This window comes from Callithrix jacchus, chromosome 10 (assembly GCF_049354715.1).
Source record: "Callithrix jacchus isolate 240 chromosome 10, calJac240_pri, whole genome shotgun sequence".
NCBI lineage: Eukaryota > Metazoa > Chordata > Mammalia > Primates > Cebidae > Callithrix > Callithrix jacchus.
In genome coordinates, this window is record NC_133511.1 from 7,062,948 (window position 1) to 7,313,407 (window position 250,460).

The window sequence follows — 250,460 nt, forward strand, 5'->3', positions numbered from 1 at the left end:
GTTCTTCTTTGAGGCATAGACTGAGTTTTTTAGAGTGAGAATGTTTTGAAAATCATTCCAACAATATAATCCTTAAGATCCTGAAATCACCGGCTATAAAATGTTATATTCATACAGCCCCAAGGATACTGGCTGTAAGAGGAGTTAACCTAGAAAGTAACACGAAGAAACAAGCTTGCATTTTCCTACCAGGGGAAGGTGAGAAAGGAAAGCGATGAAGCCGAGCCTAAGACTTGTCCCAGATCAATCACTTGCTCAACTTTCTTGCCCACAGAATCCCCTGAGATTGCAGGAGAGGCTATGAAGAGCCCTTAGAATCAGGAAGTTGATCAAAAGCCAAACAGAAAGATCTGTAAGTATGAAGAAATAGGACAAATGTTATTTCATTTTTACTCCCTTCTAGAATGAGTGACCCAATCTGGGAGACGTGATTTTTCTTATCTGAAATTATCCAATATTCCATTATCAGATTTATCTTCCTCAAGAAAAATTCTGATCATGTCACATAACCAAGGAGGCATCTACTAGATTCCAGGCTATACAACTCATGTCCTTCTAATTACATTTGGAAAAATCCATCTTTCCCCAATTCTATCACATTTCATATTTGCTTGGGAATGACATGAGAGAAAACCAGCACAATTAAGGAAATGCAGATTATATTTGTGAGACTAAGTATCCCAGGCACTAATTCAAGAATTCCTATTGGCTATTTACCAAGTCTTTCACCCTACTAAGTGTTACCCGGAATTCTTTCTCAGAAAGATGGAGTCCTTTTATCCTCCAGAAAAGTCTAATTCCTGATATCTGGCCTGATTCAGGGGCTCTCAATCTCTTGAAACTCAGTGCTCCCCTTATAAAGGGAATACTCTCTAGGGCTCCCTTAACTGTCCAGACAGAAAATTCAAAGATAATCTTGCTACACACATAATTCAAAGGTAGATTTAAAAAGAAGTAATATGGCTGGGCCTGGTGGCTCATGCCTGTAATCCCAGCACTTTGGGAGGCTGAGGTGAGCGGACCATGAGGTCAGGAGAAGCAGGACGTGGTGGGGCATGCCTGTAATTCCAGCTACTCAGGAAGCTGAGGAAAGAGAATTGCTTGAACCCGGGAGATGGAGGTTGCAATGAGCCCAGATCATGCCACTGTACTCCAGCCTGGTCAACAGAGCAAGATTCCATCTCAAAAAAAAAAAAGTAATATATAACAAAATAATACACTTTTAATATTTAAAAGCCGCTTGAGACATGATACAAATCCTTGCAGTGCAAACTCTTCCACACAGTAGAGACTATCTAATGTCCCTGGCTGAGATCCCTACAATGCCAATGACACTCCACCTCTATCATTGTGACAAACAATTCCTCCTCAACGAATTTCCGAAAAGCCCCTACCGGCCCCATGGAGAACTACTTAGCCAGCGGAGTTGCACACAACCATTAGTAACAACAGCTGGTTATCCTAGTTGACCTCAGAGGTCAGCTCTTTCATTGTTGGACAGAAACTCATTCTTCAAGGAAAGGCTCTCAACATCATCCAACAGCTAGATCTTTTTCTCTGTCTTTTAAACTTGTGCGCCCCTTAGTTATCTCTGAATAAAAGTTTTAAAAGTAGTGTCAATGATCAATGAAAATTTCAGGATGAAAAGTATAACTTCAGCCAGTAAAAACTGTTGAATTGATATGACACCAAACATCTGAATATTTTCAAATACAGGCCTTTCATCATATACCTAGATAACAGACAGACACATAACATGCAGATGACAGAATTATTTGTCATCTAGAATTTTGTCATGTTTACTCGAGTAGATCGGAAGTATATGTCTGATGCTGGTCAGTATACAGCTGATCCTGGAATAGAGAGCCTTCCTACCAATGGAAAAGGCTTTGTTTTCATAGCATCAGTTTTGAATTTTCATAACATTTTCTGAACACCTATTCCCCACACAATCTTACCTTCTTTTGAGATATGTTACATTTCCAAATGGCATTTATTCATGCATTCTTTTATTTGCTCTTCAAAACTTTACAGGATACCCCTTATAACTCATTGGCTATTTGAGTCACATAAAAATTAATAAAAGGGCCTCTGCCCTCAGGAAGCTTATACTCTTAGAGGTCAGATGTGAAAAACAATTACATCTCATACAATTCTTCAATAATACACCTATCTGCTAAGTTGAGTATTAACAAGAGGTAGCCTAGGATACAGGTGTTGGAATTAGGCTGCCAGGTTCAAATCCCAGTCTTTCTATTTATTTTCTTTGTGACCTTAGGCAAGTTACTTAACCTTTCTGTACCTCATTTTCCTTGGCTATAAAATGGGTATAATAGTACTGCCAATAATTGTATCTACTTCATATGGAAATTTTGAGAATTAAAAGATCCAATATGTGAAATTTATTTAGACTGCCCTCATTAAGGGCCTACTGTTGTTTTTGTTGATATAACAGATGCAGAAAGAAAGGATTTTATTTGAACACACTAAGTAGCAAAGGGTCTTCTGGAGGTTTTGCTCCAGTTTTCCAAAATAATGTTATCCTCTCCTCAACTCCTTTGCCAGTTACCAAGTGTTCTGGAAAAGACCAAAAGTCCATTTAAAGATGGGGACCGATATTAGCCTCTAACAAAAGAGTAGTTAAATAAGTGAAGAGACTTTTTTTTTTTTTTTTTTTGAGACTTAGTTTAGCTCTCGTTACCCAGACTGGAGTGCAATGGCGCGATCTCGGCTCACCGCAACCTCCGCCTCCTGGGTTCAGGCAATTCTCCTGCCTCAGCCTCCCGAGTAGCTGGGATTACAGGCACGCGCCACCATGCCCAGCTAATTTTTTGCATTTTTAGTAGAGACGGGGTTTCACCATGTTGACCAGGATGGTCTCGATCTCTTGACCTCGTGATCCACCTGCCTCGGCCTCCCAAAGTGCTGGGATTACAGGCGTGAGCCACCGTGCCCGGCCGAAGAGATTTTTTATTTGTGTTCACCACTGTGCTTTAGGACTCGCAGAAGAGCTGATACATAATAAGAACTAATGATTACTTAATGAATGACAAGATCAATGGAATGTTATTTAGCCATTAAAAATAAATACCCTTATATATTGATGTGAAAAACCCAGTAAGTATTAAGTGAAAATAGTCACAAATGGAAGAATATGTAAAATCTCTTTTCTGTCTTTACAGTTTACCTATTTATGTCAATGTATATCCACGAATTCCGAGAAACAGCAGACCAAGATGGTAACAATGTTTGTTTCTTAGTAATAAGATTATGGTTGAGTTTTGCTTTACTCTTTGTAAATTACTGAATTTTACTATATCTTTTTGCAATATGTATGTGCCACTTTCATAAACAGAAAAATGAGAATAATCACACTTAATGGGACACTAATGAGTAGCTAAATGGTCAAAGGCAAAGAGAAGAAATAATAATAAAGGGTACAAATTATTCATTTAAAAAGGTCATTGACCAAGTCCAGAATTGGCTATTATACAAACAGGCTTTGGAAAATTATACTGAAATGATACATGGTTCACGATTTTGCTTTGTCAGTAGCTAATTTTCACTCTGCCTTCCTTGTGTACCCACTTCAGTCACCGTCAGAGCTGGTCTTACTGCTGTCATCTCACTATCCAAAATTTATTATTTCTGGTCCATAATAATGGACCATTTCCAACTGATTATCCATTCTATCTTGGTTTAAAAACAGAATCTTAAAGTCTGAATTTTTGTATACCTTGTAATTACTTATCTGTGTATTTTGGAGCTTCCCTGTAACACGAGTCAACTGATATCTTTATTCTTATTTACAATGAAAGAAGCATGAATTAATAAGTTCAAGGACTTTGTGGCAGTGCAGTGGTTAAAATTCCTTAGGGTTTACTGCCGCTTCCTAGCAAATGAAAATAACTTCATGACTTAGTTAGTAGGCTTGGAGTAAAGCATAATTACTATGAAATGACAAGTCAACTATGAAGAAACTGGAGCAGGTGAATCTGCATTTGAACAACTCTTCTATTCGAAGTTGCAGACACAATATATAAAAGCAGCCTGGATTTAACTCTTTGGGTTACTGGCCTCTCGAAAACTGCAATAAAAAGGTGAACTAGAACATTCAAGGAAGATGCATTTTCTCTGTAAAAATTAGCATCTTAACTAAAATTTTCAGTGCACCGTGCCACACGAGGACAGCTTGATGGACATACTAATGCTGCTCTCCATATGTCAGCAGAAGCAGTGTTTTGACAGCTCATGGCATATTTTGCAGGTCTACTGAGACCTCCAGGATTGTACTAAAGGAAGGATTTAGTCTTGTTTCTATGGAAACCATAACTACTCCGTATGCCTGTTAAACAAAACAGTTTGCAATATGGTATCTTATTCAAGACGAATAGTCTTTGTAATATATCATTGATAAATTTTGCTATTTAGATTTCAACATCTGCCTGAGAAAATTCTAAATCTGTGATGACTCCACACAAAAAGGATCAGCCAGCCACAGTGCAAACAGCCTTTATTGCGGTCTGGTTCATGTGCTGGGAAATAAAAATGGTTTCTACCTTAAAGAAACAAAATAAAGGAATTCTGCCCAGAACACAAGGATACAGGGATGACATTTTCACTTTGAACAACTGACAATAAGCTAGCATTACCTTAACTAGGTTCTATTCGCATTTCTTTTAATTTCTTACTTTTTTTCTTGCAAAGAGATTGGTGAAATTAAAAATAAAATGGTTTAAGGCTTAAGAAACAGAAAATGTGTGTTGCCTCTTCTGTCTACTAGCTGTGAATATTTATGCCCAGGCACTAGACTGTAACGTTTACTATTGTACATCAGCACTTATCACAACCCCCAGAAGATAAAAAGCAGTAATAATGTTATTATTACAATATCAACCACCATTTGTAGCAACAGCTATGCTACAGATATTGTGGTTAGTGCTTTACATAAATTATCTTATTTAATTCTAACTACAGCCCTATGGGTAGATCCTTTGATTAGCACCAATGCACAGATAAGAAATTTAAGATTAGTGAGCCTAGGAAATCTGGACATTTTCACACAGGTAGTAAAACAGCAGAAATGAAATGAAAGGTTGATCTGATTCCAAATTCTGTCATCCTGACACTCACCAATTCCGCATATGTGTTAAGTGAGTTAATAATTAACAACTTCTCTGAGCCTTCTCTCAAACAAATGGGCATGGACCTTACCTCACAGGAGGCTTGTATTGATTCTGTGGTTTACTTTACACGCAATAAAGAACCATACAAACTTTAACAGTGATAATTGATGTCAGTGTTATTATCGGCTCTGCTTTTCGGGCTAGACATCATCTGCGGACAACAAAAGAATCGCGGGTGCGCCTCCTGTTTTTTGCATGTGGGTAAGTTTATTTTTATACTGATGTTTCAGAGCATCACGCAGACAGGGAATTGCGAAGAAACAGGCATGTGAGTAAGTCGGACATTAGCCCCAATGGCAAAGTAGTTGCTGTATATATTATTTTGTCTTATCTCTGTACCAACTGCCTGCAGATCTGAAGACTGGAAAGTCTTCATAAAACCGTAGAGCATCTTTTCATCAGAGCTGGTTATCACATCAAAACAAAGCGGGACCAAACTGCCGCTGCGTTTATGTGGAAGAACTGGGTTTCTGCTGATTGCAGAAGCTTAGGACAGAGCTATAAAAACAGTGAGGTAGCCACAAGTATTTATGCAACACTGGTTCATTAGTTGATGACACGGCTGATGACGAGACATAGCCTTGCACACGCAGGTGTTTGAGTGCCACAGTCTGCCCTTTATTTCTAGTAACAGTTGGTTCTTGTAAGACCTGTCATTACTGGCAGATTGTCATGCTGTGAGGGTCAACATATAGCTCCTAGGGTGGAACCAGAGGACCGAAGACCCCAACAGCTCCACCTCACTCTTGCTGAGCTGCATGGAGCTGTGAGCAGCAGAAACATGGGGACAGGTGGTGCAGCAGACAGTCAACTACATCCAGCTTCAAGCTCCACCATAAACTTATTGTATAGTCTTTGACAACTAACCACTGTACATTTTGATATCTTTTGTAAAATAGAAGTTAATAATAACGGTATGGGAAGGAAGGAAGGAAGAAAAGGAAGGAAGGAAGGGAGGCAGGGAGGGAGGGAGGGAGGAAGGAAGGAAGGAAGGAAGGAAGGAAGGAAGGAAGGAAGGAAGGAAGGAAGGAAGGAAGGAAAAGGAAGGGAAGGAAGGAAAGGAAGGAAGGGAGAAAGAGAGAGAAATGAAAGAAAGGAAAGAAAGAAAAAGAGAGAGAGGGAGAGAGGGAGGGAGGGAATAGAAAATAAAAGGAGGAGGAGGAAGAGCAGCAGCAAGATAGATAGATAGATAGATAGATAGATAGATAGATAGATAGATAGATAGATAGATGAGAGCGAGCCAGCCAGGAGTGGTATGGAGAAAGAGTTCACTGAATGCTGGCTGCTACTATTTTAAAACCTCAAATTAATATCTTTATTTGTTTAATTGAGTCTCTACCTTTGCAAATCAGACAGCTTCTGGGTTGGGAGGACTAGCATGGACATGAGTAAATGAAATATTCTGAAATGGTTTTTAAATGCTGTTTGATATCTTTTCACCTTTTCCCTATCCTACATCCTCTATGTATTAGTCTGTTCTTGCACTGCTCTAAAGAAATACCTGAAACTGAGTACTTTACAAAGAAAAGAGGTTTAATTGGCTCAGGTTTTGCAGGCTGTACAGAAAGAGGGCCGGGGAGGGCTCAGGAAATTTACAATCATGGAAGAAGGTGAAGGGGAAACAGGCACATCTTCATGTGGCCACAGCAGGAGGAAGAGAAAGGAGGGGGAAGTGCTACACACTTTAAACCACCAAATATCCTGAGAATTCACTCGCTATCACCAGAACAGCTAGAAGAAAGTCTGTCCCCATGGTTCAATCACCTCCAACCAGGGCCCACCTCCAACACTGGGGATTACAATTTGGCATGATATTTGTGCAGGGACACAGACCCAAACATACTATTCTCCCTCTGGCCACTCCCAAATCTCACCTTCTCTTTACATTTCAAAGCCAATCATGCCTTTCCAAGAGTCCCCTAAAGTCTTAACTCCTTCCAGCATTACCCCAAAAGTCCAAGTCCAAAGTCTCATCTGAGACAAGGTAAGTCCCACCTGTGAGCCTGTAAAATCAAAATAAACTTAGTTACTTCTGAGACATGATGGGGGTACAGATATTGAGTAAATACTCCCTTTCCAAAAGGGAGAAATTAGCCAAAAGAAAGGAGCTATAGGCCTGATGCAAATCCAACATGCAGCAGATCAGCCTTTAAATCTTAAAGCTGTACAGTAATTTCCTTTGACTCCACGTCTCACATCCAGGTGACACTGATGCAAGGGGTGGGCTCTTTAGGTCTTGGGCAGCTCTGCCCCATGACTTTTCAGGGATCAGCCCCAACAGCTGCTCTCGAGGACTGGCATTGAGAGCTTGCAACTTTTCCTGGCACACAGTGCAAGCTGTTAGTGGGTCTGTAATCCTGGGGTCTGAAAGACAGTGGCTCTCTTCTCACAGCTCCACTAGGCAGTGCCCCAGTAGGAACTCTGCATGGGGACTCCAAACCCACATTTTCCCTTCACACTGCACTAGCTGAAGTTCTCTATGAGGGCCCCACTTCTGCAACAGACTTCTTCCTGGATACGCAGGCTGTTCCATACATCTTCTGAAATCTAGGTGAAGGCTCCAGGCTTCATCTCTTACACTCTGCAAACCCGCAGGCTTAACACCACATGGTAGCCACCAAGGCTTACAGCTTTCACCCTCGGAAGCAGCAGCCCAAGTACCTGGGTCCCTTTGAACATTGGCTGGAGCAGCCAAGATGCAGGGAGCAGTGTCCTGACGTTGAGCAGGGCAATAAGCGCTAGGCCTAACCTACAAACTCATTCGTCCCTCCTAGGCCTCAGTGCCTATGATGAGAAAGGCTGCTACAAAGGTCTCTAAAATGCCTTTAAGGCCTTTTTTCTCATTGTATTGGCTATTAGGACTTCCCTTCCTTTTAGTTACATAAATTTCTGCAGTCCCCTTTAATTCCCCCCATGAAAATGGGTTTTTCTTTTCTACCATATGGCCAAGCTGCAAATTTTCCAAGCTTTTCGGCTCTACTGTCCTTTGAAATATATGTTTCAGTTTCAGGTCATTTCTTTACTCACATATGTGAGCGTAGGCTTTTACAAGCAGCCAGGTCAAATCTTGAAGGCTTTGTTGCTTAGAAATTTCTTCTGCCAGATACACTAAATCATCTCTCTCAAGTTCAAACTTCCACAAATCACTAGAGCAAGGGCACAGTGCTGCCAGTTTCCTTGCTAATGCATAACAAAAGTAACATTTGTTCTAGGTTCCAAGAAGTGTCTCATTTACATCTGAGCCCTCATCAGCCTGGCCAACTCCATCCATATCACTATCACCATTTTGGGCAAAACCATTCAGTGAGTCTCTAGAAATTCCAAATTTTCCCTCATCTTGCTGTCTTCTTCTGAGCCTTCCACACTCTTCCAGCCTCTGCTGGTTTCCAGTTCCAAAGTCACTTCCACATTTTGGGTATCTTTATAGCATGTCCCACTGCTAGGTATCAGTTCTCTGTGTTAGTACATTCTAAACACTGCTATAAAGAAATACCCGAAGCTGAGTAATTTAAAAAGAAAAAAGGGTCTAATTGGCTCATGGTTTCACAGGCTGTACTGGAAGTATGGCCTGAGGAAGTCTGAGGAAACTTACAATCATGGCAGAAGGTGAAGGGAAATAGGCACATCTTCACATGGCCTAAGCAAGAGGAAGAGAGAAGGGGAGGCGCTACACAGTTTTCAACAACCAGATCTCATGAGAACTCACTATCATGAGAGCAGCAAAAGGAAAATTCATTCTATGATGCAATCACCTCCTACCAGGCCTCACCTCCAACTCTAAGGATTACAATTTGACGTGAGATTTAGGTAGGGACACACACCCAAACCATATCACTTTATATTTCTAGGTACTGTGAAAATAATGATGAATGAGTCAGTCTTTTCAGAAAATTTAGAGCAATACACAGCACATAGCAGATGTTTAATAAATATTCATTAAATTAATCAAATTAATAAATGAGTGGCACTAAAACTTGGTTTCTTGGGACTGGGCACTATGGCTCATGCTTATAATCCCAGCACTTTGGGAGGCTGAAGCAGGCAGATCACCTGAGGTCAGGAGTTCAAGACCAGCCTGGCCAACATGGTAAAACCTCATCTCTACGAAAAACATAAAAGTTAGCTGAGCTTGGTGACAGGCACCTATAATCCCAGCTACGTGGGAGGATGAGACAGGAGAATCGCTTAAACCCAGGAGGCAGAGGTTGCAGTGAGCTGAGATTGCACCACTGCAATGCAGCCTGGTTGATGAGCGAAACTTCATCACACACATGCACACACACACACACACACACACACAAAGACACACAAACACCTTGGTTTTTGGGGTTCATTGAAATAAATTTATACCTTGACACCTAAACACAATATTTTAATTTTAAAAAATCTTATCATTTGCTAGTCTTAAAATAAACTACTCTTTACAAGAGGAGGCTCTAAGGCCTATTTACTCCAATTTATCTCTCACTCTGTTTTTCTGCTTACAGATGATGAAAAAGCATTACACAGTTCTTCAGGGCTGAACAACAGGGATCCATCCTGAGAAATATATGATGGTGATTTCGTTATTATATGAATATGATACAGTGTATTTACACAAACCTATATGGTACAGCGTACTACACAACTAGGCTATATAATACAGCTTACTGTTCCTAGGCTACAAACCAATACGGCATGTAACTATACTGAATACTATAGGCAATTTCAGCACAAGTAAGAATTTATGTATCTAAACATAGAAATAATGTAGTCAAAATATGGCATCATAATTTTCTCGGACCACTATTGTGTATGCAGCCCACCAAGGACAAAATGTCACTATGCAAGGCAGGACTGTATTATATTCACCGCATCAAGCAAAGTTAACACCATGAGGACATAATTCTTGAAAAACTGATGCTTCAGAGATCATAGTCCCAGATTTTAACTTTATCAAATCATAATATTTTAGAATTGAAGGAATCTTAAAGACAAATTTGTATCTAACATCCTAATTTATAGACAAGCAGTCTGATGTCTGAAATGCTTGAGTCTTTCTGGGATCACTCAAATAGTGCAGTGATATAGACAGGGCTAGACTAACACAACAGTAATATTAAAACAATCACGTGTTCAGTGTTTACTACATGCCAGGCATTACTACCTGGAACAACTCTTTCTGCCATGAGATTCTTTAAAGAAAAAGAAGCAGAGATTTGAGGAAAGATTTTTGCCTACATGTTTGAAGAAAAAAATATAATTTTGATATTGCAAGAAAATATCATGGGCTTCCCTTACTGAGTTTTTTCCAAGTTTTAGTGAGATATAATTGACAAAAAGTACATATATTCATAGTGTATAAAATGTGATGATTTAATATATCTCTACAATGTGAAATAATTACTACAATCAAATTAACATGTCTGTACCCACACATAGCTACCATTGTGTGTGTGTGTGTGTGTGTGTGTGTGTTGACAACACTTAGGATCTGTTCTCTCAGCAAATTTCGGGTAAACGATACAGTAATGCTGGTGATAATCACCATGTTGTGCATTAGGCTATTACTGGCTCTTTGTTCATTAGTCACAGATTCAAAATCCTGACATATTGGAAACTGCTTTCCTTTTAAATATTTACCTGTCCCTTAGCAAAGAAGATAATCCAAACAATTCTTATATAGCACATGCTCATTAAAAGGGGGTATAGTTTTAAAGAGATAATTCTATTGTTTTTAAAGTGAGCAAAAACAATACGGGATGTGAGTGTAGGACCAAGTGAGACATGCTCAATGAGAACAGTCTGGGAAATAAAAACCCGCTTGTTTCCTATCCCTACTTCTGTCCACTCTCCTAAGTCTTCTAAACACGTAAAAGGTGAGTGTGCCTGGGAAACTAGGGCTTCACAAACTTTTAAAAAACGGGGCAAGTAGGGTTTATTCTAAAACACATCTCAGCTGCCCTGCCTAGGTTGAGATGCTTTGCAGGGTGCTAAACCAGCTCCAATTGGGTCGAAGCTTCACTGCAGTAACCATCTGACGAGGCTGTTTCATTGTGATGCTGCTGGCACTTTGATGAACTAATCCCCTAAAAAGCGGTATAGAGTTTAAAGCAGAAGATGCAGTAGCAGATACCTTGAACTGCCGCTGTGTCAAATCAATTTTCCTATAGCATCACTATTTTACAACCGTGAGAGATAATGGAATTAGAGATGCATTACATTTGAGAAGAATTTCTATTGGTTCAAATATGTTTTATCATCTAATCCATCTTCAAAAGCCCCAGTCCGAGGGTTACTTTTGTCTTCACCCCCTCAGCTACCTGATCTTCCTGCCTGCTCTTTCCTGCCCCTTCCCGATGTCCCGCTCGCTCTTTTGAGGTTGGTTTCTCTACATTTTCCGGATGAGCAGGGATCACTCTCCTCTCCATGCCGATGCTAGCAGTTTCCCCCTCCTGAACGCATCTGCGTTTTTATTCTGTTATAAGAATGCATGTAAAGTCATACAGTCTCAAAGGCCACCACAGAGAAGAGCAGTAGCACCACTCTGCATTCTACCCCACCTCACTCCTTAAGCGCATTTTAACTCTAAGCTGTTTAAATACTATGATTGCCTCCACATTTCCAAATAATACGTGCCTACTGTTAGCTCTCGAATTTTAAAATCTACTGACTTGCTCTTATAATAAAAGACTACTTTAATTCTCTTATTATAGCCTCAATATTTTCTAATCACAATTTTTAGTCATAATTTGATTGTGTTAAAATTGTTTACGCTGAGCCAAGAAGCAAACTATGATTACGGTCTCTTTCTTGTACAACTTTTTTTTTCCTCTAGAGTTAATAACTTCCCCATTTTGTTCTTAATTTGCCTTCTCAATGTCTCGATTTTCTTTCTGCAGCCTCTGAAAGCTCTCTAAAATGCTGCTCAGGACCATGTTCCTCTTGGTCAAATCTGTCAGAGTCTACTACCTCCATTCCTCGCCTTTTCCTAATCGAGTCCGGACTGGTTGGCACCTAGCCCCGGTGTCCAGCTGTGCACTTGGGTGTCCCCTTGCCACTCTTCTTGGACTCTCTTTCCACAGTGCCCTGTCTTCCTCTCTCGTGTCTTAGCCTTCAATTTAGCAGAGCCCTTCTTCCAGGACCTCCTTTAAGTAGGGCGCTTGCCAGATAATATGTTTGAACTCTTACATGCCTGACGTATTTTTATTCTACCTTATACTGGATGGATTTTGCTTGATAAAAAATTTGATGCTGAAATCATTTCCCTCAGAATGCTGGAAACCGTCTCCAGTTTCTTCCAGCTCCCAGCATAGACACCGAGCAAAGCCATTCTGATTCCCAGACCTTTGCGAGTGATCTTTTCTCTCTTTCTCTGAACATTTTTGGAATCTCCTTTGACCTTTGTGTTATGAAGTTTTATGATGATATGCCTTGCTGTGGGGGAAATAAATGTTTTCATTCACTTTGCTGGGCGCTCAGCAGCCATTTTCAATCAACGAATTCGTGTCTTTGAGTTACAGAGAAATTTACTCTATTATTATGCTGATTCCTCTCTTTTCCTTCTGTTTATCTTCTGGAATCTTTCATTTTCATGCTAGAGCTCCTGGACTGATCTTTCAACTTTAACACCACTTCTCTCACTGTCCGTTTCTTTTCTTCTACTTTTTGGGAAATTCCTCCTGTTTAGCAGCCTCGTCACTATTCCTCTACTGCCTTTGCACAACGTCTGTTAGTCCAATATTGAATTAATCCTCTCATTTTCTAAACTCTTCCTTATTGTTTATTTTAAAATCTAATTCCTTGGAAATGTGTTCAAGTTTTACATATTTTGTTATTAGTTTTCTTAATTTCTAAGAATTCTTTACTAATCATCAAACATTTAAGATCGTTTTCCGATCAATCATCTTACAGAATCCTACATCTTGATTATGAACGCAAAAAAAAAGTTTCATCTCTCAAGCTGCCTTATAGCCTCTCTATTCTCTGCCTTGACTTATTTTCTGCCTGGATCTTTTTTACTGTTTATTATTTTGGACTTGATCCTTCGCTTTCCGGAGCTGTCAGGATAAAGGGACTGGAGCCTCACCTTTTAGTTTTCCTGCTTTTATGAAATCCTCAAGTTTAGGTCTGACACCACCTCCCTGTTCCCCTCTACTTCTGGTGTCCCATTAGCTCTTCCAAGTTGGCAGTGAAAAAAAAATGGAGAAAACAGTCACTATGCAAAGTGACAATGGTCACTATTTATATAAACTTTCTGATAAACCTACCTATTCAGCCTTCTATTTCATTCTGCTATGTCTGTCCTCACACTTTCTTGGCACCTGCTGCAGCCAATTACCATGGCTTTCTGGGGATTGGCTGAATACCTTGGCTTGTTCCTTGTCAGTGTCCCCTCTATGTACACCTGGGCTTTCCTCTGCTGCCAGGTTAGCAACTATTCCTTCATCTGCCTTTCATCCTCATGTGCAGGTTGGGAGTGACAGATGCCCCTAGTTCTTATTCTCTTTGGTTTCTCTTGTTTTTATTGCATTTTAGGTTTTGGGGAACATGTGCAGAACATGCAAGATAGAAACCACATGATTATCTCAATTGATGCAGAGAAGGCATTTGACAAAATTCAACAGCCTTTATGCTAAAAACCCTCAATAAACTCGGTATTGATGGAACATATCTCAAAGTAATAAAAGCTCTTTGGTTTCTCTTAAATTTTTTATTTATTTTTAATTTTTCTAAGAGAAAAGGCAGAATTATCTTTTTCCACTTTAAAACCATTATTATTCTCCATAAACATTTACATGATAGTCTGACTCATTTTTTCCCTTCTCCTAAATCCTAAAATTAGAGCACTGTGTTGTCCCCAGGTGTGGCAGACCCTACCTGTGCCATTTCCCTGTGCTTTGGCCAACTTATCAACGCTTTCATATACTTCTTTCTGTTTGGGGGACTTTGTAGGACTGCAGAAGCTGCTCTACCCGTGTAGACATGGTAGTCCCAACAGAAGAGGAAATGTTCAACCCCAAGAAGCATAGCATCCCCTCACGGATAACTCTGACATATTAATATCCCAGCTCCCTCCCAGCTTAGGTGAGATAATACTGAGGTTTGTGTTTCACACCTTTGCACAAAGTTTTTCCATGACATTAAGTTTCAGTTGCTCACAAGGGTGGGTGTCTTAAGGCCCCCTTGTGAGGGAATAAAATCTAAAACAAATCAGTAGCATAAGTGCTCTTAAGAAAAAAGATCTTTAAGAACTGAATAACTCAAGAGCAGATGGCAACCAGAACTCTGTTTCTGTTGACAAGTAGGGGTTTGGCAATGCCTCACACGTCAAAGCCTCACATGACTAAGATTGTCACCTGTGGTGAACGGAGATGGAATAACGGTGGAAGGAAATACACTAGCCTGTGTAGTCCCTCCAGTGTAACAGATATATGGCAATTTTAAGTACTTTGGGGCTGGAGTTGGTAGTTGCTCTTAAGTGCCACTGGGATGACTGAGGAAAATAAAATGCCAAACTCAAGTCACCAGCTAATGTCACAGAAAGCCAACAATTCCCTCGACCAGTAATAAGAGAGACATTCAACTCCTTTCCAGATTCTCAGCCTCTTGTTCCCAAGCCAACAATCAGTAAATGCTCTGAGGATGGACGTGGCATGCAGAACGTCAGCTTGATCTCTGGGCTTAGAACCCTTCAAGTTCAGAGCACGTCAGAAACGCTCCAATGCCTTCAAATTAGTTTCTTTAGTTTAGCAGACATTTTTGGTTGTTCTCAGTAAAATACTTGTCTGCCATGAGCTACGCCATCATAACTGCTTTTCTGCTTTATTTTTCTCTCTCTGGACAAAGGAATTATTTTACATTTCAAGGAATTTTACCAAAAATTTTTCATCATATTTACTATAAATTCTACCAGTAGTTATATTTGGAGTGGACTTAGTGTTGCAGGTCATTTGAAGTTGTGTGAGATATTGAAACCACTTTTACTATAAGAACTTGTCCCAGACTTACAGAATATCTTGTTTTGCCTACTAAATGCCTATGTGTTCCCAACCATTATGGCAATTTCTCTCCAAATTTCCAAATTCTCTTACAGTGAGCAGTATCATTGCCATGAGAACCAGGGGTCTATGACAACCACGAGAGCTCCTTGTCAGCCTTTCCTACAGGAAGCTAGACAGAAGCCATAAGCTCATGCATTTCTCTAGCATAGGTTAACGGTCCAGAGGTAGGTTCATGATACGAACTGACCAAATCAGATTTAAGAATGACTCTTGAGCTGGGCGCAACGGCTCATGCCTGTAATCCCAGCACTACTGGAGGCCGATGCCAGTGGATCACTCTGCGCCAGGAGTTCAAGACCAGACTGGCCAACGTGGCAAAACGCTGTCTGTACTACAAATACTAAAATTAGCCAGGCATTTTGGTACATGCCTATAATCCAAGCTACTCAGGAGGCTGAGTCAGGAGAATCACTTGAACCCACGAGGAGGAAGTTGCAGTGAGCCAAGATCACACCACTGCTACGCTCCAGCTTGGGTGACAGAGTGAGACTCTCTGAAAAAAGGAAAGAAAAGAAGACTCTTATTCCATCCTGGTAGCATTCTCTCTCTCTCCCAACAATGAAACATGCAGCCTTATTGCACTATTAATAATGGTGACATCCGATTACCACAATGAAATTATGCTTATGTTGGCACTGACTCTATGGGTGGTAGACTAAAGGAGCAAAAAACCTGGGGTTTTGATGCCATCTCTGTGCTGCTGAATCAACTAGCTTTAAAGCTCACCTTACTTCTGAACTTCTAGCTATGTAAGATAGTTGCGTGATTGCTTAAGACAGCTTGGGAAAACATTCTCTAACTTAGGTTTGAAAGCATCCAAACGAATACAAGTAGGGAAAGCAGCTCTGCCTTCTAAAGATCTAGGTGTGGCTCTAACTTACACAGTTTCCTCAGAAAAAGTCCCTGCCTTCCATCTTTAGAAGGCAGTTTAGCAATTACCTGTGGGGCTAACTGAAAACGCATTATTAGAAGTCTTCTTCCACCTCACCTACGTCACATAACACATAATTACTGCCAACCACACACCACATGCTTCTGAGTTCTGAATATGAATTTATGATGTATCCCATCTCCTTGCACTTGTAGTGAGATTTTATATCCCTATGATTTAGTTAGAATTAAGTTCTGCTGCAAGTGACAATGACTTCAATAATATACCTTATTACTTGTTTCTAAGACGGCTGTGGAAATTCCACTGCAAAGCGTCGGAGCTGAGCTCTATCTAATTTCTTGTTCTTCTATGTATCCTCTATGCCTAAATTTACTCTAAGGTCTAATATTGCTGCTCCAGCTTCAGCCATCACAACTTGAGAAGGAAAGAATGAGGATGAGAAGTGCATGTTCCTTTCCTTCGAGACTATATTCTATGGACAGGTCAAAAGATCTAACATGAGGACTACAGTTGATAGTGTATTATATTCAGAATTTTTGCTAAATGAATAGATTTTAGCTGTTCTTGTCACAGGAGAGGAGAGGTGGATGAGGGGGGTGAGTAATGATGTAAGACAATGAGTACATCAATTTATTTCACTATAGTAACTATAGAGAGAGTTTCTATACACACATATCTATATATAAAATAACACTATGTTCTATACCTTAAATATACACAATAGAAGTTATTTTAAAACACTACATCCTAGAAGTCGCGCTTACAATTTGTGTTTATATCTCACTGGCCAGGACACAGCCACATGAAACAACTAACCACAAATGAAACCGAGAAATGCAATTTCCGCTTTGGGTGGCCGTACCCTGCCCAAAATCCTGCAACTCCGTCCTGAAGGAGAAAGAGCAAATGGATATTGAAGGACAACACCCTAAGTCTGACACAGCCCAGAATGACCTCCACTCTCCCTACGACCGCTTAGCCTGGCTAACTCTTACTCATTTTTGGCCTCCGTTTAGCCGTTATCTTGTACAGAAAGCCTTCCTGAATCCTTATCTCAAGTCTGGGTTAGGTGTCCTTCCTTTACACTCCCAGTCTCTGTCCCTCCTTCCCAAACAATCCACTAATCATTCTCTTCATACTCACGCGTGCGCGTGCACACACACACACACACACACACGCGGGCACACACGCACGCGCAGCGATTTGCCTGGGTCATAAAACAGCAGGTGATCTTATCTAGAGTCTAGTCCAGGTGTTGAACCACTTTACTAAGTTGACCGCCTAATATTTCCTCAGTAATCTCCATAAGGGCTGTAACTTGCCAATCTCTGCTCGTTACATAGCTCAAAACCTAGCAGCGACTAATTCCAAAAAAACACTGGTTACAAGGAAAACAGCCAGTGTCCCTCACTACAGTCCGCAGCTGGCCTGTTATCTCCAAAACCCAAGTGAATTCTCCAGAACAAAAAGTGGCTATTCCCTGATTTATAACGCGACCATCTGTTCCAGTCCCTCCTTCTTTACAACAGAAGAAGGTACAGAGGAAGGGAAACCTCACGTATGAAACAGAAGCTTCAACTGTGTTTTGGTAGAACCGGAGGCTAAATCTTCTGGGACCTTGTTTAAAGTCTCACACAGGTTCCTACATGAGAGGGGCAGCTCTGAAATTCTAAGGCGATAAGTCCTAGGGTAAGATGCCTGACTTCAACATTCATAGGAAAACAAGGGGGAGAATCAGACACCAATGAATTCACGTTACAATGTGCCTTTGATTTTTTCATCAATCTGGATTTAGAACTGCTAGTTCCACTACAATATCAAGACATAAAATAGGCCAGCCACAGTGGCTGATGCCTGGAATCCCAGCACTTTGGGAGGCCGAGGCAGGTGGATCACCTGCGGTCAGGAATTCAAGACCAGCCTGGACAACATGGTGAAATACTAAAAATACAAAAAAAAATTAGCCTGGAACAGTGTCAGGCGCCTGTAATCCCAGCTACTTGGGAGGTTGAGGCAGGAGAAACACTTGAACCCGGGAGGCAAAGATTGCAATGAGCTAAGATTGTGCCACTGCACTCCAGTCTAGGCAACAAGAGCGAAACTCAGTCTCAAGAAGAAAAAAAAAGATATACAACATTTCTTATATATAATGCATTTCATATAATGTAGTCATATGTTCAATTCTTCCACTTTCCATATGCCGTACTCACATACTATCCGCTGGAAAACCAGAGTGCTTTTAGATTTGTTGATACTCTACATACTAAGAAACCAGGACTATATCCTGTCCTTGGAGAATGAGCATCAAGGTGCCTCGTTCTCAACCCGGCTAAGATTTTATTGCTTTTGATCAAAGATAACCATGAAAATCACATCATTTAGATGATCATTTTTAAAATCTCAGCACATTGTCCCAGATGTGTAAATCTGAATATATATTTGATGAGCTCCTACATTATTTAAAGCAATGAAGAAAAGCCCAAGCATGATTTAACACTAGCTTCTAAGACATTCTGTCATTACGCTGGAGATCTGACCTCAGGGCTGAGCATGATGGGAATATGGGAGTTTAAATTGGATCAGGGAGAATTCAGACCCGTTGAAAAGCAAACTCTTCTGATTCACCATCACCTCCAAATCTCCCTTCTCTGCCTCGTCCACATCCCCACTTCATAGCCCCACTACACGTCTATGTCAATAGAAGTCCAACACACATCTTGGATTTTCTTTTCCCAAAAGGTACCACATTTCAGTGTTCCACATTCTCATCCAATTGATCAAAATATCAGTATGAAAATGTAAAAGTATAATTTGTATACAAATATAGAGTAAACATTAATGAGAGTACCAAAGAATGACAAAGCTGATTCAAAGAGATTTGAAAAACGAAGATCGTGATTTCCACAGTGATTGCGGGAAGAACTGCTGAGAGAATACCGCCCAGTTAAGCACAAAACGGGCTGAAATCCTTCCGAGCAGTAAGACCAGACTCTTCCGTGTTAAGTTCTCTACAGAAAAGAAAAAAATTCATCTAAAATTATCCTACCTTATCAGGTTAGAGAATTATTTAATCAAGTGTACAGTTTATTCCCCTAAAGAGTTAAAAGATCTTCAAGAAAGCCCATTAGACAATGTTCTTTGCATTACATTAAAACTTCAAATAATCATTTTTGCCTCAATTCTGTTAATCCTCTTTAGCCAAAGTCCAACAGAAACAAACCTATCCTGGAACAAACTGGGTTTATTACTTGTTACAGCAAGGAACGCTCAACATGGGGAATTGCGAACTGCTTCAGTTGGAGAATATGAGGATGCATATATTATAGAATTTGGATTTTGGATTTCATTTGAGTGATTTGGGGTGGGGGTTTTAAGAGACCCCAGGTTTGCCCTAGATCAGGTGCTATTAGAAAAGAAATGCAGGCTGGGTGTGGAGGTTCACACTGTAATCCCAGTGCATTGGGAGGCCAGCGCTGGTGGATCACCTGAGGTCGGGGGTTCCAGACCAGCATAGCCAACATGGTGAAACCCTGTGTGTACTTAAAAAAAAAAAAAAAGTTAGCTGTGTGTGGTGGCAGGTGCCTGTAATCCCAGCTACTCAGGAGGCTGAGGCACGAGAATCACCTGAACCTGGGAGGCAGAGGTTGCAGTGAGCCAAGATCATGCCATTGCACTCCAACCTGGGCAACAAAGTGAGACTCTGTTTAAAAAATAAATACATAATAAAAGAGAGACAATTCTATTACTGGGTAAGTCAGTAAGTCCTACCTGTAGGGAGGGACACTATAAGAAGGATAAACTTGTGGCTGGTAAAGAAGCAGGAGTCACTCACTTTCACTGAAAAAGGAGTATTCAGTATTTTATGAATGACACTATGACCTTGTTTTTGTCTGTGCTTTTAAAAATGTGGTCTTGTTTTATCCCATTTTATCAGAGTAACCTTGATCTCATTTATCTCTGCGTAACCTTGTCTGAGGTTGGTATTCTGTGAGACTGTTTATATCTCATAGGAGAATAATATAGCCTAGCTGGGAATAGCAAGCCAGCTTATCACTATCAGGGGCTGCTTTTTCTCCCTCATTTCTAACTTTCAGATAATTTTCCTTAACAGAATAAATGCATAAATAAATGCAAAACCTGCCAGAATAAATTTGATTTATGAAAATAAAATGGAATGCCTCTCTCTGGAATCAGACAGTTCAAACCTGCTCACAGTTCATCATCATCATCAACATCGTCAAGAATAATTGCCTTCTCAGCCCCGTCACCTCAAGGAAAACCTCCCCTGACGACAGCAAGAACAGCAAGCACGGTGAAGATGAGGCCGTGATCTTACCAAAACATGTTGCCAAAAAACCTTTGCTAAAAGCTTCAATCAACTCATACAGCATTCTCTCATCTTTCAGAAAGGACGTCCCTTTTTAAGCAGGGATACTAATAGCCAGACAACATGGGTCAGGGACCCACTAAGTTTGTTAAAAGGGACATACTCAGTGCCCAGGAAGGTCCTAATCACTGAGTCTTAATGCTCCTCTTGTATTTATCAGCTACGTAGCACCGTGGTGAGAGTGTCCACTATTCAGACCCTTCCCAGAATCCTCCTCACTTCTCCCTCCAGGTGGAGTGCCCCGTACTGCCTGTTGCTCACCCCCGGTTCCAGTTTATTCCACTCATATGTGGCTTTCTCGGGATCATGTCATTAACACCAGGAGGGCAACTGGGAACAGATTATGCACAGTCTAATTTTTGTTATCTTCTTTGAGACGTTCGTGTCATTTGGCTGGCTTCCAACTATGCGCTTGACTTGGAGCAGCAGTCCAATTTTGTTCCTGTTAGTCAACCATGCAAATTCTTCCTTATCCTGCTGAGACTTTTAAGGACTCTATGAGAGTTTTAAGAACCAAGATTGTAAAGATAATACAAAACAATCAGAACTCAAATTCTTCTCCTTCTGACTCACAAACCACATTTTCTCTCCGTTTATAGGAAAATTCACTTGGTTTTTAAAAAAATGAATGTCATTACTTTTCTGTCTTTCAAACAAGACTTTATAGCAAAACTAAAGCAAATGTGTTTATACCTAGTGGTTAGAAAGTGTGTGACACTCTGCAGAAGAGGACGGCTGGTGGAAGATGAAAATGAAGTTAAGTGTAAGGTGTGTAACACATTTGGCTTCCATTACTTCCGTGAGTAATTCTTATCCACTCAGAAATGTAAAATGCAGAGCATCTCGTGAGCTATGATCCAGCTGGACATCTTCTGTGTTCCCTAAGCAGCAGGAGATAAAGCATAAAAGAGAAGTGTCATGAGGGATCTGGGGAAGCATCTTCCACGTGTGCATTGGGATTGAAAATAAATAGCCTTCTTAGCCTCGATGTGCTCTCTCCTCTGCTGAATGTATTTTCCATTGAGCTGCATGCTACCTTTTGCGAAAGGAAAATAAATCTTGGGGCCCCAAATCACTAAGGCAAAGGGAAAAGTCAGGCTGGGAACTGCTTAGGGCAAACCTGCCTCCCACTCTACTTAAAGTCACCTTTCTGCACACTAAGACAAATGCAGATCTGATTGCCTCACGTGGAGAGGTTAACCAGAAACTCAAAAGAATGCAACCACTTGTGTTTTATCTACCTGTGACCCAGAAGCCCCCTCACCCCTTCAAGTCCTCCGGTGAAGGTCTCAGTTGTTCACCTTTCCAGGTGGAACCAATGTTCATCTCACATATACTGATGTCTCATGTCTCCCTAAAATGTATGAAGCTGTGTCCCAGCCACTCTGGCACCTGTCGTCAGGACCTGCTGAGGCTGTGTCACAGGGATGTCCACAACCTTGGCAAAATAAACTTTCTGAATTAACTGAGACCTGTCTCGGACTCTCAGTGTTTACACGTTGATACATTCTTCTTACCGTGAAAGCTCAGAGTTTGAGGGACCCAACACCTGTCATCACTTTAGCTGCTGTACAGCCATCCAGCCCCAGTGTCCGGTGACAGACTCTGGAATTAGATTAGGCATGAGGACGCTTTTGTGGAGACTTAGCAAAACACTTATTTCAAAGTAAGCGTGGGAGGTTATATTTTCCAAAGAAGACAGTATCAACAGGCAGCAGGTAGCAGGAGGTCAAAAAAAAGATGGCCATACGCACAGACACATATGTGTGTGTGTCTGTATTACATATATATTATATATATATATTACATCTGTATTATACACACACACACAAATACACACATGTATATACAAATCCAGCGTCAAATACTCCTCTTACACTGTGACATTGACACTGGAAGGCAGGATCTATGTGTGTTCCCCTCATACCACCTTGAATCTCGGCGGGCTTCTGTGACTGCCTTGAACCACAGAACGTGGCAGAAGTGCTGCTGCATGACTTTTCCGCTAGGTCATCAAAAGCAATATGGCTTCCACCAGGCGCTCTCGCTCTCAGTGCTCATTTTCCCGTGTGATTCAGCCACCATGTTTTAAGGAAAGCCTGGCCACACAGAGTAGCCACACATGGGTGTTAAAGCTGATAGATCCACGAAGGCGCCATCAACTGCCAGACAGGTGAGGGCTTCAGACTGCAGATGATTCTAGCCTCCTATCTTCAAGTACTCCAGTCAATGCCCTATATATTGCAAGCCAGAGGCAAGCCATCTCTATTGTGCCTTATCTGAATTCCTCACCCACAGAAACCAAGAGAGGTGACGAACAACTTTTTTTTTTGAGACAGTCTTGCCCCATCACCCAGCACGGAATACAATGGCACGATCTCAGCTCACTGCAACGTCTGGCTCCCGGGTTCAAATTATTCTTCTCCTTTAGCCTCCCAAGTAGCTGAGATTATGGGCACCTGCTACCATGCACAGCTGATTTTTCTATTTTTTATTAGAGATGGGGTTTCTCCATGTTGGCCAAGCTGAACTCAAACTCCTGACCTTGTGATCTGCCCACCTTGGCCTCCCAAAGTGCTGGGATTACAGGCATGAGACCATGCCTGGCCCACAGCTTATTTTAACTCATCAAGGTATGAGCTGATTCGTCATACAGCAATAGAGAATACGGATGGATTTAGCAATTGAGACATCTGAAAAATAGAGACATGGAAATCTTGAAACGTGACTCTAGATATATATATATACCTCTCCTATCCCCTCTTTCCACTTCAAACATGAGGGGATTTGCAGAGATTCCTATCACATAAGTTTCTTCAGGTTAATTATTAAGCACTAGTATAAAGTGGAAAATCACCATTGCACTTGTCACAACCAGAATCTCAGGAAATACACTCACTCCTACATGCCTAGTATACACATGCTGTCTACTTTATGTGGTTAACATATTATGTTCTTGAATTCATCCACTGTAAGTGGAAAATACTGACAATATAAATATTTCTATCTCTGAAGTACAAATAAAAAGTTTGATTTGAGATTCAGTGAACTAAACTAATCTCCTGGGTCCCTTAAAAATTTATTTTGGTATCACCAATTTATTTTTCTCCCACAGGGAGCTCTGTAAGCAGTGAAGCAGTCAGCCAGAACTTGAGAGTATCCAAGGGGCCCTCTACTCCAAAAGAGGCAAATGTCAGACAGTCTTCATACAAGGTCTCATTCAATACCTGCAGAAACCCTCCAATATGACCACACCAGGCTTGGCTAGAAGTCCAATGCGCTATCCATTGTGCCACAGAGCCAGCGAACCCCTCCAATATGATGAAACCCCATCTCTACTCAAAATACAAAAGTTAGCTGGACGTGGTAGCATGTGCCTATAATCCCAGCTACTAGGGAGGCTGAGGCAGGAGAATCACTTGAACCTGGGAGGTGGAGGTTGCAGTGAGCTGAGATCACACCACTGCGTTCCAGCCTAGGCAACAAAGCAAGGCTGTCTCCAAAAAAAAAAAAAGAAAGAAAGAAAAGAAACATCATTAAGGCTCAAGGTGAAGTGGACGGTGGTGCTAGTTTTCTCTCTGCTAGTCCTGAGAGGTCGCCATTTCTCCTTAACTACTGGCAACACTGCCTCCACACTGAATATGGCTTGCTGTGAGTCTCTCTCTCCTCAGAGTTTCCACAGGACATGGGACTCCAGTCCTCTACTGTTCTCTAATCCCCAAGACTATCAGAGCCTTCTAAGGGTCCCATGTCCATTACTGAGTCTCTGACACCCCTCATCTAGCATTTCTCTCTCCTCCCTTCAGTTGGTCAACTTTTTCTCCCAATTAATCAAGAAGCAAAAAACTAGATTTTACCCCATCGTGCATTCTTTTGAATCTATTGTTTTCTACATAAGCTCTATACTTTATTTCCCTCAAGGTTTTGGCTCTTGATATACAAAGCCAAGTTCTAGGCATTCAAACCCATTTTCTTTCTTCATTTCCTTGCCTTTTAAAGATTTCTTCACTACTAAGAATTTTGGAACATCAATTCAACAGTTCAATTGACTTATTAATGTTGATTACTGTCTTTCCCCTACATCTTAAGAAACAGATATAGAGAACTACTTCTAGTAGCTATGGAAATTAAGAGTGGAAACCTAAGTTTACGTTTGTCATTTGCAAAATCTTTATATTGCAGCTTGTGATTAATTTCATCAACTCAAGTTTTGGGGCATGTACTCTTCCAAGTTTGGGGCATTCCCTGCATTTATAAAGTTTGCTCTCTAGTTGGGAGAGATAGATAATAGACAATTAAAGGAATGAATAAAGATAATTTCTAATTATTGCAAGTGCTACGAAGTAAATGAAAGGGTGATATGATAAAGAATGATTGGAGAAAAAAGAAATATCAAGGGAGTTTCCTCTAAGTAGGTGAAATCGGAGCTGAGACCTTGAGAATAAAAGGAGTCAGACATGTGGGCAGCCAAGAGAGATCTTTCTCGGGAGAGACAGGAGCAAGTGTAAAGGCCCAGTGGCAAGAAAGAGTTCGGTATGTTCAATGAACCGAGAGAAGGCAATGAAAGTAGAACATGAGACACAGAGGAGAAATTAGAAAAAAGACAAAACCAAATTATGTGGCTTTCAGTAGGCCATACTGAACAGCTCAAATGTTCATAAAATAAAATGAAAAGTCACAGGCGAGTCTTGTTAGAGAAATTGCATGTGTTGTATGCTTTTGAAAAGACTGCTCTGTTTGGAGAATGGCCAATTGGGGAAGTAAGGGGGAAATAGGATGGCTTTCACCAAAGTGCATCAAGAAGATTTAAAGAAGTAGATGGGTTCGAGTTCTATTTAAGAAATATCCCCAAGGAGAATTCCCCAGCTCTCTGTGAAGGAGGGTGGAAATGTCAAATTCCCAAACTTACAACTGTTTCTTTATTATCTCATCATCAATCCCAACATCTCAGTGCCAAGAGTGAACTCACAAATGCTTTTAACATCATATTAGGTGGATCATGAAAGGCTCTTGACTAACCGCCTAAAGGAAAAGAAGGATCTCTTGCATGCCAGGGTAAGGCCAGGCATCTCACTGGCAATCCGCTTTCTCTCTAACCTCTTCTGATCTGAAGAATGCATCATAGTTCTCACACCAAACTGTGTAAGAATGCTTATGTACCAGGTATCACCCCAAAACAATTTAATGGTTACTAGTCGTGTTCCACCTTAACCTAACGTTGGCATTGTTGTTGTTGTTGTTGTAAAATCCTCATTCATTTCCCCCCTTTAGCTTTTGTCACCAGATAAATCACCCATGTAGAGTTTCAGACTAATCATTCTGATTATAGCAGGTCATTCTACACCTCAAATAACAGCTACATTGAGAAGAGATAACAACCAAAACTTCTTCGAAGCTCAAAGTAAATAGTGCATGGAGTTGGTGGATTGTATGTTTCTAAAATATGCAAGGGTTAGGGACGTTACTAGAAAAATCAGGGATCTCCTATTGGCCCATGTCCTCCTCAGGGATCATTAGAGAGCACACACAAAACCTGGTACTTAAATGCAATTCAAAGCACTGACCACATTAATTGGCCAGTTAAGTGCTTGAGAACCTCATAGGATAGGATTGTCGTGGCCTGGAAAATACAGCATGCATATGAGAACGAATTCTTCTGTTTTCTAAATTTCTAAATCTGTACCTGGAAGACACTTCAGGAGAGAACTTGTCTCAAATCAGACTCAATCTACTGCCACATCCACCTTCAAAAACTTAGTTATTATCCAAACAAAGAAAAAGGAGGATTGAGAGATGGACTCATACTATGTTTTTCAGTACGTTTTGGGTCCCCTGGAATCAATGTCAGCTCAGAGCCAGTGCCCAGTGGTCCCTGAAATGTCTGATTATTTGCTTTTCCCCAGTGCACAGTTGCCCTGGCAAAAGGCCGGAGTCTTCTTGGGGAAGGATGGGAGAAAGAGTCACTGCATAAATTATCAGTTACGTAGTGGGGGTCCTTCCTCAAGGGGACCCAGCCTCCCCTTCATTCTAGAGGTTCTGGGTCTGTAAACTGGCTTAAGTCTGAAAATTGATTGAAGGGGTGTGATTCTCTGCTTTTATAATTCAAATCAGTGTTTTGTTCTTTTGACTTAGAAGTTTTCCGCTTATATAAATTAAGTCGGAATGCAGTAGGCTTCCCACCAATTTCACTTCTACGATCACCATGATTCATTGGCCAATGCCAGAGCTCTTCACGAGTCAGACTATTCTGATTGACACGTTGCCTCTGCTGTCCGTTATGGAAACTCTGCCCCCCTTGCCTTTGATGGTTCAGTACCAGTGCTTGGCTCCTGCCACCTTGGGATCCCATTATTCCTATTGCATTTAAATTTTATAGTTGAGTGACTGTGGTTCCCACTGTTAGATCTGACATACAGAGAAGAGTAATTACAGGCTCTTCAAAGATGCAGGTGCTGCCCTCACAAATATATTTTGCAAGTCATTGGTCAAGGGTGTATCTTCTGGACCCTCACAGCTGGGACAAGTAGGTCTAAAATGATTAATCCACTGCACCATCCCAATCTCCCTAAGCCTTTGGATTCCTTTCTCTACACTAACCCAAGAGAGATCAGGTATTTCCAGCTCCCTCACAGTTGGTCATCTTTTAATCCATATTTCAGCTAACCAAGCAAATAAACTATTCGAACATTTTTTAACTCCCTGAGCTGCAACACTAAATGCAGAGTCCCTACTTAGTGGGCCCAAATCATAAATTCAGCCTGATCCAACTCTATGTTCCTTCTGCCATTATACCTAGTTTATAGTGACTCTTTTTTATGAGTGAGGATGTTTCTCCCATAGAATCCACCTGCAAGCCTCTTCTAGTATCTTATTGTCCCAAATTGTGTCTAGAATTTGGCTCACTCAAGAGATGGGCTCATATTAAGTTTTTCAGTACATTTTGGGTCATTGGAATCAACATCAGCTCAGAGCCAGTGTCCAGTAGTCCCTGAAATGTCATCATTTGCCTTTCCCTAATGCACAGTTATCCTGGCAAAAGGCCAGAGTCTCTTGGGGGAGGATGGAAAAAAGATTCACTTCCCTCTTTTGAGCCAATCATTGGTGCCTGGACTCAGTTTTCCAAGTAACCTACTTGCAAGTGGGGTGTAGGGGAGTCAACCACGATGAACCGTATATCATACAATAGAATATTTTTGCTGAAATTAAAAGTGATATTCTCTAAGAATATTACTAACAATATAACATTAATTTCTTAAAAATGTGAGATAAAAATAAAACCTTATATGCAGGAGATTTATTTTTAGTGTGTTTTTATGTGTGAGTGTTTACAAGAGCACATAGAGAAGTTACAGAAAGGAATATATGAAAATATTAAACTGTGCTTATTTTTGAAACAAAAGACAAAGGATCAAGAGGATTTTTTTCCCAGCACTTTTGGAGGCTGAGGCAGGGGGACTGGTTGAGGCTAGGAATTTGGGACCAGCCTGGACAACATAGTGAGACCACATCTACAAAAAATTTAAAACTTAGCCAAGTGTAGTGGCTTGTACCTGTAGTCCTGGCTAAGACACTCGAGAGGTGGAAGCCGGAGGATCTCTTTAGCCCAGGAGTTCAAGGCTGCAGTAAGCCATGATCATGCTGCTGTGTTTCAACCCGGGCAATAGAGTAGAATCCTGTCTCTAAAAACCAAATATAAATAATTTTTTTAATTAAAAAGAGGATTAAAAAATACTTTTCTTCATTTTCTTAGTTTTCTACAATGAAAATATATTGCTCTTTGTGCATACACCATTTCTTCTTCCAAGCTTCCAAGAGCCATCCCAGCAGCATAGAGAACTGTCTTTCAATGTGAGGTCATTCATACCGAAAACAGAAGAGTCACTCAGTTCAACAAACTCTGTCTTATCCAGCTTTCTCTCACTCCCCCTCTCAGACATGCTCTTTTGTTTCTGACTGGTATAAATTCCCAGACTCTGCAGCCTCTTCAGTAAGTAATCCCTCTTCAAAACTAGCAGGGTCATCCTTTTCCCAGTCAGCCCTTGTTGAAATGAGTCCCCAGGCTTGATCTACTGGCTAAGATGGGAGTCAGGGGCAGACCCTCAAGAATATGGGTAGTTTCTGGGACAGTATCAGCTTTGGTTGAGACCTGGTACATGGGGAGCAAGGGGAAGATTCCATTCTTCCAGGAAAGGCGGGAAACCCTTCCTATAGGCCCAGAAGATTCAGAGGAATCAGAGTTTCTGGTTCTCAGGTCTATCTGTCCAGAAGACCCCAACCCTAGTCCCAGGATCTGCCTCCTACTACAGCCCTGATTTTGGTGTGGACAATTTTGTGAGGCTACAGATTTCGGCCCTCTATGAAGTTCTGCCAATTTTACAATTTTGTCTTGAGCCTGGTCCTCCACAGTGTGGGAACTGGGCGCAGGAGATGAGGATCTCTAACGCTGTAAGGGGGCCTCCGACTGACATACTCTACCTCAAGTTGGTAATTAGCTGACCTGAGCTTATTGTTTCTCTCTCTCAGCAACAACCAGCCAATTCCACACAGTTCAGAAAACAGAAACAATTATATAAAAATGTATCACATGGAATTTTAAGTAATTGAAATTATTAGAAATTCAAGATGAAATTTCAAATCATTTGGAGAATTCTGAATTAATTAATAATGTTGGATTATCTACAAAGCAAGGCAGTAAGATCCCTACCTCACATTATTCCAAAATAAACTCCAGATGATATTAAATGTAAAACACAAACCCCAAAAAACTTCAACCACATTTTTAAAAAGTGTTAGTGAGTCTTTAAATAACCTAAATTTAAAAGGCTTTCTGAGCATTTCACACACAAAAAAATATTGAAAAGTTTGAAAGTTTTAACTAATATTTAAATATTTTTAAATGGTTTTTTGAAAGCCTCCCATAAATAAAATTATTGCAATATTTGTAAGACATATAACATGCAAGAATGTAATGTATGTGTGTCTCTGTGTGTATATATATATATATAGCTGGCTAATTGTTTTAAAAATAATAATAAAATGAAATGAAATAAATATACTGTTAGAATATAAATCTCTTAGAAATTAATTACAAAAAAATTAACCCATTAATAGAAATGTGACAAGTATGGAAATCACAAAAGGAGTAATTCAAGTGACTAAAAAACTCACAACAATCTATACAGCCTCACTGGTTTCAAATAAGTTGCAATAAAAATATGTTATTTACTTATCAAATTAGAATAAATCTTCTTAATAATTATCTCTATTACTTATAAGGAAATTTAAAACAGCTTGAATGTTTAATCGTTTAAAATTGCCAAGGTACATTGTTGGAGATTCCTAAAAATGGAATATGCTTTCATTCATTAAATTTTTTTAGAGCTCAAAATATTTAATGGTATGGAAATGTATTCATGATATATCATGCAAAGTGATAGGTTTTGAACCTTATGGATAGTATTACTTTGTGGAAATCCCATGTTTATGTGTACATGGAAAAAAGACCTAAAAGATAAGCTGAGAATCATTTGACTTTTTTTCATTTTTGTTTATATTGACTAAATGTCTTACAATGAGCATGTGTTATTTTTGAAATGAGACTTAACGTGACCATTTATTAGCTTTAAAAGGCACAATTTCCCAAACTCTCCTTGTATTTTTTTTTTTTTTACAGAATGAAGAGACAACCTTTTGAATAGGAGAAAATATTTTCAAACTATCCATTTGACAGAGTTCTAATAATCAGAATACACAAGGAACTCAAACAAGTCAGCAGCAGCAGCAGCAACAACAACAATAATCTCATTTAAAAAGTGGGCAAAAGACATGAATAGACCTGTTTCAAAAATATATATATAAATGACTAGCAGGTAAATGAAAAAAATGCTAAACATCACTAATCATCAGAGAAATGCAAATCAAAGCCACAGTGATATATCATTTTACACTAGTCAGAATGGCTATTATTAAAAAGCAAAGCAAAGCAAACCAACAACAACAACAAAAACCCAAAAACCAGATTGGTGAGAATGAGGAGAAAAGGGACCTTTAAATACTGAAGGTGGGAATTAGTACAATAAACCTTAATTGTTCATTGAGGTTCCCCACCCCACCTGTGACGAGGTTTTGGGGAGGAAGGTGAAACTGCAGATTGGCTAGGTGAACTCATAAGAGCTCATCGTGTGTCTGGACGAGGGGCCGTGAAGTCTAGGGGGCCGTGAAGTCTAGGGGGCCGTGAAGTCTAGGGGGCCGTGAAGTCTAGGGGGCCGTGATGTCTAGGGGGCCGTGAAGTCTAGGGGGCCGTGAAGTCTAGGGGGCAGGCCTCAACTTTCTTCTCACAGGCACAGGGCCCCTGCATACCACAGGCCAGGCCCCTCCTGGTTTAGCAGTGGCCCTTGTGCTTGCTGGAGTTGACATTAGCCTGACTCCCACTCACAGCCTCTTCATCAGGATGTCAGCCCCGTATTACAATGTCAGGCAGTAGCCTCAGGTGCAAACTGCTTCACTGGTAGTGACAGATTTATTGCAGTTGAAGGCAAAGGTTCTATAAACTTCAATTACAGCCAGAAAGAATTCTACCAAAAAGCGTTATAATAATTAAGCAAAAATATGAGTCACTTGAACCGAATATTATAGAAGTTTCTCTAGAGATTTCTTTCTTCTCTGAAAGGCAAATACAATAAAGGTCTACAAAATAAATGACAGTCATCTACAAAGCTTTCTTTCTCTCTGACTAACAGAATTGGTCAGATTGCCCCCCATGGGGCTTAAGGTGTATGTGTCATGCACAGTGTCATTCAAGACTGATGGTGCTTTATATTTGTACCTGGTGTGATGGCATGAGCAGAGTCAAGACATTTTCCATCTGGGTGTCACACAGGGTCAGTTCGAGGAGACTGCTTTCTAAAAGGAAAAGAAAGGCTCTTTCTGGGTGCAGTCTTGCCATCCTCAGAGCGCAGAGTTTCATAGAGCAAAGCAGGCCGTAGAGAATACAGCTCACTGTAGCAGACCCCCAAGCCTACGTCCTGAGCATTAGGTCACCAGGAATTCACACAGTGGTCAGGGCATTCCTGATGATATTGATGACGTGGTGTGTGTGTATTGGGCTTTCAGTCAGGAGCCTAGATTGAGAAGTCAAGCCCGATCTAGTCTAGCTTCTTAGTGCCTAGTGATCAAGAGTGATCTAGTGATCTAGTGATCTTAGTGCCTAGTGATCAAGCCCGATCTAGTCTAGCTTCTTAGTGCCTAGTGATCAAGAGTGGAAGAGCTAGATCATGAAAGAGTTTGGTATAAGTTATTATAGCAGTGTTGGAGCAGAGTATGTTTTTCTCAGTTTCTTTCTCGTGTACTTATTTGATAAACCATTAACATGGAACCATTTAAACATGAAGAGCTGGAGCAACAAAAGCAATGTAAAGAAGCCAATCACAGCATGAAGGTGGTTACCGTATTTCATCAGCCAACACCTGCAAGACTCTCACAGGTAACTGTCAGACTTCATAATAGCTTGCATTTACACATTGACATATATAAACTTACATGTATCTATTTATACACGAAAATTAATATGTATGTATATTATCTTACATTTTCCAAGTTCAAAAACAAACAAACAAAAAACAGAATAAATGACTTGCCCAGTCAGCAGCAGAGATACGCCAAGAAACCAAGAGGATTTTTCTGGTCCGCATTCCTGAGTGAGTGAAAGAGGCATCGTCAAACATACCGAATATGGCGTGAGAAACGCATTGTGAGAGACAGCACGACGTTAGGCTTCAGAATCAAAACCTACAGTTTTAATGAGCGCCAACAGTCAGGGTCCACAGTTATAGAACTGCAATCCCAGCTACTTGGGAAGGTGAGGCAGGGTTGCTCAAGCCCAGGAGTTCAAGACCAGCCTAAGCAATATAACAAGAACCCCCATCTCTAAAAGTAAAAACAAAGATCACCAATTATATTCAAGTTCTTGTGCTGAGAGCTTAGGGTTTACAACTACAGTTAGGATACAATCCTGTCTTTCAAGGATGGAATTGACTGGAGGAAGAGATATACATAAATCACTCTAACACAAGACACAGCATGGCATCATAACAAATCTACAGAGTTTAAGAGATATATTTGAAGTGATCTCTGAACAGTAAGATTTTGACAGGGCAGGGCATGGTGGCTCAAGCCTGTAATCCCAGCACTTTGGGAGGCCGAGGCGGGTGGATCACGAGGTCAAGAGATCAAGACCATCCTGGTCAACATGGTGAAACCCCGTCTCTACTAAAAATACAAAAAATTAGCTGGGCATGGTGGCGCGTGCCTGTAATCCCAGCTACTCAGGAGGCTGAGGCAGGAGAATTGCCTGAACCCAGGAGGCGGAGGTTGTGGTGAGCTGAGATCATGCCATTGCATTCCAGCCTGGGTAACAAGAGCGAAACTCTGTCTCAAAAAAAAAAAAAAGATTTGGACAGGTATAGTAAGACAGGGAAAGCTTTCCAAGTGAACAAAAAGAAGGAGCAAAGGGGCAGGGGTGGAAATTTCAAGACATGTTTGGGAGAATGTCCAGTTTAGCTGGAGTTAGAGGTGCTCTTAGCTTCTTGGACCCAAAGCACAAATCTACCAATAACTTCTCTTTAGGAGGCCCCATCGGAAGTAGATACGATCTTGGAATTGCAGGTGAGTTCTGTCCTGGCTGGGTCACCTCCTGGAGGGCAAGCCCTGATGACATTGGTCAGTAACTTCCCCATTCTCACTCTTGGTTTTCTCTTTGGTGTGTGGAAACAATAAATGACCTCATGAGGTGTTAATATTCATTTAGTCAAACCACAAATACATTTTGAGCATCTTCTGTGAGCCAGCACATAAAATCCTCAATGTGTATTTGTGGATTCTTATGGAACTTAGTTCTGTGCATTATACATAATGAAGTAAACAAAACAAGGGATGGTCCTTGCCCTCACAGAGTGCTCAGTCTAGCAGGAAAAACAGGTATTAAATAATAACAGCTATTCATCCTTCATTTTTCAGCAGAGGAAGATCTTTTCTGAACTCTCCTCCCTGCCTCCTCTCCAGTCTAAATTAGGTCACCCCAAGCCGTGCCTTGTCTTCTCTCATAGGTCTCTGTACATTTGCTTCCAGACCCTCATCTCCATAAATTATAAGCTTATTTCCGTGATAGGTGAAAAGCGGGTTAAGAAAGTTCCCAGTAGAGCCTCTTTCAGCAGCATGTCTGATGCCCTCGAGGTGGAAAATAATCGAACCTGTTGAGGAATTTAAAACTCAGTGTAGATGGAGCAGAAGGAGGATGGAGAAGTATTCAAGACCTATCTGGAAAAAGAGGCATGGGCCAGATCATGCAGAATTGCCTGCTCCAAGGTGAAGAACATTTGATTTTATTCTCGTTGCCCTGGGGAGCCATTGCGGTTTGAAGCACGTTACAGTCTGTGATTAATGAAAAGGAAGTGGGTATCGCAGCTTCCTCCTTAGCAGTTGTCTCGTTTCCTCTGAAATGAAGGGGAGACTGGCATGTCCCCATTCTGTTATTGGTTTATGACTCTAGTTGGCACGTGACCCAAATTGGTCAAATCAGAGGGAAGCCCAGAAATTTATTTCAGCAGTTAGGGGAAAGAGAATCGGTGCAACTCCAGGAACTTACAGTTAGAGGAAAGAGAATCAGTGCAACTCCAGGAACTTGCAGTTAGGGAAAAGAGAATCAGTGCAACTCCAGGAACTTGCAGTTAGGGGAAAGAATCAGTGCAACTCCAGGAACTTGCAGTTAGGGGAAAGAATCAGTGCAACTCCAGGAACTTGCAGTTAGGGGAAAGAATCAGTGCAACTCCAGGAACTTGCAGTTAGGGGAAAGAATCAGTGCAACTCCAGGAACTTGCAGTTAGAGGAAAGAGAATCAGTGCAACTCCAGGAACTTGCAGTTAGGGGAAAGAGAATCAGTGCAACTCCAGGAACTTGCAGTTAGGGGAAAGAGAATCAGTGCAACTCCAGGAACTTGCAGTTAGGGGAAAGAGAATCAGTGCAACTCCAGGAACTTGCAGTTAGAGGAAAGAGAATCAGTGCAACTCCAGGAACTTGCAGTTAGAGGAAAGAGAATCAGTGCAACTCCAGGAACTTGCAGTTAGGGGAAAGAATCAGTGCAACTCCAGGAACTTGCAGTTAGGGGAAAGAATCAGTGCAACTCCAGGAACTTGCAGTTAGGGGAAAGAATCAGTGCAACTCCAGGAACTTGCAGTTAGAGGAAAGAGAATCAGTGCAACTCCAGGAACTTGCAGTTAGGGGAAAGAGAATCAGTGCAACTCCAGGAACTTGCAGTTAGGGGAAAGAGAATCAGTGCAACTCCAGGAACTTGCAGTTAGAGGAAAGAGAATCAGTGCAACTCCAGGAACTTGCAGTTAGAGGAAAGAGAATCAGTGCAACTCCAGGAACTTGCAGTTAGAGGAAAGAGAATCAGTGCAACTCCAGGAACTTGCAGTTAGAGGAAAGAGAATCAGTGCAACTCCAGGAACTTGCAGTTAGGGGAAAGAGAATCAGTGCAACTCCAGGAACTTGCAGTTAGGGGAAAGAGAATCAGTGCAACTCCAGGAACTTGCAGTTAGGGGAAAGAGAATCAGTGCAACTCCAGGAACTTGCAGTTAGGGGAAAGAATCAGTGCAACTCCAGGAACTTGCAGTTAGGGGAAAGAGAATCAGTGCAACTCCAGGAACTTGCAGTTAGAGGAAAGAGAATCAGTGCAACTCCAGGAACTTGCAATTAGGGGAAAGAATCAGTGCAACTCCAGGAACTTGCAGTTAGGGGAAAGAGAATCAGTGCAACTCCAGGAACTTGCAGTTAGGGGAAAGAGAATCAGTGCAACTCCAGGAACTTGCAGTTAGGGGAAAGAGAATCAGTGCAACTCCAGGAACTTGCAGTTAGGGGAAAGAATCAGTGCAACTCCAGGAACTTGCAGTTAGGGGAAAGAGAATCAGTGCAACTCCAGGAACTTGCAGTTAGGGGAAAGAGAATCAGTGCAACTCCAGGAACTTGCAGTTAGGGGAAAGAGAATCAGTGCAACTCCAGGAACTTGCAGTTAGGGGAAAGAATCAGTGCAACTCCAGGAACTTGCAGTTAGAGGAAAGAGAATCAGTGCAACTCCAGGAACTTGCAGTTAGAGGAAAGAGAATCAGTGCAACTCCAGGAACTTGCAGTTAGAGGAAAGAGAATCAGTGCAACTCCAGGAACTTGCAGTTAGGGGAAAGAATCAGTGCAACTCCAGGAACTTGCAGTTAGAGGAAAGAGAATCAGTGCAACTCCAGGAACTTGCAGTTAGGGGAAAGAGAATCAGTGCAACTCCAGGAACTTGCAGTTAGGGGAAAGAATCAGTGCAACTCCAGGAACTTGCAGTTAGGGGAAAGAGAATCAGTGCAACTCCAGGAACTTGCAGTTAGGGGAAAGAGAATCAGTGCAACTCCAGGAACTTGCAGTTAGGGGAAAGAGAATCAGTGCAACTCCAGGAACTTGCAGTTAGGGGAAAGAATCAGTGCAACTCCAGGAACTTGCAGTTAGGGGAAAGAGAATCAGTGCAACTCCAGGAACTTGCAGTTAGGGGAAAGAGAATCAGTGCAACTCCAGGAACTTGCAGTTAGGGGAAAGAGAATCAGTGCAACTCCAGGAACTTGCAGTTAGGGGAAAGAATCAGTGCAACTCCAGGAACTTGCAGTTAGAGGAAAGAGAATCAGTGCAACTCCAGGAACTTGCAGTTAGAGGAAAGAGAATCAGTGCAACTCCAGGAACTTGCAGTTAGAGGAAAGAGAATCAGTGCAACTCCAGGAACTTGCAGTTAGGGGAAAGAATCAGTGCAACTCCAGGAACTTGCAGTTAGAGGAAAGAGAATCAGTGCAACTCCAGGAACTTGCAGTTAGGGGAAAGAGAATCAGTGCAACTCCAGGAACTTGCAGTTAGGGGAAAGAATCAGTGCAACTCCAGGAACTTGCAGTTAGAGGAAAGAGAATCAGTGCAACTCCAGGAACTTCCTGGCAGCCACTTTGCCAGCAGAAAGCAAGCCTGCCTGAGGATGAAGGCAACCACGGAGGCCGGCCCAGGTGAGGGACTGGCGGAGAGGTACACTCCCAGAGTGGCAGGCCTGCTGTCACTGGAAACCCCTGAAATCTGCCCCATCTGTGGATTCACTGTGTACTGGAGCCAATAAATTCCACTTGTATTTCAAAATAAACAACAACAAAACATTAGAGCCAAAATGCTGATCTTAAATGCAGAGCTCTTGAACATGAACCCAGGGAAATGGGAATCTAGCCAGGGGACCAAGAAAAGTGACCAGGCCTCAGGAAAAAGAGGTTCTATAGTGGAGCCCCAGGGCCACCTGGAAATGGAAGATAATCTAAAATCAAAGGCCATGTAGGCATCTCTGAGCTTCGTGAATCTTCAAGCTACTGTCCCACCCCTGACATAATTCTCCTTTACATGTTATTCCCACTTCCAATCGGCTTGCTTGGTCCTGTCCCTATACAAATGTTTTCCTATGTAATATATTTTACTAAGTATGAGGAGGCTCATGCATTTGGGAAGGAGAGCTTTATTTCTCATGAAGGGCTGCAGCCTGCGGCATGGCCCTTCTGACCTTGCTACAGACACCTCAGGCCTTGGTAAAATAACCAATGTCTCCAACTGTGTCCCGTTTCAAAAGAAAAGAGATTCTTATAGAACTTATGCAAATAACCATATTGCCGTAAAGTAGGAATACTCATGGAAAGTTTCCAAATTTTAGAGAACTCAGGTAGAGAGAAAGGTAAATTCTGTTGACAAAAGTATATTTTTTACCATTAGAATAGCAGCCTTCTAATCAGGATGTTGTCTGTCCACCTTGAAACTGCCATCCTCAAATCAAGTAGCTCTTTGTCAGTCAGGTGAGAGGCAGTGCAGAATCCAGCCACTCCTTGCACCAGTCCAGAGTCAACTCTAGGCGGGAAAAGGCTCCCTGTTTATGAGTATCTCCTCCTTGCATTCCTCTGGTAGCATGAGAAGTCATTCCAATTCTATTATGGACTTCTGGGCACTGCTATCCCCATTAGGGTGTTTCTCTGACATCAGCCCAGAGAGCATGGGTATTTCAGGTGTCAAGATCATTTTCTATTCTTTATATTGGGGTAGCTTCAGTTAACATCCCATAGCTGGTCAGTAAATGCCCCTCAAGTGGAAATTCTCTAGTCCGAAGTTTCAGCAGTCATTGTTGAGAGGTGCTCACAGCCTTTGTCACAAGCCTCAATAAACGCTCCACAAAGGGCTCTGAATTACAGAACTGGGCCCTTTGCAAAGTTATATGGAGCCCAAGCACTACCGGCACTCCGGCTTCCAGTCTACACTCTGCGGGCTTGGGCAACGGCTCGGGTTCTCATTTAGAAAGTCCAATTAATACTGCTTGACGGGTGGATTTGCATGCCTTATATATTATAGTAGCAGGTAAAAGAAACATTCCCCGAGCCGAATGTAATATTCATTTTCACAAAACATTTATGCAAATAGGAGTCACAACTACTTTACACGAAGCCTATTTAAACATTCCAACTTTGATAATTGTATCAACCTTACATTTTTATGTTCTGGGCTCAGGAGCTACTTTTTTTCCCACCCCGGACCATTTTACTTTCTCTGATGAAAAAAGATTTGGCTTCTCAGCCAAAGGTTCAGGAGCCCTTTTGTCAACCCTCGACATTGCTCCAGGCAATTTTCATGGCGCTCTTTGCCTTCTGACTTTTCTTAAGAAATATCTCCAGCCTGGGGTAAATATGAAAAATTGATTTGGAGCCCTGTAATGTTGGGGGACCAGCAGGGTCTCCCTTTGGTCCACCCAACCTTCCATAGGGTTATGTTAAGATCTTTGTTTTAACCCCATCAGTTTCCATTTTATTTATTTCATCTCTCTCTCTCTTTTTTTTTTGAGACTGAATTTTGCTCTTGTTGCCCAGGCTGGAGTGCAGTGGTACAATCTTGGCTCACTGCAACCTCTGCCTCCCCAGTTCAAGTGATTCTCCTGCCTCAGCCTCTCGAGTAGCTGGAACTACAGGTGCGCCCCACCAAGCCCAGCAATTTTTGTATTTTTTTTTTTTTTTTTAGTAGAGATGGGGTTTCACCATGTTGGCCAGGATGGTCTCAATCTCTTGACTTCATGATCCACCCACATCGGTCTCCCAAAGCGCTGGGATTACAGGCATGCACCACCACACCCAGCCCCCTATTTCATCTCTTAACAACCATCTGAAGGTTTTCACCTGCTGGGATGAGTCCCACGACTTTCCCCTTTCTTTTTTCCTCTTACTTTCACCCCATCAATGTTTTCTGTTTTCATTTTATTTCTTAATTACCCTTTAAAAATTTCCACCTTCTTGAGATGAGTCCTTGGACTCTCCCATTTGCTTTTCCTATTTTCTTGTTAATTAATGTTTTATTAGCATCTGAAACATGAGGGAAAGCTGGAACAGCAGATTCTATAAGGCTCCTTGGACCTAACATCATCATATGGAGGGCCCATGCAGAAGGGCCCCTTACCCACAGCATATGTACCATGACCTGGGTAACTGTCCATAATATCACAAATCCAGCTCCATATGGCTTGCATACAAAGCATATCAGCTGCTTTGTCTGGGAACTGCACCAGGCATTTATAAGGAGTTCTGCAATCCCTTTCTTGGAGAAAACAGATCTTACAGTAGCTTTAATCCAATACCCCAGGCTGGACGTTTCCTCAAGAATAACTTCCTGTGTGTCAGGATCACATATATCCACCTGCGATTGTACAAGAGTGAGCTGTGAGTCCTACATCAACCCACACATGAGCTTCTATTCTGTAGCATTTAAACCCAAAGAGACTGATACTATCCCTAAATTGGTTACTCTTATGATCCATTTTAGTCAAGGTTCCTCAGGAAGCTGATAATACCAAGCTACAAAATGGAGCAATTCCTTCACATTATACCTTCTGATTTTCCCTTCCCCCAACACTGACTATCTTCCAGGGAACCACAAGTCTCAGAGATACTTTGATAATCTTCTTATGCAAATGATCTTTCCATTTGTATGGCACCACCTTGTCTACTCCTTACTGTACGTGTGGCCGACAAAGAAAAGGGAAGATGGGGCCGTCATTTAGAACGTAAGTGGCACAACTGCTGGGATCTGTATCTGCAGCTCGACTTCACAGGCTGCTCTTGGTTAGAAAATGATCTGGGGGCCACTTTTCATTAAAGGGAAAACCTCACTGAGGATTCTAGTATCCTCACTATCTGCCTGAGCAATTCCTTCTTAAGTCCTAAATCACTATGATAAATAACAATAACTAAGGGATTAAATATTTTGCTTTTTCCTTATTAGTTTGCTTTTCCTTATGCACGCAGTGAACCAACTCCCCCAGAGCTGGATCCATCTCTAAATTCCAGTGGTAACTTTTACCTCTAGTGACTGAATGCAGCAAAGCTGCTTCCTACCATAGGTGACCAAGTCGCCACATGGGAATCAAACATTCTTCATTCTCCATCTTTTTATTTTTTCTCTATTTAATTTCACCTGGATCATTTTGTCCTTCATTTTGAAGCAAACTTTAAATAGCCTCTGACCAAACAAAATTACTTTTTCCTTTAGCAAAAATCACATCCACGTGTTTTTCTTATAAACTTCACCAAAAACACATCTTAACTTCTTTATGCACTCTGTATGTAGAATTGTTTCTCTTATTATATCTGGTAGTTTTAATTAAATATGTTAACTACTATTCTAACTCTTCATAGCCCTAGTTTCCAGCGGAAAAAGCCTGGGATTACTTAATTTAACATAACTGTAACCTTTTAAATTACTGAAGAGAATTTTGGCTTTTTGTTTGTGTGTTGTTTGTTTTGAGATAGGTTTCACTCTTGTCACGGAGGCCAGAGTGTAGTGGCATAATCATGGCTCACTGCAGCCTTGACTTTCCCGACTCAGGTGATTGTCCCACCTCAGCCTTCCAAAGCAAGTGCCACAAATCTGGCTAATCTTTGTATTTTTTTTTTTTTTTTTTTTTTTTTTTTTTTTTGAGTTGGAGTCTCGCTCTTGTTACCCAGGCTGGAGTGCAATGGCGCGATCTCGGCTCACCACAACCTCCACCTCCTGGGTTCAGGCAATTCTCCTGCCTCAGCCTCCCGAGTAGCTGGGACTACAGGCACACGCCACCATGCCCAGCTAATTTTTTTGTATTTTTAGTAGAGATAGGGTTTCACTATGTTCTGGACTCAAGCAATCTGCCTGCCTCAACCTCCCAAAGTGCTGGGATTACAGGTGTGAGTGCCTGGCCACGAGGATAATTTTGACTAGTTTTATTTACCGAAGATTACCAAAGTCTTGTGAACTAAAAGGTATTTGACCTAGCTTCTATTTTTGGATGTTCATATCAGAATGAGCCCTTTGTATCAGCTCTTTCATACATTTTGGTATATGAAAGACACAGACAGAGGCAGATCTTAAAGATTTATAAGACTGCGTCTGCTGGTTTTCTAAGTTTCTCCCCCACGTTAGACTATCAGTCCCTTGTTTACCTGTTTCATGCCCTAAACAGTTTTAGCAGCTCTAATTTGCATCTCCAAAGACGTGACTCAGGTGAAACAAGGTAGGAAATGTACATCTCAAAGGCACAGACTTAGATCTGAACAAAGGCAAAGCTTGTTTGTAGCTAACACTACTGCCATCGGCCACCTCTGACACCCCTAACAGCTGTAACTGGCAATCATCGCCCACACCGAGGTCATGTTTTCTGACAGCAGAAAGTAATCTCCGGTATTACCAAAGCCAGACATTAGGTAATGCGATGCAAGAGAGAGCAGAGTCTTAAACCTGGGAGTCATCTGTCTCCTTACAACTCTTGGGGCTCCATAAGAAAAACCAGAGTTTCCTCCCAAGGAGGAGTCAGCATTTTTGGTTTTCCTTAAGGGATCCTAGGCCGTTAGAATTTATTTTAGGTCCCCATGGGGTCACTGAAGGTGGCAAGAGAAACGAGGGACAGAAAAAGAATTCAATCAACTGAGAAGAAAACGTTTTTTTCTAAAGAGGAAGCAAAAAGAGAAAAAGCATAAAGCCTCTTTAGAAAATTATCATTATACCTTGGATATCCAGCTTTTAATAATACCAACTTCTAACCATAGAGCTCTTTAAAAGAAAAAAAAATGTTCTCAAATTTCTTATTACCAGATTTTAGCCGGTACTGCTGGCTGTTGACTTTACCAAAGGTAACCTCCCTAGTGAAATCAATAAGGCTTAACCAAGGTTATGACTCAGACAAGGACACATGGGGCATCTCCAGGGAGGTGTGAGAGCAGTCCCACAAGATTCAGATTCATCTCAAAAAACAGCTCAAGGAAAGGGAATTTTCACTTGCAGCAAAAGGAGTCCAGCCCACACGTCTGCTGGGCCATATTCTCTAGGGTCTCAGCATCACAGCTGACCATCTACCTCATGTCCCCACAGAGGAAAGACAGAAAATCAAAAGCTGCCCATGAAAGGGGAAAGAATCAATACATGGTAAAAATCACACACGTATCAAACCAAAAGGATTCCCTGACGGGAATCAAATGCAGGCCACGCAACGAAAGCACAGGATTTTCACTGTTAGACCACAAGGCAGAGTAGCTTTCCTTGTCATTCATTCAGGACAGCTTAAGTCATCATTTGAGCTTACAAAGGATTTTAACTTTGCTTTAGGTCAGATTTTCCATCTTTAATTTAGTCAAGAGAATTTCTAAGGTTAACCATAACACTATTACATATCCTTAAAAAAAAAAATTGCCTGGGTGCAGTGGCTCACACCTATAATCTCAGCACTTGGAGAGGCCGAGGCAGGCGGATCACGAGGTCAGGAGTTCAAGACCAGCCTGGCCAACATGATGAAACTCTGTCTCTAGTAAAAATACAAAAAATTAGTTGGGCATAGTGGCGGGCACCTGTAGTCCTAGCTACTCAGGAAGCTAAGGCAGGAGCATTGCTGGAGCCTGGAAGTTGGAGGTTGCAGTGCGCCGAGGACGCACCACTGCCCTCCAGCCTGGGTAACAGAGCGAGACTCCATCTCAGAAAAAAAAAATCTCTCCATGGTTTTTAAGCATGTAAACCAATGGGATCTTCTATGGTGGCTGAGAAGAGACTGTCCCTTCAAAACTAAGGCTCCCTATCCCTTAGACCTAAAGTTCTCTATAACTGCACTCACTGTAACTAGGAGTCCCTTTGAGTGCCTGGAGCCTGACAGACCAGCTGAGTGCAGCTGGACTGGGAAGTGCCCCCAAACCTGGGGCTGACAGCGGAGATCTCTTCAAGGGTCCAGAGGGCGGGAACCAAGAAGGCTGCAAAGGCCCCCTCCCAAAACTGCAGTCAACAAAGATGTTCCCTCTGGGGCCTGGGCAGTGGGAAGCGGGACAGAGACTGAGTTGGGACTAGAAAGAAAAAAAGGGAAGGGGTAGAGAGAAATTAAGTCTCCGAAATCTTCAACCTAAAAGCAGGAGATCTCAGATCTGAAACAAATGAGCCAGCTTCCTCCCAGAGCAGTCAGGGAGACAACCTAGCTGCAGATGCAAGTCTGCTGACCTCCAGTCCCGCGGGGGGAAACTGGGCTTCTCCGTGCATCCCACCTTCATGGCCGACCACGCCAACTACAGAATGGCGAGGTAAATTTAGAAAGGAGAGCTTTATTTCTCATAAAGGACTGCAGCCTGCAGTGGAGTCGCTCTGACAGACCAGGAAGCATAGCCTCTGGCCAGAAGCCAGAAACAGACACTTTGAGGGAGGGGCAAAGAGAACAGGAATTTATGCTGAGCAGGGTGATGAACAAGCACACTCTAAAAGCTAAAGGAGCAGTCATAAATATTTACGAAAGGAGAAACCTGCGAGTGCAATTGAGCTTCACACCCCTTCATGGGGTACAATGTACAAATAATGGGGCATCAGCCTGATTCGAGGATGGAGTGTTCAGCCCCCTGACATTAAAAGCAGAGGACACAAACACCTTGACTCCGCATGCTCTGTAGATTGGCCAGAACCACACCAAGGTCAGTGTTCTCTTACCAGGAAGAAATGCTGCTTGGTTGCTTTGTGAAAACTACAACTGGGAGGGGGAGCAGGCAGGCAGTCGATTGATACTAGTGGTGGGGTCTTTAGGAAGGACTGGTTTCTGTTTAGTCCTTAGGGAAGAAAGCCAGTGGCAGTTAGTAAGGGAGGGGGCATAATAGGCATGTCTGGCCCCCCATGTTGTCCTGGCCAAGGACTCAGTTTTCAGAATTACTCTGTGTCCTCCTTGGCCGGGAGACGGTCCATCGGTCGGTTGGGGGCTTGGAATTTAATTTTTATTTCTAACTTGCTTCCAGTGTTGGCTTAATTACTCACAGCCGATCATGACCCTCAGATCCACCTCTTTCTATTACATTACTCATCAGCATCAGACTCCACTACAGACTGCCTTATTATGCCCCCGTTTTCCCATTTGAGTTCCAGAGAATGGGAATGTACCCAATCCAACTCCTTTGAACAAAGCACATCACACTAAACTACTTCAGACTGTGGGTTGACCATCCGCCAGTCAAATGTTAGCAGAGAGGGGAATCTCATGGTTGCCCCGTCAGTTTTTCTGAGAATGCCTAAGGTAGGATAGGCACTTGAGTGACCTATGTATCCACTAGGGCTGATGGGGATCAAAAGGCACACACTCTGGAATCTCAGTCCAAAATGTTGATTGTATTACTATGAGCAAAAGTTATTAATTTTTAAAGGAATAAAATGTTACCTGTGTTTGGTGTCCTTGAAAAGACTTTCTCTGAACCAAGAAATAATCATTCACTTCATTGGGAAACAAAATGAACCATGCAAATGGAAACTGTGAGTTACTCATTTGGAGACTAATTGGGAGAGAAAACAAAGTCTGCCATTGAATGTGCATCTGCCTAAAAGCAGAGTGCCTTTGTTAGAACCGAGTGCGTTTTCTTCTCTTTTCTTTAAAAAAACATTCCTCTCCAGGCTTCTTAAGTAGATGAAATGTAACCATAAATTCAACAGCATTTTCTTTATTGCTCCTAGGGCCCAGTGGAACCAAGTATCTCAGCTTCTTAAAAGAAGATGTCAGAGATCCCTGGGACCGTGCTGCTATTGATGCTTATTTGTGAGTCTGGTGTCTGTGCTGTGTGCTTGTCTCTAGTCTGATTTATTTGAAGATGATCTCCATGCCTTTCAAAGAAGAATGTACTATCATTCAAAGCAGTAGCAGAAACCTTAGCTGCAAGCATGACTTCCCTGCAAACATGATGTCCACCTTCCCGGGTACACCTCTGTCTTTTCACCCCATTCGACTCATCTTTTCCTCAGCAGCTAAGTCAGTTGTCAAGGCTGGACCTATTCATCCGCTGCTATTTCTTCCCTTCCCTTGTTCCCCAATCACTGTCCTAAACAGCAAACTTCAGGGGTAGGAGAGAAGTGGGATGCCTGAGGCTGGGCCCCCTCACAGGCAGACAACCAAAAGAGCAGATCTAGTTCCAGGTGTGGCAAATTCGGATAATTTTATTCGCTCTCCTTAGGATCAGCCACATTCCAAGAACTGATTCCTGCTCCCTAGCATCACGAGGCACCCATGAGAGCCAATGTCATCTGGACAGAAAGCAGCCCTTCATGGTGGCTGAGAGACCCTTGTCCACTGTGCAGGGCACAGCTCCCCGGCTCCACTCCTGTCACCTCACCCCCAGCTGTCAAATTGCCTGAGAAACCGACTTGTCACCAGAAGATTCATGGCAAGCGTGCAATTCAAACAGGAATCTGGGAGATGCTGCTGGTCTTATCCCTCCTCCACGAAGCAGTGCTGCTTTAAACGTGACTAGAAAACTCACATCCTCCAGACACCGTGTCTCTGTGCCTCTGACAGTGACAGATTGGCAATCACAAATTCTTACCAAACGCTTGCTTTTTCAGTGTTCCTTAAAGACACCAAAGACTTCTGTCATGACAACATATCTTTGAGACAGACATGTCACTGCTTCCACAATGGCAGCCTGTCGTTCATTAGCTGCACTCTAAATTGACGCTTTCCTTCCTGGAGGGAGCATCGTGGGTCCCTGGCTGGGAGCTGAGAAGCGCCCTCATCTTACTGGGAACACTCATCCGAACCATCTCCTCCTGAATAGATTTCCACAGAGGAGCAATCTCATTCATTTAGGATGCTACTATTCATTTTAGTTTCAAAATGTGTCATGTCCTTGCTTTGTCCCCCAAATAGTGGGAATGAGCATGGCTCTAAATCTACAAGTGAGTTCAAGTGTCTCAAGTGCACATACTGTGCTGGACACTGGAGGTAGGGGTAGGATGCAAGTATAGCAGATGTAAAGTTTTTCCTCTAATGAATGTATGCTCTGGTTCTTGCCTCTAACCAATGTATGCAAAACATCTCAAAAACAAAATATGCAAATGCTGTATGGCATGGTAAAGGAGTGATCTAGGGGTGGCCTACCCTGAGAGTCCAGGAAAGCCGTCTCGGGGACCTCCCTATAGTGGATTGGACGATGGCCCAAAACAAGACATCTCCATACCAAGCCCCCAGAATCTGTGAATGTGACCTGATTTGAAAAAGGGTTTTGGCAGATGTAATTAAATTCAACAGGATTCTCATGTCACCTATTAGCAGTTGTTTGAGATGAGATCATTCTGGATTACCTAGGTGGGCCCTAAATCCAATGACAGCCATCTTTATAAGAGACAAAAAAAGCAAGAAGAGGAGATGGTGATACGAAGACAGAGATAGAGACTGGAGTCATGCAACCACGGGCCGAGGAACGCGTGGAGCCACCATAAGCTAGAAGAGAAAAAGGAAGATTCTCCCCTGGTAACTCTGGAGGGATTGCAGCCCCGCCAATACCTTGATTCCAGACTTCTGACTGCCCGAACCACGAGGAAATAAGTTTCTGTCATTCCAAGCTAACAATTTTATAGCAATTGTTATGGCAGTCAAGGAAACTAATGCGGTCCATCTGCCTGGGACACTCTATGTTCCCGCAGTCGCTCAGCTTTAATGTAACTTCCTCAGAGAAGCATTTTCTGATGTCCTATCCCCACCCCGCAGCTAAATTATTTAATAGGTCCCTTTATTATACTCTTAGGGCCAGCTCCATGTCCTTTTCCTTCCCAGTACTTAGTGTGAGGTCTACTTACTATTTAAGGTAGAACAATTTATTATTAATTTATGTTTGTTTCTGCCTAAAAATTCCCCATTGAGATTAGACTGAAGACCTAGAGCAAAAAGGAAGCAGCAGCCAGAAGAGGGCTAAGTCTTCAGTGAGCGTCGGGGTGGCCAACACACGCTCCTTTCCTTGCAGCTCCGGGGGAGGCAGGGAAACCTCCGAGGGCACAGCTGGACCACAGGCACCTGTGCTCCATCCTCACAAAGATTCCCAGCCCCAAGTGCAGAGCATCGGCCCGCAAGAGACCTTCTACCACAGTGGTCCATTGGCGTGATCCAGTGTGAACAGGTGGCCATCGCTGGGATGCACTTTCCTAATGTATTTGATGCCACGGACAAAACGTCTGTATCTTTTGGTGAGAGAGAGAGGGAAGCGTGAGGAGAGCAGGCAAAAATTGCTGAGACTGATTTTCAGCATGGGTCAAGATAACAACTCTAATACAAATCTAAGCTGACTTAAATAAACAGTTTTAAATGCTGAGCTTATGAACTAAGATTTATGCCTGCTGCATATTTATTGGTGTGATTATTTGTAATGATGTCTTCCCACTAGGCTGTCAGTTTCTGTGACTGTTTTTCCGACTGCTCTATTCCCAATGCTTGGCACAGATATAATTTTTTTTTGGTAAAGTTTGTGAAGTGAGCAAATAGCTTTCTCACTGGTTGCCTGGCCTGACTGCCGCTTCCAAAATAAATGTCTCACCTGCTACAAATATGACTCTTATTAACTGCCATTATAAAAGCTTCGAATATACCTCTGCTGGGTACCCCCAAAATTTGTTTTAAAAACTCTTAATAGTACTGCACGCACAGCATTAGAAAGGCCGTTATACTCTCACACCCCAGGAAATGTAGCTGCCTTCTGTTCTCGATACCATAGCACAGCGTATTACTGGAAATGCCTCAGACATGTCAACATACTCTTGGGAGCTAAGGCAGGACATAAAAATGTGATTAAATAATAGACTCAGAGTCACCACTGAATACTTGGTGACTCCCAAGACTCAGGGATTCTGTGAAGCTTTCTACCCTTCTCGAGGAAGGAGTCTTACACCATAGCACTCAGACAATATCTCTTCTAATGAAATCTTCACAATCTCCCGTTCTGTTGGCAAGAAGCAACAGCTCCTTGACACATGTGATGGGAAGTTCACCTAAGGAGATCTGAAGGATGTGAGGAATGGGGAGGGATAAGTTATAAGAACCTGTTACCGTGGTCTGACTTTCACACCTAAGGAGGGCAGCTCCTGGAACCGTATAATCCATAGGAACTGCTTCATGAACTTGGACATAAAAAGGGTCACGTGCCTTTTATGTTTCAAGTTACTTATTCAAGCCCCACCTAATTTTTATTTTTTTAAGGCAGAGTCTCACTCTGTTGCCCAGGCTGGAGTGCAGTGGCGCAACCTCAGCTCATTGCAACCTCCGCCTCCTGGGTTGAAGCAATTCTTCTGCCTCAGCCTCCCAAATAGCTGGGATTACAGGCATGTGCCACCATACCAGCTGATCTCTTTTGTGGTTTTAGTAGAGATGGATTTCACCATGTTGGCCAGGCTGGTTTCAAACTCTTGACCTCAAGTGATTCCCCGGCGTTCAGCCTCCCAAAGTGCTGGGATTACAGGCGTGAGCCTAGCCTGCCCCAACGAATTCACAGGAAGTCCAGTCTCTCCCTACCAAGGTTCCTCCCTTCATAAAGTGTTCCAGAACCCAAGGATTTACTCCACTTAAAGCAAGGGTCAAGTCTCTTCCAATACCAGGGACAGAGGAAACTCGAGCTGGGTCAGCTCGCTTGAAGCTGTTGCTTCTTGCCCACTTGCCAATGGAACCAGAGACTGTGAAGATTTCGCTAGTAGAGATATTGTCTGAGTGCTATGGCAATAGACTAATAGGGCTATAGAAATAAGACGCCTTCCTCAGGAAGGGGTAGAGAGCTTCAGGGGATCACTGAGAAGGTGACATGTTTCTCCTGGAGTCTGGACAAAGCAAAGAACCAGGGCCGCTTCAAGCATGGCTGTTACAGAAGGTGGCCGTGCCTCCCGAGATCTAGACCCTCCAGAAGGTAGGCAGATTTAAGACATTTTGGAAATCCCAGCCTATAGGGCCATCAGGAGGACTAGGTGACCCCCTAAAAGGAATCTGTGTGGGATAGACTTCAAAAAGTCAGATCCCCTTCAGAGGGGGATGCGCCCACACCAGGGAACAGTGGGAAGGAGACTCCAGTAATGAGGTTCTCTGACCATCCCACAGAACCGCTTCAGGAGAAAAAAGATTAGCTTTGGGGCATCTGGCACCTCCGGAGACATCAGGTCACAAGTGAGGTTTCTTGTGTGCATTTTATTTGTTTGCTAACTCTGGTAAAGCCCGAGGAGCCTTAGGGAATTGAGCGTGGGGAACGACATGATTAAAGCATCACCCTGATGTTTTTTCCACCACAGCTTTCCCAGCCTGGATGGGATTCGCTTGGGGAAAGGGAGAAACTTTGGATTGGATGACAGACTCAGGTTTATATATGAGACTGGTCCACACTTTTATTACTAGAAAAATGGCAGTATTCACTGGTACCTGAAAGGACTTGATAAACCCATGTGATCTACCCAGGACTCCACGCAGAAGTAGGGAAGAAAAGCGTCAACGGAGCTTGCCTAAGGCAATAGCGTGCAGGGATAAAGCTACTTTCTGCTGCTATCCTTCTCAGTGGAGCTCAAAGAAGAGCCTGACGGTTCCACAGGCTTCTCCCCACAGTGATCCCAGGGTCACACGCTGCGTATCTATGGTGGGATTCACAGCTAACCCTCACAGTCACATCCTGGAGAAAAACCAGGCACTGTAGTGCCAGCCACTGTGTCAGGGCTGCAGCGACCCTACCTGCAGTGCCCACAGCCACTGTCTATCTTACCTCCTCAGGTCTAAGGCATTCTCTTCAGCCAATCAGATTCAGTAAGGCTTCTTACATTCATCTCCTAAGACAAGATGACCAGCTCCCTACAAACACACAGAACTAAGAGAGACTCTCAACGCAGTCTAATTGACGTCATGTTGCAGAACTAAAGTGAGGCTGCCAAGACACTTTTCGGTACAAGACCCGTTGTGAGTGACCTGTGATGTCCACTGTGGACATTTAAAGAATGTCTCTCAACGTGCACCCTGTTTAATTTTTCCCTGGATAGGCCACCTGTTACACTCACAATTCATTTAAGCAGGAGGAAAAAGAGGATTTTAGTTGAGGAATGACAGACTGACCAAATAAGAAGAGATAGCCTTAATAAAGAAAAGAAACGGGATCTGGACAGGCCTGGAGGGGAGACAGAAGAGGAAGAAAAGGGATCAAACCGCTCCTCTTTGTGGGACTCATCCTCCCACTCCAGCTTACACCTGCTTAACTTCAGTTCACATCAGCTCATCATTTCTGGAACCGCTGTTTTTGTCTTGTACTGACGTTGAAGGGAACAGTCTCTACTGTCGCAACCCAGCTTCACTCACGCCTTTGCTGCGCTTAGGGGTCTACACGATTCCTCTGCTCCAGGAACTGCATGAAAACAACAGGGATGTGTAGCTTCATTAGAGCTTTCCAGGGTTCATTAAATAAAAATAACTCTAAATGAAGTTACATTAGAAAGCACTCACATAGAATATCAACTGCTAATGAGCACCTTGTAAAGACTGTCTCCGGAAAAGCAGATCTTGTAACCTATTAGCAATTATTTTTAAAACCAGCTAGGGGAAAAAACTGGTTTTCTCCAAGAATCAGGGTGGCTTCCAAAGGAAGCATATGTCAAATGGTGCAATCAGTGTGTTGAAGAGTTTCAACTGTTGAGATTAAGGGGGAAAAATAAGAAAAAAACATTTTTTCCCTAGTAGCTGCAACCCAATAATACTTTGCCAAACCCATCCTTCCTCTTGCCTAGGTTTCATAACATTTTAGTCACTTTTGTTTTCCAAAAATGTCTTAGTTTAGACATCTCAAAAATGTCTAAGGATCAGTTCTGCTCATTTTTGAAGTTCGGTATCATATGAGTCCAGGCACTTCCCCACTCCATCTCTCTCCAGCCCCAACTCCGGCTCACCTCACAACTGTGGTTCTAGCAGCTTGTGGTGGAGGATGGGACGAGCCTGGCTCTCACATAACCCCTTCTACTCCCAGTCAGGTAGGAAACAAGAAGAGAGAATCAGACATCTCCTTCCCCAACTGAGGGAGGCCTCAGCTCCCTTGTTGGGTGTTCAGGGCCACTTTTTTAGGGCATTTTCTGTGGGATTCCTGTGAGCTGGTGGCCATTCCAACCTGCCCTGCTAATGGGGGACCTGCTCCCAAGCAGCAGTCCCTAGACCCTGGAAGGCATTTTTGAGATGAGACATTTTAGGACCCATCATCCCATGTGGGATTCATCGTCTGCATCTCGAGGTAGAGAAGATATTCTGGTCCTGTCAGTCCCCTCACCCTAGCAATACTTCTGGGTTCTCTTTTTATTCCTGCTGTAGTAGCACGAGCGGATTACAGGCCCGCTATTTAGGCAAGGACTCCACTGGGGTCCAGTCTCTCTTCCAGCCCTCCCTCTCATCTTTACGATGGGTTCTTTCTCCCCAGCCCTTTCTCCTTTCCCTGCAAGAAAGGACAGCACTCCCTATTGTCCTCCACACAGGAAGGTCTTCAGGGGAGAAATTACAGTCTGTCACATGAGCTTCATCTCACTTACCAAAGGCAGCCTCCCCTGTCCTAGATCCATCCTTCTATTAAGTATGAGGAGAGGGAGAAGAGCAAAGGCAAATGGAGGAGCAGAGAGGCGACGTTAGGTCGATTCTCTGAACTAGAATCCTTTCAGTCAGCAATGTGGATAATGGCTGCTGCCGATTTCGGCACTTCTCTGGACTTAGAGTATCAGTGTATGTGGACCTTCTACTCCTAACTTTGAAATCCTGGGACGACAGAAAAATTCTCACATGACATCCCAATACAATAGTTTCCATGGGTTATAAGTAGTTTTCTCAACAATTCCAGAAACACTGCAAATATTAAGAATATTACATTAGAATACTCTTCCTTTTCTTGGCTGAGAAATGTGGTTGTGGAGGAAGAAGTGGTTGGTAAGGTCACAATGTGTAGAAAATAAAACCCAATAAACAAAGGACATATATACATACATGTTCACATACACACATTTGAGTTTGCATGGCAGGTATATCACATACTTGTGTTGGGAACTTTGGGGAATCTCTGGATCCATTTATAAGGATTTACAACTACTTCTGGGTTACAAAAGTTCATGTAATTCAACAGGATTCTCATGGTATATAATATTATTTCCCACAGGAAACCTCACCACTAACTGTATACTCTTATTTTGTATTGATATGATTCTCACCCTCTGTACTTTTTATCATTCTTTTTCTTCTAATTCATTTATTCAACCTTTATCAAGTACCAAAATGTCTCTTGACATTCTAGTCGCCTCCTACACAGCCTGGAGGTGAATGATGGGTACCTTTCCACTATCTTTTTGCAGGCCCTGCGTGGATGAGTCTGGCATCCCTTTTTAGAAAGTGTGGGTACATCGCCTCTATCATCCTTAGCTTTGAGGCTTTAGCTAGAATTTGAAGGAAACAGCATATGTCCCATTTAACAGCCTATCATATTTGGAAAGGAGACTTGCCAGTTCATTCCAAGAGTGAAGAATCATTTTATTTTCTCTTTCATTTGATCTTAGCTACCAGGTGCCCACAAGTCCTTCAGGATTTTCATATAATTTGCCTGAGAGAATTTTCCTTAGAGAATGTGGAAGATAAAGAGGCTAGAAATGAAGGCTCGGTGTTACAGATTCCTATCTTTGCTGTGCGTAACTAACTTGAAATTGTTTACGGGTGCATTATAGAGACCGGGGAAAGAGGTAGACCGATTACTTTTCTCCTTTGATGCTTTTTGCCTAGTTTGAGCCTCCAAAAAATAAATTTGGATAAAGACCAGCACCGGCTATGAAGATGATGTGCATTCGTTTCCTTCCAACTTAAAAATACAGGAAAGTAGGAAATGCAGTGAGCAGGGAACAGCCTCCCTTTATTCCATTGGCGAGCATGTATTAAGCACCCATTTTACGTCAGGTACAGAGCTAAGCTTGTACTCTATTGAGGAAAGGAGGATTCAAATATTGTCTTCAAATGTATTCATTAAAACAGAAATAGTCTTCACTTTTACAGATGGCAAAATTTGCCATTGCTCCAAAGATGTAGCTTTCCTACACTTTCTGGCAATCAGTGGAAATCAGGATTCAAGCCGTGTTGCCCAATAAAATCTCTGAACATATTTGGCCAATTAGTATTCCTCGTCTGGACTTGCAGCTCACGAAGATTCTGAGCACCGCTTTAAGACAGCTGTGAAGCTGGGAAGAACTTTTACCTCCTGGGCACCCAGCCACACTGCCTCCACTCCAATCTGGAACCTTGCTTCCTCAGCCATGTGAACACAAGTTCTCTTGGTTCAGCCAGAGCTGGGATCAGGCCAGGAGGTTGGCTGGTGACACCAAGATGGAAATGGTTTTCACAAAGCTGGGAACTAATGAAGGGCTCCAGCTCAAGAAAATGTCGGTTCACATTAAAAATTCTAAACTCTCCTGAATTCCACTTAGAATTTTTAAATATTAGACTTATTTCCTCCTAATATACAAGGATGCTAGGAAATGATTGGATTACACAGGCTAGGACTGAACTTCAGGATGTAGAATGAAAGAAAAAAATCTTAGGACCACTCAGTTCTTATTTTATAGAAGAATATAATAACTGCATGTAAAATAAACGGTGCTCGAAAATATCTATTTTATTTGCACCTATGCCTCCCGCTGTGATCAGCCGTAACCAGACAGTAAATCTGACTGACAGGCAAAAAATTTAAAATATTGAAGTAAAACGCTCATCTCTCTGTTGTTTTCTCCTAGCCATTTCATATTCAACACAGCTCTTCAGCCACAGACTCCGGAAGTCAGATTTCTCTGATGCTTGTTATTACTGCTTCTTTGAGTGGGAATTAGTTCAACTTAAAAATTGTAGTTATTTTACTAATAAATCTCAAATGGAATGAAATTAATCAGAAATTATTTACTGGGCCTGACAATATGCAAAATAAATAAGTATTAAGTCATAGAATTTGTTAATCTATGGGATCACAATTACTACATGTAAATAAGTGTACATGTGAATTTGATAATGTTTTAATAATATATAATAGCTTATTAATAATTTTAATAAATTACCAAGCAAGTATGACAGGTTCTTACCCTTAAGAATCTTAGCATCTGTTCCAAAAAAATGTCCATTTTTAATTGGCTACTTCTCACAGGACAAGGCTAATTGGTTGCTTGAGAAATAAATATTTGTGTTTATTTACGACAAAAAGTCCATTTGGGAGTCAGGCTAATTCACAAGATATGTGAATGATCTTTAGCTTGATCTTTTCTTTCCCTTTTTTTTTTTTTTTTTGAGACATGGTTTTGCTCTTGTTGCCAAGGCTGGAGTGTAGTGGTGCGATCTCAGCTCACCACAACCTCTGCCTCCCAGGTGCAAGCGATTCTTCTGCCTCAGCCTTTCAAGTTGCTGGGATTACAGGTGCACGCCACCATGCCCAGCTAGGCTGATTTTGTATTTTTAGTAGAGATGGGGTTGGTCATGTTGGCCAGGCTGGTCTCAAGCTCCTGAGCTCAAGTGATCCACCCACCTGGACCTCCCAAAGTGCGGGCATGACAGGCATGAGCCATCGTGCCCAGCCTAGCTTAATCTTTTCTAAGATCAATACCATCTTTCTGGCGAACCTAGTCTCCAAGCATTGCAAAGCACTGCATCTAATTCTAAGATACTATGTCTTTGGTGAAGAAGGCCCTAAGTCCATAGTGTCTGAATTAGGAACAATGCCTAGTTTCCTCACGCCTGGATGTGAGGTTTATCTTTACATGAGAGCAAGGGACGTTTATGTAATCCTCATTAGTGCAGATGGCTGCTCTGACTCCAGCAGCCTGTGCATCCCTGCAAGAACAGTTGCTCTAATCTCTAAAGAAAACACCAAATAAAATGCATTTTTTTTTAAATCAAGGAAATAAGTTTCCGTCAATGCATATTATCCAAGTGACAAAGTATTTCAGACAGACGTAATTGGCCTGTAATAGGGACATACATGGGAATGCAATTTACTTTTTATAATTCTTATTCGGGTCATGAATTGGAATCACAGTGGTAGCCCAAGGCTGTCAGGGATAAAGCAAAGAAGAAAAACAGGACTTGGCTGCTGGACAGATTCACAGCCAGCCAGGAAAACATGCCAAATGAGGCTTCAAATGAAGTTTACCTGTGTGCAGTCCACAAGTTCAGACCAACAGGAAAAACAATCCTTCCCTTTCCCTAGCCCAACTTTACTACTTTACCCATTGGGTGGAATATCCCATAGTCACATGTACGTCTGATTATGATCCTGTACCCTGCACTAAGGGGTAAGTCAATGCAGTGGTCAAGCAGAAGAGAACTGAACTGGGAATCTGAAAGCCACAGACTTGGTTTCTGTTCTGTTACTGACCAACCGTCGGCCTTGGGAAAATTACAAACTCTCAGCACGTGTTTTATCATCTGTGAAGTGAAGATAATACACGACCCGCCTGTCTCATCCAGGCATTATAAACCTCTCTCCTCATAGTCAAGCCTCTAGAAAAACTGGGCAGTCAGTCTTGACTTCTTTACCTTTCATTCACTCCTCAACCCAAAACTGTCCCCCCACTGAAATGCTAAGACCACTGCGGTCAAATCTGACACATTCTTGTTTGGAAAACTCTGCCCCTACTGCGAAAGCTCTCTCTCTCTCTCTCTTTCCCTCCCCCACAAAGAGGCTCCCTTATCTCTCACTTTACATACCGGCCCTAGCCCTCCCTCCGCCCAGCTTCCCGCCCAGCAGTTCAAACTGACCAACAGTTGCCCACCACCTCGGCTTTTGGCTTCCCCACCCCCCCAGCCCTTCAGCCCCCTATAAAACAACCCTGCCCCTCTGAGCGGCGCGGCCATTTTTCCTTTTCGTCCCGGCTGGCCTGCCCGGAGGCTCTTTCCTCTCAATAAAGCCTGAACTTAAGGAATTTCCTCTAGCCTGCGGTCCGGTTTCTTTCCCAATGAGCCCAGTCTTCCCGCAGAGGGTAGGTGGGACAATTCTCCCTTCCAGAATGTTTTCCCTTCTTTCCTGCTTCTTGAAAAGATTATTCATCCATCAAGACTCAGCTCCCATGTGTCCTTTCTTATTAAAAAGCCCCTGACTTTCCTCCTGCTCCCATCTTCCTTAGGTAATTTAATTTCCCTCACAGTAACTTGTGCACACCTTTATTCTAACACGTCACCCCAGATTGCATTTATCTCATTATCTGAACTTTTCTGAGGGTAGGAACCAACTCTTGCCTGTAATCAATATAGCATGAATCACAACAAGGCTTCAGTAATTTCTAGATCTGGCCCTTGCCATTTGCTTCAAATTCTCAAGCATTCACCTAATCTCCCTGCTTTATTCTATTCTCTCCATCCTAGATCCTCATCTCTCTGTCTAGCCTACTTGAACCAATAATCCAACTGGATAATCTGCCCAGGTTTGATGCAGGGTGGCCCAAGGCAGCCAGCTGTGAATCCCCCTATTCAGCTCCATGTACTGAAAAGGGGTAATGTCAGCTGGTCCCAGGTTCCTAGGAGGACAGCACAGATACAGCACCATGAGCACCCATCTGTCAGGTGTGAGAGAGACTGAAGAGAGAGAGCCTGGAAAAACTGGACTCATCATCTCATTTTCTAATGCCAACATTTTAGAAAATAACTATGTATTAAGAGAACAGGTACTCCACTGACAAGCATCATTGCACTGCCAGAAGAATAGGAAACATTTGTTGAACTGAAAAAGCTCTAAGGGAAAAATAACCAGATATGATTTAAGAAAAAAAAATGAGCAAAACTGCTCACATCCTGCATTTCTATTTGGTCTATTGTGATGCAATGGGAGAGACGGGGATATCTGAAGTGGTGTCAAACACTCAGCTATTACTCAGCTTTGCTAGACGGAGCTGAAACGCACATGAAGGCAAGGGTCTAATTAAAATGCCAGACTATTTCTTGTCTATTCTTAGCTTTAAAAGGCAATGAATGCTGTTATGGCATTGTGTAGACTATCTTGTCAAAAGGCCAAAAATTTAGATAGCTAACCAGGAAATGGAATGGCATGAATTGTAAGAACATGCTCGCTGTCTGCCCGCAGTCAGTGTAAAGTCCAGTAGCCTCCGAGCAAACATGCTGAAGCCAGGTGTGTACATTTAAAACGCTTGCATTTTTCGCTGTTAGAAAACAAGCAAACAAACATGGGAGATTCTTTAGACTTTGTCCCTTAACAATAATACAGAATTAAGCACAAATCAGGGTTGTCATGAACTCAAAGGGAATTTATTAAAGGAGCTCATTAGAGTAATTGCATCTAGATTACTGTCCTTCTGGATTACAACTTTGAAGCCTGCTGGAAAATGAATACTTACCAGTGACTTGAGTGATAAGAAAAGAGTGGGTGTGACCATTTTCATTTCCAGATAAGAAGATCCTGAGATAATACAGGTTCCCTCCAGATTCCAAGTTGAAGGCTGTTAACAGGCTTCTGTCCTCTAGAATGAGGAGTTGCGCTCGTTCCTTACAACAGGGCCTCCAACTTCTTTTATGTATAGCACAGAAAGCACATGGTATCTACAGTCACAAAGATCTGAACGTGAATGTTAGCGCTGCATATTACCCACAGGACCATTGTGTCAACTGTGCCACGTGTGGACTCCTCAGCTCCAAAGGGTGCTTTCTCCTGGTCGATGACAGGATTGTGCCCTCTGGAACTGGACCACGTGCTAGCCTTTGTGTGACTTGAGCTGCTTATCCTCAAAGCCTCAACTCTGGGTGTAGAATAGCAGAGCATGCAGACTACTACCTAGTAAGAAGATTGTGAAAACGTTTAGCAAAGTACATGGCACAGGGGAAGTGCTTGCTAAACGTTAACAATGATTACAGCGCCCCATTTTTCTGAAGGGTTGGTCTCAAACCAAGCCTCCTAAACCAAAACAGCATTGCAGCTTTTGTACTTCTGCTGGCCACCATGGCATTTATGTGCCCAGAGTATAGATATTTAAATCTGTCGTGTTGGAATTTTCCTTTGTCATATAATCCTGTTAATAAACTCTGATAGCAATAAGGGCTGGAAACTTATAGGGTTTATTTTCTAGGGTGAGAAATCATCGAAGAGGTGAGAAGAAAAAGAATAAAAGTTAGACTCTCTAGAGATGCAGGATCATCTGATTTTGAAAGGCTGAGATTAGGTTAGTCTTAGTTCATACTTTCACTGGGTGTTCACTTTGGACCATTTCTTCTACATAACGTACGTGATTTCCTGTGTTAGTTTGATGTGGATCTAGAGGAAGCTCATTTAAAACTATAAAGTTGAGACATTGATTGTATTTCCATTTTTGGAAAATAGCCTATCGGTGATTCTAAATTAAGTCTATGTAGCCATCGCCATGTCTTCATGGGATCCAGTTCTGGCATGAGGGACTGGCCAGCCGAGGTCTGAGTTATCTAGATCTGGCTTTGGCTTCCCCTGAGGATTTGCAGAGGTCAAACTGCTTGAAAAACCGGGGATCTGTGGCACTGCAGTAAAACATAATTTCGATTGCCCTATGTCTTAAAGGATTCCTTTAGACCTTCTAGATTTAGTGAAGTCGCATAGCACTACGTGAGTTTAGTTCTGCCGCGGGCATACCCATTCCGCATGACACATCATTTACAACTCAGATTTCCGCACGTCCACCAGGGCATGACTGGTGTTATCCCAGCTGCTATTGGAGTTTCTCTCCTTGCCACTATTATTGTAAAGTCTGGTAATAACGTGCTCTTGACTCTGGTAACAAAGCAATGGTTTTATTCTGAATTTCAGCTGAAAGCTGTGCTTTTGGCCCACAATTTTAGACAAATCCCCCAGGTGCAACCCTACTGAAGCTGTCATCTTTGTAGTTCATTCTCTGCACAGTATCATAAAGCAACGTTCATCAGAATGTTAACTCTGTTTTAAGACTCAGGACGGTCTTAAGGAGTTGCATTTTCTACCTTCATCTTTCAAAGGGTGTAAACAGGTTCTGATGCATCACCCCCGTGAACACACCTTGAATCTCCTCTCCCTCCTATTCAGTTTTCTCCCACACCCTCTAGGGCTTCTTATTCACAAACTCAAACCCCAAAGGGGGAGAAAAGCCCTCAAATCGACCCATTGCATTCTGGGAAATGTTTGACTTTTTCTAGCTCCCTCATTTCTCCCAATCTATAATCTCAGCATCTCAGGCTGCGTCCTTTTCTGTACATCTTCCAATTATATGTCACCAAAACACAGGAACTAGTTTGGCAGTAACATAAGGCAGAGGAAAGTCTGTCAAGCAAGATAATATCTTCTTACGTGGGCTGGGGGAGAGGAAAGGGTCTATTAATACCACACTAATAATCTTATTCCATTATTTGTCTTTTCCCTGGTGAAAGATCAAAAATTTAGCTGATTTATTTCCTCCCCTTTTCCATCCTCCCACTCCAGACTTCACAATTTTTCTTTTAAATATCTCAGATATTAATCTACATTATTTCATTTATTTTCTAGTTAGAGAATATTTAAGTCACAAAAGTTTCAAAGCCAAAGCAGTTACTTAGACATAAGCTTTTAGTGACTTTGTTGCTTAATAATATATATAATTTTTTTGAGACAGAGTCTCGCTCTGACACCCAGGCTGGAGTACAATGGCACGATCTCAGCTCACTGCAACCTCTGCCTCTCGCGCTCAAGCAATTCTTTTGCCTCAGTCTGCTGAGTAGCTGGGATTACAGGTGCACACCACCCTGGCCAGCTAATTTTTGTATTTTTAGCAGAGACGGGGTTTCATCAAGTTGGCCAGGCTGGTCTTGAACTCCTGACCACAGGTGACCACCTGCCTTGGCCTCCCAAAGTGCTGGGATGACAGGCATGAGTCACCGTGCCCTGCCACTTCTTTTCTATTATGTATTTCGTTGCCTATTTTTGGTGCATTTCCTTTTAACTTAAAAAATTAAGGGAGTAATTTTTTCATGAAAGTATATAAGTGAAATAGTTCAAAGCCAGTAAGATGCAAACACACAGAAGTCTCGGTAGTGTGGGAGGTGGTTCTAGAAAACTTGAACTTTCTTGACAAAAAGCACATATATGATTGACACCAACTTGTCCCCCTTATTCCTGCTTTTGATGAAGACCTGATGCCCGGAAAGGCAGAAACCATTTTGTGACCAAGATGGAAGGCTAAAAAAAATAGCAGAGAGACTGGCCTTACCATCGTGCAGTCAGTGACCAACACAGTTGCCTGCGCTGCTTGTTACGTTAGATAATTAAAAACCTTCATTTCACAAGTCACTCTTAGGTAGTCTTCCGCTTGCAGCTGAAAGCATTTCAGCCATTTTAGTGTTTCCCCCTTAAGAAGAGAAAACACAATTCTACCCCTTAGGAAATCTGATACGCTCTTCTCTTCACTTTGAACCACTGGCTGTGGGGATGACTCAGTGCATCAGTGATGGCACAGATTTCACCGAACGTCCCGCAGCAGGGTCCTGCAGGGCTCTGCTCCCACAAAGTCCCACCTTGTTATGTACTAGATACTCATAGTTGACCCTGTCACCTCTATCACTCCAGTTCCTGGGTCCAAGTCTGATACCTATGAAGCCACAGAGGGTGTTTCACCATTGCTACAGTTTGGGGGCATCCATAAGAATACTAGTATCCATTCCAAGGAAATTTCTTCTTATCTCCTAAATCTGCCAGCTCTGAAGGTGTCAGATTGTTCTTCAGAGAAAAGGGAAAGATGACAGCAATAACACTGAGTTACCGAGAACTTACTGTGTTCTAGCTTAAACGGTTTACAGGACACCCCATTCATAGCCCACATCAACCCTATTAAGATATGCTACTTTTATTTTAAAAATAGGTTATGCGACTTGTTCACAATCACAAAGCTGGTCGTAAAATCTAAAACCAAAAATCAAATTTAAATTTGACTCCGCCCCTCTAGGTTCCTCGCACTGCTGCACCGTTACCCAGGAATCTGAGGAAAATGAAATGTTAAGCTGGGAGTTTCCACTTAGGCGCCATCATAAAATAGATACAAATCCAAAGTAAAGTACGGGTTGCATACTTTGAAAGGAAGCTGGATAATTCTAAAGACACATCAAGGACATAAAAGAAGGCAGCAGAAAGTCAGAGAGGATTTGTGAGAATATTTATTTGGAGAAAGCCACTGAGTGTTGTGAGAACCACCCATTCCCCAAAGGGAGAGAAGCAAAAGCTCAACTCTACCTCCTTCTCCTCTGGTCTGCAGAGAACTTTCAGTGGGACCAGCAGGGACCCTCCAGAGTGCCATGAAAACGGCCACAGCACAGTCCACTTTCAATATCTGCTAGACCCAGAGACACTAGTTATCTTAAGACCAATTCAGTGACACTCTCTGACCAATTTTCTGCTTTTCCACTCCAAGTTATAACTCCCTCTGGAGCAGTCAGAAATACGAGTAGCTAATGGAAAGAAGGGGGGAAATGAAGAAAAAGTCAACCACACCCTCTTCCAGAGAGGGTAGGGGACTGCCCACTCCAGGTTCTAACTGAAGAATCCGAAGGGAACCGAAGTATTTACCTTAGAAAGAAGCATTTCCTAATATATTGGACTGAACATTTTATTAATCAATTACTGAATCAGGGCAACTTTGAGTTATCCACTATTAGGTAACAATAATGGTAATCAGAAAAGCTATGAGCTGCCAAGTTTCATCCAGGGCATGGGAAAAGATTTCCTCCATGGTATAATTTTAAGAAACCAACGTAGACAAAAATAAATTGCATTCAGCTGTGTTGTCAACATATCAGTAAACAACATATTGGTGTCTACGTTTCCTTCTGAAACCCTAGGGAAAAAACAGAGTTTTCAGCTCTTACCCAGGATTTCATTCCCCCACAGAATTGAAACAAACTCTATGGGAACCAAGACACCCCGTACCCCCTTCCATAGTTCATCTGTAACTCATTCACCCCCTAATTATCCTTCAGAATATAGCTAAAAACTCAAAACCCTCAGGGCAATTAATGCATACAGACTGATAGTCCATGGGCCTTCTCACCCACTCAGCAAATGCGCATGGTCACGTTGTAATCTCAGTAGTGTCTCAGGGTAATGTCCCTGCTTCACTAGCAGCTAATGCAGTTGTGCACTACAAGGACAGTACCACCCTCTAGGGGAAATTCTGGAAATTTGTGGTGGCATTCTAATAGTGTAGTTGTGCCCGAGACTTAGCCCATTGAATAATAAAATCTTTTGTTCTCTTTTATGTTACAGTGAGGGCATTATATTGACCCTTTGAATTATATCTGTAACTGGGTTATATTTTCAATGGCTTTCATCCAGTGTGAAAATATGACATTTAAAAGTATCTCTTGTCCAGGCACAGTAGCTCATGGCTGTGATTCCAGCACTTTGGGAGGCCCAGGCAGGAGGATTGCCTGAGCTCAAGAGTTCCAGGCCAGTCTCGGCAACACAGTGAGACCCCCATCTTTACAAAAAAAAAAAAAAAAAATAGCTGGGCATGGTGGTGTGCACCTGTATTTCCTGCAACTTGGGAGGCTGAGGTGTGAGGACTGCTTGAGCCCAGGAGATCAAGGCTGCAGTGAGCCATGATCTTGCCATTATACTCCACACTGGATGGCAGAGGGAAACTGTCTCACATATATATTTCCTATTAAAATGAGAATTAAACATGATACAATTAATGACAAAATTCACACTATGTTGTGTACTAAGTTTAATTTTCTCTGGTTCGTAGGTGCAATTTGCAAATTTTTTGTTTTGAAAAATTTTACACATTCTTAAGTGTCGGAAGAATAATATGTTGATCACCTGTTTGCTATTCCCCAGCTTTGCCAGCTTTAGCATTTCACCTCATCTGTTTTATCTTTCAGTATATATACACATCTATACACCTTTTTTTCTCTCATTTGAGAGTTATCTTTGACACTTCATCCCTAAAAGAAAAGAAAAATGTATTCTGACACGCCTACCTAACCACAATGCGATATCACACTTGGGAAATTGAACATTGATTTTTTACACCTAGTATCTAAGATAAAGTCCATGTTCAAATTTTCCCAATTGTTTCAATAATGTATTTTTGTAGCTTTTTTGTTTTCGCTTTCTCATCTAAGAATTAATCCAAAGTCACACATTGAATTGAGTTGTCATATTTTTTTTAAGTTTCCTCTAATCTAATAAGTTCGCCAGCCCTTTGAGTCTTTTTACGTCAATGACATTTTGAAGAGTAAGTGCTACTTGTTTCACAATAAGTCTTACAATTTGGATTGTTTCCAGATGAGTAGATGTCATTTTTTAAAATTCCAGAATATTATATGGGTGATGTTTTAAGCTTCTCATGTATCACATCCAAAGGTAAAAAAGGATATTTTATCCCATTCTGTTGGAAAAGCTAAGTTTGATCATTTTGTTAAGAAAATGCCTATCAGATGTTTCCCTTGACAAGTTACTGGTTTATGTGGAAATACACTGCTTACGCTTTACAAAAACTGTAAATCCTAGTGATACTCTTCTAGAGACGGGAACTAAATTCTCAGCACAAAAAGTGCAGGCAGTCCCACTCTCATCTGCTTTTTACCTGATGTTACAAAAATTTCAAAAGATCAACCCTTAAGATGCTGATCTGGGGGATGGGTGCAGTGGCTCATGCCTGTAATCCCAACACTTTGAGAGGCCCAGACAGGGACACTGCTTGAGCCCAGACGTTTGAGACAGTGTGAGCAACAGAGCAACACCTCATATCTATTAAAAAAATTTGAAATTATTAGCCAGCCATGGCTGGCCTGTGCCTATAGTCCTAGCTACTCAGGAGACTGAGTGGGAGGAATGTATGACTGTTATCAATGATCATAATTTAAAAGGCAGAATCTTGGCTCTAAAAGGGGATATGTGTAAGTAAATACGGTAGATAAAACTCATACATGCACAAATACTTATTCTATGTTTTTCTTTCACTGATTAAATAAACGTGACTGTCTACCACAAATTGCATTCTTTTTTTTTTTTTTTTTTGAGACGGAGTTTCCCTCTTGTTACCCAGGCTGGAGTGCAATGGTGCGATCTCGGCTCACCGCAACCTCCGCCTCCTGGGTTCAGGCAATTCTCCTGCCTCAGCCTCCTGAGTAGCTGGGATTACAGGCACGCGCCACCGTGCCCAGCTAATTTTTTGTATTTTTAGTGGAGACGGGGTTTCACCATGTTGACCAGGATGGTCTCGATCTCCTGACCTCGTGATCCACCCGCCTCGGCCTCCCAAAGTGCTGGGATTACAGGCTTGAGCCACCACGCCCGGCCAAATTGCATTCTTAAATATAGCCATAGTTCATTTTATCTTTGCTCAAATTATTGAAGAATGGTGGCTTGTTTCGTGGTGTTTGTATTTGTGTCTAACGCACGTTTTAACATGAGAGATGCAATACACTGTGTAGCTAGTTTTCTGAAAAAGCCAATCTTTTAGGAATTTTCAGCTCTTCAATAAATTTTCTTTAAATTTCAAAAAAATATATATACACATAGACATGGTTACATTAATGAACATTCATATTTATATTTATAGTATATTCACATTTATATTAATAAATATTCATATTTATTAATATAAACGTGGCTGTATTTTATATTAACAGATGTCTAGCTCCTTTGGGACCCAGGCACATTTTAAGTTCAAGTGCCAGATAAATAAGTAGTGAGGTTTGCTATTCAAATATTGTCTTATTGGGGGCAGGTCTTTGAATTCAAAGAACACCTCATAATATTAAATTGTAGTAATTTAATATTATATATATTAATTGTATATAAACCGCTTGAGAGAAAATCGTCTTCATCTTCTAACAGAATACCACAGGCTGTCACGGGCATTCAAATCCCTTCATCCTGATTTGCCGGTGGCCCATTTGGTTTTCATTTAGAGTGTTTGAGATGAAATTTAGACCATAAAGAGTTTAAAACATTTAGGTCTAAAAACATGAGCAGTTTATTTCCTACTTCAAGAAAATTAAGATCCCTTGAGTATTATGAACACCTTGTATAGTTGTACAGGCATTCTCAAAAATTATGCCAGCTAAGAATTTAATACATTTCAAGGCTGCCTGTTCCACATTCCCTTGAGTTACATTCAAAAGAAAGGCAGATGATTAATTTGTTAAATTCAAGTAAGCAGGAAATTCTATTAGATATTTGAAAAATTGCTTCTCCTTAGTGAAACCCAAAGTGCATATTAAGGAGAATGCATAGACAGAATAGTTCAGACTCAAACCTTGCCCTAAATAAGACTTCATGGCCAGCAAAACTCCACTTACCAACGCAATTTGGAGTTCTACCAAATTATCACTATGTAAAATTGGGTCTGCTATAAAGAAGCCAAATAGGTAACATTTGGAAAGAGAGAACTAATAGTTACAGCCTTGTCTTTCTTGGTCTGTGCACTCGATACACATTATCCAACTGAATTTCAGTAGCTTTCTGAGGGCTTGCTTGCCACACCTCCACTCTCCACTACCATTAAGCTCTCCGCATCTTCAAGCAAAGTCCTGTCTTCTTTGTGTACCATTCCCAGAGCCTCGCACTGTGCCTGCCTCATCGTATGTACACCAGGACATTTAAATAATGTACACAAAGCCAGATAATTATGAATATGTTACTACACCACGCCATACTCAGTGCTCTTTACGTTCTATCATGATGTTTCCAGATAGGACTTCATAGATTAGTGGAAAATTGAAATAAATTGGAGTGGGTTGAGACAATACTTTCATTTGAAAGCCTAAAATACATCCAGCTATATTCAGTGGTCGGTTTGTATTCAGCATTCAGTGGGCAGTCTGGCACTGAGCTGAACTCAGTGATAATAATTACAATGACATAGGATCATTGAGTAAACGATGAACACCACCTTAATATTCGGTACATATTAACATAACTGATAGAAAGGCTGGCATGTCTTACTGTTTATCATTAAAATATGTCCTACTGGAGACTTCCAAATTCAAAGGCAAGATTGATGGAAACATTAGGCAATAAATTCTGTTACTGCATATTTCACAGAGATAAATCCGAGATAATGATTCTGGAGCTGAGAGATACCAATAAATCATGAAAAAAAGTTTCTTTTTACTAGTAGAGATTATGACATTTGAAAGTTACCGCTGAAAGATTCTGGTTTTATCAATTTTTATAAAGATGTTTCGAAGACCAAGAACTTCTGAGAATGTTTAACTCAGGGAAGAGAGCAACATTTTCTGTCCAAAAGCTGACTCTACAGTTTAGTTTAGGTCAATAGTTCATGGATTCTTTCTCAATATTATAAACTGGACCATTTTAATAATACAAAATACAAACGATAAAAGAAAGTAGTGTGAGAGATTTCATTTCATTTCATTTGACTGCTGCCCTTGAAGAAAACCATACGAAGAAGTGTGCTCCAATTTCTTTCTACCTGGACAGAGATGCTGCATTTATTAGAGAAAATGCACAGAGAAGTATCTCAGAGAAAGTGCTGTAACTCTATTTTTTTCTCTTTCTTAGACAGGGTCTCGCTCTGTTGCCCAGGCTGGAGTACCAGGACACAAGCACAGCTCACTGCAGTCTTGACTCCCTGGGCTCAAGTAATCTTCCCACCTCGGCCTCCTCCTGGGTAGGCAGGACTACAGGGAGCATCATCGAGCCCAGGTAATTTTATTTTATTTTTTTCTCACTATGTTACCCAGCCTTCTTTTTAGTACCTTAGTAACATTGTTCCTTCATCTTTTTTTCTTTTTGGGGACAGAATCTCCCTTTGTCACCTGGGCTGGAGTGCAGTGGCCCAATCTTAACTCACTGCAACCTCTGCCTACTGGGTTTAAGCGATTCTTATGCCTCAGCTGCTCCAGTAGCAGAGACTACAGGCTCGTGCCACCACGCCCAGCTAACTTTTTGTATTTTTAGTAGAGACAGGGTTTTGCCATGTTGTCCAGGCTGTTCTCCAACTCCTGAGCTTAGGCAAGGCACCTGCCTCAGCCCCCCAAGTGCTGGGATTACAGGTATGAGCCACCGCGCCCAGCAATTGCTTCTTCGTCTCTACATTGATAATTCTGTGGACTGTTCGATCAAAATTGCAACACTCATTCCAGCCTTTATTTCCTTATAACAATGTGACTACAAGACCTTCCAAATGACCTTCTTGAATTTTACATACTTCCTTCCAGATTAATACCCTAACACACTACTTCAAGTCATCTTTTAAAAAAACTCTGCAGAAATGCTGCAGCAGTAGTAGGAAAAAGCCGTCATTAGTTAGACTTCTGAGACTTTTAAAACTTGGTCCCAAATCTTTCCAGATATTCTTATCTCCCGAGAATCCTCCAAATGACTTCCGTAGATACTTTACCTGCTGGTCCCTCAGCATGCCTTGTGTATAGTCTGCCTTTGCACTTTTGCTCACTGTATTTCACCCATCCAGTACATCACACTCTTGCAATTCTCTGTCTGGTCTAATTCTATTCATTGACTCACTTGAAGTCCCAATTTTCCAAAACTGTCCCAACTCGAACTGCCTCTCCTTCCCCTGAGATCCTTTCGACATGGTATGCAGGTTATTTAGCTGCTTTAAAATTGTAAATAAATATTTTAACACAATTAAGCTTTTTATAGTTTAACTTCCTAAAACTTGAATCTCCTTGAAGATAAAAAGTCCACTGTTCTTCATATTTCTGCTCTTCCTAACACAGTTTGTTGCTGATAATAGGTACTCAGTAAATATTGGCTAAGTTGACTTTATTCTTATTTAATTAATAAACTATGGCAAACAGAAGGAAGCCCGATTGCAAAACCAAACCTTTAACTTGCTTTCTTAGCTCCAGACTTCACAGAAAACCTTTGCATAAATTTGGCGATTATCCTTTTAAATTGAGATGAGAAATCTTTGTGTAAATGTAAGCAATTTCCGGATTCTGAAGTTGTATTATTGTCCCTATGGAACCTAAGACATTTGTGTATTTGTTGGTTGTATGAGTGAAATATCCTTTATGACAGCAAATATATCTTATTTATTATTTCATTCTCCAATGCTTCTTTCCATGTAAGAAACAATAATTTCTGCATGAACGAGTATTCTAATGGCTTGAAGTCAAGCCATTAAAACCAAGACAATACAAAGAATACTACAAAATCAAGGTTTTATAACATTCCAATAAATGTTTCCCTTATGTTTGAAAATGCAGTATTATATTCAGGAGTGCAGAAGTCTTTGCAAACTATTATCTGTATTATATGAGGGTAAAAAAGACAAAAAAAATACAACAAAATTTTAGTTAAATTTTGTTGTTATAGGGAAATGTCCTATAATTGAATGTATATTATATGCAAGGTTTATTTCCTTAATTTAATTTACATAACTGTATAATTACCATGACTATTTTCTAGATAAGAATATCAGGCCCAGAAGAGAAACTTACTGTGGACCACCGAGCTGACTGCCTCAAGTCCATGCTTTCTGACTCCTCAAACACAGATACTCCTTGACGTTCGATGGGGTTACCTCTCAATAACCCCACTGTAATTTTAATATTATCAATCAGTGGAAAATGCACTTAAAACACTGAATCTACCAAACGTCATAGCTTAACCTAGCCTACGTTAAATGTGCTCAGAACACTTACGTTAGCCGATAGTTGGACAAAATCATCCTTTGAGATGGAGTTTCACTCTTGTTGTCTAGGCTGGAGTGAATTGGCACGATCTTAGCTCACTGCAATCTCTGCCTCCTGGGTTCAAGTGATTCTCCTGCCTCAGCCTGCCCAACAGCTGGGATTACAGGCATGTGCCACTACGCCCAGCTAATTTTTGTAGTTTTAGTAGAGATAGGGTTTCACCATGTTGGCCAGGCTGGTCTCGAAATCCTGACTTCAGGTGATCTGCCTGTATCGGACTCCCAGAGTGCTGGGCTTATAGGTATGAGCCACTGCACCCAGCCCACAAAACCTATTTCATAATAAAATGTTAAACATCTCATGTAATTTATTAATGTCCTACTGAATGCAGATGACTCTTACACCGTCGTAAAGTTGAAAAATTATAAGTCAAACCATCATAATTTGGAGAGTCTGTATACTTTTCAGTGTATCTTAGGTGCTTCTGAGTTTGTTTTGTGAAAAATGTGCATTCTTTCTTAGTGATTATTCAATAAAACAAGAGAAGCACTGAATAATTTATAAACTACAGAAAGGTATAATATAATCTATAATTCATCACATATAGATAAGCACTGTTAGTTGTGGTGGCTTCTCTTCTGATCTTTCTGATTATATAAAGAGACCAAAATTAGCAGTATATTGTACTCTGTACATAACTGTATTCTGTATTTTTTCAATTAAAATTTTTTTGATATATTATGTTTGTACATATTTCTGGGGTACTTGTGAAATTCTGTTACATGTATAGAATGTGTGATGATCAAGTCAGGCTATTTTGGGTATCAATCACTGAAGTGTCTGTCACTTTTAGGTGTTGGGTACATTTCAAGTCCTCTATTTTGGCTGTTTTGAAATATGCAATACATTGTTACCTGTAGTCGCCCTACTCTGCTATTGAACATCAGAACTTATTCCTTTATCTCACTATATGTTCATACCCATTAACCAACCTCTCTTCATTCCTCCTCCTACCCAAATATCCTGTCAGTCTCCGATATCTATCATTCCGCTGTCTAGCTCCACGTGATCAACTTTTTAGCTCCCACATAGGAGAATATGCAATATATGTCTTTCTGTGCCTGGCGGATTTCACTTCACATAATGCCCTCCAGTTCCACCCATGTTGCTATAAATGATGTGATTTTATTCTTCACGGTCGAATAGTATTCCGTTGTGTATATATACTACATTTTCTTTATCCCCTCATTCACTGATGGACATTTGGGCTGATTTTGTATCTTGGCTACAGTGAATAGTGAGGTAATAAACATTGACTGCATGTATCCCTTTGATACGCAGTTTATTTTGCTTTGGATAATACCCAGTAGTGGAATTGCTGGATAGATGGTGGTTCTATTTTAAGTGTTTCGAGAAATCTTCATGCTGTTTTCCATAGAGGCTGTACTAATTTACATTCCCACCAACAGTGTATTAGAGTTCTTTGTCCACAATGTGGGGGTGCACCACAACATATTCAAGCTTCTGTACATGCATTTGGGGTTGGGGTTTGGAAAGATACTGGAGCACTGTGTGTTATTTATGCATGAGAATGAAACCCCTTGACCCTGAAAACAGAACAGGGAGTGGAGTGTGTGGTGTGATAAGAAACGCTGAAAACAGCCTCCTGAGAATGCAGTTTGAGTGTGTACAAGGCCACAGGTGCCTCAGCAACCCACCTCAACTGGCCATCTAGAGGGTGTCTGTAGTTAATACAAGCGCTTTCAATAAATACTTGGTGAATGGATGCTAGGGCGGACTCTCTAAGAAGAGCTGCACCCTAGCCCTGCTCAGCTGGAACTGTCTGAGTACTTCATTCTTGGTGTTCACCCCAAGTTATTAGCTCTGCAACTGGCGCCCCTGGTGTGATCACCTTGAACTAACACATCAAGTAGGAGAGCTCATCAATTTTCAGGCAATCCCGGTAAGGGACAGTTCTGACTCCCATCAGGAGGACAGGATGCATGTGTAAAATATCAGGGGCTAGGTTATCACAGGTCAAGAAATGACCAAAGAGCAGAAAGTATTTTTTTTAAACAGCCCAACAGCTACTTAAGGCTATTCAGTGCACTGTAGAGCCTGGAGCTCTGCACAAGCTTGTGCTCTTAACTTGGCAGGAATGCCCTTGGTTTCCTAATCAAGGAACCTTAGATTTAGAGTTATGGGCGCTGGTAGGTCGCTGCCTGAAAAGAGGATATGAGCAAGGTCATTTTATTTTATTTTATTTTTGAGACGGAGTTTCGCTCTTGTTACCCAGGCTGGAGTGCAATGGCGCGATCTCTGCTCACCGCAACCTCTGCCTCCTGGGTTCAGGCAATTCTCCTGCCTCAGCCTCCTGAGTAGCTGGGATTACAGGCACGCGCCACCATGCCCAGCTAATTTTTTGTATTTTTAGTAGAGACGGGGTTTCACCATGTTGACCAGGATGGTCTCGATCTCCTGACCTCGTGATCCACCCGCCTCAGCCTCCCAAAGTGCTGTGATTATAGGTGTGAGCCACCGCGCCCAGCCATTTTATTAACGTTACTAATTTGACCACCTGGGCGCTGGTGCGCTCTGCGTTGTATCCTCTTTATCTGCCAGATCGCGGTGACTCAAACCACCCATCTTCTCCACCTGAAGGGGATTCCGGAGATTTAAAGAAGGAAAAGCGGGAACCAAAACAGGGAGAAACTCCTCTCTCACCCTCATTCCCTTCTATGGGCAGTAACGGAGAGATTTTTTTCTAGTGAGCATAAGAATGAACCAGAGCCCTTTTCTCTCCCTAGAGAAAACCTATTGCCCTCTTTTCCTGCACCCTTAAAGGGACCTGCATCCGTTGGCCCCGTTCAGGCAGCAGAGTCTCCCATCCCCCTCGAGGAGACTGAAGGCTGCCCAAGGGACCGTTCTTGGATAAGACCCCCGGTCAGCTAACATCTATATGATCAGGTGGCCATGTCTCCTTGACAAACTTCCCTGCTGTTGGGGCGCCTCCAGGAGGGAAGCAAAGTGGCTGATTGTGATGTCTTCCTAACATGCAAGTTCTCACTTTCTACTTCCAGCATCGGCCTTTCTGGCCTTGTCATTTTTCTGTTTCCCTGGCATATAAGGGAAAGTCGCATGCTGCCTCCTGGGTTTATCCCAGATAGCTTTGGCTTTCTTGCTGCCCAAGAGGCCTGGGGCAGGAGAGTTGGTAAGATGCTATGGAGTGCCCATTTAGTCACCAACAGTCTACACAAGTTGCCCCTTCCTGGGTTTGCAGTGACAGAGAGGAGGCCAAGAGGCACAGACCGAGTCCCCAGGTGGCTGCAGCAGCTCCAGCTCGGTCCTGAGGATCCTCCTCACCATGATCACGTGCCTTAGTAACTGTGCCCAGAAAGTGGCGTGCTGTTTGCTGTGCTGCTGCTTTGCCTACTTCTCTTCCCTGCCACCCCTCACATGTCCCAGTTGACAAGCAATTCCTTGTCTTCCCTACGGAAAGGGCTAAGAAACAGTCCATGGGCACCCTGGACCCTTTTAGCTGAAGGTGGGCCGAGGAGCGTGGAGCAGCCTGAAGTACAGAGATCTGGGGGAGAAGCCCGCTAATAAGGGGAGCTCTCCCATAGCCATATGTTAAATGCCAACTAAGCCGAGGTGGATGAGCTCTGCCAGCTGCTGTCATCTTCAGAAGACAGATGCAGCAATAAGGAATGTTTGTTTTGCCTTTTTATAAAATGTTTAAAGACACTGTGGCTGGGAAACTTTGAAACAGACCCTGTGCTGCATTTCCTGGTCCTCCTCTGAGCCTCTCTGCTTGGGGGTAGTAAAAATAACAAAAACCACAGTATATTTTCAGTACCTTACCTAAAATGGGTTGGCTCCAAGCCTCAGTGGTCTGGAGGATGAGGGCAGTGGTCTTCTTCCAGCCTGTAACCCTCTTGCCTTCTGCCTCTGCGCCTACACACACACTTTACCACCGGCTCATTCTCTGACCTCTTGCTACCACGTGTAGTCTTCCTTCCTTCCTCTCGGGGTAAGAGCCGCGACAGGTGCAGACTGTTAACAAGAGACGCTACCTAAGGAGTCTGGAGCTGATGGGAAGAAACTGGCCACAGCCCTACTTTCCCGAGCTCACCTCTAAGACATTCCAGCTAAAGGCTAATGCAGGAAAATGGCCAGCACCTAAGGACATTGTCAACTGTTTTTTTCTTTTATTTTTACACACTTAACTCATTGCAGGTTTATTATCCTGGTGACTTGCAGTTACGTTCTAATCAGTTTCTAAGGCCAGAAAATACGGTAGAAGTCACTTACAATATCTATCCCTTCTGTAAAGTTGGCCGAGAGAAAGGAGAATAGGCTCAAAGTCAGGCAAGCAAGTTTTATGGACCTGCAGGCTGCTCCGTAACAGAGGACGCAGTCCCACGCTTACAAAACAAGGGGTTTATGTGGGGTGAGAGGGGCAAAAGGGTAAGGGAGTGTCAGGACTGAGATCATCTATCCACTGACAACAGGCACAGAGATAGTTTGTCAACTTGTAACAGACCTACAATACATCATCCTGTGACTTTTGTGATGGCAGTTTTTTCTTTTTAAAAGAGAAACCAGGATTTTTTACAGATATGTGTCAAACAGGAATTTACAAGTGTGGATAAATTCCACACTTTGTTTTCCCTGTCCTCCCTCGAGCAGCTCGGATGGCTGCAATGAGGCTTTACTTAACTGTGGCACATCTGGCAGCCTCAATGTGGTGCCTAGGTAGGATTCAGGAGTGCAGCTGCGGAACAATCAGAGTGGGGGGAAGGGCTCAGCTTGCACAGAGGGGCTTTTCTGAGGCAGCTTGTCCCTAACACCTTCCGTGCCTTAGTTTAGCAGGTAGGCTTCATCTTGTGCCATTTCTGTATTTTACGTGCTATTTACCTGTCTCATAACCCCTCTAAACATATACAAAAGGTTACACATTTAATAGCTTCTCTTCTCATAAAGGGGCGCCGACATTCTGTGCAATTGTCAAGATGCGAGCTTGCTACGCTTTTCCTGCCTTTAGGCAAGGAACAATTTCATACTCTCTTAGCTTGTGATCTTGATTGGCAAGTAGCAATGGCTGACGTTATTGGTAACATCGCTTCCGTTTACCAGCCTTTAAGCTCCTGAACTTTTTACAAACTGTGCCTGTTAAATTTGCATCTATTGTTGTCTCTGAGCCTTTATTTTATGCCACCACTGTCTTTACAAATGGTTCAGGAAAAATTGAAAAGACAGCTGTAGTGTGGCAAGATGCCATGCCAAATCCAGGAACATTTTAAAACTATGCTCACATTGGCCTTACAAACTGTTTTCTCACCAAGACATAAATATAGTGATTCTGCTTTTGTGGCATATAGTATTGTATTACTCATTTAAATCTTGCACATGTGACGGGCGTTACTAACGAGTCTCTACTAGCTTTGTTTCATGCAGCACAAGAGCTCCTCTGTGCCCATCCTCACCATCTTTATATCACATGTATTTGCTCTCATTCTAGGTTATCTGGTCCCTTATCAGAAGCGAAGGCTCGAGCTGGTGCTTGGCACAACCACGAATGTGGTTTGCAGACTTTCCTGCATTTTGGTGAGCTCAAGCTGATCCTGCTTTTTTTCCTGCCAACGCCCACGGTCTTAAACAACAGTTTCATGTAACACTTGCTCAAGTTCGCATTACTATTAACATTCGTCCTAATTGCCAATGGCATTCTCTCTCTCCTTTTTCCTTAGGGTTTGGTGCTAACCCATGAGGTCTCGTGCCTAATGCTGTCTAGCAAACTAATGTTACTCAGTATCCACCTTTTAAAGGTTTCAAATTTCTCCATGTTACTGTGGACACTTATACAAGCTTAATACATGCTACCTGCCCCTTACCTGAACTGGAGAAAAAACTAAAGACACAGTTGCTCATTTGTTTAAATCTATTATAACTTTAGGCCTCTACAAACTATAAAAACTAATAATGGACCTCACCATCTTAGCGGTCAATTTACATATGCATTGAAACTTTGGCACATACAACACAAAACTGGCATCCCCCATAACTTAACCAGTCAGGCCATTATTGAATAAACTCATCAAACTCTTAAAATATATCTTAATGAACAAAAAAGGGGGAATATGGGCTCTCTCCTGGAGAACAGGACCTGTCATTGGAGAATCGACCAGCAATGATGGTGATGACTCAGAAGGTGCCTGGCATTACCTGAGGACAGCTAAAGAAACTGGCTCAACAAGCAACTCTCCGGCTAGCCGCCGTGGAAGCCCCTGCAACTGCAGAGAACCAGCCTCTTTTGTATCTGGTGATAATTGGGGAAACTTCTGAGAAAGTCAGACAGACAGGGGTGTTAGGGTGGCTGGTAATTCGTGTCCTTTGCTGAGTAGAATCAGCTCAAGAACACGTTTATTCGAGTCATGTTCTGAGTCCCCCTGTTTTTAATGTGATTACACGGTGGCATGCTGACCCCTTTGTCATCTAACGATACTTCCTGGACAGGAGGTCGATGGATGCCCCTGTCTTACCCCTTAGCTGAAAATTTGAGATGTGTTTAACTTAATGACTTCTTGACTTCATTGCCTACTAATCTCCCTCTTAGTTTTTCCACAATAGCGCATGGCAAGTGTGTTACTCTCATTCCTTGGGAGTCTCTTTACTATCAGCCTAAAAAGGATGCTAACCTTGCAAATCTGACCTTTGCTTTTGCTGTTACTGCTAACCTTACTCAGATCTCTAATGAAGCTGCACACGTGCCTGATCTTCCTATGTGCCGTCCAAGTAGGGGCTGGTGATAGAAGTTTGAGGTTGTCCGGTGGTCTCCATTGGACAACCTGTGCCACGCGAAGGACCTCCGTTTGACTACGACACGTTACTCGATTGGGGTCTGCAAATCAGACTATTGGATTTGGGAGTCCCTCCAATAGTTCTGTCACCTGATCAGAGAACGGGCTTTCAGGACCAGTATTACAACTAAAAGGGAAACAAGCTTTAAGCCCTGCTCAGACCCAAGTTTGGAGACCAAGTCTTCCCTTTTTAAACTAGTTCTTTCGCATGGTGAGTACATTCCCAGTGGTGGCAACCACACCCTCTATTTGCAGAATAATGTTCCTGATACAGTCTTGGTTTGTACTACACACCCCTGTGTACTTTTGTTTGGGCAAGGTGCTCCTTACATAGAGCAGAATCAATCCTTTTCTAGTATCAAAGTCTCTTCCGGTAGGTGGTATGCTACATGCTTATCTCGTCAAAATGTTATACAGCTAAATATAACCTATGTCATGATCTTAATACGGTGAGCAGAATTGTGGCTCCCTGCAAATTTAACCTGGAATTGGGAAGGGGATTCCACCTTGCAGTTATTTAGAAAATCACATCTGCAAGGGGCTTATCATTCCATTTGTCTTCTCAAATTTCCACTCTGGAATGTCAATTAAAAAAACAACTTGAAGAATGGTCACAGCAATTACAAACAAGTATCCTTCAGCAATTACAAGAAGGCTTTCGGTGGTTACATTGGAACACTTGGTTATCTGGGTTAAACATATGCATTTAGGTGATGGCCGCTATATTTACTCTTTTTGTATCTGTTTGCTAGGCATCTGCAGATGGCTTTATGCTACCACCTGACACATCTATGACCAGAGAAGAATGATAGAAGCTTACCTTGTATTGAACAAGGGGGAGATGTAAGGGGTACATGGCATTTGAGGCTGGGGTATGGAAAAAGAGGCACTGTGTATGTTAGTTGTGCATGGGAATGAAACGCCTTGACTCTGAAAGCAGGACAGGGAGTGGAGTGTGTGGTGTGATTCGAAATGCTGAAAACAGCTTCCTGAGAATGGAGTTTGAGTGTGTACAAGGTCACAGGTGCCTCAGCAACCCACCTCAAATGGCCATCTAGTGGATGTTTGTACTTAATACAAGCACTGTCAATAAATACTTGGTGGACGGACGCTGGGACGGACTCTCTCAGAAGAGCTACGCCCTAGCCCTGCTCAGCGGGACCTGTCTTGGCATTCACTGCAAGCTATAAGCTCTGCACACAGCCTCGCCAACATTTACTTTTGTCTTTTTAGTGATAGCCATTCTACCTGGGGTAAGATGATCTCATCGTGGTTTCAATTCGCATTTCCCTGATGACTGGTGATGTTGAACACTTCATACAAGTGTTGACCATTTGTATGTCTTCTTCTGAGAAATAATTCACATGAGAAACACTCCTATTTATTTACCAGTTTTCAAAATAATGATTCCATTGTTTAGCGCCCTCCAAAGGTGATGATGAAATTATTGGTGGACATTTGTATACCTGTGTGAACTCATGGATTTAAACATACAGTTACGTGTCACTTAAAATGTTCTAACAAGTCTGTCACTAGACAATTTCATCATGAGAACATCATAGAGTATATTAGGACCAACATAGATGCTATATAGCCTTCTATACATCTAGATTACAGGGTATAGCCTACTGCTCCTCGGCTACAGATCTGGACAGCATGTTACTGTACTGGATATCTTAGGCAATTATAACACAATGGCAAGTATCTGTGTATCTAACATAGGGAAGGTACAGTAAAAATATGATATAAAAGATTAAAAATGGTACTTAAAAATGTACAGAGTACTTACCATGAAAGGAGCTTGCAGGACTAGAAGCTGTTCTGGCTGAGTCAATGGCGAGACAATATAAAGGCCTAGGGCATTACTATACACCATGCAGGTTTCATAAACATTATTCACTTAGGCTGTACTACGTTTATTTAAGAATATTTCTGGCAGGGTATGGTGGCTCACCCCTATAGTCCCGGCTCTTTGGGAGGCTGTGGCGGGTGGATCACGAGGTCAAGAGTTTGAGGTCAGCCTGGTCAACATGGCAAAACCCTGTTTCTAAAAATACAAAATTTCTAATTCCTAAAAATTAGCCAGGCATGTTGGCGCACACCTGTAATCGCAGCTACTGGGGAGGCTGAGGCAGAAGAATCGCTTGAACACAGGAGGTGGAGGTTGCAGTGAGCCGAGATCACACCACTGCACTCCAACCTGGGTGACAGAGCAAGACTCTGTCTCAAAAAAAAAAGAGTTCTTTCTTCGATAATAAATTAACCATAACTGAAACTTTTTTACTTTATAAAACTTTTTATCTTTTTAACTTTTTGACTCTGTTATAGTAACAGCTTAAAATGTAAATGCATTGTACAGCTGTGCAAAAATATTTTCTTACTTTACATCCTCATCGGTTTTTCTATTTTTAATGTTTTCATTTTTATTTTAACTTTTTACACTTGTTTGTCAAAAAACAAAGACAAACACACACTAGCCTCGGCCCACAAAGGATCGGGACCATCAACATCCCTGTATTCTCCTTCCATACCTTGTCTCGCTTGAAAGGCGTGGAGCTGTCGTCTTCTACAACAGCAATGCCTTTTCTAGAATACTTCCTGAAGCACCTGCCTGAGGCTGTTCACAGCTAATTTTTTAATATATAAGTAGAAGGAATATACTCTGAAATAATGAATAAATGTATAATGTAATAAATATGAGGCAATTCAAATTTTCAGCTCCATTGTAATCTTGCGCAGCCACTGTCCAATGTGCAGTGTCGCTGACCAAAGCCGTTATAATTATGCAGTGCATGTGACTATATTTGAAGTACTTAACCCCACAGGAGTTGTTATTCTTTCTGATGCTCATGTTGCCCCAGGCTTATTTAGTGGGAACTTAATTATGCTAGAGTTTGTGTTCTTTTGATGAAACTGTTTTGGGCTCATCTTGTACATCTCCTGTCCTGTGCCTTGAACTGGCTATTTATCCAAAAAGCCAGTTCTAAATCTAGAATTTAGTAGCAATATGGCAACTAAGAGGGCTCATTACTCCTGGGTAGCCATTTTTTCTATATCTTTTCAGTGGACAGACTAGAAGTATATGTATATGCCTGTACGTAGGTAATTTATTTCCTGTAAATAAGTAGTAGAGTATTGCGTGATCAGATTCAGGGTTTGGTTTTGCTAGTGCAAAACTCCTCACAGGTGTTTATTTTTATCAGTAACTACATACAGTTCCTGTATTTCCTATATACAGCTGATTCTAATTAGTCCCAGTGGACATGTTCTATAAAGTTACGGAGTACACTGAATTAGAGAATACTGAAACATTACTCCTAGAAGAAATGCAGAATTAGATTCCTGTAAGCCTCTGATTATAATATTTTGTCAATCAATCACTATATAACCTGTTGTATGTGCGTTTCTGTATCAAGGTACTTTACTTAATATATATTGTTGATTCATTAACATTGAATTTATAGGTAACACTGTGACTCAGGCCTGAGTGAAACACAGACTGCAGAAAGGACACTGGCTTAAAGTATGAGTGCTTGCTGGGCACAGTAGCTCACACCTGTAGTCCCAGCACTTTGGGAGGCCAAGGCAGGTGGATCACTTGAGGCCAGGAGTTTCAGACCAAAGATGGCGAAAGCCTGTATCTATTAAACATTAAAAAATTAGCCAGCAAAGGTGGCATGCACCTGTAGTTCCAGCTACTTGAGAGGCTAAGGTTGGAGGATCACTTGAGCCCAGGAGGCAGAGACTGCAGTGAGCAGTGATCACACCACTGTACTCCAACCTGGGTGACAGAAAGAAACCCTGTCTCAATCAATCAATCAATCAATATGAGAGCTGGAACAAAAAAGCAAAGTGTGCTTTATTCGACCTCAAACTGGGAACCGATGCATCTGGTGATGCAATATTTTTTCTGAATATGTCCATGGATGACCACAAAAGTGTCATGAATAGAGATTTTTTTCAAATTACAAATAAATTTTAGCAAGTAAGAGAATTCACAAAGACAAATCACAAAGAGAATCAACTGTGTATGTATGTAAATTTATGTACATATATAGTGATAGTTATCGTGATATAGCTAGTTACATATCTTTAAGATAAAAAGCATCAGAAGTTATATTTTCAATTCAGGACTATGGAGTTTTTACTAAATCTTCTGAGTCTTATATCTGCATCTCTTTTCTCCCATGCTGAAAATCTTGGTTCTTAATGACACTAACATAATTCCAAAGCAGGATCAATGACAAACAAACCGATTTGAAACCACAAGATCTGAATTATTAACTTTTCCTTTTGCCTCAGGCTCCAATATGACACAGCATGGTACTGACACTGCTCCTGCCTTTATCTAAAATTTTTATTTTTTTTGGCATTTTTATTTTTTTATTATTATTTTTTGAGACGGAGTTTCGCTCTTGTTATCCAGGCTGGAGTGCAGTGGCACGATCTCGGCTCACCGCAACCTCTGCCTCCTGGGTTCAGGCAATTCTCCTGCCTCAGCCTCCTGAGTAGCTGGGATTACAGGCATGCACCACCATGCCCAGCTAATTTTTTGTATTTTTAGTAGAGACGGGGTTTCATCATGTTGACCAGGATGGTCTCGATCTGCCGACCTTGTGATCCACCCACCTCGGCCTCCCAAAGTGCTGGGATTACAGGCGTGAGCCATCGCGCCCGGCCCCAATCATTGCTTCATATATAGTTATTTTGTAGGCAGCAAGGTAATGGGCCCACTCTACCTTGGCTGGAAACATACCATTTGAGTTAGTTCTTATAAAAAATAAAGGCTGACTCGGGGTTAAAACGAGAGCACAGATGACAAAGCAAAGAGCCACAGAATCTTCTCATGAAGTTGGACAGATGACCTAATCAAGAAACGCAATATATGCTGGACTTAATTTTAAAATTTCTAGTGAACGTGACTGCTATATTCTTCCTATTTTCTTCTTTTTCCATGAATGTGCCTACTGCAGTTCATGTCTATGTCTCTTACTACTGTGTTTGGTGTTTGTGTGGAGGGAGTACAGAACTTATGTCTCTTAAGCTCACAAATCTTCAGATTGAGTGGAAGCACACCTGACTAGTTTCATCTCCATCTGGATCTGATTCATAAGAGACCCTAAACCTCAAGCCTAAGCCTAATGACTGACTGGGATGAAAGCTTCTTTAGAGGATTTGAATATATTTTCATGTGGGAGAAATATAAATATGTGGCCAGAGGGTAAACTGGTGTTCACACTCCTTCTATAGAGGTAGAATTATGATCCCACTTCTTGAATACACGTGGGGTCTGTGACAACTCTGACACACAGAAAAAATGACGCTGTGCCACTATCTGGGCCTAGGCCCCAAGATGGCACTTTCCACCTCTTATGTCTTGGAACTGTCCTTTGGAATGGTTGTTCTGGGAGAAGCCAGAAGCCATATAGCAAGTCCAACTACCATGAAATTGCTATATATGGAGAAAGTCATACTAGCCAGTCCCCAGCCGCTCCAGCCGTTCTAGGCCAGATGCCAGACAGTCAAGTGAAGGAACCATGTGGAATATTCTAGACCAGCATATACCATATGGAGAACAGAGGCCCTAAACATATAGCTGCATTCATCTCCAGATGCTTGAACCACTCTAGCCAAGGCCCCAGACATCATGAAGCAGAGGCAAATCATCCAGCCGAGCCCTTACCAAATGTCTTACCTATAAAACACTAGATATAATAAAATGGCTATTGCAACAAGCCACGAAAATAGGGAGTTTTTATTCACTAATGTATCCCTTACATACAGAACAGTGACTGGCATATTAAAGACACTGAAATATTTGTTTTGAGCCAACTTAAAAATGGTATTTCTAGATCACCAAGAAAGCGAGTGCAGTGTATACGAAATACAGTTTGAAAGTAGGCATTTCAACATTTAGAGGTTGAGCAAATGAAGAGGAACCAGCAAAGCAGACGGAGAGACTGTAAGAACAATGTTCTAGAATCAGAGTAAAGACAGTGTTTCATAAAGGGGAAGTGAGCAAGTGTGTCACTGATACGCTGATAGATAAAAATGAGCACTGAGCATTAATTCTGGATCTGCTAGTGTGGAAAGTCACCAATGACCTTGACCCGAAGAGTTTAGTAGAAGGATGAGGATGAAGCCAAACTTCATTCTCACTGCACTGAGAATAGAATGAGAACAGAGGAGAGAAAACAGACTTTTTAGAAGTGAGTTTTCCGTCAACTACAGGAAGGGCTAGAAGGAAGACGCAATGCCAAGATTTGCTGTTTACACCTTATAAAAAGGTTATTGTATGCTAATAGAAATAATCCCGTAAAGAAGAGAAAAAAATAATAACACAGAGAGAAGAGGCACTTTAGTAGTTGAGAAGGGATAAAATCCAGTGCATAGATGAGTGGACTGGCCCTAGATAAGAACAACAAAAAAATTTATCTGGAGGTATGAAGAGAAAAAGTAGAGTTCATAGGTATAAATGCAGGCATACTGACAAATGTGCTACAGATTTCCTTCTATTTGCTTCTATTTTCTCAGTAGAAAACGAAGTACAGTCATAATCTGAGAATGAAGATGGGAGACCTGAAATAGTCCTTCAGCACTGCACTCAAATATACTTGGCACATATCTCACTTGAGAACTTACCACATTGTGCTGTCATTATTTACGTATACATCTCTTTTTCCACTAAATTATAAAATTATGTAAGGTAGAGGAAGTACTTTTTATTTTTGCTTTACCAGCACATAACACAGTGCTCTAACAAATGTTTGTTAACTCACTGATTGAATAAATTAGTGTTATTGATTTCTTTAAGATTTGGGAACAAAGCCAAGAGTGTTAAAACAGCAATCAATAAATACTGTCAAACATCTACTTGATATATATGCCCAAGTGTAGGCTGCAAATATTCAAAAACTGAAAACATTAAACTTCAACTTGTGAAATTAACAACTACAGACGGAACACAAACATTTTGCTTTTTAACATACTAAGGAAGTAATTACATGCTAATATAAAAAATGTGCAGAGTTATAAGTTACACTGGAGTATATTTCACACTGAATCTAGGTATCCAACATTTACAAAACAGCAAAGTTCAGCTTCCAAAAAGCCAGTATCTGAAAAAAAGTTACTATAACTATAATTTCCATTGAAAAAAAGTAGAAGCACTCACAATATAAAAACTGTTTACTTACAAAATATGACTGTGGTGTGAGTTGAGAACAAATAAAAATTACATTCCATGGATCAAGTAAGGGAAAACAGAATGTCCCACACTCTCATCCAGGCATGGTGGCTCACACGTGCAATCCCAGCATTTTGGGAAGCTGAAATAGGAGGACAGCTTGAGATAGGAGTCAAAGGCTACAGTGAGCTACAACTGGGTCGCTGCACTCCAGCCTGGGTGAAAGGGCCAGACTCTGTCTTCATAAATAAAAATAAAACAAAAAGAAAAATAAATAAAAACTCTCATTACTTAAGATTTTGGGACAATCAGTACAACTCAAAACCAACGATTAGGCTACAATTTGTTAACTTACACGCAAACCCCAAACCACCCTAAAATGGGTTATTTGGAACAGTTACTTTCAGAAACACCAAGATTCAAAGATACTGTTTAAAAATCCAGAAATAAAAACAAACTTGAATCATATATATTTTCAGTATCATTTAATTCTTTAATACTTTGGGGACAGTTCCTTTTCCTTTAACAAAAAGAACAGAAGTGATACTATATACTGCTATTAGAAAATGAAGAGCTTTTCTATGAAATCCTGACATTAAATCATTACTGAATACACGAAGTCTTATTTTTTAAAATGCACAAGAAGCCAGAAAATAGACTTAACAACCCAACAAGGATTTCCTATGCTTTCTAAATATCCCTTCAGAAAAGCCCTTCTCTAAATTAACTGAACAATTTGGAATACCAAGAAGAAGGTACAGAACAGGAACGTGAACAGATCATCGAATATATGTGTTTTTACTCCCTGGTGACTAAAATGAAGTCCACAGGAGCAGGTGAAGAAGAACAACGCAATCTCCTGATGTACAGCTGTCACAGACTCAGAGCAGTCTGCTGCTGTGACTCCTCTGCCTGTGACCTGAGGGTCGGTTGCCTCATTAGATGCAGGGGAAATAAAACTGACGGGATCTGAAGAGAGATTTTAAAACGGAAGGTACACTCAGCAGTTTTTACTTTTGGTGAAGTCATACGGTTTCCACCACTGAGCAAACTGCAGTGCCTTTCTCCTCTGATCCTCAAAGCCTTCTCGGATGCCTTTCCTCCAAAGTCGTGGCTCTAAATCCAGCATCCCACCAATGATTTCCTTTGAAGGAATGAGCAAAGCAAAAACACAAGCATGTGTAAATAATAATGAAACCAGAAATCAAACTATTTGTTTATTCTGCTATAAAATATAACAAGTAGTTCTCCATGACAATGTTTAATAGTAAATACTAGTTGAAATTTTAAAATATTGTTTTCAATTAATTCTACCTCTGCGAACCCTGTGATTCTAGGAGTTCAAGTTAGCTGTATCTCCTATCAAGCAACTTATCCATTTTGTTGCTGCTTATTAGCTCATCTACTAGATGGTAACAAAGGGGAAGCAGAAAAGTAAAATTTAATTAATTTGGTCTCTATGAGAGGCTCTGGTAAACAATTTTGCAAAACAGTCAATCAACTTGTGGCAATTATTCACTTTATTGCTCAACTGCAGTTAAACCCAGGCTAATGTTCTCTCTCTCTACCAAGCATATTTCTAAATTAGTTTCTTCCACTATTAGTAGGAAATCTTTTTTCAGGAAATAAAATTCTATTTTAATACTAGCGTAAGTAAACCTATTAATAGAATTAAAAATTATGTATTACTTTCATTTAAAAAATCACATCCTCAAGTCCTAAAACAAATGGCTTTTTGGTTATCTGCTTATCATTCTTGATTTCCTTCAAGAGCCTCTTCCTGTGCTGTTAGCTATAGAAAGAAATCAAATTTAGGCATGTGAGTATCCATGTACAGAAAGACATGGGGGAGACTCCTAAAACTTAGATGCTTAAAGGGAGGGCAGTATGGCAACAAAGCAAACGAAACAACACAGACTAAGGGTCAAATTCCGCATAGTCAGTCTAGCTCCACTGGACTGTGTGGCGAGATCCTACACAAACCACATCATCTCGCAGATGCAGTTTCTTCATCTTACTTGGGGACCTACTATGCACAAGCAAATAAAACTGACGGGATCTGAAGAGAGACTGGTAGGGGATAGAGCAATCCGTATTGGTAGGGACAGAGCAATCACTAACATTCAGCTGTCTTCAGCCAGAACAGAATCTGGAGTTGTGCGGAAGCAGTAATAACCCAGCTATACAGCATACTGTCTCATGAAGGTAAGTGCCAAACAGACCATTTGGAAACTCGAAAAAAGAAAAATTCTATTTGTTGGATAGACCAGGAGATGCTTCATGGAAAAGAGAATCTCCTATCATCAGGGAAGAGGGGCAAAGGGGTCAAGAGAGATAGAGAAAAGAGAAATGTGGCAAATTTAGATTTAGTTCAAGAGTTTCTCAGCATTGGTCCAAATAAGCAATGTAGTTTAAGAAAGACTAGCTTATCAAAGTTTACCTAAAACTGTCTATAAAATATCAAGTTTTGTCTTACAGGTACCATATAAGCTTGCTGTCTGTTCGTTATCCACGCAGCTGTTAATGCACAAAGACTATCCCAACAATCTTTTCTTTGTCTCTGAACAACTGCTTAAGTAGCAGACTGCAGGGAGTTCTTGAGTCCACAGGCTGTGTCTTAAAAAGCACATTTTGGGGAAAATGGCTCAGTGACACAGTGCTGACAGAGAAATTCACTTTTCACTCCAAAACTGTATCATATAAACCAGAATGCATGAATAATAAGTGAAGGGAGGCCAATCTCCCAGTTTAATGTATACAACTGTATTTTTAAAATGAGTATTTTAAGTCCTTTTTTCTAGGACCAACTTTTTGTTTTTGTTTTTTAATAAATCCAGCCATAGAACTTTCAGTTATAAAGCTCTACTGAATAACAACAGGATTTTTCAGAACAGCGGAAAAACATTTTTTTCTAGTTAAAAAAAAAAATTGTGAACACATCTCAAACAAGTTTCCGTAATATGTTGTAACAGCTCAAAGATGCACGTTACTTTGTTACTCTGGTTAACCCATTAAGGACAAGATCATTACAGGTTCTCAATCAAACCTCTGGAGTTGCGATTCCTCTTGAGATATTTTTACTCATTGCAGAAGATAGTCCTCTGCAGGAGATGAAAGTGGGGAGCAGGGCGGAGAACAGGGAATCCCAAGCAGAGTTCATTGAGGCCTCCTTTGTTAGAGGGCCTGGCTACACAGGGATAAATATGACTGGAAGGGCCTGGTCTATACTAGATTAAAGGCTCACTTCTAGGGCTATCACTGCCCAGACTACTTCTGACTGTTTCAGCTGCTGCATTAACTTTATTCCAGTTCTGGATACAAATAAACTTCTGAGATATTCTGCAGACGTTAATTTTAAAACCATACCCCACAGAATATAAGGTGATCTGTGAAAGCGGATCAAAAGATCCGTATGCTAATATTTGCCCAGAAACTGTCAGCGTAAAATGAGTCATGTGTTCTTCCTGGACTATGTCTTGTTTAATTATAAATGAAGATGAGAAAATTTGTTCTCTAGCTCAACCCTGACTATATGTACCCCTAGTTTTGTCACTTATTAGCACATTACCCTAGGCAAGTTACCTAATCTCTCTGTAGCTCAGTTTCTTCATCTGTAAAGTGAAATGTATAATAGTATCCACACAACAGGATTATTGTTAGCATTAAATGAATGCAGCTGGCACACTGTAAGCCCTTAATAAGCTTTAGCAATTATCATAATTCTCAACACAATCCTGGCTGCCTCCAAAAACAAGCATTATAGTAACTGTTGACACTGTCAAGAAATGTTCGGTTCTAAAGTAACATTCCTGACTCTGTTATGTATATTCTGGGATAGTTTTATTAATAGTTGCTAGGTATTTTCTCTCTAAAACCTGGGTGGAGCAGTACTCATCAGCTTCTCTGTATACTGTGCCCAAAGTTTCTATTTCCCTTCAAAAGAAAAATGTTACCAAATTGCTAACTCTGGGATTTTATCAAATTTGTAAGCATACCTTTCCAAAGTAATGAGAGAATTTCTGCTGATCTTCAATTACATGGGCAAACCCTCCGTGAAGGCCAAAATCCACAGAGAAATAAGGTAACCCTCTGGGTACCTAAATAAACAGACAAATCACAAATGGTATACAGTATGAAATCAGGAAGTTATGTTTAATCCCTCCCCTCTTCTCTGGAGGGACAGTAATTTCAGGCATTCCTCAAGACAAATGTATAAAATTAATGTCCAATTCTAGAAATATTTAAACAATGACCTACATTTCTGAGTAAAATATTTCATTTTGGTAGCCTTTCAGCCAGATAGTTCACCATTATCTACCAATTATAATCAAAACCAACTATTTTTCTGTCCTTGGGGAAAACCAGGAGGAAAAATGATGCTTTTTAAAAACACAAATGCAGAATAATTTTCCCTTAGGCTACACAAATAGAGAATAAGCATATGCCTTCTTAAATTCTACTCATGATGCAGAACAGCAAGAGAGACCTGGCCACATACAAAGAGCTCTCCTTGAGCCTTTACAGCTGTGCATTTATCAAAGATAAATTATACAAAAATAATCATAATTTTGTTATGAGCTGGTAAAGGAGATGTAGCAATACTTAGTTTATCAGGCTTATTTCAAAATATCTCCAGGATTAAATCCCTATTGTCTTTTTCTCTTCCTTCTTTACTCCTCCCCTTTTTCCCTCACTCTCTCTCTCTACACACACACACACACACACACACACACACACACACACACACACTTTATCTCATGACTAGAAAAAGCCAAAACTTCTTGCTTTATCAATTAAGTAGATTTTGGGTCCTTGCCAGTTTTGCTTCAAAGCCCAAACTTTGCCACTATAAATTATCCAAGTGCATCAATTTAAGGTAACATTTCTCCTCTCGAAACCACTCACACAGTTAAACCACTCACACAGTTAAACCACTCATACAGTTAAACCACTCACACAGTTAAACCACTCACACAGTTAAACCAACCACTCACACAGTTAAACCACTCACACAGTTAAACCACTCACACAGTTAAACCAACCACTCACACAGTTAAACCACTCACACAGTTAAACCAACCACTCACACAGTTAAACCACTCACACAGTTAAACCAACCACTCACACAGTTAAACCACTCACACAGTTAAACCAACCACTCACACAGTTAAACCACTCACACAGTTAAACCAACCACTCACACAGTTAAACCACTCACACAGTTAAACCAACCACTCACACAGTTAAACCACTCACACAGTTAAACCAACCACTCACACAGTTAAACCAACCACTCACACAGTTAAACCACTCACACAGTTAAACCAACCACTCACACAGTTAAACCAACCACTCACACAGTTAAACCACTCACACAGTTAAACCAACCACTCACACAGTTAAACCACTCATACAGTTAAACATACTTACTTTACTTATTTGGCACTGAACCACAGGATCCTACTTAACTATACAAATTGTGCATTGTGTCCTTAAAAAGGCACACTGTGGAAGGTCACAGTATGGTATAGTGGAAAGCGGTCACCTTGAAATATTATAAGGCAACTAAAATTAAGGCTTATAAAAAGTTCCTGTTATTTAAAAAGTAAAAGTAAAAATCTGTTTACAAAACAGTGTATAACATTAAATACAGACAAATGGGTTACGATTTGTGGCTTTAATTTTTCTTTCTATATTTCTGCATTTTTAAATATAATAATTATGTATGACCTTGACTATTAGGAAAAAATAAAGTAAAAGAGACAGACAAGGCTCCAGCTGCAACTCTGATTCTCATAAGTGTATTTCAGACAAGTTAATTAACATCTCTGAGTCGCATGAGAAACATGAATGCCCTAGTCCCCAATTTGCCATGAATATGCTGCCTTACATGACAAAAGGGACTTTGCAGATGTGATTAAGCATCTTGAAATGAGGGGATTATCCTGGCTAATCCAGATTGGCCCAATGTAATCATAAAGACACTATTAAGAGAGAGATAGGAGGGTCAGAGTGAGAGAAAGATGGAAGATACTACACTCTTGGCTTTGAAGATGAACAAAGGGGCCATAAGCCATGGAATGCAGGTGGCTTCTAACAGCTAGAAAGGGCAAAGGAACAGATTCTTTCTAGAGCTGCCGGAAGGAATGCAGGCCTGCTGACACCTTGATTTTAGCCCTAAGAAACCCAATTTATACTTGTGATCATCAGATTTTTAAGATAAATCTGTGGTGTTTTAGGCCAAGATGTTTGAGGTAATTTCATAGAGCAGCAATAGGAAACCGCTATACATGCCAAGGCTCAACAAACTATGGCATATTTGCCAAGATGGCACAATGAACACATCGCTACTTTCCACAAAATGCAACTGCTGTCACAGCTTCCCTATTCTCTCCCTGCAGGAAGCAAAGGGTACAAATTGCTGCTTGCTAGAAGAGTTGCTAGTCAGCAGGCGCTGCAAAGTCAAAGCGTAGGTACATTTACCACTTTCTTTTCCCTGCACTGGCCAGTCAGAGAAAATGCATTTGAAACTCTCATACCACTCTTTAAAGGCACCGACAGAATTAAAGCAAACTGTTAATTTATGGTAGGAAAATAGAAGAAGTATTTGGGTTGTTCACTTCTTGAGTTTGAAGGCCTCTGGTAAACCCACATTTTCGTGAGAAGTGCTTTCCTTAATTTATAATATCAGTCTCTAAATGTTGGATGTTTCTTCGATTTCCATAGTTACCACAAAATTAAACTTAAAATACAATTTTTTAAAGTTCAGAAAGAATTCTCATGCAATATCACTAAAAGAGCCTTGTGAAAGACAGCTTTTCTTGACAGTTACTTATTATCATGTAATTCCTCTGCAACGAACACTCAGATCTGTTTTTCCTGTTTATTTCCATGAACTTCACATTACACTGAAAAGAAAGCAAATGGGCCAGAGAAAATGAACCAAATGGGTGGAAAAAGAGAAGTTTACCTTCATACAGCATAGAAAGATATAAATTTTAAAAAGTCAGAATGTATTACATATACGTGAATCTCTATTATAAGCCAAGAATTTACATAGTGAAAAAAAAAAAACACCCCACCCTCAATGATGCAGGCAAAATACTGTATGAAATTATGAAGGACATAAAGCTGTTAAAAAGAAGTATAATAAGGTTCTTTCAGAAATCATAATAATGTTAAAGTAACTCAGTATCATTCACTTCATGTTTAAAAATACTTTTATTAATTTTTGAAAACATAATGGAACATTTATTAACTAAAACTTCTTTGGAATTATTCTTACACTTATGTACTCTTCCCATTCTTAATTCCATCCACATAATTATAAAATCTTAAATCTAAAAGGAGCTGGGCGCAGTGGCTCATACCTGTAATCCCAGCACTTGGGGAAGCCAACATAGGCCAATCACAAGGTCAAGATTTCAAGACCAGTCTGACCAACATGGTGAAAGCCTATCTCTACTAAAAATACAAAACTCAGCTGGGCGTGGTGGTGCACACCTGTAATCCCAGCTACTCAGAAGACTGAGGCAGGAGAATCACCTGAACCTGGGGGATGGAGGCTGCAGTGAGCCAGGATCACACCACTGTACCACAGCCTGTGCGACAAAGCAAGACTGTCTCAAAAAAAAGGGATCTCAAGAGGTCACCTGGCTCGTCCTTCATCGACCGTGACCCACAGCTAGTCTCAGATACGATACCATGAGATGCCTTAATAAAAGCAATTGTCGCTGTCTTTGAAATGCTTTAAAGTTGAGTATACAATTGCCATTTTACAGGATCTGTATTTCTTATTTTTCATAATGTTAAGTTAAAATATTAAGACCTCCTGGCTACTTAATTCAGGCACTTGAGCTTTTACAAAAGAAACAAATAATAAGGTACTAGACGGTTCGCCAGTAAGAAAATGTATATACATTATAGAAAATGGGCACTAATACATCAAAATGTTTTTCCTTTGAAACATTTTCATTAAAATTGTGTTCTGAAAGAATACTTAACAGCATGAGAAATTATAACATGAGAAGTGAAACACCTAGCACAAAAGATGTATGTATATTAAATGCCTTTTTCTATAAGCACATAAAGGAGAGAAGTAAACAGTACATTGAGTGGGTTTGTTTGGTTTTGTTCTATTTTGTTTTTTAACGTGTTGTCTGGCCCAATTCATCAGCAGAGAAGAGAAGATGATTGTAGATAGTGTTTTACCTCTGAAATAGCACTATGTATCTTGAATAGTGTAATAAGACGGAGCCTTTTGATTGGAACCTAGTAAGTGTGACAAGGAATCCTACTAGTTACGTGACAGTTAACAGGAGTCTGGCTTCCCAAAAGAAGGAATAAGTATTCTAGCGACATCTAACAGAACAGGGACTGGCAAATCTTTTCTGAAAACGACCACACAATAAAATACTTTAGGCTTTGCAGGTCATACGTTCTTGGTGGAGACAACTTAAATGTGTCCTTGTACCATGAAAGCAGAACATATGCTTATGAGCACACCTAAGCAAATGAGCGTGGCTGTGTTCCAATAAAAGTGCATTTACACAAACAGGCAGAAGACCGGGTTTAGCATGCAGGGCTTGAGTTGCCAACCCCAGCACTAGATTCCATCAAGTCTGGAATCTTTCTGTTTTTTCCCACTATGTACAAAAAGCATCCTGAAGAGTGCCTGGTAAATAACAGGCACACGATAAATTTCTGTAGCATCAACTTCTTTTTCTTTTTCTTTTTTTTTTTTGAGACGGAGTTTCACTCTCGTTACCCAGGCTGGAGTGCAAATGGCGCGATCTCGGCTCACCCCAACCTCCGCCTCCTGGGTTCAGGCAATTCTCCTGCCTCAGCCTCCTGAGCAGCTGGGATTACAGGCACGCGCCACCATGCCCAGCTAATTTTTTTTGTATTTTTAGTAGAGACGGGGTTTCACCATGTTGACCAAGATGGTCTCAATCTGTTGGCCTCGTGATCCATCCACCTCGGCCTCCCAAAGTGCTAGGATTACAGGCTTGAGCCACCGTGCCCAGCCCAACTTCTTTTTCAGTAGAAAAACAAAAAGGAACCACATTCTATTAAAATCTCTATTCCATTTAATTTGTATTTCTAGAAAAGAAAAAGGAATCATTACCAGACACACTCAACTTACATGTAACCTGTACATAAAAGTTGATCTGCAAATAAAGATTAAACTACGAAGTGTGATTAAGCAAGTCTCAAGAAAAATCCACAATCTAACTCAGCTGCTATTTTACAGTTTTACAGGAACATAATAGTGAACCTCTGTACAAGGAAAAGAAAATGAGTTCCCAATTCAAAATAGAACCTCTAGGAACATTTTTCTCTCAGTATAATTACAGAACAATATATTCCAAGAAGGCCCTTCTCACTACTTGTTCCACAGGGGCTGAGAAGCTTACCATAGGAGTGCTTACGGCAGACTAACAGCTGTCATAGCCAATTATAAGGACTACAGTGGCAGAAGACCAAAGGTCAGGGAGAAACATTCACGTGAACAAATAGAAACGCTCTACAAAGAAATTAGCATTTTCTAGACCAGGTAGGATAAAAATAACTTCTTCATTTGTGGAACTGGTTATTTTGCCTTCAACCAGTGATCTCTTTCTCAACTAAGATGTAGAAATGAATAAAGATGCTGAGCACTGGGATAATTTCTTTTACCATAAAAAAAAAAAATTGATACTTACAGACTTTCTGATATCTTTTAAAGAGAGATCTATCAACTTCTTGTTCATGGACCATTCTTCATCAGATTCCATTATGGCTTTCTAAAATACAGTCATTTATTAAGTGAAAAGAGAACATGTAAGTCAATAAAAAGCAGACAGCTTATAACAAGTAATGCAGTGAATTAATTATGGGGTATATTAGACATAGGAGGCCATTATTCTGAACTGATTAAGGCTTTAATTTTAGTTATTTAAAATATGAACGTCTTACATTTTTAAAATCCTATCGTTAGCCAAACATGATATTATTTTACTCATTCTTAACTGTTGTACTAACTTGAGCTCAACTTTACATGACAATCCTTAATAAGACCAACCAATGTAATATGAAACATAATTTGTGTTCATAAAGTTCAATTTAATATGGAACATCATTTGTGAACCTTAGTAATCTCTATGCAGTAATCTTGCTGCAGTCAGAGAGATTACTAAATAAGTTCATTTAGTTGTACTGTTCTTCCAAAAAGTAACAGAGTAAGTTACATGTTTTCTGGAACCAAAGACGTGCACGATTTCTGCCCATATAATGACAAAGTAAAAATACAGGAAAAAAATGTGCTCTAGAACACAAAGCCTATGTTTTTAAAATGCAGAAAGCATAAGTCTATTTCAAGCGGATAGCAACTTAACTTTGATTGTATGCAACTCAACGATTTTATTTACCCCACACACGTTTTATGTTTTTGATGTCAGAATTTATACAACTATAATCTGTCAATTTGTAATTTAAAAAATAAGAATTTTTTTAAATGCAGGGAGAAAATACATAGAAATAGAATAATAGTTTTTATGCTAAGCAATGTAACTACTATTTATGCTAAAGAAATATGTAAAAGCCAGAGTGATGAATATAAAGTAGCTTCATGTTTTTACAGTACTGTTACTAATGAAGCAGATTTTAAAGGTAAAATAACACTCTAATAAGTTCACTTTAAATAGAAAAGATACAGTGCTATTCCCTACTTAAAAGGTATAACTTGCGTGGCTTGACACTGTAATATAGCACATTCAATACAAAAGCAGCTTCAATGATCACATAAAAGGTTTAGTGTACAGCTACTCAGGAGGCTGAGGGAGGAGAATTGCCTGAACCCAGGAGGCGGAGGTTGCGGTGAGCCGAGATTGCACCATTGCACTCCAGCCTGCGTAGCAAGAGCGAAACTCCGGCTCAAAAAAAAAAAAAAGGTTTAGTGTAGTAAAGTGATACACCATTCTAAGAGATGACATTTTTGTTAACCCTTATGAGCAAAAGTGGCTGCTCTATGTTAGGTTATATTCCTCAAATGACTCTAGTCACAATCATCTAGGACTGTATTGAGGAAGTACAAAATTAAGCACACTGAAAAAAGGTATAATAATCTCTTTTCAACCAAGTTTGGTTAACACAGGACTGGCATGGGTCTTTGGGATTATCTGGCTTATTCTGTTATACCTTAATAGCATAATTCTTCATATCAAGTAATCAAATTGTCGTTAAAAATTGCCAGAGAGAAAGTAGAATTTTACCAATTCATAAATCTTAACAGATTTCACAATTCTTTACTGGAACTTACAGTTCATATTAATACATTTTGTCATCCCATGCTGCCTAAACGTTTCACATGCAATCTTCTTATACCAGATCACAAAACATTGTCTTCCTTTATCTCTGGACTTGTTACTGTTTCATATATGGTTCTACATTTACACATCTGTATTAGTCTATAAATTACAACGTATTTAGGTCAGGATCAAACACATGCTATTTTATAAAAGCTCTTTGAATACTGTAAATTATACTTAGTTGGTTATGAACTCTAGTCATTATATGTCCAAAATCACATATCAAGGTTAGAATTTGTTCTTTTTACAAGAAGCATGAAATATTAAATACCAAAACAGCAATACCTTGCCTCAGCAATTGTAACGTGTACTATTTGTTATCTTTGGCTCTAGTGTATTTCAGTAGTCAGTTTTCTAGAGTTCTGACTATAATTTTGACTTGAAAGTATTTCAAAGTAAAATAACGACTTCATCTGAGAAATAGGAAATTAAAATAGAAATTATAAGTTACCATTTAATAGTATATCTGTACTCCTAAATAAGCATGCTTTTAAAAAGGTCAAAATCAAAAATCTTCTGACAGCAATTTATAGAGCAGAATATTTTGTGCTTGATTGATTTATTTATTTTTTGAGGCAGGGTCTCACTCTGTCGCCCAGTCCAGAGTGCAGTGGTGCAACTGCAGTACACTGCAACCTCCACCTCCCGGGTTCAAGTGATTTTCCTGCCTCAGCCTCCCAAGTAGCTGGGATTACAGGTGCCCGCCATCATACACAGTTAATTTTTGTATTTTTAGTGGAGTTGGGGTTTTATCACGTTGGTCAAGCTGGTCTTGAACTCCTGACCTCAGGTGATCCGCTCATCTTGGCCTCCCAAGTGAGCCACTGTGCCTGGCCTATTTCATTTCTTTGTATAAATTTTTATCTAAGTAGGCTGCCGGCTGAGCGGAGCGGAGGCACCGCCGGGCGGAGGGCCCACGCGGGCTCAGCTTTCCGGGTCGACAGTGGTGACTGTAGCCCAGCCTGCCGGGGAGCCGTTGGTTTTCCGAGTCGCTGTCTTCCAGGCTCCGTCAGTGGTCGGCATGGCACATGGGAAAAGAGCAGGACTTTGACTTTGTAGGTAGAAATCGACGAGAACTTGCCCACCAGAAAAATATGAAGAAACCCCAGGAAATTAGCAAGGGAAAAAGAAAAGAGGATAGCTTGACTACCTCTCAGAGAAAGCAGAGGGACTCTGAGATCATGCAACAAAAGCAGAAGGCAGCTAAGGAGAAGTCTATGCAGACCGGAGAAAAATGATGACTGGCTATCTGGAAAGCCTGGGTGCTACTGCCGACTGGGTGCATCATAAGCTCTAAGGTCAAGACTTTGTAGAGTGGACTGTCATTAAACATGTTTTATCTTATCCTTTAAAAACTATTTTGAACTTCACCTTTCAGTTTGACTTAGTGCAGTGTTTTAGAAACAGTCCTCAAAGAATAAAACACTACATGCATGTGGCGTATTGGTGAACATGATTTTTATTAGTTAACATTTATATATAATTTATTAGGTAATATGGTCAAATAATAGGATCTCTCATATAATAACGATTCTTTGTCATAAAAAAAAAATTTTTATCTGAGTATATAGGAGAAAAATACATTATTAATAAAGACAATATCTGTAAAGTAGCACTGTAGCGAGAAATAAGTATATATGCAAATACTACTTATAAATACCTTAAAATAGATGGGAGCCATATCACCCACTTCCTTGGGGACAGGAATACATTCATAAACCATGTGATACTGTTTCTTCAAGCTCATATTAGTTTCTAAAAAGATGCAGTCCAATCCTTTATCTTCAAACATCTTTACCAGTGATTTTCTGAACATCTAAAACAAAAGAACTAGGTAAAAAAAAAACACTTATAGGAGATTCCAAATAAAGCATTTTCAGGAGAATTGAAATATGAAAACCTTAATTTAAAAGTACAACAAATCCCTTTAAGGTGAAAAATAAACATTAATACTGAACTCTGTAATGTTACAGTTGCTTTACTTTCTAAATCTATAAAATTTCACATATTTAAGCAAAATTTTTTAAAAAACTGAAGCCCATTATATATATATTATAGTTTCAATAAAATGAGAGAAAGAAGAGATAAAAATCAAATTTCAGTGGTAAAATATGCAGAACTGACAGAACAATTACAGGGAAACATCCATAAGCCAAAAGAGGTACTCTGCACAGGTGGGCATCCTTACACTCAGAAATACGAAGAGAATCCACTTCCGACTGTCTTCCTGTGCTTACAGCGTCTGCTTTTCTTGGTTCCCTGGCTACTGACCCATCACTAACAACTTTGTATATTCAGGTAGTCCTCTATTTTCACAAATAATGCAATCCTATAAAGTATATGAAATCCAAATATAACAAAGTTGAAAAGTAATAGGGTTTTCTCTCCCCAAGGAACTAAGCATTATTATACAACTATATACAAGGATACACACACATATAATCAGCGCGTGCGTGTGTGTGTATGTATTTCACACTCCTAGGCTTAAGGGGCAGCTGTTTGTAGAGGGTGGCTGAATGGAGCTGAGTGGTCCAGGATGACCACATACATTCACATGACACCCTTTGGAGTACAGGATGGAGCTAGGGATTGAAAATAAGGGGCCGGGCGCGGTGGCTCACGCCTATCATCCCAGCACTTTGGAAGGCCGAGGTGGGTGGATCACAAGGTCAAGAGATTGAGACCATCCTGGTCAACATGGTGAAATGCTGTTTCTACTAAAAATACAAAAATTAGCTGGGCATGGTGGCGTGCGTCTGTAGTCCCAGCTACTCGGGAGGCTGAGGCAGAAGAATTGCTTGAACCCAGAGGTGGAGGTTGCGGTGAGCCGAGATCGCGCCATTGCGCTCCAGCCTGGGTAACAAGAGTGAAACTTCGTCTCAAAAAAAAAAAGGAAAAGAAGGGGAGCAGGCTGAAGGCTGGGTGCCAGAGCCCAGCTCTGCGCATACCACCATGTCTTACTGTGAACCTCTCAAAGTGTCTAAGAATTCTGATAGGCGCGGTGGCTAATGCCAGTAATCCTTGCACTTTGGGAGGCCAAGGCAGATTGGTCACCTGAGGTCAGGAGTTTAAGAACAAGGTGTCTAAGAATTCTAAATTAAAGCTGGCCTTGTAAGATGTTGTGAAAGTATATTTAAGTAGGAAGATAAAATGTATTTTATTTAGATTTATCAGCTTGATTTATAACTTTTTAATATTTTGTTTAAACATTTTTGTTTTGAGGTAATTACGGATCACGTATATTTATAAGAAATAATACAGAAATATCTGAGTACCCTTTACTCACTTTCTCCCGAAGGTAACATCTTATAAAACTATGCTATAATATCACAACCAGGATACTGACATTGACATGGTCAAGATTAAGAGCAATTCCAACACCATCCAGAAAGATCTCTACTGTTACCAGTTTACTACTACTCCTTTTATTTTTAGAGATGTGGTTATGCTATGCTGCCCAGGCTATCTACAGGTGCGATCACAGCACGCTACAACCTCATACGCAGGCCCAAACAATCCTCCCCCATTAGCCACCTGAGTAGCTGGGACTAAAGGGGCACACCACCATGGTCAGCTCCTGTTACTCTTATAGTCACAGTCATTCCACACCCTACCCAGTCCCATTCCCCCTTCTTCTGCCTTCTCCTTTAATGTGTTCCTGATTTAATTTTGACATTTCAACAACGTTACCTAAATAGAACCATGTAATCTTTTGAGGTAGGCTTTGTTTTTTCTTCAACTTTTACTTTAAGTTCAAGGGTACATGTGCAGGATGTGTATGTTTGTTACAAAGTGTGCCATGGTGGTTTGCTGCACAGATCCTCCCATTACCTAGGTATTAAGCCTAGCATCCATCAGTTATTCTTCCTGATGCTCTCCCTCCTCCCACCCACGACCCACCGACAGGCTCCAGTGTGTCTTGTTCCCCAGTGCCATGTATCCAGGTGTTCTCAACATTTAGCTCCCATTTATAAGTGAGAACACGTGGTATTTGGTTTTCTCTTCTGGAATTAACTTGCTGAGGATAATGGCTTCCAGCTCCATCCATGTCCCTGCAAAGGACATGATCTCATTCCTTTTTATGGCTGCATAGTATTCCATGGTGCACACGCACCACATTTTCTTTATCCAATCTATCATTTATGGGCATTTAGGTTGTTCAGTTCTCAATGTAAACAAGTGTGCTTTTCAGGGTCTATTTAGTACCACATTTCCACGTATTTGTGCTTTCTGTTGTTGACTTTCCTGTTCAAATTGGACCCTAAGCACATTACTGAAGTGCCATCTGGTGTTCATTAGCACAGGCTGTGATGTGATGTGATGTGTCTTATGGAGAGAATAAGCTTTAGATAAGCTTCCTTCAAGCAGTCTTGAATCTTTGATTCTGAGAGTTTTTATCATAAATGCGTATGAATTTCATCAAATGTTTTTTCCTTATTGACTGATACGATCATGGTGAATTATACTGGTTTATTCTCAAAATTGAACCACTCTTACATACTTGGTATAAGCCCCACTTGGACATAGTGCGTGATTGTTTTTATTATAGAGTTTACTGCCAAACTCTATTTGTTAACATTTTGTTAATAATTTTTACAGCTCTATTCACAAGGGATATTGAGCCGTATGTGATTTAACTGTCTTGCAGTATGAGGATAACACTAACTTATGGTATCGGCATAATACCAACTCCCAATGCAAATGAACTGGAAAGTGTTCCTTCCTCAAGAGATGATATAAAATTGGTGTCAATTCTTTAAAAGTCTTATAAAATTCTCCAGTGAAACCATCTGGGTTTGGAGATTTGGTTTTTTAGAAGTTTTCCATTTTGAACTTTACTTCTTTATCAGTTAAAAGATTGTTCAAATTGTCTCTTTCATACTGAGTGTGTTGTAATTCAAGGAACTGGTCTGTTGTCAAACTTACTTGGAGTTGCTCATATCATTCCCTTGTTACTTTTGATGACTGAAAAATTTGTGATACTGTTGCCTTTCTGATACTGCTAACTTGTTTTTTCTCTTTTTTTTTCTTTGTTGGTCTTGCTGGAAGTTTGTTAATTTACCTTTTTTAAAACACCAGCTATTGTTTCACCAATTTTCTATTCTCAATGTCACTGATTTCTGCTCTTAGCTTTATATTTCTGTTATTCTGCTTGCTTTGGATTTACTCTGCTCTTCTTTTTCTAGGTTCTTGAGGTGAAGGTTTTTCCTCTTTTCTATCTTAAGTATTTAGTGCTATAAATTTCTCCCTCGGTACTCCCTTAGCTGTGCTTCATAAATCTTAACATTTTTAACTTTATTGTAATTCAATTTGATTATTATTTTTTAACTTTCCCCTGAAACTTCTTTTTGAGTTTGACTGAAGTGTATTATTTAATTTCCAAGTATGTGAAAATTTTTCTATTATCTTTCTGTTATTAATTTCTAGTTTGATTCCACTGTGGTCAGAGAATGCACTCTGTATGATCTCAATTGTTTTAAATTTCTTGAGGTTAGTTCTGTGGCAAGATATAATTTATTTTGATACAGGCTCAGAGAAAAATAAATTTTCTAATATTGTTGAGTGATGTTTTATACAAATATTGATTAGATCTTTCTGACTGATGGTTAAAGTAGGCTGACTAATGGCCCCCCAAAGAAATCCGGGTCCTGTTCTCAAGAACCTGGCAAAAGAGACTTTTCAAATATAATTAAGAATCTTGAGATAGGAAGATTATCCTGAATTACCTGGGTATATCTTAAATGTAATTAAAAGCTGCCTTATAAGAGGGAGGCAGAGGAAGTGTTGACTGAAGAAGAGAAGGCAATATGATGATAGAAGCAGAGACTGAAATGATGCAGCCCCAAGCCAAGAAATGCTGGCAGCCCCAGAAACTGGAGAGGTAAGGAATAGATTCTCTCCCAGGGTCTCCAGGAGCAACCAGTCCAGCTGATACCTTGATTTTAGACCCATACCATAAGACTCATTTGGAATCTGACCTCCAGGCAGTAAGAAAACACACTTCCACAATTTTACAGCACAAATTCTGTGATAATTTGTTACAGAAACCATAGGAAACTAGTGCAATGGGGTTTTTAAGTTCTTTTATATCCTTGATGATTTTCAGTCTGGTTGTTCTATCAACTGTTGAGAAGGGTGGGGCACTGACGTCTCTAACAATAATTATGAATTTGTCATCTTCTCCTTTCAGCTCTGTCAGTTTTGGTTTTACACATTCTGTGCCTCAGTGTTGGGGCACACGCATTTAGGACTGCTATGTCGTCTTGGTGGATTGGCCCTTCCATCATTATGCAATGTCCCTCTCTTCTTTGGCAATTTCCTCTGCTGTAAAGTCAACTTTATCTGGCATAAATATAGCCACTCCTGCTTTCTTTTGATTAATGGCTGCATAACAGATATTTTTCCATCCTTTTATATTATTCTACCTGTGATATTATTACATCTGAAGTGAGTTCTTGGAGACAGCATATAGTTGAGTTATAAAATCCCATCTACCAAACTATCTTTTAACTGATATGTTTATACTGCTTATTGATACAGTAGAGATATTCTATTTTTATTTTTTTGTTTTCTGTTGGTTTTCTCTATTGTTTTTCTGGTTCCTTTCCCCTGCCTTCCTGTGGTTACTTGAACATTTTTAGAATTCCATTTTCATTTATCAGTAGTGTTTTCCAGCCTGTCAATTTGTATAGTTTTTAAAGCGGTTCTAAGTGTTGCTCTAAAGGCATTACACATACATACATATATATTTAATCACTGTCTACTAAGGCCATTTTACCAATGCAAATAAAATACAGAAACCTTATTCCCTTTATGTCCTTTTACTCTCCCAGACTTAGAATATAATTGTCTTAAATACTTTCTCTACCTACACTTGGAAACACATCAAACACCAGGCGCAGTGGCCCATACCTATAATCCCAGCACTTTGGGAGGCCAAGGCAGGTGGATCACTGAGGTCAGGAGTTCAAGACCAGCCTGGCCAACATGGTGAAACCCCATCTCTACTAAAAATACAAAAATTAGCCAGGCATGGTGATGCATGCCTGTAGTGCCAGCTACTCAGGAAGCTAAGGCACAAGAGTTGCTTGAACCCAGGGGGCAGGGCTTGCAGTGAGCCAAGATCACACCACTGCACTCCAGCCTGGGTGACAGAATAAGACTCCATCTCAAAAAAAGTTTCGGGGGGCTGCCAGCATTTCTTGGCTAGTGGCTACATCATTTCAGTCTCCGCTTCTGTCATCGTATTGGTTTGTCCTCTTCTTTAGTCAAAACTTCTTTCCTCCTTTTTGATTTTCCAGGATTTTTTTTCTTTTATCATTTCTGTTTAAAGAACTACTTCCTTTAGCTATTCTTTTAGGATATCTCTGCTGATGACAATTTCCCTTTGTTTTCCATCACCTAACAATGTCTTGATTATGATCCCTATTCCTGAAGGATATTTTCAGTAGAAATGAAATTCTTGCTTGACAGTTACTTTCTTTCAGCACCTGAGAAATGTGCTACTTCCTTCTGGACTCCATGGTTTCTAGTGAGAAATACACTGTCGTTCAAACTGTATTTTCCTTCTAGTACTTGTTTGCGTTTTCCTAATTACCTGTTGAAGCATTTTTACAAGGGCTGCTTTAAAATCTCTGTCAGATTATTAGAACATCTTGTTATCTTTGTGTTGGTATCTATCAATTACCTTTTTCATCCAAGTTGAGACTGTCTTTACAACAAGTAACTTTCAATTGAAATCTGGACATTTTGAGAATTAAGACACTGGATCTTATTTAAATTTTCTGCTTTTTAAGGCTTTTCCTAATAGTGCTCCATCAGAAGAAAGAGGGATATTACCTCATTACTGCCATATGGGAATAGAAGTTCTGGTTCCCAACTTGGCCTCAGTTGACACTCAAAAACGGAAGAGGCTACTAATTGCTGCTGGGTAGCAGAGGGGAGTTCTAGGTTCCCATGAGGCTCCACTGACACCACCCTGACTGGGAGGAGGAGGCAGGCCTCTTGTCTCCTTCCCACGTGGTTTCCACTCCTCATTACCTTCACTTGCCTGGTGTTATGTGCACACACAAAAAGACTAAAAAACAGAATCAAATAGGAAAGTATACAAATGTGGTATTATGACAGCTTTTCAGATTGTCTCTCTTTTGTTACTTGTTACTATGCTTATAAACTTTTATTTATTTAAAAAAACTTTACAGTTACTTATTTCAATATCTGGTCCTAGAGTGAGAAGATAACCGTATATACTAGAAAAAAGGAAAATCGTTACCAGAGTGGAACTATATATTTGTAACTCAAAGTCTTTTAAAGAAGATGTACATAGAAAGCAATAGCAACAACAATAAAAGGTTAAATAATCTAAAAATTACCTCACAAACATCCTTACTGCACGCTTGTTCACACCCCCTTTCTGGCTTAATTATTGGATGAGTGTTCTAGATTTTATCTAGAGAATAGTGAAGAAGACAGCCTCAAAATGTTATGAATTATGAGCAAAAACGGAAAAAATACTAAATTAGTGTTGCAACAATAGTTCTGTATTATAAAATATATAAACCTCACACTAATAGCTTCAATACACACACATTTAAGTGCTTCTCGCTTTCTCTTTTTTCTCTCTCTGTATAGACACACACACACATAAAAGATTTTAATTTAAAAATAGGAGTTTAATGAAATAACTTGTTTGATCAACTCTACCAAAAGCATGACGTTCTCCATATTCAATAACAAATACACGATATAAAAATATTCATTATTTAAAAGTTATGCAACTAAACAACAGAAAAAGTATTTGTAGCTCCCTATCATAAGACAAATCAAAACCATTTCATACTGCACAGAGATACAGAGTTCCTAGTATTTGTAGCTCCCTATCATAAGACAAATCAAAACCATTTCATACTGCACAGAGATACAGAGTTCCTAGTATTTGTAGCTCCCTATCATAAGACAAATCAAAACCATTTCATATTGCACAGAGATACAGAGTTCCTAGTATTTGTAGCTCCCTATCATAAGACAAATCAAAACCATTTCATATCGCACAGAGATACAGAGTTCCTAGTATTTGTAGCTCCCTATCATAAGACAAATCAAAACCATTTCATATTGCACAGAGATACAGAGTTCCTACGTTACTGAGATGACAAAACATTCCCATATTCCTAGTAAAAAGCACTTCATTCTGTGGGTAACCCCTACTTTCCACATGTCCCACCTGTCATTATTCACCTAACTGTCCGTTCCTCATTTAGTCAGTGCATCCAGACTACAATGTCTTATAATCAGTTTAAGGAAACTATACTGCAGAATGGTGCAGGTCCTTTTGTATCACCACAGTATAAAAAAAATCAAGCACATATGAAATATAATTTTGACATTAAAATTAAAGTACTCCTTACAACTATTAATGCTATATAGGATGGATTTTGGAATATTAATGCTAATATTCAGTCAAGTTTTTAAAATATAACACGTCTAAATATAAAGTTAACAAGTTATCCCAAGGTAAACGTTATGAGACAGAGCAGAACACACTTATCTCTACTCTCTCCACAGAGTAACACCTCAAAAATAAATTAAAACAATTATTTAAAAGGCATACTTGAATAAAGGAAATCAGAGAAGACAGAATAACAAATCTGATCACTCTATAAGAGCTGACTCATATGCTAGAAAGTTTGCTAATACCTTGAGGAGGAGAAAGAAGGTTAGCCGGGATAGCAAAGATACCCATGCTACACTGCAGATACTTCAAAAGGCTCAGGAGCTGGTAGCACCAAGTACTTATGGAAGTAGAGGTGGAGGTGTGGCTAAAAACAGATGACTTAGAGGAAAGCCTATTAACATGCCGTATCACCTCCTTGTCATCAGAAAACTAAAGGATTATCCTCTGGAAAAGGTAAAACAAGGTATCTGAGCTAGAAAACCAGACACAGTTGAGAGTTTACAGTCTGAAAACAGGGATGTTATCAGAAAGGTTACGTAATGTCCATCCAGTGTTCACCACTCTGCCACCTCCAGCCTTCTTCCCCCATTCAGCTCCCAGAACACTGGCAAGCAGACTCAGACGGCAGAAGATGGAGATGGCAGAGAGAGTCTTTTCTGAAGATCTGACCGGCCCCAAGAAAAAGATGTAAAGGTATGAACATTAGCTATTTCCTAACGAAATGGCCCCACATATCTCTCCACACTGAAATTCACTGTACATAAGCATCAGTGACTCTCCTTTTTCCCCACTCTACCAATTTGGGATTTCTTTTTTTTTTTTTTTTTTTTTAATTTTTTATTGGATTTTAGGTTTTGGGGTACATGAACAGAGCATTGATAATAGACTGGATGGGATTTCTTTTTTAATGGGCTTACAGTATTTGACTACAGCATATGTTCAAGAAAATTTATAAAAATGGTAACAATACATTTAGAGGGAACCAAGTTTCACTACATATGTAACAAAACAAGCTATTTGGATCTTATCTGAAATCTGTGATTACTCAAGTATGCTATGCTAAATCATCTTTGCATTTTCTGTTAAATAGGAAACCTAAAATTTCATTTAAATATGACTAGATAATGGTGATTTTTAAAACCACTTGCAAGAAATGGCTCCTGCATTACAACATTTGGCAACAGCATTTTGCAGAAGTCGAATCTTTTTTTAATATATTCAATAAAAGAGGTGAATAATCGAAGATATTCACTAGGGTAGAATTAGTTTGACCTGTTGTACATATTGGAAAGTAAAATAACAACATCGGCAAACTGTACTTCTCCAAGGCAGGATTCAGATGTTTCATTAGTTCGCTAACCTACAACAATTTATAACTTCTAACAATTATTTTCCTTTCTCACAAAAGAGGAGCTATAACACCATTATTTGCATAAAACAATTTGGCTTTTCCTCTATTTTTCCATTTTCCATAATGCATTTGGTTTCCAAAATCTGCTAAACTGTAATGTAAACTATACTAGAAATGCATCGTGTATTTATGAGAATTAATGAACTGCCTGATCTCTTCATTTCTTACCGCACCTAAAGTATTATATTCATGTATTCGGTATCTGCTACACTGAATAAAAATCTTCCTCCACTTAAACTGTTTTCATCAAGCAGCTTAATTTCTTGTAGAAATATAAAACATACACACTGCATTCCTAACATTACTTAAAATACTTTTGGCACTGCATTTTGCTCTAAGTTAAATCAGTTTTTATATGTGCAAATTTTTAAAAGGCATCCTGGAAACATTCTAAAATAATTCTAAAAACTGAATTTCCATACTTTCTACCTTAAATTACCCATTGGCATCGGCACCCACTACTAAGAAAACCCAAACTTTCACTCAAAAACACTTACATTCTTACTTTCGCTTAGTTGAAGATGCAATAAAACAATCTACCCTTTTAACTTTAACAGCGTAAACTTTAAAATTACAAGGTGTTCAAGACTAAATTTCATTAAATGCCATCAAAACATCTCTTCTTTTAACATACCTATCAGTATGGTGTAAAGACTAGTCATCTCTTGTACAGCGCTAACTTACAGTTTTCATATTTCCGAATTAAAGCTCCCCATGGCCCCTATTCAGCTATCTGGCATTAGAAAATAAAGAGTTTTCTTCCTTTCTTTCCTGTTCATTATTAGGTCTTAAATAATTCAGCAACAATTTCACCCATGTTGTGCCTTTCACTCTCTTAAAGCCAGCCACAAAAACAAGTCCCTGAATCCAAAAGCTAGGCCAGATTATGAAGGAAAAAGAGCAGAAATTAAAGCCAGTAACAAAATCACCAAAAAAACAGAGCAGCAGAGAAGACTAATTCTGTTACAGGAAAATACGGCAACCGCTAAATATAAACCTCTGACTCCTAAAATTTCTTCTCATTAGCTGAAAATGTCTTTCCTTTTAGCTGCAATTTATTGGCTTACTATGGTAAGAATGATTCTTTCATGCTGCAAAAGAAGTGTTGAAATATTAGACCAATTTTTTAAGTAAAAATAAGTATTACTTTGTCACAGTTTATTTCATAGACAAAAGGTCTCAAAATCTTGATAAGGGAAACAAAATGATGGAAACATCATAATCCACAGATATACACAACTGTGACAACACACGTTTAAGTTCAGAAACTGAAATCATTAAATGTATTCCAAAGGTATTAAAACCTATTGGAATTTATCACAATAATTTACAAAAATTGTTGATGAGTTTTAAAATGATAATGAACATTTATCATGCTGACCTGGATTTCCTCCCAGATGTCCTCATCCAGGAAAGTAGCTGCTCTGTGGTGCTGCAAAGGGACTATCAGGCAGTGCCCCTCAGTCAGAGACTGTACACTGGGTAAACATAAATAAACCTATGAGGAAAACATTCAAAAGGTGAAATGTTATTGCTATTTATTCTCAGTTGTAACAGATGAGCCCCTAGAAGAAAAAAAATGATGAGTATTTAATTAAGAATACTTAAGAATTGTTTTTGTAAATGTTAATATTTTTAAAGCCATCAAGATAGCTCTTCCAAACTGTAAATGTAGAGCACCGATCTCAATTTTCACCATTATATATCAGACAAGGATTAAGATTAGGCAAAGAAGAGCAGAATGAATGATACATTACCCGTAATCTGAAGAAGCTAGATACTTTGAAAACCCTTGAAACAACACAACTTTCACAAAAATAAAAAGACACAGGGCCTGGTAATGGTATTCTAACTGAAGCCTACTTATCAGGCCTTCCTTGTCTGATTAGCTGAGAAAAGAGAATTAACTCAGCTAAGAGGAAGAGGAAATGATCTCAGAATGGCTTTGCTTATTTACATACATATATAACCGCTCTGCTTATTTACATACATGTATAACCTAAAAACTGGTGCTATTTTTCTATTATACACAAACTGTATATCTTTTTTTTTTTGAGACGGAGTTTCGCTCTTGTTACCCAGGCTGGAGTGCAATGGCGTGATCTCGGCTCACCGCAACCTCCGCCTCCTGGATTCAGGCAATTCTCCTGCCTCAGCCTCCTAAGTAGCTGGGATTACAGGCACGCGCCACCATGCCCAGCTAATTTTTTGTATTTTTTTTAGTAGAGACGGGGTTTCACCATGTTGACCAGAATGGTCTCGATCTCTTGACCTCGTGATCCACCCGCCTCGGCCTCCCAAAGTGCTGGGATTACAGGCTTGAGCCACCGCGCCCGGCCGTATATCTTTTAAAAAAGGGTTAATCAGTATGTTTGCAGAGAACAAAAGCATTACAAAGGGCTTTATCTTATTTCTGTTTATATTTTGCTGGGTTTTAGCTAGAAATAGTTTGCATGGCAGACATTATTTAATAGAATAACTCAAATGTTTAAACCTTCGCTGACAACAAAGTAGGAGTAGAGTTGATATCTACCTAAAATTACAGTAAAATCACAACCATGTTCATGAAAAACAGAAAAAGAAATGAAGATTAAGGGCCATGGAAATGTCTGGAGACAACTTACAAGATTTAGAAAATGAAATATTTAAAGACATCACTCAATTTTCTACATAATTACTGAAATAGAGTCAGGTACAAGCGTCAATGATAGGTCAATTAAGGTGCAATAAAATTCATTTTTAAAAGCAGTATAAACATAAAAATCACCTAAAATTGGTATCAAAATCAGTTTTTCTAAATAAAAACAGACACATAAAAAAGAAATCAATACCTAAATAAATTAGAACACACAAAAAAACTTTTTATTTGACAGACAGCAGAGCTACCAATTGAATAATCAATAATTACTGAGGGCCTATTACATGCCAGATAGTGTCGCACATGCTAGGGAATCAATAATGAGCAGGGACACAAATCCCAAGCCATAAGGAGCTTATGGGGTGCTACAGATTGAATGTCTGGGTGCCTCCAAAATACATACATTAAATCCTAACACCCAAGCTGATAATATTTGGAGGCAGGGGAGTTTGGAAGGTGATTAGATCATGAGGACTCTGAATGGGATTGATTTCTTTAAAAAGAGGCCCCAGGTAATGTGCTTGTCACTTCTGCCATGTAAGGACATGGCAATAAGATGGCTATCTGTGAACCAGGCCGTGGGACATCGCCAGACACTGAATCTGCTAGCACTTTGGTCTTGGATTTCCCAGCCTCCAAAACTGGCTTCAATAAATTGTGTTACTGATGAGTAACCCAATCTAAGGTATTTTTTATAGTAGCACAAACTATGAAAGAAGAAAGACAAATAAGCAATGTAAATGTAAAGTAAAATGTATAATATTTCAGATGATGATAAGGGGTACTAAAAAAAATAAAGCAGAAAAAGGTATACATAGTGTCTAGGGAGACGTTAGGAAGCCCCCCTTTGAAGTTATCTGTTAGGGTAACATTTGAGAAGATACGTGAAGGAAGGAAGGATATACACAGAAAGAAGCCCCCAGGCAAAGGGAAAAGCATGTGAGGAGGATGTATACCACGTGTGTTCTCCAGATGGTCAGACAGCCAGTGTGGCTGAGCTGAGAAGATGAGAGGAAGGCTCACAGACAGTGAGGTAAGAGGAAGAATTGGGCCTGTAGGCCTCATAGGTGACGATAAGGATTCCAGCTTTCGTCTGAAAGCCAGGTCTGACTAATGACTTAAAGTCAAAAAGATCACTTGCTACTGTATAGAGAAAGGGCAAAGGAAAAAGGCAGAAAAACCCATTAAAACTATTACAGGAGTCCAGTAAGAGATGATAATGACTTGAGCCAGGGTGGTGGAAATAAAGATTATGAAATGTGGTCAGAACAGGAATATATTTTGAAATACAGTCAACAGAATTTAGAAATGGACAAAAAAAGAGGAAGACTACAGGAGGGTTAGTATTAGCTTAAGATAAGTAAGTGTGGAGACAAGTATTAGACCTTTACTAAGTTTGAAATAAGAAATTTAAAAAGACTCTAGTAACTTAAGGTATGTTATCTGAACGCAATGGAATTAAATGAAAAATCTGTTACAGAAATATCTTTGGAAAACTGCCATGTACTTCTAAATCACCCATGAAATAACAAAAAATTAAAAAGGCAATTAGAAATGAATTTAATCAGCAATAAAACAAAAATACAACATATAAGAATTTGTGCAATGCTGCTATAGCAGAATTTAGAGGGAAAATTATAGGATTAAACATCTATTAAAAGACAAGACAGTTCTCAAATCAATGATGCCAACTGCCACCTTAAGAAACTAGAAAAAGAACAAAAAATAAAATCCAGTGTAAATAGAAGAACAGGGATTTTGACATTTATCTTTTTGTTAAGTATGAAGGAAAAGAGAAGAAAAAGAAGGATAAAAAAATAAAAGAAGCCAAAATTGACACTGATGAATTAGCTACTTCAACAACCTAAAGATATTAGAGACTACGGATATGTGTACATACATGTATGCATACAATAAACAACCATAAATATGTGTATGTACATTTTCCAAACTATAAGTTCCTGAAATCAGCATTCATTTAACTTCTTCCACCTTTTCTCACTGACTCCACTCCTGCCTTCTTTCTGCTCCATCAATGCCAAGCTCATTTCCTCCTCAGGGCGTTTTACTGATGGTCCTTCCTGAAACATTATTCATTCCTATCTTCATGTTACGTGTCCTTCCCATTTTATGTATCTTTACTAAAGATCCTTAGAGAAGCCTTCCAGACTACCGTGTGAAAAAAATACCCCCATCATTTTCTCCCATTTCTTCACTTTACTTGCTTTATGGCAATTAATTCTTTCAAATCAGGGCAATTATAACTTTATTTACTGCCTTACTGCACTATGCATAAGGTCCAAAAGTCCATCTGATTCTTGACTTTTCCCCAGTGACTAATTAGGGTATGGCATATATTAGGTATACAAAAATTATTTACTTAATATAAGAATTAAATCAGTAAGTATTTATTGAAATCAATTACTATTATGTACTACAACCAGGGCTAGATGCTCGGTATACAATGGAGAGCAAGAGTTATCGCTATCTTCACGGAGCTTAAAAACTATTAGGGGAAAGACCCAATAAACAGGTAAAACGAAGAAAGTAACTTCTTCAAGTTATTCTATGAAGAAACAACAAAGCTCTACGAGAAGGTAAGTAAAGGTTAATAAATACGTCTTACCTTAACACCTATTGCAACAATAAGATGCTTGGGAAATTGAGAGCTGTCAAAACAATACAGGCATTTTTCCATTTGTGCAGCAAGACTCCGATGCTCAGCAATAGCTTTTTTCCGCTGGTTCTCTTCCTCTTCACCAAGACGTTCTCTCTCAGCTGCTCTGGAGACAAACATGTCATCCAGGGTATAATAGTCTCCATCTGTTTTTCCCATAAACTGAAAAACCAAAGTAACAGTAATGAAGAGTAGAAGGTAGTGATTAAGATTTCATTGTACTGTGGTATCCTAAATCCCTATCTGTAAGTTCTATGATAAAACTCATACATTTAAAAGAAAAAAAAAACATGATTAATATTTAAGCTTGATCTTCTAGAGTCAATCATCATCATCATCACAGCTAAAGTTGACTCAATATTTACTATATACAATTCTATGTGACTTGTTCATATTTTATACTCCTATGAGGTAGGATCACTATCATTTTCAACTAATAGATGAGCAAACTGAATCACAGAGAGGTTAAGAAACTGTAACTTTAAAAATTCACATATACACTATATATTACATGAAACATTTTTTTTTTTTTAACCACATCTCCAGGTACCTTCTCCATACCTCCCCTAACATGAACTACTGACAGGTTGATGCCTTCAAAATACAAAAACACAAATTTTACTTTCTTATTTTATGTACCTCCTTATAATCCTCAGAGTTCTATACTGTGTACAGGATTAAGTTCAAACCCTTGAACTTGAAAGCCAACAAAATCATACATACAGAAAGTCATAATGGTTTAAAGCTTAGATTCTACAGTCAAAATGACCACGGTGAAGTTTTCTCTCCTGCATATATAACCTTGAACATATTATGTAATTTCTCTGTGCTCTCTCTATGCCTTATTTCCTCATTTACAATGGTTATAACAACACTGCCTGAGTATCCCTTATCCAAAATGCTTGGGATCAGAAGAGTTTTAGATTTCAAATATTTTCTGATTTTGGAATATTTGCATACACATAATAAGATATTACTGGGATGGGAACACAAGACTAAAATGAAGTTCATTTATGTTTCCTATATACCTTAAATCCACAGCCCTAAGGTAATTGTATATAACATTTTTAATAATTTTATGCATGAAACAAAGTTCATCTATATCAGAAAGCAAAGATGTCATTATGTCAGCCACCCATAAGGAATTACAGCATATTTACACTTATGTGTGCCTGCTGCATTGGCACAGGACTGCACAGTTACTCTGTCCCTGGCATTTCCTAACAGGCTGTCTCATCAGTTGTAGTATGTCTTCCTGGGTCAACCCTTGAGGTTTAACTCTACTCATTTTTCTTTCTTTCTTTCTTTCTTTCTTTCTTTTTAATTAGAAAGAAAGAGAAAGAGAAAGGAGGAGAGAGAACAGGAGTCTTGCTCTATTGCCCAGGCTGGAATGCAATCTAAAAACAGGTATCAACTATCTCTTTTATGCAGATAATTGTGCTTAACAGCGGAGACAGGAAGGAATAAGGGAAGAAAATAACAAACAAACAGCCAACCAATATTTCATTTAAGTCTGTGAAATGCTATGCAAATGCTGAAGAGTGATTTACTTCCAATTATGTGGTCACTTTCAAAATAGGTGTAATGTGATACTGAGAAAAATGTATATTCTGTGGACCTGGGATGAAGAATTCTATAAATATTCACTGAGTCTACTTGTTCCAGGTCTGAGTTCAAATCATAGATGTCCCTGTTAATTTTCTATCTCGTTGATCTGTCAAATAGTAACAATGTGGTGTCCGCTCCTCAGGGCTTTTTACTGATGGTCCTTCCTGAAACATTATTCATTCCTATCTTCATGTTACGTGTCCTTCCCATTTTATGTATCTTTACTAAAGATCCTTAGAGAAGCCTTCCAGAGTACCGTGTGAAAAAAATACCCCCATCATTTTCTCCCATTTCTTCACTTTACTTGGTTTAGGACAATTAATTCTTTCAAATCAGGGCAATTATAACTTTATTTACTGCCTTACTGCACTATGCATAAGGTCCAAAAGTCCATCTGATTCTTTGGCAGTTCTATCAGGTTTTATGTTATATATTTTGAATCTCTGTAATTAGGTACGTAAACTTGAGGATTCTTACGTTCTCTTAAAATTTTTCTTTTCAGCTTATGTAATCTACAGAATGTTCTGTCCTTTTGATGTTATGACTTCTTCATCAGGTGACCCTTTATCATTCATAATACTGTGTGCTATGAAATCTACTTCGTCTGACATGAGTAGAATTGCTCTGTCTTCAAGTTGTTTAAAATGTCTGCTGACATCCGAGTATCTTGCTATTGCTTTATATTTGATGATAAAGAAAATGTAGTTTTGTTTTGAATACTTAGTATTTGAATACTTCCATTACACTAAGTAATTTACACTACACTTAGTACTTTAATACTTCTATTACACTTAGTAGAATGTAGTATAATGGGGAAAAAGCCAATTGAATGAGTATGATACAGTGTAGTCATCCTGAGACTGACAGCAGTGTAAGTACGCAAGGGAGGGGCCTGCGAGATGGACGAGGTTTCTTTGCTGGAAGTGACAGCTAAATCTTACCCTAAGATTGAAAAATGAGTAGCTTGGATTCTTAACTTTTCACCAGTGACTAATTAGGGTATGGCATATATTAGGCATGCAAAAATTATTGGCTTAAATAAGAATTAAATCAGTAAGCATTTACTGAAATCAATTACTATTATGTACTACAACCAGGGCTAGATGCTCGGTATACAATGGAGAGCAAGAGTTATCCCTACTCATGTCAGACGAAGTAGATTTTATAGCACACAGTATTATGAATGATAAAGGGTCACCTGATGAAGAAGTCATAACATCAAAAGGACATAACATTCTGTAGATTACATAAGTTGAAAAGAAAAATTTTAAGAGAACATAAGAATCCTCAAGTTTACGTACCTAATCACAGAGATTCGAAATATGTAACATAAAACCTGATAGAACTGCCAAAGAAACAGATAAATCCTAACTGTAATCAGATTTTAAATACCCTACTCTCTGTATCTAGCAGCACAAACAGAAAAGCAATAGCTACATAGACTTGAATACACTCTCAACCAACTTGACTTTATGACATTAATAGAAATTCCACCCAACAGCAGCAAAATATACATTCTTCTCAATTGTACATGGAACACTGACCAAGATAGAGACATTCTGGGTTATAACACAAGTCTCAATAAATTTAAAAAGACTCTAGCAACTCAAGGTATGTTGTCTGAACACAATGGAATTAAATGAAAAATCCGTAACAGAAATATCTTTGGAAAACTGCCATGTACTTGGAAACTAAAGAGTATACTTCTAAATCACCCATGAAACAACAAAAAATTAAAAAGGCAATTAGAAATGAATTTAAACAGCAATAAAACAAAAATATAACATATAAGAATTTGTGCAATGCTGCTAAAGCAGAATTTAGAGGGAAAATTATAGGATTAAACATCTATTAAAAGACAAGACAGTCCTCAAATCAATGATGCCAACCGCCACCTTAAGAAACTAGAAAAAGAACAAAAAATAAAATCCAGTGTAAACAGAAGAGAATTTCTTTAACGCCATCACCGATAGGTAAAAAGGTTATTACCAAGGTATTTCTCAGGGCACACTGATTTCCTTGCTTCTAATAGCAATTTATTTTTTTCTTCCACATTTTCTCCATATTAGCCCTTGTATACTTCTTGAGTTTTCCAGGTTTGTCTATTTATGTAAACTGTATTGCCTTACAAATAATTGTTTTAACTTTACATCCTCATCTAAACCCTAATTCGTTGTATTCTAAAAAAATATCAGAACCGGTGGACTAATCATTTTCATGAATAAGTGTCCAACTACATGCTAGATATTAATATAAAATTTAAGTATTCTCTAATCCAAATATTTCTGCAACACAGAAATTTATATTCTCACTTGACAGATCAAAAATTGAGGCTAAGAGAAACTAAGTAACTTAATTGAAATCACACATCTATTAAAGGACACAACCAGGAATCAAAACGGGGTTGTCTGACTATAAAACTGCAGAGCGTCTGGCATATAATTGAGGCTTTCTCCCTTAAGAAACCAATGTTTAAAACACAGAAGGGTTATATTGTGAATATAGTCTATGAAGCAGAATAAAGAGCAAGAAGAAAACTTATCTCAACTAGAATAAACATACCAAATCAAGTTAGGGTACTTATCAATGGGAACACAGATATCTAGTAAGTATTTGTCTTATCCAAAATATATTAACAGGAGCACAATACACATTTATACATACGTAACTGGGCCTTCATACGATATAGCCCATTGTGTTTTTGAAAAGTTCATAAATGATCAGACAAAACATCCAATTCAAATCAAATGTTTTATACACGGAAGATGGTATTTCTACTCTTAAATCTAGTTTTCATGGTGTCGTCAAACCTCTCTGATTTAGTGTTTGTATTGAAAATGATACAGTCTTGCCAATTAAGTCTGACTGATTCTTCAATACAGTGGAAATTCGGTCCCCACTGATCCAAGAACAATTAATTCCCTCCTCCTACAGCCTCGATTTGCATTTTCATTATCTTTTCTTTGGGCTTTGATACAAAATATTTTTCATTTATCAGTCATGTATACCTCTTCTATGACCTCCAGCCTTCCATATTCTCATTATGTGACACTTACCCGTCAACATTTTTTAACAGATAGACTGGTAAAAGATAGTGGAGAATGTACTAAGCATAAGATGGAAAAAGCGAACTCAATTGCTGGATGAAAGGAGATAAACAAAAGAGGGGCATGAAAATACGCCTCTTCATCATTTAGACAGAATCCTTTAAAAAGTATATTGTATGAACTCACTATGGTACACCATAAACACAAACTAAACAACAGTAAGTTAGCCATTTCATACTCACTAAGATGGCTAGACTCAGACAGTAACAATTAGAACTCTCATACACTGTTGATGGGAATGTAAGATGGTGCAGCTGCTTTGGAAAACGGTCTGGTAGTTCCTCAAACAATTCAACATAGATTAAGAAAATAGTAAACATATGGCTTACAGGGGTATCCAATCTTTTGGCTTCCCTGGGCCACAATGAAAGAAGAATCATCTTGGGCCATACATGAAATATACTAACACTACCCATACCTGATAAGCTAATTTTTTTTAAATCGTAAAAATCTCATAATACTTTAAGAAAATTTACAAATTTGCATTGGGCTGCATTAGAATTGGTATTCACCAGTGGTTGTAGCTCAGTTGGCTTTGGTGAGTAGAAGCTCACGATGGTGAGCTCATGTGTAACTTTTATGGGTGCACGGCTGTTCACAAGCTTTGAGACAATGGTAGGTGTAGCTAGTGGCATAAATACTGTCATGTGGGACATGAGTATGCTTGTACTCTCTATCTGTTTGCATGCCTTTTCCCCAGACCTCCTTGTCATCAGTTCTCTAATTGTTTTAAGTCCCTGACCATCAGCCAAACATGATGTTGGGGAGTCCTGAAGACCACCTTTACTTCTGACACCAACTGCATGTGTATAGATTATTTAGCTCTCAAAAGTGAGAACATCTGATAATTTGTCTTTCTGGGCCTGACTTGCTTCACTTAAGATAATGGCTTCCAGATTCATTCATGTTGCAGCAAAAAAACATGATTTCATTCTTTCTTATGGCTGAATAGCATTCCATTGTGTCTATACCACATTTTCTTTATCCAGCCATCTACTGAGAGACACAGGTTGATTCCATTATCTTCGCTCTTGTGAACACTGCTGCAACAGACACACAAGTGCAAGTATTTTTTTATATAATGATTTCTTTCCCTTTGAGTAGATACCTAGTAATGGAATTGCTGAATCAAATGGTAGTTCTACTTTTAGTTCTTTGAGAAATCTCCATACCGTTTTCCATAGAGGTTGTACCAATTTTTACATTCTCCCCAGCAGTGCATAAGAGGTCCCTTATCTCCACATCCTCACAGGCATCTGGTTTTTAAAAAAATTTTTAATAATAGCCATTCTGAATGATGATATCTCCTTGTGGTTTTAATGTCCATTTTTCAGATGACTGGTGATGTTGAACATTTTTTCATTTACCTGTTGACCATTCGCACATCCTCTTTAGAAAGATATTTATTCATATCCTTTGCCCACTTTTTAGTGTGACTATCTGTTGTTATTGCTGAACAGAGTTCCTTGTATATTACTGGATATTAGACCCTTGACAAATGCATATTTTGCAAATCTTTTCTCCCACTGTGGAGGTTGTCTGTTCACTCTGTTTACTGTATCTTTTGCTGCATGGTAGCTTTTTAGTTTAATTAACTCCCATTTGTCTTTGTTTTTAATGCTTGTGTTTTTGAGGTCTTAGTAATGAATTATTTGTCTAGATCAATGTCGAGAAGAGTTTTTTCTAGGATTTTTATAGTTTCAAGTCTTACATTTGAGTCTTTAATCCATCTTAAGTTGATTTTTGTTTACGTAGAGAGATATGGGCCCAGTTCCATACTTCTGCATAGGGCAAACCAATTTTCCTAGCACCATTTACTGGAAAGGCTATCCTTACCCTGGTGTATGTTCTGGTCAGCTCAGTCAAAGGCCAGTCGATTGTAAATACGTAGCTATATTTCTGTATTTTCTATTCTGTCCCATTGATCTGTATGTCTATTTTTTATGTCAGTACCATGCTGTTTTGATTACTATAGCCCTTGCAATATAATCTGAAGTCAGATAATGTGGTGCCTGCAGCTCTGGGTTTTGTTTGTTTTTGCTTTGGCTATTAAGGCTCTCTTTTGGCTTCATATGAATTTTAATATTGCTTATTCTAATTCTGTGAAAAATAATGTTGGTATGTTATGAGATTACAATCAGTCTGTAGATTACTCTGGCCAGTATGGCAATTTTAGTTTTATTAAGTCTTCTGATCCATGAGCATGGGATGTTTTCCCATTTATTTGTGTCATCTACAATTTCTTTCACAGGTGCTTTACAGTTTTCCTTGCAGAGATCTTTCACCTCCTTGGTTAAATATACTCCTAGGTATTATTTTTTGTAAATGGGATTACCTTCTTGATTTCATTCTCAGCTACACTGTTATTGGTATATTACAAATGCTACTGATTTTTGTACATTGATTTTGCATCCTGAAACTTTACTGATTTTTTTTAACAAATGAAAATGCAAATACAGTGCATCTAAACCTGTGAGATACAGCAAAAGCAATGCTGAGAAAGGGTTTTATAGCATTAAATACCTACATCAACAAAGTAGAAAAATAACAAATGAATAACCTCATGTCACACCTCAAGGAACTAAAAAAGCAAGAAGAAATCAACCCAAAATTAGCAAAAGAAAAGCTAGATCAGGGCAGAACTAAACTGGGATCCCCCCCCCCCAAAATACAACAGATCAATGATATAAAAAGTTGTCTCTTTGAAAAGATAAACAAAACTGATAAACTGCTAAACTACCCAAGAGATAAGAACCGAATAAACAGAATCAGAAACGTAAAAGCAGACATTACAACTGATATCACAGAAATACAAAAGAGCATCAGAGACTATGATGATCAGCTATATGCTCACAAACTAGAAAACTAGAGGAAATGAATAAATTCCTGGAAACATAAAACCTCCCACGACTGAAGGAACCACTGGCCTTTCTTCCCTTTCCAACAACTCTTTCAAATCATAATTTAAGTATTTAAGCATGTGAAAGATTTTTCTATTTTGAAAATCTGTCTGGCATACACATCCACGTGCCATCACAGTAACTACTAAACTTCATGAATAAATCATGTATAGAAGAGAATGATACAAAGATATCATGATTTTATTAAACAGTAACTGACAACTGATAATGAGTGAGGTGCCAAATTATAATTGATACTCAGAATACAACCTTGGTTATTTTAAACTGGCAGAATATGTTTTTCTAATTAGCAAAATTTTCCAAATAGCTAAGCGTTTACCATTTAAATATAAAAATATGCCGGGCACGGTGGCTCAAGCCTGTAATCCCAGCACTTTGGGAGGCCGAGGTGGGTGGAACACGAGGTCAACAGATCAAAACCATCCTGGTCAACATGGTGAAATCCCGTCTCTACTAAAAGTACCAAAAATTAGCTGGGCACGGTGGTGCGTGCCTGTAATCCCAGCTACTCAGGAGGCTAAGGCAGGAGAATTGCCTGAACCCAGGAGGCGGAGGTTGTGGTGAGCCAAGATTGCACTCCAGCCTGGGTAACAAGAGCGAAACTCTGTCTCAAAAAAATATATATATATAAAAATATTTCTTTTGTAGTCATTTTGAAAGGAAATATTCCCAAAGTGTTATAAGCTTTCCTGCCTTTTAAAATATAATAAATGAAACTTATTCTTTTCCTGATAATACACAATAATTACTGTGATAATAATATGTCATAATTCAGGAATGGTGCTTTAGAAAGCGAAGCGCATTCAAAATCAGAAATGTAAAAGCAGACATTACAACCAATATCAAAGAAACACAAAAGAGCATCAGAGACTATGCTGATCAACTACACGCTCACAAACTGGAAAACCTAGAGATAATGGATAAATTTCTGGAAACATGCGATCTCCCAGGATTGAACCATTGGTCTTTCTTCCATTTCCAGCACCTCCTCCAAATCAGAATTTAGGTTGGTCAGAATGTAACGCCAGTTGTTCTATGCTAACTATATCAGCGAGGGTTACATGGCTTTTTAGTTATCCATTTTTCTCTTCATTATTTGTGCTCTCTATAAAGTCTGTTGTCAGTTCTTACTGTCATAAGCTCCTTGTGGTAGTCTGTTTCTTCACTCATAATTTGATGCTTTTATTATGTTTCTTTTCTAAAACTGGATAACCAATACATTAGTTTCAGAGGCACCCTCTCTAGGTAATCAATAAATAGTTGTTACATTTGGAGCAAAAGCAGAAAAGCTAGCCTACAATCCACAAACATTTTACTAGCATCAAGAGAAGAAACACAAAATGCCACATTTTTTAAACCATAATGACAAACCACAGAAAAATAGACACATATGCTTGTCTTAGTCTCTGGCCCATAGTGACATCCTAGCCACAAGCAACTTTTTGAATCATGCAGCTTCTACTACCAATTCTCATTTGTATATTGCATTATTATGAAATCAAAATATTCACAATAATTTATTACTAGAGGAAAATTAAGGACACCGATTCTATATATTTTCAAAATTAATTTAAGATTTAAAACTCAACCAAAGAAAATGATTCCAACAAGAAATTATTTTTCAAAGTGGAACTAGAGCCAACTGCCAACTTGATACAGACACAGAAGGACAAATAATGATGTATTAAGACAACATAATTAAAACGGTGGTGTTAGTCTTCACTTCATATATTCACACTATCTGAAATGTAATATTACCTAACTCTTTTACAAATAATTCAAACTAACTTTCAAGTGTTGGTTTTTTTTTTTTTAGAGGCAGGATCTCAGCCTGTAGCCAGGCTGGAGTACAGTGGTGCAATTGAAATACTAGCTTTTTGATAGTTAGAAATGTATCCACATGGTTCAATTATTCACGTAAGTACCAAATAAGCATCCAACGAAGTCAACAGTCCTTGGGTACTCAACCTACTAATGGTTAAATAACTATAAGTTCAGGGAAAATCTCAAGTAAAATACATCCTACTACAGGAATTCTCAGGCGACAGACTGTGTTTCTAAAAGTTGTTCTTCTGTAAAATCATGCACCACTGCAATGCTAAAAAGTCAGCAGCTAAACAGATATGCCCAATAAATCATGCTAACTAACCAAGCCTGTTTAAGAAAGAGGGGAGGGGAGTAAGACAAGACCCATCAATGGAATTTCATTAAATCACATTAAAATCTTGTGAGTTACCGTGACATCAGAATCAAATTCTTTCACTTCCTTGAGGCCCTTAAGTTGATTTCTTACTTGCCTTCATTGTCCCTCACAAAACATTTGAGAATTAAAACTAACGTATTAGAGAGGTAAGTTTATGGCACAAGAATCAGTCATCCTTTCCTAAGAGATTGTTTATTGAAGGAAAAAAAAAAAAACATCAGGATGGTGTTGGAAAAAGAGAATAAATCACTGAGGTTGAGTCGCAGAATTAAGAAAACCTCTTCTTAAACGCTGAAAATGGAAGTGGATATTTCAGATGCCATACATAAATAGCATGAGATCTGACTTGTCAGCAACCAAAACCTAGGATGGTTTCTGGTTCTATACTACTCTGTTCCCATCTAAGTGAATAAAAACCAACTTTAATGTTAGCCTTGACAAACAGGCGGCCATGTTTTTCATTAGAATATACGTATGTCCAAAAGGACTGGGAGCATTATCAGTAATTCCTGTCATCCTTGTCTTGTAATATAGATAATTTAACATTAAACTACTGAGAGACGTAAGTACTTTTCTTCATTTGATTCTGTATAATTCAATAACTTTAAGAAAACTATTTAACAAAAACTATTCTTTTTTGAGAAAATTGGTATTTCATGATTTTAAGATTTCTATTTTCTGTCTTTAATGTTATTATTGGGCCATGCATATTATGCCAAGATGTATAAAAACCCTAATTCCTGCCTGAATTCCTTGTTAGACAAGAGATAATGATAGGAATTAGAAGCAGGACTCAAGACTATTCTCCAATATGACATTGGCTTAGGTGCAATTTTATATATTCAATATTTAAAGTAAGACATGAATTACAGACTGATTTTTTTTAAAGGTGCTATTAACACATTGCTACTTTTATTCAGGCAAGCTAGTAATTTACGCATGCCAGTTGTTAAGCAGCTGAACTTCTAGTTATACACTAAAATATACTGAAAGAATATCACTATTTTTGAAATTTAAAAACGTCTACATTCAATTCTTGATTCTGTGCACTAAAAATTAATCACACGTTCCAGGAAACCTACCCCAGGATCTGACTGTCCCTGGGACCACATTTGTAGATGATAAAACCTGAAAATGACGATTTCTCCACAGCTCAGTGTTGTCACCACTTTGAAATTTTTAAAAAGTAGAGAAGGCTGACAAAAAAGGACAACAAAAATAAGAGATGAAAGATGGTGCCCTCACCCCACATCCAAGACATCATTTTATTCATGATCATTTTTTTGTGCTTGTTTTTTAAATATTATTGTTGCAAAATCAAAACCACAGGCATCAGTGGGAACAACAGACTATATCTAAATGTTCTAAGCAATGTTGTATAATAGTGAAAACGAGGTTTCTGGAATTCCAAGCAATTGACTTCAAGTCTCAGATATGAGATTCCAGAAAACAAATTTTTATTGACTGCTATTATGTGTTAATGACTGTACTAGATAGGACATATTGGTAAGCCAATGGCATGAACCTTACAGAACAGTGGGAAAAACACTAAATAAAAGATTACTCAAAGAACTGTCAAGCTAGAGCTGTGATGGCAATTTGAGATGCTAACAGAGGGACTAAATCACTCTTCCCTGAAAGAGTTACTATAAAGATGAGATTTGTATGAATCTTCTGTTTAATCAACTAGATAAAAGGGGATAAAAGATGGCAAAATTTAAAAATAGTAGAAACAGTATATGCAGTCTGTGGCAGGAGAAAGTACATTCATCTGACAAACTGAATGCAAGTCACCATGGAGGGCGCAGAAGCAGCAAAACGAAAGGGTATGATTCAAGATGAGGCTAACGAGGTAGCGGCAGGCCATTCGAGGTCTTGTTAGGTAGGCCACATTAAAAAACGTGGTGGCAATAAAAAAAAAAAAAGAATGAATGAAAAAAAAATGTGGTGGTTAGCTTAACAGCAGCAGAATACATTCCAAATGTTTTAGCCTAGGGACTAAAGGAGAATATGCACATTTTGAACAAAAAAGGATTCTGGTTTCAGGGAGACAGAGTTAAGAAAGAAGTGGAAGTTCAGAAGGCATGCTAGAAAGCTAGTTAGAAGCTATTTCCTAGGCCAGATAAGAAACAATAATAGCAAGGAGAGTGTGGCAACAGGAACAAAGAGAAGGAGACTGGCAAGATTGGTGGAGAACAAAGGGGAAGCATTCTCGCTCATCTGATGACTAGAGCCTTTCTAATCTAGGTTAGACAGAAGTAGTGCACGAGGACATAGGAAATACTGAAAACAAGCCAGATTCTTAAAGAGATACGTGATCATGGGCAAGCTACTGAGTATCTCTGAGCATCAGTTTCTATTAAATGGGGTTATAATCCCACTGCTAAGAGATAATTATAAGTATTATAGTATGTAAATGGTCTGGCACCTAGCGAGTACTCAAAAACTTGTCGTTATTACCATTTCTCCCAGATTCTCACAAGACTGTGCTCACAAATGAGGCAGTTTTGCTTCCTGCCTCTTATTTGGGACACCTGGCAATGTCTGGAGACATTTTTGGCTGTTACAACTTAGCGTGAGAGGGTTGCTACTGGTATTTACTGGCTAGAGGCCGGAGATGCTACTAAACCTTCTACAGTTCGCAGACAGTCCTTCCGCAACCAAGACTTAGCCAGCCCAAAACATCAATAGCACCAAGGTTATGAAGCCATGTTCCAGAGGGATTCTGATTGTGATAACTGCACATGAAAAGCGCTTTTGTATCCATTAATGACAACAACCATCCACATGAGTTAGGGAGTTAACCTCACTTATTACTGATATCCTGTTCAGTTTCCGAATGCAAGCCTGGTAACAGAAGTGGTTACCACAAGTAAATTCATAACCCAAATTTTAAATATACAAATATATTTATGTCTTCTAACCATGAAAGCTAATTTATTTTCCTATTTTGATGTCTGCGTAAAGAAAAACCTGAATTGCTACAAATTAACTGTCATTTTATTAAGAATCAGACACTCAGATCCTTGAATAAAAATTCTATGAAAACTGGAGGCTTCTTTAGTGGCATTATGTGGGAAAAAATGGTTTGTAATGAATCTGTTTAATTAGTACTTCATTATTACACAAGGATTACCAACAATGAAAAGCAGACTGCAGTCTTTATTAAATCAAAATTTTAATCAAAACTGTGAAACTGTCCTTCAAGCTCCAAGCAAGCCCTTAAACTGACTGGTTTGGAAACCCACTGGAAACAGATGAATTTGTTGATTAAATAAAAACTTCATATCATTTTGGACTCTATGGACAGTGAAGCTATTGAACCAATATGCTCAACTGTCAACAATCTAAACTTTGATTAAAATCTGAGAGAACTGTCCAACAGATCTCAGAAAATCTCACCAGGGTCAAGAATTGGGATGTGATCACAACTGATAATACTTCACACCCAGAATTACTTTTATAAAAAACGAAATTAAAAGTGTTGGCAAGAATGTCGAGACACTGTTGGAACTTTTGTGCACTGCTAGTGGACAAAAAAATTGTTCAAACTGTTGGAAATAGTTGGTGGTTCCTCAAAAAACCAAACATACAGTTATGTATGATCTAGCAATTCCATGTCTAGATATTAATATATACCCAAACAAACTGAAAACAGAGGCGCCAGAGCATTATTCACACAGCCGAAAGATGGAAGCAACCCACGTGTCCATGAACAAATGAATGGAGTTTTAAACTATGTTATATACATACAATAGAATTATTCAGCCTTAAGAGGCAATGAAATTCTGAAAAATGCTAATACATGGAAAACTTGAAAACATTATGTTAAGTGAAATAAATCAGATATAAAAGGACAAGTATTATATGATTCTACTTACCATGAATTACCTAGAACAGGCAAATTCACAGAAACAGAAAGAGGTAGAAGGCAGTGAACAGGACAGAGGGAAGGAGAACTACTGCTTAATGGGTATAAAGCTTCTGTTTGAGATAATAAAAATATGTTCTGGAAATGGATGGTAATGATGGTTGCAAAATATTATCAGTGTATTCATATTTAATGCCACTGAATTGTATACTATAAATAATTTAAATGGTAGATGTTATGTTAGGTATATTTTGCCACAAAAAAAAAAAAAAAAACTAGAACCTGAACTAAAAAACATTAAATAAATTCTTCTGGTGATCCCACCTTCTTTCCACTCCCCTCACCCCAGGTCAGGTTCAGAAAAACCAAGATTATTTGGTTCAACAGCCTGAACTGGATTCAAGCTTGTATCTTTTGGAAAATGAATAAACTAAGTCAAATTTGTCTTATTCAGTTCCATAAAAAGGCAAAATATCATGTTTATTATTTGATGACATCTGACTTTCAAATTTCCTTTAGGGGACATCACAGGAACATATACATGATTTCACACTCTTGGATTGACCTCCTCCAAAGATAACTTCACCATGTATCTATTAACGTCTATGAGAATGAACAACGATGAAAAACAGACGGCAGTCTAATTCTTACAAAACCATTTAAAGTTTTATGTCAATGTTTATTACATCAAAATTTTAATCAGAACTGTGAAACTATCCTTCAAGCTCCAAGCTCTTAAATTTATTGGAAACAGATGAATTTGTTGATTAAATATAAACTTCATATCTATTGAACTATTAGGCTCAACTGTCAACAATTTAAACTTTGATTAAAATCTTAAAGAGTGTCCAACAGACTTCATAAAATCTCACCAGGGTCAAGAACTAGGGCCTGACCACAACTGATCAGGTTGTTAATATCTTGAAATTTGATATTAATATTATAATTTACTGAGAATAAAAAAAGTAGATGATTTCAACTGTATATTATTAGAGAAACATGTAATATGTATTTTAAAGATTACTCCCAGGGGAAAACATATTAAGCCTTAAGTGATACAAACATAGAAAAAAAAATCAGTAAAAATACAAACATTTTATTACTCAATAAAATCATCTTGTTTTCTTACAATTTAAGATAAAATCCTAGAGTCTTTTTTTCTCTCCATTATCATTCCTCTCTTGTACCTTTCATTTTTCATCCCCTCCAGCCCATGTTTAATGCTGTATCAGTACAACAAAAAGGATAAAATTACTGCCCATAGTACTAACAGAATTAATGAGGAAAGATGTATATAGATCTCTTGAACACATGCCTGGTTTACGTTGCCAAGGTAACACTGACGTTCTTAAATTTTAAATGGAAGAGTTTATATTTAAAGAATGTTGGAGTCAACAGAATGTATTTTAAGAAAGAGCAAAGCATACATAGCGTATTATTCCCAAATATCAATAAATGATACATGGAAATTGAACAAAGACAATTAAATTTAGGCAAGAGTCAACAACTATCCATTAACAAGAGTCATTTGAATGACAGTACTGCTTATTGTCATTCTTATTGACTGAAAAGTAAAGCTGAAGCTTCTGGTGCTGGCTTTTGCATCTCGTTTTAGCTATGGGGACTAGGACAGTTACTTAGCCTAGCATAAGTCATTTAATTCTCTGAGAGTCTCACTTTCCTCAGCCGTAAAATGTGAAAGGTTAAACAAGATTAGTAAGGTCCATTTCCAAATCTAAAATTCTTTCGATCTGTGATTTCAAAGGAAGAAATTTCTTTATCAAAAACAAGTTACTGTATACCTATTACGTTCTGGAACAACATAGTGAAGATACTGGCATATCTATGGTAAGAAAATCAGACCAACAGACACTTCTGTGGTATCATGATATGCACTGGTTTTCATCCGCAGTTCCTGATTCGTAACTCCCGTAGCTATTGTTACAGTCTTGTATTATAATGCTGGGTATCTTATGCCTCAGAGGCAGGCCTCAGGAAAGAGTCTCTCTCCTACCCTCCTTTTACATTCCCCAAGGCAGGATTCTAATCTTCTCCTTTCTATTGTGGGTCTTAAGACCATCCCCAGAGAGTCACACCTTATGCACTGGGGGAAGGAATACTGAAGTCAGGAAGCCTTCATAAAAACCCAAGAGGCCTGGATTTAGTGTCTCTGGATATCTGAATACATGGAGTTCCTGGAGGGTGGCAGTCCCAGGGATGGCAAAGAAGTTCTGCGCCCATTCCTCCATACCTCACCCTACATGTCTCTTCTCCTATATCCTTTGTGATAACCTTTATAATAAACCAGTAAAGGTAATTCAAGTGTTTCTCTGAATTCTGTGAGCTGTTCCAGAAAATTAATCAAACCTGATGAGGGGTCATGTGAACCCCAACTTGAAGCTGGTTGGTCAGAAGGTCAGAAAGCCTGGACTTGTGACTGGTACCAGTCTGGGCATCTGGGAGACAGACTTGGGAACTGAGCCCCCAACCTGTGGAATCAGACATATCTCCAGGTAGACAAGTGTCAGAACTGAATTGGAGGACATCTTGCTGGTGTCCAAGGCTTGGTGTGTGGAGAAAAAAAACCCACACATTTGTTCACAGACGCGTCTGTGCTGATGACTGTGATGTAAGAGTAGAGGAAAAACACAGTTTGAGAGAGAGTTCTTCTCTACACATCTTTTTCAGGATATTTCTTATTCCCCCTTTTTCATTAATTATGTAGTACATATTCAAAAACACTGAAAAATATAGAAAGGCTAAAAAACCAAGAATAATTCCCCTATACAAACGCACTTAAGTTCATATTTGTCATGAAATCTCTTTCTTGATTCAGTTATAAGAAAGAAATGCTACTAAAGATTTAATAGTAAAATACAACTGGAAAGGACATAAATATAACCTGAATTTCGGAACTGCAAGGAAAAAATAGGCAGTAAAAATTAAATAAACAAATAAAAGGTACTAATTAAAAAGTGAAATACACATCAACAGCAAAAGGCAGTAGGGCAGACCTAAATACTGAGCACAGGCAGGATCAGACTTCTGTCCAACTGAAACCTTTCCTGTGTCCCCAGTTTAAATGAGGACACCCGGGTATTACTTCCAAAAGAGTTTTCACTTGTCTGTCAGAGTACTTTGTACACTCAAATTGACTGAACTATTTTCATATTTATTTAGTGCCTCCTTTTCCCACTAGCCTCATAAGCGCCGTAAAGTCAAGGATCATTTATTCTTCATGTGCCAGTATGTCCCCAGTAGACCTCATACATTGAATGAATTCAGTTAACATGTGTGGACTAAATAAATAAGCAGAGTATTGTTTTATAAATTTATATCAACTAATCCTGACTATTCCCAAGGCCTAAGGGCCATTTTCAGAGGAACTACTAAGTAAGAACAGTACAGATTGAGTATCACTTATCCAAAATGCTTGGAACCAGAAGTGCTTCAGATTTTAAACTGTTTGGATTTCTAAATGTTTACATATACATTCCATCTTGGGGATGGGACCTAAGTCTAAACTTGAAATTCATTTATGATTCATGTATACCTGATACATATAGCCTGAAGGTAATCTTATACAATGTTTTAAATAGTACATGCAACAAAGTTTGTGTATCCTGAACCATCAAAAAGCAAATGTGTCACTATCTCAGTGTCCAAAAAGTTTTGAATTTTAATGCATTTCAGATATTTAACTTTTGGACAAGGTATGTTCAACATGTACCGAAATTCAAATACATTTGCCTTGAAGATTATGTATCCTAGTCCAGGGATTGAAAACCTACAACTACCAGGCCAAATCAGGCCATTCACACGTTTCTGTAAGTAAAGTTGTGTTGGAATATAGCCAAATCCATTCATTCACATACCGCGTATGGTTGCTTCTGTGCTACAACGGCAGTGCTAGGAACTGCAAGAAAAAGCTAAAAATATTTACTATCTGGTCCTTTACAAGAAAAGCTTGCCAACCTCTGTCTTAAACTAATCATAAAAAGAAACACAGGATAATGAACTTTTTGGGTCATTCATGAAAATATTTGACATAACTAACCTATATACCAACAATATTACTATCTAAAAATTCAATAACTTAGCTACTTTGGTTCATAAACTTTTACGAGTGAAGAGATTAAGCAGAGTATTCATGGAAATGGCCAACACTTCCAAATACTTTATTTTTTTATAAGCTTTTAGTAATGTTTCCAATTGTTAGCAGAGCTGATTTTAATTATTAAACACACAAAACAAATTGCCATTCTGCTGTAATTATTAGGCAGGATGAACTAAAACCACAAAGCGAAATCAGCGTTTCCATGGCAACCTGTACTTCCATTGGCCCCACTGCACATAGGTAGGAACTGGCATTGCTTTGTATACTGAGGAAAACCATCTCCATTAAATAACACACACAAAAAAAAAACAACAACAATTTGCTTGGATAAAAAAAACATGCTTGTCAAGATATTAACACAACACTGCTACAAATTCAATAATATATAAATTGGTCAATAAAAATGTTTTTAAAAGTCTAGATTGAATGTGCATCAATTGCACATTCAATAGTTTATCTAATTTGTAGGGTTATTAATGCCACCAGTTCTGGTTGATTCCTGCTGAAATTATTGGGTAATAGCTAAATCATATAGAAACCAAAACAACAAGCATATATTTATAAATAATGTAAAAAATGAATGAAAGGTGAGGAATAAACATTTAATGAGTACCTACTGCCTATCCTAGTAAGACCTCTCATAAATCGATTTTAATAGGAATGGATTTATATAAAATTCAAAATGTCATTTTATAAAATTGGGACATTATTTTGTAAGTCAGAACTTTCTATTTCAGCTAACAGAGACTGGAATCAGAAATTTTAAGGGTCAAATATCACTGGTGAATTTTTACAGTATTCTAGCTTCTATAATGTTGCAGCTTAGTGAACTTCAATTAAAAAAAAAATCAAAGATGTAAAATGTTTAAGGAAAGTAATGAAGATGCAAGGATTGCCAAATCAGCCAATATTAAATCAACAATCATACAATACAGTAACCTGTCTTTATCTGAGGTTTCACTTCCTATGGCTGCAGTCACCTGCAGTCAACTGTGGTTTGAAAATATTCAGTGGAAAATTTCAGAAATAAACAATTCATAAGTTTTAGATCGTGTGGCATTCTGGGTAGTGTGATGAAATATGCTGTTCTCCTCCATTCCCTCCAGGGGATGTGAATCAGTCCTTTGTCCAGCACCTCCATGCTGTGTATGCTACCTACCTGTCCATTTAGTTTCTCAGTAGCCGTTTCAGTTATGACTGACTGCTGCAGTACGAAGGAGTTTGTTTTCAAGTAACCCTTATTTCACTTAGTAACAGCCTGAAATTGCAAGAGTAGCAATGCTGGCTTGTTGGTATACTTGTTGTATTTTATGATTACTGTTGTTCATCTCTTACTATGTCTATAAATTATACTTTGTAAGTTAAACTTTATCATAGGTATGTATGAATAGGGTTTGGTACCATCCACAGTTTCAGACATCCACCTAAACTCAAGTGAACATCACACCTCAGCTTCCTGAGCAGCTGAAACTACAGGTACGTACCACCACTCAGCTGATTTTTTATTTTTTGTAGAAATGGGGGTATCACTTTGTTGCCCAGACAGATCTTGAACTCCTGGCCTCAAGTGATCCTCCCACCGTGGCCTCGCAAAGTGCTAGGATTACAGGTGTGAGCCACCACATCTGGTTCTTGTTCATTTTTCTACTACCAAATTTAAGAACTTTTCTACATCTATATACTAATACTAATACTCTGCCATTCCTCCTCATATAATTGATGGATGGTAATCAGCTCCTTTCTAAGGTCAATTCTTCTCAAGTTCATTCTTGAACCCAACATAATCAGGCTTTTTTCCTTATTGGGGGAAAAAAAAAACACCCATACCTATTAAAGTCACCAGAAACCTCTAAACTGTCAAATCCAGTGGCCATTTCCCGTCTTCAAAGATTTTCCACACCTCTCAGAAGCAGCTGGCACAGTCATTCACAACGTCCTGTCTTCTGAAACACCACACCCTTGGTTTTCCCTGTACTTCACTGGCTACGCTTCTCAGTTTTACTTGCTGAATCCTTTCTGTCCTCCCCAGGACACAGTCTTCAGACTCTCCTCATTAATCATTTCTTCAATCTCATTGCTTTATATACTATTTAAATGCTAACACATCCAAATCTATATGGGAAAGCTAGCATCTACCCAGAACTCTGGGGCAGTCAGCCCACATTACCATGTGACTGGGCATTTCATAATTCACATGTCCACAACAGCATTCTTGATTCCCCCCAGCCCCCAAATGTGCCCCTCCTGCAACTTTTCCCATTTCAATATATGGCACCAGCAATGCCCCATATCCGGACAAGCCTGTCTCTGCTTCAGATCCTTTGCTGTTTCTTCTACTTGAAATAATCTTCCCTCAGATATTTACATGGACCTCTTGCTCACATTTTTCAGTCTGATGAAACATCACCTATACAGAAAGGCTTTCCCTAAACACTCCATTGAAAATATCACCTCAGCTCCTTCTACTTTGCTTGATTTTCTACAAAACCACTTTCCATTCTGTAATATATTATTTGTTACATGGTTTATATTATATATTAGTTCACTGTCTTTTTCATCCACTAGAAATATAAGCTCCTCAGGACACGAACTTTGACTTAATTGCTTCTCTGTATCACTCAACTAAAATGGTATCCGGCACAAAGTAAGTGTTCAAGGACAATTGCTGAATTGATAAACAGCTATTGCAATTTTTAAGAAGGATTCTTCCCTTGTGCATAAACTTGAATGGTTTATAAGATTACTAAAACTATTTAATTCAGACTCCATAGAGAGTGGTACCACTTCTGAAAAGGAAACAAATAAAAATATGTCTTCCTTCTTTCTGCATTTAAATTCCAGACCCTAGGAAATTTTTGGCATTTTTTTTCCAAAATAAATAGAGGTAAATTATCTTAATAGGCTAAATGCAAGATTTCAAGTAACTCTTGGTTTAAATTCCATTTTATTTTATTGCCCTCTTCCCCAGCACACACATATACACAGAGATACCTTGGCTACTTTATTTTAGTTTTCATTAAGTCACTTTTTTTACTGGGCAACATACTCACAAAATTATGTTAATATTAAAAGTTAAAAAATACAAGATTGTAGGTCTGACAAGGTATACAGTTAAAGGTCTCCCCATCCCATGCCTGAATCTAGGTGACTCAGTTCAAACTTCCACTACCAAAAAGTAACTGCTGGTATTATAGAGTGGAAGCGGGCCGTTTGTTTTCTGTAAAGAACCATACAGTAAATACTTGCAGCTTTATAGCTATCCACTCTCTGTCACAACTACTCAGTTCAGCCATTGCAGCGTGAAGGCAGCCTTAGATGATACGCAAACGCATGTGCATAGCTGTGGTTCAATAAAACTTCATTTGCAAATATAGGCAGTAGGCTGAATTTTTCTCATGGGGGCCACAATTTGCCAAAATTTGTTACAGAACAGTTTAAATACAATGTCTATTTTATAAAAAATGCTAATGGTAGTGTTTGAAAGAGACTTCAGTGGAAGAGACTGCCACAGAGAATGCTATTTGAAACAAAAATTCATAATACCCATAATGATTTATATTTTCATATAGATTTAGGACTATTCCCAAATGCCTCTCCATAATTCATAATATATTAACCCAAATATTTTCTTCAGCCTCTTCATGGGACAATGATGAAGAGCTGGAAGAACATTAAGACAAGGCAGACTGGTCACCTAACAAACAGCGCACTGCCAATCATCAACCCTGGCTTAAAATGTTCTCTTAAAGGGTAGATTAAATATGTAATTAAAATATCCACAGAATGCATTAAAGAAATAAACCATAGTCTATATTTAAAAACAAAATTTCAAAATGCCTGTTTCTCAACCAGATCAATTCCAAAATGCATGTTTCTAATAAGTCATACAAAGGATTTAATTTAATAAAATGAACAAAGATTAGAAAGAACCAAATCTTTCCAAAAAGCAGAATGCTGTTCCACTGAATAACCTGATTCTTAGAATTCAAAGTGCCCTGGGAATATCTCTTACCTTAGAGGCCATTCTCATGAAGAGCTTGTTTTGACTTTCTGCCGTGCCCATCTTTTCATTTTTGACTAAATCACTCAGGCTTAGATGATCATCATCGTGAAAGTATCTGACCCTTTCTTTTTCCTCATGGGTTGAAACCTATGACAAAAGGAACATTACGAATTTAATGAAAACACAAGTCTCTGAGGTATTTCTCAATGGATTACATAAAAATCTGGTGTTAAATATAAGAATCCCACTATGTATCACAACCTTTCCTTCCAGTTTATCCCTGATCTACCAGCTTCCATGTGGAAGAACTTCCATTAGAATTACACTCCCTACTTCTGCCTCTTTCCTCTCCTCTTCCCCAGGGATGGAAGCATGATATTATCTGATTTCTGAGTTTTGACAAAAGAACAGAACTGCTCTATACCTTTTTCTCTCTTTTCTGCTCTTCTTCTCCTTATGGCTAAAATTCCTTACCACTGTGGTGGGCAGACTGAAGTTATCCAGACATGGAGTAAGTATATCAAAAACAGAGGTGGATTATTAGCAAATCCACCGCTATGAACTTAATGAGTACGTTGCCCCAAAATTCACAGGTCGAAATCTCAATATGAAGGTAGTAAGAGGCGTGGTCTTCGGGAGGCCACTGAGTTCTGAGCATGAAGTCCTCAGAACTGAGATTAGTACCTGTGATGGTTAATACTGAGTGTCAACTTGATTGGACAAGGTATTGTTCCTGGGTATGTCTGTGAGGGTATTGACAAAGGAGATTAACATTTGAATTAGTGGACGGGAAGAGGCAGACCCATCCTCAATGTGTGTGGGTACCATCTAATTAGCTGCCAGTGCAGCTAGAAGTTGAAAGGACTTGACTCGCTGAGTCTTCCAGCCTTCATCTTTCTCCCATGCTGGCTGCTTCCTGCCCTTAAACATCAGACTTCAACTTCTTCAGCTTTTGGAGTCTTGGACTTACACCAGTGGTTTGATAGGGACTTTCAGGCCTTCGGCCACAGACTGAAGGCTGCACTGTTAGCTTCCCTACCTTTGAGATTTTGGGAGTTGAACTTAGGGAACCCTGACTGATACAGTACCTCTATCAAAATACATGAGAGTTTGTTCTCTCTCCCTCTTCTCTCCGCCATGTGAGGATAAAGAAGACTATCATCTACAAACCAGTAAGCATGCCTTCATCAGACAATGAATCTGCCAGCACCCTAATCTTACACTTCGCAGACTCTAGAACTGTCAGAAATAAATTTCTATTGTTTAAGCCACCCAGTCTATGTTACAGAAGCCCGAACTAAGACACCTACTTCTAATTACTAAACCCTCGTTCTGTAAACAGCTTTTATCAAAGCAAAGCTGAGATTCTGGTCTCCATCTAATTCAGTCCCAGATGTTCCTTTCAGTTGGTTCCATACATCCAGGTGTGGAATAGAAAAACACCATTTATTTCCTCCCAAATTAAATCTTTGCGATGCTGCTCTCACATTCCCTTATCCAAATAAAACCCTGTCTTTAACCTCTTTGAGATCTTTGGAACAGGGGTGCAACGACATTTCCCAACATTACTATTCTTGTATTTACAACTTAAACCTCACATCCCATGACTTCAATCACCCCCTGGCTCCACACACTTAAATTTCTGGCCCTCTTGTCTTTTCATTACACTCAAAGAGCAAACTCTAATCCTGAGTGAAAGGGTCTACCTTCTTTACTCCTCTACCTGGATTGCTCAGTAGCATGTAACTCAAAAAGGACCCTCGATGCCTTCCAACAATGCATTTATAGATCCCTAGTCAGTTCCATCATTTCATATCATTCAAACCTTTACTATTCTCTCCCATACCCTTCCAAGCACCAAATTCCTCCCATTACATTAGAAGACATATCTATTCCACTTTTGTTTGTTGAATTAATTAATTAGAACCTCTAGCAACACAGGCACTCAAAAGGCAAAAAATAAACATTTGACAGAAATATTCTGAATGAACAGTTCTTTTGTGTATGCAACCGCCACTTGTCTGATCTTCCAAATTTAAAATAAAAAACCTAACTTGGGAAAGCTGATTATGTTGTTTTTGCCATCTCAAGGGCCTCAAGGTAGTGCTAAAAACTAATTGCTAGAGTTGGAAAATGGAACAGAAAATTAGGTTTATAAAGGATCATGGCACCTACATAATTAAGCCATTACTGTGTACGGATACCCCATCACGAGCTCTCAAGTTAGCTGTCTAACACTAGTAACAGCTCTGGTTTTCCCTACATTTTCCCTGAGAGCTACGGCAAGCATGCCGAAAGCAACTGAAAACAACAACAAAGAAATGTACACTAAAATTAAAATTCTCTTAAACACTCAAAGTTAACAACTATTTGAAAAAACATAGCTGGATTAGTTTCCATTCTGTAAAAGGCAAAGAGATATAACTAAGAATAAAAGTAATAACAACATCATTTACTACCTTCCAATATTGGCGTTTGAAAGCTACATTTCCGAAAATATTTTGTAGTCTGATACAAAGAAAGCCCTAAGGGGAAGAAGGAATTCTGAATTAATAAACAAAGACATATGCTAAACATACCACCTGTCTCTTTCTTCTTCCTCCTTGTGATCCCAGAGACTTTCCTGGTGTGTTCACAGGCCACACTCTACCAGACTGATCTGTTCGGACAAGGATTACTTCTTGCTGGTCTTCATTCTACAAAAACATTGAAATAACTATTGAAATTATTGTGAAGAAAGCTGAATGTTTTTATTTAAGAACAAAAAAAGCATTAAAATGATTTAAGCATTCACGTAATGTTGTAGATTGCCTTAAATCTGTTGAATTTTCATTATTCTCTATACTGTAAAATGACCATAATCATTTTACAGTGGGAAAAGGGTGAAAAATATCAAATGTTTATTTTAGTATTTTTTAAAAGCAATCAAGAAAACAAAATTTCAAATAAAGTTTTCATCTAGACAATATTAAAAGATGACGATGTATGAACAGTACATGTGGCACTGTATGAGAATGCTGATCACTTATGTAGCAGATGTAATGTTTAACGCCTTTTTACATTTAAAAGATCCTATTAAAACTTGATTATAAGAAATAAAGCAATGACAGACAAACTTGCTAAATTAGCAAATATAATAATACTACACGTAACTCCTATTCTTCCTATTAACAGCTTTCGAATGCCTTTCAGTTTTCTGACTCTTCAGAAGTAATTATATCCCACATACTTTCAAGCCATAATATTTTTCCTACAAACTTTTGACCAAATATAAGCCTGGCACAGTACAGAGTAAGAGTAAACTTTATTCTATGATGGAAATGGAATGTTATTGGGAGGATTCTAATAATCAGTAAAGAATATCAGGGAATGACAAAGGAAAATAAATTATTATATCGAAAAGACACCTGCATTCAAACGTTTATCACAGCACTATGCACAACAGTGAAGTCATGAAAACAACCGAAGTGTTCACTAATGGATGACTGAATAGAGAAAATGTGATGTATATGTCCTAGAATACTACACAACCATAAAAAGGGAAACGTCTTTCACAGCAGCATGGATAGAACTAGAGGCAGTTATCCTAAGTGAAATAACTAAGAAAATCAAATACTGCAAGTTCTTACTTAAAAGTGAGAACTAAACAATGGGTACACATGGACCTAAAGAGAACAGACACTACAGTCTCCAAAAGCGAGGAGGATGGAAAGGACGTAAGGTCTGAAAAAAATTACCTATTGGGGATAACGTTCACTATTCAGGTGATGGGTAAAACAGAAGCCCAAACCTCACTATTACATAATATATCCTTGTAACAAACCTGCATGTGCAAGCCCTAAATCTGTTTTTAAAAATTAAAAACAAAAATAATATTAAGGAATAAATTCATTAAAAATCCATTTGACATAAGACCAAGCAAATTATTCATATTTTAGTTTTCTTCTCAATCAGAATCAAACGTAGAAAAAAATCGATCCCAATTCCACTTAATAGATGTTAGTTCCCCAGCTGAAATGGAAGAAAAATAATACATATCTATTCTTGATCTTACACTGAAACACAATACTAAATTGATACCAAAGATTATGATTACTTTTCTTCCTCAATACATAAATGAACATTGATTAATGAAGTGCCATCTTTTAAAAGATCTTTTTACTCACCCCCTTACCAGAAAGTAGAGATAGGCAACACATTATAATCTGGCTTCTAACTTTACCATACTGATAAAGCTGCTCTCCCTAAGGACTTTCAAATTACTAAGTCCAATACATGATTAATAAATGATCATCTTCTCTGATATGAAAGCATTTGGTTGTGTTTATTACATTTTCTAGCCTGAAATTCTTATTCCAGTTTTAAACACTCTGCTCTTTCCTGGTTCTGCCTTTACCTCTCTGACCCAATTCATTCATTTATTCATTCATCCATTTACTTATCATGCATCAAATATTTCTGAAATGTCGATTTTATCTTAGGAGTAAAAAGAAATAGAGCCTCTGCCTTCTATAAGTTTATGGCCTAGTGGGGAAACTACTCCCCACATGAATCATTAATGTAAACAAAGTCACCTTCACTTTCTCCTCCATTTCCAGCTACCCCTCAAATGCTGACGATTCCAGGGTTCCTTGGTTTCCAACCTTCTGCCTGAAACCTAATCAATGCCCATATCCCCCCAAAAATTCACTGTGTTAAACACAAACACAATCATGCTATTCTTCGCCTAAAAATCTTCAGGGGCCATTTTTCGCCTAGAAGATCAATACCACTCCAAGTGTGGCCCACAGACCATCACAAATCCAAGAATTACTAACTATTAAATATTTATTACTAATCCATGATGAGGTAAGTATAGAAACTGAGTGTTTATAAACATTTATAGCAATTGTATAGAATTAATATGGTTTGGCTCCATGTCCCCACCCAAATCTCATCTTGTAGCTCCCATAATTTCCACATGTTGTGGGAGGGACCTGGTGGAAGATGACTGAATCATGGGACAAATCTTTCTTGTGCTGTTCTCGTCATAGTGTATGGGTCTCACGAGATATGATAGTTTTAAAGATGGGAATTTCTCTGCACAAGCTCTCTCCTTCCCTGCTGCCATCCACATAAGATGTGACTTGCTCCTCCTTGCCTTCCACCATGATTATGAGGCCTACCCAGCCATGTGGAACTGTAAATGCAATTAAACCTCTTTCGTTTGTAAACTACCTAGTCTTGGGTATGTCTTTTAAAGCAGCATGAAAACAGACTAATACAAGAATCATTTTATGTTGGTTCAGTCTAAATTAAAACTTGGGACTTTATTTCATGTATCTTTATTTCATCTTTCTGTGATTAATTTTTATTGTATTTTATAAAACTATTAATCCATCACAGTCTGTAAAATTTTAAAATACATATAAACAACCCCGATCCCACACCACAGTCTAAATAATACTAAGTAATAAAATAAAGGCAAAGCATTTTCACACAGTATACAAAGCCTTCAAATTTGGGCCCTAGACTTTTCTAGATCTTTGTAATTTTTGTAAATGTATTGTAAAATTTATTTCCTCTGCATGCAACAATTATCCCTTCTTGCTCCACTAGGAAATTAAGAATTTAGTCACAGCCAATGTTCTGTTCCCAATAATTTTAGGCATAAGTATGTTGCTAGACTGTAATCATTTCAGTAACGATTTGTCTATCTATATTTATCAGTCTTTGCAGGACAGAAACTAAGCTATATACGACTTGGTATGTCTAGGACCTGTCACAGTGTAAAACAATAATGGAGATTCAATAAATGCTTAATAAACATCATTAACAAACTGGTGCCTCAGACAGATTAATTGTACTTGCAGAACTAACCCGCTTTCCCCTTTAGTCAGCGCCTTCCTTCCTTTGCTGACTGTCTGTTTCTTAGGACTGCCAGTACGGAAGATCCCATATTGCTCCATTTTGGGTTCCTAAGACAGAATTCTAACCATCTACATGGCTTTAAAATACAAGACAGAAATGAGAAGTTCACTCTACACAGAAAATATGCAAAAACATTTTCATCATCCATGTAATTTTGTAATATATCTCAAAAGAAAGCAGAAACACTTCTTCATATAACTAAAAAGCATTTACAAAATCTTTCCATTTTCATAAGAATGCCAAATGCTCCAGGTTTTAAAATTATCCCCAACAATTACAATTTCTCTGGAGGACTTTATATTTTAAAAACATAAAAACTGAGAATTCATTAAAGCATTTTATACAGACACTTTTTTTTTGGGGGGGGGAGGAAGGCAGGAAGGGAGGGAAGAAGGACGGTAGGGAGGAAGGAAGGGATGAAGGAAGGAAGGAAGAGAGGAAGCGGGGAGGTAGGGAGGGAAGGGAAGGAAGGAAATCATGCAATGAGAGAGACACTGCCGACCTGGATCTAGAGGTTTACAAGTTGATTTCTTTTTTTTTTTTTTTGAGAGAAAGAAAGAAAAAAAAAAATAAGTAAAGGAGAGGAAGAAAGAGGAAGAGAAAGAGGGAGAGTAAATGGAAATATTGCTTTATTTTGAAAAAAACTGGGTATTAATAATGGCCAATCAATGTTTCATTTAAACTTATGGGTAGGTGTGATGTGGTATTGACAAGAATGTATATTTTGTGTATTTGAAGTGGAGAGCTCTATAAATATTTATTAAGTTTACTTGTTCTGGATCTGAGTTCGAGTCCTTGATATCCTTATTAATTTTCTGTCTCATTGAATCTAAGTCTTGTATCTGGGTGTTAGGATCGTTAGCTCTTGTTGTTGCATTGATCCTTTTACCAGTATATCTTTGTTGCTTTAAAATCTATTTTATCCGATACGAGAATTGCAACTCCTGCTTTTTATTTATTTATTATTTATTTTTGCTCTCCATTTGGTTGGTAAATCTTTCTCCATCCCTTTGTTTTGAGTCTTTGTGTATCCTTGCATGTGAAACAGGTCTGGATGTAACATGCCATTGGGTTTTGGCTGTGTCTTTTGATTGGGGGATTTCGTCAATTTAAATTTAGGGTTGCTGCCATTTGATGTTGACTGGCTGTTTTATCCATGTGTTGGTGTAAATTCTTCTTTATGTTGGTGCTCTTTATTTTTTGGTGTATTTTTAGAAAGGCTAATACTGGTTGTTTCTTTCTGTGTGTAATGCTTCTTTCAGAAGCTCTTGTAAAGCAGGCCTGGTGGTAATAAAATCCCTGAGTTCTTGCTTGTTCATAAAAGATTTTATTTTTCCTTCAGTTGTGAAGCTTAGTTTGGCTGGATATGAAATTCTGGGCTGAAGGTTCTGTTCTTTGAGGATGTTGAATATCGGCCCCCACTCTCTTCTGGTTTGTAGAGTTTCTGCTGAGAGATCTGCTGTAAGTCTGATTGGCTTGCCTTTGTGGGTAACCTGACCTTTCTCTCTGGCTGCCCTTAGTATTTTCTCCTTCGTTTCAACCCTGGTGAATCTAACGATTATGTGCCTTGGGGTTGCTCTTCTTGAGGAATATCTTTGTGGTGTTCTCTGTATTACCTGGGGTTGAATGTTGACCTGCTTTGCTAGTTTAGGAAAATTTTCCTGAATAATATCCTGAAGGGTATTTTCCAGCTTGGATTCATTCTCTCCGTCGCATTCAAGTACACCTATCAAACGTAAATTTGGTCTTTTCACATAGTCCCACATTTCTTGGAGACTTTGCTCATTCCTTTTTATCCGTTTTTCTCTAATCTTTTCTTCACGTTTTATTTCATTAAGTTGGACTTTGACCTCTGATATCCCTTCTTCTGCTTGAACAATTCGAGTGTTTAAACCTGTGCATACTTCTCGGAGTTCCTGTATTGTATTCTTCAGTTCCATTAATTCACTCATACTCCTCTCTAAGTTGTCTATTCTCAATAGGATTTCATCAAACCTTTTTTCAAAGTTCCTAGTTTCTTTACGTTGGGCTACAACGTGTTCTTTTAACTCACCGAAGTTTGTTATTATCCATTCCTTGAAGAGTGATTCTGTCATCAGGATGCGCTCGTTCTCCATCAAGCCTTGTTCCATTGTTGATGTGGAACTGTGATCATCTTTAGAGGGAGAGGCGTTCTGACTTTGAGTATTCTCAGCTTTTTTACGCTGGTTTCTTCCCGTCGTTGTAAATTTATCCTCCTGTCGTCTTTGAAATTACCAACTTTCAGATTAGGTCTCTTGAGTGGGCGTCCAGGTTGTTAGTTCCCAGGGCCAGAGCAGCGGCGTTAAAACTGATGGTGCTTTTCTGCCCAGGATTCTCCTGTCTGGCTTCCTTCTTGTGTCCGTAGTAGGCGACTCTGCCTTCCCGGGGCTCCAAACCTCGGTCAGAAGGGGAACCTGTCCCGTTTACTCTGCTCCGAGAGCTGCCGCACCAAGGTGCCCGCGGAACCGCTGCGCCGGCCACGAGAGTCGCGCTGGCCACCCGTGTGTTTCCTCCACTGGGGGATCTTCTGCTCCGTGAGCGACCAGAATTTGTCTGAAAGTGTGGCGTCCTCTAGTTCTCCGCGCCTTCCCTGAGAGCTGCAATCCCGGGATATTAGCCATCGGCCATCTTGGATCGTTCTCCTATACAGACACTTTAATTAACAAATCCCAAAAGCGCTGGGACCATTTATTCATTAATTCATAAAAGAGCTTTCTGCTGACAAAAATCATGGATTCTTACTTTAAAAGAAGAAAGGAGAAACGAAACACTTTATATAAAGCTACAAAATCAATTTGTTACCATAAGCAGCATAAACCTTCCCTACTGGTATCTACAATCATTTTTATAGTAATAAAAAATTGAGGATTCAGAAGATTGTGGCAGACACAAGGCATGAGTAGACTGTAGCTCTAGAGAGAGCAGCATGCAGAGGCTTGCACTGTGAATTTTAGCTTTAGATCAACTACAAGATCAAACCTAGAATCCAGAGAGGACCCAGAGACCCTCTGAAGGAGCAGACTGCTCCTGCAAGACCAGGAGGCACCCCAAATACTGTGAGTGTCCCACCTGTGGAAGTGGGAACACACTTCCTCCCAGACACCCCCCCACTGGAGACGCTGAAGGTCTGTTAGCAGGAGAGGTTTCTGACTTTACCTGGAACTGAGTGAAGTTAGAGAGCCAAGTGAAATACAGAGGTGCAGGAAGCAGCAGAAAGGCCCTGGGAGCTCACTGGGTCCCCAAATAGCCCATTCCTGCCTGGCACCAGAGGGACCCGTTAGGAGGGTGGTCAGAGAAGCCAGCTGTAAAACTCCACAGGGAAGAGAAATTACCTAGCTGAACTTTATAAACGGTTTGAACAGGGTGAGAACCCTCTTTGCCAGAACTTGGAGGAATACACGAATCCGGTGTACACACTTCACAGGCAGGGGAAGAACTAAAGCCCTTTTCTCTTGCAGCTCAAAGGCAGATATCCTCTGGCAAGTTTTCAAGCCCAATTTGCCCTCAGCCTGGAAACGGACATGGCACTGTTGGTGGGGGGTACAGTGAGAGTGTGACTGGCCCTTCAGTTTGCGTGTGAGCTGAGTGAGGCCCGTGATGCCGGCTTTCCTCCACTTCCCTGACAACCTGCGTGACTCAGCAGAGGCAACCATTATTCTCCTAAGTAACACAACTCCAGTGACCTGGGAATCTCAGCAGCCCCAGCAAGACCCGCCCACAGAGAGTCTGAGCTCAGACATGCTTAGTCCTGCCCGACCTGATGGTCCTTCCCTATCTACCCTGGTAGTGGAAGACAAAGGGCATATAATCTTGGGAATTCTAGAAGCACATCCACCACCAGTCCCTCTCCACACTACTATAGTTGATGGTCTCTGGAAAGTGCCACCTCCTGGCAGGAGTCCAACCAGCACAAAAATAGAGCACGAAACCACCAAAGCTAAGAACTCTCACAGAGTCCATTGCACCCTCCGCCACAGCCACCAGAACAGGCACTGGTATCCAAAGCTGAGAGACCCATAGATGGTTCACATCACAGGACTATGTGCAGACAATATCCAGGACCAGCCCGAAGCCAGGTAGACTTGCTGGGTGGCTAGACCCAGAAGAAAGACACCAAACACTGCAATTTGGCTCACAGGAAGCCACATTCATAGGAAAAGGGGAAGAGTACTACGTCAAAGGAACACTCTGTGAGATAAAAGAATCTACACAACAGCCTTCAGCCCTAGACCTTCCCTCCGACACAGCCTACCCAAATGAGAAGGAACCAGAAAACCAACCCTGGTAATATGACAAAATGAGGCTCTTCAGTGCCCCCGCAAAACCATACTAGTTCACTAGCAATGGAGCCAAACCAAATAGAAATCCCAAATAGAAATAAAAAGGAATTCAGGAGGTCAGTTATTAAGCCAATCAGGGAAGAATCAGAGAAAGGCAAAGCCCAATGCAAAAAAAAAAAAAATACAAAAAAATGATACAAGAAGTGAAGGGAGAAGTATTCAAAGAAACAGATAGCATCAAGAAAAAATATAAGAAGTACAAGGAATACCTGGGAAATTCATTGCAAAAAGATCTTTGCCTAGGCACACTGTCATTGGGTTATCCAAAGTTAACACGAAGGAAAGAATCTTAAAAGCTGTGAGACAGAAGCACCAGGTTACCTATAAAGGAAAACCCATCAGATTAAGAGCCGATTTCTCAGCAGAAACCCTACAACCTAAAAGGGATTGGGGACCTATCTTCAGCCTCCTCAAGCAAAACAATTTTCAGCCAAGAATTTTGTAATCAGCAAAACTAAGCATGATATATGAAGGAAAGATACAGTCATTTTCAGACAAATGCTGAGAATTTGCCATTACCAAACCACCACTATAAGAACTGCTAAATGGAGCTCTAAATCTTGAAACAAATCTTTTACATCAAAACATAACCTCTTTAAAGTATAAATCACCCAGAACGTATAAAACAAAAATACAAGTTAAAAAAACAAAAACAAACACCAAAGTACAGAGGCAATAAAGAGCATGATGAAAGCAACAGTACCTCACATCTCAATACTAACACTGAATATAAATGCCTAAATGCTCCACTTAAAAGTTACAGAATCGCAGAATGGGTAAGAACTCACCGACCAACCATCTACTGACTTCAGGAGACTCACCTAACACATAAGGACTCATATAAACTTAAATTAAAGGGGTGGAAAAAGGCATTTCATGGAAATGGGCACCAAAAGTGAGCGGGTGTAGCTATTCTTCTATCAGACAAAACAAACTTTAAGCAACAGTGGTTAAAAGAGACAAAGAGGGACAGTATATAACGGTAAAAAGGCCTTGTCTAACAGGAAAATATCACAATCCTAAACATACATTCACCTAACACTGGAGGTCCCAAATTTATAAAACAATTCCTGACGGACCTAAGAAATGAGATAGACAGAAACACAGTAATAGTGGGGGACTTCAACACTCCACTGACAACCCTAGGCAGGTCATCAAGACAGAAAGTCGACAAAGAAACGACGGACGGATTAAAACTATACCCTGGAACAAATGGACTTAACAAATATATACAGAGCGTTTCATCCGGCAACTGCAGAATATACCTTCTATTTAACAGCAGATGGAACTTCCTCCAAGACAGACCATTTGATAGGCCATAAAATGAGCCTAAAGAAATTTAAGAAAATTGAAATTATATGAAGCACTCTGTCAGACCACAGTGGAATAAAATAAGAAATCAACCTCAAAAGGAATCTTCAAAACCATCCAAACACATGGAAATTAAATAACCTGCTACTGAATGAGTACTGGGTCAAAAAAAAATAAATCAAGATGGAAGTTTAAAAATTACTCAAACTGAATGACAATAATGATACAACCTATCAAAACCTCTGGGATACAACAAAGGCAGTGCTAAGAGGAAAGTTCATAGCCCTAAACACCTATATCAAAAAGTCTGAAAGAGCACAAACTCACACTCTAAGGTCACAGCTCAAAGAACTAGAGAAACAAGAACAAACCAAACCCATATCCAGCAGAAGAAAGGAAATAACCAAGATCAGAGCAGAACTAAAAGAAATTGAAACAAAAAGAAAAATACAAAAGATAAATGAAACAAAAAGCTGGTTCTTTGAAAAGATAAATAAAATTGATAGACTATTAGCAAGATTAACCAAGAAAAGAAGAGAGAAAATTGCAAATAACCTCACTAAGAAACAAAACAGCAGATATTACAACTGACACTACTGAAATACAAAAGACTGTTCAAAGCTACTATGAACACTTTTACGTATATTAACTAGAAAAGCTAGAAGAGACAAATAAATTCTTGGAAGGACACAACCTCCTAGCTTAAATCAGGAAGAATTAGATACCCAATAACAGACCAATAACAAGAGGCGAGGTTGAAATGGTAATTTAAAAATTACCAACCAAAAAAGTCCAGGACCAGAGGAATTCACAGCACAATTCTACCAGACATTCAAAGAAGAATTGGTACCAATCCTTTCGACACTATTCCACAAGACACAGAAAGAAGAAAACCTTCCTAATTCAGCCTGTGAAGGCAGAATCACTCTAATACCAAAACCAGGAAAGGACACAACCAAAAAAGAAAACTACGGACTAATATCCTTGATGAATACAGATGCTAAAACCCCTAACAAAATACTAGCTAACCGAATCCAATGACATATTGAAAAGATAATCCACCATAATCAACGGGTTTCATACCAGGGATACAATGATGGTTTAACATATGCAAGTCAATAAGTGTGATACACCAAATAAACAGAATTAAAAACAAAAATCACATGATCATGTCAATAGCTTAAGAAAAAGCATTTGACAAAATCCAGCATCCCTTTATGATTAAAACTTTCAGCAAAATCGGCATACAAGGGGCATACCTCAATGTAATAAAGGCCATCTATGACAAACCCACAGCCAACATAATACTGAATGGGGACAAGTTGAAAGCATTCCCTCTGAGAACTGGAACAAGACACGGATGCCCACTCTCCCCACTCTTCTTCAAAACCATACTGGAAATCCTAGCCAGAGCTATCAGACAAGAGAAGGAAATAAAGGGTATCCAATTCGGTTAAGAGGAAGTCAAACTGTCACTATCTGCTGATGATATGATCATTGACCTTGAAAACCTAAGGACTCCTTCAGAAAGCTCCTAAAACTGATAAAAGAATTCAGCAAAGTTCCTGGATACAAGATTAATGTACACAAATCAGTAGCTCTTTGGCACACCAACAGTAGTGACCAAGCAGAGAATCAAATCAAGAACTCGATCCCTTTTACAATAGCTGCAAAACAAAATAATAAATAAAATTCTTAGGAATATACCTAACAAAGGAACACCTCTACAAGGAAAACTACTGAAAGAAATCACAGATGACCCAAACAAATGGAAACACATCCCATGCTCATGGGTAGGCAGAATCAATATTGTGAAAATGACCATACTGCCAAAAAAGCAAGCAACAAGTTTAATGTAATTCCCATCAAAATACCACCATCATTCTTCACAGCATTAGAAAAAACAATTCTAAAATTCATACAGACCAAAAAATAGCCTGCATGGCCAAAGGGAAACAAAGCAAAACGAACAAATCTGGAGGCATCACACTACCTGATTTCAAACTATACTATAAGGCCTTAGTCACCAAAACAGCCTGGTACTGGAATAAAAATAGGCACACAGACCAACAGAACATAATAGAGAATGCAGAAATAAACCCAAATACTTACAGCCAACTGATCTTCAACAAAGCAAACAAAAACATAAAGGTGGCAAAAGGACACCCTTTTCAACAAATGGTGCTGGGATAACTGTCTAGCCACATGTGTTAGAATGAAACTGGTTCCTCGTCTCTCACCTTATACAAAACTCAACTCAGGATGGATTAGGAACTTAACCCTCAGAACTGAAACTAAAAATTCTAGAAGATAACATTGAAAAAACTCTTACAGACATTGGCTTAGGCAAGAATTTCATGACCAAGAACCCAAAAGCAAATGCAATAAAAGCAAAGACAATTATATTTAATAGGTCCCAATAGCTGGGACCTATTAACTACAGAGCTTTTGCACGGCAAAAGGAACAGTCAGCAGAGTAAACAGACAACCCACAGAGTGGGAGGAAATCTTCACAATCTATACATCTGACCAAGAACTAATATCCATAATCTACAACAAAGAAATTAGTAAGAAAAAAAACAAACAATCCCATCAAAAAGTAGACTAAGGATATGAATAGACAATTCTCAAAAGAAGGTATACAAATGGCCGAGAAGCATGTGGAAAAAAGCTCAACATCACTAATGATCAGGGGAATGCAAATCAAAACCACAATGCAAAAACCACATTACCTCTACAAGAATGACCAAAATCAAAAAATCAAAATAAAGAAGATGTTGGCGTGGATATGGTGAACAGGGAACACTTCTACACTGCGGGTGGGAATGTAAACTGGTCCAGCCACGACTGAAAACAGTGTGGGGATTCCTTAAAGAACTAAAAGTAGAACTGCCATTTGATCCAGCAATCCCACTACTGGGTATCTACCCAGAGGAAAATAAGCCATTATTCAAAAAAGATACTTGCACATGCATGTTTATAGCAGCACAATTCACAACTGCAAAATTGTGGAACCAACCCAAATACCCATCAAGCAACCAGTGGATAAAGAAACTGTGTGTGTGTGTGTGTGTGTGTGTGATGGAATACTACACAGTCATAAAAAAGAATTAATTAACAGCATTTGCAGTGACCTGGATGAGACTGGAGACTATTATTTTTTATTTATTTATTTATTTTTTGAGACGGAGTTTTGCTCCTGTTACCCAGGCTGGAGTGCAATGGTGCGATCTCGGTTCACCGCAACCTCCGCCTCCTGGGTTCAGGCAATTCTCCTGCCTCAGCCTCCTGAGTAGCTGGGATTACAGGCACGTGCCACCATGCCCAGCTAATTTTTGGTATTTTTAGTAGAGACGGGGTTTCACCATGTTGACCAGGATGGTCTTGATCTCTTGACCTTGTGATCCACCCTCCTTGGCCTCCCAAAGTGCTGGGATTACAGGCTTGAGCCACCGCGCCCAGCCTGGAGACTATTATTCTAAGCAATGTAACTCAGGAATGAAAAACCAAATATCAAATGTTTTCACTGATATGTGGAAGCTAAGCCATGAGGACACAAAGGCATAAGAATGATACAATGGATTTTGGAGACTTAGGGGGAAGAGTAGGATGTGGGTGAGGGATAAAAGACTACAAATATACTGCTTAGGTGATGGGTGCACCAAAATCTCACAAATCACCGTTAAAGAACTTATTCATGTAACCAAATACCACCTGCATAAAAAAAATAAAAATTAAAATAAAAAAAAATTGTATTTATCTGCAAAAGATACTTCAGTCATTCTAAATTTCCATTTACCCCAACAGATATTTAAAACTTGACTGTCTTCCTCACCTTCCCAGGCCAAAGACCAAGCTGCATACTGCTTGGTATGGACAGGACCTAGCACAGTGTCAAACAGTGGGTACCCAATAAATGCTTGATAAATGAAATTAACAAGCTGGTGCCTCAGACAGATTCATCACACTCCTAAAGCTAACCTGCTTTCCCTTTACTTTCCTCTTCCACCCACTTCTCTAATTTCTGCCGATATAGGCCTGCCAATAGAGATTATGCTAAGTTTTGCCACTTTGGGTAACCAAGACAGAAACACTGAGGAGCTCAGAAATAATGAATAAGTTCCCAATTTGCCATCACATTAATGCAGAATATGAGGCTTAAGAATCTGTAGCAGGCCAAGGCGGGCAGATCACGAGGTCAAGAGATCGAGACCATCCTGGCCAACACGTGAAACCCTGTCTCTACTAAAAATACAAAAATCGGCTGGGCGTGGTGGCATGTGCCTGTAGTCCCAGCTACTCGGGAGGCTGAAGTGGAAGAATCGCTTGAACCCGGGAGGTGGAGGCTGCAGTGAGCCGAGCTTATGCCACTGCACTCCAGCCTGGCAACAGAGCAAGACACCTTCTCAAAAGGAAAGAAAAAAAAATCTGCATCAGAGTCAACAATCTATGGCCCACAGGCCAACTCCATTCTTGTGCTTGTTTTTAGTCAGCCCACAAGCTATGGATGGTCTTTACATTATTAAATGATTGGGGGGAATCAAAACAATAGTATTTCATGACGAATTAAAATTCTATACAATTCTAATTTTAGCATCCATAATTAAGGTTTTATTGGAACCCAACAGGCTCATTCATTTATTTATTATCTATGGCTGCCTTCATGATACAACAACAGTTGAATAGCTGTAGCACAGATAGGACAGCACACAAAATCTAAAATATTTACTATGTGATCTCTAAGAAAAGTCTGCCAATCTTGGTTCTATATTACTATTTAGCTGATAAAACTAATTCAAAATCATTTTGTAGATTTTTTTTTTTACTACATAATAACAAGCAAGATTAAAACTTGCACTTGCTTAATAATAATACACAAGATCCATGTTCGTAACAAGGGTAAGAGAATAAGACCTGGTACTCTTATTCTGTTAAAATATCTATGCTTGACTTCCATTCCATGCCATGATGGCGTAACAAAAAAACAGTACTACCAGGTGCTGTTTAAAAAAACCAGACAACAGGACAAATACATGAAACAGCCATTTTTAGACAATGACTTCTAGAGGAGTGTGATCCCTGAAAGAAGGGAAACGAATGAGATAAGTCCTACAATGGCCACAGCTTTCTACCAAGAGGCAGTTTATAGACTACAGTGCAGGAAAAGGAATCCAATCAGACCTCAGCTTCCTGGCTGACTGAAATGGGATGTATTTTTTAACAAGGTGTTAGAAGAGAAAACCTAACCAAGAATATCAAGCAAACCAACAGAAAAACAAAAAGAAAGAAAAAAAATGCGAATTAAGAACAAATTTTATTTATTTACATAAAAGAAAGGCAACTATAAAATACTATTTGGCCTAACAGTATCTATTTGCAGGGTCAAGAGATAATTTTAAAATATAGAAGTAAAGCAAAAGAAACAACTAAGAACCATAGCGGCTTCCAGCAGGATTGGAACAAGGTCTGGAAAGGGCTCACATTGTTATTATTTGGCATAGCCCTTTTAGCACTGCTTGTATGTAATACATTGATTAAAAAGAAAAGAAAAGAGCATACGCTGCTTTGATTCAAAGCTGGTATTAAAAAGTTCAAAGGTTTGAAAGCATTTCGAGCATTGGAAAATAAAGTAAAATCCTTCCACTAACTCAGATTTTTCTATCAGCAGTCCACAAACTTCCAGAGTTTATGACGGTAGTCTGCAAGTTTGTTATCAATGAATGCCATATAGCGTGTTTCAACTTTTATCTTTTAAAATTTCCATAATAATCAATTATTACTATCCTCAGTATTTTCATGACTTCTGAATAATTTTTACTTTATCTCTAATTATGTCCACAAATTGCTCACTACACACAAGTACCTGGCCAAGGCAGTGGGTGGACTGAACACCAAGCTGCATTCTGATAAGTGAGATGTATGTCCTAGCTTAAGGTTACTTTTTAATTTGCACAAAAGCATTCACAGGACTGCATCTGCCCAAAGAAGGTATCTTTTTCTAACTCCATGAAGGCATAACACAGGCTCAATGCAGCCCTTTTAAAAATGCTTTTGCATGCGCCTGTGATCCCAGATACTCAGGAGACTGAGGCAGGAGAATCACTCAAACCCAAGAGGCAGAGGTTGCAGTGAGCCCAGATTGCACCACTGCACTCCAGCATGGGCAACAGAGCAAGACTCTGCTCGAAAGAAAAGAAAAAAAAAATCTTTTAAATTCTCAATTCTGTCCATAGTGTCCCCGTTTTAAAATTCTTAATATACTGCTGTGTTTTCCTTTTTTTTTAGACTGGCCTTCTTAGAGGCTACCTATTAACTTTGTTCAAAGAATAAATTCTAGGGTTTTTTTTTTGAGATGGAGTTTCGCTGTTGTTACCCAGGCTGGAGTGCAATGGCGCGATCTCGGCTCACCGCAACCTCCGCCTCCTGGGTTCAAGCAATTCTCCTGCCTCAGCCTCCCCAGTAGCTGGGACTAAAGGCGTGTACCACCATGCCCAGCTAATTTTTGTATTTTTAGTAGGGACGGGGTTTCACCTTGTTAACCAGGATGGTCTCAATCTCTTGACCTCGAGATCCACCCGCCTCGGTTGGCCTCCTAAAGTGCTGGGATTATAGGCGTGAGCCACCGCGCCCGGCCTCTAGGGTTCTTTTAAAGTATTTATATTTATTTTTGGTTTTCTATTTTACTACTTTCGGTTTTAAATCTATCCTTTGTATGTTGTATCTACTCTTCATTATGTTCTCTTATCTCTTTTTGTTACTACTGGCTGATGCCACAGACACTACTACTAATTATTAATAAATAATAGCTACATTAATTATAACTTAATTTTCTGTTAAATCAAACAATGACACACAGATTATTCACTATCCTTGAGTACAAAGGAACATAATAAACACTATAAGATGATTCACTGTGCTGTATCGAGTGCTTTTCTTTTCTTTCCTTTTTTTCAGTATTGTCTAATTTTATTTCCCTCCTCATGAATCCTCATTAACAGCTGCCTGCTAGAACTATCCCAGTCAGAACCTCTTCGGTACCTGCATACTTATATGCACCGTGTAATTGAAAACAGCACATTAAATTTCATTTCTATCTTCAACAATCGGTTATGCATTCAACAATATGGTTGATTTAAAAATATGTACACGGATAAAACTGACTTTGGGTTTGATTTTTTGTTCACTTAAAATGTTTTCCCTTTAAACTGCAAATATATAACTATGCAACATTATCCCTCCACCTAACCCCTCCACACACACAAAAATCTGGAACAGAACATGTACAAATCCATCCCTTCAAAAGAACATCTAAGTCTCAAATGCTACTGAACAGTATAAAGACTCAATATTTTTCATATGCAGTAACATTTCATTTTTCCCTTAAATTTAACAAGAGAAAAGGGAATTAAATGCTAATAGTATCGTTAGTGAGAAAAAAAATAATGAGCAATTGAGGGAATAGAAGCAAACTGGTGAAGGAGAGAGGCTGCTGCTGGGTCATTCTTCCTTCTCTAAGGAAACCAATTAGTTATGGCTTCAGTATCTGTTACAGAGCCCTGTGCAAAGTTTGAGATACTCTAAGACATAATTCTTCATCCCAAAATTAGATCATTAATAAATATACAATGAAAACGATCCAAAACAACTACTCTACAAGTTTCTCTAAATTATTGAGAAAATATGATTCACAAACAATAAAAAAAAATTTACCCCAGAAAGCACTAAGAATTAACCACATCCTAGTCATGAGTGGGTGTTTCCTGTTCCATGACTGAAGCCTACAGGTCAACACTCCCAGCTAGGATAATAGGACAATACCATGCTAAAGACAATTTTTGTGGTAAATAAATAAAGCTCACAGATAGTAGTCACAACGAGAATAGCTTTTCCTTTGGCAAACTTACAAAATGGTAACAGGATCCAAAAAAATGGCTACAGCCTCAGAACATTCTCCGGATGCCCAGATTGTACTAGGCCCTATTCAATACCTCCATATTTCTATACTTTTCCTTTGAAGGATCACCAAAGAACTGTACTTATACATTTGTATAATTAACCTTATTTGTATGTTCTCTTTCCTGAAAGCTTTTAAAAGGAGTATATGATGTCTGAATTAAGAGCTCAAGGATATACAGAAGCTAACTACATGAAGAAAAGTATTCTAGGGAAAGAAAGACTGTGTAAAGGGCACTGAGGCAGGAGGGAAAACAGCTACTTAGGAAGCATAGACAAAACGATGGTCATCTTAGTGTGGTAGATATAAAAAACAAAGAGCAGACTTAAAGAAATATTTAGCAGGTAAAACTGACACTATTTCAAAATGAATTTTCATGAGGTATGAGACTAGAGAACAGACAGATTCTGTATGCTAATACAAATTGGTATTTATATATCATTTGCTTCATTATTTTTTATTTTCTCCTATAGTAATACTCTATTTAAAGAAACAAGCCCTCTAGTAATGCCTAAGATGATATTTCTAACTGCACAGCACAGAAATGAGGGATACTTTAAGAGAGTTAAAAAAACAAGCTGAACTGTATAGAAAATAGGTACATCTATTGACCTATTTTGCTTGGCTAGGGGAAAAAAACTAGCTAAATGACTAAAAAAATATATTTATGCACACCTACTCTGTGTCAAGCAAGACTGTATCTCAAGTAAAGAGTGCCTACAGTAACATGGCAAGGTAAAGAGTAGAATAAATGCAAAGCTACAATAATGTTTACTCTAGATTTAAAATATTTGACTTAGAAAATTGAGAGTGCAAAGGCCATCTACGAAGAAGGAACTGCAAAGTATTCACTGAGTAAAGGTCAAACCTCACTGCTTCAATATTAAAAGGAAACCAGAAGCAAGTTTTTTAGTCTTGTAACTTTTTTTCTGTTGTACTATGCTTATAGGGATCGACTCCAGAGATTGGGATGCTAACACACTAAAAATCAAAAAAAAAGACAGCCTAGGAGTTCACATATTCTGAGAATCACAGCTACGACAAGTCAATGTGGGAACACAGTGAACGACGTATCCAAGAATCAGATCCAAAAGACAGTGTAAAAGCAGTAACTGAATATGGTCAAACTGTTACTGGAAATACTTCAAATCACCAGGCAAGCACCTGGCTTTATATACAAAATGATGAATTTATCTATTTATTTATTAATGTTTCTCTATGGCCCTTAGTTAATTCCTCAATTTCTTTAAAGAGAATGTCCATAAACCCTCTCTACGTACATGCCCAGGGACCAAAATACATTTCTCTTCTTCATCAGCAGTATAGACAAAACTTTAAAGCCACTACACATTATGCAAAGATTATTTCATTCTTTGTTACAAATGTTGAGCTTAATTTCCCGCATTATCTTTTCTTATAAAGTACAGAGCTGAATTCCTTTAGATTAAATGTATATATAATGTGATTCCATTAACAGGCACAAATTATAGAAGGGCAGATTAGGACTAACATATTTAAGAATTCATATTAGATTTTTCCTGATATAAAACTAGCAATCTGCAAAACTTGGTGAGACCTCATCACTCAGTGCCAAGCACGAGTTAGATAAAGAAGCTATGTAGGGCCGGGCGCGGTGGCTCACTCCTGTAATCCCAGCACTTTGGGAGGCCGAGGCGGGTGGATCACGAGGTCAGGAGATCGAGACCATCCTGGTCAACATGGTGAAACCCCGTCTCTACTAAAAATACAAAAAAAATTAGCTGGGCTTGGTGGCACCTGCCTGTAATCCCAGCTACTCGGGAGGCTGAGGCAGGAGAATTGCCTGAACCCAGGAGGCGGAGGTTGCCATGAGCCGAGATCGCGCCATTGCACTCCAGCCTGGGTAACAAGAGTGAAACTCCGTCTCAAAAAAAAAAAGAAGCTATGTAGTTGGCTTAATGTTAAAATAAAGAAGCTTCACTTGTGTGATGGCCAGACTAGATTAAATCAAAGATCATGTATCATTTTTTAAATTTACAGTAAAATACTACAGAGAACAAAATAAATTAAAGACATTCATAAAACAAGTATTTCAGCATGTCTTGGTTGTCTACAAGCTGTCAAGTATTACTCTAGGTACTGGATATGAACTGAAAGAATAATCCTTGTCCTGAATATGAAATAGTTCACCCTCTAAAGGAGAAGAGGAATAAGCAAATTAAAGTGCTGATGGTTTTCCACTAAAGCCAAAATGATATTTGAATGTATTTGAATATATTTGAATGAAGATATTTACCTTATTCCTATAACTTAATACTTCCAACAAACGAGCTAAGCAATGAAAGAATTCTTCCCTGTTCAGGCATTCTATGTATAGGGTTTTCTTTCCTCTCAAAGGGCAAAATTCCCTGCAGAAGTATTACAAGATTTTCCTCTGTAACGTCATCAAATTTCCGTATAGCAGTAAACAACTCTGTATTCTACTCTAATTTCTAACAAAACCACTTTGAAAGGTAATCAAGGCCCTGGATCTGATGGCATAAATTACTTTAGTGGCAGTAGAGAATCCTTTCAGAATGGTTGGCAGAGATTTGTTTTATATATATACTTAGTAAAGCTTGAACCAGATGTGCAAGTGTACTTGAACCTTCTCTGAAGAGAAGATAAAAATATGCCATTCTGATCAAAGAATCCTTAGGAAAAAAAAAAAAACTTTCTGTTTGAAGCTTCAAAGGGCTATACTGTTCCCAAAAGAGACTAACAAACAGAAATTCTACTTGGTATGATACTTTGAATACTAATCTACTGAGTACTAAAGTCCACTGCTCAAAGCTACAAGGGGTTAGAAATTTAAAGTACATGAGTAATATCAGAGTCATGTGCACAAGGGATGAGACATAGCCTGTCAATTATTCTATCATACCCTCAAAACAATAGAAAAAATGTTATTTAACAGAATTTCTGCTTCAAATCTTCCTTCTGTTTCAAGCCACAAACCACCTCAACCATTTCAAGCAAAGTGGCTCCTTTTGCTTGCCTAAGATACTTTGAAAACTGATTTTACATTAAACAACTGCACAGGGTACTGGAAAAAAAAAACTTCACTTTAAGAGGCGTATGAAATGAAAGCTAACGGGACATGGCAAACCTTAGTCAAAAGATGAGAAGAAAATGGTCAATTCATTTGACAGGGTCAGCAAAGCTTCACTACAAGAAATAACACAAAAATCTCAGGCTCCGGTCTATTCTTCTGTGAGAGAGGACGGGGAGAGAGAGTTTGTGTATGTGTATGCGCGCGCACACGTGCGTCCATATGCTAGCATAAAACAGCAAGGTCTATTCTTAATAGTTAGGGTCTCATACAGTAATATCAAATTTCTGATCCATTATTCCAAATCTGTTAATTGTACAAAGATCCCTCCTATGGAGTGACATTAACCTGCAAAAAACAGCATTTCCCTTAGATGGTTAAGTAACTTCGCAACTCTGAGATTAAGAAATAAATCAAACAATCTTTTATATGGCGTTTAGGTAAAAGTATAGTAATAGCTCTACAACCTTTTTTGGTATAAAACATTCTTAATGGCAGTTGCATTCATTTATAAATAACTTTTTAAAATTTGTGTGTCTGTTTTTAGAAGGTATTTGAAACACTTAAGTGAATAAGCTATATAAAACTAGTAACAGCTTAAAATTTTATAATTTAATTAAGCTGTAAGGCTGGTTGCCTCGGGAGCTTGGACATGCCCATCCCTCTCCCCGCCTGAAAATTACACCACCAGAATATGCCCATCATCTAGCTCCGCCTTGGAAATCCCCTCTGCACTCAGCACTCAACCCCACCCTTGGAAATCCCCTCTGCACTCGGCACCTAGCCCGCCCTTGGAAAGCCCTGCCAAAACCTGCCCAATAGCACATTGCCCCGTCCGGAAATCCCGCCTACCTACCTATAGAAGCTTGCCACGTCCACATCCTGTTTCTCCACAGCCAATCAAATGCCTTCACTCCCTATAAAACCCCACGCCCAGAGGAGTCAGGTGTGACTTCTCTGGCCTCTTTCCCCAGGGCCATAGAACCTTGCCCGGGAGCCAAATAAATTGGCATTTAATCTTTTTGTGCTGGCCTCAGTTTCCTCATTTTAAACTCGGCAATAAACCTTACAAGACAATAACCCTTACATAAGCTAACCATAAAAATGGCATTAAAGAATTTTAGTCTGATGTATTTCTTAAAATAATTGAGTGATTTTGCTAAATTTACCAAGATTATTTAACCCTTAAGGGTAGGTTATTTAAGCTAATAAATTTAATAAATATACTAATTAAAATAAAACTAAGTATTCCTTGCTATACTCACAAATATTTAATGCCCTTCAGACATTCTAAAACCTGATTATCAGAAACACTGGTTTTTCTATTCTAGAATATATGACAACTTAAGTAAAATGAAAGAGTACTTATGATTCATATTGTATTTTCTTTAAAAGGACTAATATTTAAAGAGAGGGACAAAGGCAGAGATGGATTGTCAAAAGATCAAAATGGCACAGTGGTTTCTTTGTCCCATTGACTGGAAGTCACTCTAGAAGCCTCAGCACTGCTCCCAGGAAGCTTGTGAATGAATAAGTAAAATGTGGCACCTACACACCATAGAATATTATTCAGCACTAAAAAGAAATGAGCTATCAAACCACAGAAAGACAGAGAGGAATCTTAAATACATATTACTAAGTAAAAGAAGCCAATCTGAAAATGCTATATACTGTATGATTTCAATTATGTAACATTCTGGAAATGCCAAAACTATGGAGACTGAAAAGATCAGAGGTTGCCAGGGGTTAAGGGGTAGGAAGGGATGAACAGCTGGAGCACAGAGGATTCAGCGCAGTGAAAATACTCTGTATGATACTATAATGGTAGATACATGTCATCACACATTTTTTTCAAACCAACAGAATGTACAAAACCAAGAGAGGACCTTAATGTAAACTACGGACTTTGGGTGTTATAATATGTCAATGCAAGTTCATCAACTATAACAAATGAACTACTCTGGTAGGGACTACTGATGATGGGGGAGGCTATGCTCAGGTAGGGGCAGGAAGTATATGGGAAATCTGTGTACCTTCCTCTCAATTCTGCTGTGAACCTACCACTGCTCTAAACATAAAATCTTAAAAAGAAAAAAAGTCTCTGAGGTTTCAAAAATGGAAAATGTTGCCACTGTCCAAGAGGACTAGAAAAAAGCCATAATGAAGAAAGGTGAGGCCTGGCACAGTACTAAACAGCATAGGTAAATGTGAAAGAACATTTGTTACGTGTAAGACAGTCTTGGAGGCAGGCCTGGAAAACGGGGCCGTACTGTGGAAGGCGCTGCTGCAGGAAGATCTGGTACTTACAGTTAGCACGAAGAAACCACGTAAAGTTTCAGAGTACAAAATCAGTTAACCACAAGGACACCTGAAAAAATTGTGTAAGATGGATTTCACAGTACACCTAGTTCTAGCTATCCTCCCAGTCCCTACTTTTGAATCCTACTAGTAATTTCTCACTTTCAATTCTTCAGTCTATGTGAGAAACTTAAAAAATATGAGGTACCACAACTTAGGGTAAATAGCCATTTCCATAAACATATACTCTATAGAATATATTTTCACAAACATATTCTCCATAGTATTATCTAAGTCATAAACATATTCTCTATAGTATTATTTAAGTCATGAATGATGTTAGCCTGAAGAAACTTCTAGGGAAGTTGACTTTATACATTCTCATCTCCTTCCACACTGACAGTAAATTATGCAAATTAATCTTTAGGAACAGCCCTTTAAAATCAGTTTTCAACTTCATTATATCCCAAACCTGATCCTCCAAAAGAGCTGCTGACCTTGTCCTTTGGCATGAAAAAGAGGTATCACGTTCATACAAGTACTTTCATGGGTTGAAATCCTTGCCCTACACTTACTAGTTGTACACCTGAACAAGTTACTCATCAAATAATGGCTATTCTTTCAGCTGCTCCAGCTAAAAGCCTTGGAGTCCTCTTTGCCTACTCTCTTTATTCTATTACCCACCCCCTACCTAAACGATAATAAAAATTCTGTCAGCTTTTCTTTCAAAACACATACAGAAAGTATTTATACATATACAAAATGCAATCACTTCTAACCACCTCCATAGCTACCATCTATCTTGGTCAAAGCCACTATCATTTCTTACATGCATTATTACAAAAGCTCACCTCTACTTCAGCTTCTACAAACCATTCTTAATAAAGAATCAAGAACGGTCCAGTCAAAATATGTTTTCTGCTCAAAACCATTTAATAGTTTCTCACCATCTCAGTCAGAAAAAAAAGCCCAGCTCCTTACTAAGACTTCAAAGCTTAACATGATCTGGCTGCCTACAGTCTCTCTAACCTGTATCTCCTACTTCCCTCTGTCATTCATTCCACTCCAGCAACACTGGTCTCCTTGCCATTCTTCCTGTACAACAGATATATTTCCATCTTTGGGCCTTTAAATCTCTGTTCCCTTTGACTGCAACGCTCTTCTCTCAATATACACAGAAATTCACTCTTTCACAAACTACAGGTCCTTACATAAAAGGCCTTATACTTTTCAATGAGAATTGGCCAAGCGACCAACCCACCTGTCACTCAAAACTGCCACTTCCCTGCCATAGGATAATTTTCTGATATACTGTATTATTTTTCAATTTGTTTATCATTTTTATAATTTATTGTTTCCATCCCTACCCAAATGAAAGTTCCATGCAGGTAGGTGTTTTTATTTGTGTTGTTCACTAACAGATACATGAACCAATCATAGACCAAAGTAATTTGTTTTATATAAAATGAATATCTAATTCAAGTCTCTCATTCTGAAGGAGGCAAATTAAGGAACAGTTTGACTCATACAGAAGCAATAAGTAAGCAGCACAGTCCAGAATAAAAGTAGGTCCCCTTGGTCTCAGCCTGAGGCTTTTTTCCACCAGGGCACACTGATAGGATGTAAGAGAATACATAGAAAAGTAATTTTTTAAAAACAAACATACATACAGATAAACACACAGATACATACAGAGACACATCTCAGATTAAAATCTCACACTGCCCCCTGGACACTGTGGCTAACATCTGCAATGCCAGCACTTTGGGAGGCCAAGGCAGGTGGATCACTTGAAGTCAGCAGTTCAAGACCAGCATGGCCAACATGGTGAAACCCATCTCTACTAAAAATACAAAACTAGCCAGGTGTGGTGGCCCACACCTGTAGTCCCAGCTACTCAGAAGGCTGAGGCATGAGAATTTGTTGAACCTGGGAGACAGAGGTTGCAGTGAGCCGAGATCACACTACTGCACTCCAGCCTATGCAACTGAGCAAGACACTGTCTCAAAATAAAATAAAATAAAAATTGAATTAAAATGTTACCACTGCCCAGTAATAAGGTCAAACAAGGTAATTACATTCTCCAAACAAACTTTTATTACTTACCTCTACCCCAGAGTTTTTTGGTAACTGCGTTACAGTTTCTTTGAATTTATTTGCCTTTTCAAGTTGAGCTTTAAGTTGTTCGGCTAATTCCTTCAAAAAGAAAAACAAGTAAAATGTGTGACATGTAGTTTAATTCTTTATGACAAAATATTCAAATTTACACAAGAGAAGAAAAAATAGCATAACAAAACACTCATGTAGCCATCACCTAATTTCAATTACCAACTCACGGCCTAGTATATTACTTTCTAATGAACTTATCTCAGTTACAAACTTCTTGAATACCTGTGACATGTGTTTATGCTTCAAAGATAAATAATTACAAGAACACATATTTTGGAGGAAACAGATGAAGGAAATACATAACCTTAATGACATTTTTAATAATTCCTAAATATGATAAAAGTTCAATACTTTCAACTTCAGTTATTGGTAATGAAAAAGCTATCATGAGATTGAAAATATTACCTTCTTGTTTATAATTTAGACGACACATTCTGAATATATTTCATTTTTACTGGAGGAAAGCTATATAAATTTATATAAAACAACTGCCATGTAAAGCAATGAAGCATGAATAAATCAAATAAGGAGATTTATGTGACATGCAAAGAAGCTCCACCAGTGTTCTTCCTGAACACGAGAACACACATTTTACCCTCTCACCTCAGTGACCTCTTTCACTTCTTTAATTGCTCTGTACTTTCAAGGCTCAAAGTGTCCTTTCTTGCTACCGTTATTACTGTTTTTGGTTTATTTCCCTTACCAATTTCTAGGACGAGTAGAAGCTCAGTGTTTCCAGGGAACAGATTCAAAACGACAGAGCAGCATGGGTAAGATATGCTCTTTATTAGACGTAACTAACCAATAACAACAGAAATATCTTGTTTGGTTACCACTCGTTCTACCACAGTCTTGTACTAATAGTTTACCAAAACATAAGATTACTAAAAGACCCACTGAACTTGGGTTTGAGATGACTGCATACATATGACCATGACTGAATCTATTCTACCAAGACGTGCAGTATCTGGCTGTGCCGTTCTGCCGTGAGCACTTTAACACATACATCTCACTGTATATTATTCTCACATGCATGTGCCATATAAGAAATGAATGGATGAATGGATAAATGCAGCTCCTACCAAATCACTCCTACTTCTTACAATTCTGAGGTCAGTCTGAAATCAGACTTTGCTAAAGGAATTAAATGAGTTAGCCTACACAAAGCATCTAACACAGTATCAGGCACAGCACACTGACTTAAAACTTGAATAAATGACTTAATCCTCCTTTTTTAGGTTCCTAAGTAATTTGGAGAAGTAATAAACGGTCTTAACAATACATGACAAAAATGAGGGAGAAAAAGTGCTATCTTTATTTCCCTTAAATATGCTCAGTGAGTTAGAAATGCTGGAATACAGCAAACATCCAAGTAAAAAGACATGTAAAAGCACGCAGTTCCTTAGGATTTTAAATTTCAGAGATCTGACAGAGAAGGGAGATCATTTACTTGGAAGTAGGCAGATAGTACTGTTCACAGAAAGGTTCAAAAATTTTTCTTTCTTTCTTTTTTGAGACACAGTCTTGCTTTGTCATCCAGGCTGGAGTGCAATGGCATGATCTTGGCTCACTGCAATCTCTGCCTCCCAGATTCAAGCAATTCACCCGTCTCAGCCTTCCCAGTAGGTGGAATGACAGTCATGCATCACCATACCTGGCTAATGTTTGTATTTTTAGTAGAGACAGGGTTTCACCATTTTGGCCAGGCTGGTCTCGAACACCTGACCTCAAGTGATCCACCCTTGTTGGCCTCCCTAAGTGCTGGGATTACAGGTGTGGGCACCAAGCCAGGCTGAGAATTTCTTTAAGGAATCGATAACCAACAGGTATTTTCACAGTGTGCTATATCCACACTGCTAAAGAACTTCTAAAATTACTCACAAGAAGTTAAATATTTAATCGCCATTCTCCAAAACAACATCTCAGAGTCCTACCATATTCCCCATCATCTCTGCTTTGATAATCTTGGCTCCCAGCTTGTTCTTCTCATCGACACTCAGGATGTGAATGGACTCATGCTCCGCACTGCTGTTGGAACAGGACAGATCAACAGCATATGAATTATAGGTGCAATGCAAGCAATAACATCAAGAGTCAAACATTATTTTAACTGACCTCAACAAAGCATTCAGCTCCAATAGGAGATCGTGATTGTAATACCTGAAAATGAAATTCAACGTTCTACCATACTTGATAGTTTAAAGTTCTCTGTTACACTGCCGCAACTGCCTATGGCAATTTTAGTAACTGATCAAAAATCCCAATGAGATAAATAGTGTTTATCAGCTCTTCTTATTTAATATCCCCATACTCGTAATTTTAAAAAGGAAAAAAACAAAAAACTAGAACCAGGCCACAATTCTATACATCTTTGGAAACTCTTCTCATTTGACATAAGTTGTTAATAATCTAAGAAACTATAAAATGATATATTTAACTTCATTCAAAGAATAAAAGCAATAAGCATGTGCTTTTTTGTAAAGTCAGTCCATAACACATAGTCATATAATATAAACTAGTTTAAAATTGATATCACGTGCCAAACCTATACTATAGAAGCCTCACACAAAAAATAAACCTCCAGCCAAGGTCAGATTTCCCTAGCTTACTACCTTAAGAAATAAGTCAAGGCTAGAGTATAGGACAGTGACCTCAGGCACAGCCTGAAGGAGTTCTGAGCAAAAGAGACATAGCCTGGAGTCCAGGAATTCCAAGGCAGCTAGAGTTCACAGAACAGAGTACCAAAGAAGAGAAAGCTGAACCGGAAGAAAATCCCAGAGAATGGCAGAGGCTTCCCCTTGAGTACTCAGCAAGGAACTACCTGCAGTCAGGAAAAGAACTAACCCAAAGGATCAGAGGTAGAATATTTGGCATTCCTGGGAACTGCGTGTCCAGTCCCACTAGCCAGACTAGGAAATCACATAATTCAAAAAACACTAGACACAGTATTAAGAGTCTTGCTTCATTAGTGGGAAATAACATGCCCTAGACTAAATACTGCTCTAGGCCCACCTAAAAAACGTAAAAGTTAAAAGGATCAAATGGTTTCCAATTAACCGTATTCCAGAACAAAGCTCAAGAATATTTAGAGAAATTCAAAAATGTCTAGCACTCAACAAGGTAGTCTGTAAAACTTAGTATCTAATCAATGATGATCAGACAGGCAAATCAGGCAAATAAGTAGAAAAACACAACCCATAATTAGAACAAAATGCTGTCAGTCAAAATCAACCCAGAACAGACACAGATGTAAAAAACAGCAGACGAGGGTATTAAAAGTGATTATTGTAACAGTGCTTCACATGCTCAAAAAGTCAGACACAACAAAGATATAAAAAAGATCCAAAATAAACTTCTACAGATGAAAACTACAATATGTAAGATAAAAAAAAAAGGCTGGATAAGATTAAAGATTAAACTGTAGAAGTAGAGTTTGGTGAATGTGAAGCAATTTTCTATATAAATTTGAAACAGAGGAAAGAATCTGTGAAAAAGAAAAGAGCATCAGAGGGGTGTGGGACAACCTTAAGTATCCCACCATACATGTAAATGAAGATAACTATTTTTAAAAATAATATATTTGAGGTTTATAACAAGTATAAGCCAAATGTATGACAATGCTACAGAGAGGAAGAAAAGGGAGAAATGAAAATAAACAAGATAAAGTTCTTATACCGTACAGGAGCAGCATATCACTTGAAGACAGACTATGATAAGTTAAAGGTATAGTAATTATCAAAGACAAAGCAACTACTATTTTTTTTAATTACAGCAACCAAGGAAATGAAATGGAATGGAATCATAACAATAATCAAAACAAATGAGAAAAAGAGGAAGAGGTTAAAAAAAGAATAGATGGGAAAAATAGGAAACAAACAGCAAAATTACATATTTGAACCAAATTATATCAATAACGTTATATATAAATGGTCCAAATACCTAAATTAAAAGGCAGAAATTATCAGATGGATAAAAAAGCAAAACTCAACTACAAACAATGCTTTATAGATACAGACATAAGTATGTTAAACATAAAAGGACTGAAAAAGATATACCAAGTTAATGCTAATCCAAAGAAAGTTGAAGTGGCTACATTAATATCAAATAGTAAGATTATGGAGCAGAAAATACTGCCAGGAACAGACAAGTTCATTTCATGTGAAAACGAGTCGATCCAGCAAGACTGTATGAATACATGAGCAAAATCTGACAGAAGGGAGATAAACAGATCCACAATTATACACGAGCAAAAACTGACAGAGGGGAGATAAACAGATCCACAATTATACACGACCAAAAACTGACAGAAGGGCGATAAACAAATCCACAATTATAGCTGTAAGTTTCAATGCCTCTCTATCAATACTTGATAGGATAAATACAATAGTTCCCCCTTATCTGCAAGAGTCATGTTCCAAGACCCCCAGTGGAAGCCTGAAATCTTGGATAGTACCAAACCCTATCTATAGTATTTTTCCTACATATACATCCCTATGCTGTCAGACTTATAAATTAGGCACAGTAAGACACTAACAACAACTAATAACAAAATAGTACAATTGAAACAATCTACTGTAATAAAAGCTTTACGAAGGTGGTGTCTCTTGCAAAATACTATAATATTTTCAGAGCATGGTTGACCATGGGTAACTGAAACCTCAGACACCAAACTATGGATAAATGGGGACTACTGTAAACGGAATCAGCATATGGAAGTCTTGAATATTGCCATCAACTAACATGCCCAAATGGACATTCATAGAACACGCCACCCAACAAAATAGAAAACATATTCTTTCCCAGTGCATACAAAGTATTTCCTGATAAGAAAAAGAAATATGGCGTATTCAGTTAGGAAAAGAGGAAGTCAAACTGTCTCTATTTGCAGATGACATGATTGTATATCTAGAAGACCCCATCGTCTCAGCCCAACATCTCCTTAAGCTGCTAAGCAACTTCAGCAAAGTCTCAGGATACAAATTCAATGTGCAGAAATCACAAGCATTCCTATATACCAGTAACAGACTAACAGAGCCAAATCATGAGTGAACTCCCATTCACAATTGCTGCAAAGAGAACAAAATACCTAGGAATATAGCTAACAAGGAACGTAAAGGACCTCTTCAAGGAGAACTACAACCCACTGCTCAAGGAAATCAGAGAGGACACAAACATTAGGAAGAATCAATATCGTGAAAATGGCCATACTGCCCAAAGTAATTTAGAGATTCAATGCTATCCCCATCAAACTACCAGTGACCTTTTTCACAGAACTGAAAAAAAACACCTTAAACTTCATATGAAACCAAAAGAGAGAATGCATAGCCAAAACAATCCAAACCAAAAAGAACAAAGCTGGATGCATCATGCTACCGGACTTCAAACTATACTACAAGGCTACAGTAATCAAAACAGCATGGTACTGGTATCAAAACAGAGATTTAGACCAATGACACAGAACAGAGGCCTCAGAAGTAATGCCACACATCTATAACAACCTGATCTTTGACAAACCTGACAAAAACAAGCAATGGGGAAAGGATTCCCTGTTTAATAAATGGTGTTGGGGAAACTGGCTAGCCATATGCAGAAAGCAGAAACTGGACCGCTTCCTTACAGCTTATACAAAAATTAACTCCAGATGGATTAAAGACTTAAATATAAGACCTAGCACCATAAAAACCCTAGAAGAAAACCTAGGCAATACCTTTCAGGACATAGGCATAGGCAAGGACTTCATGACTAAAATACCAAAAGCATTGGCAACAAAAGCCAAAACAGACAAATGGGAACTAATTAAACTTAAAAGCTTCTGCACAGCAAAAGAAACAGTGATTAGAGTGAACCCACAACCAACAGAATGGGAAAAAATGTTTGCAAGCTACCCATCTGACAAAGGGCTAATATCCAGAATCTATAAAGAACTAAAACAAATAAAAAGAAAAAAGCCAACAAACCCATCAAAAAGTGGGTGAAAGATATGAACAGAAACTTTTCAAAAGAAGGTATTTAAGTGGCCAAAAAACATATGAAAAAATGCTCATCATCACTGGCCATTAGAGAAATGCACATCCAAACCACACTGAGATACCATCTCACACCAGTTAGAATGGCAATCACTAAAAAATCTGAAGACAACAGACGCTGGAGAGGACATGGGGAAATAGGAACACTTTTACATTGTTGGTGGGAGTGTAAATTAGTTCAACTATTGTGGAGACAGTGTGGCAATTCCTCAAGGATCTGGAAATAGAAATTCCATTCGACCCAGCAATCCTATTACTGGGTATATATCCAAAGGATTACAAATCACTCTATTATAAAGACGCATGCACACATCTTCATTGCAGCACTGTTTACAATAGCAAAGACTTGGAACCAACTCAAATGTCTATCAAAGATAGACTGGATAAAAATAAATGCAGCCATTAAAAAAGGATGAGTTCATTTCCTTTGCAGGGATATGAATGAATCTGGAAACCATCAATCTCAGCAAACTGACATAGGAACAGAAAACCAAACACCACATGTTCTCCCTCATAAGTGGGTGTTGAACAATGAGAACACATGGACACAGGGAGGGGAGTATCACACACTGGGGTCTGTTGGGGAGTGGGGGAGACTAGGAGAGGGATAGAGGGCCGAGGAGATTGGGGAGAGATAGTATTAGGAGAAATACCTAATGTGGGTGATGGGGGGATGGAAGCAGCAAACCACCATGGCATGTATATATCTATGTAATAATCCTGCAAGATCTGCACATGTACCCCAGAACTTAAATAAATTAAAAATATATGTATTTCCTGAGATACACCATGTTCTAAACTATAAAGTCTCAATAAATTCAAAGGAATTCAAGTTGTACAAACTATGTTCTTTGATCTCAATAAAATTAATTAGAAATCATTAACAAAAGCCTCTGGAAAATCCTCAACTATAATATTTGGAAACTAAATAGTATACCTGTAAATAACCCATGGGTCAAAAATAAGACCAAAGGAAAATTATATAACACATGTCAGAACTGGTGGAATGCTGCTAATGCATTACTTAGGGGGAAATTTATAGCACTAAATATTTATATTAGAAAAGATCTCAAACCAATCACCTCAGCTTACAACTTAAGAAAGCAGAAAAAGAGTCAATTAAAACAAAGTAATACAAAAAACAAAAAAATCAGAGTGACATAAATAGAAAATAGAAAAATAAATTCAATGAAACCAAAAGCTGACATCTAAAGCAATAAAACCGATAAACCTATAGCAACCAAAAAACAAAGAGATCTAAATTACTAATAGAGAGGTAACATCACCACACATTGTAAGCACTTTACAAAAAGATATCCAGACGGCAAAGAAGCACATGGAGAGATGGTCAGCATCAGCAGTCACTAGCCATTAAGGGAATACAAATTAAAACCACAATGAGACACCACTACACATCCACTAGAAGAGCCAAAATTTAGAAGACTGACCATTCCAAGTTCTTACAAGGATGCAGAGAAACTGCAAGTCTTATACACTGTTGGTAATCATGTAAAATGGTACAATCGCTTAGAAAAACAGTTTCGCAGTTTCTTACCATTTAAACCTACAGTTACCATATGATCTAGCTACTGCTCTCCTAGGTATATTTATCCAAGAGAAAGGAAAGCATATGTCAATACAAAGACTTGTACATTAATGTTCAGAGACACATAAATTATAATAGCCAAAACCTGGAAAAATCTCAATATTCACCAACAGGAGAATGAAAAAACAAATTGTGATGTACCCACCGAGAGTATATTACCCACCAATAAAAAGGAATGAATTACTGACATATGCAACAACATAAATGAAGCTCACAATAATTACCCTGAAGTGAAAGAAGACAGACCAAAAAAAAAAGACTGCATAATGTATGATCCCATTTACATCAAATTCTAGAAAATGCAAACTGCAGTTAACTCTTGAACATTGCAGGGTTGAAGTGCCCAGGTCCACTTATACACATATTTTTTCTCCCAAACATCAATCAAAAATACAGCATTCCAGCATTCACATGAGGCAAAAACTATGTATACAGAGCAACATCTTTTCATACATGTGGGTTCCAACTTGAGTATGTGCAATTATGGCATATTTGAGGGGTCCTAGAACCAATCTCCCATGAATTCCAAGGGACAACTGTAGTCTATAATGAAAGAAAACAGATGTGGTTGCCTAGAAGTGGAGAGCAGGGGTGTGGGAAAGCAGGAGAGAGAGACTATGAAAGGGCACCAGGGCTTCAGGAGCAATGGTTTAATGAAAATATATTCATTTCAAAACATACCAAAATGTACACTTTTGTATGTTTGCAACTTATTGTATGTCAATTATATCTCAAAGTTTTTTTTTAACCCTCAAAGGGAGTAACAAAATTTAAAACCAGAGTATAGCTAAGCTGTCATAATCTGAAATGTAAAGGATATATCTGATATTATTAGTTTTCCTGAATTCCCAGATTCTATAATACTCTGAAAATTAACATTTATCATATTTCCTATAAATTTGGTTTCCAAATCAAAACATAACCTACCAAAAATATTTGGAAATTATTTCTAAATAATAAATTCCTCTGTGGGTAAAAATCTTTTAACAGATAGCATTGGAAAAAAATCTCTACAAAAAACCTACAGCAGCCGTTTCTTCCCATGTTGTTGAAAGGAAAGGCAGTACTCTGGTGTTCAAGAAATCTAAAAACGTGCCGTAAAGCAACACTAGAAAGTGACATTATTTTCATTCCCTCATATTCTTTCAGCCTACATTTTAAAAAACAATTAAAACGAGCAGTAGGGACACTGCCTTCAGGCAGGCAGAAAAACATTATTACTTTTTAGATGCTGAGTTACTGCTTGTTTTATTAGTTGTACTTTTTGCGTGGAAAATATTTTTTAGTACTTTTTTCAAATTAAATGCTAAGGTACATGTCATTTTCATTGTATTGCAAATGTAATTTATTTTAATTTCTGGCAATCTAATCCTATCTCTCTTACTAATCAAAACAACTTTTCTCAATTTGCATTCTTTCCCTTCAACTAATTTTCTAAAATTCCCTGCTCTGAAAACTTTTATTTATGTTTATTATGTGGAATTATAGATAACACATTTTTACATGTATGTATAATGCAAAATAAATTAAATCACCACAGTTCATGCCCTCTCTAAAAAGCACCAGTACCATTATTCCCCTATGAAGCTGCTTTCTCCAGGGTCTGTCTTTCAAATTCCTGTTTCCTAAGTGAGAAACTGCTCGGCTTATTTTCTTTCTGCCATTTGTACCTGACCAAGTTTTTCTTTCCAACTAAAGTTATGTCTAGTTCATCCATTTTTCATCTCAACATCAGCCAACTAAGAAACCAAAGAACTGAAGAAAGGATCTTAAGGATAAGGAGGTGATGTACCCAGTATTTCCACAATCCTTTCTCTGTTATTCCAATAGACACTTATATAATGCAGAGGCAGAACTAGTCCATACATAATCTCCTATTGAGCTCCATATCCAGAAATGAGCCATGTTGCAAGCAACCTTAAATCTGATAGGATCAGAAGAATTAAAGACCAAGCCAGCCATCAATCCATCTCCTTCTCCTGAGAAATGTTTCAGGGTTATTAACACAAACTACTACATCAAATGTCAATATGGCAATAGAGTCATGACTACTAATAGACATGAGCAAAAATAAAAGTATAAATACCTAAAAACAGGGTACTAATCAAATTGTTTCTAATGTGAGCTTTTCCTGAAGAACTAAAAGTTTCTTTATAACGCCGATACCAATCATAACTGACTCTCCATATATACATAAGAGGATCACCAATATTCTGGGGACCGTATGTCAAGAAAACACTGGCATAAGTCATTCAGAACTAATTCCTAAATTTTCTCCCCTGCCACCCACAATCTGTAGCTACACTTCTCTCTCTCTCTGTTTCTTTTTAAATACTATTTCCACCCAAAGCTAATCCTTCTACTTTTATAAGTAAACTGGACCCCACATTCAGGGCTCTTGCTCAATTGCCCCATCAATCATCTGCCTACCTGACTTGCTTCTTCTAAAATGGAAACTGACTCTTTCCCATTAATTATAAATATGTTCTAGTATATACACACTTTCTATCTCTGTCATTCCATAACTCTCAATAATTTAATCTCCTAAAATCTGACTTCTACACCCTCTTTTATAAAAAAAAAAAAAAAAAAAAAAAAAACAGATTAAGTAGCCAAAGAAGTTTGTTATTTTCCATCCAAAGGGCACATCTTTGGGTCATTTCACTTTCCTCCTCCCCTCATGTCTCAGGATGCAAGCTTAGAGATTCTATGAAGGAAGGGCAATGAAGGTAGGCTGACGTCCATCTAAAGCCCACGCATTTTCAGAAGGTAACTGGAAGCTCGATGGATCTTCAAAAGAGGTGATTTCCATTGTCATGAAATGGAATGCTCCACACAATTTTTTTTTTAGTATTTTCTAACAAGAATTAAATTGTTTACCAGTAGATGGAAAGTAATGAGGATAAATGACAAGAATATGTAAGAATTCTGAACATCTCATACTACTCATTTCAACATTAACAGTTACTTCAACACAATGTAACAGTAATAGGCATCAAGGAAAGACATTTAAAGGAAAGCTGTTGAGCACAAAATAACTGAAGAAAAGATTACTCTATTTTGTGAACACCACAGCAAAGACACTGCTCTACAGCAAAAATCAGGGAATGAGCTCTTCCCTTCTTTCCCTAAGCATTTATAATGATGAGCAAATGCTTTCAAAGAAACATCACCATGACACCTGCAATTATCCTGCAAAAAGAAAAAAAGCCCAAGCATGTCTCAATTTCCAAAATTACTGCTATATTTCAGAAGTCCTTTTTATAATTAATTTCTAAAAAGCAAATCTTATTTTCACATTAAAATGTACTATTTGAAACACACACACACACACACACACACACACACACACAGAGGCTTTGAGGAATAAATAATTAAAAGAGCTCCATCACAACAACATTTTTAAAACCTGCAATTAGTCATCCATAGCATAATGACATTTCAGTCAATGACAGACCACATAAGACAGTGATCCCATAGGATTATAATGCTCTATTGTTATCATACATTTTCTATGTTTAGATACACAAATACTTATCATTGTGTTACAACTGCCAACAGTACTCAGTACAGTAACATGCTGTACTTTGAAGCCTAGAAGCAAAAGGCTGTACATACATATAGTGTAGGTATGTACTAAGCTGCACCATCTAGGTGTATGTAAGTGCACACTATGCTGTTCACATGACAAAATCACCGAATAATGAATGTGCCTAATGACAGTTTCTGAGAATGCATCCCCACTGCTAAGCCATGTATGACTCTATTATTCCTCTGCTGGCAGTGCTCACAGATCTCCCTTATTTTCTCACCGGCTGCTCTCAGATTTGCTTCCTTGCCTAAGGATCTCACAACCATGCTCAAAGACTTCAGAACCCAGCATCCTTCAGTTGACCTTTGTGCTACAGTAACAAACTCTGCCTAGAATGACACCCAAAGGTTACAATATTACATTAAATAAGTTAAGTTTCTGATATTAAATTTATAAAACCAAAATTAAGGACAACTCATTAATTTTTGTTCACATTACATACTACTCTGAGTTTCAAATTCCTGGAAATACTTAGCCAATATATTTTCTAACAAAAGAAAAATATATGCAAAAGCACATTTTATTTCTAATAATAAAAAGTTCAAGGTTCTTAAATGCACCGGCCATAACAGTGGATGTTTTTCTGCTAGTTAATGTAACTACAGGGCCTAAAATGAATAAAGGAATAGAGTGATAAATTTGAACACATTTAAGAAAGAATGAATGAAAAATAGGAAAATTACAAATGATGAAAAATCTATTTGCATTACATGACAAATATAAAGAGCTCTCACAACAACTCAAAAAGAGGGCAAAACATATGACTACTTAACAAAAAACATAAATAACACACAAAAATACGGCCAACTTCACTCATATTTAAAAAAATAAAAGTCAAAGAAACAGTCCGTTTCTTAATTACATATATGGCAAAGATTTTTAAAAAGTTCAATAATACTATCATCAAGAAGTAGGAGAAAAGTCATTCCCATGCATGACTGTAAGAGTCTAAATTGGTTAATACCGCAAAATACGTAAAATGTAAAATGCAACTTTGGGAGGCCGAGGCGGGTGGATCACGAGGCCAAGAGATCGAGACCATCCTGGTCAACATGGTGAAACCCCGTCTCTACTAAAAATACAAAAAATTAGCTGGGCATGGTGGCATGTGCCTGTAATCCCAGCTACTCAGGAGGCTGAGGCAGGAGAATTGCCTGAACCCAGGAGGCGGAGGTTGCAGTGAGCCGAGATCGCACCATTGCACTCCAGCCTGGGTAACAAGAGCGAAACTCCGTCTCAAAAAAAAAAAGGTAAAACGCATGTACTCTTTGACCTTACAGTTCCAGTCCTTAGAACTTATTTTACAGCTGTATTTAAATAGCATGCAAAGATACACACAAAAAATTAAATGCAGCATTGTTTCTTAGAGCAGCAAACTGGAAACAACCTAAAAAGTCCATCAACAGGAAACTGGTGAAAAACATTAGGTTATGCCCAAGTTTTACAATGGAGTATTAAGGAGCCTTTAAAATAAAAAATGTAGGTACATTTGGGCTGAAGTAAAGGATCTTTAAGATATACTTATTCAGAAAAAAGCCAAGACTCTAAATGGTATATGCATTGTAGAGTTATTTCACTTACATATTAAATATATATTTAAGTTTTTATATAAAATTTTATATGTTAACTATATATATTACACATTTTCAAATACACTAAAAAATTTGGAAAGGTACTATCAACACTATTAACCTGGCAAATAGGATTAGGGTGGAAGTGACATGAAAGGGAGATTTACTCTTTCATTTTCTACACGTCTAAGTTTTATATTCTTGTTTTATACCCTTCTGTCTATATTGTTTAAATTTTATACATATACATTTATTCAGATTGTAAATGGCATGTTCTAAAAAATAAAACTGGTATAAACAGCAAGAAAGGTAAAGATAAAAGAACAAGACATATAAAAAAGTAAAAACCAATTCAACTAATTTTTCCAATGATGACCATTCATATAAGACAAAGATATTATTTGTAACAACTTACAGTCTGGTAGACTGACCCATGATATGTTGCAATATTCATTTTACAAGACACAAAGTTATTTTCCAGTCCTCCAGTCTTCGCTGAAAATTCTTCCCTTCTTGCTGCTTATCTATCTCTTTTTCTCTCTCCTATGCCTCTCACTGATCAACTTTTCTTGTTTTCTAACAAAATTACTCTCACAAAGGGTATCAGTAACTTTTCCATAATCAATGTATAAAAGGAAAAGATTTTTCTTTCAAAAGCAAATTCAAGGTTCTCCCTTTAACCTTATTTGAGAACATGCCAAACAGACATCAGAATACAGTGTAAGCTCTGCAAATAACTAATTACATAATAATATCAATGACACCAGTAACAGCTAAGATTTATGGAGCCTTTACTGGGTACCAGATACTAGGCTAAGTAGTATTATACATTAGTATCCACACATTAACTCACACAACAACCCCATGAAGTAGATCCTGTTGGTATCCTGGTTTAAGATAAGAAAACCGAAGCACAGCAAAGTGTCACCTCTTGTGTAAGGTCATAAACCCAGGAAATGCATAAGTGTTATACACAGGATTGCTAAATTAAATACATGACACTTGGCTAAATTTGAATTCCAGGTAAACAACAAAAATTTTTTAGCATACATATGTCCAAATATTACAAGGAACTCATTTTTTATTAAAAAAAGAACCTGGGAATCCTAGTTATATAACATTGTGTAAGTCACAAAATGAGTTCCCTCAGTTTCTGCATCTGCAAAATGCAGGGGTCAGACTATTTCTTTTGGTTCTAAATCATTTCTATGCTTTTTTTCTCTAGTTCTAAAATTCATTAGTCCTAGAACTTTCTGGAATTCTAGCACTTCATAAAAAATTCAACATATTCCCAGGATAATGTTCGACAAATGAATAATTTCTAACAATCTTTCACTGAACCTTTCTAGGCATTCTATCTTGGTCTCCTACTTTACAACCACTCTACAATCTGAGGAATCTTTTTTCTTTTTTTGGATGATTCCTAGATTTTTCTTTCCCTCTCCGGCCAGTCACAGAATTACAGAAAGCCTCAAATCCTCTCTACTATCAAATTAACACAGATAACAAAGAATAGTATCTTCAAACCAAAAATTACAAATATACATACATATATACACACATATACCTTTTAGTGAATGCTCTCTTCAAACCAAAAAATTATATATACACACAGACACACATACATACACAGCTTTTAGTGAGTGCCTGTATTATAGTGTATCTATCAGAAGATCACAACTTAAACAAGACATGCAAATATGCAACAATCAGAAAACCAGTTGGAATACTAATTGTGTAGTAGACATTTTGCTCAGCTACAGTCACAGAAGACCTACAGATCATCCAAATGCTAACCCAAATCCTAATGATATCAGGAAATAACAGCCTCATTTCCTAGTGGCTGGGAACTGAAAACAGTCTACCACCCAGGGTACCTGGAGAGAAGACAGGATAATTATATATGCACACAGGCTTAGGCACTAATCCCTGCCATGTTTATTCAGTCAATACAATTGGATTTCTCCTTCTGTTTCCTGGGAGCAAAGCCCTGACCTGAACCAGAGCCCATTTGACTGGGGCTTAATCACACGGTTCTGATTTTGCCAGCTCCCTCCCACTGAAAGTTACACACTGAGTTTTATAATCCACTGCTTCAGATGGAGTCATTAACAAAAGTGATTTATCAGACTCACCACCCCAAACCACAGTGCTTTTATTTACTACAACCAAAGGGTTTCTATTACTTCCTAAAACCTCTTCCTTTTTTTGAAGACGTTTTAGGAGTGTCCCACTCATTTGGTGCCAGATTTAAATGATCATTCAAGTGTAAGTTATTACACTCTGGACACTTTTTGTTTTTCTGGCTATCTTCAACAGGGCCAGCCTTATAGCTAAAGCAAGTTTTCTTAGGTTTGGTCTCATTCAACGGGGGTTTCCTCATCTTCTGACCCAGCCCTACATAAGTGCAACATATATTTTACACTTAAAACTCTAACATTATCTTTAAAATCTGTCAATCGTCCAAAGTGGATTATTTCTTTCTCTGTGCAAAATAACAACCATAATTCATGCTGCCTTTTGCAAGATCTCCGGCACATATTTGTTTATATTGGGCTGTGGTAGTATGGTTTCCTTTTGTCTCCTAGACTTCCTGCAGACATACATTATTTATGATTATGATTATACTTAATAAGATAATTTACTTAGAAAATAATGGCACTGGTAACAAAATCTACCAAAATTTCTCCTACAGCACATACATTGAAAACATTAACTCATTCTGTTTTTTGAATTGCAAAGAAGCAACATATTTTGAAAAAATACAGCTACTGAATTCTTTCAGCTCTTCTAAAAAAGAAGCAAACCTGTGAAAAAAAATGCAATCTATAATACAATATTACTGCATTGTTAAACGTGCCTATCTTACCCTTTCTATCAATTTTAAGATGTGTGAGACCACAGTCACAGTTAACAACTGATGCTCTAAAATTACATTTCAGTTCTTTGAACTCTCGGTTAAAAAATGATAAAATACCCAGCAAATGCAGCCTTTGGGTCCTGCAGGTGTTTGCCTGGAGGGTCATCTCTGAAGCCTTCATCTCGCGGTTTTTCTCTCGTATCTTCGGTAATGTGTTGGTATTCACTGGTACTGGTTTCCAGCGGCGTTTGATCTGAATGCTTCTTGTCTCCTCTCCCATCAGAGTGACTCCATGTTAATCTTTCTTCGCTGTTCCCGGTGGGTTTTCTGAAACCACTGTGCAAAGAACCCTGAGCTACCAATGCTGAAGATGAACTAGATGGTTCACATATTCTGCCCTTGCTGTGAAATGACAGTTCTTCATCATCAGAGGGTCTCAAGAATTTAGCTCTCAAATTTCCAGAAGAAAACTCTTGAGTTTGCCTTGGGTTAGATTCTCTTCTATATGTTTCTAAAGAGCCAGGCCTCTTATCTTTTTCATCACCAATACATTTATCATTATTGCTATTTTTTGCAGAGTCTGTTGTAGCATATCTATCACGTGAACTGTTATCATATTTTACTAAGTCTGATTTTCTACTTTCTTGACTATTTTTTGCTTTATCTGAATATGTGGGTTTCCTCCACCGTTCTCGTCTATAATCTTCTTTTATGGATGCAGCTTTTTCAGCGTCTTCTAATTTCGACTGAAATACTTCCACTGACTACAAAGGAGAAAAATTAAACAAGATATCTAAAATTAGGAATGGCTCAGTGACTTGCACCCCACATGTCACTGTATGACTCACTGCCAAGCGGCATACTGAAGAGCCCACTAAGGGGGTGAAAGAGGACCCCTATAATCATCCTACACTGACACACTTTTTAAAAACATGCATAAACAATTAAAAATTATCAAATAACAAATAGATACCCCAAAAACAGCCAGTTAGACCAAATGCTCTGCACTAATACAAAGTATAACACTGAAAACAGTAAAGACAAACTTTTCAAAAAATAATTAATTCCTACTGGTTGTGAGACTCAAGAGGTTAAAATGCTAAAACAGACTCTCATGAAAAACATAATAATAATTCAAGAACAAGAAAAACTTGCAAATATAAAATTACGTGCCACAAAAAAATGCCCAGATACACAAAAGGAAGAACAGAGAGTGCTGAAACCTAAATTAACCTGGGAATTCTCTACATTTCAGGAAAAGGTAGTAAATAAATGTTAAGTTATAAGAAAGAAAGACACATGAACAATGATTCTAGAAAATCTAATATACATTTATTAGTGCTTCCAGAAAGATGGAGCAAAGATGATGGGAGAAGAGCATTAATTTTAAAAATATATAAGAAAATTTTCCCCAGTCAATTTCTCAGAAGCGCTCATCCAATAGCCTTGGGTGGAGAAGAGAAACAAAGAAAAACAGAAAAAAACCCTAATTCCTGAATCTCAAAACTCAAGGAAAAAGAAAATCCTTTACAATGACTAGATTGGAGAAGGAGTGAATAAGTGTGAGCCTGCATTTGGATAGGGGTAGATAAATAACAAATTACGTGCAAAAGAAAGACAGACTTATCAGCTGTTCATCTATAATAATAAATAAATAATAGACTCAAGATGAAATTTTTAAAAAATTAAGCTATAATTCTACATAAAGAATTCAATTTACAATCAAATTATCCTTCCTAGGTATGAGAAAAAGAAAATCATTTTGAAAAATGCAGAGAATAAGAGGGCATAGCACTAGCAATTCTGAGGGCAAAAAATTGCTCAACATGATTAAGTCACTCCATAAATGAATTAGGGCAAAGATCTCTGGAAAAAAAAAAAAAAACAGATGCTAAAAACCAAATGGGAAATGCAATGGTCAAGTCTAAACAAATGTCCTTGTAGTTGCAAAGGTTAAAACAATTTTCAAGGAAAAGATGCATCACACACAGAAACAGAAAGCAGAAAGGTGGTTACTGCAAGGAGAGGGGATGGGAAGACGGAGGTCAACGAGTACAAAGTTTCCATTTTATAGGATAACTAAGCCTTGAGACATTACGTCCAATAAGAGGACTACAGTTAATAATACCCCATTATATACTGAAAATTTGCTAAGAGAGTAGATTTTAGGTACTTTTATCAGACAAAAAAGGAGAATAACTATGTGAGATAAATAATACATTAATTTGCTTAACTGTAGTAATTATTTCCTTGTGCATATCAAAACATCCTGGAATACAACACAATAAATAAATAAATAAAAATTTTAAGAAACAAACAAAAAAGCACCTTTTACTCAACTTTGAATATAAAGATACTTAAACATGATATAATCTTAAACACAAGAAGTCATTACTTAAAGACAAGAATACCAGCTTCCAATCCTCTCATCAAAGTTCTAAAATTATAACTACTTCAAAAAGAAAAGAAAGTTTAAATATTTTAACAGAGAGGAAAAAAGCAAAATAATTATTTGCATATAACTACCTTCCCACATAACCCAAAATTTTCTAAATTAGAATAAAAAGTTTAAAAAATTGGCCAACCAACACCAATAGCAAGTCAGAAAACATTTTTAGATTTCAATTTATAATTGAAAAAAATAAAAATAACCTCAGTGGCATAGAGATAATAACTGCAGAGAAAACTCGTGAAATGCATAAATAAATACTTGGTGTTTTAGGATGGGATGACTGTATATTATAAAGATACTAGTTGTTCTTAATTTATCTATTCATTTAGTTAAATCGAAATTCCAAAAAGTTATAAATTTATAAAAAATTTTGGAAAAATGTTTATTTCTGGTGAGCTTAAACTAAATGTACTCAAAGTAAATATAGCTGTACGTTCTTACGACTGTGGTGGTGGCGAAGGCCTGCCAATGAGCATTAACTCATGAAAAAATCATATGAGGGGTTTTGATAGGTAAAACTATGTCAAACATCCATAGCAAATTATAAGCAAAGTAAAAAACAAACATGAAGCTGAGGGGAAGAAATCTGAACAGATTTATTAAAAAGTCTTAAATCATTATTCCAAAGGAAAAATGGGCAAATAATATCAATAGTCGATTCACTAGAAGATACAAATGGCCAAAATAAATATTAAAAAAATTCCAATTCACCAGTAAACAAATGTATAAAAACAAAAGCAAAACTTAAAATTTTTGCCAATCACAATAACATAAACTATAAGGAATAATCTTACTGTTGAAAATTATGTGATAAAAGATATTCTTAAGCATAATGTGTTCATTCTTTCCATAGGAAATCTGGCAACAGGTACATTGCTCTAAATGTCTATATCCTTTAAACAGGCAGTTTCATTTCCAGTAATTCACCAGTAAGAAAAATATGCAAAATGCATATTCCCTTGCAACAAGGGAAAAGGAAAGCATATAAATGTTCATCCACTGACCAACAGATGAAGGAAAATCCTATAAAACGTATATTAAAATATTAAGAGGTCATTAACATGTATATAATAACTGGCATCAAACTATGTGTAAATTAAGTTAAAAAAAAAAGCCAGGGCATATTCCATAAGCCTACTTTAGAAAGCAGGGGGAGAATACCTGGAAAAGTATATTCCAAAACTCTTACTACTTTCTAAACCTGCTTTCCTCTGGTAATTGAGAAAAAAAATAAGAACATCGATAATTATTGCAATAGAAAGATTGTCCAGAAAAAATGGGGAAACTGGCTCTAAAATATATACTGTTGCATGCTTTTATTGTTTTAAGAGTATATATACACTCTTCTAAAAAATTCTGTAAAACACCCAAACTCTAGAATATACCTAACTCTGGAATATACAAAAATTTCAACAGTGGTTACCTCCAGAAGTGTACCATGCAAACTTTCCAGCATTGTTTAAATTTTATCACAATGAAAAAATGTTACTTTTACACTAAACACACCCACACTTAAGTTTTATAAACTTAAGCTTTACATTCATTAAGCCAATAAAAAATAGATATCTGTTTACATAATAATGAAAAGCAGAAAATTACTTCAGTAGTATAAAGACATGAAATGTAATATTAATTCAATTCTTCATGGCACAAAACAAAGTTAAAGGCACTTAATTTTTCACATAATTCTGAAAATAAGACCCATATCCTTAATACAGATACTCACCCCATATCTTTCGGCTACAATGTCCTCAAAGTTTCTATTTTGTTTCTCAGCTTGTTCCTTCATTCTTAAATAAGACTTCCTTAGCCAGCTTAATCCACCATCTTCTACCACTGAAACTAAATTCCAACATTAAATATTCGTTATACTTTTAATGTGGTTATCATACAATTAAGATTTATTGCTTCTATAATGACTTCTAAAATACAAATATTTTTCTTTAAATATATAAGTGCATTCGGAATTCAACATATGTATTATATGTGACTGCCCATATATGTAAGCCACAGAGTTTTGCCGCTAGGAAGAAGGAAAAGATAAATAAATCTATCTTTAAGAAAATTCCAATCTAAGAGAATAAGAATAAAAGGACATAATTAATTAAAATAAAAATAAAGTGACCGCTAATATAAAAAGATACACAGGGTTCAAGAAAGTGAGAAAGTAAAGAGTTATTTCAAAGTGAGAAGTCAGGGAAAATTCCAGAAACCAGGCTCAAGAAAATGAATTGGGTTTCTATTTTAAAAAGGTAAGGGAGGACAGTCCAAGAAATAATTAAGGAATAACAAGGACACACACAGAAAGGAAAAGCTACCTCAGTGGCAGAACAAATAGGGAAGTTACGCAAGTGGATGTTAAAACAAATTATCTTACTTTACTCATAATTACCAACCATGAACATTTGGAGGCCTTTAACGAATTTTTTAAGCTGGCTTTCTTTTCTTCTTTACACATCACACTTTGGATATGTGTCAAGAAGAAATCAATTACTTAAATAATAATTCTGTTCCTTGGCCGGGCGCGGTGGCTCACACCTGTAATCCCAGCACTTTGGGAGGCTGAGGCAGGTGGATTACGAAGTCAAGAGATCAAGACCATCTTAGTCAACATGGTGAAACCCCGTCTCTACTAAAAATACAAAAAATTAGCTGGGCATGGTGGCGCGTGCCTGTAATCCCAGCTACTCAGGAAGCTGAGGCAGGAGAATTGCCTGAACCCAGGAGGCGGAGGTTGCAGTGAGCCGAGATCCCGCCACTGCACTCCAGCCTGGCTAACAAGAGGGAAACTCTCTCAAAAAAAAAAATAAAATTCTGTTCCTTATTTTCCTTGCCCCAGAACATGACTGCTTTAAGATCTCCCCAGCTCTATAACCAACAAAAATGCACACATATTGACCCCAAGACACATATAAGAATATTCATAGCAGAACACTACAATAATTCCAGCCTGGAAACAACCCAGGAAATGTATACCAATAGTACACAGGACACCTCCTACATTGTGATATATTCCTAAAATATACTATTTATTATTATACAGCAAAGATAATGAAAAACTACAACTATACACAACAACACGGATGAATCTCAAAATGTGGGCAAAAGGAACTTGAAACAAAGGAGGATATACTGGTATCTGGTACTAGAAAACAGAATAATGGTTACCCTTCCCGTGACCAGGTAGTGACTAGAAGGCCATAAAGGGGGCATCTGGGTTGCTAATGAGATTTTTCAAACTGTGTGCTGAGTAAACAAATGTTTTCATTTGATGAAAATGATTAGTCTGCTGCTGTACACTTATGGTTTGTGTATTTATGTACACACATAATTTACATGTAAGCCATGGTAGAAAGGTTTTTATATTCAATGTAGATATTGACTAAATATTTTTGAATATTTTTATATATATGTTACATTTCAATAAACAGTTTACTTAAAAAAAAAAAACAGATTTTTCAAGGCTCTAATTAATTCTATTCAAATTAACTCCATTCCCTCATTCAGATCTCAAAAGTTTGTCTTTACTAAGCAATCTATCCTAATATAACTTTTCTTTATAGGCCTAAAATATTTTGTACTTCAAAACCTAGATCTCTAACTTAATGCAATGATTTCACATTTTATTCAAAAGCTTATTTTACTCTTGCTTTTTTTGTTATTCATGTAGTTTATGAGTTCAAAGTTAACTATGCAACTACTCGAGGAAGTTAGTCTAAATCTCCAATCTACACGGCGATGACTAAAAGAAATCCACAGTAATAAATCCCTATATGAATGTGTCAGATACACAATTAAACTGTTTATTCCAACAAATTATCTGTGAAACTGGAAAAATGCTGGTGCACACAGTATAACTTTCCTGAACAATCAACAAAATATAATAGCTCAGAAAAAAAAAACTCAGAGAAAAAAAGTAAGACTGCTTTTACTCCTCTATGTTGACATTTACAAAGAAAATCCAAAGGGAATAAAAATTTTCAGCCAATTCCTTCACTAGTTAAATCCATACAATTCTAGAAATATTTAAATTAATATTTTATACAATAATTTAATAATTTCACCTTTAGTTGATAATATGTTCTATTTAAATAGTCCTATTTATCTTATAATTAGAGATGGCAATAATGAAGTCTTTTTGGTAACAACAACAAAAAAATCACCAAACTTAGTATTTAAAAAGCAAACAAAAAAATACCAACTTGCAGTACCATCCCAAAATCCAATAAAAAAAATTAAGTGAATATTTATTATGAATATAAAAACCTTCCTACAATAGAGCATGAATGTAGCATGGTTCAGGTCCTCTATGCTCAGAAAAGGATGTATCAAATAATTACATAAATTAACTGATATGTGGCATTTAACATACACCTAGATTTCAAATCTGTTCTTTATAAGTAAAAAATTAAGAAATTTCAATGTATGATTCCATCATAACTCAGTCACACTGTTACAGATCAAATATTAATACAACCAAATGAATCTATATTCCCCAATTCTGTCAGAAAAAAAGACTAACAGAAAAACAGCGATAAACTATCAGGAAACCTAGATTTTAGTCTTGATGCTGCTATTAAATATTTGGAAAATCTTAAGTATGTCATTAACTTCTTTGGACCTTTACTCCTTCATCTCTAAAATAAAATAGTTGATTTAAACCACCTTTCAAAATCTTTTCAACTCAAAGATTCTAGCAGAAAAAGCCAAAAAATAAACAGGGGGAAAACAATAAATAGAAAGAACAAAATCACATCAAAAGAGTCTGTAAGCAAGAATTCTACTAACTACATGGTAATAAAAATAGTCTTCCACTAAAGAATCTAGAGTACCTAATGCTGGACTAAGAATCAGAAGACCTGGGTTCTAGTACTACTAACATGACTAAGGGAAAAATTACCTGGCCACTCTAAGCCTTAGTTTCTTGAGCTCTAGAATTAATGTAACATCTACACTGCTCTCCTTTACATGATTGCTAAGAAAAAAGCTGATACATAACTCTGCCATATAAATTCTAAAATTCTACAAATATTTTCATTACTAAAATATGACTTAAAATAATTTTGTATGGGCTCTGAAAATGATTAACCTACTTTTCTACTGAATTCTAAGAAAAAAATCAAGATTAACATATTATTGAAAATATGTCACTTCAATCATTACAAAAACCTGTTGATAAAAACTGCCCAAAAGATTTAATCACAGAAATATCAGACATTATCATCATTACTGAGTAGTCACTGAATTCCAGACACTGTGTTAAAAGATTTTCTAATTTAATCTTCACATTAACTATGTAAGATAGGTAACATCATTATTCCCTGTTACATATGAATAATTTGGGCTCGAAAGGCCAGCAAATGTCTCCAAAATTATGAAGCTAATTAGTGGAAATGCCAAAATTCTAATCCCAAGTAGATTGACTGCAAAGTCTAGTCTTTAACAATAACGCTATGTCACCTGTACCACCTTAATGGTGACACTGCAGTATTTTCAGAGGCCTAACACTTCCAGTCCTACCATTGGTCTCAGTAGAGTGACAACTCTATCTACATATGCAGTAAAACCCATCGATCATTTTTTAAAACTTAATTTCAACTCTGGGATCTTAGCCTCTGACAGACAGAAGCTTTCTGTCATTTTTTTCTCCTGAATAAACAGAAGATGGGAAAGAGAAGTGGTAAAAGCATGATATGAAGCGGGTGGGAGAAGGGCTCTCCAAAAGCTTTTTGTAAGGTGATTTTCTCCAGTATCTTTGAATCTTCTGTTTCAGTCTGCTAAAAGATACCACCTGAAGTAAAACTCCAGATCTACTCCATTCAGTGAAGAACCTGTCTAATGGCAAGATTCAAAGACTGGGTTTCTCGATTTTAGGTTTTCCTCAAAGAAATTTATTGACTGTTCTCTGACATTAGGGATGGTAAAAGCCTAGATTACAAAAACAGCCCTACAGTAATGGCTGAGTGAGTGAATTTACTGCTTCTCAAACTTTTCCTTAAGTACCTATGAAACAATATTTCAAAGAGAACCTTATATGACTACACTTCTGCCTGAAGTTGAGAGACAAAAAAAGAAACTGTTACAATTACCAATAACTTAGTAAAATTGCTAAATTAAGAAGGAAACTGTAAGATGGCTCCACTGACATCACTACATAAAATACAAAAGATATGGCCGGGCGCGGTGGCTCAAGCCTGTAATCCCAGCACTTTGGGAGGCCAAGGCAGGTGGATCACGAAGTCAAGAGATCGAGACCATCCTGGTCAACATGGTGAGACCCCGTTTCTACTAAAAATACAAAAAATTAGCTGGGCATGGTGGTGCGTGCCTGTAATCCCAGCTACTCAGGAGGCTGAGGCAGGAGAACTGCCTGAACCCAGGAGGCAGAGGTTGCGGTGAGCCGAGATCGCGCCATTGCACTCCAGCCTGGGTAACAAGAGCGAAACTCCGTCTAAAAAAAAAAAATATACAAAAGATATGTAGAAGTCCAGGTGAGAAAAAAAATACAGAAGAATTTTAACAAATAGCCAAAATAAAATACTATGTAAAAAAAGGAGGAAAACATCCTACTGGTAAATCGCTAAGATGAAAAGAGAATATCGTAATGTATAATATCGCCATCTGTATGCTGGGTTAATTGTAATAAACTTTTCATTGAGGTGTCAACATTCAATGAGATTATAAGTGTTTTTTAAATTGTGTTATAAAGTATGCTTATGTGACATTTAAATATTTTGTATCCATCTGCTGGAAAATAATAGAACTCTCCTAAGGTCAATACAAATTTTATGAATTCCAGAAAAGCAGGAAATTCTGAATATCTACACTACATCGTTAGTTTTTATACATTACTTTCATGAAATTTTAGACAATACTCTTACATTTTGTTACAGAACAAACCAAATGCATTATTATGTACTCACAGAATCATGCTTTGTATTAATCTATTTTAAGTAGAAACTCATATATGAGAATATTTTCAAGTACAAAACTATGTATTTAATTAACTTGTTCCCAAATACATCATAATTAAAACAATCTTCCAAAGTACTAATAATTTAGCCTTCAAAAGACTGCAAATTTTTATCAATGCTTTGTTATATGTAAACTCGGGTCATACACTTATAATACCAAAAGAAATGCCAGAGGCCAGGTGCAGTAGCTCACAGGCTGAAGGAACACCTGTGATCCTTACACTTTGGGAGGTCCAGGCTTAAGTCCAGGAGTGCAAAACTAGCCTATGCAACATGGTAAAAACCCCGTCTCTACAAAAAATACAAAAAATCATCTGGGAGTGGTGATTCGCACCTGTAGTCCCAGCTACTTGGGAGGCTGAGATGGGAGGATCACTTGAGTGGGAGGTGGAGATTGCAGTGAGCTGTGATTATGCCACTGCACTTCAGCCTGGGTGACACAGCAAGACTCTGTCTGGAAAAAAATTTTTAAAAGCCTGTGTGTCTATAATCAAAATGCAGAAATACCTTTAGTAATCGATGACATGCTACAGTCTTCGGGTGGAAGACCTGTCCCTCCATCCTTCCAGTATGGATTCAATTCTCTTTCCATCAGTTTGGACTAGAACAAATTATTTTCACAGGTGAAATTTCAAAAACAGATCCATCACAAAAAAATTAACAAATAATAAATCTGAGACCGAATTAACAGCAACAATCCTGGAAAAATCACTTACAACGTTCTCAAGACATGCTGTTCTGTAACTTCCAGGAAATTTCTAAATTCACATTCATTCAATGTTTTTATTGAATGCCTACTACATCTCAAAATTGTACTAGAGGTAGAAGATTTAACTGTCAAAAGTCCTGGTCAGCCCTTGCTAGCTTTTAGTACAGTAAGGGATACAGACAATAAAAACAGACGTGCTTTGAAGACAGAAATATACAGTACGAAGGATCCACAAAATATTCAAATCCTTCTCACATTGAAGGATCAAAGACTTCCTAGAAGGACTAAATGTGCAGTCTTAGACCTAAGGATGAGCAGAAATCAACTACATTTTCTTTTTTCGTGGTGGGGAGGGAACATAAAGATGTTCCAGGTAGAAAGAATAACAGCAGTAAGTGCCGCACTTTCAGGAAGCTTAAAGTAATTCTAACTGGCTAAAACTTAATGCCACAAGATTAGGTTGTAGCATAATCAGGGACTGGGCCAGGTGAGCCATTTTGAACCGCTGTGAGGGTTTCATACGGGACCAACAGAGACTCATGAACATGATCAGCTTCAAATCACACAAAGAGCAAACCAGGCTCAGCATGGAGGAAAGACCAAAGAAAAACAAGAGTAGAGGCACAACTCCAGTCAGAAGTCTGTGGCAGTAATCCAGGCAAGAGATGAATAGCAGCCTCATCATAGATGCCAGTGCCTCCTGTGTTCTAAGCATGACGTCAGGCATTGGGACTGTGATGTGTAAGGCAGCCATGGTCCTTGCTATTAAATAAATTACAGTCTAGAGAAGGGGGAAAGACAATCAGGCAATATAAATAGAGATAAATGAGATCAAAGTAAAGGATGCTAAAGAACTACATACTAATTTTACATAACTTGACCTTGGGGAGTGGGGGTTAAAAATGCTTCCTACAAGAAGTAAATGGCAAGAGGATGGCAAGAAATGGAACAAGTCAAAGGTTAGGAACTTTAGTTGCCAGGAATACAATATACTACTAAAAATTAAAATGCTGTGTCAAATTTGTTTTTAAAAAGGCTTTTTTAAATGCATTCACGAGCTAACCAGAAAGTAAAGAATCTTCAAAGGAGAAAATTTAAGTTAAAGACTAACCTAAAGAGATACGTAAAACCATAGGGATTTTATTTCTTAGTTTGTATCAGAAAAGCTTCCGTCACCTCCTTTGTTAGTTTACCACAGAATCTCTCAATATCTACAGGCAAGGAATGTCTTCCAAAGGTCTTAGCTAGACACTCAAAGACACACATCAGATAGTCAACTGGAAAAAGAAAAAGGTAGCATTGCACACTGAGGACAATCAACAAGAAGCTAGACAAACTGTGAGATGCTATCTGAAAATGTATAAAAGACAAAGGACTGAAAACATAAAGAACTTCTTTAATCAGTTAGAAAAAGACAAACAACCCTAGTAGAAAAGTAAGCAAAAAACACAAACAAGTAGCTCACAGTACAAGAAATCTGAATGACCAAAAAACACAAAAAGATCTGCTTATAGGAATCAGATAACGCATACAAAACAAATGAAATACCATTTCTCATCCATTTATTAGGCTGACAGAAAACTAGAAAGTTTGACAATGACAGATACTGAGTAACAGAAAAGAAACATATGTTGCTGGTGCGGTACAAATTGGAATTCCATCTTACCAGGATTGCGTGATACCCTAAAAAGCTAGCAGCTTTGGCACTGCCTTACTTCTCTGCATTCACGCTTTTGCCTCGTTTTTCGGTCTCTACAGATTTCCCATTGCTTCCTTACTAGCACAGTAACAATAAAGTATAAAATAAGCGTGCTTACTTTACATTTTATCTACCAGAAATTCTAGATGTCTTGAAATGGAAGTATTTTTATGGTATCTAATTCAACTGAAACGGAAGTTGAGTTCACTTTCAATTTAATGCTATTAACCTAAACTCAATAGTCACTCACCTTTCTATATGCCCTAGATTTATAAACCCAGTAAACCTTTAACTCACTTCTATAGGAAATATATTCTTATTAAGCTGAGATCACATTTCACAGTTGTTTTCACTAATTTTATTAAATACTATAAAAAATAATATTTTACAAGTTAAACTGCTTTAAATAAATGTCTTATCAGTTTATTAAAGGTAAATTAGAAAATTAGAGCATTTCAAATACTCTCTTACCTGTTCAAGTGCTTCGGTTTTCTCTTGCTCTATTTTCCTCATAGTTTCCTTTTCAGCTTTGAGTGATGAGGACGACACAGTTTTAACAGACATAAAATCAACAGTCATCCACTCATCCCTCTGTTAAAAAAGGCAGCCATTTCAATCTGAACTGATTAGAATTCAATAAACACTTGGTAATAAGAGCAAAGACTTTGGAGGCAATGAAACCTGAATCAAGTTCAACATGGTGACATAACTTGAAGCAAGTTTCTTAATCTCTCTGTATTTACTCTCTCCTCTATAAAATGGTATAAAATCCCTACCTTTCAAGACTGTTTTAAAGAGTCAACAAGATAACAGACCTAAAGCATCCAGCCCAGTCTGACAATCTAGCAACTGACAACAAGCAATTAAACTTCGTTCCTGGTCCACTTTCTCCTTCACCTGTGGCTAACAGTGAACTGATTACATTCTTCCTCAGGCACATGAACTATAACCCAAAGTCTGTGAACTATTCAACTGTTAAGTATTGTTATGAAAATTAAGGCATGAGGTAAAGGGAAAGAAAAACTGACGGAACTCTACCCACTGTAGAAGGGTCAGACAGAACAGTACAAGGCTTTAGGTACATAAGTGGGAGGGGCCACTTCTTAACAATCAAAAGCATGAAAACCTCTAAGGCAGGAGAATAGAGAGGAACACTCACTTTTTCACAGTAGAAGGGGAAGTGGGGATCTAAACATTCAGCAAACAGCATTACTGCCAAAATTATTCATAAAGTATATTGTTTTCAAAGTCTAATTTTTCTCCTGAAAAAAATTTAATCATCTTTCATTTTTATATTCATTTATTCTCAAAAGTTGATACTTCTTTAAAATCAAGTGGTAGGCCAGGTGCAGTGGCTGATGTGTCTAATCCTAGCACCTTGGGAGGCTGAAGTGGGGGGACTGTTTGAGCTCAGGAGTTCAAGACCAGTCTAGGCAACATAGGGAGACCCCCCATCTTACAAAAAATAAAAAATTAGCCAGCCATGGTGGCACACACCTGTGGTCCCAGCTACGTGGGAGGTTGAGGTGGGAGCATCACTTGAGCCTGGGATGTTGAGGCTGTGGTAAGCTATGATTGTGCCACTGCAGTCCAGCCTGGACAACAGAGTGAGACCCTGTCTCTAAAATGAATGAATCAAGGATGGACGGACAGGCGGATGGACGTATGGAAGGAAGGAAGGAAGGAAGGAAGGAAGGAAGGAAGGAAGGAAGGAAGGAAAAGGTGGCTTGCTTACCTTCATAATTTGGCTGTCATCTTTTTGTGATTTTTCATCTTTCACTTTCCATGCCTTTTCCTTGTCAGGAGTCTGGGATGGAACAGCCTCAACCCACTCATCTTCAGAGCTCTAGGAACATTTAGCATATAAGTGAAATCCTCAAATTTGCATACTTTGATATAAAAATTCTGTGCTGTTAAGCAGTAGAAATTCAGCATCCTAGAAAAAATGCTTATACTGTATTTCCCCTTTACGAAATGACATTGAAATTTTAAAGAGCTGGGTGCAGTGGCTCACACCTGTGATCTCAGCACTTTGGGAGGCCGAAGTGGGTGTATTACTTGAGGTCAGAAGTTCGAGACCAGCCTGGCCAACATGAGAAACCCGTTCTCTACTAAAAATACAAAAAAGTTAGCCAAGTGTGGTAGTACATGCCTATAATCCCAGCTACTCAGAAGGCTGAGGCAGAAGAAACGCTTGAACCCAGGAGGTGGAGGTTTCAGTGAGCTGAGATTGTGCCACTGCACTCCAGCCTGGGTGACAGAGACTCCGTCTCAAAAGATTTTTAAAAAGAAATTTTAAAGAAAAAAAATGCAAACCCACTAGTTTGAGTTAAATCCACAAAACAAAACCAAATTATTTTTATTTATTATCCATTTATTATCAAGCCAAGAGAAAGCAAAAAAACAAAAATGAGAACTGCCAAGTAGAGAACTCACTTCAGCACAGAGCTTCAGTGCCTACCAACGCCCAATACTCACATCTCTGCTTCACTAGAACAGGGAAACAACACCCAGGTAAATAAGTTTGCTGTTTGCCCCTAAGTTTCACATTTTGAGACTTCCCTTGATCTAAAACTGCAGATAACATTATCTTCCTCAACACCCTCCTCAAGCTTTATGCTAATTCCCATATTCTCACTAAATGATGTCTTCTCTTCCTTCACCAGGAAAACTGGGGTCACCTTGCCTTCCTACTCATCACCCGACACATTTATGGCTCTGCCTATCCTTATTTCCTATTAATGCCTCCTGTTTAAGGCAGATCCTGCTCTAAAGATTTTGATACCAACTCTCTCTGTTCCTCTAGGACCTTGCTCCATCAATTATCTTCTCCTCTTAAGGCATCAACCAAAGATCCCTAATGGCCTAGAAATATGATGAAGCATTTCCCATCCTTTTTTCTTAGGGTGAGGGCCTCCTTCCTTGACCCTATATATTCCTCCTCTAGCAGGAATTAATATTCCAGCTTCCATTCTTAGATGAACTTCTTCAAAGAGTAGTCTACACGCACTGCCTTCACACTCTCACTTTGATACATTTTCTCAAAACTCTACAATACATCTACTGTCCCTATTAATCTACTGAAACTTCTCCAAACTCACCAATGGCATCCACTGTGCCAAATTAAACAAAATGTTTCGGTCTTCAGCTCTCTAGACCTCTGTGCTCAGTACAACTCTGTTTGTGACTCACTTTCCTGACTCCCAGGACCCATTTCAGCTCTCCTCCCACTCTGTTTCTTCCCCATTCCCTTTATGAACTCTTCCTCCTTTGCTCAGCCCTTAAATGTCTACGTTATTTGGGGTTCCATGCCCATGACATTTTTAAATCTCTAAACATTCCCTTTAATGGACCATTAAATCCATTCTGGTGGCCTGAACTACAATCAGTTGTGCTGATATCTTCCAAATTCGTCTAACCAAAGTTTCACTACTAACTGCCTACTGCAGTTGGATGGCATGCTGACCTCGGTAAGAATGGAAAATAAAGCCATCTTCTTCTACAAAATCGACTCCTCCTTGTACATTATTGAAGTTAGTTATCTGGACCGACCAACCACCCACTTAACCAAGTCAGAAACTCAGGATCATGTTACCTCACACACTCAAGCCTACCATTTTCATTTCTAAAATATTCATCAAATATACCATACAGTGAATACATATTACCATAGGAGCCTACCTGTATCCCTGGCCACCGCTGATTAGTTCAAAGATAGGCATCTAACCCAATTCATATCAATCTGAGCCATTCCTCAGGAATCTGAAATCAGGTCTAAATGGGCTTATCTAAAACTAAGAACTGGAAAAGCATTGAAACAGGCCATTTCTGTCATAAGAAATAGGAATCAGCAAAAATTTTTAAAAAAATAGAACTGAGGGTGGGGAAATGAAAAATTACAAGAAAATTACAAAAAACCATTCACAATTCTAATTCCAGCCATTCCTGAGAATTGTGTACTCTAATAATAAACCCTCCTTTTTGCAAAAGCCAATTTAAATTCAGCTTCTGTTACCTGCAACCAAAATACCAACTAATATTCTCTTCTTTCAGCCTTAAAGTAGCGGCCCTAGATCAGATCCTATCTCTCACCCAGACAATTGATTCCAGAACAAATTAGTCTTCTGGACTCCGGTCTTTCCTGCTCCCCCCCTTCCTTCCCCAAACCCGCACCCCAAATACGTTTAGAGTAATACAAAGGGAACATCTGACCGGCGCACGCCTCCTCTAGGGCTTCCCCTCACAGCCACCGCTAGTTACGCCTCTTCTTTCCCACCAACACAATCCCATTGTATTTGGAGAAGCGAATGTAATTCCCACGCTAGAAAGTGGAGCCTTATGATCAAGTGTCCAGTTAGATGTAAGCAAAAGCATTTTACAGGGGTTTCTGGAAGTCAAGTTAATAAAAAATGACATCTTCTTTCCCGTTACCTGGACTGAGGCAATGCTATAAAGAATGATGGAAATGCAAGACAATAGAAGCCTTGATCCCAGAAGACCATACTAGCCCTAGACTGCCTACCTGACTTATTTCATTTAAGAGAAAAATGAACTTCTATCTTGTGTAATCAATGGCTATTCTAAGATGTTCTAATAAATGCAGCTGAACCTAATTAGGTGACACATTCCCTACTGAAAAAGGTCAAAGCTCTTGGTTTACAAGTCCCTGTCAATTCTTACAGTTCTATCTCCATTCACCCCTCCTGTTTGATAATTTAGTACTATCAAACTGCTATAGTTATATTTACATGCATACACACATACTCACACTTCCATGTCTCTGCTCTCGCAATTCCTTATGCATGAAATGCCAAGCACACCTTTATTTGCCTAATGCTTACTAATCTCTCTAGTCTCAACTCAAGCACCGTTTCCTCAACAAGTTGGCAAATAAAATCCCTCTTACCTTAATATCCTGCACTACCACGGCATCACGTTGGATGGCATGCTAAACCCAGCCAAATCAGATAATAAAGCCATCATCTTCTTCGACAAAATCTACTACAAAATCATATTAACATTATGTATCTATTTATCCAGTTAGGAAATGAGTTCCCCAAAGGTTTAAAAACAACTTTATACTTTTATACTCCCCATGTCTAGAACAGTGTCTGGCAAAGAATATGCATTCGAAAAATGCAAGCTGAAATCATGAAATGTCTTTTGTACCCTTTCAATAGCACTAATTAGAAACTATAAGCAGCAACCTATACTCATTTTCACAATTATGCACTCACTTTACCACTTCAGCAAAACTGATGCTCCCCAGCTGTAACTTCAGTTCTCTTGATGATTTCAGTTTCAATCCTCCATTTTACCTCAAACTCATTAAGCATCAAGCTTAACAAGCCTCCTGACCTAACACAGCCTTCAGAATTAACATCCCCAATTCAATACAGTGGCCAAAACCTAGAAGGTGAAACTAAGACAGAAAAGTGCTACCAGCAAAAACCAAGGGACCTCAACAACTTCTGCTCTGTGCGCGGCAAAGCAAATGGCATCAAACTGGAAACACACACAAATTAGAATAACAATGAGCACCAAGACCTCTCCAGCTGTTTGTCTAAAGGCGCTTTCTAGACTGTGGCATAGAGGGGTAACCCAAGCAGAAGGTGAAAATCTCACTGAGCAAAGGAAACAGAATTTAAACTTTGTGACGGCTGCGACAAAGCATAGATGGAGGGCTACACAGAGAAAAAGTGCCAGAAATCTATTTAAAGGGCCTTGGAATCTTCAAAGAAAGACCAAGCTGAACATGCTGAGGATAAGAGTCTACAAGGTCAGGAAAAGAAGAACTACCATGGAAAAAACAATTACCAAAGACCTGTAAGCAGAACAATCCCCAGAGCTCACAAAGGACTGGAGGACATTCTAGTTCCTACCCAACAGAGTAAAGAAACCTCGCTGAACATCCGGGACAATCAGCAGAGAACCCAGAGAACCCACAAGGGTCATGCCTTAGTAGAAAGGCTAAACCAGCCCTAGAGTAAAGCTATTCTAGATGCATACAAACAAAACTTAAAAGCAAGCCTTGAAAAGGATTAAGCTAATTCACAATTAACTCCAAAAGAAAGCTCAATACCCTCTAAAGAAGTCAACAAAATCCAGCAGTCACAATATAACTTTCCTAAGATTCAGCGTCCAATTAAAAGTTTCTCAACATTCAAAGCAGCAAGCAAATGTAATCCATATTCAAGAGAAAAATCATTTAATTGAAACAGAACAGGAAAAAAGATAGAATGAAATAGCAAACCAAGACTTTAACACGACTATCATAAATATGTTCAAGGAAGGGAAAATGTAACATAATGAGGAAATAAACTGAAAAACATTAAAAACATCCAAATGAAACCTCTAATGATTAAAAAAAATGCAGTACCTGAAATGAAAATTCACTGGATAGGGATAACACTAAGCTAAATACAGAAAAAGAAAAGTACAGTGAACCTGAAGCTCATGACATAGCAATAAAATATACCTAACCAAAACACAGAAAGAAAAAAGGCTCATCAACCTGTGAGACATTATTTTAAGGAGACTACCAAAATGAGAGGGAACAGAAAAAAAAACTCAAAAATATAGCCAGAAAATTTCATATTTGATGGAAACTGTAAATTCACAAAGCAAAGCAGCACAGTGAACCTAAGTCAGATGCTACACTATGAATGTTTGTGTCCCCCACCAGATTCTTACATTGAGATCCTAAACCCCAAGACAATGATGGTAGGAGGTGAGGGTTTGGGAGATGACTGGGAATGGGATTGGTGCGCTTATAAAAAACATTGCCCAGGCTGAGCACGATGGCTCATGCCTATAATCCCAGCACTTTGGGAGGCTGAGGTGAGTGGATTACCTGAGGTCAGCAGTTCAAGATCAGCCTGGCCAACGTGGTGAAACATTGTCTCTACTAAATATACAAAAATTAGCCGGGTGTGGTGGCACACACCTGTAATCCCAGCAACTCGGGAGGCTGAGGCAGGAGAATTGCTTGAGCCTGGGAGACAGAGTTTGCAGGGAACCAAATTGTGCCACTGCACATCAGCCTGGCCGAAACAGCGAGCCTCTGTCTCAAAAAAAAGAAAAATAACCCAAGAGCACTCCCTTCTGCCATGTGAGGTTACAGTGAGAAGACAGCCATCTATGAGGAGCAAACCCTCACCAGACAGAAAATCTGCCAGCGCCCTCGATCTTAGACCTTCTAGCCTCCAAACTATGGGAAATAAGTTTCTGTCATTTATAATCCACCCATTTGTTTTGGTATAGCACAAATAGACTAAGACAGCAGAATAAACACAAAGAAATCAACACCAAGACATAACACAATTGATTCACTGAAAAACATCATGAAAAAAAAAAAGCCCTAAACGCATCCAGAATAAAAAAGCACACTACATACAGAGAAAAAAAGATTAAAACGACTGCAGAATCCTCAGTATGTACAATACAAGCCAGAAGACATTGGGATGACATTTTATGGGGGGGGGGTACTCTAAACTTAAAATTCTATACCTAACAGAGTATCTGAAAAATGAAGATGACTAGTAAGAACTTCTCAGTTTGTAGTAAAAGAAAAAAAGAAAGAATGAAGATGAAATAAAAGAAATTTTCAAACAATAGCTGAGAGAATTCACTGTCTGCAAATCTATAATACATATTAATAGAAGGTCTACAGACAAAATGAAAATGGTATTAGAAATTTAGACCTATATAAAATAATAAAGAATATCAGAGATGATACATCTGTGGGTACATATAAAAGACTTTTCGGCCGGGCGCGGTGGCTCACGCCTGTAATCCCAGCACTTTGGGAGGCTGAGGTGGGTGGATCACGAGGTCAAGAGATCATGACCATTCTGGTCAACATGGTGAAACCCCGTCTCTACTAAAAATGCAAAAAAAAATTAGCTGCGCACGGTGGCACGTGCCTGTAATCCCAGCTACTCAGGAGGCTGAGGCAGGAGAATTGCCTGAACCCAGGAGGAGGAGGTTGCGGTGAGCCGAGATGGCGCCATTGCACTCCAGCCTGGGTAACAAGAGCGAAACTCCGTCTCAAAAACAAACAAAAAAAGACTTTCCACCCGTGTAACTTATTTAAAAGGTAACAGACTAAAGTGAAAATAGTAAGAATGTATGGCATTAAAACTATTAACAATGTGGGTTTCTAACATATGTAGAAGTAAATATATGAAAACAACAGCAAAAAAATATGGTAGGAGAAAACGGAAGCATATTTTGGTGAAGGTCTAACCATAAAAGTAAAATCATAGATTATTTGAAAGTAGATTATGGTAAGTTAAAATATGCATGAGACTTAGAGCACTCATTAAAAATAAATAAGGTATAACTAATAAGCCTATAGCAAAGATAAAATGGAATGCTAAAAAACACTCAATCCAAAAGAAGGCAGGAAAAGGAAGGAACAAAGAAAAAAAGAACAAAATAAAAAATAGAAAAGGAATAACCGGTTGGTAGATTTAAACTCATCCATATCAATTATTACATTAGACATAAATAATCCAAACCAGTACTATTCAACAGAATTTTTCTATACATATACTGTCCAATATAGAAGCCACATAAATATGGCTGATATAATTTTAATGAGTTTTAATTAAAAATGTAAAAGCCATTTATTACGTACCTAATAAAGCTTCAAAATACATATGGCAAAAACTGACAAAACTGAAAGCAGAAATAGGTAAAAATCCACAAAACAATTAAAAGATTTAAATACTATTTTCTCAGTAACTGTACAGGTGAACGGAAAATCATTAACACTAAACTTAATACTATTAATCAACTTTCCCTAATTGACATTTATAAAACACTATACCCAACAATGGCAGAATACTTATTTCAAATACACACAGAATTTTCACCAAGATAAATCATAGGCTAGAAAATAAAATGTCTCAAAAACTTTTTAAAAACTGAAATTATACAGAGTAAAATAAATAATTAAATTCAAAGGCAATAACCAAAAACAAACTTGTAAAATCCACAAATATCTGGAAGTTAAAAAACTTATATATTTCCACGAGTAGGAAAAAGTAAAGTAAAAAATATTTTGGCTAGGACAGCAATGAAAACATCACAATGGCAGAATACATACTCATTTCAAATACACGTGGAATTTTCACCAAGACAGATCATAGGCTAGTACATAAAATGTCTCAAAAACTTTTTAAAAACTAAAATTATAGAGTATAATAATAATTAAATTCAAAGTCAATAACAAAAAAAAAAAACGAGTAAATCCACAAATATCTGGAAGTTTAAAAATTCACCTATATCCATGAGTAAGAAAAAGAAAAGTAAAAAATATTTTTAATAGGACAGCAATGAAAATATAACAACTAAGTTAGGTAGAGATACAACAGTGCTAAGAGAAAAATTTATAAAATAAATACTCATTAGAAAAGAAGATTTCAAATCAATGGCGATGCATTCATCTTAGAAAGTGAAAAATGAGCAAATTAAACACAAAAGTGTAAGTAAAGAATAAATATAGTTTAAATCAATGAACTAGAAAACACACAACCAGAGAAAAAATTCAAGAAAACCAAAAGGTAATAAATAAAGATTAATAAAACTAATAAGCCTCAAGATAGACTGACAGAGGAAACAAAGAGAAAATAGAAATTATCAAAATCAGGAATGAAAGAGAGGATGTCACTATGGATTCTGCAAACTTTAAAAGAAGAAAGGAAATATTATGAAATAATATTTTATGAAAATGTTTGACAATTTCTATGGAATAAATTCCCAGAAAACCCCAAATTACTAAAACTAACTCAAGAATAAACAGAAAACATTTAACATAGCTATTAAGGGAATTAACTTTGTGGTCAAACCCATTCCTCAAAGAAACTCCAGGACCAAACAGTTTCACTGGTGCATTTTAACACTTACAGATGCAAAAAGAAAGCATTTACCCAATTCAACACTCATTCAAGATACAAACTCTCATAAAACTGGAAATAGAATGTAATTTCCTTAATTTGAAAGGGCATACATGAAAGTCCCGAAGCAGACACCATGCTTAAATGTAAAAACCTGAACGCTTTTCACCTAAGTTAAGGAACAAGGCAATCATGTCCACTCTCACTGCTTCCATTTGACACTATTTTTAAGTCCTAGCTACTGAAATAAGGCAACAAAAATTAACAAATAAAACAGACATAGAGATTGAAAAGAAAAAACAAAGGTATTTTTCACACATGACATACCATTTACCTAGAAATCCTAAGAAATCCACTAAAAAAGCTACCAACACTAGTATCAGTAAATTGAACAAGGTGACAAGATATACAAGGTAAATACACCGAAAGCAGTTTTTTTCAGATCTTATTGTTTCAAAATCAGTTCTACAATTATATACTAGTTGTAAAGACATTTATCTTAAAATTGAATTTACAATAGCACTTCCAGAAAACAAAATAGAAAAAATACATAACAAACGACATGTAAGACCTCTACATTAAAAATTTCAAAACATGATGAGAAAAACCAAAGAAGACATAAATGGCTGGAGAGATGTACCCTGTGCACAATGGATTGAAAGAATATTTTAAGATATCAATCTCCCGAAACTCCTTCCAATAGCATCAACAAATGATGCTAGAAAAACTGAAATCCATGTGGGAAAAAAAATAAACTGACACTACATAACATAAACAAAAAATATTTATGGATTATAAATAAAAAATATTTATGGATTACAAATAAGCAGAAAACTAAAGCTATAAAACTTCTAGGGAAAAAAAATAGGAGGCCAAGGATGGTGGCTCGCACCTGTAATCCCAGTACTTTGGGAGGCTGAGGCAGGAGATCACTAGAGCCCAGGAGTTTGAGACTAGCCTAAGCAACATAGTAAAACTCCATGTCTACAAAAAAAAAAAACTTTTAGCAAATTAGCTGGGTGGAGGTGCACATCTATAATCTTAGCTGATTGGGAGACTAAGGCAGCAGTATTGCTTGAACCCAGGAGTTCGAGGCTGCAGTGAGCTAGCATGGTGCCACTGCACTCCAGTCTGTGCAACACAGGGAGACCGTACCTATCTCTTTAAAAAGAATTAATAAAAACACTAAACATAGGAGAAATCGCAATCTTGAGGTGTGCAAAAATTAGTATACCAGAAGCACTAAGAAAAAATGATGAAAACTAAAAAGAAAATATTTAATAAATTGGATTTTACAAAGGAAGACATAGGATGTCCTATAGAGACTTAAAATGATGCTCTACATCCTTGTCCTTCGGGGAAGCACCACATGAGGTATTACACAGCAGAACAGCTAAAAACTACTAAGACTGACAATACCAAGCACTAGCAAGGATGAGGAGTGACTGGAACTCATACACTTTGTATGAGTGGAAAATGCCCAACCACTTTGGAAAACAATGGCATTTTTCCTCCCAGAAACAAGAAACATGTATATCCACAAGTGTATACAAGTGTTCCCCGTAGCACTAGGCCTAACACCCCCTAACTAAAAATAACTCAAATGACTTTAACAGATAAAAAGAAAAGCAAATTGTGGTATATTCACACACTGGATACAGCAATAAAAAGAAAGTATCTCCTGATACATTCAATAGCAGGAATAAGTCACAAAAACACTATGTGGGGTCCAAGAAGCCAGGTACAACAAAGATTATGTTACATGAACCAACTAACATACAAATCTAGAACAGAAAAACCTACAGTGTGCAAAGGAGATATTCGGTTGTTCAAAGCAAAGTGGAGGAGGAGACAGGGAGACAGGGGCTGACTAGAAGAGGCCATGAAGAACGTTATGGGATAGCGGAAATACTCTGTATCTCAACTGACATGGTTAAACAGCCATATTTATCAAACAGTACACTGAAAAAAGGAGCACTGTACTTACATAAATTGAACCTCAGTCAAGTTGACTTTAAAAGTTAAAAGAAAAAATTAAAGTGACCTTGACAAAGCCAAGATATGCTTTGCAGCCTCACATGTATCCCCAGTGCTGCTCAGCACATTTTTTTTGCTTCTTTTATTACCTAAGCAAAGCTGTTTCAAATCTATACTATTTCCTCAATCCCTCTGTCCTACTTTTACTCTCATATTATCTCGTCAGTCATTTTACCTTCTACTTCATAAAGGAAGGAGGACAAGCAGAAACTCCATACCACACCTCCTCATTTATTTATATTGGTACATTTTTACCACTTCCCTCCTCATTCAGAAGAGAGGCTGCTCCTACTCCTGTACCCTCTCTTCTGAGCTAGGAGGGAAGTGGTAAAAACGTGTAGCTCCAAAGCTACCCTTTCCCCCAGGACCTTGCTACACCAAATTTATTATTCTCCTCAATACTATTTCTCTCTCCTTCCCTAAAAGTAATTTCTCAAAAAGACCCTCCCAGGAAGAAAGAGCAAGATGGCCAGTAGAAGCCTCAATCCATCATCCTCCCCTACTCCCTGCAAGAATACCAACTTAACAACTATCTACATACTCAAAAAGCACCTTCATAAGAGCCAAAAATCAGGTGAGCACTCACACGACCTAGTTTTAACTTCATATCACTGAAAGAGACACTGAGGAGGGGAGCAGACAGTCTTAAATGGCTGACACCATCCCTGCCCCATCCCCCAGCAGCAGCCACGCAGCACAGAGAATCTGTACACTTTGGAGAGGGAGAGCACAGCGACTACAAGACACCGCATTGAGCTCAGTAGTGCCCTGTCACAGCAGAAAGCAAAACCGAGCTAAACTCAGCCGACGGCCACCTATGGAGGGAGTATTTAAACCAGCCCTAGCCAGAGAGGACTCGTCTATCCCAGCAGTCAGAACTTAAGCTCCAGCAAGCCTTGCCGCCTCAGACTAAAGGGCTCTGGAGCTCTCAATAAACTTGACAGGCAGTCTAAGCCACAAAAACTTGCAATTCCTCAGTGACTCCTAGTGCTGAACTGGCCTCAGAGACAATGGATGGGTGGTGGTGGGGCCACTGAGTTGGCTAAAGGAGTGCTTGCACCACCCCTCCCCCAACCCCAGGCTGCACAATGTGCAGCTCCAAAAGAGACCCCATCCTCCTACTTGAGAGGAGAGAGAAGAGCAAATGGAGAGAGAACAGCAAATAGAGGACTTCCTCTTGCGTCTTGGATACCAACTCAGCCATAGCTGGTATCCAATAAAAAGCCCTTGGGCCCTGAATAACCACCAGCAGTGCCCAGGCACTACACTGTGAGCCTTCACTGTGAATCTGAGACTTGCTGGATTCAGGTGAGACTCAGCAAACTCCCAGCTCTGGTGGCTATTGGGAGGGCCTCCTTCTGACTGAAAAAACTAAATGGGACTTTGTCTTACATCTTAGGTACCAGCTCAGCCACAGGGTGGCAGAACACCAAGAGGGATCTTGGGGTCCCCAACTGCAGGCCTTGGAACTTGGATGGCATTTCTGGATCTGCCCTGGACCAGAGCGGGGCTCACTGCCCTGAAGAGTGAGTTTCAGGCCAAGTAGCATTCACCATAAGCTGACTGAAGAGCTCTTGGGCCTTAAGGGAACATTGGTGGTAGCCTGGCAGTACTCCCTGTGGGTCTATGGTGATGGCTACAGGGTGAGGCCCTTCTGCCTGTGGGAAGGGGAGGGAAGAGTGGGAAAGACTGCCATTCATAGGTTGAGTGCCAGTTCAGCCACAGTTCAACAGAACACCAGGTAGACTTCTAGGGTTTTTGATGATAGTACCTGGGTCCCTGATGGCACCTCTGGACCCACCTCGAGCCTGGGGGAACTTGCCACCCTGAAGGGAAAGACACAGGCCTAGCTGGCTTCACCACCTGCTGACTGCAGAGCCCCAGGGCCTTGAGTGAACACAGGCTGTAGCCAGGTAGTCATTATAGCAGGCCTTAGGCAAGAGCCAATGCTGTGCTTGGCAATAATTCCCAAATCATATCCCTATCCTCTTAACCCTTCTCTGAAACTCAAGATCAACATTTCCAGTATTTCCTGGACATCTCCAGTAGATGTCTCCCAGATATTTTCATATCCTAACTAGTAACACCTTTTTTAAGTTCTCTTGTATTTTAAGTTCCCATAAGTCATGCATTCAAACTTTGATTAATTTTCGTACATACTTACTGATGAGCTTTCAGATGACTCATTGTTTTTTTCATATTTCTGTTTCTTGCTCTTTTTCTTCTTCTCTTTCTTTGCTTTTTTTGAATGCTTGTCTTTTTTCTTCTTTTTCTTCACAGAGTGTTCCTGCAATCATTTTGAACAGGCAAGAAAAGAATTTATCTTCATCTTAATTTAAAAGGATGTATTTTGAGAGAAAAAACAAAATCCACATTCTAAAAAACTTTCAATCTTTGATGAAATAAGACAAAGAATATGTCTAAATAAATAAAATCTTTCAGGAAACCTTAAAACACCTGCTACAATATATGCAATATTAATAAATTATATAACTGAGACTTCTTTTAACTGAGAACTTTTTTTTTGAGACGGAGTTTCGCTTTTGTTACCCAGGCTGGAGTGCAATGGCACGATCTCGGCTCACCACAACCTCCGCCTCCTGGGTTCAGGCAATTCTCCTCCTGCCTCAGCCTCATGAGTAGCTGGGATTACAGGCACGCGCCACCATGCCCAGCTAATTTTTTGTATTATTAGTAGAGACGGGGTTTCACCATGTTGACCAGGATGGTCTTGATCTCTTGACCTCGTGATCCACCTGCCTCATCCTACCAAAGTGCTGGGATTACAGGCTTGAGCTACTGCGCCCGGCCATAACTGAGACTTCTTACCAGAAAAATACTGGGAAAATTTTGGCTATATTTGGATATTAATGTGACAAATATAATCAATAAACACATATATACACAAACATGTATACATATGCATACATATACACACATAAACACAAAGACATATAATATCCTTCTATGGTCCCCCCAGAAATTTATACAAGATTATTAGGCCATAAAAAATATAAGAAGATAGCACAAACTAAAATTACAGGAAAAGCCTAGGGGAAGGACCAGGGATAGGGAAAGGGAAGATGTTGATGAAAAGGTACAAAGTTTGCATGACACTAGAAATAAGTTTTAGTGATATATTACTGATGACCGTAGTTAACAATAATGTATTGTCTATTTCGAAACCATTGAAGAATAAACTTTTAATGTTCTCATGACAAAAAAATAAGTTGGTGAGTTGACAGATATGTTCATTAGCTTGACTGAATCTTTCTGTAATGTATACATTGATCAAACCATCAAACTATACCCCATAAATTTACACAATTATTCATCAATTAAAAATAATTTTTTAAAAAATTATAAGAAAATAGGCTTGAGCCCTAAACGAAATAAAATAAAATAAAGACATAAATAAAATGCATACATTTTTAGGTCTATCAACTCACTACAGTGGGCCAGAAATTCAAAGCTAACTCTTCTACCAGCCAATTCAAATAACAAAATCTTTCCATGTCATAATGTCCAAAACATTACAGTATCTTACTTCTGCCAAGGAGATAAAACTATTCAACAATGCCAATTATGTGATATTCTGTAACTTATGAAAACATTCTATAAAATTATTCCTCCAATATCAGCTTGAATAAGAACCCCCCAAAAAAAATCCTTACATCAAGTAAACCTGTTAGTATTCACCTGTGAGAACTGTTCAATTCGCTCATTCACGTCAGGCAGCATCCATGTGTCCTCACCCCGAAGTCGCTTAAGTTCTTTAGGCCTTTCTTCTTTTTCAAAATTGGCTTTAGCCTACAATCAAAAAAAAAAAAAAAAAAAAAAAAAGAGAGAGAGAGAGAGAGAAACTGGCAATTGATCCAACTGTTTTTCACAAAAAAAGAAAAACAAAAACCTATGTCATTTTTATACAAAAATATCCACTCATGAATGAATGTCTACTCCTTGCCAGGAATTTGCTTCTCCAGTGTGGAAAACATTAAAAAAAAAAAAAAAATCCTCTCCTGTATTTACAATCTCCAGTGATTTGATTCAGCAATCAGAAAAAATCCAGGGACAGAGTCTAGGCCCTCCTGTTTCTCTAAGCTCCCTACCTCAATATCACTTGGAATCCCTTTTCGCTTCACCATTCCCATGGCTACTGCCTTAGACTTTTGCAACGTCAGGCAGACCTCCATGGCTTCAATATGCAATGCCTGTACCCCAACACCCAGCCCCCAAATGCTTCAGGAGGAATCATCTTTGAAGAAAGAAAAGATCATATTGGTAATTTGTATTCACTCTTCAGCAATGGTCAAATAAAGCAAGTTTTTTTCTAGGAAATCGTTCCTGCCCTCTCTTTCTTTCCCTATACTCCAAAGCTGAGTTTGGTCCTTTTCAAATTCTGTGCCTATCTCTACTGTAAGATTTATCTCAGCTTACAAACCTTATTCCAAAAACTGCTTAAAATACCAAAGAGAAAGGATAAATCATATTATATATATAAACATTACTTTATATATATATATATGTATATATATATATTACAAATGTTGAAATTAGGAAACAATGTCAACATTTTACCTATCCAAGACTAATCGCCGGGCGCGGTGGCTCACGCCTGTAATCCCAGCACTTTGGGAGGCCGAGGCAGGTGGATCACCAGGTCAAGAGATCGAGACCATCCTGGTCAACATGGTAAAACCCCGTCTCTACTAAAAATACAAAAAATTAGCTGGGCACGGTGGTGCGTGCCTGTAGTCCCAGCTACTCAGGAGGCTGAGGCAGGAGAATTGCCTGAACCCAGGAGGCGGAGGTTGCGGTGAGCCGAGATCGCGCCATTGCACTCCAGCCTGGGTAACAAGAGCGAAACTCCGTCTCAAAAAAATAAAACAAAATAAAATCTGGCTGTAGTCATTTTCTCCTGTGAGTTTCCTCTCTTCTCCGTTGGCTCCTTTCCATCTGCATTTAAACTGGTTTAAAACTCTTCCAACTTAAAAACTATCATTGAACTCTCCGTTGCTCTCCAACTACAACTTTTCCCTTTCATCGCCACATTTCTTACGTCTTGAATAGATTGTCAGATCATTCAGGAGCTTACTTTCTCCATTCTTTTTATGTTACCTCTATGTATCTGAAGTTTAGTGAGAAACAGAATGTTTCTCGATCTTTTGTGAGAGGCTAAATATACTGGGATTCGTGTTAACTTTTGTTTGGATCAGTATTTTGTTTAGATCGGTAAGAGCTTACAGTAAGTCTGGAATTGACACCAATACACTCAGAAGAAGGAAATGTCAAACTGAGTTTATTCAAATGTGACTTACATGTGTTCCAGAAACAGGAAAATTTCATTTCAGACACAGCAGTAGCAATGACTGAGGCTGGGAGACGTGATGACAGAGTCACTGAAAGCCGCTGGGGACCTACAAAGTGTGCAGTGCGAGTGATAGAAATGTAAAGAATGGGTAACTTAAAAGGTAAAGAAACTTGGAGAAAAAGAGACAGATCTCCGTGAAAAGAGAATGAGCAACTGGGACCTGCGAGAACATCTAAAACCGGGAGATTCAAAAGGCTTTACCGGCATTGCAAAGGAAGACCTCACCCAAATTTAGGTGAGATTCAGTACTGACGAGGTGAGGGGAAGGGGTGGGTGGGCTAGCTTCCGGGAACCCTCAACTCCTACAACGCTAAATAACTACAAAGGCCCCAAAACAGCAGTACCTGGCGCAACACCTCGGCTCTGGCATTCCGGGTCTGTTCTTTCCGTTCTTCGATACGCTTCGCACTTTCAAATCTACCACTAGCAGCCGCCATACTTGTTGCCATCGTAAAGCTAGGAAGCCGTACGGAAAGTCTAGTTTACGACGGTCGTGATTTAATAAACAACCCAGGACTTCCGGACCCGGAGAAGGAGGAGCGCCGCTTCACCAGCAGAGCATGCGCACTTCTGAGGTCGCTTAGGGGTGGGATTACTGCCGCCCAGGTTGGAAAGACCTGAAAAGTGGTGGAGGGATTAGTGCTTTCGGGTGTTTGGGTTCGATTGTGAGCAGGATTAATATCCGTGTCTGTTTATTATACATTTTGCAGTATATTAACAACTTTCTCACCAATTTCGTCTTAAAATCATCGGAGTAAGTTAGGAGCTCCTGGAAGTTAACTTGGTACCTCTCAAAGTTTTCTGCCGAAGTACCCTTTCTCGCCAGAGCATCATCTTCCTGTGCTGGAGGAATGGGATGAAGGGAGGCTGCCAGAAAAGTAGTGGAAGCTGGCAACGAAGGGCAGAATTGCTTCGAAGATTCAGTGTTTTGTTTTGGTGGTTTTTATTTAGCATATGAAACACTCGTGAATTTTGCATTGCACTTAATAATTTATCCGTGTTTACTTCAGTTGTTAGAAATTTACATTATTTTCTTCTCTGACCTCATTATTCACCCATCCATCCAAGCATTTTTCATTACAGTGGGCAGTAACCTATTTATTTGTGCGGAGATTTCTTTCTTTTGTTTTACAGATGTTTCACCCAAACATAAAACTTTTATGCTCATGAAGAATAAGACATTCTAAAGAAATTCTAAAAATGCTTTGAGAATTTAAGACACTAAGCTTACATTTATAATTATAAAGAAGAAGGCCAGGGAATTAATTATAAACTAGATACCTTAAAGACACTAGAAATACGTTACAATCGAAAGTTGAGATAAATACTCTTTCTCTTCAGGTTTCATAAAATCTAATGCGTGTTTGCAGGAAGCTTTCCAAGGGTTTCTGCATTCACTACCATTCTATGACAGTCTAAATCCTGAGCACACAATGGTTACTGTTTGATATGCAATAGAAAGTATTCATTTTTATTTAAAAAATGTAATTTGCTAATTGACCTTACAAGGTAGTATTTAATCAACTGACTACATTAACTAATTTTTGTCATGACTAGCATTTATGTCTTTTCAGATTCTCTCGGAATCAGAAAAACATCCACTTCGCTATTGTGCATCAATTCAATAAAAATAAAAAGTTATTATATTAGAAACGTGTGTGTTTCAATCAGTTCTGGCTGCTCTAACAAAAATATCATAGACTGGAGAGCTTATAATAAAAAGAAGTACTTCTCACAGTTCTAGAGGCTGGACAATCCAAGAACAAGGTGTTGGCTAATACCTCACAAGGTGAGGGTGTGTCCTGGTTCCTAAAGGGCAATATTTTGGCTGTGTCTCAAATGGCAGAAAAGGAGAGAGCTCTCCCTAGGACTTCTTTTATAGGAATTCACGACGATGCTGCCCCCATGACCTAATCACTTCCCAGAGTCCCTACCTCCATATACCCGCACATTGGGGATTAGGTTTCAACAAGAGAATTTTTGGGAAACAAGCATTCAGTCTAGAGCAATGTGCAAAGTGATATGAAGAAAACTTTAAGATCTCACATAAGCTCCCCAAAAGGACTGCAACAAATGGAGGGGTATACCATTTGCTCAAAGAAAACAACATTACAAAAAATCATTGCTCTATAAATTAGTTTGTAAATACCATGCAATACAAATAAAATTACATACAAAAAAATATGTTGGGATTAGAGAGGAGAACTAGATATATTAAAATGGAAAGAAAGAAAAAGCAGGGTTTTTTTGGCTCGGTTTGCTATTTGGCCACACGTAATACAAATCTAGTTCCATGGCTTAATGAAATAAAGAGTAATATTATAAGGAGCCTAGAGTAGCTGGTCCAGATTTGATGCAGTTGCTGAAGGAGCCAAATTGTTTCTCCTTTTTTGCTTTGTTGCAGTCTGTGAGTTTACTCTTTGTAGTCACAAGGAGGGTATCACATTCTTTCACATCTGTTCATGGCATCTGATAAACACAAGAATAAACGGAAAGGACAAAGGGTAAAGGTGAATGCTTGCTAAGCTGGCCTCAGTTTTTATTAGAAAAATGATGGCTTGGCTGGGCGCGGTGTCTCATGCCTATAATCCCAGCACTTTGGGAGGCCAAGGTGGGTGGATCACGAGGTCAAGAGATCAAGACCATCCTGGTCAACATGGTGAAACCCCGTCTCTCCTAAAAATACAAAAATTAGCTGGACATGGTGGTACATGCCTATAGTCCCAGCTACTCAGGAGGCTGAGGCAGGAGAATTGCCTGAACCCAGGAGGCGGAAGTTGCAGTGAGCTGAGATCACGCCATTGCATTCCAGCCTGGGTAACAAGAGCGAAACTCCGTCTCAAAAAAAAAAAGAAAAAGAAAAAGAAAAATGATGGCTTTATCTGAAGCCTATTTCAGTTTTTTTTTTATTTTTTATTTAAATCTTATGATTCAGGAATAGTTCACATACAACCACAAAAGTTTCATGAAGATTGCAGGACAGTTGCGTTATAGAATGTCACTCGACTTGGGTTCGTCAGAGGTTTTGTGATTAGATTCAGGTTAGGCATCTTAAGCGGGACTATCGCAGAAGTCAGGCTGTCTTACTGCATCCTGATTTCCATTTATCCCATTACTGGTGATGTTAACTCTGATCATTTAAATAAAGTGGCACCTGCCGAGCTTCTCTGCTGTAAAGTACCTCTTTTCCTTCTATAATCATTAAGTATTATGTGAAGTGGTTCTTTGAAACTATGTAAATTTTGTACCAAATTTTCAAGTTATTTATTTTTATATAATGTGGTCTCATAATTTCTCAGTGGATTCCTGTTTTTATTTAGTGAGATAAAAAATAGTTATCAGGATTTATTTTGATCCTCGAATTGGTGCAGGTTAGGCCAGTGAGAGCCCTTGCAAGTTGGTTTCTGTGTCCTTTAGACAGGCACCCACATTCCTTTACCATTTTCTTACTTTCTGGTAGAAGATGATCCAGGCTCATCTTGTACTTTCTCTGTATAAGTCCTGGGATCAGCTCTTTTTTTCCAAGAATCCTAGGCTTATTTTAGTTTAAAATGGTATTCAGAAGTTGTCAAAACAAAATAAATCCAGACTTAGGTAAAGAAAGACTTAAAGACTGTTGAAATAGGGGGATGGAGAGTGTTAGAATAGGGAGAACATTCTGAAACTAAGATCTATAAAAGTCTCAAAGGTTGGGAAGAAAGGGCTTTTCTTTTTCTTCTCTTTCTTTTTTTATTTTAAGAGGCAGAGTCTCACTCTGTCTCCCAGGCTGGAGTGCAGTGGCATGATCATAGATCACTGCAGCCTCAAACTCCTGGGTTCAGATGGCCCTCCAACCTCAAACTCCCAAGTAGCTAAGATTACAGGCATGCTCCACCAGGGCTGGCTAATTTTTTTTTAATTTTGGTAGATATAGGGTCTTACTGGGTTGCCCAGGCTGGTCTCAAACTCTGGGCTCAAGCAAACTTCCTGCCTCGGCCTCCCAAAATGCTGAGATGACAGGCATAAGACACCATACCCTGCCGGGGCTTTTATAAGGAGGAACAAACAAGGCTAGAAATACCCAGGTTTAAGGGAGTAGGTTGAGCAGGCAGTGTGACAGTTTCCCGTAGCACAGTGACAACCACCGTTTCCTGTAACCCAGAGGGTAGAGAGATTTCTTGATGGTCGTGGTTTTCCTGGAGCATAGGATTTTGGTAAAGGTCAAAATTGGCATGACCAAGAGCTGGGTCCTATGTATGCTCATTAATTTTGGAGTGTTGCTGCTCCCAAGTTTTTTCAATGGGCAGAGCTAGAGAGACAGATATGCAGATATAGATTAAAATATAGATAACATGGCTACGCACAGTGGCTCACGCCTGTAATCCCAGCACTTTGGGAGGCCGAGGTCGGCGGATCACAGGGTCAGGAAATCAAGACCATCCTGGCCAACATAGTGAAACCCTGTTTCTACTAAAAATACAACAATTAGCTGGGTGTGGTGGTGCACACCTGTTGTCCCAGCTGCTCGGGAGGCTGAGACAGGAGAACTGCCTGAACCCAGGAGGCGGAGGTTGCAGTGAGCCGAGATCGCGCCATTGCACTCCAGCCTGGTGACAGAGCAAGACTCCATCTCAAAGTAGATAGATACATACATACATACATATATACGTATAACTATTTCTGAATAGTTGAAAAACAAATATATTGAAATCATAAGATCATATACATACCTCCAATTCTAACTCAACACCGCAAGATTCATTCCAATTCTTTTCGTTTCCGTATTTGTAAATTCATACTCCTAACAGGGACAAACCTAATTCCCATATATATTCTTTAATATACTACCTTATTTGATCAATGATTCAGCATGTAACCAACTTCCTGTTGCCATCACCCCCTCTGATGGTGCCTTCCTCACTCCACGGAGGACTTGACATGCTGTCCTAGGTTACCCCACTCAGGCTCCAACACCCTAAACAGGACAGTTTTCCCACACAGATGGCACTTCTTACCCTGCTTAGGCTCTGATACCCATGTTCCAGGTGTCCCTCACGAGGGTCCCAACCACGTGGGCACCCTTTTACCCTGTTTGTGTTCAGAGCCACTCCTCCGCACTCACCCACATGGATAATGCGTACCTTGCTTAGACCACCAAGTTCAGAAATGGAATGAAAAGGGAAGGAACTGTCAGAGGAAGACCAAGACTTAAGCCTCTGTTAATCATAACAATTTTCACTGAACCTCCGCAACCCCACATTATTTATATGTCATTTATTTATTGATGAAACTGGGTCGCTTTTTTTTAGCTATCTCACATTCTGGATTAGTTCATTGCATCTTCTTTTTTTTACTTTAACGCTTTTATCCCCTATTTCCATGTCACCTAGCTGGCCCCAGCTTACAAGTCTTGCTACTCAGGAGCAACTGCAGCTGTAGCGGCTCCCCTCCTGCCCCAGGCCTGCAACAGGGGAGAACACAACTTCAGCACCTACTGCTGAGGTGCTTTCTACAGTTTGACTGTGAAGGCCATTAATCCAGTCCAGAGCAGGCACTCCAGTCTCTGGCTCCAGACTAAAATGCCTATGTGACTATGCTGCCGGGTCACCAAAGTGTTATATGGAACTAAGCACGTAAAGTCAACACCAGAACAAAAGTATGCCAAATTGCAGGGTTTATTGCCGGCGACCACGGAGGACTCACGTCTCTCCAACCCGTGGCCCCGAAAGAAGAGAGACAAGACCTTTTTATACCCGCAACACCACCTTGGGAGTCAGGGTGGAGATGGGAATGAAAGCTGTCAATCACCTCCCAGGCTAAGACGAGGGTGAGGGGCTTCAGACATGCCGAGGGCCAGTGGATTCAAATCACCTTCTGGGCGGAGAGGAGGGTGAGGGGGTTCCGGACATTTCGAGGGCCAGGGGACTATTTGACATTCTGATTGTTATTTAAGGGGTTCACAGATGCTGAGATTAGCATTCGTTTACACATCGTCTGGGTAGGGGTGGGATCCGTAGATTTTTATTTACTTGGCGCCAGATGGAGTTATCTGGGGGTGCTTACTCTAGTAAACAAAGGCCAGCAGTTCTGGCATTTACAGATAAGAGAAGGTATGCAACTTTACCTCAATTTGCATCCTGCAAATGATCTAGCAGTGTACAGAAGCCAAGGGTAGCAGTCATTGTGAGGAGAATGGAAACAGCTTTGTTCTTTATAAAATGCATTGTACAGGTTCTAATTCTAGGCCGGCTATATCACCAAAGAATGGCTGACTTTGTACATGTCTGGATTAAAAATGGCATCCTGCTCTAGGTCCCAGTACTAGAAAAATTTCTGCATCTATTCTGGGTGGCTTTCCCTCAAAGCTCTCTAAGCCCCCCCACAACGGTAGCTCCAGGGCTTGGGAGGGACAAACTGCTCTTCCTTCACCCGGGATGCTCAGATCCCCAGTGGAAAGATGCGTCACAAAAGGAGGCTCTCTGCTCTCTGCCTGTCTCACATGGATGGGGCTTCACTCACTTTTATTACCAGACACCATCATGGGGTCTCCTTCCCGGGATTTGGGGTGTCTTTCACGATTCTGGTGGACTCCCATTTTCCTTCTTGAATTAAAGCTCACAGAGTTGATCCTTACATACTATCTTGCTATCTCCAAGAGATTGTGCAGGGCTGTATAGTGTCTCAGTTAGTTTTCTTCTTTGTTTTTCATGTTTGTACTTCAGACATTCTAGAAGGGCTTAGGTGATACATTTACCCATCAATCTGCACTGCTGGCTCAAATTCTGCAGTGAACAACTCCTTGTGTAATGAAGGAAAATGAAGTCGCACATGTCTGGGTACATGGCTGTAAATGCCATTTTAGCTTTTCTGTATGTCGTCCACGTAGGGCTCTCAATGTAGACCCCTTGCATGTTAACTTTGTGAGTGTTCCATCTTCTCGGCGGCTCTTCTGCAGGATGTGTTGAAGAGCTAGCTGTATTTTCTGTTGCAGTTTTTCAATTTTTTTTTGTTCTAATTCGTTTTTTATTCTTCAAAACTTTTAAGACTCCAATATATTAGACAAAGAATTTTTGATAATATAAGTTGATTTCTCCGGAGACAACTATATAATCCTCTAAAATGACATGGACGTTTATATATGAGACTGGGGTCTCTGCAGTCTATATATGCCTCTTTTGGCAAGAAAAGCTGAGTACTGACAATTCAATTGTAACAACAACAAAAACAAACAAACAAACAAAAAAGAAAACTGGTTTCCTTAACAAACATTCATGTTCTGTACATGAACCTATCATCTGTGACAGCAAGGAACTCAAGTCAGGTGATACGCAAGCCTTCACCTAGCTCAGTTAGCTTGCACTTATACCAGATTTGCCTGAAGTAACAGAAGATTATTTAAAAAGACCTCGACCCTCCAGCATCCACTCAAAAGGGAATTCCTTCATAATCAGAAGAGTTAACATTCCTCCTAAGGAAAGACAGAAAAAAGGAGAAATGCATTTAAGCATTTTCTATGCATGTCTTCCCAGGTATTTCACATCCAGTGTCTCAATAACCCCATGCCAACGTGCATACAGCTCTTTAGACTGCTCCCTTCGTTACCCAAAAAAGAAGTGAACTGTGTCTTCCTCACGGATTTTAGATGCCTGGAACAAATAAATATTTCACTGAAAGACATGGAATAAATGCTATTTGATAGGTAAGAATAAGGAAAAAAGCAAAGTTACCTCTTTTCATTTGGCTTAAAGAAATAAAGTATGTTCTAGTGTATGCTAAAATATCAGATCAATACAAAAAATAGTGCAAAATTGTAATACAATGTGGTTAAACACAATATTCAAATATTACACTTTTCAAGCACATGAGGGACAAAATTGGATTTTTTTATAACTACTTTTGTGTAACTTTATAAAATTACTTCCCTCTACTTTTTATGGAAAAAGCCAATGACAATAAAAGCCTCTAATCCGCCATACTGGGAAAGAAAGAAAAAAAAACAGCACATTGTTGAAAAACTTTTTTGTAGAGATGGGACCTTGCTGTGTTGCCCAGGCTGGTCTCCAGCTCCTGGCTCCAAGCGATTCTCGTCTCCATCTCCCAAAGTGTTGGGATTACAGTCGTGAGCCCCCGCATCCAGCCTCATCGTTGTGTTAATTTGCAGTTACCTAATGACAGATGATGCCAAGCATCTTCCTCCATGCTCATTTGCTGTCTGTATATCATCTTTGGTGAAGTGTCTGTTCAGATCTGTTTGGTTTTTCATTGTTGAATTTTAAGAGCTCCTTGTACGCTTTGGATAGAAGTCCTTTATTACATCTGTGTTCTTTCTAAATATTTTCTCCAAGGTTGTGGCTTGTCTTTTTATTTTCTGAATGGTGTCTTTCAAATACCAGTTTTTAATACGAATAAAGTCCAACTTATTAATTTTTTCTTTCATTAATTGGGCTTTCACGTTGTATCTAAAAAAAGTCATCACCAAGTCCAAGGTCACATATATTTTCTCCTAGAAATTTTATACTTTTACAGTCTACATTTAGGTCTGTGGCCCATTCTGAGTTAATTTTTGTGAAAAGCGTAAGATCTATGTCTAGGTTGATTTTTGCCTATGGTCATTCAATTGCTTCAACAGCACTTATTAAAACGGCTACCCTTGTTCCATTGGAGCTTTATCCAGAGGAGCTTTCCTGCTCCACTTGTTTTTTTAAAAGATCATTGACTCTATCTGTGTGGGTTGTTTCTGGGCTCTCTCTGTGTTTTCCATTGGTCCGTGTGTCTATTCTTCCACCAATATCATGCTGGCTTGGTCACTGCGGCTTTATAGTAAGTCTTAGAACTGGGGAACGTGAGTCCTCCAACTTTGTTCTTCAGTTACTGTTCTGGCTCTTTGAGGCTCTTTTTCCTTCCGTACAAAATTAAGAATCGGTTTGTCAATATCTTCAAAACAGCTTGCTGGGCATACTGTCACATTTTATGCTCTATTGCTTATAATTTTAGAAAACTAGATTGTCTTCCAAATATGGAAATATGTTGTGAGACTACATATGCTTATATTAAATATAATTCTTCAGTCTATGAAAGACTAGAGAATCTCCCCTGAAGTGCAAGCATCTGAGTGAGTATTCCTGACTTAGACCTTCCGTACCACAGAGAAACATAATTTATTCCTATCAGTCCTTTCAAAATCATAGCTCCTGAAGGTAGTTTATTCACCAAAAATATATAGGGCTTAATATGTGCCAGGCAATGTTCTAAGTGCTTTATCAAAGTTAATTCATTTAATCTGCAAGAGCACCTATGCTGTAAGTGTTATCATTATAATACCTACTTTTGAGATGAGGAACTAAGGCATGGAGATGTTAAATAATTTGCCAGAGTTCACACCATTAGTAAATTATACACCCAGGATCCGAATTCAGGTGGTCTAGCTCCCCTGCATATGTTCTTAACCACTATTCTGCATTGCTTTTCAACAACAGATGAGAAACTTCAGCCTTCAATGAGCCATTTCTTTCTGTCAATGAGTAGAAATGGTGTGATAAAAATTTAAACAAAATAAAGCATTAATTTGCTTATTCTAAAAGCATCTAAGGGGACTCACCATGTACAAGTTATTACCCAGATTTTTCTTTACTACTTTTTAATAGATACAGAAATGAGTTAATCAATCTTAATTGGGCCAAACGAGTTTCACATTGTAAAATTCACGTGGAAGACTTGCATGATAAGAAACAAAATTATGAGCCACAGACAAAGCCTATAAGACTTTATGTCCCTGGCCCACAACTAAAGTGCATGAACATTATTTTATGTTTGTTCCATTTTTATATGACCACACTGAACAGATGATTATGTCGAATCCACGTTCCTCTAAGATAATAAGTAATACATGTTTTTGGACCAGCACTGGGAGGAGAATGAGGGCTCAGATACTGGGGGCAAAAGTGAATCTACTTTTCATGGTATTCCTTGATCTCCTTAGTGTAGGTTCTTTGATGATGGCAATTTATCACAACAAAGAATTATAGCAACGAAATGACCACAGTGGTACCTTTTCCCTCTTGAAGACCACAGCCTATCAAATGTTGCTCTCTTGGCACCAGAAAGCTCATATTTTTTCTGAGTAAGATTTGACAGTTGCTGTGTATATAAAATATAAAGTTTACATAGAGATTTTTAAATTTCATTTCCAGTATTCAGAACTTCAGAAACAAGGTATTTCATTGATATTACTCATGCATATGATCACTCACTCAATGTAGAGTTTCAAGGCTTGGCTAAAAAACAGTCTTCAGATGCATCTCACTGACTCCACAAGGATGGATACTTGTTCCCACACCACTTTTCCTTTCCTCTACTGAATCACTGAGTTTAGTGGGGTATAGGCTAAGCTTCTGTAACAGAGGAATCCCAAAATACAGCAGGTAAATGAGACAGATGTGAACACTCTGTTGGCAAATGGTCCACCCATAGGAGGATAGTCAGAGACAGGTGATGGCACTCCTCCACCATCCAGGGGCCCGGGTTCCTTGTGGCTCCACCAGCTCCTAGAGTATTTCCTAATATTCAAGTTCAGAGCTGGCCCTATGCCACCACATCTCTATGTCAGCCCACAGGAAGCATGAATAAGCAGATAGCAGACAAGCAGTTTCATTAAGGAATGTGATCCCAAAGTTGTACACATCATTTTGTATGCAGCCCACTGGCAAGAGCTTTAGTCCCATGACCACCACTAGTTGAAGAAGAGTCTGGAAAATGAGCTGAGCAAACATGTGCTCAGCTAAAACTCAGGAGGTTCTATAAATAACAAGTAGAAGGTGGAGTCGATATTGGGGGATTAACCAACCCTACCAGGAACACTTGACACATCATTGTAATGATTTCCTTTTTCTGTATGTTCCTCCTGGACACATAAATCCTTGATAGGGATCATGTCAGATGTACCTTTATCTCCAGGGCCTATCATGGTGCTGTGGTAAGTGCTCCATAAATCTTTTCTGGATTGAATTCAGATTTGCTTAATCTTTCACTGCAAGAGTATTTCTTTTTCTCATTTTCAAGAATTACCTTCACCAAGAAGCCTTCCCACACTAATGTTTCTGCTAGTCCTTCAGTGCCACTCCATTCTAGGTTCCGGAAATACAAAGATGACTCACTAAAACACAATTGCTGCCTTTGAGGAATTTCTGTTTTAGTAGAAGAAACTGACACTCTGGTAACCGCTAACCACATGTGCCTATTTTAATTTTAAATTCTGTTTTTCAGTCAAGCTATATTGGGGAACACAGATACAGGATGTCCACAGAAAGTTCTATGACAATGCTGGTCTGGAATTTTTATTAGCCCTTTTATATACATTTCCATGGCATATGGCTGTTAATTTTCACATATTGCTACAGCGTGTCGGTTTTTCCATCATCAACTTAAGGGGGAACACAGAGAGGATGACTACATTGCTGATAAGTGGGTGCCTTGATAATTTGACTGTTAGATATAGAAAGAACTTAAGGAATAATCTGCTCCAACCTAATAATTTCAAAGAGAATGAAACTGAAGTCCAAACAAATGAGTTCCCTTACCCCTAGAGTTTGCCGATTTTGCCGCTTCCCTTTTTCACATTAGAATAAAATATACAGGGGCAAGATAATATAGAAGAGCGCTACCAATGGATAGACCAAATTCATTCATAAATTTAAACATGTACTGAGGTCCTTTATATCAAATTGTCTGATAGGCCCAAGACCCCGCCCTCACTAGTGGAAAGAAGGAATCTTCCTCCACCTTTCTTTAACCAGTCATCTATATCTAGAAACTCTAACTATGCATCTTCAACCCATCAGAGACCAAAAATACATTCCCCTTTATTCTGCATGTTTTGTGCATTAAGTTGGATGCCTCAACTCATGCAGAGATAAACTGAAAGAACAACAGTAATCTTGAACCCCATCTCATTCACCTCTTCTCTGCTTTTCTTAATGAGTCATTTATTGCTTGGGAATGACATAGTTTGCTATAGACAGACATGAAGGGATGATGCACGATGTTTGCACATGTGGATAGAGGGGGGGAAACAGCAGAGGACTAAGATCTTTATTTTATCCTCATCTAGGAAATAGATGCATTTATCTATATATTTAAATTATTATTTATTTGTAAATTTTTACAAATTATAATTTGCTTTGTAAATTATAATTATAATCAGTTTTTAATTTATTCATTTATAATTTTAATTTTATTTATTTTTTAAATTTTGGTTTTTTATATTATACGGTTTTTGTGTTTTTATTAAATTGTTGACTCTAAATTGTTGTTGGTAAAAGTAAAATGTAGATAAGACTAATGGAAAAAAAGATGGCTCCGAAATGTTCTTTTCCAAGGAACAGTATGGCTTTTGGGTTTCGATACACATGGAAGATGTTTAAGAACATGCTGATATTTTTGTTTTGCCTTGGTTATCTTGTTTTAGAGACCTTCCAATCTCCTGATTCATCAGAGAGATTTGATAAGGACAATTGTAGACTGATGACTTTATGGCAATGATATTCTAAGAGTGCCTTTCTCTTCCTTTTTGTTCCCCTTGTCAAGGATACTGAATGATTGGAATCAAATTACTTTTTACTTGTTTATTCAACAAACATGTATCAGATATAGAATATGTTCCAGGCACTGCATCAAAGCCGAGTCTCCAAAGATGAAAGCCATAGGCCCCATCTTCAAAAGCTTAGAATCTCGTAAGGAAGACAAACAAATAAACCAGAAATTATTCACCAACTGTATTAGTCTGTTCTCACACTGCTAGAAAAGACATAAGTGAAGCTGGTAATTTATAAAAAAAAGAAGTTTAATTGACTCATAGTTCCACCTGGCTGGGGAGGCCTCACAATCATGGTGAAAGGCAAGGAGGAGCAAAGTCACATCTTACATGGTGGCAGGCAAGAGGGAAAATGAGAATCAAGTGAAAGGGCTTCCTCTTATAAAAACTATCAGATCTTGTGAGACTTATTTACTACCATGAGAACAGTATGGGGGAAACTGTCCCCAAAGTTCCATTATCTCCCACCAGGTCCCTCCCACAGTACATGGGAATTATGGAAGTGACAGTTCAAGATGAGATTTGGGTGGGGACTCAAATCTCTAGTCTCTTTGGAGACTCAGCTTTTAAGTACTGCTCAACACATATTCTATGTCTGATATATATTTGTTGAATAAATGAGTAAAAAAGTTATTTGAATCCAATCACTCAATGCCCTGGACAAGGAGGACAAAAAGGAAGAGCAGGGGACACAGCCAAACCATATCACCAATCTTCTTCTTTGAAAACAACAACCATGTTTCCACCACGGGTCATTTATACATGCTGTTCCCTCAGCCAGGAATGCTCTTTTTAAATTATGTGAATGTCTATACAGTTTCAACAAAATACAATCAATCAGAGAAGTTTTGTTTCTGTGCTTGTTTCTCCTACTGTTTCCTCACTCCCCTATAGGTACTTATTGTTATTAACCCTTGGTAATCCTTCTTTGGTTTCTTTTTAAAACTATAAGAACAAAAGGAAGCATACCAGACATTATGTACCTTACGATACAATAGGAAGCATAGAGAATCACTGACAAGGTATTTTTGTCAAAAACAAAAACCAGTGAATTCAACCCAGCCTTTAGAACTATTTTTTTGGAAACACTGGAGCTAGAGAAAAAGGTTAAGGGACACTCCCAGGAAGCAACTGACGAAATCCAGGATTTTACCAGACAAATACTACATCCTGAGATACTCCACAGCAAGATCCTATTTCATCCTAATTCCTTTTTATAGCTGCATAGTATCCTGTTATAAGAACTTATTTAAATTCATTTATGGCCTATTTTCCCATACCAAAAATAAGTTATATTAAGGTAGAGACTTTAGTCTATTTTTGCTTCAGTACCTACCATAACCATAAGTTGAGTGAATGAATTTCAGGGCGTGTAGTGGCTCTGATACAGAAATCCTTGGGATGATTGCCAGACGAAGGGTGAAGGCTGCCCTTAGGTCAGGACTAAGTTTCGGGTTGAAACTTCTGAAAAGGTTTCCTGGAAGCAGTAAGGGCAAAAACTGCATCTTGAAAAACCTGTTACAGGATAAAGGTGTGGGGAAGAGGGGAAGGTGACTTCCGGGCAGACAGCACAGAATGGCCAAATGGACAGAGGCCGGAGAGAACCATGGTACATACAGGGCCCAGGATCGGGTAAACTGACTGCCCCACATCCAACAAATTAGCTAGGAGTGAATTAGAATGATCTCTTCCTTTGATGTGACAACTTGGGAAGAATCTTGCATCTTTGAATGTCACTTGACACCTGACTCTACTCCTGGGCTTCTTCCTTGAAAATATCTATAGAGGCTGAGGACTAGTGCTGCTTATGTCCCGTACAAGAGGCATTTCCATCACCCTAAGGAAAAACGCTAGCTGTGACATTATCTCCCACCAATGGCCCAAAGGAGGTCCTTCTTTGTCTTCTTTACATTCCCAATAAGTAGGCCTCTGTGTCAAGAGGCTGGGCATTAAAAATGACTCATTCAGTTAACTGGAATCAGTAAGTAAAGGAAGATTGGAATATGCCATTTTCCTTTTTGCCTCCGGCTAACTCAGAGATATCTGGAAAACGTATATCTGTATTAGTCAGGGTTCTCTAGAGGGACAGAACTAATAGGATAGATGTATATATGAAGGGCAGTTTATTAAGGAGTACTGACTCACACGATCGCAAGGTGAAGTCCCACAATAGGCCATGTGCAAGCTGAGGAGCACGGAAGCCAACAGTGCAGCCTTCAGTCTGTGGCCGAAGGCCCGAGAGCCCCTGGCAAACGACCGGTGTAAGGCTGAGTCCAAAAGCTGAAGAACTTGGAGTCTGATGTTCAAGGGCAGGAAGCATCCAGCACAGGAGAAAGATGAAGGCTGAAGACTCAGCAAGTCCGCTCTTTCCACCTTCTTCTACCTACTTTATTCTAGCCTCACTGGCAGTTGATTAGATGGTGCCCGTCCACATTGAAAGTGGGTCTGGCCGGGCGCAGTAGCTCAAGCCTGTAATCCCAGCACTTTGGGAGGCCGAGGTGGGTGGATCACGAGGCCAAGAGATCAAGACCGTCCTGGTCAACATGGTGAAACCCCGTCTCTACTAAAAATGCAAAAAATTAGCTGGGCATGGTGGCGTGTGCCTGTAATCCCAGCTACTCGGGAGGCTGAGGCAGGAGAATTGCCTGAACCCAGGAGGTGGAGGTTGCAGTGAGCCGAGATCGCGCCATTGCACTCCAGCCTGGGTAACAAGAGCGAAACTCCGGCTAAAAAAAAAAAAGAAAGTGGGTCTGCCTCACCCAGTCTACAGACTCAAATGTTAATCTTTTTTGGCAACACCCTCCCAGACACACTCAGCAACAATACTCTGCATCCTTCAATCCAATCAAGTTGACACTTCATATTCACCATCTCAGTATCCAAAGGGAGTGATCTGATAAGTAACTGGATTCATTTGTCTAGGGTAACAATTTGTAAGAAGCCGTAAACTTTGCACTTCTCTGGACTTGGGACTTCATCTTTTTAAAATTCCAGATGAGGTTATAACCAAAAGCAGCAGTGGCCTCCTGGAGACTGTCTGATTTACTTTATTAGGCAGGCTGCACATTCGCACAGCTGGTGCATCTCAGGCAAGGATAAGCAGCCAAGGCAGAGTTGATTAGAGGGGCTGAGGCACCTGCTCACCCAGTACCACAGGCATCCAAGACAGCATGCCATGAAATATTGTCTAACCACGCTGGTATGGTTTACACAGTGACCTGTGTCTATCTTTAAAAGGCAATTTTATTGTTAAGAAGAAACACCCATGAGCCCTTCTACTGAAAAGAGTCACAGGAGATGAGCACATCAAAAATCTAAAGTCTAGATTTTGATAGCTTTTCCCTGCCCTTCCCTGTCCCCCACCTAGCACGCAACATAGAGAAGAGACCACGCCGACATCGTTAGGCTAAGGTCGGAGCTGCCAGCTGAGCCCTGGTTTACAATGACAAGTTGCCTGTGTCTGCATTCATCTTACAAGGTCTTCTCTATCCTGTCCCCTTACTGTTACCACCACCACCACCTTGTAAAGACATATGCACACCTGTGAGGCTTGATTCCAGATTCTGACATTGTCAGTCCCATTCCTCACTAAAGACAGCCAAGCTTAAGGAACAATGAGCTTTTTTTCAAAATTTTTTATGTGTTTCTTTTTTGTAATTGTTTAAAATTTATTCATAGAGATCTCTGTTATAATCCTTTTTACTTTTGAAAGAGTCCCAGTTTGGATAAATCATATGCCCACTCCACTATTAAGCTGACCTTTTTTCCTTTTCGGAGTAAGGCTGCCTATCGTCAGGTGAAGGCCAAGAGCCTTCTCTCGCAACGTGCTGAAGTCAGTAACACAGATTTAAAAGTCCCCGTCTTCCAGCGACTAGAGTTCTACTTTTTTTTTTTTTTGAGACGGAGTTTCGCTCTTGTTACCCAGGCTGGAGTGCAATGGCGCGATCTCGGCTCACCGCAACCTCCGCCTCCTGGGTTCAGGCAATTCTCCTGCCTCAGCCTCCTGAGTAGCTGGGACTACAGGCACGCGCCACCATGCCCAGCTAATTTTTTGTATCTTTTAGTAGAGACGGGGTTTCACCTTGTTGACCAGGATGGTCTTGATCTCTTGACCTCATCCACCCGCCTCGGCCTCCCAAAGTGCTGGGATTACAGGCTTGAGCCACCGCGCCCTGCCTAGAGTTCTACTTTAAGAGGTATTAATGAAGTGTGAATGCACAGATTCTGAAGCCAAACTTCCTTGGTTAAATTCTAACTCTGCCAATTGCTGGTTTACATAATCTGCATCATGCCTTAGTTCCTTGCCTGTAAAATGGGAATAAAACTTCTGTGAGAACTAAATGAATTAAAACATGTAAAGGTTACACAATGCCCCCCAAATTTTAATGTCAGCAACAATTATTTTCAGGCTTTGCTAGGACTGCTCTTCTTGTGGACTACGTGAAGCTTTTTGTCTCTAATCTTTACGACATAGATGCTAGATTCACTGCACTCATCTTTGCAAGTCAAGTAGGAAACTAAAAAACCATTTCTCAGTAAGTCCTCCATGCCAGCGCTTCTCCGGAACTGGAATCAATCACGGTTTCTCTGGCCGAGCACCAGACAAGGTGGCTAGTTTGTATTTAGGGGCCATGTTGTCCCCAAATCACCTTCCCCTCATCTGTTCCATATTAGTTAAGTGTTAATGTGCTTTAATTGAACGTTCAGTGTAATTTATCTGCAAGGTCAGAGAAGTCACCATGATAAACACTATTACTATTCCCTTAGTATAATTGTTCTGAGAATATCCCCTCTCCCTCTTTCTGACTACTGTGAACACTAGAAGTCTACTACCTAAGAAGTTCAGCTCCTCTGGATGTTTAAATGAAAGCCTCATCACGCGGGACACTGGCAGTACTTCCTATCTAGGGGGGATTACGTGACTACTCTTGGACCCAGCATCTGGTGTTCTGGGGTGAATCTGTTACCGGAAAGGGATCCCAACCCAAACCCCAAGAGAGGGTTCTGGGATTTTGCGTAAGAAAGAATTCAGGGTAAGTCCAGAGAGTAAAGTGAAAGTTTATTAAGGAAGTAGAGGAGTAACAGAATGGCTACTCCATAGGCAGAGCAGCCCCAAGGGCGGCTGGTTGCCCTTTTTAATGGTTATTTCTTTATGATACGCTAAACAGGGGGTGAATTACTCATGTCTTCCCTTTTTAGACCATACAGGCTAACTTCCTGACGTTGCCGTGGCATTCGTAAACTGTCATGGCACTACTGGGACTGTGGCAGCAGTGATGACAACCGAAGGTCACTCTCGTTGCCATCTTGGTTTTGGTGAGTTTTGACGGGTTTTGGCGGCTTCTTTCTGCAAGCTGTTTTATCAGCAAGATCTAGAGGACTAAGCTTTGATTTTTTTTTCTATCTTGCCCAAATTCCTACCTAAGGGGTCTGGGGAGTCATGTCCTACAAACCATAAATTCTCATCAGATGGGTTTATTTAACCCATCTGGGGATATGTTTTATCCCAAAAGATATTTCCTTGCCATACCTTGAAATTGCCCTGCAAAGTCTCTTGTGGGAAAAATCCATATTCTATAGAGAATCCCCTTCCCCTTTGTTTTCCTTCCTTCCTTTCCAGATCCAGGAGATAATCAGCTAAGAGCCAGGCACCCGTTCAGGTCCCATAAGAAGCATTTTACAACCTGCTGTCTCTCTAAAGCTTTATGAGCGCTTCCTCTGCACAATATAACTTGGTCTCCACAATCCTTTATTTTAACATGAACATTTCCTTTCTATTAATCCAAGGTCTTCAGATAAACTCAACCGATTGTCAACCAGAAAATGTTTAAATTTATTTGTAGCCTGGAAGCCCCCACTTTGAGTTGTCTTGTCTTTCTGGAACAAACCAATGTACTTCCTAAATGTATTTGATTGATGTCTCATGCCTCCCTAAAATATACAAAACCAAACTGTACCCCGACCACCTTGGGCACATGTTCCTGGGACCTCCTGAGGGCTGCGTCCCAGGCCATGGTCACTCATATTTGGCTCAGAATACATCTTATTAATTTTACAGAGTTTGGCTCTTTTCATCAACAGTCTTTATGACCAGTGTCTTGTGTTGACCTCTTATCTCATCCTGTGACTAAGAATCCCTTAACCTCCTGGGACTGCAGCCCAGTGGGTCTCAGCCTTATTTTGCTCAGTCAGTATTCAAGATGAAGTTGCTCTGGCTCAAATGCCTCTGACAAATCTGGCTCAATGGATGCTTCCTTTTTGTATCCCCACTCCGTGTGGTACACCTGCCTGATGAGTCTCTAGGTTTCTGGTTTTCCCTCACTGAGGTGAAACTGGCACTGGAATCTGGAACTGGAAACTAGCCCTGAGCCTCAGCTCAGTCAGAAAAGAACTTTGGGGTCTCCCTTTCCTCTTTCCTGGGGCTGGCTCCTGCTTTTATGATGTTTCACATTATTTTGAATGGATCCCGAACCTACATTGTTCAAGTCTGGTTCTGATCCCTACCAGATGACTAGCAATGCCCCTTGGCATTTGGATATTGACACCTTCCCTAATCAGAACAGAACTGGTTAAACTTCCTTGGTCTCGGTGACTTAGAAGTGTTCTTTCTCCACGGGGGTGGTATTGACCTGTTCTTCCCACTCAGTGGGAACATTGGTGTGCTGCGTGGCCCAAGACAAATCATTCCACCAATCTCAGTGGTTTGAAACTCCCACTGTTTTGCCAGGTGAGGCTTTCTCTGGTCTGGGACCTGGGCTGGCTGAGCCTACAATTAGCAGATTATTAGTCCTCTAAGCAAGGAAAGTAGGAGATGACAAACTATGAATTTCTAATTTCTCACACTTAAAGTTCATTACATTTTAAGTACCAATCAACCGTAATTACCCACAGTAATGGGAGGGGTAATGGCTTATTGTTATACAGCATTGTCCTAAATCACATATGTCTTAAAGCATGATCATTTTCCCCAGAAGCACATTTACTTTGCTAGTTATGCTGTATAAATATGTAAATAAAATATGTAATTTTATTAAAACGAGTCTGCTTTCTCTGAGCACTGTGCCTTATGACTCTAGGAGGAGACATCATGAAGTCTTGTTTGGTGAAAGAGACCAGTCAGCCTTGGATGTGATATTTAGATTAGATGTTTGCTGTAGAAAAATTCTGTGCATCTGTTGAAGAGTCCATCATTGTGGCCACTTTAGAAATTATGTAAGAAGATCATATGGTGAGATTAGGGGTGAGATTAGGGTGAGAGCAGGGTACAATCTGGAGCGAGATAGTGAACATATAGATAGTTAGGTTCATCTAACACTAACAAGAGGACAAACAGGCAGAAATGGAAAAAATGAGACAATATATTTATTCAATTACAACTTATTGCAATGTTCACATGTTTAAGGACCAGGCTGTTTACTTCTTAGTGAGAATCATTTTATACTAAAAATAAAAGTTAGGAAAAGGAGGAGAATGAGAAGAGGAGGATAGTCAGGGGGTGGAGAGAGGAGAAAAGCTCACATGTACTGAGTGTGTCTTCCATGCTGAGAACTGTGCCGAGCAATTTATATGCATTCTCTATTTCAGTCCTTGCAACCACCCTAGGAAGGTACCATCATCGTCCTCATTTTACAGATGGGCAAGAAAGGTTCAAAGAAGTTAAGCTATGTAAGAATCCAAGATGATCTGATTTCAACATCAATACTATTTCCCAGTCTTTATTTTCTACTGCATTCTATCGTGTTTTCTATAAGTTATACAGAACAGTGACGTTTTCTATAACTTGAATAGGACAACAACATCCAAGAAGAAAAATCATTTCTTCTCACAAACGAGCCCTTTTAACTTGGATAAAAGATGATTTGGGTGTGAAATGGAAGCTAAGGGTAGATGGTGAATGACATATTTACACTTCTTTTTTTTTCTTTTTTCTTTTTTTTGAGACGGAGTTTCGCTCTTGTTACCCAGGCTGGAGTGCAATGGCATGATCTTGGCTCACCGTAACCTCCACCTCCTGGGTTCAGGCAATTCTCCTGCCTCAGCCTCCTGAGTAGCTGGGATTACAGGCACACGCCACCATGCCCAGCTAATTTTTTGTATTTTTAGTAGAGACGGGGTTTCACCGTGTTGACCAGGATGGTCTCGATCTCTTGACCTTGTGATCCACCCACCTCGGCCTCCCAAAGTGCTGAGATTATAGGCGTGAGCCACCGCGCCCGGCCCCATATTTATACTTCTATCTCCATGTTAGTCCAGTCCTCAGTACTTACAACCATGTATCAAAGCAGATTATGTTTTTAAAAAGTGTCCCTGCTTGGGACTGAAGTGACCTACATCTGAGGAAAAAGGGTGTTATACAAAGGCAGGGTCTTTGAGAGCTTAGTTTGTGTCGTGTGGGACACAGTACACACTAACATACATGACGGTGTCATGAAAGTACTGGTGTTTCCAGAGCAACCACTTCTATAACAGCATAATCTGCATTCGTTTATATTGCCTGCCATACTGCTTGGTATTATTTATACTGTGTACTATAAATGGACAGGTGCTATCCTTCTCATAAAGTAAATATTGTCATTCTGCAGTAAGTATGTAATTGAAGGAGCCAGCTCTCCAAGGGACAGGATGTCAGTGGTGCACGTACGGTCAGATGCCAGGTGAGCTGAAAGGCAGAGCTTTGAGTACGACCACTTCTCTGTGGCTTCTGCTTATTTCCTTAAATTCCAGCTTATTTTTCATCATGACCAATCACTTAAAGAAAATGCAAACATCTGAATTCTTTTCCTTTTACCTAATTTCTTATAAGACTGTTTTCCACAGACCAGAAAAACCTGTACAACCCACAGTGTCAATCTGTCTCTAAAAAACAAGTAGAATAAATTCTGTAAGAACAGTCATATTCATTGTGTGAGGTTCTGCCTGGAAACCTCACCTTGTTTGCTAGGATGTAGCACATTTTCCCTTCAAAGTGCCTCAGCTCACATGAAGTAACGAACATGCAAAGCGAAAGCTCATGTTGCAGTGAGGATTTGTCTGATTTTCAACCCAGAATTTCATATCCAGCCAAACTAAGATTCATAAGCAAAGGAGAAATAAAATCCTTTATGGACAAGCAACTGCTGAGAGATTGTCACCAGTAGGCCTGCCTTACAAGAGCTCCTGAGGGAAGCACTAAACATGGAAAGGAACAACCAGTATCAGCCACTGCAAAAACATACCAAATTGTAAAGACCATGGACACTATGAAGAAACTGCATCAACTAACGGGCAAAAATAACCAGCCACCGTCATAATGGCAGGATCAAATTCACATAGAACAGTATTAACCTTAAATGTAAATGGGCTAAATGAGCCAATTAAAAGACACAGACTAGCAAACTAGATGAAAAGTAAAGACCCATCCGTGTGCTATATTCAGGAGACCCATCTTACTTGGAAGACACACACAGACTCAAAATAAAGGGATGGAGGAATATTTACCAAGAAAATGGAAAGGAAAAAAAAGCAGGGGTTGCAATCCTCGTCTCTCATAAAGCAGACTTTAATCCAATACAGATCAGAAGAGACAAAGAAGGTCATTACATAATGCTAAAGGGATCAATGCAACTAGAAGAGCTAACTATCCTAAATATATATGCACCCAAGACAAGAGAAACCAGATTCATAAAGCAAGTTCTTAAAGATCTAAAAGAGACTTAGACTCCCACACAATAATAGTGGGAGACTTTAACACCCCACTGTCAATATTAGACAGATCAACAAGACAGAAAATTAACAAGGATATCCAGGACTTGCACTCAGCTCTGGACCAAGCGGACCTAAAAGATATCTACAGAACTCTCCACCCCAAATCAACAGAATATACATTCTTCTCAGCACCATATTGTACTTATTCTAAAACTGACCACATAATTGGAAGTAAAACACTCCTCAGCAAATCAAAAGAACAGAAATCATAACAAACAGCCTCACGGATCACAGTGCAATCAAATTAGAATTCAGGATTAAGAAACTCACTCAAAACCGCACAACTATGTGGAAACTGAACAACCTGCTCCTGAATGACTACTGGATAAACAATGAAATGAAGGCAGAAATAAAGATGTTCTTTGAAACCAATGAGAACAAAGACACAATGTACCAGAATCTCTGGGACACATTTAAAGCAGTGTCCAGAGGAAAATTTATAGCACTAGAGGCCCACAAGAGAAAGGAGGAAAGATCTCAAATCACACTCAAATATCACAATTAAAAGAACTAAAGGAGCAAGGATAAACAAATTCAAAAGCTAGCAGAAGACAAGAAATAACTAAGATCAGAGTAGAACTGAAGGCGATAGATACACAAAAAACCCTTCAAAAAAAATCAGTGAATTCAGGAGCTGGTTCTTTGAAAAGATCAGCAAAATAGATAGAACACTAGCCAGACTAATAAAGAAGAAAAGAGAGAAGAACCAAATAGATGGAATAAAGAATGAAAAAGAAGATATCACCACCAATCCCACAGAAATACAAACTACCATCAGAGAATAAACACCTCTATGCAAATAAATCATAAAATCTAAAAGAAATGTATAAATTCCTGGACACTTACACCCTCCCAAAACTAAACCAGGAAAAAGTTGATCCCTGAATAGACCAATAACAAGGTCTGATATTGAGGCAGCAATTAATAGCCTACCAACGACAAAAGTCCAGGACCAGATGGTTCACAGCAGAATTCTACCACAGGTACAAAGAGGAGCTGGTACCGTTCCTTCTGAAACTATTCCAAACAGTAGAAAAAGAGGGACTCCTCCCTAACTTATCTTATGAGGCCAGCATCATCCTGACACCAAAACCTGGCAGGGACACAACTAAAAAAGAAAATCTCAGGCCAATATCCCTGATGAACACCAATGCAAAAATCCTCAATAACATAATGGTAAACCAAATCCAACAGCACATCAAAAAGCTTATCCATCATGATCAAGTCAGCTTCATCCCTGGGATGCAAGGCTGGTTCAACATACGAAAATCAATAAATGTAATCCATCACATAAATAGAACCAATGACAAAAACCACGTGATTATCTCAGTAGATGCAGAGAAGGCCTTCGCAGAATTCAACAGCCCTTTATGCTAAAAACTCTCAATAAACTGTGTATTGATGGAACATATCTCAAAATAGTAAGAGCTATTTATGACAACCCACAGCCAATATCATACAGAATGGGCAAAACCTGGAAGCATTCCCTTTGAAAACTGGCCCAAGACAAGGATGCCCTCTCTCACCACTCCTACCCAACATAGTATTGGAAGTTCTGGCCAGGGCCATCAGGCAAGAGGAAGAAATAAAGGATATTCAGTTAGGAAAAGAGGAAGTCAAACTGTCTTTATTTGCAGATGACATGATTGTATATTTACAAGACCCCATCATCTCAGCCCAAAATCTCCTTAAGCTTGTAAGCAACTTCAGCGAAGTCTCAGGATACACAATCAATGTGCTGAAATCACAAGCATTTCTATACACCATTAACAGACAAGCAGACAGCCAAATCATGAGCAAACTCCCATTCACCATTGCTACAAAGACAATAAAAAACTTAGGAATACAACCAACAAGGGATGTGAAGGACCTCTTCAAGGAGAACTACAAACCACTGCTCAAGGAAATCAGAGAGGACACAAACAGATGGAAAAACATTCCATGCTCATGGTTAGGAAGAATCAATATTGAGAAAATGGACATACTTCCCAAAGTAATTTATAGATTCAGTGCTATCCCCATCAAGCTATCATTACTTTCTTCACATAATTGGGGGGGAAAAAAAACATCCTAAATTTCATATGGAACCAAAAAAGAGCCTGCACAGTCAAGACAATTCTAAACAAACGAACATACAAATGAAAAACAACAAAACTGGAGGCATCGTGCTACCTGACTTCAAACTATACTACAAAGCTACAGTAAGCAAAACATGGTACTGGTGCAAAAGCAGAGATACAGACCAATGGAACAGAGCAGAGGCCTCAGAAGTAACACCACACATCTACAACCATCCGATCCTTGACAAACCTGACAAAAACAAGCAACGGGGAAAGGATTCCCTATTTAACAAATGGTATTGGGAAAACTGGCTAGCCATATGCAGAAAGCAGAAACTGGATCCCTTCCTTACACTTTATACAAAAATTAACTCAAGATGGATTAAAAACTTAAACGTAATACTTAAAACCATAAAATCCCTAGAAGAAAACCTACGCAATACCATTCAGGACATAGGCATAAGCAGGGACTTCACGACTAAAACACCAAAAGCAATGGCAACAAAAGCCAAATGGTATCTAATTAAACCAAAGCGTTTCTTCACAGCAAAAGAAACTATCATTAGAGTGAACAGGCAACCAACAGAATGGGAGTCAATTTTTGCAATCTACCCATCTGACAAAGGGCTAATATCCAGAATCTACAAAGAACTTAATTTACACACTCAAAAAAAACATCAACACGCCTGTAATCCCAGCACTTTGGGAGGCCGAGGCAGGTGGATCACGAGGTCGAGACATCGCGACCATCCTGGTCAAAGTGGTGAAACCCCGTCTCTACTAAAAATACAAAAAAAAAATTAGCTGGGCATGGTGGCACGTGCCTGTAATCCCAGCTACTCAGGAGGCTGAGGCGGGAGAATTGCCTGAACCCAGGAGGCGGAGGTTGCAGTGAGCCGAGATCGCACCATTGTACTCCAGCCTGGGTAACAAGAGCGAAACTCCATCTCAAAAAAAAAAAAATCAAAAAGTGGGCAAAGATATGAACAAACACTTTTCAAAAGAAGATATTTACGTGGCCAACAAACATGTGCAAAAAAGCACATCATCACTGGTCATTAAAGAAATGCAAATCAAAACCACAATGAGATACCATCTCGTGCCAGTTAGAATGGTGATCATTAAAAAGTCAGAGGACAAGGGACGCTGGAGAGGATGTGGAGAAATAGAAACACTCTTATGCTGTTGATGGGAGTGTAAATTAGTTCAACCATTGTGAAAGAGTGTGGCAATTCCTCAAGGATCTGGAAAGAGAAATTCCATTTTACCCAGCAACCCCATTACTGGGTATATACCCAGAGGATTATAAACTAGCTTGCTGTAAAGATACCTGCACATGTATGTTTATTGTGGCACTGTTCACAATATCAAAGACTTGGAACCAACCCAAATGCCCATCAATGATAGACTGAACAAGAAAAATGTGGCACATATACACCATGGAAATATATGAAGTCATAAAAAAAGGATAAGTTCATGTCCTTTGCAGGGACATGGATGAAGCTGGAAACCATCATTCTCAGCAAACTAACACAAGAACAGAAAACCAAACCCCACATGTTCTCACTCATAAGTGGGAGTTGAACAGTGAGAATATAAGGACACAGAGAGGGAAACATCACACTCTGGGGCCTGTCGGGTGGGGGTTAGGGGAGGGATAGCATTAGGAGAAATACCTAATGTAGATGACGGGGTGATGGATGCAGCAAACCACCACGGCACGTGTATAACTGTAGCAAACGTGCACGTTCTTCACATGTACCCCATAACCTAAAGTATAACTAAAAAGAAAAAGAAATTGTGTATGCTAAAGAACTAATAAAAAGTCTTCTCCCTTCTTCCATAGCATTCATCACCGAAAGCCAAAGATAATGCCACTCACGGTGATCAGGTCCAGGGAATGGCAATAGTTTGCGACTTCTTTCTGTCATTCAGTGAACTGTGGAAAACCAGCAACTACAGAGTCCTGGGTGTGTGTATGACCCAGGGATACAGTTTCATGAACGAAGGATTGGCTTACATAAAGTAGGCCTCCCAAATGCTACTGTATTCACACAGTGACTTACTAACAGATACTATGAAAGTAAAATGCTAAAACAAAATTCCTTTTTTGCACATATCAAAGTTTTATTCAACCTATTAATGAGAGAACTATCCAAAGACAAGAGCTCTAGTTCCTGAAGTATGTGAACCAATATTTATAGTCTGTTACCAAAGAAATACTGGAATAGGGTTGCTAAATTAGATATACGCTGGTTACTTTCCCACATTCATGGTGACAGCCTCCTTTAACCTTCAATCTGTCAAGCACTACTGTGTTTAAAGCTGTACATCTTCCTTAAGGAAGTTCATTTTTCTGATCTTATTTTTTCTTCAGAGAGGCTTATATGCTTTTCTTTCACATCATACATGGGCTATTCTGCCAGCCTCCTAAATGGTCTCCTGGCACCCAGTTTTGCCCTCTCTCCTTCCACCCCAAATCATTCTATGTAGTGCTACCAAATTAATCTGCCTGAATTGCTGAGTTAATTTAAATTGACCTGGCTGATAGGATTTAAACTGGCCCAGAGCTATCTATTTATCTATCTATCTATCTATGTATCTATCTATCTATGTATCTATCTATCTATCTATCTATCTATCTATCTATCTATCTATCTAATCTATTTTGAGACAGAGTTTCACTCTTGTTGCCCAGGCTGGAGCCCAGTGGCATGGTCTTGACTCACTGCAACCTCCATCTCCCAGGTTCAAGTGATTCTCCTGCCTCAGCCTCCCAAGTAGCTGAGATTACAGGTGCCCACCACCATATTTGGCTAATTATTGTAAAGATGAGGTTTCACCGTGTTGGCCAGTTGTTCTCGAATTCCTGACCTCAAGTGATCCACCTGCCTTGGCCTCCCAAAGTGCTGGGATTACAGGTGTGAGCCACCGTGCCCTGCCTACTCATTTATTTAGACACAAAATAATTGTATATATTAATGGGGTCAATACATGTGATGGACTACTCTGTATTTTTAAAATCTTCCCAGGTGATCCTGATGCGTAGCAAGATGGAGAACCTCTGCTCTAGTCAGACAAGACTTTGCGTTCACCGTTTTCTAATTCCCTCACCATTCACACCTATTGAAATCCTTAACCATTCTTCAAAGTCCAGTAAATGCCACCCCTTCCATGAAGTCTTCTCTGATTACTCTCACCAAATGTTTTCACAGCCTTTCTCTAATTCCTACATCAATTTGTTTCACATACACAATCTCTTACTGTTATAGCAATTAATTATCATTTCCTTAGATATTTATAGTTTTCAAAGGTTTTCCATAAATCTCTCTTCTAATCTTTATTTTCTGTGCATGGACACCTAACCACTCCCAAGTTATAATGGGGAAACTGCCTCAAAGAGTGTATGTGAGTTTTTTTTCCAAACCCACACGGTTAGTAAATGACAAAGATCCAGGCAAACTGAGCCTGGATCTCCTGACTCCTGCCAGCTTGTTGTTGGAAATATTTAAAACAAAAACAAATCCCCTTTCACCACCATTAGAGCTCATGAAAATCACCTAGGAAGCCTGTCAAATGCATACCCCTGGTGGCAGCCTCAGCGATTCTAGTTCACTCCGGCCAGGAAGGCCTAGATGCCTGGATTTTCATCAGGCACTGCTGGGTAATTCTCATGCAGGGGATTTTGAGAAATACTGCACTTGGTGATTATACACCATATGGATATTGTAGAAAAACCTCCAAGGGCCATTTTACCCATGTAAAATGAGAATTCAAAAATAATTAAGAATTAATGGTGGGAAAAACATTTTTGGGGCCAGCATAGATCCCAGACTTGTGCCCAGGGCACTTGCTTTTTAATTCTGAAAGTTGCTTCTTTAAAACCACATCTGTTAGTTTTCCAGAGGAGCAGGTAGGTTGACCAGGAGTACTCTCGCGATCCCTGCAAACCTCCTCCTTCTGAACTGCGGCAGGTGCACTTGCTTTGTGTTTCTCCTCTGGGAGGCAGAGAGGTCACTTGCAGCACTTCTCATTTCAGAAGGGTTTTGGAGGAACTCATCTGGCTCAGAGTTTTCAAACTCAATATGCCTCATAAGAGACTCTGCTCACATTGTGTTCCATTGACTAGGGCAATGATCTAAGGCCATCTGGAAAAAGTTTCTGCCCAGATTAGAGAAGTACCACTTGTCTCCATGGAAGAGGCTGAAGTACTTTAAATAAGACATAATTTTACAACCTTGACACTGAAGAAGATATCATTATAGTGTCACCCAAGATAAAAGCTGCCGTTTGCTGTTTGGCATGAATTTTCTTTTGTAGGTCATATCTGTTCACAATATCCTGGCTTCTATGGGGGAACTTTGTGTCATCCAAGAAGACTACTCAGATCCACTTATTTCTCAAGCAGAAAAGGTTTAAAAGGCTGTTCTACAACTGGAAGTACATAGATTTTTTCATTCCTTAATGGAATATTTACTTGCCTATGTCACATTGTGTAGAGACAGGGCAGAACACCGCATTGAACAAGCCCTTGTGTCTAGGTGAACTGAATTTTAAAATAGAGTAGACGCTATTTATTCTCTTGATCACTACTTAACTTTGGATTTCAGAGAAATTCTGTCTTTTCTCCTCCCGCCCTTCAGAATCCTCTGCTGTTCTCAGAAGAAGGTCTGAAGAGCCTGGCCAGTAATAATAGTAATACCTAGCATAACCCTATAGGATAATCACAGTGGTAAGTTACCTCGTGCTGCATGTTTCTCTCTGAAAAGTATTTTCTCCATTCCCAGGATGGTATGAAGGCCTTTTCGTTTTTTGAAAAGGAAAGAAGGAAACCAATCAACTTTTGGGTTTTGGGGGCTAAAAGCAGGAGGCATCAGGTAGGTGTAGGGAAATCCGCCCTACACCCTGCTCCGTGCCCCAGGAAGCTGAGCTTTAGGGACGGCATCAGCTGGCCTCCTTTGCTTCCTGGTTTCCTCCTGGGTTCAGCCAGTGAGAGACAGAGGCAGAGGCTGAGAGTAGGAGAAGAAGGAAGTAGGGGTGTTTGTTCGTGTAGGGCTTCAGGTTAAACTGCCTGTGTTCTGTTATCAAGGCCACTGCCCTTGTTAAGCAGCTCTTTCTCCTACAGCCTTCTCCTTACAGTTCCAATGACTATCCGCTTCTGCGGGCCTTGTCACATGATGTTTATAAAGAGTACTGGCTCCCAGCTGTCACTAGCTGTGGGGCACTTCCACGTCCTTATGATGGTTTTCATTAACTTTGCCCACGTTTTAAATTTTTATTAAATTTCAATAGCTTTAGGAGTACAGTTGTTTTTCTGTTACATAGATGAATCGTAAAAAGGCGAAGTCTGGGCTTTCAGTGTACCCATCACTCAAATAGTGTACACTGAGCCCAACAGATAATTTTTCATCCCTCACCCCTAACCTCCCCTCTGAGTTTCTAATGTCTCTCATTCCATTCTGTAAACTCGCATACCCATAGCTTAGCTCCTACTTATAAGCGGAGAACAGAACGGTTTTTGCTTTCTGTTTCTGAGTTTCTGCACTTAGGATAATTGCCTCCAGTTCCACTCAAGTTTCTGCAAAAGACATTAATTTGTTCTTTTTCATAGTTGAGTAATAGTCTATGGTGTGTGTGTGTGTGTGTGTGTGTGTGTGACATTTTCTTTATCCACTCATCAATTGATGGGCACTTAGGTGGACTCCAGATCTTTGCAATTGTGAATTGTGCTGTGATAAACATACGAGTGCGGGTGTCTTTTTGAGATAATGACTTCTTTTCCTTTGGGGAGATACCAAAGTGGGATTGTTGGACCAAATGATAGATGTACTTTGAGTTCCTTGAGAAATCTCCATACTGGTTTCCACAGAGGGTGTACTCACTGACATTCCCACCAACAGTGTATATAAATGTTTCCTTTCCACTGCATCTACTTGCCCACAATTTTGTAAACATTTCCTTCATTAAACTCTCCCCTCTTACCTAATTTGAATATTCATCTGTGCTATTTGCTGGGACCCTGACTTATAGAGAGGGCAATGCTTAAAAAGGCCATGTTAAATGATTTTGGACTTTCTAGTAATCTTGGTGTATGGAAGCCGGGGTGACTTTAATTAAATTTGGAAAGTAAAGAGAGCTCACAAATAAGATAATGAATAAGGCAGATCTAATCTACATTTCTGTCCCCAAAATAAATGCCTTCTTTTCAAATGCTCAGACATTCACAAAAATTAACAATGTATTAGGCCACAAACCAAGCCTTGATAAATTGTAAAAAGTAGAAACAATCATAGACAACATTCTCTGATAACAAATTCAATAAGATTAGAAACTCATACAAAATAAAAGTTTGCACTATGACTGAAAATTTTAAAACTCTTTCATGGAAGTAACTCTGATCAAAAACAAAATACAGGCCAGGCACAGTGGCTCAACATCTATAATCCCAGCACTTTGGGAGGCTGAGGCGGGTGGATCACGAGGTCAAGAGATCGAGACCATCCTGGCAACAAGGTGAAACCCCGTCTCTACTAAAAATACAAAAAATGAGCTGGGCATGGTGGCACATGCCTGTAATCCCAGCTACTCGGGAGGCTGAGGCAGGAGAATTGCCTGAACCCAGGAGGCGGAGGTTGCGGTGAGCCGAGATCGCGCCATTGCACTCTAGCCTGGGTAACAAGAGCGAAACTCCATCTCAAAAAAAAAAAGACTCTGTTTCCACAAGAAATTTTAAGAATTAGCCAAGCACGGTGGTGCACACCTGTAGTATTTAGCTACTTTGGAGGCTGAGGGAGGAGAATTGCTTAAGTCCAGCAGATCAAGCCTGCAGTGAGCTATGATCACACCACTGCACTCCAGCCTGGGTGACTGAGCGAGACCCATCTCTAAAACATAAATGGAAGTTGGCAAATTTTTTAAAATCCATCATGATGAAAACAATACATTATCAGAACCTAAAGAAGAACTTAGAGGAAAATTGAAAACTTACATCAATATAAGGGAAAAATAAAAATAAATAAAAAAAGGAAAGCAGTAGGAAAGATATCAGTGAGTTAGAAAATAGAAAAACTGTATTAAGAAACAAATCTGGGCCGGGCGCGGTGGCTCAAGCCTGTAAACCCAGCACTTTGGGAGGCCGAGGCGGGTGGATCACAAGGTCAAGAGATCCAGACCATCCTGGCAACATGGTGAAACCCGTCTCTACTAAAAATACAAAAACTTAGCTGGGCATGGTGGCGCGTGCCTGTAATCCCAGCTACTCAGGAGGCTGAGGCAGGAGAATTGCCTGAACCCAGGAGGCGGAGGTTGCAGTGAGCCGAGATCGCGCCATTGCACTCCAGCCTGGGTAACAAAAGTGAGACTCTGTCTCAAAAAAAAAAAAAAAAAGAAGAAAGAAAGAAAGGAATGAAGGAATGAAGGAAGGAAGGAGGGAGGGAGGGAGGGAGGGAAGGAAGGAAGGAAGGAAAGGAAATAAATCTAATAGCTAATTTGTTGGAGGAAAGTTAAAAAAAACCTGCTAACTGAATCAAGTGATAATGAGAGAAAGCACAGAAACACAAAATAAGAAATAGTAAGAAAAAGTAACAGGAAAAAAAAAACTAAAATATTCATAGGCCACTTTGCTCAACCCTGTGCAAATAATTATAAGGTCTGGGTGAAAGGAATAATATTCAAGATACAGCATCTGGCCCTAGGAGAGGCAGAAAGTATATTTCTATAGAAGAAACAGAGAATTTATCAAAGAGCTAATCCCCAGCCAATGAAAAAAAGTGATTTTGATAAAAACAGGTTCAAATTGCTTCTTTTTATTTTTCTTTGAGATGGAGTCTCACTCTGTTGAACAGGTTGCAATGCAATGGCGCCATCTCGGCTCACTGCAACCTCCGCCTCCCGGGTTCAAGGGGTTCTCCTGCCTCCGCCTCCCGAGTGGCTGGGATTATAGGTGTGTACCACCACGCCTGGCTAAATTTTGTATTTTTAGTAGAGATGGGGTTTCTCCATGTTAATCAGGCTGGCCCCCAGTGATCACCCGCCTCTGCCTCTCAAAGTGCTGGGATTACAGGCATGAGCCATCACACCCATCCTCAAATTGCTTTTTGAAAGAATTCTAACAATTTCGTTTAAGGAGCAGACCATTCTAAGGCCAGTTATCTTACAGCTCAAGGAGTGGAGTGGAGGAAGTAGATGTGTGGAGAGAAAACATCCAGATTATTTATGAAGAGAGTATATCATTGACACCAAAACCTCACATGAACTGTAGAGAAAACTACAAACACTTCTCATTTATGAATTGCAAAAATCCTGATTAAAATATTAGCCTAGTAAAAGAAAAAGCACATCACAACAGGTGGAGTTTACCTGAAAAATTTTTAAATGACTGACATTAAAATATCAGATTACAGATACAAGAAAAATAATTACACTCAAGTGCTCAAATAGCATTTAAAAATTTTTAATAAGATACTTCTTTAAAAAAACTCAATAAAATAGAAATAGACTAGATGTTATAACAAAATTTTAGTCATTTTAGCCCCAGAACCAGCAGCAGGCTTCATGAAAATCACTACAATTATTTCCACTCGAGTAGAAATAAGACAAAAATAATCACTGTGTCCACTATTATTGACATTGTACTGGGGGTACTGGTTAACACAAATAGGCAAGAGAAAGTAGTCACAGAAACTGTAAATGAGAAGTTAAAGCTGCCCTATTTGCATATGAAGCGACTGGATATGTGCAAATATCAAAAGAACTCACTGGAAATTACAACTGGAAGATACAAAATTGGTACATAGAAATTAGGGTTCAAAAATATTGACACATATAAATACACAAAAAATGACTAGTTAAAATACATACCATGTCCTTGGAATTAGAGGACTCAACATCACAGAAACATCAGTTTTTCCTATATTAGTATATAATTTAATACAATCCCAATTAAAATACCAACAGGGTTTTTAAATTACACAAGATGATTTAGAAGTTCACATCTTAACCAACCCAAGGCAGACAGACAGGAAACTGGGTAAGAGCAACTGGGGGGAAAGAGGAAGGTGACTAGGCTTGGCAGATATTGTAAATCTTTAACAACTAAAACATTATAGAACTGGTATATGAGTAGACAGAGAAATAATGAAAGAAATTAGAAAGTACAGAAATATTCCATATATGTAGAGAAGATTCATACATGGCAAGGGCAGCATTTTAAATCAGTGAGACAAATACAGGCTTTTTAACAAATGGTATTGGGTCAACTGAGGAGCCATCTAGGAGAAATGAATAAACTCGATTCTTACATTATAGAATGAACAAAGACAAATACCAAATGGATCAAATATTTAAATACAAAAAACGAAGCCAAAAAAAATTACTAGCATTTAAGTATGAGGTGGAAGCCTGGCAGAAGATACAAGGCAATTCCTTATTATCTTAGAGTCGGAAAAATCTAGATTGATTAAAAATCTAGAACCATTAAAGAAAAGATTAACACCAAAGCCACAGATGTGGCTAATTATATCATAAGCAAAAGAAAAAGAAGAAACTGGAAAGAAAGGTATTTCCAACTCATCTCACAAGACTTATCCCTAAAAATCAACAAAGAAAAACTTAACGCATCATAGAAAAACAGTGAAAGGTGCAAATAAAGAATTCACAGAAGAGGACTAATAAATAGCGTAATACATGAAAATATGTTCAACCTTCCTCATAAGAGAAATGCAAATTAATATACTCTGAGCTATAATTTTCTACTTTTCAAATTGGCAAAACAAATTCTAAATTTTAATAACAAATCCAGATGGGAAAGTATTTTCATGTATTGCTAGCAGGATTATAAAGTGGTATTATCTGATGGGCAGTATGAAAACAATAAGCCAATTTACAGGTACACAGTTTCTTTGACCCAGAAATCCCACACATTAGCCTTTTCCCTACAGATATTTTATTGATGTATATACAAATTTTTAATGTATATACTTTTTTGTAATAGCTGAAGATTGGTGTATTTATTTTCTATTGTTGGATAACAACCCCAAAACCTAGCAGCTTGAAACAATATGTATGTATTATCTCAGTCTCTGCGGGTTAAGAATCTAGATACAAATTAGCTGGTTTCTCTGCTTCACTATCCCTCACAAGGCTGCCATCGAAGTATCAAATCCAGGTCTGCAGTCTCATCTGAAGTCTCAACTGAGGAAGACTCTGCTCCCAAGCTCATTCTGGTTATTGGCAGCATTCATTTCCTCAAGAGTTGTTAGACTAAGGGCCTCAGTGCCTAACTGACTATTGGCGAGAGTTTGCCTTCAGTTCCTTTCCATGTGGCCTCTCCCAAGTGACAGCTGACACTGTCAAATATGCAAGCCAAGAAGGAAATAGAGAGTTGGCTAGCAAGATTGAAGTCAATCTTCTGTAATCTAATCGTGGAAGTGACATCCCATCACTGTTATGCATTGTGTCTATCAGAAGCATGTCTGTCTATCTAGCCCACATTCAAAGGGAAGGAATTACGCAAGGGCAGGAATACCAGAAGGCAGGGATTACTGGGAGCCATTTCCTTTCACAGTTGGAGACAGCGACACGTTGGAAACTGGGTGTACAGGTGGTGGGTACTGAAGGGGCTCAAAAGCTATCAAATAATGAAAACGTCTTCAGGGCAAAGCTACTCAGTGTTGAAGGCATTCAATATCTTTCTGTATTTTAAAAAGTTTGAACCATCTAAATATATTAATAAAAATTTTAAATTACAATGCATCTATTTTTGGCATAGCCTCGTTATTCTGCAGGAATTCTCCCCCTTTTATTCTCTTTCGGCAAATCTCATCGATTTCTTCGGAGCACTTATCAGACTTTGATGTACTTTACACACCTATGATCTTCGTGGGAGATGATTAAACGTGATACGAGAAATATAATAGATATCAAATAGATTAATATGACCTCCTCAAGTGTTAGCTCTAATCTATTTAATTATGACATAGTTACGACATGTAATTATTGATCCCCAGCTAGGTATCACCAGTGGCCCTATTCTCAGGGTGCCTATGTTACAAAATAAAGAAGGCATTCATATGCCCAGATGAATATAATAAGGTACAAAGGAATAAATAAAAGCAGGAGTGGTGACTCCCCCCACATCTTCTTGAAAATCAGAGGAAAAAGAAATTGTTTCCATCGGGAAGAAACGAGAAAAGGCTTTATGAAGGAGACAACATTTAAAATGGGTCCCGAAGAGTAGGTAAGATTTGGGGATGGGAAAATAACAGAAAAGGACATCCTAGGAGCAAGAAGAACAAGATTCTGTAAATGACACAGGGAAAGTGTGAGGCATGCATGGGAAGCGGCAAATAATTTGGGAGAAGGGAAACCTAGGGATGCGGTGGGGAGCAGAGAGAATTGAGACTGGAGACACAGCAGATGATAGTTACAAAGTGTTATTTATACTGTTTTATTTACAGGATTTGGGATTTTATTGCTAAGAATTAGAAGTCACTGACAGAGTTCAGGTAAGGAGAAACATCTTCAGATTTTATAAATCTCCTTTATGCATCAGTGTAGAGAAAATCGGAAAGGTGAGGCTTGAGGCAAGGGGAAAATCAATACATGAAATATTTAGGAGTAGGAGAGGGCAGGGCAAGACAATCAATTCACACTCTGAAATTCTGAAATACAGACTGTTTGTGGCATAAAGTTCAGGGTAGGGAGAAATCCAAATAAGGGCTGGAGAGGCCTGGGAAGACCTCTGAGTACCTAGTTATGAGGACGTGCGTTCTGTGAGTTTTCAGGGAGCTGCCGTTGCTGCGGCCTAAACCACGACTTTATTGAAGAGCTATGCTTTCTATTCGATTACAGACCAGGACCCCAAAACCTGGCTTGTTCTTTGTTACTCAAACAACTAGGTAATTACATAGTTTTAACTCCTCAAATAATACAGTATTTAGTTAGAGCAATCTAAGAAAAAGCAAAATGAATTGAAAAATTTGTGTGTGTATGAGACAGAGTCTTGGTCTGTCACCCAGGCTGGAGTGCAGTGGCACCATCTTGGTTCGCTGCAACCTCTGCCTCTTGGGTTCCAGTGATTCTCGTGCGTTGGCCTCACAAGTAGCTGGGATTACAGGCATGTACCACCACGTGCCACTGGAAATGCGTTTTGGTAGTTAATTTAGCTATACGTCAGGTAACAGAGAATGTGGTAATTTGCTCGAGCAATTAAACCACATCTGAAACAGTAGCTGCAAGTGGAGTCACCACCTGGTTACGTTTACAGTAACCCACCCTTGTTATCCAATATGCACCTGTTCGCTATACCCACCAAAAAAATGAGTGGCAGTGGGATGTGGTGGGAATCACCATCCCTAAATCCTTCAAGAAGATGCACCCCTTCCTCTTCAAAGGTGGCCCTATTATCTACCATCCCTCCAGGAATGTGGCACTGCTTTTGGCTTACTATTGTCCCTAGAAAGGCATTCTAGTGGCTTCCTCTTGGCCTTTCCTGCCGTAACAGCCCCTGCTCCACAGGTTAGAGAACCAATGCAGGGATTATGCCAGTTGCTGAGTATGTCTGTTCTAATTACTCATTTTGGAACTGGAGAGATCACTATGGTACAGTTTTGGGAACCCACTGGAACCACTGTTTGAAGGACCTGAGCTAAAACTCCATTGATCACCTGACCTCTATAAGCCCCTACTCTAACTGGAGGGTCACAGTGACATTGTGGGTCTCCTGGAATTTGTTTTGGTTAAGATCTAGCGTCCAGGACTCCTCAAATGTCTGATTATTTCCTTTTTTCCAATGCACAGTCACCCTGGTTGAAAGTCATAGGTCCCTTTGGGAAAGACTGGGAGAAAGATTAAAAGGAGCGTAGCAGGATCCTTCCTCAAGAGGACTGGACTTCCCCTTCATTCAAAGGATTCTGGGTCTGTAAACTGGCTCAAGTCTGGGAATTGAATGAAAAACTGACTCCATGTTTTGATGCTTCAAGTTAGGCTTGACCTAGAACTCTTCTCTTTATACAGATCAAGAAAGAATTTAGTAGATTATCATCTAATTCTCTTCTAGACACCATATTCAGCCAGCCAACATCATGGGCCTCTGGGATTCAGACTATTCTGATTTCTGCCTTGACACTTCTATCTACTACGGTAACCACACCCACCTTGCCGTTGGTGATTAAGTGCCACCAATTAACCCCTGCCACCCGAAGATCCAATTATCTCCTCGCATTTAGGGAAATATTCATAGTTTTTTGGCAGCAACTTCCAAGCGTAATTTCACAGAAGAATGACCACAGAACACTTTGGGGATGCTGGGGTGTCCTCACAAATTTGAGATCTCTTTGAATACATCATGCCTTCCACCCTATGCCTGCTGTCATCACTGTTTCATGTGGCACTGAAGTCTCTCTGGCTGCTACCTGGATCCAAGTAGTGCCTGCTGTCTGCCTGTCATTGCAGGCATTGCTGTTAATGCTGTGGGTATAGTGGTACCGACCCCAAGACTCTTCTCTATCATTTCCACCCTGCCACAAAGCACCATGGTGCCAGTGCTACAAGCCTGTATGGTGTACGTTCATTTAAACTCCTTTTTGGAAGAAATTTAGAATGATAGTGAAATCCTTGTTGCAGCCCAGCATCCATTGCCATTCTGGTTAGTATAGCCCAAATTTCCTTTGGAAAACTTTCTCCCCATTATTTGTGTGAGACTAATGCTACCCAAAGACAGACAAGAAGGTCCTGACAGGCTGAAGCCAGGCAAGGTATCCCATTCCCTGACCAAGTTAAGTGAAGAGAAGTACACAAAGCCCAAGCCTGAGCAAATCAGCACTCCATTCCCCTAGCCGTGGTGATAGTGCAACAGTACTGTAACTTACATACTTATAATTAAGTTAATAATCTATATAAGTTATATAATTGTTACATAGATAAGTTACAATAAATAACTTACACAGTTACATAGATAGTCTTACAACTGGTACTATGGGATTATCTCTGATCTAGTATACAATCCAGCTAATCAGTGACAATCTATGAGATGGGATTTTAAACATTATTGCCTTACTCTTTTTTCCGATCAGCCTGAAAGTGTAGGTGTCCATTACTATTTTACAGGAATACTTATGAGTATGGCTTCTTTTGTTTTGTTGTCTAAGAGGAAAAACAGTGAGAAGTTTCCTGTAGGAAAATACTCAGTATCCTGGTTAAGACCTGTCTTATCTTTCCTATCCCTGCCACAAGGCTAATCATAAATAAAATTTTAAGTGATATACCATATACTCCTTTCATTTTCACTTATAGGCTTCTTTCTAGAGTTAGGATCCAAAGGGCTGGGTCATGAACTGATTCAGATAATCACGCAGAGATAGAACCTTTACACACACACACACACACACACACACACACACCGGCCACACATTTGAAGCTTTGTATGCTGCACAAATCTAGGGGCGCCTTTACATCCAGGCCATCAGTGCCTCTGGTGCCTACACTTTGGGGCTGCCTTTGAATCTCACGAGCATCAACAAAGGAGGGTCACTCCTGGAGTCACAGTTTGTGATTTTCACCTATGTGTGAAAGGCTGACAAAAATATGAACCCTCTTGCAAGGAAGGTGGACACATGCACCTGCACGCAAAATTTGTACACAACTGTGAGTCATTTACAAATCCTCTGAAATGCATTCATGGACCAGAGGTTGAGAACACCTTCCTTAACCCAACAAAGCTCTCTTAGTTCTTCATGCTAATCCTTCAAAAAGATTTTAAAGGCTTTTATTTCCATAAGTGCCCTATTTTCCTTGCTGGAATCTACAAAAGCCAGAGGGGACATTTTAAAATATTGTATTAGATGCTAAGTCATTATTTCGTATTAATCAATAACAAACTCCAATCCTTTTTACAAGATTGCAGACAAAGAGACTTTGCACTCTGACAGAACATCTTTTTTTCTCTCACACTTGCTTTAGGTTTTTTGGGACCTGTAAACAGAGCCACAGCAGAAGGTAAGGCGGCAACAGAGCTCTTAACTCTCTCTTTTCAACCTCACTTATCCCCTCTTACTTCTGCAAAGGGTATTTGAAGGTTATTCTCATCTATGCCTAGCTCTTCTACGGGAAGCATTTTCTTTTTAGCAATTTACTGAAAATAAAGTGCCATCCGTCACTTGCCTTTCTATTGCATACAATGATTTGGAATTGCTGGATGCGTTTGTTTTTCTCGGTCTAACGGTCTCTAAAGGAATTTATGATCACAATCATCGCACTGCATTCTGTTTGTTTTCACATACTGGCTGCACATCTAGCTGCTCAGCAGGGCATGGAATATCTGAACTGCTGGGTTTGTTTGCAGATGTATTACCAGGAAGACTTGCTCGGGGCAGCACCATGCCTGAAAGTAAAGAGAAGAAAAGGACAAACCAAAACTGCATTTGACCTAAAGTCTGGCAGCCCCACAGGACAAAGAACTGTAGAAAGGTTCCATGCTCATGAGTGTGGAGACACCACTGACAGCTTCTATGCCCCAACACCTGCCATCCAGCTCATCAGAAATCCTGATGCTTCTGCTTCCCAAGTTCACATCCGGAAGCCTACTATTTCTCACGGCCTCACTACTGCCACACTGTTGCAAGCCAATCATGATCTGTCATCTGGATTGTGGATTATGGCACATGCCTCCTAACTGGCCCCTTTGCCACCGCCTGGTCCTCTCACTGTCTCATCTCCACACGGCCAGAATATCCCTTTAAAATAGAACTCGGAGTATGTGACTCATGCACTCAAAACTCCAAACAGCTTGCCATCTCAGAGTGAAAACCAAAAGCTTCTGGGCAGGTCGTGCCTGGTCTACCTCACTTCCTGAATGACTCCCTGACCTGGTCCCCAACCACTCTTGCTCACTCTGCTCCAGCCACGCTGGCCTCCTGCCGTTCTCCACGGCAGGCCTTTCACTATGGGCCTTTGCACTGGGTCTTTCCTCTGACGGGAAAGTACACTGTTAACTCTGCCTTCAAGTCTCCACTCAATTGTGTCCTTACAGAAACCATCCTGGGCACTCTTAAAAACTGAAACCCATCTGCCCTCCCACTTCTTTTCCTGATTGAGAAAAAAAGCCTCACTTTACAATATAGTGTATTGTTTACTTATTGTTATGTGTATTGCTTATTGTCAATTCCACCACATTCTTTTATAGCACTCCCTTGAATTCAAATGTAAGTTCCATGGGGGTAAGATCTTGTTGTGTATCTGCATATGTATCCATTATTTGAAATAATGGGCCTGGCATGTGGCAGGCAATTAGTAAATCTATAAACAAATTGTATGAATTTATTAGTGAATGTCAATGTCAAATTGACTACACACACAATTCTTAGAGCATATAAAACATGATTCAAGTCATACAGCTCCATTATTATTTCTTTTAATATTCTATTAAAAACTTTTTTTTCCATTTTCCTTCCTCCCCTGTTATGTCTTAGACTTCTGTCTTATCTAACGCTGATTTTACCATACCATAAATAAGGTATAAAGTGACATGCAGAAAGCTAATATATGGTTTTTAATTTTTATTTTTAAGTTCCAGGGTACCCGTGCAGGATGTGCAGCTTTGTTACATAGCTAAACGTGTGCCGTGGTTTGCTACACCTATCAACCCATCACCTAGGCATTAAGCCCTATATGCATTCGTTATTTTTCCTAATGCTCGGGGGGAAAACTAATATTTCTATCAAATAATGCCTACCTCAGTTCCCAGATACGTTCATTCAAATGCTGATGAGCAATAAAGTGAGGAAGGAAGAATTATGAGATACATTACATCGTGGTCTCTCTACACCCTCTGTTAAAACTTGAGCTTCTTTCCCTCATTAACTAAAGAATGATAATTCTGCAAAACTATAGCGTCAGCCGGGCATGGTGGCTCACATCTGTAATTCCCAGCACTTTGGGAGGCCAAGGTGGGAGGATCATGAGGTCAGGAGTTCAAGACCACCTGACCAATATAGTGAAACCCTGTCTCTACTAAAAATGCAAAACATTAGCTGGGCGCGGTGGCATGCACCTGTAGTCCCAGCTACTCAGGAGGCTGAGGCAGGAGAATCGCTTCAGCCTGGGAGGTACAGGGTACAGCGAGTGGAGATCGCACCATTGCACTACAGCCTGGGCGACAGAGTGAGACTCTGCCTCAAAAAAAAAAAACTATAGAATCATAACTGACAAAAGCTAATTGGAGGTTTTATCTTCCTTTATGACAGTTCTTTTACAGCAAAATCAAAATATTTCTACTAAAGAAGACTCTAGAAGGCCAGCACGATTTTACATTGGAGATTCCTCTTCAGCTCTGATGAAACAAAAATGATACAGGTGGAGCTAGGCAGTGAGAAGCAGACAGAAATGGGTAGAGAGAAGTGATATGTTCTCTTCCCCACTTCTGCAAGTGGGAAATGTTGGGTCAGTTGCTCTAAAACCCTGGAAAGAACAATGGACTTACTGCTTAGTGAATTCTTGACTGACAGCCAGGGTTGCTATTTCAAAGCAGAAAAGCAATAAAGGGAATGATGCAAGGAAAGGATTCCTCTTTTCTTTTTAAAACGTCAGAGAATAGAGAAATACTCAAATTAGTGAAACAACACATTTTAAGAATTTTTATGCTTATGCTCGGTCAACATGACTGACTTGTTTTACCTGTAATCTCAAATTCTCAAACACAATATTCAAACTCATATTTAGATCGTATTTCTTTTTTGTTTTGTTTTGTTTTTTTTTAGAAACTCTGTCACCCAGGCTAGAGTGCAGTGCAGTGGTATAAACATAGGTCACCGCAGCGTTGAACTCCAAGGCTCAAGTGACCCTCGGGCCTCAGCCTTCCAAGTAGCTCAGAGTACAGGCATGGACCACCACATCCAGCTAACTTTTAATTTTTTTGTAGACATGGAGTATCACTATGTTGCCCAGGCTGGTCTTGAACTCCTGGCCTCAAGCAAACCTCCCCGCTCAGCCTCCCAAAGTGTTGGGATTACAGGTGCAAGCCACTTCTCCCGGGCCTTACTTCTTTAATACATAAATAGTGTTATATTTTCCTCAATAGATGTATTATGGAAAACTTGTGTACTTAAAATGAGTTGTCATATAAAGTAATCCTACTGCAAATATTTTTCCAAAAAAAATTGTTAGTTGGAAAACCTTTTCAACTAAATAATAGTTTTGAAAAGTAGATACACATGAATGTAAAATGCTTTCTTGATTGAATTAATCAGCTATAACAACTATAAAATTCCTTCTCTGGTCAGCTCAGTGCGGCTAGAGGTTCACTGATTTTATCCGTCTTCTCCAAGAGTACGCGTTTAGTTTCCACGGTTTTCTCTATTGTTTGTCTGTTTTCTGTTTCATTGATTCCTGCTCTGAGATTTGTTTCCTTTCTTCTGAGTACTATGTATTTCATTTGCTTTTCTTTTTCTAGTTTATTTAAAAAGGAGTTGAGGCCCTTAGATTTAAGAACTTTCCTCTTTTCTAATACAGGGAATTTACTGTTAAAAATTTCTCCCATGTACAATTTTAGTGTTTTGAGAGTTCCCAAGAGTATCTCTAGGTTCAATGGTTCACTAGGAGGACCCACAGGACTTAGCACATAGTCACACTCATGGCTACTGTTTATTACAGCCAAAGGACAGCAAAGTGAAAAGGGACAGAAGGCAAAGTCTGAGGCTGGGTGCCATGGCTCACACCTGTAACCCCAGCACTTTGGGAGGCCAAGGTGGACAGATCACCTGAGGTCAGGAGTTCAAGACTAGCTCGGCCAACATGGTGAAACCCCGTCACTACTGAAGATATAAAAATTAGCTGGGCATGGTGGCGGGTGCCTGTAATCCCAGCTACTCATGAGGTTGAGGCGGGAGAATCGCTCGAACCCAGGAGTCGGAGGTTGCAGTGAGTGGAGATCGCACCACTGCACACTCCAGCCTGGGTGACAAGAAGCGGGACTCTGCTCAAACAGCAACAACAACAACAAAAAGAAGGCAGAGTCTGGAGGAAATGAGGTGCAAACTTCCAAGAGTCCTCTCCCAGTGGAGTCACACATGACACACGTAATACCTCCAGCAGGAAGTTAAAAGTGTAAATGTTGCCCATCAGGGAAACTAGTTAACAGACTCAGCACCCACAGTTTTTATTGGGAACCGGCCACATCAGCACCCTGGCACCCAAATTCCAGATTTCCGGAAGGAAAGGAGGGGTTCACCATAAACCATATTGTTTGCACAAGCAGTTTAGGTATAGTCAACCACCCTGATCGGTGAGGTTGGTGGGAGTGCTCCCAAAATCCAGGTTCTCAGATGCCAGCCAGAGGCCAGGCCTTTCTGAGGACATCAGCCTCAGGCCTGCTGCGGTTTCTCTTTTTTGCCCAAAGGGCATCCTGAAAATGTTGGTTTGTTGTGCTTTCATTTTAATGGTGTTCAAAATACTTTTTAACTCCTCTTTGGAGTTATTCCTTAATCCATGGGTTATACAGATTCGAAATATTTGAGGCTTTTTCCAGAGATCTTTTTGCATTAATTTTTAACTTAATTCCCCTTTTTTTCCTCTCTTTTTTTCTTGTGTCTCAGATCACAGAAAATTTTCTAATTCTATTGTGGTCAGAGAGCAAATTTTGTACGAATTGAATCTTTTAAATGTACTGAGTCTTGTTTGTTCTGTGAATGGGCTGTATATGCAAAGTGGCCCCCAAATGCGGAAGAAGCCAAGAAGGAGGCGAGCAAATTTAGTTTTTCAAGAAAGGATGTTGATATTGGGGGAATTTACAAACAGAGGCGTGGTCGTGGGCCAGCCACAAGACAGGTGTCCATGTTCTCCAGCAAGACAGTAAAAGCAACCCTCTAGAACAGGCAAGAATTCTCATAGCCTATAATTTGCATGACATGTTCTTTTATACTAGGGACAGTAAAAGTACAGTACTGCAGCTATTCGGAAGTCAACATGGTGGATTAGCACCCAAGATGAAGTCACTTTTGTCTCCACACGTTCTGTGACCCAGAATACGGTTTTCCTCAGTGTATGTTCCTTACGTAATGGAGGGTAATGTGTACGCAGCTGTTGTTGGCTGAACAACCTGGAAGTGCCAACGAAGCTGGCTGATTATGTTGTTCAAGTCCGCCATATCCTTACTTTCTATGTACTTCTGTATTAAATGTTCTAGAAAGGAAGTAGATGTTCATCATCTCCACTATGGATTTGTCATTTATGAATTCATCTATTTTTCTTGCAGTTACATCAGTTTTTGCTTCATAGATTTTTGAAACTGATATTAAGTGCATAAAAGAACAAAGCTAGAAGCCTTATACTATCGAGTGCCAAGACTTAAGCTACAGTAACCAAAGCAGTGTAGGACTGGTATAAAAATATTAATAGACACATAGATCAAAAAAACAAAACAGAGTCCAGAAAGATGCTCACATATACATGGTTGACGAATTTTCCACCAAGGTGTCAAAGAATTCATTTGGGAAAGAAAACAGTATTTTCTAAATGATGCTGAAACAACTAGATAGCCACATATAGAAAAAAAAAGAGCTCATTCCCACCACACATCACACACAAAAATTAATTTGAAATAGATGGTAGACCTGAACGTAAGGGCTAACGCTATAAAACTCAGAGATTAGAATACAAAAGAAAATGTTCGCAATTTGGGTTAGGTGAAGATTTTTTAAATAAGACACTAAAAGCTTGATCTATAAAATGTAAAACACTGATAAACTAGACTTCATCAAAATTTGAAATGTTGGCTCTTCAAAAGGTATTGCTAGGAAAACAAACAGGCAAGCCACAAATTAGGAGAGAATGCTTCCAAAAGGTACCTACAATGAAGTACTTGCATCCAGAATACTCACAACTCACGTAAGTCATTAAAAAGGAGACAACTCAATCTTTACAAAATAGTAAGAGATTTGGCCAAACGAGACACACAAACAGCCAAAGAAGCATACGTCAAAACGCCCCGAATCACTGGTCATTGTGGAAACGCAAATTTAAAGCAAAGCCATTACACACCGACTAGAATGACTAAAATTAAAGACTGATGACATCAAGTGCCGACAAGGATGTAGGGCAACTGAACTCTCAAACACTGCTGATGAGAACGGAACCTGGTAGAGCCACTTTGGAAAATGGTTTGGCCGTGTCTTATAAAGTTAAACATAGACTTGCCATATGATCCAGGGGAGTCAACTCTGAGGTTTCCCCAAGAGAAATGAAAACCTATGTCCATACAAAAGCGTGTTCTCAAATGTTCATAGATTAAAAAAACTATTAGTTCTAAACTGGAAGCAATCCAGAATAGTAAATGGATAAGTCGTGATGTATCTATATAATAGAATACTATTGAGCAATAAAAAGGAATAAACTATATGCAAGAACATGTATGAATCTCAAAAGCGCTGCCCAGTGTGAAAAAAGCCAGACACAACTGTCTACTAGGTATATTCTTGTATTCCAGAAGAGGCAAAGGTACAGCAATGGAAGGACAGACCAGTGTTCGCCATAGAAGGAGGGGACTGATTGAAAGCGGCAGGAGGAAACTCTTGGGGGTGATGGAAATGTTCTCCATCTTGGCTGTGGTGATGATTACATATTTTTCAAAACTCATCAAACTGTACAGTTAAAATTGGTTAATGTTTATGGGCAAATTATACCTCACAAAAGCTGATATAAAAATATTTTTAAAGATTTCAACTGTGCTAATTTAGAGCTTTGTCAAACTTAAGTTTTGAAGCTTCTAATATAGATACAAAAAGTATAAAAATCATATCACTGGTTTATCACAAAGCAAACACCCATTTTAAATACCACCCAGGGGAGAAAAGAAAACATTGTGAACATACAAGAAGGCCACTCCTTCCCTCTAACCAAAAATATTACTCAGCCTTGTAAAAATATGCTTTGATATTACTGGTTTTTGAACTTTTTCCTAAGGGAAATTGTGTAGTAAAGTTAACCTTATACAAAGAGAGGTTGGGCTTTTGCCCTGGTTTCCTGGGAGCTGATCTCTAGCCCTTGGAATATGCTACCTGATAAGCATGTCTGTTTACCTGGGGACTTTGGGCCAAGCAATATCAGCCTGACCTCCAGAGGGACTGAGGACTAAAAGTCAGCCACATGTGTGGTCAACCATGCCTGTGTGATTGAGTCTCAATAAAAACTCTGAACACCAAAGCTTGGGTGAGCGTCCCTGGTTGGCATCGCTGCACCAGCGCTGTACTGTCATACAACATTGCTGGGAGAAGTCAGTTCCGTCCACAGTGCCACTGGGAGAGGACAACTGAAAGCTGCATGCATGGAA

The 250,460-nt window shown here is 39.1% G+C and overlaps 1 protein-coding gene and 1 pseudogene across 8 annotated transcripts; one reads left to right on the plus strand and one right to left on the minus strand.

The window, feature by feature from the left end:
* Positions 1-32,041: 32,041 nt before the first annotated feature.
* CWF19L2 (CWF19 like cell cycle control factor 2) lies at positions 32,042-204,222 on the minus strand. 7 transcript variants are annotated; one of them, XM_078339373.1, is made up of 19 exons: positions 204,115-204,222; positions 203,718-203,816; positions 202,099-202,209; positions 200,564-200,686; positions 188,196-188,306; positions 186,932-187,051; positions 184,560-184,653; positions 178,805-178,920; positions 174,744-175,390; positions 160,906-160,999; positions 158,909-158,998; positions 134,481-134,594; positions 131,908-132,045; positions 110,018-110,230; positions 106,135-106,251; positions 95,549-95,704; positions 92,245-92,325; positions 86,536-86,637; positions 83,011-83,684 (listed from the first exon to the last, which is right to left on the minus strand). In XM_078339373.1, exons 3-19 carry the CDS (start codon positions 202,138-202,140, stop codon positions 83,541-83,543), a joined length of 2,502 nt encoding a protein of 833 aa, XP_078195499.1. In that variant the 5' UTR covers positions 202,141-202,209; positions 203,718-203,816; positions 204,115-204,222; the 3' UTR covers positions 83,011-83,540. The 7 variants fall into 7 exon arrangements, with proteins under 7 accessions (XP_078195497.1, XP_078195499.1, XP_078195498.1 ...); XM_078339372.1 differs by having other exon boundaries at positions 134,478-134,594; XM_035264427.3 differs by lacking the exon at positions 203,718-203,816 and having other exon boundaries at positions 160,906-160,996.
* On the plus strand, positions 94,771-95,327 carry LOC103796000 (small EDRK-rich factor 1 pseudogene; annotated as a pseudogene). The gene has a single exon (XR_013523002.1). The product of XR_013523002.1 is annotated as a small EDRK-rich factor 1 pseudogene (transcript).
* Positions 204,223-250,460: the final 46,238 nt, after the last annotated feature.

Excerpts from the sequence above, each read along its gene's own strand:
- CWF19L2 (XM_035264424.3), bottom strand. The coding sequence starts at position 204,219 with ATGGCAACAAGTATGGCGGCTGCTAGTGGTAGATTTGAAAGTGCGAAG. Across the intron at positions 187,052-188,195 it reads ATGACAGCCAAATTATGAAG|AGGGATGAGTGGATGACTGT; the intron begins GTAAGCAAGCCA and ends CTTTTTTAACAG. Across the intron at positions 158,999-160,905 it reads CAGAGATGATGGGGAATATG|GAATTAGCCGAACAACTTAA; the intron begins GTAGGACTCTGA and ends TTCTTTTTGAAG.